The sequence below is a fragment of the Spermophilus citellus genome (assembly GCF_964194105.1).
Source record: "Spermophilus citellus genome assembly, chromosome: 19".
Classification (NCBI taxonomy): Eukaryota; Metazoa; Chordata; class Mammalia; order Rodentia; family Sciuridae; genus Spermophilus; species Spermophilus citellus.
Genome location: NC_138201.1, coordinates 10241570 through 10485362, shown reverse-complemented (window position 1 = coordinate 10485362; position 243793 = coordinate 10241570). Strand labels below are relative to the sequence as shown.

At 39.9% G+C, this 243793-nt stretch overlaps 3 protein-coding genes and 1 long non-coding RNA gene across 4 annotated transcripts; 2 read left to right on the top strand and 2 right to left on the bottom strand.

Moving 5' to 3' along the window:
• The first annotated feature begins 5183 nt into the window (after positions 1 to 5183).
• On the top strand, positions 5184 to 87576 carry SUMF1 (sulfatase modifying factor 1). The gene is made up of 9 exons (XM_081276063.1): positions 5184 to 5472; positions 15088 to 15261; positions 19024 to 19098; positions 36891 to 36973; positions 38536 to 38658; positions 39381 to 39495; positions 46471 to 46584; positions 76241 to 76300; positions 86478 to 87576. The coding sequence occupies exons 1-9, from the start codon at positions 5203 to 5205 to the stop codon at positions 86586 to 86588; spliced, it is 1125 nt and encodes a 374-aa protein (XP_081132189.1). The 5' UTR covers positions 5184 to 5202; the 3' UTR covers positions 86589 to 87576.
• A 677-nt stretch (positions 87577 to 88253) lies between these two features.
• LOC308638530 lies at positions 88254 to 94094 on the top strand. Its single transcript, XR_014019865.1, has 3 exons — positions 88254 to 89250; positions 91408 to 91512; positions 92874 to 94094. It is a non-coding gene; the product is annotated as an uncharacterized lncRNA (long non-coding RNA).
• Positions 94095 to 104213: 10119 nt separating this feature from the next.
• On the bottom strand, positions 104214 to 118804 carry LOC308638528 (histone-lysine N-methyltransferase SETMAR). Its single transcript, XM_081276064.1, has 2 exons — positions 118593 to 118804; positions 104214 to 109192 (listed from the first exon to the last, which is right to left on the bottom strand). Exons 1-2 carry the CDS (start codon positions 118707 to 118709, stop codon positions 108401 to 108403), a joined length of 909 nt encoding a protein of 302 aa, XP_081132190.1. The 5' UTR covers positions 118710 to 118804; the 3' UTR covers positions 104214 to 108400.
• A 47669-nt stretch (positions 118805 to 166473) lies between these two features.
• Positions 166474 to 167229, bottom strand: LOC308638613 (uncharacterized protein C12orf71 homolog; the record flags this gene model as incomplete). Its single annotated transcript, XM_081276233.1, has 1 exon — positions 166474 to 167229. The coding sequence occupies one exon, from the start codon at positions 167227 to 167229 to the stop codon at positions 166474 to 166476; it is 756 nt and encodes a 251-aa protein (XP_081132359.1).
• Between the last annotated feature and the right edge of the window lie 76564 nt (positions 167230 to 243793).

Sequence of the window (243793 nt, the reverse complement as noted above, 5' to 3'; positions counted from 1 at the left end):
TTTCAATATACCGATTTCATTTCCTTTGGATATATGGCCAGTAGAGGATTTGCTTGATCATTAATATTTATACTTTTAAGTTTTTTGAGGAACCTCCACACTGTTTTCCAAAATGGCCAAGCTATTATTACATTTCCACTAATAGTGTGTAAGAGTTCCTCTTTCTCCACAACAGCATTTATTGTTTCTTCTCTTTCTGATCATAGCCATTCTAACTGGGGGGAGGTGACATCTCATTGTGGGTTTGACTTGTGTTACCTTGATGATCAATGATTGAAAAGCAATTTCTACAAAAGGATACTTAATAGTGAGATGTTTTAGAAATTGGAGCAACTTGCTCAATCCCTTCTTTGGCTGATGAAGAATATAAAAACTGACTCTTTTTTTTTTAAAGGAAAATTCATTGCATGAAGTTCATTCTTTTTTTTTTTTTTTTACCATATGCCGTTTTTTTTTTTTTTTTTTTTTTTTAAGAGCGAGTGAAAGAGGAGAGAGAGAGAATTTTTAACATTTATTTTTTTTTTAAGTTCTCGGCAGACACAACATTCTTTTTTTTTTTTTTTAAGAGAGAGAGAGAGAGAGAGAATTTATTTATTTATTTTTTTAGTTTTCGGCGGACACAACATCTTTGTATGTGGTGCTGCGGATTGAACCCGGGCCGCACGCATGCCAGGCGAGCGCGCTACCACTTGAGCCACATCCCCAGCCTTCAAAGAAGTTCTATGATGGACAAAAAATGTTCTTCCTGGGGAACCCACAAAGTTCCATCTTTTTTTTTTTTTTTTTTTGAGAGAATTTATTTATTTTTTTAGTTCTCCGCGGACACAACATCTTTGTTGGTATGTGGTGCTGAGGATCGAACCCGGGGCCGCACTCATGCCAGGCAAGCGCGCTACCGCTTGAGCCACATCCCCAGCCCTACAAAGTTCCATCTTTGACAGTGATTCCTAAAAACAGCAAACGTTTTTGGAGATATGTTAAATGTCAGGCATCAGGCTAAGTCTTACATACTTGATCTCTTTTAAGCCTCATAAAACCTCTAAGAAGGAGGGTCTGTTTGTTTGTTTGCAGAGCTGGGGATTAAACCAGGATCCTGGGCTCTGATTGTGGCTCAGCAGTAAAGTGCTTGCCTAGCAAGTGTGAGGCACTGAGTTTGAACCTTAGCACCACATAAAAATAAAGAAATAAAATAAAGGTATTGTGTCCAACTTTCGATTAACAAAACAAAAACCAGAACCTCTGGCATGTGAAGGAAGAGCTCTACCATGGAGCTGCACTCTTAGCCCAAGAAGGAGGTACTATCATTCTTATGCACACATATTTCTAGTAAGTGGCCAGTGGTTGTGTGTGTGTGTGTGTGTGTGTGTGTGTGTGTTGAGGGTTGAGCCAAGGAGCACCTTACTGGTTTATCCCTGAGCTACATCCCTGGTCCTTTCTAATTTTTATTTTGATACAGGGTCTCCCGAAGTTGCTCAGGGCCTCACTAAATTGCTGAGGCTGGCCTGGAACTTGCCATCCTCCTGCCTCAGCCTCCTAAATGGCTGGAATTACAGATATGCAACACAGTACGCTGCCTAATTTTGCTTGGTTTTGCTGAGACATAACCTGTTAAAAATGAGATTACTTGGACACTGCTCATCCTTTACCTAATAGTAAAGTTACTTTATCTTCTATAATGGCTTACCTGAAGTAACGTGAGAGCCACTGCGCCAGCTAAGTGAGCAGCTTTAAACACAGTTCTATGCTAGTCTGCAACCCGTATCATTTTCTTAAGAATTTTCTTCCTCTTCGGAGAAAGATAATGATTTCTGTCATTTACTCATATATATACATTAATTCAAGAAATGTGCACCCTGAGGGCCTATCAGGGGGCCCGACCTTTGCCACGTTGTGCCTGAAAGGCGCGTGACTCACCTGAGGTGGAGATTCAAACAAGAGATTTATTGGGGGGGGGGGCTGCCTGAAGGGAAAGAAAAGGAGAGGCAGAGAGAGGTGAAGAGGAGGGCAGAGAGAAAGAGAAACAGCAGAGGAAGAGAGCACAGAGAAAGAGAGGAGAGAAAGGAGATGAAGAGGGCAGACAGCGTGGGCTTGTGAGCTTCCGCTTAAGAAGGCTTGCGTGAGCCACGTGGCGGGTGCTGATTGGCAGGGTGACGCTCTTCCGGTTGGCGCCTTTTGGAGAGGCATAAGGGATTCCGTGATGTTCTCGCGAGATGGAATATAGTCTTGCACCGAGTCTCCCACACACCCAACGTTGCCAATATATGGACGAACAAAATATCGGGGTCCTCACCTTTATGGAGCTTCTAGCTTATTGCTGTCACAGGACGACAACAAAGACCTTCAGGTCTCTGATGAGCAGTTGACCCAGCGTGTGCTGAGACTGACCATTTGAAAGAGATGAATAAAGATGACCTTTGACCTCTGTGGAATATAGATTGTGCACAGTAAATACGTAAAACTTTGGTTCAGACATGGAACTTGCAGCCTCATCAATGATGAAATGGGCAGAGTACAGCTCGCTCCTGTCAACTGGTTGCAATCGAATGAAAAAATGTGTAAAAGCTGTTGTAAAATAGCCCACAAGGAGGAAAGGACTTTTCTTTCTTTCTTTCTTTCTTTTTTTTTAAATTTTTTAGTTGTAGAAGGGCACAATACGTGTATTTTATTTATTTACTTTTATATGGTGCTGAGGTTTGAACCCAGTGCCTCACACATGCTAGGCAAGCACTCTACAACTGAGCCATAACCCCAGCCCAGGAAAGGACTTTTCTTAAAAAAAAAAAAAAAAAAAATCATGTTAAAGCCAAGAGAGAATAATAAAATAAACACCTGGATACTCATCAAGCGGCTACAACAGTCATCAACTGATGGCCAATTATACTTTTCCTTAGCTACTCATCTCATTGCCCATTTTGGGGGAGACAAATTCTCAATGACGTTATCTTTTGCTCCACATATATACCTCTAAGAAAGGGACTTTTTTTTCTTTCTTAAAAATGTACTTATTTATTTATTTTTATGTGGTGCTGAGAATCGAACCCAGGGTCTCACACATGTGAGGCATGTGCTTTAGCACTGAGCCATAACCCCAGCCCCCTCTTTTTTTTGCTGAGAAAGTAATTTTTAAGGAAACACAGTCACAAATACTATTGTTACTCCTAAAAACCTAAAACAAATTTTCAGTAATTATTTTTTTTTCAAATATCATAATTTGATTCAGTGATCACATTTTCATTCTTATAAGCTGAATATCATTTTTGAAATCCATTCAACAATCCAAAATTTAGGGCTAAGGATGTAACATGCTTGAGGCTCTTGCTTTGATCCTCAGCACTGCAGGAAAAAAAAAAATTCAAGATTGTGAAATTGGAAGATTTTTGAGTGTTAATGTTATGGTCAAAAAGTTTGGGAGTTTGGACCATTTTGGATTTTGCATTTTTAGATTAAAAATGTTTTACCTGTGAAGTCTATGCCAGAACTCCAAAACTGGAAAAAATCTGACATTTGAAATACTTTTAGTTCAACTAGGCGTGGTGGTGTAAACCTGTAATCCCAGTGGCTCAGGACGCTGAGACAGGAGGATCAGGGGTTCAAAGTCAGATTCAGCAATTTAGCGAGTTGCTAAGCAGCTCAGGGAGGCCATGTCTCTAAATAAAATACAAAATAGGGCTGGGGATGTGGATCAGTGATCAAGTGCCTCTGAGTTCAATCCCTGGTGCCAAAAACAAAAAAATGAAAAACAAAAACTTTTAGTTCCAAGCATTCCAGATAAGAATAGACAATATTTCTATTGATTCACCAGGTGGTACAGATACTGTTGGTGTGGGATTAAAACTTTGGGAGGTACGATTTGGCATGTCCTGCAGCCTGGATTTCTTTAACTCTATCCCTTATTCAAACTATCTCAAAAAACTTTATATCAGTAGGGCTGGGGTTTTAGCTCAGAGATAGAGCGCTTGTCTAGCATGTGTAAGGCACTAGTTTTGATTCTCAGAGCCACATATAAGTAAAATAACGATCCATAATTAAATAAAACAAAGGTCCATCAGCGACTAAAAATATATACAGATAAATAAATTTTATGTCTTCAGTTTGAATCTTTATTTAGATGTTGCATCTGGGCGCTGTTTTTGGTTTTGTCTGTTTTTTTGAAATAGGGTCTGGCTATATTGCCCAAGCTGGTCTCCAACTCCTGGGACTGAAGGGATCCTCCCACTTCAGCAGGCTAAGTAGCTGAGACATTGCCACCAGGGCAGGCGATTGCTAGGTCAATTTTAATCAGTAAATTCTCTTTTCATCTTTTAATTTTGCATTTTGTAGCTCTTAAAACTGAACAGTGCTTTTTAAAACTGATGTACATTAGAATCATCTGGAGATTTTGTTAAACCACCCATTACTATTACTGTTTCCAGAGATTCGGTCAAGACTACATTTCTTTGCTTATTTATTTATTTATTTACTTTTTTGGTGGGGGGTAAAAGAGATTGAACCCAGGGGCACTCAACCACTGAGCCACATCCCCAGCCCGCTTTTGTATTTCATTTAGAGACAGGGTCTCATTGAGTGGCTTAGTGCCTCGTTTTGCACTCGTGATCCTCCTGCCTCAGCCTCCTGAGCTGCTGGGATTACAGACCTGCGCCACTGCGCGAGGGAAAAGTACATTTCTAGGGCTGGGGTTGTGGCTCAGTGGTAGAGAGCTTGCGTGGCATATGTGAGGCACTGGGTTCCATTCTCAGCACTGCATATAAATAAATAAAATAAAGGTCCATTGAGAACTAAAAAATATTAAAAAAAAAAAGACAATATTGATTCACCAGGTGGTACAGATACTGTTGGGGTGGGATAAAACTTTGGGAGGTACCCTTTGGCACGTCCCGCAGCCTGGACTTCCCTAACTCTATCCCTTACTGTGGTATCTTTCAACATCTTTATTTCCTGTCAAGGGAAATTTATTGAATTCCATGAAGGAGAGGATAACAGTTTAAAACTCAGAGTTTGAAGTTAGATTCCCTAAGTTTAAATTTCGCTTTGACCCTTCGCTGCCATGTGACTTTGGGCAAAAAACCACTCCATGGCTCTGTGAAACCCATATCACAGGAGAAATGTGAGGATGAAAGGAGAAAATGTTGAGAAAGGAAGGGCTGTCCCTTTAACGAGAGCGTGGCCACGTGACCCACGGGGTCACATTGCTCGTGGAACAACATGGCTGCGCCCGCGCTAGGGCCGGCTGGTGAACGCCGCGCCGCGCCCGCTCGCGAGCTCTTGCTGCCGCTGCTTTTGCTGATGTGCGGGGCGGCGCTGGGCGAAGAGGCCGGGGCCGGTGCGGGCGCGGCGTCCCTCGCAGGCTCCTGCGGCTGCGGCACGCCTCAGCGACCCGGGGCCCCCGGCAGCTCCTCAGCCGCGCACCGGTACTCGCGGGAGGCGAACGCCCCGAGCGCGCTCCCAGGAGAGCGGCAGCTCGCTCCCGCCAAGGTGCGCCCTCAACTCCCCTCTGGCGGGTGGGGGGGGCTGCTGCGCTCTAGGACCCGGTCGCAATGGGCGCGGTCAGGGGAAGGTTACCGGAAGGCAAGTCGAGGCTAGAGCCACACCCGCGCCACGCACCTGCCGCTCCCATTCGACCGGGCGCTCCTCCTGCCCGCCCCTCGCGGGCGGGCTGCGTTCTGGGGCTCCGCGTGGTTGTGAGCCCTGGACTCAGTTCCCCGCCTTCCTCCCTCCCCCGTCCTGTGGTCCACCCGAGAACTTTAAGTCGGATAAGTTCGGGTTAAAATCCCCAATTCCTCTCTTACTAACTGTAGGGAAATTAGGATCAGCGTCTCCGACTTTGCACTGCACTGATTTGCAATCGCCTGCCTTGTATGGTGTGCTACCTGAGGACAAGGACTTGGACAGTTTATTCTGTCACGTTGAACACTAGGAAGGTCGCAGCCAACTGGTTGCTTTATTATTTCTTACTTAACTGTTATGTCTTGCACAGTGGCTGGTTGTGGAGGGGCTAGGATTTGTACAGAATAAACAGCAATAACAACTGGTGGTACTGATCCTACCTGCCAGGGACTTTGCATTCCGGTACATCTGTATACCTCGTGTACCCTATTCTTTTTTCCATCGCAATTTTCTTTCCTTTGGGATTTTTTTTTCTGGACAATATTCAGGACTTGGGTGAGAGGTAGCATCCACTGCTGGTTTACCTGACCTCCTCTGCTTCCCTCCCCTTCATTATTTCCATATTCTGTCCCAGTAGTATGTGTTTATTTTGACATAACAATTACTAAGAATATTTGTCTCTTCCCTCAACTAGACACTGAGGGTGGTGGAGTTAGGACAATGATTTAGTCCTTGAGGTATGGAGTATAGGAGGTTGACAACTGGGCTTCTCATTATTTCTGTACACTTTTTGGCCTTTAAAGTTTTTTTTTTTTTTTAAAGATAATGTGGGCAAGGGCCTCATTATTGGTGTTTACCTTTTATGGAGGTCCTGATTACTTTTTTTTTTTTAGTTGATATTGATCATACTTAATTTTAACCCCCTCTAAGTTACATGCTAACTGATAATCTCTTTCTAAGGAGAAAGCCTATTTATTAATCTATTTTGTAACTAACAGGACAGCTGTCTTATTTGCATATGCATATTGATCTTTTTCAAAAATTTGTCTTGAAACTGGTGGCCAGTGTTGAACATTTCTCATCTTTATATGCTCTGCCTTTCTGTGGGTTCCAGAATGGAATGTGAGTCACCATCATCTTTTGAATTAAATTTACAAGACACATATCTTTTGTCCTTATAGAGTGGTTCTGTGCCCTTACTGAATATTGCCTGGGTCATCTTTGACCAGTCTTGTATTCACTTTCTATAATATTTGGAGGCATTCCAAGCCGTTCATAAAATTAGTAGTTGATGAGAACACAGCTTACAAACTTTCAACCCAATCATTGATCCTAAAGTAACCTTGTTATCAAGGCCAATGTCTTCATGGGAGGTAGTTCTTCACCTATTTTCCTTGGTTTTAAATGTTGTAGTTTATATGCAAATGACTAGTTTAATTCTGGCAGCATTTGTTCTAAATTTTAGGAAGTATAATCTTTCAGGAGAGTCTAATGATCATAGTGGTAGTTCTTCTATTCCTCTTGGTTTTCTGTTTATTTGGTTTGGTTCAACCAATGTTTGTTTGATATATATATATATATATATATATATATATATATATATATATATATATAACCCTGTTGTGTGTGCTGGGCATACAGAACAGAAAGAGAACTGTTCTCCACTTTCATAGCATTTCCACTCTGGTAGGTTCTGTCTCTCATTCTTTCAGATACACAAACACATTTGCACATACACACACACACACAACTACACATAAGTATAATTTTGTGAATAGTAACAGTATAATTTTGTATATAATGATAGGCAGAGTAATGTACAGAGTACATAGAGAGGAAAAAAGGTTTCCTGCTTCTTGAATATGTCAAGAGGTGCCTTTTAAAAAGGTCATTTGAGCTAGGTCTTGGAGGAGATATTTTCAGGAGCTGAGGATTGAGGGTCAGATTGAAGGACATTCCAAGGAGAATAGCTTTGGCCCAAAGCACTGTGTAGGAAGCATTGTGTGTTCTGGGACATGTAAATGATTTAAGGTTTTCTGGGAGTGACATTTTTCACACTTTTTCTTTCTGGGTACCAGGAATTGAACTCAGGGGCACTGGGCCACGGAGCCCCATCCCAACCCTATTTTGTATTTTATTTAGAGACAGGATCTCACTGAACTGCTAGGCACCTTGCCATTGCCAAGGCTGGCTTTGAACTCGAAATCCTCCTGCCTCAATCTCCGAAGCCGCTGGGATTACACCTTTCTTAGATGCAATTCCTTTTTCTTTTCTCTCTCTTTTGCATTAAGACAATTTTTTTTTTAGTTGTAGATGAACACATACCTTTATTTTATTTCTTTGTTTTTATTTGGTGCTGAGGATTGAATACAGTGTCTCATGCATGCTAGGCGAGGGCTCTACCACTGAGTTACACTCCCAGCCCTCTCTTTTGCATTTTAATTGATTTAATGAGCACTTGGTAAAGTGGGGACACAAAGAAGCAAGTAATACTAGGCTTTCAAGAAATTTGCACTTTCACTGAAAAGTATGGTAGTAAGAATCTCCGGGAAACAACATGCATTATAAATTTGACTTAAATTCCCTCTGATTAAGAAATACAGTTCTTACTGAGAAAATTATCCTAACATTGTTTCATATCACTTATTCTTTTGTAACAAAGTGACAGGATGTTTTAGTCTCCATGGATCATTTAGAAGAGGAACTTATAAGGCATTTAGGGTCATGAGGTGCCGAAAGTGTGTATGGTGCTTCTGTGCATAAAGTCAGTTAATGGCTTGTCTGAGGATGTTTCTGATGGTGTGACACTGTCTTGGCATAAAAGCACAATTGATGGCCAATCTCTTCTGTGAAACCTTTCTTCCAAAAAGTAGGGTTTCTTTGCTCTGAATTTCCGTAGCATATTTTGTGGTGGTTGTTTTCTGATGACAACTTATCTATTTAGTTTATTGGCGGAGTTGTCTATCTCCGCCAATAAACTAAATAGATAAAATGAAGGCATTTTTAGACCCGTTGTAGTCTCTGCGTGTCCAAGGTACCTCACATATCTTAAGCATTCTGTAACAATTCCTCCAATGATCTGTTGCCTTTTATGTGGATACAATATTGATTGTATTGAAAAGATTGTATTGAAAGATTACCTGAGGAATAAAGGATATCAGATACTTTTGAAAGACACCTTTATAAAATATACTTTTGCTGTACTTATCTTCCCCAGAACCCTGTGAGACTTATCGAATCTCCCACTTTACAGATGAGGCAACTAAGGCTTCATCGGGATGGAAGAAACTTTGAATGTCATTCCATGTGTGATTAATGTCTGCGGAGGCAGGAGGGTGAGAGAATGGTAAAAATAAATAAGCTCTGTATGGGTGGATAAGGCTGCAGTTTGTAGACAGATCTGGAGAGCTTATTTCTTTTCTTTTTTTACCAGACTTTCTGCTTAGCCTTTAGCGTTTGATTTAAGTTTGAGGAGTGGAAAGAAGGAAAAGGATGCAGACCTACACAAAGCGAGTTAGCTATGATATTCTTTTTGTGTATAAGACAAAAATCTTATAGGAATGACTAAAAAAAATGATAATTAAAACTGGTGTAAGCCAGGTGTGGTGGCCCATGCCTGTAATGTCAGCCACTTGGGAGGCTAAGGTAGAAGGATCACAAGTTTGAGGCCAGCCTTAGCAACTTAGTGAGGCCCTAAGCAACTTACTGAGACCCTGTCTCAAAATGAAAAATAAAAAGGGCTGGGGATATGGCTAAGTGGTAAAGTGCCACTGGGTTTCATCCCCAATACCAAACCAAATTAGGCAACCAAACAAAAAATGAAAGCAAAAAGCCAAACTGATATAAGCAGATAAAAAAAAAAAATTGGTTGGACCTCTTATGGACTCTTCTTACGCTTGTGAAGTTCAAGAGTTTCTGTGGCCTCAGACGTAGTGAGATTTCAGGCATCAGGAACTTCTGCAAGTCTCTCTGTCTCTTGGGTCTTCTTTCTTTTGTATTATCTTTGCCTTCAGGTAATCTCTTTTCCTACTGATAAAGAATTCCTCTTTCCTGGTAGCTCCAGCAAACATTCTAAGGTGAACTTTCCCTGGGTCATGGGCTTATTCCTAGTTTCATCTGTGTGGTCAAAGAATGCCACAGGTCATGTGCAGTGGTACACGCCAGCAACTCAGGAGGCTGAGGCAGGAGGATTGTGAGTTTGAGGCCAGTCTGAGCACCTTAGTGAGACCCTAAGCAACTTAGTGAAACCCTGTCTCAAAATAAAAAATAAAAAGGAGTGGGGAACGTAACTCAGTGGTAAACTGACTAAAGTACTTCTGGGTTCAGTCTCCAGTACCCATCCCCCCAAAAAAATAAAAAGAAAAAAGAATGCTATGATTGGCCAGGCCTGAGTCACAGGAGGTAGAGTCGGGCCATCCAGTCCCACTTGGGCCACATGTACTTAGTTTAAAAGGTGATTTTGTTTTTTTCTCTCTGTCCTTTCTTGGTGGTGGTGATTTTGCAGCACTAGGGATTGAGCACAGGGTTGTCCTGTTGCTAATTTATATCCCCCGTCCCTTGATTTATATCCCCAACTCCCTTTTATCTTGAGGCAGGGTATCACTAAGTTGCCTAGGTTGGCCTTGAACTGAGATCCTCCCACCTCAGCCTCCTGAGTAGCTGGTATTAGAATCATGTGCCTGATAAAAAGTGGTTTTCAAAAAGGACTTTGGGTACTTTCACAAGAAGTAGAGGAACTGGCAAAAATAGTAGGGATGAGGGGCATAACTCAGTGATGAGGTCAGGTCATGGGCTCAATCCCTAGCACTGAAAAAAAAAATTATAAAGATAGATGCCCATTGCTCTTGGCCTGAGTGGGTGGCCCATTCACGGTGATAACGGAGTCACTCTTGACCTCAGGTAGGCTTCTGGCTTGAGTGGCAGTGGCAGATGCTGTGTGGTGGCTGAAGAGGTAACTCATCATTAGACTCAGGAGGAACGAATTCCTTGACCCTGGACTTTCCATAAAGACTCAGTTCAAAGGGCCTTTTTATTTGGATTGGGGTCCTGAAGAGTGAACCGCCTCTGCTACGGGTTTTACTAGAGGGACATTTTATATTGAAAGGACAGAAAACTTGACTTTATCGTATACGTTAGAAATTTCAGCAGTGCAGAACTATTTTGTGTATTGCCTCCGGAATGGAAACTTAGTCTGTTCAGTGCTGTGGCGGTTAATGAAAGAAGAAAAAGAAACTAGGCCAGTAGTCCACAGTGGAGGTGGTGATGGTATTAGCTTTGTTGGTATTCACCTTGAGGCAGAAGGGGATGAAAAAAATTAGGTAATTGTAAAAATCCATTAGGCACAACAGGCAGAGCTTCCTGTGGGCCTTGTCTGAGCCCAGGGGTGGACAAGTGTTCTCATTCCGGGCCCCACTTGCCTGCTCCTGGAAAGCGTGATTTTTTTTCTCTAAGTCCTTTATGGAACCTTTTATTAGATCCTCTTAATAATCCTTTTAAGAGTATTCTGGAAACTTTTGCCTCAAGTCTTTAGTTTTCCTCCTTCTTTGTAGAGCTGCTTAAAATTCTGACTTCTAAGGACTGCGGAATCTTGTGTCCCAGACACTTAGACAACAATGAGAGTAATGGGGCCGCCCAGTTCAGTCCCTGAGCTGAGGCTGTTACCCAGGTTTCACTGCGACACAGACATGTCACCCACCCATGTCTGGGACTGTGTTATAAATGAAATCGAATTTCTATAATTATAGTTATGAATAATTCAAATAATAAATCCTCATTATATTCATGATCTCACTCATTCAGTCAGTCAAGATTTTTTGCATGTCTACCAAGAACTGCACACCATGCTAGGTGCTGGGGAATATAGAAATGAGAATATTAACTTCCAGTTCCCAGTAAGCCTAGGATCTAGGGGGGATGAAAATGGCTAACTAAGATACCAAGAGAGAGAGAGAGAATTGTTAGGATAGATAGAGGCTTGGATCAGAGGAACCTAAATGAGACACCCATAACCCAGGCAGCCAGGGATGGGTAGGCAGGCAAGTCTTCCTGGGGGTAATCCTTGAACAATGACACCATCTACAGAGGCAGAGTGGTTCAAGAAGTGCAGCTGAAGTACAGAGTAGGAAAGGTGGAGAGAACTTAGACTCTGATGTTTAGATATTTTACCCTGAGAGGTCATGGGAATTCCTGAATAACTTAAGTAGGAAAATGATGCGATCAGGTTGACACTTATATTTCAAATAGATGGAACTTTTGTATGGTTTTGAAAAATTTTTTAAATATATGTGTGAATACTGAGAAATTTCCCCCTTATCTATTAACCTTCCCCTCCAACAACCACCCCATGCATTTCTTGTGTATTTTTTTCAGAGCTGTATTCTACAAATGGAAGCAAATACAAAAATATATGAGTCTTGTATTCTCTCTCAGCCTCTTTCCACAACCTCTTTTTATAAATGACAGCACTTCCTGTGTACGATTGTGCAATGTGCTTTGTTCACGTAGCTCTTTATCTTGGTCAGATCACTTCCTATCAGAATGTTAGATATTTTCCTTTTTTCTTCTTCTGTGGTGCTAGGGATTCAACCCAGGATTGCTCTACCACTGAGCCACATCCCCAGCCCTTTTCATTTTTTTTAAATTTTGAGATAGGGTCTCCCTAAGTTGCAGAGGCTGACCTCAAACTTGTAATCCACCTGCCTCAGCCTTCAAGTCCTTGGGATTACAAGTGTGCACCACTGTGGCTGGTTTTCTTCTTTCTTAAGTCTGCTTAATTTCCCATTTTCTGGTCCACAATTAATGAACATTTAGGTTGTGGAAAGAGGCTGAGAGAGAATATTCCAGCCTGTTTCTGTTATGGAGCTGTTATAAATTGTGCTGGACATAGAAGGCTTGAGTTTTGCAGAAAGCCCTGCAGGATTTTTTTTTTAATGATCTTTTTACCTTTATTTTATTTATTTATTTTTATGTGGTATTGAGGATCGAACCCAGTTCTTCACATCTGCTAGGCAGGTGCTCTACCACTGAGCCCCAACACCAGCCATCAATGGGAATTTGATACTTGCTGAATGAATGATTGAATGGAAGGTGGATGATTTAGAAGTAAGGAGGGATATGAACCTGCACAGTTACCTGGGAATAGAAAAGAGGGAGAGATGTGAGGGAGATATGTGTAGCAGCATCAGAAAGGCTGGGTGACATATATATGCTGGGATTAGGGAACAGAAGTAGCCAAGGATGATTTCTTGGAATAGTAAAACACATTGGGCAAACGCTATGTTTATTACTCACATAGATGAGAATAGTACCATTTTTATCAGGAAATGCATGCACAGAATTGTAGCAACCACCAGCAAAGAGAGTCAATTGGAATGGAAAGTAGAATCAAGATAATCATTCATTTCCTGATTTCTGTTTCTTCCAATCTTGTTTTTGTGATTCTTCCACTCCTATTGCTAAGCTGTATTCTTTCTTTTTATCTCAACTAATTATTTCTTTACTTCTTTGTTTTTTCCCCTTTGATTTGAAGTCCTGTTTGTAGAGACTGACAATTTCTAAGCTGCCAAGCAGTCTCTGAGGTGACTTGGACCCGTGATTTTAAAGTTAGACATTGCGTCCACAGAGTGCGCTTCTGACGGATGATATAGTTGAGAGTCAGCTTTTTATTGAGATATAATTGACCCATCATACAATTCACACTTAAACTGCACCAGTCACTGCTTTTTTAGTGTAGTCACACCATTATTACTATCTAATTCTAGAACATGTCATCACCCCTGAAAGAGACCCCATACTCATTAGCAATCATTTCCCATTCCTATCTCCCCCAGCCCCTGACTGTCACCAACTCCTTTCTGTTTGTGTTTTCATTCTGGATATTTCACATGAATCAGTTCACACAATATGTGACCTTTGAGAAATGGATTCTTGCATCTCGAGTCTCATTGTTGAGGTCCATCCATGTTGGAACATGAATCAGCACTTCATTCTTTTTATGACTGAGCATTATTTCCAATCAAGGTACACCACGTTTGCTATGTATGCATCAGAAGATGGATATTTGAGTTGTTCCCACTTTTGCCCATTATGAATAACACTACTGTGAATGCTTTTGTATGGACATAGTTTCATTTCTCTTGGATAAATATCTGGGGGTGGCAAGGGGGCGTCCTATTTTAACTCTTTGTTCATTTCTTGAGGACCTGCTGAGTTTTTTATGTATTGCCTTCACCATTTTACATTCTTTTTTTTGTAGGGGGTGGGTATCAGGGATTGAACCCAGGGGTACTTAACCACTGAATCACATCTGCAGCCCTTTCATATTTTATGTTGAGACAGGGTCTCACTAAGTTGCTTAGGGCCTTGCCAAGTTGCCAAGGCTAGCCTCAAACTTGAGATCCTCCTGCTTCAACCTCCAGAGCCTCTGGTATTACAGGCATGAACCACCATGCCCAGCTCCTGGACTTGCATTTTTTAACTGAAAACTTTCTGTACCATCCTCAGACCCTGTGCTCAGTGCTGGGAATACAGCTGAGAACTGGTGAACATAACAGTCCCAGTCTCTTCCCCCTGGGAGTTTAAGTTCATTTGTGAAGGTAGATAGGAAGAAAGTAATTGCAATTTGGTAAGGAATTATACGAAACATAGTAAGGAATTATTCAAAACATAAGCCCTTAGTAAACTTTTCAGATTTTTCTGTTTCAGTGATTTAAGCCCTTCCCATTATCTTTAATGGGGAAAATTCATGCAGAGATGCCTCTGAGTTCAGTCCCCGGTGCCCACCCCCCTACAAAAAACAGTCTTTGGCTAATCTGACTTCTTCATAAAAAGAGGAAATTAGGACACACAAAAGAGATACCAGTGATATGCCCACACAGAAAAAAGGCCATGTGAGCTCATGGTAAGAAGGTGGGCATCTAAAATCTCAGGAGAGAGGCCTTGGAAGAAACCAAACCTCTGACACTTTGATCTTGGACTTCTAGTCTCTAGAACCCTAAGAAATAAATTTCCATTGTTTAAACCAAAAAAGAAAAAAATTTATGCAGTGAGTATTTGGAGATATTATATATGGCATTTTTATGTTTGTTTTTAAAATTAATTTGAAAGAAATGAAAATGTCGAAGACAATATATACATGTATGTAATGAAAAAACATGGCAAGCTCTCCCAGCACCTGTGGCTCCCCATTAGACGATTTGGTTTCTATTAATCCTGTTTGCATCCTGTGCGCAAATTTAGGACACGTAGAATTTGGACTAAACAAATTACTTTCCTAAAGAATTTTCACCTTTTTTTTTTTTTTTTTTTTTTTTTTAGTTCATGGTTCACCTTCATTGGGGTGTGGAGTGATTTTGCTAATTTTATGGTGATTTCCTGGTGGGGGTTACTAAGCATATGTGCTTACTGTGGACTGAGAACTATACGCCCTGCCCAGGTACAGTTTGTCTGCGATGCATGACTTCTGTGTCTCCCTGTTCACTGCAGATGGTCCCCATCCCTGCTGGAGTGTTTACAATGGGCACAGATGATCCTCAGATAAAGCAGGACGGGGAAGCCCCTGCAAGGAGAGTCACTGTTGATGCCTTTTATATGGATGCCTATGAAGTCAGTAATGCCGAATTCGAAAAGTTTGTGAACTCCACTGGCTACTTGACAGAGGTAATGTGGTTGGGGACAAGAGGGGGAACTTAATTCTTTTCCATCGCTCTGAGAAATGCTTTAAATCACAGTGAACATAAGCCCTTTATTTATGTATTTCACTTAATTTCTCCAGAAACCCTGTGCAGTGGCTTTTTCTTCAGGTAGCAACTGGGGTTAGAAAAGTGATTTGCTCCAAGTTGTGGGGCTAGTTACTGATGGAACTGGGATTTCAACCTGCACAGTGGGACCCCAGAGCCTGTGTCCTTAACTATAAAGGTATGTTGTGTTAATGCTCAAGCATGCCAGAGATGGTGACTGTTCACTCAACTTTTTGAGATAACAGACGTCACATAAAGTAAGGCCACTCTTCCCTGTCAATAACGTGCAACTTGGATGTTCCAGAAGCATTACATGTTTTAGGAATGATAGATGCCGGAGTACAGGTTTTCATTTTTGTGGCTTTATTCCAGTGCCTCTACGGTTCACAGGATCCTCTGTGGCAGTTCCTGGCATTATCCCGTGGTCACTGAACCACCAAGCAGGGCTCTGGAACTGGATGTTTGCCCTAAATGAGAAGAGGAAGGGGAAGCTTTGGAGTTTATGAGCGTTTCTATGAGGCTCTGAAATAGACTTGTTTTCTAAAACGCATCCCATTTTCTCTTGCCAAAAACTTTCCCCTTGTCTTGAGTATGTGGAGTTCCTGTTTTCCTTTCTTTTTTTCCTTTTTTAAGCACCAGCTATCTTTTTTTTTAATTTAAAAGCATTAATTTGAGAGTGCATATGAAAAGCAAAATAATGTTCAGATAGGATTTTGCATTCTCACATTTCTTTGAAATTTCCCCAAATATACAAAGTGGTTGTAAATCTTTTTTATAATATTTGTCATAAGCAAACTTCCGTGTTCTTTTTGTTTGGAAAGAGTATTCCAAGGTCAAGTTGCCAGTACTCTGCTAAAGTTAGAAGATTTCGTGGGAAGAAGGCTTTCCTTAGACCAGGGTTCTCCATGAAGATTAGATAGAATAAGCAGAATTTAGGCATCCATGAGCACAGAGGAGGAAAATTTTCAGCTGGATATTTCTACCTGAAATTTAGCATGCCCTTCAATTATGACACAGACAACAAACCATGGTAAACTTATTACTGTGACTTTGTTACCAATAGAAGTCACAGATTTCATCAGGTACGGTGGCGCACACCTGTAATTCCAGTGGCTCAGGAGACTGAGGTAGGAGGATTGAGAGTTCAAAGCCAGCCTCAGCAACTTAGCCCTAAGCAACTCAGCAGCACCCTTTCTTTAAATAAAATATTTAAAAAGGCAGGGGATGTGGCTCAGTGGTTAAGTACCCTTGGGTTCAATCCCTGGTACAAAAAAAAGACAAAGAAATCACATATTTACTTTCTTATTGTTATTATTCCAGATATTTTGAAATACTGTTTGTATTCATTCCACTTTGAAATAAGATAATTATGAGAACTAGTATTAGATCTTACTTAATATGTTAATAAAACGCATACAGGTGGGACTCGGGTTGTGGCTCCTTGGTGGAGCACTTGCCTGGCAGGTGTGAGGCACTGGGTTTGATTCTCAGCACCACATAAAAATAAAAGAATAAAGTAAAGGCCCATCAACAACTAAAGAAAATATTTTTTTAAAAAAAAGCCTACAGGTGACTTTAACAGCCATTTGTTTTATTAATATTTGGATGTAACAATTGTTTTAATAGTCTTATTGATTTTATTTTATACATTTAAATGCTTCATTCTGAGAAGGAGGTTTCTAAGCTTCAGTATGTTGCCAGAGGGTGTAGGTCATGGGGACTCAGATACCCTACCTTGGACAAAATGCTTTATTTTTTCTTGCACTTTACAGATTCCTCCCCCTGCCCCCCCGCCCCAACTTTATTTTACATCCCACGCCCCTTGCCAGTCCTACTGGTCTTGTTTTTATTCTTTGAGAACCAGATCTTCTTTCCCATCCTGGGAGCTTGGTTCGTATTTTTCCTCTGCTTGGAATCCACAGCTGCTTTACTTATCCTCTTTTTATAAGTCTGTCTCCTTCTCCTTCTTTTTCTTTTTTAATTTTTTGGGAGTCAGGTTTTTGCTAAATTGCTGAGGCTGACCTTGAACTTGCGATCCTCCTGCTTCCGTCTCCCGAGTAGCTGGAATTGCAGATGTGTCCACTGTGCCTGGCTGCTGCTTGTTCTTATCATCTCAGCTTGATTGTCACTTTTTCAAGGAGACTACCTCTGTTTACTCTGTCAGAAGGAGGCTTTTGTTGGACTTTTTTTTTTTCATTTTTTACCTTACAAGGTGAAATGAAGTTATAGTCATTTTTTTCTTTCTTCATTGGGCATGATTTTTTTCTATATCGGCACACTTAAGCACAATGAAGACAGGGGTCATGCCTTTCTGATATTGACCTTGTGTCCCCTCATTTAGTTCCAAATCCAGCGCATAGTGGGTGTTGGGTAGATAGTGTTTGTGGAATAAATAAACGGCTTGGGTTCTTAGGCATGGTGATGTCACCAGCAAATACAGTAAGAACATCTGGGCTGAGGAAAGGATGATAAGCACCACCTGGAAGCGGAGCTTGAGGTGCCAGGGTAAGGCCTGAAGTGCAAGGATGCAGTGCTCAGTCAATGTCATCAGGTGAGGACAGCATGGGACCGGGGCAGAGCTCTGGAGTCATGGGAAGTTGCTGGCTGAATTAAAGTAACAACATGGGAAGCTTCCCAGCGGTTGACCAGTGTGTTTATCTGGAACCACTAGTGTCAGGACTACAGGTGTGACCTAGGCAGAGTTTTTGAGCCTTGCCACAGCCCCCAGAATCAGACTCCCCAGGGATGGGGAGCAGCAGCCTCTGGTTTTCACAGACCAGGGTATGCTCTAAAGTTCACAGAGCTGGAGGCTGCTGGCCTAGTGTGAGAAGTGCAGAAAGCAGGGACAGTGCTCTGAGAAGCCGCAGCATCTTAGGAACAGTACGAAGAGCCCATGTATTTCAGGGGATGAGGATGAATAGTCAGATATGTGGAGGAAAACTAGAGGAGGCGTAGAGTCACGGATGCCAGGGGACAAAGGACCCGGTTTTCAGAACCAGGTCTCACACAATGAAGAGAACCAGGTCTGTGAGGAATTGAGATGTTCATATTAAGTAGAACTATTAAAGTTCAGGTTTCCATCTAGTGCTTAAATTAACCACTTGATATTTATAAACACATTTAATACCTCAGTGGAGCCAGAATGTGTCAGAATATCAGCAGTGGCATTTAGTTATTTTTGCTGAATTCCAGGAGGAGGACAAAGGACAGGCTGGGTTACACAATCTCATATGTATAGATTTCTATTATTTCCCTGGGCTATTTGTAAACTTGGGTAAATGTGAACAGTTTGTTCTCAAAATCTAATCTCAGCACCCTATGCAGGGGTACATGCCTGTAATTCCAGAGACTGAGGAGGCTGAGGCAGGAGGATTGCAAGTTTGAGTCTAGCCTGGGTAACTTAGCGAGACCCTGTCTCAGAATTGGAAAAAGTGCTGGGGATATAGCTCAGTGGAAAAAGCACTCTTAACAACTAAATGAAAACAGGTTCAAAGAGCAACATTAACCTGTTTTAAGAGGGAGCCAGATGACTATAAGTCATTTCTGGGTCTTCTGGGAAGACGTAGGAAAAACTCAGGTTCATTGGGAGAAGAATCCCGTTAGCAGTGTGCAAAGAAGATGGCATGTGCACACCACATCACTGCAACCTTCTCTGGGTTTCTATTTCTTACCTTCCCTGTAGGCTGAGAAGTTTGGCGACTCCTTTGTCTTTGAAGGCATGTTGAGCGAGCAGGTGAAGACTGGCATCCAGCAGGCAGTAAGTAACCTTTGACAGGCTCTCCTACTGCTCATGGCTCCTTGGAAAAGGCCTGGGTGAGAAATCCAAACTCAAGGGCCCCCTTCCTCTCCCTCCTAACACCTGGCCATTCTGTGGCTACAGATTTGCCCAGAGAGCCAGGCCCACAGGTGGATGGTATCTGAGGAAGTGTCTGTTTGCCTTCTGTCCTGGGCGTCCCAGTTATGCTTTGTGTTCCTAAGTGCAGCTCCAAACACTGGTGGGTGTCCCTTATCGTAGGTGTGTGGACAATGGAGAGCTAACTGAATGTTCCATTTCCATGCTCTTGATATCATCAGGGGCCAGGTGGAGACGGAGCTTCTTGTTCTGACATTCATGAACTCACATGGTCAGAGCAGTTTCTGCGGAGGGCCCCTTTGCTGCGAATGTGCATAATGAAGGCTGGGGACTGGTCCTTAGAGGCAGGAGTGTACTGTGTCATAGGAGGACCCTTGGGATTTGAACTAGGTGTGTTTCTCTTAGACTGGAAATGGTACAGTGTGCTTCCATAATAATAGAAGTATTTCATACATTGGGTGGATGAGTGAATTCGCAGTACTATTTAAATAATTACCTCCTTGTTCTTTTGAATGTTGATCAAAATTAGAGAAGATTCAATTTTATGTTAGCTGTACTACTGCAGTGTATATATAGAGATTATGTATGTAATTATATTATAATTAATTTAGATTCCCATACCAGCCATTTCAGCAGGGTCGTGACGTTTATGCATTTGCTTGTGTACATATTTCACAAAAATTTAAGAACAAGGGAAGGTGTGAGGCCAGGCTGGAAAGTCACACAGCAAAGGGGGCAGAGAATGCAGAGGCAACAGGAGACAGAGGGGGAGGGGTTAATCTACTCAAGGGGGGCTGACTAAGATGCAGTTGTGTTGGGTATGATGGCATGGGCCTGTAATCCCAGCAGCTCCAGAGGCTGAGGCAGGAGTATCGCAAGTTTGAGGCCAGCCTCAGCAACTTAGGGAGGCCCTAAGCAACTTAGAGCCTGTCTCAGAATAAAAAGGAAACAAGACTGGGGATGTGCTCAGTGGTTAAGCACCCCTGGGTTCAATCCACAGTACCAAACAAACAAACAGATCTGAAGATGAATCTAGTTCCAACCTCCCTATAGTTTCCTTTGAATTATTGCCTGCATTTCATCTTTTTATTATTCTCAGTGCTGGGGATGGAGCCCAGCATCTTGTGCATGCTAGACAAGCGCTCTACCACTGAGCTCCACAGTCCCACTCCTGAACTTCATGTGTTGGTGGCATTATGTCCTCTCTGGAGAGCAGCACTACCCGAAAAATTGAGCTATTCTGGCTCATAATTTCTTTCTTTCTTTTTTTTTTTTTTTGAGCTAGTTTCATTTCAAACTAATGTAGTAAGACTTGATGTGGGAGGGGAATAAAGTAAAACAAGACAGTCTCAAACCATGTTTTAGTGAGTCAGGTCACTTTTTCTGTATTTGAGATAAGTGTTTGAAAAATGTGATTTGGCTCCATTTGAATTTCACATTTTCTTTGCTCTTTGCAAGTTTATCTTACAGGTCTGTTATGTAATCTGATCTCCCCATCTTTTTTTTTTTTTTTTTTTTTCCCAAGGGCTTGGTGGTCAATTCTGGCTGGTGTTGATGACCCAGCAGCTTGGGATATGGTGTCTTGTTTTAAGATACAGAGTTGGGGCGAGGGAGGGCATATGTGCTTATTTCTGTTCTTTGTGCGTTCAGATACAGGACATCTTGTCCCTGGAGAACCTACAAACACATTGGGCATGAAGGCAGAGGTGAATTATTGCTGGGCTCCAAAGGTGCCCTTGTAAGTGCATAGGGAAATGTGTGTACCTGTAACCAGGACGAGGACAAGTACCTCTTACTGGGTCTCAGTGTTGTCCCTTGCTTAAATGCTCATAATGGAAAAGCAAACCTTTTAAGCTTGTTTGGAGAAGGCTGAATGAATACAATCTGTGGGTGATAGAAGAGCTCAGGTTTGTTTTCTTCATCTCCTGAGGCCTGGCTTAGTTTGATGCATCAGATCTCTCCCCATCTCAGTAGTGGGGTTGAACCCAAGGGCTGTACCACTGAACTACACTCCAGCCCTTTTCTAAAATTTTGAGACAGAGTCTCCCTAAGTTTCTTAAGGTCTCATTAAGTTGCTGAGGCTGGCTTTGAACTTGTAGTTCTCCTGCCTCAGCCTCCCCAGTCGCTGGAATTGTAGGTATGCCGCATCATGCCTGGCACTAGATCTTTTTTAAATTCAGTGTTTCTAGAAGCATAGGACATGAAATGATTCATAAGATAAATTTAAGATGATATTAGGTGGTATATGGGAAAGCATAAAATCACCTTGAATTATATAATGAGCAGTATCTTCCCTTTTCAGATGTGTCTCAAGATTTGATTAAGTCATAGAGTCTCATTTGAATGCTGTCATGTCCTTAACATTTAAAAAAATTAAAAATATATATTTATTTAATTATTCTAATTAGGTATATATGACAGCAGAATGCATTCTGATTCATTGTCCACAATTGCAGCACAGCTTTTCATTTCTCTAGTTGTACAGGATGTAGCGTCACACCATATGTGCAGTCATGCATGCACCTAGGGTAATGATATGCATCTCATTCTGCCATCTTTCCTGCCTCCATACCCCCTCCCCTTTCCCACTCCCCTTTGCCCGATCACAGTTCCTCTATTCTTCCCCTGTCTCTGTCCCTGTTGTTATGGATCAGTGTCCACTTATGAGAGAACATTCAGTCTTTGGATTTTTGGGATTGGCTTACTTTGCTTAGCATGATATTCTCCAACTCCATCCATTTACCTGCAAATGTCATAATTTTATTCTCTTTTAATGCTGTATATATACTACAGTTTGTGTATATATACTACAGTTTCTTTATCCATTCATCAACTGAAGGGCATCTAGATTGGTTCCACAGTTCAGCTATTGTGAATTGAGCTGGTATGAACATTGATGTAGCTGTCTCACTATAATATGCTGATTTTAAGTCCTTTGAGTATAGATCCAGGAGTGGGATAGCTGGGTCCAATGGTGGTTCCATTCCAAGTTTTCTAAGGAATTTCCATACTGCATTCTAGATTGCTTACACTAATTTGGAGTCCCATCAGCAATGTATGAGTATGCCATTTCCCCCACATCCTCACCAACATTTATTGTTGTTTGTGTTCTTGATAACTGCCATTCTGACTGGTGTGAGATAAAATCTTAGAGTAGTTTTGATTTTCATTTCTCTAATTACTAGAGATGTTGTGTTGAGAGCCGGTCAGAATGACGCCTGGCATTTGTTGATTGATTGTATATCTTCTTCTGAGAAGTGTCTGTTCAGTTCCTTGGCCCATTTATTGATTGTTTTTTTTTTTTTTTTTTTTTTTATGGTAAGTTTTTTGAGTTCTTTATATATCCCGGAGATGAAAACAGGGCTTGGAATCTTTCTCAAGCTATAGTTGTAGCTAAAAATTAAATACTATTGCTTATTTTCATTATTTATGTTAAATGTTGCCTTGCATTTATGCAGGTTATGCTAGTGATACAATGCCCCCCCCCCACACACTTTTGAAGACCTTTTTATTGCAAAATAAAATACAAATGGAGAAAGGTGACATAACAGAGGGGTAGCTTTCTGAGTTATCCTAGGGCAGACCTGTCTGTGACCATCACACAGGTCAGGGATTAGAATTTGGCTGCCTAGTCCAGCAGCCCCTACTGTCCCTAAGGTAGCCCCTATCTTGCTTTTTAAAGCAGATGCACCCTTAAGTTTCTTTCTAATATTATCATCCAGGTTATGTCCCAAGTTTAACCTTACCCATTTTAAGGAAACCTGTGTCTTTTGAGACTCTTATAATCTGTAGGTTTCCTTTCCATTGCCCCATCCCCCTGTCTTCCCTCCTGGTTTATCCCTGGAAGAATACAGGACCTGCAGACTGGCCCACATCTGAATTTTGCTGATTGTGCTCTGAAAGCGCAGTTCAGCTCTTCTCTCTGTCATCGGTGACCTGCTAATTGTAACCACATCCTTAGGTCTGATCAGACCCATGTTCGCTCCATGGCAAGACATTAAAGTGGTGTCTTCCCCCGTAGGAGGCATCAGATACGTGTTCCTTGAGCTTCTCTTCATGCTAGCTCTTGTTAATGCCTGGTGGCTAACTCCAGGAATTTATTGGGGGTTGTAAGAGTGATTATCTAAATAGTTCTTTTTCATTTATTTATCTACTCTTTTCATTTATTAATGGGGATATTTTCATAAAGAGGTCAGTTCTCAGGCTGGGGCTGTACCTCACTGAGGCACTGGGTTCGATCCTTAGCACCACATAAAAATAAATATATAAAAAGATATTGTGTCCATTTACAACTAAAAATAATAATAATAATAAAAAAGAGGTAAGCTTGCTCCTCTTACTATTTTCTTAACCATTCATATGGGTCATAGAAGAAAAATAGGTAAATGAATCTTTACTAGCTTTTAAAATAATGAGTTGATTTCCCATTACTCTGTATAGGTGATGGGTTTTTTTTCTTTTTTTTTTTTTAAATTGAACTTTTCATTTTTCAGGTAATTATAGATGCACATGCAGTTGAAAAGAAATAATACAGGGAGATCCTGTATACCCCTTACTATGTTTTCTCTATTGTTCTCATAGTAAATAATCATACTATATTTTCACAACCAGAAAATTGGAAATTAGTCCAACCCACTTGTCTTCATCTGATTTCACCAGTTTTATATGTATTCATTCTCTGTGTGTATACAGTTCTGTGCAGTTTTATCATAAATGTAGATTTATGTACTTGGAACCAGATTTTTAAAATCATTCTTTATGAACTCAGAATTTAAACTCATGTTGTGGGTTTGATTCACTTGGAATCATGATCCCTTGATTTTTGAGCACTGGATGCCATTTCAAGTTCTTGGGAATCCTTTTTTTTTTCTCTCTCTCTTTTTTAACAGCTATACTGAGATATAATCTACATGCTGTGAAATATACCTTTTAAAGCAAACAGTTCCAGGGTTGTTTTACCATGTATGTATGGAGTTGTTTTGCCATGTATGTGCCATCGTCACAGAATGGAATAGCACACTTTTCTGACGTTCTGTTTTGGACAGCTGATTCTGAGTCCTTTTGAACTGACCCTAGGAACCCTTTGTAGCTTCTTTGCTTTTTCTAAGGCAGGATATATCACCCTCCCCTGCCTGGAATTGCCCATTACTCTAAGCAGACACTACTTTTTGTAGAGAATAGTGTTTCTAGAACGTTCTCCAGGTTCCAGGTGAACTTGCTGCTGTTAGGTTTGTGGTTGCTTCTAGATCTCCCAGTGGACAGAGCTAAGATACAGTGCCCTGTGAGTCCACATTGATACTTCAGGTTTTTAAACCTGTTCTGCATGACATCTTTTCCTCCTTTTTTTTTTTTTCCTTTTCTTTTCCTGACACCAGTAATCCTAATTCCCAAGGACATAGGGGATAGAATTAGAGTAGTCCATAATTACTCATTTGTTTTATCCCAGATTACATACATAACAGTCTCAAAATAACAACACCAATGCTATCATCACCAGTGTAATTACCAAGAACAGGTTTAAAAAAAACCCAGACTTTTATATATGCTTTTCCTGTTTCTCCCCAGTTTTAAAATAGTCGCACTAGTTCTGTATTATTGGAACATATGTCCATGCATAGAGTACTCTCTGCTTTTTAGCTCCTGTTGAAGCTTAGCTATACAAGGAACCACATGGTTGGTGCTTGTGACAGTGTGGCCCCAGTCATTTGACTTGACAAAGCTCTTCTCAACCAGGTTCTTCAGGGAGTGGCCAGGGGACATTTTTCTCCAGACTTTCACATGTTGGCGGTGCTTTGTTAGTATTCTTTATACTTCACAGTCACTTTTGTTGGACATGAAGTCTTTAGTTCACATGTTTTCCTTCAGCGTTTTACATACTTATTTTTCTTTTGGATTGAAGTGCTGATAATCTCATGTTCTTCATCTTCGGAGTTACTCATTACTTTTGCCTGAAAACCCAAGGATTTATTTTTCTTTATTATCTAGTATCTTGCTGTTGGTCCTTGTGGTTAGTGTTTTTCACTTACAGTTTGCTTTTTCTATGTGTAGTACTTTCACAATTTTTTAAACATCAAGAGAATTTTAAATAAATTACTATTTTCATGTCCTGTCTTCAGGAATCTGTAGGATTTTTTTTTTTTTTAGAATTTTTTTAGTTGTAGGTGGACACAATTCCTTTATTTTTATTTATTTGTTTTTACGTGATGCTGAGGATTGAAACCAGTGCCTCACCCTCACTAGGCAAGTGCTCTACCACTGAGTCCCAGCCCCAGCCCATGTAGGATTCTTTTTACCTGTTTTCAGTGTTCATTCTTTCTTTTAAACAATTTTTATCTTTTTCTTTAACATATTCTTCGTTTTTGTCTTTTGCCTCTTAAGCAATATTTCTGAAAAGACTTTTTGTTTTATTTTCATTTGTATTTTTTTTTTTATTTCCGTACCTCATCTGAGTTCACAGATTAGGATTTATTTTATTATTCACATATCATTTTCTTAATGCCATTCCCATCATTTTGAAACCGTGTGCTGGATTTTTTTTTTTTTTTTAATTTGAACACATCTTCTGCTCTGGTTTGGATATGGTTTGTCCCCAAAGTTTCATGTGCTAGGAACTTGGTCCCCAGAGTGGCACTATAGAGAGGTGGTAGACCTTTTGGCAGTAGATCCTAGCCAGCTCCCTTGTGCAGGCCTGAGATGCCAGCCTTAGCGACTAAATAGGGTCCTAAGCAATTTAGTGAGACCCTGTCTCAAAAATATAAAGGGCTGGGGATGTGGCTCAGTGGGTCAGCAGCCCTGGGTTCAATCCCTAGTATGAAAATAAATAAATAAATATAAAATTGATAAATAAAATAAGAGGTGGAGCCTATTGGGAGGTCATTAGGTCATTGCAGGTGCTGCCACTAGAAGGTTTGCTTCTGGTCTCACCAAGGTGAACTGTGAGGAAGGAGCAGGCCTCACCTCTGAACCCCCCTCTGGCTTCCCATCTTGCCACATAATTCCTTCCTCTTGAGTGTGCTCCCACCATGATCCCATCTGCCATGACATGGTGTATCCAAGGAGCCCTCCCCAGTGTCAGCAGATAGTGGTGCCAAGTTCTGGGGCCTCCGGCACCGTGAGGGGGTTCCTGGGGCAGGACTATTGAAGCGTGTTCACTCCTTCTTCCTGTGGGCTCCTCCTCACTTGTTATTGGTGGGCACAGTTCCTCTGGTTGTGCTGTTCTTCTCAAACTGTCCGGTGCTTTTCTGTGACACCTGTTGGCTGCTGGGGATTTTCCAAGCTTATTGCTCTGGGAAGATCTGAGTGAGGAAGAGATATTTGAAGGGACCCTTCAGGAGGAACTCATTTTGGAAACCACAGGGCAGAGCTTGCAGCAGAGGGCCTCTCGCGCCCATCAGTAACTCCCCCCTTCAGGTCTCAGCTGAGCCCGCCCTGGGCTGTCATTCAGAACACCCTCCTGACATCCACATTCCCCGGGTGTGTTCCTGTGGCTCCTCATGCCTTCCTTTCGTAGTGTTCATCCACTTAATTTGTGATGACACTTATTTGTGTAGAAATTTCTTGAATACTTTACCCTCTCTTAGATTCATTCTGTGAGGGTAGGTGGGAATTCACGTGTTGTATTCACCATTATGTCCTCAGCACAATAACTGTCTCTTAATAAGCACTTAATATGTATTTGTCAAGAAAAAAAATGAAAGCATACCATTGGGTATCATCTGCCAGGCATTTAGTTTTTGAAAGCCGCAGGACTCAGACCCGATGTGACCTGTGTCGGTTACACAGTCAGCTTTTCCTTGGCGAGAGACACTGGTCTGTCATCAGGGTTAAGGTGGGTTCACGGTAACTGAGTTCTGGGGGAGGCAGTCCAGGCCTGGCCGATTGGATGTGATAAGAAGGTAACACTGTCTCTTGTGCCTTTTTGAAGAGAGCATTTGTTCGCCTGACTGAGCAGTCAGTGTGGCATGAGCTCAGGAAGTGAACCATGATAAGGTTAGAGGAAGAGAGCCCCATACAAGAGGATAACAGACACAGCTTCTTTTTTTCCCCAACCCATTCCAAGGCACTTGATCACAATTAATTTATTTGAGACATGCTGAGCCCCAGAGGTTCAGATTAGAAAGGTATCCATAAATTTCTTTTCAAGTCATGGGCCTTTTGATGCTTAACTGGGATTAAGAAATAAAAACGGTGGGCTGGGGTTGTGTGCCTAGTGTGGTGAGGCACTGGGTTTGATCTTCAGCACCACATAAAAACAAATTAAATAAAAAATGAAAGCTTAAATTTTTAAAAGTTAAGGAAAAAAAAAAAAGAAAGAAAAATGGTGCTGATATCTCCTGGCCCCAAATGTTGGGGTTTGTACCATCCACCTCCCTAGTGAAACAGGTAGACTGTTGATCAGAAAGCCTGGCCAGCTTCAAGATCAACTTAAGAATAAATAAGTATTTAGAATGACTAGAACTTCCAAAATGACCCAGCAGAAAAGCCTTCCTCTTATAGGTGAGCTATGGCCCAGGAAGGGGAAATGGTTTTAGTCAGTTCAAGATCCATCGGAGGGGGCACCTGTTGCCTGCCACTCTTCCCACCACAGACTTCTGCTTCAACCCTTAAGCCAGGAGTTGATTCTCTCACTACAAAAGGATATTTCACTGAAAAGACTGTATTTAAAATTGGTGTGTATCCAGAGGAGGGCCACCCAAGATGAGGTGGGGCTTGGAGCCAGGTGGTGGGTTACAGAGGAGTCTGAATGTCATCTTAACATCAGTTAGAAGCCATTGGATCTAACTGACATTTTAGAGAGACTACTCTGGTTTTGTGTGGCTTTGTGATAGTCCAGGGGGAGAGGTGATGGTGCTGGGAGGCAGGGTGATTGGAGTAGAGATGATAAAAAGTGGTCTGATATTTGAAAATAACTTCTGAGAACCTAGAAAAGGAAAGAGATCTAAGGGCTTTTGGATTTTGGCTTGAGGAACTGGGGAGAGATGGGGATGCCCCTTAACTTTGAGATGGGAGAGCTGAGAGAAGGTTGAATGGGCTCCCAAACCTAAAGAAGATCTAAGAGGTGAATGAGTGTAGCTTATTCTACAGATGTTTGAAAGGCGAATGAAAGAGGAATTTGATTCATGCTATGTGGCCCCTGGAAACCTAATCAGGGCCAGCAAGTGGGAGGTCTCTGGGAGGGATATCAGTTTAGCTGTAAATCAGAACTCTGTTTCTTAGAAGGATCTGCATGTGATGGGCTGCCCATCAGAAAGTGATGTCTGACAGATTGTTCATACTGAGACTGCAGGGACCAACTGTTGGTTGAGTGACTGTAAAGGCTCGACTTGGGGTACTTTTGGGAGTGAAATGAAATGTTTTTAATTCTTCTTGGGTAACAGGTATAAATCTGAATTACCAGGTCACATAGGAACCAGTATCCATCCTACCTCATCCCTATTCTTCCCAGAAACATGGTAGAGAGGATGCCTTTGGGTGCTGGTTGAATCTAGTTGATCTCCCCACACCCTCCAGAGCTAAGGTTCTAAAGATCTTTGGTACATTTTACTTGACAAGAAAAATCAATGCCCACCTTTGCTGGATCATGTGTATAGTGGTGGATGGCCTCCCGTGTGGAAAGCCCTGCACGCACCCCCACCCGCCTCTACTTTCTCCACCTCCTCACCTACAATGGGAAGAATCCGTGGGATCGTCCCCTGACATTGATTGGGTGCCTTTCCTTGGACTCCCATGGCTCACTGAGCTCCTCTTGGCCTCACTTATCACAGACTTGCAATTATTTGCTTATTTGTCTGTCTCCATTCTAGATCATATACTGTATCCCCAGGGCTGAGCACAGAGTAACATCATGAATCCATACTATAGATGTCCAGTAATGTACCAACACCTGGCTCAGTCCTCACAGCAAGCCAATTAAGTAAGTTTTCTTGGAATACTGATGTTACCAATTGAGAAAACACAGGTTCTGAAACTTCTAAGTAAACTGCCAAGCCAACCTCACGTGGTTAATCCTGTAATAGGAGAGTCAGGATGGGGACCAGGAATGCTTCACCTCTCCACTCAAGTGCAAACCACATCCTGCATTTGACCAAGACTTAGCCCACACTACATTAGCATTTTAAAGACTCCCAGAAGCCTTGTAGTTAAAAATAGTTTAACTTTGATTAACCTAGGACCTTTCTACCCACTGTGACTACTTTCATGGTAAACCATTTCTCCCCACCAACATTTTTTTAAAAATTATTTTTATAGTTGTAGATGGACAACATACCTTTATTTTATTTGTTTATTTTTATGTGGTGCTGAGGATCAAAGCCAGTGCCTCACATGTGCAAGGCAAGTGCTCTACCACTGAGCTACAACCTCAGTCCCTGCATCTTTAAATTTAGCAGAAGGAAATGAAGATGTTTGAAGATGTTCACTGTCATGTTACTGATAAAGCAAAAAGGCAAAGACAAACTTGAATATAACTGAGTGGTTCAGTGTTTAGAGATTGGTAATCTGTGATAGATTGTCTTCAGAAATACTATGAAATCACTAAAAAATGATTGTTCTGAGTCCACTTAAAACCTAGACAAGTATTTAGTAAGACCAATGAAAATGATCCATATATAATTTGAGAAAACTATGTAAAACGCATATGCTTATTGGTGAAACTGGAAGATGAATATAAAAGTGAAATGTTATTTCTTATTGGTGAATTAGTAATTTTTAATGAACATTTAATATTGTCTGCTTTTGTTTTTCAATGTAAATTCTCACATCTGTTAAAAGGAAAAACTGTAATTACTTGTATAAATCTTCACCATTTACTAAAAGTAAAATAGCCAATTATAAAAATGTCTGCATGGTAAAAGTTCAGTAAAAGATATGTCAACTTGTAGAGAGACACATCACAAAATTATTAAGTAGCCTATATATGGAAATGTTTGTAATCATTATTTCTGGGTGGTGAGATTGGGGATGATGTCTAACAGAATTTTTTAGGCCATTTTAAGTATCTGAATTATTTTGAGTTAGCATATTTTTTACTTGGTTGTTTAAAATTTTTCCTTTTTAAATATTTTTTAAATATTATTTTTTTTAGTTATATATGAACATGACACCTTTATTTTATTCATTTATTTTTATGTGATGCTGAGGTTTGAACCCAGTGCCTCACATGTGTGAGGCAGGCACTCTGCCACTGAGCCACAACCCAGCCCTAGAAATGTTTTTCTGCATATAATTTTAATGACTGTGTTGGCCTATCTGAAAAAGCATGCATTTTTCTTTCCATAGAGTGTATCAAGTTGTCAAGGTACCCAATTTAAGATTTAATTTGAAATAAGCTGTCAGACTCAACTACCTATCTGTTTTGATGACGAATTCACTCTTTCCCTTTATTTAAGGCTCCTCTCCAACCTTCTGCATTGTATTGGGTGTTCACTGTTCCATTTGATTCTTTCAGTTGTTAGATTCCCCTCCAGTTTTATTTATACTTCATGAATTTGAATGGATCTGTAATTTCTCATTGTTCACTGGTGCCAGTTGAAAAATTCTCGCAGGCTGTTTTTATAGGGGTAACTGTCATGTTTATACTACATTTCAAGAAACGTCCATCTTTTTAATTTGCTTGTCTAAAAGCATTAAATTTTTAAGAGAGCAGTTGTAAAGTTGTGAACTTGACATCTTTACACTCGACGTTGCATAATTACACCACACTCTGTCTTTTTCCAGTGCCATTTTTATTCTGGGCTGTGTGTGTATAAGAAGCATAATTTATCACCTCTGGCAAGAATAAAGGCACCTTTGCTATCTTCCCCTTTCCTTTTCTTTAAGCTGTTACTACAGATCTGGGTATGTCTCTTGGGATAGGTGGGAAAGGATGTCTTTGCTCTCTCAAGTCCATGTCTCAAGGGGACATCAGTGCCCACGCAGATCCCATTTATACTGTAATTGGTCACTGGCTGGCTGGTACAGCTGTTTCAACTTAAAACCCAAGACAGTTGCTATGGAGATTTGACTAGAAATAGGTCATGTTAAAGTCCTTTTCCCCCTGGATATAAGGGAGTCTGTAACTCTGGAAGTTGTCTCAGTCGAGCAGAAAATGTGTAGGTGGACAATCACATCACACACACACACACACACACACACACACTTCTCTTTTTATGATGCGTTGGAGCATATATGTCAGTCTATTCATGTTGCTTCTGCTCTGTAAAGAACATACCTGGAGATTATTCCTGAAAAAGGAAAAGGAATGGAAAATGTCATTGTTTGCATGTAATCTTGATAAACTAGCTAATCTACAACTCAAAAGTTGTTCACAAGTTCCTAAATGTAGTAGAATAACATTCATTTTTTAAGACAGAACCAGATGTTCAAGAACAATTTTTTTTTTTTTTTTTTTTTTTTTTTTTAATGCTGAGTTAAGAAACAGTGACATTAGGAAAAGAAAGATGTCTGGTGTCATCAGATGGGAGTTGCATGAATTTGACCAGAAAATTCCTTGGCTCTTCCAGGGCCTGCTGGTAAGGATGAGGGAGGCCCTGCCTCTGTTCCCACCAGTCCTTCCGGTCAGATTCTGATTACTTGACTTCCTTTCTGCATGTGTCAGAGGGGGACTGGGACTCTGCATCTGACCGTTCCAGTGGTGACTTGTGGCCTGTCTCACAGTCGGTGAGGTGTGTTGTTTGGTGCCCATACTGGTGCCCAAGCATCACCGACACCCTCATTATGCATTTTATTTCAGGGAGTGGGGTCAGTTTCCCTGAACATGACTCTCACATCGTGGGTTCGGTGGAAGACACCACTCCATACTCTTCCCTAGAGTTCTTCAGCGTGTCCTTGACCACCTCCTCTTCTCTGGCACTTTTCTTAGCCTGTCAATATTCTGAAAGGGTGAAGTGGTGGGTGGGTGAGCCTCGCTGAAGAACTACTGGGGTAGGCTTTTGACTAGTTAGGATCTTGTTCATTGAAAGCTCCAAAAGAATGTCGCACCCTGTAGTAATGTAAACGAAAAATACCAATAATGACGCTGACACTGCTGCGATTCTTCCTCTTTACCTGCCCGAGTGCTTTACATAGGTTTCCTTATTTAGTCCTCACAGCGAGCCTAGGAAGTAGATGGTAGTATTTTTTACATCTGTTTCACAGATGAGTGAGCTGGGGCCTGGAGAGGGCAAAGAGCCAGAGGAGCCTGTGTCTTGTAAATGAACTACTGTGCTTAAACCCCAGGCAGCTGACTCTGGGTAAGATGCTTTGACCCTCTGTTACTATGAACTATATGTTAACACTTAAGAAGAGTAATCTCTTCCCCTGATTATTGGTCCAGCTGGTGATTTGCTCCTTTCAGGGAACATCTGGCAACAGTGGAGATATTTTTTTGTGTTCTGCAGTTTTGTGCTACAACTGGTATCTAGTGGGTGGAGGTCAGAGATGCTGCTGACCTTCCTAGAGTGCACAGGCACCCCTCTGCACCAAGGGAGTATGTGGCCTAAAATGTGTGCCATCATGGCCTGTAGCACTATGGATGCCTGTAACCCTAGTGAAGGTTGAAGCAGGGGTATCACAAGGTCAAGGTCAAGCAGGGTGATTCAGACAGGGGGCTACCCTGTCTCAAAATGAAATAAAAACGGGGCTGGGGATGTCGCTCAGTGGTGGAACACCACTGGGTTCAGTCCCCAGTACCAGAATAACAAACAAACAAAGTTGGTAAATGCCAAGGTTGAGAAAACCTTTTGGTGTTGCATGTTCATTCCTAAAAAGTATTCCTCTCCCAGTCCTTCACCCCTGCAAAATGCATGTATATTCTTCTAGAATCTTTTTCTTCTGGTCATGCCAGTATCATTTTATGTATGTATTTGTAGAAACAGAATCAGTGTGTATGGTACATGTCACCTTTAATACACAATATGTGTGTTCCCATGTCAGAGCATTCTTGGGTGACTAGCTGCGCAGTATGTTTGGTATGGATGAAAACCAGGGACAGTTGGGTTATTTTGTAATTTTTGTTTAGAACAGTGTCATATGCTATGCACATGTCTCTGCATACTTGCTTCAGATCTCAGTGTTTTGAACCAAAGAACTAGGTTTTGATACTTGGTCAGGCACAGTGGTGTCCTGGCTTCCCCATGCCCGAGCCAGGCTGTGCCCTGTTTCTCTGTGCACATCACTGAGATTGCCAAGGATCTCATGGCTCTATGACTGTGTGACTTGCAAGCTAACAGTCTGTTTCGGATAGGTTGCTAGAGTAATGTGATAAATTTCAGAAAAGAAATATTCTTTTTCTGCAATGGAAAGCAGACGTCTAGAATGAGAGAGAGGTGAGAGAGACCCACCGATTTGAATCTTGGACATGTTTTTGAAGGAAAAAGAGATGACTAGGTTCACACTTGTATTCCACTTTTTGCAATCACAGAATTAATTATTTTATGTAAAACAAATAATTGTAAAAATTGTGACTGTGCCAACTGTCCTGAGTGGTACTCTGAGGTTTTCTGGATTTTGAGGTCCCCTTCAGGGATTAGGCTCTGGGACTGGCATACGGTAGCACTCAATAAGTATTTGTAACCAGTTTGAATTAGGGGAAAAAGATAAGAATGGCCTGACTGGCCCCTGGAGCACATGCCCAGGCCTTCTTTTGGTAAGCCACCCAGGGAGCTCCCCTTTTAAAAAGGTCCTGAAACCCTGGGGGGGGGGTGCTTCTGCCTGATAGGCTTGTGTTTGTCTCTCCACAGTGTACAGAGCATGGAAAGGCACGCGCATGTTTATTAAAGGTCACAGACTCTTTGAAGAATATTCACAGAAGCAGCACAATTCAAAATAGCTCCAAACTGGAAATGCCCAAGTACCCATTAGTAGTAGGAAAGATAAACCATTGAGATTTTTTTTTTTCTCTTCTGTGTACTGGGGATTGAACCCAGATGGGTATTCTATCACTGCAACTATAATCTCAGCCCTTTTAAAAAAAACCTTTTTAGTTTAAGACAGGGTTTCACTAAGTTGCGAGGGCTGGCCTAGAACTTGCGATCCTCCTGCCTCAGCCTCTGGAGTAGCTCTGCTTACAGACTTGGGCCACCACACCCAACTGTGAGGTTTTTTTTTTTTTTTTTTTTTTTAATTGCTAAAGAGAAAATATTTCAAAACACAAAAGGGTCTCAGGAGAAAAGCTACCCCAAATTTAACAAAGGTTCACATGTTTCTGTATTTTGCCATTTTTATTTATGCTAGCCTTTTTTCTTTTTTAAACTTAAGAACTAGAACTTCCTGTGGGGTGCTTAGTGCTGGGGGTGGAGTTGGGTCGGGTGAGTGATCTGAAGGTCGCATTGAAACACAAGAGTGGAGTGACTGCGGCTCTCTGTGCACATCTTCCCTTGACATGTGGCAAACTGTCACTGGCACCTGAACATGGAGTGGTCCAGTCAAGGAGGATGTCTCAGATGAGTTTCTGCAGTGCTACAAATGAAACAGAAAGAAACTCTGCCTTTCTACCCTGTGCTCTCTGGGGTGAGACCCCGCGTGCAGAAGTGCTGTTTGAGGACATAATACCTTCTGTGTTGAAATGGACTTTGCCATCCCATTGTGATCGAGACCTTGCATGTCCTGAGCTCGTTGACGTTGTTAGGGATCAGACTGATGAGGATAGTGGGAACATGAGATGAAGAGAATAATTCTATAGAATGGGCCCGTGGGCTTTGTTTTCCAAGAAGCCATTTATCTGCAGCCCTGACTGGCCTAGGTGGACAAGCTATGTTACATTCCTCAGCAAGAGAAATGCAGGCCCAAGATAATGCTGATGGGAGGAACCCAGGAGACTCTTGTGACCAGATCCTGAAACTCTGGGACATAAGGATAGTTCCTCTTAACCATAAAATCTATAAGAATGTATAGTCAAGAATCCAATTAGAACTGGTCAGCATGCGCCAGGGTTACCTACAGTTGCCATGACAGTGGGGACTTGAGAGTCTGAAGTCACCCTGTTGTGTCAAGAGGTGGACCTGGGTGGAACTGTCTGGAAACTTCTCTGGGATCACCAATAAACCTGGTGTGCAGGAGAGATACATAGTACCTCTCTGAGAGAACCCACTCTCTCCCTTGAGAGTGTCCCCTTTCCCTTTTGCTTTCCCTCAATAAACTCATTCCTCTTACTCTGAGTGTCATGTCTAAATCTTTCTGACTTGGTCTCAAGAATCGGGGTTTGAAAGGGGTCTTCCTGTTGCCTCGGTTTCTTGGAAGATCCCAGCTCTGAGAAAGGATGAGTGAGAACGGAGTCTGGGGCTTCCAGTTACAGCTATTGCTGGTAGCCGGGACATAGCTCCCTGTCACTTCCACTCAGCCATGCTCAGCAGGATGCTGTGGATGGAGAGTACCATTGTCATGGAGATGACCTTGACCACTGGAGTTTATATTAGAAGACTCCTTTGCAAACTTCTGTTCTTCACTTACTGTCTTTTGAGCCTGTCCTTGTTACTGATTGTCATGGGGAAGATCATGTGAGAATGGTTCCCTTTACTGACTGCTCCTTGAGTCATTAGCCTAAGCTGCTAAGAGCTGAGGTCCTAAGCCCTTTGTGCTGTATTTCCTCTTTGCTAAAACTCAACATGTAGGTGCTGTTGCTGTCTCAAGCTTAAACATGTTGCCAAGGGTCACACTGTAAACTACAAAGCCAAGATTCAAATCTAGTTTTGATGGCTTCAAAGACTTGTTCTTCACCGCTCACTAACTGAGGACCCTTGCTGTTATTATTTTTGTTAAGAAGATGAACAGAACCTTAAAGATCCAAGTAACAGTTTACTGAGCCTTTCCAAGATCTGGCCTCCTCTGGTATTCTGAGGTAGGGGAAGCATTTCACAGATGGGGCTCTCAGGGGCTGGCTAGCTAAGTAGTGAATTTACCCCAGCTCACACAGCCCATGTGGGGCTAGAAATGGAACCAAGGTCTTTTAAAAACATACTCCATTTTCCCTCAGTGATTCAACTTGATTTCTGACCACCTTGGTTCACTTTTGGCCCCACACTTAATTGTAAGGTTAATTGTTTCCCCATGTTTTAAAAAGGAGAAGTACAGGCTGTCGTCCATTTGTCAGAGATCATAGAGGATTAGTCAGCAGTGCATTTTTTTTAAGAGAGAGAGAGAGAGAGAGAGAATTTTTTAATATTTATTTTTTAGTTTTTGGTGGACATAACATCTTTATTTTTATTTTCATGTGGTGCTGAGGATCGAACCCAGTGCCCCGCGCATGCCAGGCGAGCACGCTACTGCTTAAGCCACATCCCCAGCCCCATTAGTGCATCTTTTAAAAATTCTTAGAAGCTAGGCACTGTGGCGCACACCTATAATCCCAACAACTTGGGAGGCTGAGGCAGGAGAATCACAAGTTTGAGGATAGTCTCGAAATTTAGCAAGACCCTATCCCAAACAAACAAACAAACAAAAAAAGCTGGGCATGTAGCTCAGTGGTACAGTGCCCCTGGGTTCATGCCAGAGATATATATATATATAATCTTAGAGCCACGCATCATTTAAATACATACTTATTTCACCACTGTGACATTCTATAATATCAATTGATACTTTCATTGAAGACTTATTTGCAAACCAATCTTTTGATATTTTGGTAGAGGTATATGTTTGGTAACCCAGATGGGGCTTTGGTGCCAAGTGCAATGTTCGACCATCACAGTGGCTAACATCAGCCTCTTCTGGGTTGCTTCGAGGTTGCAGCCGCTCCCTGGTGGTTACCTGTTAAAGGCGCTAACTGGAGACACCCAGAGGGGCCCGACTCTACTGTTCTGCACAGGTGAGTCAGGTGAGGCCCAGGTGACACGCTTCGTTCCATAACAGATTCCTGTGCTCTTGAGAAAGAACCCAGTGGCCATCTTCAGCTATAAGATTATAGCAAGAGTGACACACCATCAGTGATTGGTAGGAAAATGAGATGACAGGAAATAATGTCTGTGAAGACCTAAACACTGTGGCCTCCCAGAAGGCTCTTAATAGATGGCCTATTTCCTTCCTCATTTGCCTGTCAAAGAGTATCTTCTTGCAGATTTCCCCCTTTGACAGGCCTGTTATAGATCTCATGTCATGTTTAATCTTTCCAGTCTGTCCATTTGTTCTGCCTCGTGAGTGCATCTTTATGAGGAAGGACTGACTGTCTCATGGATGGGCACTTGTGTCCTGCCAGGTGGCCCTTACACTCAAGGGCCCACACTCGGGATCCATGTGCTCTGTAGTCCCGGGCTGACATACTTTGGAGCTACCATCTGACTACAAAACCACAGAGCAGCAAGTCGGTCAGCAAGTCTCCAGGGTGGCAAGGAAGTAATTATCTCGAGCAAAAATAGAGTCGACTTGAAGCCCGGAGGTGGAGAGGGTTTGGGTTAGGATCTGTCCCTCCACAGCCCAAGCAGACTGCTCTCCTAACCTCATTTTTCAGGTGGCATTTTCAAGTCTCTATCTTCACAGCATTCCTGGTTGCTCTCCTGATTGCTGGAAGCTGGGAGGACATGAGTTCAGCTTTAGGGATAGGCCCCTCGACAAAAGTCAGAAATCTTTCAGGAGGGCCGGCCCCTGAGCTCCCTATTCATAACTTCTTTCCTGAGTTTATGGGGAGAGGAAAAAAGCAGGCAGAAGGGAGGCAGAAAAATCCGAAGAGGATTATTTTTTGCAGTGTTGGGGATCAAAGCCAGGGCCTCGTGCATACTAAGTACGTGCTCTACCGTGGCGCTGCCTCCCCATGGGATGTATTTTTAAATTCATGTAGTAAACTGAATGGCTGGCTGAGTCAGTCTTCTGAGAAAAGTGCATCTTTTATCAGTGCTGGGAATAGTATCTGGCACATAATAGCTACTCAGCAAACATTCGTTGAAAGAATACATGAAAGTCCTGGTGTAATTACTGTAGAAAACTCAAAGATGTATGTGGAAGGAACTCAGAATGTGTAGACCACTTAAAGACAAAATGAGCAGGGGATTCAATCCAAGATGCCTTCCCCTTCCCTCTATCCCTTGAGGAAAAGGGAGAACGAGTTGGGATCTGCTCCAGCCAGGCAAATGTGACGAGTCAGTCATTTGTGGAAACATAGAAAAGATGCAGAGTTTGAAGCTGGATGTCCTAGGTTGGGTTCTCTGGAAACTGAGGCTGAGATAGAGTTGATCTGTAGAATATCCATTGTGGATCCCCCTGTGGAGGGGACAGAAACTCTAATGCAGGCCCAATAAGTGCATGGAGCTCTGGGGTATGCATGGTCATGGTTTTCATCACGGGGTCACCAACCAAACCGAGGATGAGTAGACATGCCAGTTCCTGTTTCCTGTTCCGGTCGGAGCCTCTGTTCACTCTGCTTTCCCTCCTCCCCAGGCCAAATCATCCGGTGCTCCACGTCTCCTGGAATGACGCAGTGGCCTACTGCAGGTGGGCAGGGAAGCGGTTGCCCACGGAAGCTGAGTGGGAGTACAGCTGTCGAGGAGGGCTGCAGAATAGGTATTGACGGCCTCATGTTGCCCAAACCTTTTTTGTTTAACTCCATGGAACTTTCTTTGCTCAGAAAGTTGAACACAAGCAGCTCTTGTTCTTCCAGGGGTTTCCTCTTCCCTGTGAGGTTACTTAGGTGACACTGGTGAGCGACCCCCTGACCTTTTGCTGTCCCCAAAGCCAGGTTTTGGCCAACAGGGCTCCCTGCAGCCCTGAAGCAACTTCCAGCGGTTCACGTGCTGCTTGTTAGTCCCTGGAGCGGCTTGGCAGGCCGCCTCGCTGTTAGCATTTTCTTATTTTAGGCATCTTCTGAAGCGGTGGTATTTCTTCGCTTCTAGAGCTATGAGACAGAAAATTCATGTTTGGGTCACATCTTCTAGGAAAAGCTCCTTAAAATAGCCATGGCTTTATAAAAAAGTGTGGTGTGGCGCTGCCTGATCACGCTACCAAATAAGTCCAGGATGAGGCCTCCTTCCCCTGCTCTCCCAAGTCCTGCTGTTAGTGATGGGATTGGCCTCCAGCCTTCCGAGTGCTCAGGAAGGACTGAGGTTGTTGGTAACTTGACATGAGCTGTTACAAGGAAACTAGGAAAAACCGATTAAAAGCTCTTCTCTCTATATATGTATATTTTAAAAGCTCACTCAGAGCAAGAGTGTCGTTCCCTCGTCCCTTGACTTTAACCCAGAAGCCCGTTCCCTTTGGCAGGCTGATGCCCGTGTCTCTTCCAACAGACTTTTCCCCTGGGGCAACAAGCTGCAGCCGAGAGGCCAACATTATGCCAACATTTGGCAGGGCGAATTCCCAGTGACCAACACTGCCGAGGACGGCTTCCAAGGAACTGCACCCGTGAGTAGTGACTCTGTGAAGGAGGGTGGCCGCAGCTGCGTTCATCGCGGTCACAGGGACAACACTAGTATTTAATCTGATGTTCTCTCTCTCTCTCTCTCTCTCTCTCTCTCTCTCTCTCTCTTTTTTGTACTGGGGATTGAACCCAGGTGTGCTTTACCACTGAGCTACATCCTCAGACCTTTTAATTTAATTTTGAGACAGGGACTTGCTAAGTTGCTGAGTTTTCTTTTAGTTGCTGAGGCTGGGCTTGAACTTACAATCCTCCTGCCTCAGCCTCCCTAGTAGTGGGGACTATTGACGATTGGCCACCAATCGCCAATAGCCCCCAATTTTATAGTGTATTTTTTCCCCTGATCCCTTAATAAGGTAGACTTGTACAAATTTTAGAAAAAGAAGACCACCGTAAAGAGAAAGCTAAATTGATCTCGTATTGTGCCACCCAGAGAGAATCCTTGGTAGCATTTTACTGCTTTTCCTTTCTGTTCATTCTTGGCTAGTGGATGTTGAATGCTTTCAGTGTGCCAGGCATAGTGCTTAGCCATTTGCATGAATTGTCCCTTTTACTATTGATTCAATTCTGTAAGGTAGGTACTATTTTCCCCATTTTCCAGGTGAGCATTCTGAGGTACAGAGAGGTTAACTACTTGCCCAGGGTTACACTAGCAGGAAAGTGGCACAGCTGGGATTTGAACCAGGTCGGTTTGTTTTCAAAGCTCATGCTCTGAACTACCATATTGGCTGGCATACGTGTTTCTGGTGTATGTACATCATAGATTTTTTTTTTACATAGCGCATTTGGATCACACTGGACACAATATTTAAAATCCTGTTTTTACCTACTTAATATAGGGAACATTTTTTTCTTCCTTCCTTCCTTTTTTTTTTTTTTACATGAATAGTTGTCACCAATACATTTCTTTCAGTAGCTGGATAAACAGTCAAAGGAATAAACATTTATTTAGCTCTGATTGTTGCAGATTTAGGTTATTATTTTTTTTTGAGGGGGTAAAACATACAGTGAGTATCTCATACATAAATATGGAGCTGCATTGCTGTCTCTGATTTTTAAAAGACAGGTGCGTAGGGCTGGGGTGTGGCTCAGTAGCAGAGCGCTTGCCTAGCACGGCTGAGGTACTGGGTTCCATCCTCAGCACCACAAAGAAAACTAAATAAAGAAAACAAAGGTATTAAAAAAAAAAAAGACAGATGTCTAGCAGTGAAATTAAAGAGTCAAAGGTTAGAAAATGTTCTTTTTTTTTTCTTCCTTTTTCTAGTGCTGGGGATTGAATCCAGTGCTTTGTGCATGGCTAAGCGCGTGCTTGACCGAGCTACATCCCTAGCCCTACAAAACTTCCTTGGTTAAGACTTTGGAATATATGGCCCTGTGTTTTCCAGAAGGCCTGCAAGAGTTCCTATCTCCCTGCTCTTCTGCTGCATAATCATACACTAATGAAACCGTGTTAAAAAACTGTCTTAGTCCATTTGTGCTGCTATAACAAAACACCACTGGCAGGCCAATTTATAAACAGAAATGTATTTCTCCCAGTTCTGGCAGCTGGAAAGTCAAAGATCAAGGTACCAGCAGCCGTGGTGTTTGCTACATCCTCTAGAGGGGTTGACCGCTGTGCCCTCACCTGTCTGGGAGGCAGAAGGACAGGGGAGCACTTCCTTCAACCTAGAGCTGTTTTGTGAGGGTACTAATCCCATGCAGAATCACGCAGCATCCCTTAGTCACCCTCCCTGTAGAGACCACCCCTCTTAACACTGTTGCATTGGAGATTAAATTCCAGCATGAATTTTGAGGGGGACGCCATCACTCAGAGTAGAGCCAAAACATTTTCATTTTCTCTTAACACACTGAGGAAATCAATCTTCTGGGAAAATAGCCCTATATTAAATTTGTTGTTTAGAGAATCATTTTTTTTTCCAACAGTCTTTCAAACAATTATCATGTTTTGAAAGCATTTGTATTTTTGTTTGACACAAAAATAACGCTTCCCAAATCGATTTGTGTTTATTTGGTACATGATCAAAGGATTACAAAATTGCTGCTAAAAAATAAAATAAGTGAACGACTTAGTCATTTTTGGAAAAGATGAACGACTGAGAAGCTCGTGACCTACCAGAAATTGAAAATTAATGTGACCTGTCCTGATTTCAGCATTGTATTTTTTTTTTAAGATTTAAGAGCAGTAAGTTTATATACCTAACAGTACAGCTTCAAAATATCTAAAATAAAAGCTGATCAAAGTATAAAAATGGTTTATGATCCAGCTTACTTGGTTTAGAAGACATGACACGAACATATGCTTATTATAGTTGTACACTGGAAACACATGTGAAAACCAGCACCTTTTACACGTTCATTGAACAAACCTGAATGTGGGGGATACATGTGACCACACTTCACCCAGCAGACAGACAGCAGTAAGCACTGCAGAGGGTGTGGAGGAGCTGGATCTTCACAGGGGCTCGTGGGAATGTAAGAAACTGCAACCATTGTGGACCACAGTTTGGTGAATCTTCAGAAGGCTGAACATTAGAGTTACTTATCACTTCGTGATTCCACTCCTAGGTATGCGCCCTTTCACTTTTCAGAACCAGTGACATCCTCATCATTTAAGTGGCAGTTGAACTTGGGAGGCATACCTTTTACTCAAAGTACTCTTCTATTTCCCAGGACAATTCCCAGGACAATACAATATCCACCACATGTGAGCTGGGGAGGTCCACAGTGCTCCCAGCAGCTGGGCTGAGTGGGGAGAGGGGGAAACAGCTCGGGGCCCAAAGAGCCAGGCTGGAGGGGAGGCCACGGCACCCACCTCCTTGACGGCTTTGCCCCGATCCTCAGCATCGTAGTTTTCAGAGCAGGATAGAAATAAAAAAGAAATTGCATGAGAATAGCACTCAAGTGTATGCATGCATTTATGTGTGTGCATCAAATTCCATATGTGTGAGTTATGCATATGATTAATTAACACAAACCCATGGGAAATGCATGATTGCACAGGGGCAAAGACTAATCAAACCATGTGGTAGCCAGTTCCTCCCAAGTTTCCTTCAGGACAGCTGCTGCCCTCCCAGGACATAGTTTTATTCAGTGAAGACCATGCCTGGAGGTCTTCGGGAAGAGATGATCTCAGCCCTTTTCTCCACTTCAAATGGGAGAAGAGCCCAACTTGCTGCGTGGAGCACTGTGCTGAGGGTGCCTAGTGGGCCACCTTGGGGCAGCAGAAGTGGCGCTGCAGGGTGAACAGAGTTCCATTGGAGGTGCTGATGTGGGTGCTCGTCAGACCTCAGAACAGGGGATGGCTGTTACGGCCCCGCAGCAGTCCTCCGAGTTGGAATCTGCCAGGGAGTGTGTGACAACTCACCTGTACACACAGCAATCCCTGAAAATGGATGGCACTGCTGTGGATCCACGAGAGACTGTCAGGAGAAGGGCTTCAGCAGCCTGGGTCCACTCAAGGATGGCATGCTGTGACAAGGAAGGCCACTGCTGTAAACCTCGAAGCCAAGAGGGTGCTCCTGGGCGGGTGGTAGGTGCAGGTCTCAGTAGTCGATATGCACATGAGATATCTTTGAAGGTCAGAGTGTGGAAGCAGCCACGTGATCAGCAGTTGGGCAGGATTACGAGGCCCCCAGATGGGCCAGTCTCAGTTGAGAGGGTAATGGCCTCCATCCCTGCTCTCATTTGGATCGGTCTGTGATAACTGTTTCTGAAGGATGGGACAAATGATGGAAGTGCCTGTTTTAGCAGAAGGCCATGATACAGCTGTCTTGGGCCATCATGCACTTATATTGTACAGCACTTGCCACTACAGCAGCGCCTAGCTCTGTTTACCTGGCTGCCGAGGAAAATTGAGCTAGGTCCTCTCAAGTCAGTGCACTGTTGCAGAAAAACACGAAATTTGTGGCAAAATAAGGACATTCTTCTGATATTTAGAGCTGGAACATTGGATGGGGGGAGATCAGCACATCTTCCTACCTGAAGAAGTTGCCATGGAAGCTACTAAGACAAAGTTAGAACAGTTACCAGGAGCCTCGAAAGAACCAATTTTTTTATTTATTTATTTTTTATTTTTTCTTAGTTCTTGGCGGACACAACATCTTTGTTGGTATGTGGTGCTGAGGATCGAACCCGGGCCGCACGCATGCCAGGCGAGCACGCTACCGCTTGAGCCACATCCCCAGCCCGAAAGAACCAATTTTTGAGATGCAGGTGTGGTGGTCTATGCCTGTAATCCCACTGGCTCAGGAGGCTGAGGCAGGAGGATCACCAAATTGAAAGCCAGCCTCAGCAACTTAGTGAGACCCTAAGCAACTTAGGGAGACCCTGTCTCAAAATAAAAAATATAAAGAACTGGGGATGTGGCTCAGTGGTTGAGTGCCCTTGGGTTCCATCCCCAGTACCAAAAAAGAAAAAAAAAGGACCAATTGGAGAAACCAGACCTGAGGAGAAAGCAAGAAAGCCAGGGAGAGGTGACCCCCACCTATGTTTGGAGACTTATTGTGACCTCTGTCTTTCAATTGAGGCTTTTCTTGAGCTGCTCTGCTGCTATTCATGTGCTCTGGACAGTTGAGAGCACATATGTACTATCGTAAAGTGGCTTCCTCACTGGATAACTCATACATTTAATTATTTCATATCTGACTTGAAACCAAGGAAAATACTTGGACCACAGTGAGCCTAAAGAATTGAATGCAGGGGCTGAGGTTGTGGCTCAGTGGTAGAGCATTTGCCTACCATGTGTGAGGCATTGGGTTTGCTTCTCAGCACTGCATATAAATAAATAAAATAAAGGTCCATGAACAACTAAAAAAGTATATATATATATATATAAAAGAAAGAATTGAGTTTACATTTTGCTGGGTCACCCTCGTACCGTTGAGTTCTTTCTGGTTTTAATGGGTATCACTTTGTTCACCTGAAGGTTAGCTTGTCAGAAGCCCTTGTCTTGTATCTGTTTTCTTTTGAGGCTCCTGAGGGTAAGCTCTGGTTAATATGATTAATTTAACTTTGAGTAGTTGAAATTTTCACTTTTCTTAAAGAAATACATACAGTAATTTAGGGGCTGGTGACCTTCTGATTTTACCTCAGTTAAACATCAGATTACTTAAAGGGGGGAGAAAAACGCCCAGATTTTTTGGGTAGGTCCCATTATTTTTCCATTTATGGATCAGCAGCACCCAGAGAGGTTGAAGTACTTGCCTGATGTTAACTGGTAAGTTGGGACCTCAGCCTGGCTCTTGAGAGTGGCTCTGTCTGTTCTTTCTAGAAGCACCCCGGCCCCCCAATAACTCCTTCCTCCAGGATGTTTAATTTTAAAATTGTGCTTATTCTCCTGCTTCTCCCCTTCCCTTACTGAAGCACATGAATTTCTTCTTTCTGACCCTCTCCAGATTTTTTTAAAAAACAGCTCGTGTTGTGGCCTCTCCTCGTCTCAGACCTGTCCTCCAGTGTCTGCTGAGACACCTCCACCTCTGTGGGGGACAGTACCTGGGGCCAGAAATGTTTCCCTCTTGGAATTTCTGTGGCATTTTCTCTCCCTCTGTTACCCCGCTTGTCCCTTCTGCCTTTTAGAACTGGATTTTTAGTTTCCAGTATTTTCTTCTCTCCTCCCTCACTACGCTCTTGGGATCTTAGTCACACTGAACCTCTCCCTGCCTGTAGTTGCTGGGCTTGGAGTAACTGAATGAAGCAGTGCCTAAGTACTGCTGTTTCCAGAACGAATGGTGATTGTGGAGGCAGAGTGTCAACAGTGTTCGACTTTCCAACTCATCAGATGAGCTTCTTTTCAGAGTAGCTTCCTAACTTTGATTGAAATGCTCTGAATTGCCCAAGCAGCAGATGCTTCCATATTCATGTGTACATGTGAAACCATCTGAAGCCACATAGAAATGAATGTTATTTTATTCATTCTTTCAGTCCTACTTCGTTAGCATGGAAAAAGCACACATTTACCAAAAGATAAAAGGCTCCAAGGATAACCTGATTTTTTTTTTTCATTGAAAAAATGAAATTTTCCTTTCTGCTCACAATATCTTTTAAAATATTGGAGGGGAGGGAAGGAGAAGGTACTGGGTAATGAGATCTATCAAATTAAGTGCATACAAAAATATGGTATAATGAATCCTACTATTGCGTGTAATTATAATGCACCAATAAAAATTTTTAAAAAAGATTGGGAGAAATTTTAAGTTATGAAACTAGCGAATCTGTTCTGCATTTACTGTTGTTTAGTTAAAGATTTTTTTCTTGCCCTCCTGTTTTGGATGCTTTCAGGCTATGACTGTGACCATTTTATGCGTCACTGTCTGACCTGCCTTTCAAATGTGGTATAATTCCTACCTGAATATGTAATTTGCTTCAGACTTCCATATGCCAGAGACTGCAAACCCACTATTTCAGGTACACTCAATAAGGAGTTCACATTTTCCATAAAAACAAATCCTCTCAGTTTTTAATGGTCATGGCTCAGGCAGGTCGGAGGGGGCTGATGGAGAAGACAGAGTGGACCTGGGGTCGGTCAGTGCTGAAAGACACTGTGGCTGGGGAGCTGACCTCAGGGGACAAGACTCACAGTGAGTCCAGTGTGCTATTCCTCTTAATGATCTTGAAGGTCTCACTGTTATCTGTGAACACGTGTGTGCACAACACACACAAACACACACCATTGGAGATTTGACGTATGATCAGCTCTAGTCAGTCTATCAGAAATAATTGCACAGCCTTCCATGCTATTTAATGTAAACTCCTCTTAGATTCCTATAATCCCTTTGAGGACTCAAAGTAAAATAAAAAAAATGCCTTTTTCTTTGTTTTCATGTTGGTCAAATTGTATTTTGACTGTTGGGAATGAAAATTAGTATTTCTACTCTGAAATTATAGCTCTTAGCACATTTCTGCCCCAGAGAGGTTCTTTTGAACGAGGGCAGTGCTTTGACAGCATTTCCCTTCTCTGCTTTTAGGTGGACGCCTTTCCTCCCAATGGTTATGGCTTATACAACATAGTGGGGAACGCGTGGGAGTGGACTTCGGACTGGTGGACCGTCCACCACTCTGCTGAAGAAGTGCTCAACCCAGTGAGTATCTTCCGCTGAGCTCGTATCCTGGAAGGTAGCTCTGTCCTCTGGGCAGACGAGAGCAAGGATTTCTGTTCTCACGACATCAATCTTGAATTTCTCTAAAGGGACACTAAGCATACCTCGCTTGTAGTCTTCAAGTGTCATATAAATTGTCTGTGAGCATTTTTTTTCCCTTTTTGGTGTCAAGGATGAACCTAGGACCTCATGCGTGCTGGGCATATGTACCACTGAGCTACATCCCCAGCCCCTATGATCTTCAATTAGCTGCTGGATGGTAATGGTCATTAATATTTGAGAAATTATACTCAATCTCATAAATTTGATCAAAGAATGATATATAAATAACTGTGCAAAATTCATTAATGTTTTAGTATTAACTCCTAAGATCTGTTAGGTGGTATTTTTCTTGTAGCTACTTGGCTGAATTTTGATGGGTTCAAGTTTTTGATTCAGCAAATTATTTCGACAAAATGAGAATGTTGAGTAAATGTTGAGCCAGAAAGTTGGGTCCTTCAGTGATTATTTATTTCTTGAACCTCTTCATATATCAGACTTTGTATGACATTATTCACAAATTTGTCCCTTTTTTCTATTCTGGTGTGGGGATTGTTGAATGCAAGCTAGTATATTTCCCTACCTCTGAAACCACTCTCTCGTACAAGATACATAAAAATTAAAACGCTAAGTGGGCATATGTTTGGAAAGCTCTTCCTTTAAAAAGAACATCTTTGAATATTTTTTGTTGTGTGAACAGATTGGGGGAAAATTTTATGTAAAATTCCATATCTAGAAAACTAGGCATTCATAAATCAGCCCAAAGGACAACAGTAAGCTGTCCACGCTGAGAACTGGGTGTGCTTGGTGAATACTTTTGGACAAGCACAAAACACAACGATAAGGAAAATGAATTCTTCCAGCCTCTCCCCACTGGAGGGTCAAAAAGCTCAGCGTTATTGTCAGACTCTGTGACTCAGGTCATTTTTCAGAAAGTGCAGATAAGTTTCTGTTGGATATGCTTACTTTGTCCTCACAGGAAAAAAAAATGTGCATAATTTAGAGACACAGATCTACTTTTTTGGGTATGAAGGCAGCAACTGAGTTCTTCAGAAATTGTTGTTCTCCCTCCTTTTCTTTTACTTTCTTGGGGGACCTGTGGAAGTAGCACTGAAAGACAGCCTGTCTCTTCAAAATGAGAATAAGATTGCAAAATTCTCAGGGAGTTTGTGGATGCCATTCTCTACTGGCAAAATGTGACTTGGCATTTGCTATCAGAATCAGAAATAGGTTTTTTTCCCTCTCAGATAAAAAGCATCTGCATGTTTGGAAGGGTGCACAAGGCTTCAGAAATCCTGGCAAGTTGTGAATGTATCTATCTGACCATCTGGTGTTGAGCTGAGTGCTTATTAGCTTTCAGTCTTATAACTGCTGGGGCTTCTTCTAAGGATTTGCAGAAAAATTCAGATTTTTTTTTTTAATTTTTATTTTACCAGTCCCAGGCTGTGTCCTGGAAGTTGCCCTTGTTCTAATGAAATCGCTCATACTTTAGATTTGTGTTTGTCACAGTGGCCTTGATTTGACCGGGCAGCAGTTGTAAGGACTGAAGAAAACTCACTCCATCCTTTGGATCTTTACAGCTTTCCTTCATTTCCAGTGCACGAGCTGTCATCATCTTTCACCTGGCTTATTGTACCAGGTTTCCTGGCAGCTGGGCTTCCTACCCTCACTGTGTTTGCTGCCTTGCAACTAGAGTGATCTTCATGGAGCAAGTCAAATGCTATCACCTCCCTGTTTAAAATCATAAGGGGTTTCTTACTGTCTGCAGAAGGAAGATTTCTGAATATGACTTCTGAAGCCTAAAATAATCTGGCCCTTGCTCATCTCTCTTTAGCCACACCCTTTTCTTTTTTAAACATTTAATTATGAAATGTCACAAAAATCCAGAGGAGTACAGAAAATAGTATAATAGATACCTATGTACTTACTACTTAGATTGAAGATGTGTTAACAGTTTGCTATATTTACCTTGATTTTAACCAAAGAAAAGGAACAAAACTGTTCTTTTCAACATTTGGTGAACTTCCAGTTATCCGTTAGCTTGGAGTCCTGCTTCCCTGAATGCTGAAATGTAACATCAGACAAGTCCCTGAGGAAAGTGGAGAGTAGAAAGGAAGAAGCTTTATTTAAAGGGTAGTAGAACAGACTTCTCCCCAAAGGAAGAAGGGGACCCAAAAGGTGGAATCCCTGGGATGAGGAAGTCCCATCCCTTTATACATCTAAAGTTTCCTTTGTTCTTCTACATTCTTGCCCCTTATCTTGTTCATTTCCCTTCATCCTGTACAGGTGACTGGGAGATGCAGGTGGGGAAGGAAGAAGTGGTAAACAGGTGGGCTGAAGGGGTGGGGGGTGGGGTTGTGTGTGGGGGGGAGTGATCCCAGCAGGAAGCAGGGTGCAGGGTGAATTAATTAGCAGTTCCCTGTCTGCTCAGGGGTTGCTATATTAACAGTTCTTTGGGAAGGGCAGTATCCGCCAGGGGACATTCACATTTCAATCTCCCTTAGCAGAGTTTTGAACCTTTTGGACCTAAACCGGTTTGGTCTGTTTTTCTCAACTTGGGCCCATTCATCCATCTATGCTGACTACCTATTTTTTTTTTTTTTTTTTTTTTTTAAAGAGAGGGTGAGAGAGAGAGAGAGAGAGAATTTTTAATATTTATTTTTTAGTTCTCGGCGGACACAACATCTTTGTTGGTATGTGGTGCTGAGGATCGAACCCGGGCCGCTCGCATGCGAGGCGAGCACGCTACCACTTGAGCCACATCCCCAGCCCCATGACTACCTATTTTTAATTCTGGCTTCATTGGTATTGTCTTTTCAAAAACTTCATCTGTTGTGTTCAGGGTGTACTATTATTTCACTGTTTTTTTAGTTATCATTTTTTAAAAAAATATTTTTTGATTGTAGTTGGACACAATACCTTTATTTATTTAGTTTTATGTGGTGCTGAGGATCGATCCCAGGGTCTCCCACATGTTAGGCGAGCGCCCTATCACTTAGCCACAACCCCAGCCCCTTAGTTATCATTGTTTAATGTCTTCCTCTGATAAGGAATGTCAGTTGTTGTTTTTGGGTTTTGGTCACATCTTGTTTTCTCACATGTTTAGTTATTTTTGATTGAATACCAGACATTGTATGTAAAAAATTATTTGAGATCTAGATAGTTTGATCCTTCTCTAGAGCATGTTTACCTTTGCTTCTGAATACTTCTATTTCATCTTAGTTCAGTGCAGTCAGGAATTGAGATCTGAAGTTGAGCTTTAGTCCCTTGAGGACTGGTCTATTTTTAGTTCAGCCTGGGAAGAGTTTTCAAAGTGCCAGCCACTTTGTCTGGGGGGTTTTACCATGATTTCTCCTCCTTTCAGGCCTGAACTCCTTTTCCCCACCTTAGGCTGTGAGTCTATTGAAAGTCCTCTTTCATATCTACTGCTATTTGAATCAGTTGACCTCTAGGGAAAATAAGGTCACCTTTCAGGGTTTCCCTTCTCTCTGGGATTTGAACTCAAATTATTCTAGCTCTAGTAGTTCTTGTCTGGTCTGATTAATTCCTATTTTTCTTTTAGGTCTTAATTTATTTGCCTTTCTTCCCTAATGGCCGTGTATCTCTAGTGCTTAGCAAAGAACCTAGTTTGTAGTCATTGGCTCTTCAATATTCCAATTCCAGGTATGTAGAACTGGTGGGAGGGGGTGGGATCACTGTTCAGACTCCAGGCATTTCAAAAGCAAACGCTGGTTAGGAGCTTGCATTTTTAAGGAAAATTTTGACCCCAAATACACCTATGATTAGTAAGCATTTCAACCCAAGATCTGACCTCTTCAGGTGTCATATATTTATGTTAGCTCCAAGACTAAGTCCTGATGGCAAATAATTGTAAAGGTTTTTATAGAGCTTGGGAAAAGTCAGTTCCCAAAGGCTATTCAGGAAATACCTGTTTTCTTCTTCAGTGGCTTTCAGGGAGCAAAAGTTAATCATTAATTTTTATTTTATTGGGCAGTCGTTTATGGCAAAAGCAGTTTATGGAAGCAGCCTTGTGTGCTGTGTGTGTACACACAGTCCTGAGAGGATGAGGTATCTGACCATATGAAGTGAGGGTTGGTTTGGTGCTGGGTGTGTATATGTGTCCCTGTGGCTGTCCTTTTCTGGTGGTTTCAGAGTTCCCATGTTAAAATGGTATTGTGTCCTTCCACACAGGCGCTGTCCACAATGTGGCCATCACTGTGATATATTTTAACCCAATAATGTTTTATTTTATTTATTTTTTGGTACCAGGGATTGAACCCAGAGGCACTTTATTAAAAGAGTTGGGGTATGGCTTAGTAGTATTCTTTTTCTATTTTATTTAGAGACAGGGTCTCACCAAGTTGCTTGGGGTCTCACTAAGTTGCTGAGGCTGGCTTTGAACTGTGATCCTCCTGCCTCAGGCTCCTGAGTTGCTGGGATTTCAGGCATGCACCACCATGCCCTGCTAATGTTTTTTTGTTTTGTTTTGTTGGTAAATGTGGTCTGTATTTTTTTTTTCAGTTGCCTAAATGCAAAATCCATAAAATCCATAAAAAAATCTGTGACAGCACATAGTGCTTTCTAAAAAAAAAAGTAGACCTTATGTAACATCCTAGTTTCTCAACATCTGCCTCCTCGCCCTCAGTAGACAAGTTCCAGGCTGGTTTCTGAGGAAGACGGAGATATGATGGGACAGAGTAATCTAAAATATTTTTTCTTCCTCCTCTGAGAAAACACTGCTGCACTTAAGGGGCTTCTCTTCCCCTGCCACCCCTGCCCCCAGGGAAAGACTCCAGTCTTGGAATTAGTCAAAATATTAGGTTTTTTTTTTTAAATTTTTTTTGTTGTTGATGGACATTTATTTATTTATTTATATGTGGTGCTGAGAATCGAACCCAGTGCCTCACATGTGCTAGGCAAGCACTCTGCCACTGAGCTACAATCCCAGCCCCAAAATATTAGTTTTAAATAATAATAATATTTTAATAATAATGTTTAATAACTTTATAGTTGTTTCTAAACTTAAAATATTTCTTAAACTTATGTATGAATAGGGAATAATGATATCCCTCCCATGAAACTGTTGTGGAATTAAGTTTGTTAGTGTGTGGGAAAATACTTTCTATACTTTGAAGGCTCTGCTGTTGGTGTTTTCCTTGTTTTGTTTATGTTATGTTTTGGCTGTTTTATTGATATATTACATGCTTGTAGGGGAGATAATGAGGAATGTTGGCCCGTGGAAGCAAGGGAAAGAAAATTATAAATAATGATTTCTTTCTGTTTTTTTTTTTTTTTTTTTTACTGGGGATTGAACCCAGGGGCTTTACCACTGAGCCACATCCCCAGCACCCCCCCCCCCTTGTTTTTTTCTTTTCAGCCAGGGCCTCATTAAGTTGCTGAGGCTGGCCTTGAACTCTTGATCCTCCTTCCTCAGTCTCCCGAGCCACTGGGATTCTAGGCATGTGCCACCGTATCTGGCTCTGTAAGTGGTGATTTCTTGGTATTCCTCCAACCTGTGTCTTTTGTTGGCATATCAGTCATCCTAACATCGGAGTCCCGGGGAACAAAGTGTTCCAGAGTGTGTTCCTCCTCACCCCTGCAGCTTGCCACATGTTAGCTAGAGATCTGTTTTGTTTCTGTCAACAGAAATAATATGAATCTGTTACACAATGGATTTGGATTTGGTTGTACAGTAGATTATATTAATGCTGGACATTTTGGAAATGTGCACCTTTTCTCAGAGCTGTTTCCGTTTGGCGTAGAATTTATGAGAGAAGCTGTAAACCTACCTTCTGTGCCCTGGTGGTGTAGAGTTTGATCTTCACTTGTTTTGAAGTTCACCTATCCACTTGTGGCATGTTAAATGAACTTTGGGCATGTGCCAGTCCTCTGATTGAGATCCACATGTGGGCAGGTGCCAGACTTGTTAACCCTTCTTAGATACTTTTGCCGTCCCATGATTGGCCTCGGCTTGCGCGTGCATTCCTTTTTTGTGTCTCAAACCACCATGCTTGAATCTCTTCTCTTCCCTACATCCCTGCCTCTGGCCTCCCACCGATGCATGTCTCAGTGTGTAAGAAAACACTAAAGAGCTCTGCAGACTGTCTTCTAGTCCTCCTCTCCCTGTGGCACTAGATGGCCCTTGATAAGACAAAGCCTGGCACCAAAGGTAAAAGGTCAAAGTCACGCCATCCTCTGCCTTTGCTGGGATTGCCTTGCCCACCCACAGGCTCACCTGCTCAGCAAGCACCCTCCAGTGTCCAGTAGGTGCTGGGAAGGAGCCAATGAGGAGTCCTTATCTCCCCTGAGGCCTTCACTCACTGTTTTCAATGAGGACATTCCTGGGGCAGGCACAGTCAGTCAGATGAAGGAGTAGCCTCTTGTTCAAAATGCAAACCAGCTTGGAAATGTTAATGGCATTCACTTCATAAAATATTAATGTGGCTGCAAATTATACTTAAGAAGGGCTAAGGGGAGGGCTTAGTTGTGCCTCAGTGGTACAGCGCTTGCCTAGCAAGTGTGGGGCACTGGGTTCAATCCTTAGCACCACATAAAAATAAATAAATAAAATAAAGGCATTGTGTGCATCCACAACTAAAAAAAAGTATATATATAAAGTATTATTTTTTAATGTGGTGCTGGGGGTCAAACCCAGTCCTCATGCATGCTAGGCAAGCACTCTACCACTAAGCCACAACCCCAGCCCTAAAAAAAATATATATATATTGGGCTGGGGATGTGGCTCAAGCAGTAACCTGCTCACCTGGCATGCACAGGGTGCTGGGTTTGATCCTCAGCACCACATAAAAGTAAAATAAAGAGGGCTGGGGATGTGGCTCAAGCGGTAGCGTGCTCGCCTCGCATGCATGTGGCCCGGGTTCGATCCTCAGCACCACATACCAACAAAGATGTTGTGTCCGCCGAGAACTAAAAAATAAATATTAAAAATTCTCTCTCTCTCTCTCTCTCTCTCTCTCTCTCTCTCTCTCTCTCTCCTCTCTCACTCTCTCTTAAAAAATAAAATAAAATAAAATAAAGATGTTGTGTCCACTGAAAACTAAAAAATAAATATTAAAAATTTCTCTCTCTTTAAAAAAATATATTACACACACACACACACACACACACAGACATATATATTTAAGATTTTTTAAGAAGGGCTAAAGGGAAAGCAAGGGGATCAAAATGTCAGCCTCTTGGGACTGTGTTTCAGAAAATAACTTCATCTTTTTCTCCTTAGAGGAAGATGAAAATCTTCCAGAAGAAGTACTATGTTTCTCCTTTGCACTTTTTTCTTCATCTAGAAAAACAAAAACTAAAAGAAAAACCAAAAAACTATTGAGAAATAGAAATAACCATGAATGTAGATAGCTCAGATATTTACATCCTGTACACATATTTTCCAAATATATTTTTCTTACTTGCAAAAGGTGTTAATTCTTTCTAGTCTATTATAGAAATAGTCTTTGTTTCTACTTCACAATAAAATTGTCTTCAGAACCTCTGTGATAACTGTTGATTCTCCTTGAGCAAGGAGAACAGGACACCAAAGTGTACCCTGTCCTCTTTAGTTTGGGGGAGCAGGGGATACAGGAAACCCTTCTTTGATGTCCTGGGCAGCTGTGGTTCTGCAGCCTTTGGGTAAAACCTTCCCAGGGAGCAGGAACTTTCTGACACCTGGCAGGTTGCTGGGTGAGCAGATGTCTCACCTTTTGAAGGTGCCTGTGTGCAGCCAAGACAGTCCCCCTGGAGTATTGACTCACTGGTCCTCATCCTGCCCTAGGTGAGAAGGGGAACATATCTTCCCTCTGTCCTGAGCTCAGAAGTTCTCAGATGCCTGAATGCAATTGTAGCATTTATTTGTTCTCTTTCTAGATAACTCTCTTCATTTCTTCTGCTGCACCTGGGATGACTTACCATTCAGGGCAACATAGTTACAATCCTCTGAATATCATGAGTGAAAAATAAAGCCCCCCCCCTTTTGTAGTTCTGGATGGACAGGATGCCTTTATTTTATTTGTTTATTTTTATGTGGTGCTGAGGATCGAACCCAGTGCCTCACATGTGCACGCCAAGAGCTCTGCTGATGAGCTACAGCCCCATCCCTAAAGTCCCTTTCTATGAAAAGCACCCCAGATTACTTGGAACAAGAAGAGTTTCAGATTTGGGATGTTTTGGGATTGTGGAATATTGCACATACGTAATGCAGTATCCCACGAATGAAACCCAAGTTTGAACAAGAAATTCATTTGGTTCATATACACCTTAAACACATAGCCTTCAGGTAATTGTATATAACACTTTGAATAATACTGGGAGGAAATAAAGTTTGTGGACATTGAACTATCAGAGTTGGAGTATCATTTCAGTGCTCAAAATGTCACAGATTTTGGAGCATTTTGGATCTTCAGATTAGGGATGTTTGATTTATAGTAGCTTTACCTTCCAACTTGTTATAACTAACAGACTGGGCTGTTTTTAAGTCGCTGATAACACTGTGCATGGAACAGGGTTCAAGACAGAGCCTACTAGAGTCAGCCCACATTCCTGAGCACTTGGTGTGTGTTGGAGCTACACCTGCTTTGCGGGATATAGGCATGTATGACAGGTCCCACTGTTAAGAAGGTCCCTGGGCAAGAGATTGGATGCTGAGCACAAGGATCAAAAGGTCCATCAGGTTAAGATTTTCTGTGGGTAACACTGAGGCGGAGCCTTTGTGAAATATTTGTTCTCTGCAGTGGGACCTGAAGGCTTCTCAGCAAGGTCCCCTGAGACTACTGGCAGCAATCACCAGGTCACTTTGCTAGGTTAGGGGGCTCCAAAGATAAGAAAGACAATGCCTGACCTTTTGGTGACTTCAGGACAAGCAGTTCCTTCAGTGAGTGCCTTGCCTTCTGCATCCTGAATCATTGCGTGGCCCTTCCACCTTGAGCAGGTCCTCCTCCGTGCTCCGAGTGGCTGTACAAGAAGCCAGTGTGCTTTGTGGGTGCATGTTGTGTATATTGTGTGTGCTGAGTTGTTTCTTTCTGTCTTTCTGCAGTGTGTTCCCCACTCCTTGTGGGAACATGGAGCCGTTTATGGAATTTCTGTGGGCTAACCAACTAGGGGTGTTGCAGTGACTTGTGAATCGTCTTCCTTGCCTCAGTATGTGCAATAAAAGGCTTTTGGTTCTGTTTTTCACAGCGCATCACCCTCCTGGGAAGGGAGAGCCATATGCTCTGTGAATGAGGTGGCAGAAGGTCAGCATGATGGGTTGGGTTGTAACAGAATCGGTCAGTGACAAGAGCAGAGAGGTTGCTAATGTGGCTGCTTGTTGTCCTTGGTGAAGTTCCCCATGTTGCACTGAGGAATGGGACACTGGTTAAGTGACAAAGAAGAAGTCAGGAGCCTGTTTCCATCTGCCATGTAGCTGTAAAACGTCACGGGCTGCAGGGGAGTCCTCTCGCTCTCCTGGGGCTTCATGCTTCCTCGTGTGGGCTGTGCTGAGCCTGGGCAGGCCCTTCCAGGGTGCAGCTGCCCTTCCGGGGTGCAGCTGCCCTTCCAGGGTCTGTGGCTGCTTTGGAGAGTAGGCCGTCTGCGAGCATGCCAAGCCGAGGGTAATACGGTTTTAAAATGATTCACACCTCGGTCCACATCCTAGCTCTGCCACTGTTGGCATGGTGATCGGGACAGCATGATGAAGTCCTTTGGTTCTGTTTCCTCATCTATACAACAGGAGGAACAAGAAAATTCACCAACACTGCGTTGTTCTGAGAATTTAAAAAAGTGACTAATGCTCTTAGCATTATGCCTGCCATGTAGTAAGTGCTCAATAAACGAGAACTAATGGTTATTTCCAGCATCTGTCAGTTGGGACATTGCCTTTAAATTCTTCCCCTGTCAGCACCACCTCTTGTTGTTTAATAGACTGGATTATGTTGTCTTCCTTTCCTCTGTTTAACAGCATTTTTAAGTACTTATTCTGTGCTGGCGGCAGACACAGACATTCCCTGGCCCTTGCCCGCAGAGTTTGAATTTCAGAATTCCTAATTGCAGTTACCATTTGCATAGTAATAGGCAGTTTTGGTCCACTGATGCTCAGGAAGCTGGAACCAAAGTCCAGGTTTATGGCTTCTTTTCGAAGGTGGTTTAGTCCTTCGATGCACCTTTCTTTATGTGGAATGGACTGGGGGCAACAGGGCCAAGGGTTTGCAGAGCCTCTGTCTGTTGGCTCCCTTAGTTATGCCCACAGCTGATAATAAGTCAGGTGTGAACAGTTTTTCTGTGCTGAATTCTAGGTGGAGCCAGGCCTCCATTTTGAGTGGATTCTCTCTTTCTTTCTTCTAATTAGGTGTATATGACAGCAGGATGCATTTCTTCATTGTCCACAATCGCAGCACAACTTTTCATTTTTCTGGTCGTACAGGATGTAGCGTCCAGCCATATGTACACTCATGCATGGACCTAGGATAATTATGTCCATCTCATTCTACCATCTTTGGATTTTATTTATTTTTTTAATACACTAGAAACTGAAACCAGGGGCTCCTTGCCACTGAGCTATATCCCTAGAACTTTTTATTTTTAAAAATTTTAAGACAGGGTCTTACCAAGTTGCTGAGGGTCTTGGTGAATTCTTGAAGCTGGCCTCTAATTAGTGATCATCCTGTCTCAGCCTCCCAAGTCCCTGGGATTATAGTCTTGTACTGCCCGGCCTGGCTTTGCTTGAGGGTTTTTTTTTTTTTTTTTTTTTTTTTTTTATCTTCTTGTGTTGGTGTGCTTTGGGGAGGAACTGACAGCTTAACACTCATCTAGGGCCAGACCTCCTCTTCCAGTCTTAGCTTCCTGTCTTCCACCTCTGTGAGCTTCTTTCCCATGACTTCATATCTGGGACCTCCCTAGACTGATTGTGTTTGTTGACACTACAATTTATCCTTCATTATTCCTGCGGTATTTCTGCCCTGAATTTTTTTTCTTTGCATTTTCATATAAGTCTCTTTCATTACATTTGATGTTCAAGAGATTAACGTCCATCTGTATTGTGATCCACAGAATAATTCTTCTTCATGGTCCATATATGTGAATGATTTTCAGTTCTCCATAGTCGTGGACAATTTTCCCATGGTGCTCCTGAGCTAGAGATGGAATCATTACAAATGGATTGGGAAGGAGGAGAGTGGTCTCTTCCCACTTGAAGATGCTTCCTCAAGCCCTTCTCCATTCTAGCTTTGTAGATTATTAATGTAAAATAATGTAAACTGGATTAAATGAAGGGGCATGCCTAGGACTCTGCATCCTGGTGTAGTAGTTCAGACTGTTCCCCAGACTGCCTTGTGCCTTTGTGAGAAGTAAAGTCAAAGTGCATTTATGTAGTTTTTTTTCTCCTTCTACATTGTACAAAATGCTTTCCTGTGTACCTCTGTGCCCCCCCTCCCTTCATATACGCTCAAAATGTTCCTATATGTGAAAGAAGGCCCATGCTCTCACACTCATTCCTGATGTTAATTCAGGGAGGGGAAGGAGGTTTTCTTTTTCTTTTTTCTGGTTGGGAAGGGTACCGGGAATTGAACTCAGATGCACTCCACCGCTGAGCCCCATCCCCAGCTCTATTTTGCATTTTATTTAGATACAGGATCTCACTGAGTTGCTTAGTGCCTTGCTTTTGCTGAGGCTGGCTTTGAACTCATGATCCTCCTGCCTCAGCCTCCTGAGCTGCTGGGATTACAGGCGTGTGCCACTGCGGAGGTTTGACTTTGTTCCAGATTCTGAGCTTCCTTTACCATCAGGATTTAATCCCAGCTCTTATGATCCCCAAACCTGTCCATGTTTACTGGGCTCCAGATATTATTTCAAATACAAAATAGAAAGGGATGCTCCTTCCATGTACTAATATTTCACCATTAACCTTGTATGTTAGATCAGAGTTTCAAGAAATGTTATAAATACGAGAGATAATTTAAGAACCGTGGACTGCTCTGTCATGCTATGACTTCTTCCAAAACCAAGTGGGAGGCGGAGAATCACACCGACAGCTTTCAAGATCTTGAGATTCTAAGTCAGTTTCTTTTGTTTCTTACCTTCATCTCTTATTTCCATTAATTTGTTCTTAAAAAGTGCTGACTAGCCAAGTTGTTGTTTTTATATCTGGCATCTAGCTTATTAATGAATTGAAGAATAATGTAGTGTCATTTCCCATTCCTGTAGCTTACCTGTAGTGACTTCCCTGTATCTCAATGTGACTCATTTGTTCTTTCCCTAAGGCTCTGGAAATAAAACCAGAAGAGAAAAATAGAACAGTTAAATTATCTATTTTTTCTTAATCAGGTTATGCTGTGCTTTTTAAAAAATGTGGACTCATTTTTAATATAGTGACGTGCATATCCACATGTCATTCTTTGCATAAGTGAATGCGGCCAGGTTTTCATATCCTTGACTTCTTCATTCAAGGATTCTACCAAGTGCAGGTTGAAAATATTCAGGAAAAAAATTGTGCCTTTACTGAACATGTGTCGATTTCTTCCCCTGTCAATATTCCCTAAACAATATGACACCTATTTATGTGGTATTTACATTACATCATGTATTGTAAGTAATCCAGAGATCATTTAAAGTATAGGGGAGGATGTGCACAGGTTATGGGCAGACCCTTCACCATTTTATACAAGGGACTTGGGGGGCAGGAACCCAGCCCCTGGGGACTCTGAGGGATGACTCTACTTTTCTCTATTTAGCAAAAATTATCAGCAATGTGCTAAGTGTCGGATCTGTGTGCTGGGTTCAGGGAATCTACAGACATGATCCCTTTCCCTCATGGAGGTTGTAAATGATAAGGAAGCCAGCAAACACACCAAATCCATAGAAATGCAAGTGTATTTAATTTCATGCAAGGAGGAAACGTAGTAGGAATGTCGAGAGCTTGTAGTGTGGAAATGGACCCGTGTTTAAGTCCCAGCTGAGTCATCCATGAGCGCAATAAGCCAAGGCAGGTTTCTTAGAATCAGCTTGCTCATTTGTAAGAAAGGAAATGGTGGTCTCCCTTGGGGATTATCAAGAGCTTGCAATGTGATACTGCAAAGAAAATATTCAGCGGAGAAGCCAGTGTGTAGCAAGCTCTTGATAAATGCCAATTATGACTACTGTGTTTTAAATGTAAGGGAAATTTAAATGAAATAAGCTAGAAAGCTATGAAATTGTACCTTTCTCTGAATCTAATCCATGGAAGACATTTATTCTGGGCCTTGTTAGGGATGTAGAAAGAGAGATGCCATCTGGTAGCATGCAATTATAAATTACAACACTTCTTTCTGTGGACAGTCTCCACATTATACTCAGCACAGGAAGTAAACACTGCATGTAATCAAGTGCCAGAACATACAGAATTGAGCTTTAAACACTTATGCACTTTTGAAATGTCCAAGTCAAAGCATGGAAGTTGTCAAGTGGTTCTTTGAAAATAATGTTTAACTAAGAATATCATTTGATACAAGCTACTTGCTTTATTCTCTCCTAACTTGCTAATGAATTGTCCCTGAAAACAGAACACAGAAGACAGAGAGCCTAAGAGAATGTGATAAAGCCTTAGTGTATGTAACTGGTTATTTTTCTCACTTCAAGTGATGGTTAGAGCTATATTTGGCCTTCATAGGACTGAGCGGTTTCACAGTCAATCTGAGAAATAGAAGTGACTGAGTCTGGAGCAGATCTCTCAGCAAGTGTAATCTGGATGTTGGTGTCATGTTGATGGTTTGGTCCAAGTTGACCTAGAAGTTGTCTTTGTGTCAGATGATGCCACTGTACACTCCTGTTCAGGATGCAGCAGACTGAAGAGTCTAGAAGGAATCCCTCTGGGATTGGACAGACCGTAAATGTTCTTTTCTGTTGTACATGAGCATTGTAAACTTTCTGGGATTAAAGAACCACTTGCAGTAGTAGGAGACACATTTCATCCAGCTGCTCATAGATGATGATAAAGTTTCTTCTTGCAGGGTCCACGCATGACATTCTTTCCCTTAACAGTGGGTGTTCTGGGTTTAGGTAGACTGGTTTTCAGCACCTAGATGCTTCTTTTTCTTTTTTGTTCTAATCAGTTTTACATAACAGCCAAATGCTCTTGGATTCATTATACACAAATGGAGCACAATTTTTCACTTCTCTGGTTGGAAATGAAGTACAATCACACCATATGTGATCTAGATGCTTCTTATCCTTGCATTGAGAAACCACCATTGATTTTCCACCGTTGTACTAATGCAAGCCTCTTAAGCATACGTATCTGCCATTGCACAGGGGAGCACATGTCGCCATTTTCCTGGGGCCTTGTTCCACTTTGTCTTCTCTCCCTCCTGCCTGCCAGCTGGGGAGAATGGCCGGGAGAGCTGATGCCTTTGAACGAGGCATCTTATAGAAGGTGCAGTTGTTTATCTCACATCTCTGCAAAAATCTGAGGAAAGGCCCCCAGAGTATGTGAAACAGCTTGATTTGAAAAGGTGCCAAGATGCAAGGATCTAGGGATCCCAAAGATCCAGCTCTTGGCAAATGGCAGTGGAGGAAAGACTTCATGGGGTCTCTCGGGCAGCACTAGCCTTTGACAAAGGAGGAAACTCAGTGGAGTGGAAGGACCAAACTAGACACTGGTTCTCCCAGTACTTGTCCTGGGTGGCAGCACCCTGGTGATGCCTCTTGCCTGGGGTCTTCCTGTGGGGTCTCTAGGTTTTGTGGTCACTTTCTACTTGCAGTCTGCCTTAAGACTTTTTATTTTGTGCTTTTATAATGATGAATCATGGGGGCCTCTTAACATATTTTTCTTCTTTCTTCCCTTGTTTGCTGAATCTCTGCTTTCTGGCCAAGAGTCATTACATAGAAACTTAAGTGCATGCTGATGGTTTTAGTCAGTTTTCTCATTTCAAAAAACCTGACAAGAAGAGTTTTAAGAAGGAAATATTTATTTGGCCCTCATGGTTTCAGAGGTCTCAGTGCATAGACAGCTGGCTCCTTTCCTTGGTGCTCAAGTTGAGGCAGAGCATCATGGCAGAAGGATCAGTTATATGTGACAACAGAATGCTCTTGGATTCATTGTACACAAATGGAGCACAATGAGATGAGAGGGTGCTCTGCTCAAAAAGAACCAAATAAAAACCCCAAAGGCCCACCCCCAGTGACCCACGTCCTCCAGCCATGCCCTACCTGACTAGTTACCATCCAGTTAATAATTCCTATCAGTGGATTCACAGACTGATTAGGTTAAGGCTTTCATAACCCAATCCTCTTACCTCTAAACCCTTTGCATTGCCTCACTCATGAGCTTTTGGGGACACCTCATATCTAAATTATAACAGTGTCATCCACTGATTCAGCAAGTAGCTACACATCGCTAATCTCAAACACTGTTTAAAGTTCTAATGATAAAGCATGCTGTCAAGCTATCTGCCTTGTAGTAGAAGAAAGATAAATTTATTATTTTTCAGGAAGTGGTAAGAACTAGTATGTTTTGTTTGTTTGTTTCTTTTTCTTTTTTTTTTTTTTTGCATCAGGGATTGAACCCAGAGATTCGTAACCACTGAGCTATATCCCTAGCTCTTTTTTATATTTTATTTAGAGACAGGGTCTCATGAGTTGCCTAGGGCCTTGATAAGTTGCTGAGGCTGGCTTTGAACTTGAGATTCTCCTGCCTCAGCACCCTGAGCCGCTGGGATTACAGGCAAGCATCACCATGCTTAGCTATGTGTTTTGTTTTTTCTGATACCACTTCTGACACCAAATGTGTGGGTATTTCTCCAATAGGGAATGCATATTTTTTTCTTACACCTGTTCCCCAATTCTCCAGTGACACTGGGTGTCCTCACTGAGTGCAAATTTGGGAGTTCCCACAACCATAGAACTCAGAAAAGCACTTTGTTTGTGGTTACTGGCTTATTACAAAGGATACAACCCAGGTAGAACCAAATGGGAAGATGCGTCAGGCAAGGTAAGGGTGGCACAGGGCTTCCGTGCCCTCTCCAGGTGAAGCCCTGTCCCAGCACGTGCACATGTTCACCGCCTCAGGATCTTGCTCTTGTTAGAGGATTTATGGGAGCTCAACTGATTAGAAATCATAGGCCATGGGGGATTTAAACCCAGTGTCCAGTCGGGTGGGGCCAGAAGTGCCATCCCTCCAATCCTGGCCCTCCCTTTGTGGCACCCAGCTCTATCCTGACGCTTGCTGGGCCTCTCCTCTGTCCACTCTCCCCTCTTGCCCTGAGTCAGCTCATTAGCATACTGAAGAAAGGTGCTGTCCATTCTAGAGTTGCCAAGGGTTTCAGCAACTCTGTGCCAGGAACTGGGAAAAGACCAAATATTTATTTTTGGTTACACCACAACTGGGATTAAAGGGGAGAGAGATGTGGTACACACAGGAAGGAGGGATTAGGTGAGGTGTCATTTAACAGAGACCCTGGTGGAGTGGCAAATCAAGTCCTGTGTCATGTGAGGACAGATAGAACAGTAAGGGCAAAGCACAGTAGATGTCGCTTGTGTGGGGTATAATGTGAATGTGCACTACAACATTGCTTAAACTGCAAGTCTATTAGCAGTCTCCAAACACTTCCCACCCGAATTCTGGTTCATTGAAATTTTAGGGCAATTGTCATTTATTTTTTAAAGAAAGGAAAATGTCAACTCCTCTGTATTTATTACTTTATTATTCCTGTCCATGGAAGTGTTTGAAAACCATTCCAGTCAATGAAACTCGACCAAGCAGTTTTGTGAAGTGGAGCAGTGGCATCCATAGTGTGGGAGAAAAACCCAGGTGGCCTGAGTCAGTGAACCACCCATGATACGAGTGGTGTTGCCCTAAGTACGGATGTCCTAATGGTAGGTGTTGCTGCTTTTGGTGTGTATAACCCTGAGTGGAAGGAGCAGGAGAGCCTGAGAGTTGCTCACTGAGCCAGGGGCAATGTTGGCTCCATCCACAGGCTAATGAATAGAAACAAATGTGGAGGCTGGGATTATGGCTCAGTGGCATGCCAGGCACGTGTGAGGCACTGAGTTTGATCCTCAGCACCACATAAAAATAAATAAATAAAACAAAGGTATTGTGTATATCAGCAACTAAAAATATTTTAAAATACAAACAAATATGAACTCTTGACTCACATTTCCCTTGGATTTAAGCTGTTTTCTCGAAAGGGGTTCATAAATATAGAAATTTTCATGTACTACAATTTGAAACACTTGAGAGACTTACTTAAAAAGTATGGTACTCTATGAGGCAGCATAGAGTGCTGAAGGCACAGGGTGCACTTCACCGAGGGGTGAGTCTGACCTTGGAGCTGCAGCCTGGACCGGAGCTCTGCTCCTCCACCTACTAGCTGAGTGACCTTGGCAGGCTGTTCAGTTCCTCATTTGTAAAATGGGACAAAAGACTCAGTACCCAGACATTCATGGTTTCTGTCTGTGCCTGGCACGATTGTTGATAGCTTCCCTTTCACTCCTTGAAAGTATTTTTCTATCTGAGTAATAAATTACGTGATTTTACACAACTTATAGAAGTTGTGTCTAAGGTTGTTTTGCAGATTGAAAACAAGAAAAACAATACCCAGGTAGAACATGTGCTCAGTAAATATCAGCTTCTGTTATTTATGTAGGTGCCACTTATTCTACCATTAGAATTAGTATTTTAAGTACCAAGTTTTATGCATTACTCTGAAACTGGCAAGAATTGTTACCATAAACCTTGGACTATGAAAGGTATATACTTTCTTGGGAAATGAAGAGCCATCATGGTGTGGTGTTAGTTAGTTTTGAGAATTCTTTTCCTTTTAAACCTAGCATGGAGGAAATGACTGTTTTCATTCATTTCACTAACAGGGTCATTGCTGTGACAGTGCGTGCTAGTTTCACAGAGAAAATAGCGTGGGGGTTGTTAATTTGGTTTATGTGTTTAATGTGCGATTCTTTTGTCTGATCTCTGCTTTTCTATCTTTGACCTTTCTTTAGGCTTCACCTTCCTCTTTTTTCTCTTCATGCAATAACTGAAGCTAATTGCAGTTTCTTTTTTGTTGGTCCTTATCCTAGGGGATAAATAAAATTCCACATGATTGAAAAAGCTTTATTTGAACTAATGATTTTATCTGCCCACTCCTAAAATCCTTTGTCATGTTGACACTGGATATAAAAAAATGAAATTATTGGGATATTTTACTTTATTATTTCACATACTCACCTCCATTACAGGTGCTGCCAAGCCTAGAAGGCAGTTGGTCTGGTTAGGCACTATTATGGTTTGGATATGAGATGGCTCCCAGAAACTCATGTGTGAGACTATGCAAGAGTATTCAGAGGTGGGATGATTATATTTTGAGAGCTGTAACCTAATTGTTGGATTAATCCAGTTGAATTGAATAGATTTAATTAGATGGTAACTATATCTAGGTAGTGGCTGTCACTGGGAGCATGTCCTTTTGGGTTTATATTTTGCCCTTGGTGAGCAGAGCTCTCTGTTTGCTGGTGGTCCTGTTCTGAGCTGCTTTCCTCCACCATGCCCTTCCACCATGTTCTGTGTTATGTTGGGCCTAGTGCAATGGAGTTGGCCAACCACGGACTGAACCTCTGTGAACCCAAATAAACTTTTCCTATTCTAAGCTGTTCTTCTCAGGTCTTTTGGTCACAGTGATGAAAACCTGACTGGAATCGGCAAGGTGGGGTGGGTAAGTTTGAAGGTATGTGGTGTGATGGTCTTTGATTGATGGTTCTCTGTTACCAGCCGTGTGACCTGACACCCCAGTTATTTCATCTTGCCAAGCTTCAGTATTCCTCATCTCTAAAATAGGCATAATGATACTTCCTGTTTTCCATGGTTATTGTGAGAATCAGATGAGATGATGAGGGTTGGGATGCTTCCAGTAAATATCAGGTAGCATAATTAACAGAGTTGCCAGTCATTTTAAATTCTGGGATGCTTGAAACAAAGTATTTCTGAAAAGATGGTGGAGATAATTGAAAAGAGAATTCCTTTTCAAGGTAGGTGAGCCAAAGCTGTCTCTGTTGATACAAACACTGCTCCTGTTAGCCGGTTTCTGAGCTGCTTATTGTTGTAGTGCCTGGTAACTTAACAGCAATGCTGCTTCAGCGTGCATGGAATCTTTCAAATAGACAGCAAGATGACTTTTCTGTTACCCTAAACTTCAGGCTGCTGGAACCAGGCCTGTGGGAGCCCGTGTGATCTGCTGGCTTGAAGGCTTGCCTGGAAGCCAAGTGTGCCAGGGAGCCCCTCTTCAGCCAACCAGGGCAAGGGCAGCTTAACTCTCCAAGGATCACACCCACCTCTCAAGATTACAGAGTGGAGAATAAAATCTGTCCTTATGAACTCTGAAGTCTTTTGCACTTGAACTTCTAAGGAAGTCTTTGATTGCTAACATTTTGGAGCCCTGGAAAGCATAGTCTTTTCTTCTTTTCATTTATCCTGGTTCACAGTTTTGTATCCTTTAACTTAAAAAAATTGTTTTTTTTTACAGAAAATTCCAAACATGCAAAAGTAGAAAAAAATAGTATATTAAACCCCAATGTCCTCAATATTTAGTTTTAATAGTTATCAACTCATGACTAATTTTGTTTTATTTGTGTTTTCAATTTCCTTGTTCCTGGTAACTTTTTCTTCAGGATTATTTGAAACAAATCCTAGACTTATATTTTATTTAAAAATGTCATCTTCTTGGGGCTGGGGCTGGGGCTCAGCGGTAGAGCACTCGCCTAGCACGTGCAAGGCCCTGGGTTCGATCCTCAGCACCACATAAAAATAAATAAATAAATAAATAAATAAAAGGCATTGTGTCCAACTAAAAAATAAAAGAAAGTCATCTTCTTTATTTTCATTTTCAAACAGCTTTATATTTAAATACTTTAAAGTAACATATGCCCAATATGTTAACATAAGTATACACTGTCTTTATAATAGAAGTCATTAAAGAAATTTTTTAAGAACGAATTTTTTTTAATATTTATTTTTTTAGGTGTAGATGGACACAACACAATACCTTTATTTTTATGTGGTGCTGAGGATCGAAGCTGGCCCCGCCCGTGCTAGGCAAGCGCTCTACCACCCAGCCACAATCCCAGCCCCTAAAGAATTATTAATGCTGATAAGCTTTGATGGAGAGAGGGAAATACATCTATGAAATCACCATTTAGGACACTAAAAACGTTTTCTTGTGCCACTTTGTAATCCCTTGGTCTGCCCTTCTCTGCCTGCTATACCCATACAACTCCTGATCTGCTTTCTTTCTATCACTGTAGAGGTACCATTTTGGAAGCCTCAAGACCTGTTAGGAGGCTATTGTAGTTGGTCCAGATGAGAAATGCTGGTGATCTGGACCAGGCAGGTTACCATGGAGATGATGGACTATAATCCTTTAGAGATCTTCTTTGGAGGCAAAGCTCATCAGACCAGTCGGATGGTGGGATGAGGGTAAGGGGGGAATCTAAAATTACTTCCCAGGATTCAAACACTTATAAGGTAACAATAGGATTGCTGGATTTCCTCACAAATATTTTAAATAAAGGACAGCTGCCCTTGTCAAATTGAAAATAATGAGCTTTAGTTTTCCTCTCAGATGTTCATGGTATAATTTGAGCTGGGTGAGGGAAAAGAAAGTAGTGCAAAGGCAAATAACATCTTCAGAGTTTTAAAAGTGCCTGGAGGTTGAAGTTCACTCTGCTGTGTCTAATGGCCACAGGATATTTGTGTGCAGGTATAGAGGTGACTGCCTCTGTACCTTGCTAAGTACTTTCATTGTAATATAAAAGTCTGTCTTTATCCTATAAGTTATTAATATGCCATATATTTTATTAGAAACTTGGAGGCCATTTGGGAATTTGACCTTTATAAAACTAGGCCAAGTGGTCTCTGAGGGTTTAGAATTTGAAGAGTTAATTATATGCCACCAAGATTACTAAATTTATGGTTACCTTTGGGAAACCTGAGTTAGTTATTAACTAATAACTTGTAAAAGTATCATCAGTGTGACATTTATTCTTCATTATTTGCTATGTGCTTCCTGTATATTATTTAATCCACATATTAATACAGTAAGTAGGCTCAAATATTATCTTCATTTTACACAGGAGAAGCCTGGGAGATAGAGGGGTTCTAACTGGCCCACAATCTCATAGTCAGTATTAGAGTTAGGATTTGAACCCAGGCAGGTTGTCTGAAACTGGAGCCAATGCCCTCATAAAAGAGAACATTTGAGGCCAGGTGGGGATGGTAGACATCTTCAATCTCAGATACTCAGGAGGTTGGGGCAGGAGCATTGCATATTTGAGGTCAGCCTCAGAAACTTAGACCTTATCACAAAGTAAAAATTAAAGAGGGCTGGCTATGTAGCTCAGTAGTAGAGCATTTGCCTAGCATGCACAAGGCCCTAGGTTCAATCCCCAGATCCACTCTCTTTCACACAAAAGATAACATTTTAACATTTGGATGGATAATGCAAGATGAATTGGAGTTTAATGAACAAGTGCAGATGAGCATATTAGGCAGAAATAGTCAAGTATCACTGCAAGAACAGGAGAAATTTGTTGTCCCAGGGCTTGAAGATAAATGGTAGTGATGTAAGGTAGGAAGGATGTAGGGTTTGTAGACCATCTGTTTTGGCTAACCTGAGCAGATATTTCATCAATAAACGTTAAAAGGTCTTTTAACATTCTCTTGGAAACTTGAAAAATTTCAAGGTCCAAGTTTTATTTTATTGGATGCAGGGAATTTGCACTCTTTGCTTCCCAAAGGCGTTTTCTAATTTCTGTTACCTGGACCTTACCCCCCAGAAGTAAATCATTTGCTCCCACCTTTTCTATGAAGCTCTGATTCCCATTAGGGGTACAGGAAGGATCCAAATGGTTGTAAACTGCATCGTCTTTCCGAACCTGCCCACTGTCCACCAGTAGCTGACGGGCTATCAGCCAGCATCTGATGTTTCAAGAGGTGATGGGTATAAAGGGAAAGTCTGTGTGGTGGATGCTTCTTCCCGAGCTACCCTGATGCATGCCAGAGCATTTTGGATTTTATTCCACTGAATGTGTTCCTATTTTTTTTTTTTTTCATTAAAAAACAAATAAGTAGGGCTGGGGTTGTGGCTCAGTGGCAGAGAGCCCTTGCCTCGCACATGTAAGGCACTGGGTTCAATCCCCAGCACCACATAAAATGAATAAATAAAATAAAGGTATTGTATCCATCCATAACTTAAAAAAAATAACCCCCCAAATAATTCATGAATGCAAATTTTCAAAGGTACGAAATTCACACCGTCGCTGAACCTCTTCTTCTTTTTTTTTTTTTTTTCTCTTCAGGTAGCAGTAGTGAGAGTTCTTTAATGGCTGCATTTATAAGGAGAGTATGTGCTAATGTTAACATATTGTGCCTATGTTACCTTTTTGGCTTTTTGTTTTAAAAATACTAGAATATAACTGAAAATAGAATATGCCCATAAATCAGCTTAATGACTGTTCACTCTGCCAGCCATGATTCAGTCACATAGATGTGTGAAACGCAGAATCTGTTACAGAGTGGTCACCTTATGCAGTGACTCTAGTCTAGTGCAGGGACTTGAGGTCTGGGCAGAAAACAGTTGGAAAGAAAGGTGATGTCCAGTGGGGGAGCAGAGGTGAACTGAACTTTGTAAACATGCCCTCAAGTCCATCCAGGTGGATTGGAACCAAGGCTTTAGCCTTGATGATATGGGTTCATGTACACGAATCTACTGTTCTTTATCCCAGGGCTCAGACTACACCTGCCCCAGAGTCACAAAAGCCAAAGGAGGATCCAGAGCAGGGTAGCAGGAGCTGTAGGACAGCCTGGTGTCCGCACATCAGTCTCCTGAGCATGAAAACACCATGGCTGCTACTTCTCTTCTCTCACAGCTTTCCCAGTAAATGTTTCCTGTAGGTCACCCTCATCAGAAACAGAAACGAGAGAGAATTCGGGGACATGAGGTTCGTTCTAGCGAAGGTGATATATTGTAAAGCTGTCACATTAATAATTATCTACTTTAGTTTAATCTAACACCTTTGGGTTATTTTAAAACAAATCCCAAATGTCGTTTGAAATTTTTTCCTAAAAAAACTTCAGTATGCTTTTTAAAAAAGTAAACAATTCTTGTGGCATTCTCAAATCTCAAAAAAGTTTAACAGTAATTCTTTAATATTACCAAATTTCCTTAATATCTGATGAATTTTTTTCTGTAATCGGCATGTCGAAAATCAGGATTTTAACAATTTTCTTTTTTTTTTTAAAGAGAGAGTGAGAGACAGTGAGAGAGAGAGAGAATTTTAATATTTTTATTTTTTAGTATTCGGCGGACACAACATCTTTGTTTGTATGTGGTGCTGAGGATCGAACCGGGGCTGCACGCATGCCAGACGAGCGCGCTACCGCTTGAGCCACATCCCCAGCCCCAAGATTTCAACAATTTTCATACTTGTTGGGGGATCTGGATATTTTTGGTTGGGTCCTTATTTCAATAACTACAATATGAAGAGATCAAGTGATTCCTAAATCAGAAAACAAACATGGCACTGGAAATCTACCAAAGACAGAAAAAAATTGAGATGTGTTTATTCTTGAGAAAATTGTAGACCTTTGGGCAAGAATGGTTGGGAATACCTGACATTCTTACCTGGGACTAATCTCATATCCTCTGTCTGCAAAAATATATTGTAGCTTTGAGATGGTGGTAAAAATCATTCGCCTTACAGCCAAGGGTGGTAGTGTTGACTCCGGATAGAGAAAGTGGGCACTGAATATGTGTGGCTTTGTTAGCTAAAGTCATCAGCTTCACCTCAGAATACTTCCCGAAATCCTGCAGCATTACTAACCCAAGTTAGCAGTTCTGATGTGGAATGGGTGGAGGACCAGCCAGATGTTTAAAAGGGAGATCATGGACGTAAGAGACCTTAAAGGGATAAGCTTTGCTAGGCTCAGCCATCCATCTTCAGTCATTGCTAAGTGTAAGGTGGGGAAGACCCAGGAGAGCCAAGCAAGGTGAAGGTCTGGGGGATTTGATGATTCACACTTGGAATGCTATTCCTTATTAGCCTCATGGGCTCAAGGTGTTTTATCAGAACCTTTGCTTAAGTAATTGGCTGAACATTAAAGTATGCAACACAGGTACGACCTCAAGGGAGCCAGGTTAGAAAATAAAAAATTTGAGCGGAGCCATCAATGTTTGCAGATGATGATAAAACAGATTAAACGGTTAATATTCAGGTAAGTTATTAAAACCACATCCTTCAGAAAAATTCAGGGAAAAAAAACAGTCCAAAGTTGCTGTTATGTATTGATCTACACAAACACAACACACACACACACACACACACACACACACACACTGCATTTTATATGTAGGAACATCATAAATACCCACTTTTCAGCTAATATGTGATGAAATGCAGACTGTCACTTAAGTGTGACTTGTACTAAGGAAAAAGATTATTTAAATGGAAGCTGACTCTCAGTAGTCCCAGATGTTGGATCTAACAAAGACTTAAAAGCAGCTAACATAAGGCCAGTCTGAATCATGTGCTTGTAGTCCCAGTGACTTGGGAGTATAAGGCAGCAAGATTGCTTGAGCCCAGGAATTTGAGGCCATTCTGGGCAATATGACATACCTTATCTCCAAAAAAGAAAAACAAAGGGGGCTGGGGATGTGGCTCAAGCAGTAGCGCGCTCGCCTGGCATGCGTGTGGCCCAGGTTCGATCCTCAGCACCACATACAAACAAAGAGGTTGTGTCCGCCGAAAACTAAAAAAAATTAATATTAAAAATTCTCTCTCTCTCTTTAAAAAAAAAGAAAAAGAAAGCAACTAATATATTTAAAGAACTAAAGAAGAATATATCATTTGAAGAATTAGCACAAAATATATTGTGAGTCAACAAATAGGGAATTACAAACAGACAAATGGAAATTATTTTAAAAAAGAACCAAATGGAATTTCTAAAATTGGAAAGTGCACTAACTGATATGAAATATTCCATAGATGAACTTAGTAGCAGATTAGAAATGATAGAAGAATCAGTGAACCTGAAGGTAGATCAAGAGCAGTTATCCAAATCAAAGAGCAGAAAAAAAAAATACTGGAGAAAATCAGAATAGTCCTGTGCAATGGTATCACACATTCTAACATAATTTCAGTATGTTTCATGGGAGCCCAAGATGGTGAGGAGACAAAGGGATAAGAAGAATTTGAGGAAATATTCTGAAAATTTTCCAATCTCATTGATTTTTTTAAAATAGTTTTAAGAAGTTCAATGAACATAAGTGAGAATAAACAAACAGAGAAACTCAGCTAGACAAATCATAACCACACTGTTGGGAGATAGAGAAAATCTTGAATGCAATAAGAGAAAAATAATTATATAGAGAGCAATAATAAGGTGATTAATTACTATTTTTTATCAGAAATAATAGAGAACAGAAGTTAGTGGTGTGACAGAAGTTAGTGGTTAGTTTTTTCAGCCCTTTGATTAAAGGGCTGAAAAAAAACAAAACCAAAAACAAACCATCCATTAACTGTGTCATTTTACCAGTTACATCGTTGTATGATGGTGTGCATGCATGTGTGTCTGTATATTTCTCTCACATATGTTCACACATTCCTAGAGTAACTGTTAAAAATGCTATATATGGGCCGGGGCGGTAGCTTAGTGGTAGAGGGTTGCCTTGCATGCATGAGGCACTGGGTTCGATCCTCAGTAACAAATAAAAATAAACAAATAAAATAAAGGCCTGCTGTCCATCTACAACTACAAAAAAAAAAAAAAAAAAAAAAAAAGCTATACAAAGGGATGCACTAAAAGCCCTATAGTAAAAAAAAAAAATTGGAATTCTTGAACAAAATATTGTTTGAGGAAATCCAAAGGAAGGCAGGAGAAAGAATAGGTAACAGATGGGAAACAAAAAGTGAAATAAAATCACAAATGTAAGTCTCAACATCAAAATTATATTAAAAGTACATGGTCTAAATACATTAAAAGACAAGTCCAATAATAGACTATCTACAAAAAACTCACTTCATGTATAGTGATAGAAGCAAGTTGAAAATGGAATAAGATATTATGCAAACATTACTCATAGGAAAGCAGAAATGGCTATATTAATAGCATTTAAAGAAGACTTCAAAGGAAAGAAAATTACTAGTCAGGGAAGGACATTATCTAATGACAAAATGTTTATTCCACTAAGAGGACAGAGTAATATTATGGCCTAATGAATATACCTGAAATATGAGAAGCAAAGACAAATAGGAAAAGTTGAATAATCCACAAGAATAGTTGGAGACTTTAGTTCCCCTTTTATCAACAATTAATGGTACAATTAGAAAATTAGCAAGTATATAGAAGAATTCAACAATACTGTCAACCAACAGGATCTATTTATTTGACATTTCTGGAACAGTTTACCCTGCAATAGTAAAATACCGATTCTTTTTAAGTGCTCATGGGATGTGTACCAGGATAGACCATATCATATACCATAAAATGAACATCACTAAGAAAAGTTTTAAAAATGGAAATCACATAGGATGTGTTTTCTAACCACAGTAACATCCAACTAGAAATCAATAACAAATGTAATAGGAAACTCTCCCAACACATAGAAATAAGCAATGTACTTCTAATCCTTGGGTCATAAAGGAAGTTCAAGGCAAATCAAGCCATAGATTGAATGGAAGGAAAAGGGAAATACAACATGAGAATTTGCAGGACTTGATAAAAGCAGCACTAATCAGGAAATTTGTAGCAGTGCATGTATACATTACAAAAGAGGAAAGGTCACCAGGTGCTTAGCCTGGTTCAGTGCCCAGCACCAAAAGAGGAAAAAAAAAAAAAAAGAAAGGAAAAGAGAAAAAGCCTGCAAACTAAGCCCAAAGTAAGCAAAAAGAAGGAAATAATAAAAGAGCAGAAATCAATGAAATTGAAAACACAAGAATCAGGGGAGAATCAGTGACACAAAGAGCTGGTTCTTTGAAAAGATTAATGAAGATTAGAAAAATCTTCATTAGTAGAGTAGTAAAATAATTCACAACTTTTAAGGCTCTGAGTGACCCTGAATTTTTGGAACTCTGTTCAATCTAATCCATCCTCCTAGTAATTTTTCTGCCTTTTGGCAAAGTGGTAAGCATTTTCGACAGTTGTGGTTAATCTTGTGTCATGACGTTTTCCAGCTGAATAGTGTTAACTGCTGCTATCAAATCAACATGGGATGACTCTCAGTAGTGCTGTCACTGAGATGAGTGTTTCATTGATCGATTGCAGCCTTGGGTTATTGGAATAGGTTCTCACATCTTCCTGTTGGCAAATCATCTCCTTGTTCTTAGATGTATCTTGACGGAAGAATTTAATCTTGCATACTAGCAGATACGGTGAGGCTTCAATCAGAATTAATCTGTCATTCAGTACATGGTCACAGCATTTGGAGAACCAGCTGAAGAAGTGTAATTCAAAAATTTCCAATCAAGGGTTGGTGTTGTGGCTCAGTGGTAGAGCGCTCGCCTAGCATGTGCGAGGCACTGGGCGCAATCCTCTGCACCACATAAAAATAAATAAATAAAATAAAGATATTATGTTCAGACATTATGTTCATCTACAACTAAAAAAAAAAGAATTTGCAATCAAGTTTAATCCAAGAGAGTGTGATCGTTTTATGGGACAGATACACAGCTGTGAATACTTCCATTTATGCTCTGGTGAATGTCTTGCTTTTTTTTTTTTTAATTTTTTTTTTTTTAGTTCTCGGCGGACACAACATCTTTGTTGGTATGTGGTGCTGAGGATCGAACCCGGGCCGCACGCATGCCAGGCGAGCGTGCTACCGCTTGAGCCACATCCCCAGCCCAATGAATTGTCTTGCTTTTATATAGTAAACTCACCAGAGGATTCTGCTGCGATGTCTGTCAGGTTTGGGATATTCCTGGAAAGAAAGCTGTGATGCTAGTCCTTATTTTTGCATGTAGCTTTCTATATTTTTCCGCTTGCCTATTATAATCAATAAAGTTTGTTAATTTAACATTAAGCCCTTAATGCCTTGGAAATACCATGACCCGGTAGAGGAATAACAAAGAGCCAGTGACTTTGCCTGTGACGGTTTCTGAGTGTCTGGAAATACTTAGAAGAAAACATGCACTTCTGCCCACACGTTACATTCACAGGACAGCTACGTCAGCCATACTTGGAGAAAATGTGGTTCTTGTAACTTTTGCCACTTATGCAATGGCCCTTGACAATAGGTTGTTGACAAGAAATAGGGAGATCAAGACAGGAAGAGGGTTGTCCAGCTTCTCTTGTTTTCAATAAACAGAGCAGAAGGCTGTGCTATTGTCTTTTTGAAGATCAAACCAAAAGCATAGCTATCCTTACCCCAGCCTGCTCCCCTGAGGGGCTCCGACTCACAGGAGCTTGTTGGTACTTCTCAGATGCCCTTTGCATGGCTTTCCTGGTGCTGAGGCGTTTAATCTGGCAGTGGAAGCTGCCGGATCTTCATTTGCCTTGCCCTGTTATCTGATGCTCTTTCTAGAAGAAACAGTCATCTTTAGGCTGCTCAATCTGGATCCTAATTTAATGACAGTCACTTCTCCTTCTTGCCTCCTTTAGGCTGTCCCCAGTTTGCTTCAGTTTGGGTTGCTAACTGGGAGCAAGGCAGAGTGATTGGGAGCATGGACCCTGGAGTAGGGCTGTCTGGGTGTGAATCCCACTCTGCCACTTACCTAACCTAACTGCAGAGTGGTTGTGGCGCCACGTGAGTTAATATTTGCAAAGTGCTCAGAACTGTGCCTCGTTCAGAGTTGACACTCTACAAATCTATTTTTTAAAGGTTCTATATTCTTTATTTTTGATTATCTTATGTGGCTGTATATAGTTGTCAAAACTCATTGATATTGTGTTTTAAAAGGAGTGATTTTAACTGGGTGTGTTGGTGTATGCCTGTAATCCCAGTGATTCGGTATAGGCTGAGGCAGCAGATCAAGAGTAGCCTCAGCAATTTAGCAAGGCTATAAGCAACTTAGTGAGACCCTGAAAATAAAAATAAAAAGGCCTGGGGTTGTGGCTCAGTAGTTAAATGCCCCTGGGTTCAATCTCTGGTCTTAATAAAATAAAGTGTTTTTTACTCTTTATAAGTTAGGCCTCAATAATAAAAAATTTATTAAATTGGCAATGGGTTTATTGGGTATTGCAGAGTGGAATTATAACAACATATTATGCAAAAAATCTTGCCTTCTGGTTGAATAAACCAGTTATAATGCAGGATAAATTTGCATGTCAGTATTGAGAAGGCAAGAGATGTTTCCAAAGGGCTTTGTACCCAGGCATCTAGGCTAGAAATGGGATTAGAGAGGGGATTGCTCCCTATAGTCACAAAGACTTCATCAAAGAGTGGGAACTTGACATGCAATTTAGAAGTCAGTGGGAGGGCATTTGGGATTGTGAGCATTTGGGAAGGTGTGAGGATACAGGTGCAATGCCCAGGTAGAAATAAATGCATATGAAGAGTTGAAGTAAACTCAAGATGGCCAGATGAACCCAAATGGACTCTCCACTGTGTGAGGGGCACCCATGTTGTCTGGACTAACGGAGTTTTTTTCTCTTTATCCTTAGAAAGGCCCTCCTTCTGGGAAAGACCGAGTGAAGAAAGGTGGTTCCTACATGTGCCATAAGGTAAGTATGTTACTACGTTTTGTTTTGGCAGTTTATGGATCCATTATAGAAATAGCCCCAAACTCACTTCTGCTCATACATACCTATCCCCACTGAAACCAGAACACAAGTAGGAGAGTTGTGTCAAGTTTGGTCACAGGCGTGGGGAGAAGTGGCAGAAGCAGAGGTAGAGGTTTTTAATGCCTATTAACCAAATACTATAGGAGGCCTTTGATGTCCCACGTGTCAAGGTGGGCTTAGTACATTTTCTCGCCTGCAAGTTCTACAACTACATCCTTTATATTTGAGCCTTCTATAAATTTCTCTGATAAGATTTGGGTGAGAGTTTTAAGTGGGTGGTGTTCGAGGTATACCAGAATGGAGGCACCCCAGATGTAAAGATGTGCCTTGTGAGATAAGTGTCATTCTGTCATTTTGTTTGAGAACATGTCTGCTGGTTGGGCTTAATTTCATAGTCCAAGCTGACAGTTCTTGATTAGTCTGAGTGACTGTGTTTTCTTGGGTAAACTCGGTGGAGCATTTTGAAATCGATTCCTATCTCCTCCCTTTTTTCTTCTAGTCATAGAATTTTAGCTTCTATCTCTGTCCCTATAAGAAGATGGTTATTGCCAAGAAGCTTTGCACGGTATTTTACTCAGACAGGCTGTTAGAGACTTAAAACTATCTATAATGGCTCTAAATTAAGTTACTAATTTGATAATGGAAGCACTAGTGAACTTTGCCCTAAAGTCTTAGCGCTCAAACTTTATTTCACTTTGGAATCAGCTGAGATCTATTAAAAAGTGCTGATGCCTGCCCCCAACCCCACAGACCTCATCTAATTTGATTTTTCTGGGGTGTCACATGGATATCAGGATTTTTTTTAGGCATTGAAAATCTACAGCAAAGGTTGGGAACTGCTGTCCTAAAGAGAATCTCTCTAGATTATGTACAGGTGTGAGTTTGCAGTAAATGTGCCTTCTGCATTTTAACTTAGAATTTTTTTTAATATTTATTTTTTAGTTTTTTAGGTTGACACAATATCTTTATTTTATTTTTTATGTGGTGCTGAGAATCGAACCCAGTGCCTCACGCATGCTAGGCAAGCGCACTACCACTTGAGCCACATCCCCAGCCCCTAACTTAGAATTTTAATCCATTGATTCAAGTGGAAGTTCATAGAATTGACTTCAATATATTATTTACACCTACAATTATAACAAGAAGCAGACAATTTTAGCTTCATAAAAGCCTTTTTATTTTATTTGTTTATTTATTTTTGAGATGGGTGTTCCTCTATATAGCCCAGGCTGGCCTCAAATTTCTGGGCTCAAGTGATCCTCTTGCCTTAGCCTTCTGAATAGCTGGGACTATAGGTGTGTCCACCTTAAAATCCTGTTTTTAATTTAAAATTAAAAGCATCACCACATGTGTTCTAATATATTTATTTGTTCATATACATATCACAGTCTTTAGTTCCAGATTATTTATCTTATTAAAATTGTTACTACAAGTATATTTCAGTCTTCTTGCTGGGGAATCAGACTTTAATGGAAAACAGGTGAATGTCTCTTTGTAGTGTCTCAAAACCCGAAAATCACCAGTTATGTCTCTGATATCTGGCACTTTTCTTAATTGAGAGTCTATTTAATCTGAATAATTAGGAACCAGATTATTCTATCAAGAATCAGTAGGGAAGATTAAGATTATAAAACAAGCAAACATTTTAAATAAGTAAAGAACAGTAAAATATATCAGTTCCATGTTCTTCCACTGAATTACATCCCCAGCCCCCCAGTTGACTTTTTAAAATGTCTTTTAACTTAATATATACTTTTATAAAATGTACTTATGTGGTATAACTGTTTCTTGGTATTCATCTTGAGTTCTCCTCAACCTTGCTAAACTCTTCTATTAGTTCTAGTAGTGCTTTTATGGGTTTTATTAGTTTTTTTACAAAAGTGATCATATGAGTAGCGAATATAGACAGTTTTCATTTTTAATCTGGATGCCTATTATCATTTTTTCTTGTATATTACATCATCTAGAATTTCCAGGATAATATTGAATAGATATGGTAAAGCAGACATTTATACACATCTCATTCTTGATCTTGGGAAATAAATGTTCAGTTTTTTTTTAAATAAGGCATGGTATTAGCTCCAGTTTTTTCATGATGTTCTTTATTAGAGTGAGAATGCTTGTTTCTGTTCCTAGTTTATTTGTGTTGTTTTGTTTTTGTTTTAAGTTAGCAATAGATGTGAATTAGCAATGGATGCTTTTTCTGCATCTATTGAGGTAACTGGTCTTTTCATTATGTTAATATGATGACTTATACTAATTGATTTTTACTTATTAAACTCTACTTACATTCCTGGGATACATCCCACTTTGTCATGGTGTGTTATCCTTTTTACATAGTTTGGACTCAGTTTGCTAACATGTTGACCATTTTTGCATCTAGTTTGTGGTTTGTATAGGTCTATTGTTTTCTTCTGATATTCTTATCTGGTTTTAGTACAAGGAATTGCTGTGTTCATAGAGTGAATGAACTCTTTAATTTTCAGAAAGAGTTCATATAAAATAATATTTTTTCTTCTTGAAATGTTTGATGAAATTCCCCAGTGAAGATATTTGGGCCTGGAGTTGTGTATCAGTCTTTTTTTTTTTTTCATTATAATAATGAAATACCTGAGGCAGACTAACTTTTAAAGATGTTTATTTTGCCTTATGGTTCTGGAGGTCCAAGGTCAAGGGGCCATATCTGGTGAAGGCCTTCTTACTGGCCCAGTTCTGAGTGGTGTAGGGCATCCAAAGGCAAGATATGGGGGTCTATATGTGGGGCATATCTGTGTGTGTGCTGGTCTTTCTCCTCCTTCTTATAAAACCCCCAAGATTTAATCATGGGGTCTCTATCTAATGACATTATCTAATCCTAATCACTCTCAAAGGCCCCACCTTAAATACTAGTGGGGTTAAATTTCCATCTTCTTAATACCTTACAATGGGATTAAATTTCAACACATGAGGTCTTGAGGGACACTGAAACCACATTCAAACCACAACAAGTTGTTACTATAAATTTATTTAATAGATGGGTTATATAGGGTGTTTCTACTCAGTTAAGTTCTGATAAGTTGTAACTGTAAAGAAATTTGTCCATTTTATTCAAGTTATTGAATTAATTGGCACAATATGCCTTTTAATTGAGGTATTTAGGTCAGTTATATTTATTGTGATTATTGATATGGATGACTTAAATGTGCTTTCTTGATATTTGTTTTTCTCTTTGTCTCATCTGTTTTTTGTTACTTTTTTTATTCTTGTCTTTTTTGGGCTAATTAATTTTTATCACTCTCCTTTGATTTATTAGCTAGAAGTCTTTGTTTAAAATTAGTGGTAAGCCAGGTGTGATCTGTAATCCCAGTGGCTTGGGAGGTTGAGGCAGGAGGTGCACAAATTTAAAGCCAGCCTCAGCAACTTAGCAAGACCCTGAGCAACATAGCAAGACCCTGTCTCAAAATAAAATATAAAAAGGGCTGGGGATGTGGCTCAATGGTTAAGTGCCCCTAGGTTCAGTCCCAGTACCAAAAATAAATAAATTAAATAAAAATAGTGGTGGATTTAAAGTTTTTATTTATATAACTTAAACTTTTCTTAGTCCACCTGAAGGGTAAGTTTGAATTTAGTCAGGCTCAGAGCGATGGGACTATCCTCAGAAGAAAAGAATAGAGAATGACAAAACTTAGTGGAATTACAGCCTTTTCCAGAGAAAAATGGCAATGCCATGATCTTGGCCAGTAAATTGTACATACTATAGGTTTTTGTGGTTATTTCAATGAATTTAGGAAAAGAGCAGTGTTAGCCTTTCTACCAGATTAAGAGTGGCAGCTTTTACGAAATGATTAAGAAATGAATTATGGAATTAGATCTGGGATGGAGATCCACAATAGTTGCTTGCTAGGTATGTGACCTCGGGCAAATTCCAATCTTCAGTTTTCATATTTGGAAGAGGCACATCATAATCACAGTCACTCTGAGGTTTTATGAGGAATAAATGGGACAGCATATCTAAGTACTTGGTAAAAGTTTAGTAATATTTAGTGCCAGAGGAAACCAAACACATGCTGGGAAGTGGGTTGGCAGAGCTCCTTCTGCAGAAAGGTGCCCTCCCAAGGGGAAACCAGGGAGCAAGCCTGCCTGCGCGAGCAGTCCACCAGGGTTTACCCTAATGAGGTACTGCCCCTTGCTCCTGATAGGAAGAGTTTGGGGGTACAGTCTACACAATTAGCTAATTTTAAAATTGGGGTGGGCATGGACCAGGGCCCAGTTGTGATTAGGTACCTGTTAGAGAATTTTTTAAATGGCTCCATTCTGATCACATGATTTCTTAATTTAAGATGGCTCCATCTGACATTTCCCTAACTTAAGATTGCTCCACCCGGGAAACAGTAAATATGACTTTGTTGCATTGCAGGTTTAACTTTGATAAAAAAGAAAACATAAATCTTAACAGTCTTAGCTACTTGGGAGGCTGAAACAGGAGAATCTCAAGTTTAAGGCCAGCCTGGGCAATTTAGTGAGATCCTGTCTTGAATTAAAAAATAAAGAGGGTTGAGGATTCAGTTCAGTGGGAGAGTGGTTGCCTACCATGTTCAAGACCTTGGGTTCAGTCTCCAGTAAACACACACACACATGCACGCACACACACATTACTCCTCTCATCTTTATCCTGAATCATTATCTTTATTATAATTGTTTTACCCCTTCTGTTTTGAAGAAGGAACCAAAACCAAACTCCTAAATAGTTAGAATTCTAGAAATATTGTCATGTCATAGCTGACAAATCAATAAAAGAAAGGAATTCAATAAGAAGGAAGAAAAATATAATTTACTTTTTATTATTACCTTGCTTAGAGCCAGGCTCTGTGATGGGCTTCTAATCCCAGCTGCTTGACTGGGACTCAAGGCCAGCTTGGGCAACATAGTCTCAAAAAGCAAAGCAAAAGAGAGAGAGGAGAAAAATTACCTTTCACAGAAGATAGCTTACTTTTTGATCCTGGGCCACAGCTAGTTTGCCTGGGAAAGTGAACTCTGATGACCTCCATAAGTTTCTGAAAATCTGTCTAAAGTACAACTTTAGTGAGGAGATGAGGGCATAGAAGCCGTGATGCAGCAGAATGTAAGTTAGGAGCAGAGGTGGGGATGGGATTCAGCTGGCTAGAATCCTGGATCCATGCTTGTGAAGCAGTGTGACCGTAGGGGGACACTGTTAACATCTCAACCTCCATTTTTCCTCTTGTATATAATGCAGATACAAATAATTCCTTCCTCATAGGATCATTGAGAGGATTAATTGAGTGAATACGCATTTGATGTTATTAGAACAGTTCTCATAGTAGGTTTTTGAGAAATACTAGTTTTGTGGTTGTTGGTGGTGTTAGATTGAACCTCTGGGGTCTTGAGAGCAGTCCATGAGGAAATGCTTACCCACCCACCCACCAAGATGGTGAGCGAAGGAGCTGGTCTGGTGTCAGTCAGAAGAGCTGTAGGTGGGAAATCCAGAGACCTGGGTGGTGGGGCATGGTTCCCTAGAAGGTTTTATTCCAGACGTGCTGCAATTACCTTAAAAATAACCTTTCCCTCACAAGAGCAATATTAAGGTCCCACTTGACTGCAGAGCCCCAAGGCTGCTAAGTCATTATCTTAAAGGGATTGATTTTCTGAGTCCAGGGTCAAATTCTTAGCACAGATATGGAGACCAATTTCACAGAGTAATTAGCTATTTTGATGAAATGGGGCTGAAACAGGCCCTTCCTACTACTCCTGTTCTTAATTAATAGAATGACCCATTTTTCAGCCACTTTTAAAAGTGAAAGTGCTAAAAGTAGAGTTAGGATAAACAAGAAAGAGCAGTGAGGGCATTTATAAGCAGGCCATTTACTCTTCTAATTGTCTGCTCTATTAGTTGCTCGTTATTAACATTTAAAATGAACAGCTTATTAATAAATATTTGCAGAGTGAATGAGTGCATTTGAAATGGAATGATGGTGGGAATTGACTCTTCACAGGTAATGAACCTGGGTTCTCAAGGTTTATTGCAGTGAGACTTGTTTTAAGGATTAAGTTCTTCACTTTTCTTTTTTTAAGCTTCTCTTTGTATTAGCAAATTTTTTTTGCATAAAAATGGGAAAATGAATATAAAGATAAAAATGAAAATATCAAAAATCATCCATCTTCTTCCTAAAGAAATCTATTGATAGTTTTCTACTATTGATGGCATTCTTTTCTTTTTATTTTTGTAGTGGGAATTGAACCCAGGGGTGCCTAACCACTGAGCCATATCCCGAGCCATTTTTATTTTTCATTTTGAGATAGGGTCTTGCTAAGTTGCTTAGGGCTTTACTAAGTTGCTGAGGCTGGCTTCGAACTTTCGATCCTCCTGCCTCAGCCTTCAGAGCCCCTGGGATCACAGGTGTGTGCCACTGTGCCCTGCCATTTGATGGTTTTCTGTCAAACTTTTTATGTACTTTATTTTAAAAATGAAGGAATTATTTTTCCTTCAAATATGGCCATGGTAGAAGTTTTTTTTTTTTTTTTTTTAATCTATCACAGATTTCTTTTCTTCTACGGCATAGCTGGAAAATCTTTCTCAACACAGTGCTCTGGATGAGTACTAATAGTTCTTCAGAGTTCTTAAATCTTGGGTTTTGTAGTACATGGGCATAGACCCATTCAACAGAAATCAGAGTCTTACATCATAGCATTGGAGATACCACTCAGCTTTGCCATTGATGGAAAAATAAAACTTTCCTACGGTCAAACACAGCATCTCTAAGGGCTGACGAAGAAAAGCTGGCCAGTGCTTCCCTTGTCTTAGTGAGGAGGAGGTGACCCAAGAAGTCAGATAAGACAAGCAAAGTGAGTTTGTGTGATCAAGAGTGTTAGTAACAGTTATAAGGACTTCATTTGCCTAGTGCTTTACATGATTTTGTAAAGGTAAAGGTGAGGTGTGTTAACAGTTCTGGAAATAGCTCCATTTTATCAGGAGGGAACCGATCCGGAAAGGCTCTGCCTAAGGTTAAATATTAAGGAGCTTTGGATTTTGCCCTTGCTGATGAGTAAATCAGCAAAATATAAGTTCACCACAGTTTTCATTTCTACCAAGTCCAAACTCCTCTCTGTGCTGAGAGTAGTGTAAGGTGACTCTGTCCTTTTTATCCACCTGCATTTCCTGCCTCTTATCATTACCTATCTTTGTACCAGTCATGGCTATCCCCATTCTCCAAGCCTTTGGGCAACTCAGCTCACGTGCCACGGCCTCAGCACTCTTTCCAGAACACCAGGTCAAGCTGCCCCCGTCACTCTCAGTCCTCTCTCCCTGTTTCTCTTTCTTTCTTTTTAGTTCAAGATGGACACAATACCTTTATTTTATTTATTTATTTTTATGTGGTGCTGAGGATCAAACCTAATGCCTCACACGTGCGAGGCAAGTACTCTACCACTGAGCCAAACCCTAGCCTCTGCCTCACTTTCTTCAGAGATGACATCTGCCAGAAATAGTCTTGGGTTTATCAGTGTTTTATTGTCCAGCCACTCCCTGTGGAAGGTCCCTGATAACAGGTATCTTGTTTGTCTTACTCTGATTATATCCGTCATGCCTAAAATAGCATCCAGCATATTAGAAGCTGTCATATATTTAATGAATAAATAAAGCATGCTGTGACTTGGCCAGGTTATGGTCTTGCTGTCATCTTCTTAATTTGCCTGACATTTTTCGTTTTCATGCTTCTAACGTCATTGTTGATTCCACTTACTCTTTCTTCCTTCCTCCTTTCTAAATCCTATAAATCAGGGCCACTCACAGTGTGCCCCATGAGGAAGCTTGTTACAAATGCAGATTCTTGGGCCCCACACCAGACTTAGGAAATCAGAATCTCCTGGTGTGTGGCGTAGGAACCTCTATGTTAAACGAGTGCTCTGGGCTGTTCTTGTGTGTCCCAAAGTCAGAGAACTGTTGTTGCAATCATATATGTCCCACCTTGGTCAAGTATTGCCTTCCACAGATATTGTAGTATTGCCTCTCCTGACTTCTGCAAGGCCATTTCTTTCACCCCTGTGATGAGGTGGTGTAACCCGAGCATGTTTGGTAGCTGTTCGATGTGTGCTCTTTGTTTCCTAACCAGCCTGTGCTCTCTAGCAGACTGGACTGGGCCTTGGCTTGGATCTCATCTCTCGGTGCATACAGTAGGCGATCAGGAAATGCTGGATTGTTTCTCAACACATGTGACACAATCACGGCGAAGGAACGTCAGAGTTGTCTGCCTGCCTGTCTCCCCTGGAACTTGATCCTTGATGCACTGTGGCTGCTGGCACCCTGTGGGAGCTGCTGTGTCCCTGCAGCCCATGGGTAGAGCCCGTGTGGAGTGAGGTTTCTACTGTGTCCCCCCATATGGCCACCTCTCAACGTCTGAGAGCTTCCATGCTGCTGGGGTCAAACAGTGATAGATGCCTTTCATTTTCTATTATTTTAAGTACTTTTTAAAATTCATTGTCTCTTTGTCTACCTGAGGTAATATGTCATATTCGTCTCTGGCCACAAAGAACATGAGAAGATTAGTCACTATTGTTTTTCTGTCTCTAGAACAGAAAGCAAATGTCTTTCTTTTTATGGTGGAAGGGCTCTAAATAATTGCTCTGTCAACTTCAGAGATAATTTTTATGAAGATGAGAAGCCTTTGACTTTTGTGAGAGAAGAGAGAATAATAGAGATTTTTTTTTAACTATCCATGCCGACCTATTTTCCTTTCCACAAATTATCTCTTTTGCATGAGTTCCATGGTTCTTGTGCAGAGTCTTGACCCAGCTGGCAGGGACCCGAGATTGACCCCGTCAGCTCAGAATTTGTGCTCATGATGCGCAGGATGGCTAGTTTATTTTTATAGTTATGTTGGATCACAGAACAATCCCAGTTTTATGTCTAGTTATATTTGGAATCGGGGAGCTTTTGAAGTGTTTGTATCCAGTGATCTATCCTCATTCCCTGAATACCTACTGTGTGCTGTCCTGAATATGTTTTTTTTTTTTTTTTTTTTTTGTGTGTGTGTGTGTGTGTGTACATTGCAGGACCTGTGTGTTGTATGATGGGAAAAGAGGGTGGTACCCTTCCTTCCAGGGGTGCAGAATCTTGCTGGGGAGGCAAGCACGCCATACTTAGACCTGAGTTGGAATCTTACTTCCTTTGTCAACTCTGTCATCTTAAATAACTTGTTCAGTGTCTCCAGACTTTGTAATCAAATGAAATAACAGAGGAATACACCCAGCACCTTGCCTGGCATGTACTCGGTGCTCAGTGAGTTTGTGTGCCTTTATGTACTTGTACCTTGCTCTTCGCAATTTATACATAAACAAAACACACAACTGTATAGCTCCATGAGTTACTGTAATTTCAATTTCACAAGGATTTTTTTTAAAGCAGTGTTTCCCCACAGCCTTGCTTGTCTGTGGTATTCCTGCTAATTTTTGGCAGTCTGTTGGCTTGTAAGTGATGTTGTCATGTTGTTCTTAATGTTTTCTTGATTGCCATTTGTCTTTATTATTATAATGTCAAAACTAATATATGCATACTATATAGAAAATTTGAAACCCTATTGCTCAAAGGTAGTGACCTCATATATAGTAGTGTGTTCTAAGTCTTCCAGTTGCCTTCCACTTTGGCTTCTGTGTTTATACAGATGGGGGGTCAAACCATATATACCATTTAGTGTTCTTTTTCATTTAACACCACAGCATGAGAATTGCCCGTGTGATTAAATAATTGCATAAGAACACGATTTTCAGTGGCTGTTGACTCTCATATCAGTGTGCCATAAGTTACCAAGGGTGTATAGTTTTCTTTTTTGCTGTTATGAGTAATGATGACACCAGCTTCTTTGTTCCGTGTGTGTGTGTGTGTGTGTGTGTGTGTGTGTGTGTGTGAGTGAGAGAGATAAGGTCAATGACACTGGTGGGTGAGGTTAACCGGAGCAGGCTGCTTTTTGCAGAGCATGCCCGGTAAGCATCACAAGGGAGCTTTGTGGGGAAATCCAGTTGCGGGTGGCATTGCTTGTCCACAGCTGGTGCCTCTGTGCAGTTCAGAGCCCTGAGCCCTAAGTTGAGGGTTCCAGAAGCACTTACATCACCTCTTCTCTCTGCACAGACCTACTGCTATAGGTATCGCTGTGCCGCGCGGAGCCAGAACACACCCGACAGCTCTGCCTCCAATCTGGGATTCCGCTGTGCTGCCGACCACTTGCCTACCAGGGACTGACAGCCAAGAGGAGCCTTCCCAAATCCAGGAAGTTGGTTTCTCACCTGCACTCGGCTTCCCTCAGAACCTTGAACAGTCTTGTGCAAAGAATTCCCACCCCGAGATGGAGGTGGGTGACATATCTGCCCAGTGGCCAAAGGAACTGTCTTGCAAGACCAAATCGCTGGCTTGTGTCAGCACATGCGCTTTATGGTGTGGTGCATCTTGACAGATCATTGCTGTATGTTACTCTTGAGAACCTTTTAAATAAGAGGAAGGGGAGAGCAGGGGCCTTGCACTGAGCTTCCGGAGGTCTGTGTCCTACCCTGGCTCCATTACAGGATTAGATCCCGGGGCCAACAGTGCATGCCTGGGCCTGCGTTTCTTCACATATTGAAGGAGAGGATGGACAACATCATCTCTGAGGTTCTCAGATTCTGTGAATGGTATCAGATTCTACCATTACTGCATAGTGAAAATTTATGACAGATTATTTTTTAGCTATTTTTTTTCCTGTGTGTGAACCTGGGGTGATACTAATCATGTAAAGTGAGAGTTCTAAGTATTATTTTCAGAAGAGGGTGAGGGGGGTGAGTTGTTTATATTCACACTGCACTTTGTTTTTCCAAGGAAATCGGTGTCTTTTACATTGTTATGATGAATCCCACGTGGACCAGCGATGGTATGTTACTGTTCAGTACTCTGAACCAGGAATGTCTGTGGGTGACTCTACTGTGCTTTATCTTTTAATATTAAGTGCCTTTGGCTCAGAGGGGCAGTTAGAAGCCCTATTTACCCCTCTCCCCAAAGCCTCTGGTGAATGTGAAATATGTACTAAATGGGGAAACCTGTTTAACTCTGGGTATAGAAGAAGAAAGAGACCTTGGATTAACCATATCCAGGGCATGCTGTATTTTGTAACAGAGAACTGGGAAACCCTGGGGGTTATGGAATATCAGATGCTCGAATCATGTTCTGTGTCAAATAAACTGGTGTCCACCACGTCAGAGTTCACTCTCCTTGGTTCCTTTTCTCATTCTCTACTTTCTGTTTTTCTTTAAAGGAACAACTTTGTGATCTTTGTGTATTTTATTTGCTAGAAAACTTTCCCACATGCATATATTTCTGGCATCATTATATTTATAGTGAGGATATTTTGACTTTTTCTCTTATTAATAAATATATTTTGACTTCTTCTCTTGTCCATTAGCTAGTTGTTAACTTTGATATATGGGCAGTTGATGACAATTTTTATTCCAAAAAGCAAGGCTGTTCTGCCAGGAGCCATACTATGATCTTACTTCTTAATGCCACTGTAGATAGTGCAAATCCAAGGCCAATGCCTCAGTCGGTCGTCCTGTCAAACCCAGCAGCTGCTTCACTTCCAGGACAGCTCCTTGTCTTAGAGGGATGGCTTCCAACCTCAGGTCCCTGTTGTTAGAACCCATCCAAGTCCCTTAGTCCTAGGGATCCCCGAGAGCTCATCACTTGAAGGAAAAGCTTGTTTTTATGTCAGTTTTTCAAAAGTAACTCAAGTCACATTCCTAAGTGTTTACATGTGGTTGCTACCTTGTGCATAACCTTGTAAGGCATTGAAACTTTTGTCTTGAACAATCTTGAACAATGTCTGTTTAGCTACATTTGTTGGTCAGTTGTTTTGTGGATATAAAGTTTTCTCTGTGAACTTCCAGGAATCATGATTAATCCCAGGCAAAAGGAAGAAACAAAGAAACCTTGGTAAAAAGTAGCTAATGTAGGAGTGAAGGTATTTATTCTCAAAGTCACCACTATGATTGTACAGTTTCTGTTTTTACTTGTTACCTCCCACCTGCATTCATTTCTTACAGTATTATATTTATAGTGAGCATATTTTGACTTCTTGTCTTGTTAATTAATGTTGTGTAGCATAAATATTTTTGGGTGCTTTTGGGCACAGCCTTTTAGAATTGCATGTTTTAGCAGCAGCATAAAAATCAGAGCACATTTACATAAAATCCTAACAAGCCCTTTATTTCAGAACCACAAGTGTAGGTTACCAACTGAAGAGCACCCCGATGACAGCAGTAGTCACTACACTTTATGATACTGATATATGAGCAGACTGATGTTTTTGTCGGTATGATTATTTTGGTTTTAGTGCCATAGAAGTATTCCTGAAGAACCTCATCTCCTGTAAGATTGTGCACAAATAGCATAAGGAAAAAAGAGGGGCAAAGGCAGACCACTCAGAACTTAAGGAACTTCGTTCATTGTGCCAGAGCACTAGCAAAACAATTATCTGAATGAAACCAGCACTTTAATTAAATCTCCACTGGCATTTGCAGCCAGCGTTGTAGCTGGCCAGTCCTTTGCAGCACTACCCTCGAGCCTCCTTCCTCCGCCTCCAAGATATAAGCTCCTATAGGCATGTGCTCCTCAAGGAGGCTGCTTCCATCAAAAGGTAAAAAATCTGGGCTTGGGGATTTGGCTCAAGGGAGTATAGGCTCTTTTTTTTTTTTTTTTGTACCAGGGAATGTAATTAAGGGCAGTTAGCCTCTGAACCACATCCCCACCCCTTTTTATTTATTCTTTATTTTTGCTTAGGGCCTTGCTGAGTTGCTGAGACTGGCGTCTTACTTGCAATCCTCCTGCCTCAGCCTCCTGAGTTGCTGGGATTGCAGGTGGGCCTCACAACGCCTACCCAGTGAGTATAGATGTGGTTACATGATTTTTTTATTGGGTGGGGGGCAGTGTCTTAGCATCTTTATCTGCCTTTTCAGTCCTTCAGAAAGCTTAGCCTGGTGGAAAGTGTTGTAATTCTAGAATGCAGAAAGGTGCAGTGCTTCCAAAAAATTTTTATTTTTTTTTCTTAAGGTTTTATATATTGCTAAGATTTTCTCTTTTTTTTTTTTTGAGAGAGAATTTTTAATATTTATTTATTTATTTATTTTAGTTCTCGGCGGACACAACATCTTTGTTGGTATGTGGTGCTGAGGATCAAACCCGGGCCGCACGCATGCCAGGCGAGCGCCCTACCGCTTGAGCCACATCCCCAGCCCCAAGATTTTCTCTTAAATTACAAGGAAATTGCTCTTAAATTGTGCCTCTTTGTTCCAAAACATTTTTCGGATCATCTGTAATCCAGCATGACTTCCACATCCTACTATCCTCCATCTTCAGTTTTCTAGTCACTTAGAAGGGTATTTAAAATTTTTTTTTTCTAGTTGTTGATAGGCATTTATTTTATTTATTTATTTTTATGTGGTACTGAGGATCGAACCCAGTGCCTCACACATGGTAGGCAAGCGCTCTACCACTGAGTCACAACCCAAGCCCAGGAGGGTTTTTGTTGTTGTTGTTGTTTGGAAATTGAACCTAGGGGTGCTTTATTACTGAGCCATATCCTCAGCTCTTTATTTTTTGAGACAGTCTCACTGAGTTGGTTAGGGCCCCATCAGGTTTCCGAAACTGGCCTCAAACTTGCAGTCCTCCTGCCTCAGCCTTCCCCATAGCTGGAATTATAGGCGTGCGACTATGCCTGGTTTCTTACTTGCATTAAATAAACATATGTAAAATGGGTGTAGTGGCACATGCCCATAATCCCAGTGACTCCAGAGACTGAGGCAGGAGGATCCCAAGGCTAAGGCCAGTCTATGTAATTTAGCAAGAACTTGTCTCAAAATAAAATAAAAAGGATTGGGATTGGGGATATAGCTTAGTGAGCAAGCCCCTGGGTTCAATTCCTAGTACTGCAAAACCAAAACCAAAATAAAAAAAAAAAAAAAGTTATAGCAGAACAAATAATTTGTTTGATGGGTGAAATTCATTACTGAAAACTTTGGTAGCTCTCATATTAGGTTGGTTTCTAACTCTCATTTTTCACCCCCATGGAAGCATGGAAGGAATCTGAAGCTTGTTCTCCAGTCTGTTTTGGTCCGGAGTCCTGGACAATCTTTCCTTATTTTCAGGGTGTTAGTTGAGTGGGATGTAGGCGTATCTTCCTTCTTGTCTTGTAAACATGATTAGAAGGGTTGGAGGTGGCTGATGATGGTGGTGGTAATCAAGAGTGACATTTCCTTCTTGGAAAACATGAAATGGCATAGATGTCTCAAACTTCGCATGGTTCATTCCACAGCTTAGAATAGAATGTAGATCTACATCATTATAGACATTTCCCTCCTCCCTGTTCCCCACCCCTTTTGGACAAAGCAGTTCAATTGTCCATATGACCCCTCAGGAAAAATAGAAATGGAAAGGAACATTTATTTACGTAAGTGTTGATTGGTGCAAGGGTGTGGGAGAATAGTATGTTGCTCATTTCTATTTTCCAGGGACTATCTTTCTGATAATTCTGTTGCTAACATAATAAAGTAGGGGCCTTTCATCCATGAGAATTCCAGAATTAGTTCTTTTTAATCACCTTTTCAAAAGGGATCATGTTTTTATCATGAGTTGTCAAGTTGCAATTTAAAACTTTGTGTGTGTAGTAAATCTGTAGTTGATTTAGCAAAAGGAATATTTTGGGAGAAAAAAATACCTTGAACAGTTTATGGTGCTTTCTGTTCTGTAACCTCAGGAATTTTATACAAGGGACCAGTATGGGTTTTCTTTCTTTCTTTTTTTTTGTTTTTTGGTACTGGGGATTGAACCCAAGGGCACTTTAACACTAAGCTACATCCCCAGCCCTTTTTATTTTTTATTTTGAGACAGGATCTCGCTAAGTTGCTGAGGTTGGCCTTGAACTTGGAATCCATCTACCTTAGCCTCCCAAGCCACTGGGATCAGCCACCGTGTCTGGCATCATTTTAAATATTTAAGGGATATTGTGCTTGTGATTCTTTCTCTTTGCTTCCTTCAACAGATATTAACTTTGCCATGAGTGGTGTGTCTCGTGAGAGAATTGACGTGCAGGCTGGCTCTCAAGAGGCTGAAAGGAGGTGCACAGCCAGGCAAGGAACGTCACCAGGTGAAGCAGGCTTCGTGGAGTTAGTTGATGATGGGAACTCTTGGGAGGAGCAGGATATTAAAAATTCATCAAGTCTTAATGTTGGCAGCCAATTCAGATTTTAAAAACACTGTGAAAGCTTAATAAATTGATTCTGTAGCCAGATTCAGCCTGTGGGGTACCAGTTTACGACGTAGTTATAAAGAGATGATTCATTATGTGGAGCACAGAATCTCGTGTAATGTATAAGAAATAAACAAGAGTGAGGAAGAGGTGGTGGTTTTCCAGGGAGCTCATTTTACTAGAAATTTTACAAGACTCCGTTCCCCTGTCCCCGATGGGTGATCTCAACAGAGCCACTCATGACTCATTTTCATTAATGCCAGTGGTTATTACAAAGTTTGCAGATTAATATCAGAAAATAGAAGAAAGGCCAGTTTCTTGATGGTTTCATTTTACTTACGAAAACTTAATTCTCTGTAATACAAACTGCCCCCAAAGCAGGCCTCGTTTTTATGGGTTTGCCAGGATCGGTTGTGCTATTAGTGAAATCTGGCCTTTGTTGTTTTTCATGCTTAAAATGCCATGGAAATTATTAACTCCAGGAGCCTCAGCTGGAGCCTTGGCAGCTAGCCAGCACTCCTTCCTTCCTGTGACTCCTGTTTAGACCATTAGGGCAGGAGTTTAATTAATTTTTTGATTAAGCAAAATTGTTACAGATGATATTCAGGTAGGAGATGAAATGAGAAATGCTATTTTCTTAAACTTGTCCTCTTTAGGATTGGAAAGTTCAAGGGATTAGCACCGATGAAGGGTGGAATTTTTCAGCTTCAGATCAGATTCTAATCTGCCCCCAAATGGTAATTGACCCCAAAGTCATCATGGTGAGAAGGCCGGTAGGACCTTTGGAATTAGTCACAGTTGTCAGGCAACAAGGTGATTCCGTTTCAGAATAATTGAAGTTGGGATAGGATTGCTCTCCCTGCCCTGGATCTGGGCCATGTTTGACAAACCCCTTGTTTTCTTTGCTGAGGGAAATGGAAGACTGATCAGATGGACTCTCTCGCAACATGTCAGTTTGGCACCTCAGCAGGGTAACTTTAGACGCTCTGAATTAATGCTTAGGGGAAAAGTAAAACCAGCTAACAGGCCATCAGGGGAAAAGAGATAAGCCTTTCCTTGCCAGGTGGCACTGATAAAAAGTGCACCTACACTTCCTTTGTGCCTGTGGGGAAGGCCCCTTGTTGATTGCTTTTTCAAAGTCCACAATTTTTCTCTACTCCAAAACTTGCCAAGTATGATTTTACCTATTTAACTTTAGATGACATAGAAAGGATGCCTTTTAATTTCTTCAGTTGCTTTTTTTTTTTTTTTTTGAACAGGCAGTTGGGCATCTTGCAACAAGAGCATTGGTGTGAGGTTGCCTGGGATCGTATCTCGGATGGATTCCATACGTGACCACCTACTTACCTGGGCCACGTTTAGAGAGATAGTGTTCTCTAGAGTAAAATGTAATTAATTAATGTTTGCCTTAAATTGTTTTCCACAACACACTTGGGTAGGTGCAGGAGTTGACCAGATGAGTCTGGTCAGCTACAGAGATGCAGCTGTCAACAGACAACCAAATAGATTTAGAGCAAAGAAAAAAAAAAAAAAAAGACTACACTTGAACATGTGAATTTGACCCCCATTAAAAAAAAATAAAAATAAATGCTGGCATCCAGACCTCTGAGTTTGGAAATTCCCCTGTACTACACGGCCTATCCATCCCATAAAATTATCTTCCTAAGGGAAAGTTGGATCTGGTCATTAATATATCGTGAAATTCTGAGGCTTGTCCTCTCGAATCTACCTCATAACTGATGAAAATGCCATTTGTGGGCATAACAGTGTTTAAAAAGGAAGGAGAACAGAAAAGGAGGGCAGTGTGTTGGCCATGAGATGTTGATGAGCCTGTGAGATGTTTTCTGTGGTGTTTTCAGAGCTGATTTGCATTTTAGTTTTAGAGAGTACTTGTTCAGGTACTTCTGCCTTGTTTTTCAATTCTACATTCTCATTTTATTCTTCCCTGGATCCAGATTCTAACTTCATCAGTTACCTAATGTAAACATCAAGATGCTGTCTAAAGGACAACAGTTTAGGGTTTGGCATAGGAGACTGATGGGAATTGGTGTAGTGGGTTTTTTCTAACTTAGCAGTTCTTAAAGTATGGTTTAGGGACTCTGGCCTCCTTTCACATGGGTCTGTGCATCAGCATTATTTCTTTAGTAATATTTAGATGATGTTACTTACCCTTTTCACTCATATTATCTCATGAGTATACAGTGGAATTTTCCAGAGACTACATGGTGTATAGCCTGAGAGCTCCTGGAGTGGGTTTATAAGTTTTTATGTTTAAAAAATTCCCAGTCTTAATTGTTAATATGTTAGATGTCTCCAAATATAATCCACATTAAAAATGTTCTTCAGAGTACTATAAAGAAATCCTGAGACCCCCAAATTTGATAGCCGCCAATCTAGGGAAAAAAACAAGACTAGGTCTTTTCTGGGAGAAAGTGACCATCCCTTCTCCAGCTCTTCAGAGGATGGTGATGAAGAAGTGGGTTCCAGTGACTATAAGAGCAAGTTAAGAAGCTGACTTGGGCTGTCATATTTTTCACAGAGACTGTGACAATGGATCCAGTTTCTCCAAAAGAAAATTCTGAGCATGGCCTACCCTACCTAGTTCTGCAAATGCAATCACTTTGCTATAGGAATCCCAAAAAGTGCTTCACAAAGTATTAGGTACATGTCATGCAAGATTCTTGGAGTGGGGCTGGGGTTATGGGTCTGTGGTAGAGCGCTTGCCTAGCATATGTGAGGTACTGAGTTTGATTCCCAGCACCACATAAAAAAACTAAATATACAAAATAAAGGTAGTGTGTCCATCTGCATCTACAGATATTTAAAATGGGTGGGGTAGAATTGGTAGAATGCTTGCCTCAAATGTACTGGGTTTAATTCCCAGCCCCATCAAAAAAAAAAAAAATTCTTGGACTATTACAGCCTCCACCCAATGTTACATGGTGGGTTACATGGTGGTGGGACTCTGCATTTATGCCCTTCCAGTGGTGACTGTGTTATAAAGCCAAAAAAGGTCAAAGTGTTTCTTTCTGAAACAGTTTGCTTTTGCATGCTGGACCCTGTCTTCATTGTGCTGGAAATTGTTGTCTCTGACATCTTCTCTGGTTTACTTTCCAGCTAACAATTTGGGACATCTCTTAGGTGCCAGGCACTGTGCTGGATGCCTTAAGTCCATGATCTGACTTAATACAAAGCACAGTAATAGGGGGAAGTAGTTATTCTTGGTTTGAATTCCCAGTGTACATGTAGGAAAGAAAGTAGGACTCTAAGTGTTTGCAGGTGCCTGGGTGACAGGGCTGAATGAGGCAGAATCAGGACTCATGCCATTTTTGTAATTTCTGTCCTATTGTTTTACTGAATCTGCAGTTTTATTCTGCATGTGGGGTGGGAAAAGATGGGTCAACTAGAGAATTACTAGGGCAAGAGATAGCCTCAGGGAGAAAACAAGGGAAAGAGTGAGGAAGTGGAATGGATTAGTGGTTAAGAACATGGGCTCTGGAGCCGGAGTGTCTAGGTTTAAAGTTTTATCCTGCCACTTACAGATTTGTGACTTTGGTCACAAGTTGCTAAGCCTATTTGTTCTTCAGATTTTGAGAATTAAGTGCAAGTACTTCTAGGAAAGGTAGTTGAGGCAGGAGGGTTGGAATAGTTTAGAGTAATTTACATGAGAATCTCTGGCCTGCTTTAAATCCATAGCAAACTCTCAAGGTTGGTGCTTAGTCACACTGCAGCATCTCACTGTGGCCATGAAACATCCAAGTTAGGGCCCCACATTTTCAAAAGAAATGTTTTCATCACATCTTTTTTCCCCCTGAAAGTTTTTTTTTTTTTTTAACTAAAGGATTTGTTTTAGGGGTGGAGTGGGAGAAGGCTGAGTATATGGGACACATTCATTCCTGGAAGTAGTGACGATCAAATGGTCCATTATCAGCTTATTTGTGCAGGGCTCAAATCTGAGAGGAGTGCAGCTGATGAAGGGCTGAGATCAGGGAGTGGAGGATGGAATGGAAAGTGTGAGGCATCCTGCTCCATCGGAAAAAGTACATGGCAGGACATCCCCCGCAAGATTGAGTCCTTGGTCTTTGGGAAAAGATGCTGGAGTTTCTTAGTCGCTTCTCCTAACTCTACCAGTGGCTTCAACATCCGTCATTGTTTCTTAAGACAGTTTCAGGGCAGCTTCCAACTGCACATTTGCTTCTGTTCAGGAACATGTGTTGATTTTCAATTCAGCAGGGGGAGCTTTGCTAAGACGCAACCACATTCACAGTGGGAATTTGATATTTATTAATGAAACCTCTGCTTCAGGACATATTAGGCAAGCTACAGGCTGAATCATTGGTTATTGGCTTGTGGGCTTTCAGCCTTGAACAGTCTCTTTGGGAGCCCATTGTTGTGCTGCCATCTGTGGGAATGTTTCTGTGAAATGTCAGTTTAAAGATGTTTTATGTGTAATGTTCCCCCTCTAGTGGCAAGATTGTTTTCTTGATTGTATTTTTGTAGGTTTTGTTTTTTTAAATCAATGATCTCCAAAGTTGGGGAACCTTTTATTTAGGGGAGCTGTGGATTTGGGAGGGTTGGGAGGAGAAGGGAAGAGATACCTAGAATGAATTCTCATCTTTTCACTATTTTCTAAACTTCTTCTACTGCCTTTATTTATTTGGTACCAGTGATTGAACCCAAGGGCGCTTAACAACTGAGCCACATCCCCAGCCCTTTTTAAATATTTTATTTAGATACAGGGTCTTGTTGAGTTGTTTAGGGCCTTGCTAAGTAGCTGAGGCTGCTGTGAACACATGGTCCTCCTGTCTCCGCCTCTTGAGCCACTGAGATTACAGGCATGTGCTACTGCACCGGGTTCTACTATCTTTATTAGGAATTATTCCTAAACATCAAGTTTCTTTAGACAAAAGTTTGTAAAATTATTTTTAAATTATCAGAGCAATAAAATGCATAAGACCAGAAACTAAACAAAATTTTTTTTTTTAAAAGTAGTGTAGGAGTCATTTATCATTTGACTTCTGTTCTTCTCTCAACTCCATGCCAGTAGGTTACTACTATCAATAGTTAGTCCATCTTTCCAGACTTTTTTCTATGCATTTATAAATATATATAACACATATATTGATATATAGTGAATACTGATGATTTGTAAACATATACACATATAGTCACATAGAAATCATACATAAATGTGTATATAGTTTTTATAAAATAAAATTGAACCAGGTCAGGGATGTACTCAGTGGGAGGGTGCCTGCACAGTATGTGTGCTGTCCTGGGTTCAATTTCCAGCATCCTAAAAAAACAAGTCATATACTATGAATATTATTCACTCAATATTTTGTACACCTCATGAAAGTATTATATAGGTGCAGCACATTTTATTTACTTTAAATTTTTTCCACATTTTTATTTTTGCATTATAGTTGTATATAATGGTGGAATTTTTTGTTACATTTTCAGACATGCACACAATAAAACAACATAATTTGGCCAATATCACTTGCCAGCACTTCTCCCCCTCTCTTCCTGTCTCCTACCCTCTGGTCCCCTTCCTCTACTATCTCCCTTTGATTTTCATGTGGTCCCCCCTCCCAATGTTTCTTTTCCTGTTTCCTCTCTAGCTGGTTGTAGCTCTGGCTGAATTGGGGTTGAAGGGATAGCTCAGTGATTGATCCTGTGCCCATCTAGAACATATGAGGCACTAGCAAGAAAAAAAAAGAGTTAATTTATTTAAGCATTCCCCAATTGATGAATATTTGGCTTATATACAGTTTTCATTGTTAAAATATGTTCCAAGAAACCTCATGGTATCTGTTAGTTAGCCAATTTGTGCAAATATTGCTATGGTATGCAAACATATGGTTGTCGTTTTTATTATTATTTTATGGTGCTGGGGATCAAACTCATGGCCTCACATGTGCTACCAGTAGTGTACCACTGAGCTACACCCTCTGCCCCTGTGGGTATTTTAAATAGTGACTGATATTGACAGCCCTCTGAAAAGACAGTAGGAATTTACATTCCCAGCACAGGGAATCTGCAGCATTGCAATGGTTCTTTGTCTTAAAAGGAATCTGAGGACAGCTAAGGTAACTCAGCAAAGTGGGTATTCTTCTGTGGGGTTCAGAAACAGTTGTTGGGGGAATGAATGAAATCAAACAGGTCCTCATGTGGCCCAGTGCTGCAGCCTGCCTGCTTTCTGTGGCTGACATTCAACCCTAGGCATCAGAGCAGTTCAGTCTTGGTTGCAAATGACTCCAGTTGCAAAAGTGATTCAGGGTTAATGAAATCAGGCTTCAGGAGTAAAGTGCTTCAACTCTTTCTGCCTACAGTTTACAGTGGTCTTGTAACTAGCTGAGGTTACCCTTTTGCTTCTCTTCCTGATGGTTGGTGATCTGGAGCCCCTCACGGGGTTCATAATTCCAACCTTTCCTACATATAGCTTGGTTGGGCTCCTTCTGACCTCATATGCCCCAGAGAGGTTTTTTAAAATCTGGTTTGAAAATCTGGGACCTGATATACGTAGTCTCATCAGCTTCGTCCCCTAACTATCCCTCTTCCCACTCTATGTGATGGTTCTCAGAGCTGGTCCCTGGACCAGGCCTGGCTTGTTGTGTTAGAAGTAACTGGGGGAGGTAGGGGAGGACTGAGCATATAGCTCAATAGGTAGAGTGCTTGCCTCGTATGCAGAAAGCCCTGGGTTCCAGTAAAGTACATGCAGAAAGATGTACTTTCTTGAGCAAGGTTTCCCTCTTGAAAGCTAAGTATAGTGTATAAAAACGAGGCCTGGGATTATATAATTTCACATCCCCCTTCTCACTCCTAAGCTGTGGGGACTCTTGTTTCTTGGGAGCTTTAGTTGAATTATCTGTAAAATGAGGGCTGTGGAGCTCTCCTGTAGGGGAAGGAAAGGAGGGTTGTGAGATGAGACTTGCTCTTGGTGGGCACTACCGAGTCCATCTTGATGGCCCTGTTACTGGAAACTTCCTTATTTCTCTTCTGAATAATAGAAAACCAGTCAGGAGGAAAGCAAGGCTAGAGAAACCACCCGCCTTGGCATGGCCCTGTTGCAGAGCCTTTATTCACATTCTTTAAGGACCCCTCTACTCTCGAATTCTGTAAATAGGACCCAGGGCTGATGTAAAACCTGACGCCAGTCACATATGACTAAGGAGTGATTCTTACTTTATAGTACTTTTGAACAATGAGGACAGAAGGCTTCATCATAGGATTGAATGAAGGATCTTGACAATAGCTGGTATGTGGTGGGCACTTAATAAATGTGAGCTTATGACCTCAGCCTTTGGCATTTGTTGAATTGAGAACCTGAAGCCAGCCTGCTGGCAACTTCTTAATGCTATACGGCCTTTAGGATCTGCTTGACACATGCTTTCTTTTTTGGAACCTGTGGATTTTGCAATATGAACTTGGAGCTTTCTTGGTTAGAACCTGTGAATCTGCAATATGAACTTGGAGCTTTGGGTCTTTTACATCCCATAGTCTCTATGAGACTCTCATAATTAAGTTGGGTTTGTAAAAAGGAATAAATGATTTACTAACCTGTAATGTTCCCCAGAGTGGTGTTACTTATAAATGAACAAGGTGAGACTGGGATTGGAGTATTCCTAGTGATTTTTTTCTTAGTTTAAAAAAATAGTGCAAAGAGAATTTATTATATATTTTGTAGCAGTGTCCAGGAAAGAAGGCAAGATGTTTAACCAGTTACAGAAATATAAATATATTGGCAAAAAGAAATATTTAAATGAAAGTAAAAAAATAAAAAGTGTTTAAAATGGAAAATGAATCCATTTGATTTTTGGCCAGTAGGAGATGACTAATGAATACTTGTCATAACTTAACCCATTGCAAATGACAAGTGCCCAGGTCTCCCTTGCTTGTAGTCTTACAAGTCTTCCAAGATTCTGATATTTTTTAAAACCTATTTTTGTCTGATCTAACACTTTTTGTTCTGAAAACAAAACACTTTTTGTTCATTTGGTAGATTTTTTAAAAAAGTGTGTGTGTGTGTGTGTGTGTGTGTGTGTGTGTGTGTGTATCTACCTTTATTTATCTATAAATATATTGTTATGAGAACTAGATTTTTTTTAAAAGTATATATGTGTGTGTGTGTGTATCTACCTTTATCTATCTATAAATATATCGTTATGAGAACTAGAGAAATACTCCTAACTCTTAAATCTAAGTTTAAAGCCTGACATCCTGGCATTCCATATTCCTTTTATTTTTTAAATTTGTTTTTCCCATATTCCTTTTAAATCACTAAGATATTCTTCATCTCCCGGGGGCATCATTATTCTAAGCATCTCTGCTTCAGGTGGGAGACATGCTTGAACTGATCACTGTGTCTGCACTATTTGATCAGACTGTCCTTTGTGTCATCTCTTCTTTTCTCTTTCTTTAATGTTGCCATCACAGTGGCTAGAGCTGGGTCTGAGGTGAACAGATTTGGCGAGATTCTTGTGCACTTTCTGGCAATAGCGCCAGCCCCTGTGTTCTTTTTTCTTTTTGGTGCAGCCAGTTCAGAACGAGATGTTTCTTTCATGAACAATTAATTAAATCAGTTTTTGACAGTCAAATATTCAAAGAGGCATTCCCTGAAGACACACACGAGAGCACATACATCTCCTTATGCTAGGAATGTTGTGTGTGTGGGGAAAAGTCAATGTGTGTACAGAAAGAACAGAAATGAAGCAATTAAGGAGTTTTTTGTTTTTTTTTTTAACATTTGCAATTTGACTTTTAAGAAGAAAGAATCAAAGTTGTGAATGCTCTGTGTCTGAGGTTGTCATGTCCTACCAGAAGTTTCTCTTCTGTGTTTGGGAAATGCTCAGTTCATCCAGTTATATAAGTAGAATCTGTAGCGCCTTCTTCCCCTCAGTTATTTTCTTATCCTCCATGTGTAGTGCGTCTGTTGCCGCTTAAATAATTACTGTTTTTCTCCATCTTTAGTAGTTCAAGGTAATACCTGTCTTGGTCAGCTGTTTCACTGTTATGACCCAAAGACTTGACAGGAACAACATAGAGGAAGAAAAGTTCATCTGGGGCTCTTGGTTTCAGAGGTCTCAGTCCATACAGATGCTGGTTCCATAGCTCTGGTCCAGGGTGAGGCAAAACATCATGGCGGAAGGTCATGGCAACCAGAAGTAGAGCGCTTCACTCACTAAGGACAAAATATTTACCCCAAAGACACAACCCCGTACCCACCTCCTCCAGCTACATACACCCTACCTGCTTACAATTACTACCCAGTTAATCCTTATCGTGGATTAATCTCTCATGCTCAAGTCATTTCATCTCTGAAAGTTCTTGCATTGTTCTACACATGAGCTTTTGGGGACACTTCATACCCAAACCACAACACTATCAACTCTTACTGCCCTACTCTAAACAGCCTCCTAACTGCTCTACCTGAATCCTCTCTGGCCACTTCCCTCTACTCCCCGACTCGAGTCTTCTCCCCATTGTAGCCGTATTTTAAAATATGAATACGGTGATGTCCTCATTCTGCTCAGATTCTACAGTGGCTCTCCATGTACTCACTGAAGAACATGAACCATAACATGTGCTCCTGAAAGGATGCCCAGGGCAGCAAGCGGTGAGCTCCATGTGAAGGGGCAGAAATGAGTGGCTGAGCTTTCTGTGCTTCCAGCATGCAGAGCAGTCGAGCTCCAGGTGTGCTCCTCAGCCCAGCATCACCTGGACACTAGCTGGAAATGCACAGTCCCAGGCACCTGCCCATCTACAAAATCAAGGCCTGTATGAGTCTGGGCCAAGCAGGCTGTTTTATGTAGTAAGCCTCCTGGGAGACTTGGGTGGGGTGTTGTGTGCACTGCCAGATCCCCCTGAAAGATTTCTTCTTCTTTTTTTAATATTTATTTATTTTTTTTTTTAGTTTGTTTTCAGCAGACACAACATCTTTGTTTGTATGTGGTGCTGAGGATCGAACCCGGGCTGCACGCATGCCAGGCTAGCGCCCTACCACTTGAGCCACATCCCCAGCCCCAATAATTTCTTCTTGTAACTGCTGAGAATGCTTCAGCCCTCATAGACAGCCCTCTTTCCAGGGGCAGACTACAGCAGATGGCTGGTCGGTGCAGGAATGTGAAGGCCACACTCCAGGCTACAATATGGAGCAACCCTGAAGGGCCAGCCTCATTCAGAGCTCCTTGGGGGTTGCCTGAGGTCTTGGATGAGAGTCTACCTCACCCTTGTCCACTCTTCTTCCCTCCGTTCCATTCCACAGGTGTTAGTCCTAGCAGCACCCCCATGTTAATATCTTCTGTGCTCCAGTCTTAAGAGTCTGCTTCCCCTGCTGGCCTGTTTAGGAACAGGAGGGCCACCCACGTGGGCCAGGTTCTAAAGGAAGGAAGGAGAGACTGGGTAGTAGGAGAGATGGCTGGCTCTCTTGTTGTTTTAGCTGCCTCTTAGCCATGTAAACAAGCCTGGAGATGGAGCTTTGAGAAATTTCAGCAATGTCCAAAAAAAAAAAAAGACGTCAGAATGAGGAAAACATAGAGTATTCTGCAAAGAAGGCAAAGATAAGTGCAGCACTAAGTAAAGCTGCACACACATTGCAAGGCCTCTGAAGGCCAAGTTAAGCCACCTGCACCTTGAGGCTTCCTCCAGAAAGTATCGCTGTTGTCAAGGTTAAGGGCAAGGCTTGGGTGGAGGGCAGGGTGAAGGGCAAGGTGAGGGAAGGCTCTTTTTTTCCTCAGAGAAATGAAGGAAAAGAGGGAGAGGTGAGGTGCAGAGGTAGGCAGGGACCTTCTGGTCAGGTTTAGAAGTTCGGTTGTCATCCTGAGCGATGAGCAGTCATCAAAAGTTTGAGAGTCCAGAATGCACTGTGGGGAACGGACGGACAGGAGAATGTCAAAGCTGGAGGCTGAGCGGCTGTGGCAGGGAACAGTTGACAGGGGCTTGAAATATGATAATGGGGGTGTAAAGTAGCCTCTGTGTAATAATTGGACTCTGATAACAGGGAAGTGGATTCCTTCCCTCCTGCAGAGCATCAAGGCCAGGAGAGTCCGGGAGAAGCACATGCAGTATGTGGGAACATTTAAAAGTCACAAACAAGTTATTTTCCTCCTCAGTGAGAGTATCCTCATAACTACAAGGATGAAAACCACATAGAGAGCCTTGGTTTTATGTGACTTAAAGTTGGCAAAAGTGTGGAAAATGTCTAAATTTAATTATCTTTGCTCATGCCTGGGCACGCAGCTCACCCAATGGTGTTTGGATTGGCAATAAAATAATGACCTGATTCATAAGTCATTTTATATTTTCCCATAAAATTTGTTTTTCTGGCCTTTTAATGCAATTATAAATTGTATTGTTATAAATGAGATTTTCACATAACTATTCTGTTCATGATCACAAACAAGACCCATTTTTTTTGAAGCACTGTAGCTCTTTGATTTTTTTTTTAAGCGTCAATTTGAAAAAGCTTTACTCTACTGAGACAGAGTTGACAACTAACCATGAAAAAAACCTTTTTTTTTTTTTTTTTCTTGTACTGAGGCTTGAATCCAGGGGCACTTTACCACTGAGCTATGCCTTCAGTCCTTTTTATTTTGAAACAGGGTCTTGCTGAGTTGCTTGGGACCTTGCTAAGTTGTTGAGGCTGTCCTTGAACTTCCAAATCCTTTTGCCTCAGCGTCTGGAGTTCCTGTAATTACAGGTATGCACCACCATGCTAGGCTGAGTGCATGAATTTTATATATCATGCTCAAATCTTGTAACGGGGTCATATATGATAAATTATTATTCAGTAGGGTGTGGTAGTGCACGTCTGTAATTCTAGTGACTGAGGAGGCTGAGGCAGGAGGATTGCAAGTTCATGACCAGTCTCAGCAAGGCCTTAAGCAACTTAGCAAGCACTCTCTCAAAATAAAAAGGGCTGAGGATGTAGTTCAGTGGTAAAGCATTCCTGAGTTCAATCCCCAGTACCCATGATGCTGGAATGTGATGATCATTATCATCCAAAGTGCAGGTATGAAGACACGAATTGGTGTGAACACACTGTGTATATAACCAGAGATATGAAAAATTGTGCTCTGTGTGTGTAATAAGAATTGTAATGCATTCTGCTGTCATATATAAATTAAAAATAAATAAATAAAATGAAAAGAAAAAGATTTCAGAAAACAGAAACATCTTAATTTCATCATATAAACTACTACCACTTTATTGTAATTTTCTCCAGCTCTTAAACACATGTAATAATAAAAAGAGCCAGTATCAAACTTCTAAATTCATAAATATGTAAATATAAATGTAATATGAATTGTCAAAAATTACAAAATATTTCTCAGCCTCCTCATGCAACTATAATAAATACTTTGCTAGTTTGTGAAGACCTTTGAAATTACAAACTGGAAGAGGAAGCAAGAAAAATGATACCCTACCACAGCCCAGCCCCAGCCCCCTATAGCAGTATTCTTCTTTTTTTTTAGTCGAGCACTTGCCTTGCAGGTATGAGGCCCTGGGTTTGATCCTCAGCACCGCATAAAAATAAATAACTTGTGTTCATCCACAACTAAATATATATATATAAAAGTATTGTGTCCAACTACAAAAAAAAAAAAAAGAAAGAAAGAAAAATGATACCCTACACTATAAGAAAAACAGACACAATTATTCAAGGATCAAGTGTATTCCTGCTAAGAAAATGGATCTAAGTTAATGGACTTACTTCTTTTCTTATCAAACCAAGCACGTCTGTTCTTCCCATTCTGCCTGCACCCAAAACAGTGTCCAGCTCTGAAAGCAAATGGCCCAGTCCCCAAACATCACCCAGCATTAGGCACAGTTAGGTTTTATTTTGTGACAAGCAGGTGGAGAAGCATTTTCATGGGGCCTAAAGTGTGTTAATACTGAGACAAACATTCAGAGTTACAGACTACCAGTTTCCAAGTGAAAGGCATCCATGTGGGACATTATCCCCCTCCTTCTCCTACATACCCTCCTCTTCTTATAATAGCTTTAGAGATATAATTCACAGAACATAAAATCCACCCCTTTAAATTATCATAAGTTGTATAATTATGATCACTAAATTCTAAGTCCTTCAAAGATGCTAATGTACCTATTCACAATTAGCAGAGTCACTCCCTATATCCCCACCCCCATACCCTAGCAACCACTGGTCTCTTCTATCAATCAAATTGCCTATTCTGGGTATTTCATATGAACAGAATCATACTGTTTATGACATTTTGTGTCTGGAATCTTTCATTTAGAATAATGTTTTTTCAATTTATCCAAAATATTTCAATTTCATTAATGTCTCCAATTTATCCATCATGATCCATACCAGTATTTCATTCCTTTTTATGGTCACATAATATTCCCCCACATTTTGTTTATTCATTCATCAGTTACTGGCCATTTGGGTACTGTTCACTTCTTTGCTATCATGAATGATATTACTCTGAACATTCATGCACAAATTTTTTATGTTGTTGTTTTGTACTGGGGATTGAACTCAGGGGCGCTCAACCACTGAGCCACATCCCCAGCCCTTTTTTGTATTTTATTTAGAAACATAAAATGAGTTGCTTAGGACCTTGCTAAGTTGCTGAGGATGGCATTGAACTTGTGACCCTCCTGCCTCAGCCTCCTGAGCCACTGGATTTACAGGTGTGTATATCACACTTGGCCATGTAGAAGTTTGGTTTTTAATATATTTTTTAGTTGTCAATGGGTGTGTTATTTTATTTATTTACATGTGTTGCTGAGGATCCAACCCAGGGCCTCACACATGCCAGCCAGTGCTCTACCACTGAGCCACAACCCCAGCTCCATGCACAACTTTTTTTGTGGACATGTTTTCAGTTTTCTTGGCTGTAGATACTGCAGTAGTAACTATTTGTTTTGATAAAGGGTTGAACTGCTTTATAAAGTAGTTGTACCATTATGTGACCCCACCAGCAATATGTGAGGGTTCCAGTTTCCGCATTCTTGTCAACAATAGTCATTTTATTTTCAGTTAGCCTGGTGGGAGTGCAGTGTATCTGATAGTGGCTTTGATTTGTAAGATTCTTATCCCTAATAACTAATGTGCTTACTGGCTGTGTGTGCATTTCTTTGGAGACATAGTTATTCAACCTTGTACATTTCCTTTTATAACAGACTTTAAGGAACAGTTTCAGATTGACAGGAACACTGAGGGGATAGTTCAGAGCTCCCATATACCCAGACCCAGCTCACCCTATTATTAACATTAATTATGCACATTGACATTCCATTCCATCTTTGTGTGCTGCGTTTGCTATAATTATCCAGCCAATATTGATACATCATTATTTATTAAAGTCCATAGTTCATTCCTTAGTTTCACCTGCACCTGTACCAGCCCCAGCACCCCAGCCAGGGCAGCAAAGGACATTTTTGATGTCATGTCTCTTGGTTTATCTTGGATATGGCAGTTCTCAGACCTTCCTTGTTTTTGATAATGATAAATTTTGTTGGATGCCTATCTTAATTTATCAGTACTTTTCTTATGATTAGGTGGGGATAATAGGCTTTTGAGATTACGGGTTTATATATGTATGTATATATTTAGTTTAATTGGACACGATACCTTTATTTTTATGCATTGCTGAGGATTGAACCCAGTGCCTCACACGTGCAAGGCAAGTGCTCCATCACTGAGCTACAACCCCACCCCAGAAGTGAATTTTCTAATGTTTTCTCTCAAAAATGTTGACATTTTAAAGAATATGTCAATAATCCAAATGCAGTTAGCTTGCTGTTTAGAAAAGCCTTGGAGTAAAAGGTCTTTGAACTTAACCTTAGGAACTGGAATTCCAGGCCTAGGAATAAACTAGTGCAGGAGGACAAACAACAAACAAAATTCCTTTCTCTGGCTGAGGCATCAAGACGGCTGGTGGTGTTTGTGTCCAATTCTCTTCACTGGAAGATTGTCCTCTGTGAATATCCCTGGATCATAGATGGTGATATTCCCACCATATATGAGGGTGAGAGGAAGTAGATAACAGACAGACATTTTCCTTCTGACCATCTCCTTATTGTTTCTGAAGTACTCAGTCATGAGGAGAATTTCTGAGGAGAAAGGCCATTTTGGAGGAAAGGTTACGAGTTGACTTATAAAAAATTGGCCTGCTTCACAGAAATCAAAGGAAGCTTTGCAGGTTGGAAAGGAAGGCTCTTAGTTTGGAGGAAGACTTTGACATTGTACATTTGTAGTTGGGGGCATTTTATGGAGATTTGCTGTCTCATTCCACAGGGAATCACTCCTGATAACGCTATGAGAGCATGTTAACTACTGGAAAAAAACAGCTTTACTGAAATAGGATTCACATATCATTTCACTATAAGCTAAAGCACACAGCTAACATGATATTACACAGGAATAGGGTGTTCTACCTCAGATGGATATCTGTGATTTTCCTTTTAAATTAAAGTGCAGGGCCTCCTCCTGGCAAGAGGTAGGGTTGAAATGTTCCACGGAAAAAACCAAGTTATTTATTAAATAATACTGTAGGGCCTCAAATAATTGTCTTTCAAAATGTCTAACGTCCATAGTAATTTTTAAAAATATTTATTGTTTTAGTTGTACACAATACCTTTGTTTGTTTAATTTTTATGTGGTGCTGAGGATCAAACCCAGGGCCTCTCACCTGCTAGGCAAGCATTCTACCGCTGAGCCATATCTCCAGCCCCTCCATAGTAATTTTATTTTTGCAATATTCTTGTTGTAAGGAAGGCAAAGATCTTTGTTTCCTCAAAAGCTTACGAGAGATGAAATCTCCAAGCCTTTTGTGGTGGTGACAAAGTTATTTTTGTGTTATTGATACATGAAGAAGTGAGGCTGACAAGCTCTAGAGTACAGCCAACTGTAGAGTGAAAATTTTACAACGTTCTTCCTTTTCTGACTTTTAGGTATGACATGACGTCACCTTCATGGTTACTTTTTTTTTTTGTCACTGGTGATTATTATTAGGGTTTATACAGGTGATAATTAATAATGCCTTTTCCTTAATCCATGTTTAAAAAAAAATGAGATATAAGATGCAGGTGTCAGAAAAAAATTAGTTTTATTACTGATAAAATCTGTTGAAAAGGACCAACTTTAGATCCTAGGGCAAGGTGTGCACCCTGAATCATTATTAGGTTCTTGCGAGTGCAGAATAAGAGTAGCTTAAATAAGGGAGAGACTATTTCTCACCTACAAGTCTCCAAAGGGGTCTGATCGTAACCAGTGGCATTTTCTACATTACCAGATATCCATGCTCCTCTCTCGTGTTGATTTGCTATTTGTGACCCTTTCCTGGGGTCATTTTGGAGTTCAGGATGGCTGCCCTGGCTCCAGCCTTCATGTATACATTCCAGCTTACAGGATGAAAGAGGGGGAAGGACAAGATATCTCCACCTAAGGACACACCATTTTTGCTTCTATCCTGTAAGCTTTAACATAATCACCTAGCCACATCTAACTAGGAAGACAAGTACTCTGGTTAGTCATGTAACTAGGTAAAAATGAGGATTCTATTATAAAAGTAGGGTGGGGAGGCGGGAGGATATTGGTGGACAACTTGCAGTCTCTGCCACATTCCTGAATTTAACTTACTACAGCCAGGCAGACAACCGCTGCCCTCCTGGCAAGCTGCTGGGCACTGAGCAGACCTGCCTAGAGTGGAAGCTGCTTACGGAGGGGAAAGTAGGAGTGAGTTGAGCCCCATGTGCCCACTGCCCTTGGACTCCTGCCCCTGGAGGGAGGTATTGGGTGGCAACTGCCTTCCTAATTGCTGTCCAGCTTTTCCAAGGGACAGTACAGTGAACTGTCATAGGGCAGGAAGGCGAGGCATGACTTGGCGCCACAGTGACACGGTTTTCTCAGTTTCTCATCGTGTAGCCTTTCCTTGGCTTCCCTGTCCATCAGATTCAGAAATCTTCCCGAATAGTCATAGGAGAGTTCTTCTCCTGGCCAAATGTCTTTGGCTGCAAAAAGTGCCAACTTGGGTACCATGGAGTCGATTCGGACAGGAATCATCAACAGGTTGGGCTCACAAGAATGATTCAGGAACCTTCCTGCATTCCCCACATAGGTGGGGTCAACGAAGGTCTCCATCACCTGCCCGTCACAAACATGTTCCCTGACGGCTATGATGTAATTTGAGTCCTGTGCTGTCTGTAAGCGAACTCTCCTCTGTACTTCAGAGAATCCCAGAACCTCCCCCGCATATTCACAGACAAACCGTCCCTTTGGTATGAAATCCAGGGTGCGAAGTCCCCAGCCCTTCTTCTCCGTCTTGAACACCTGGAGGTGGAACTGCAGACCCCTCTGCACCACTCGGTTTCTGCAGTGCTCACCACACTGGCACAGGATGTTACATTCGAAGACAGGCCGGGCATACGTGGCTTCCGATGATCCCATGTCTCTAAGGCACTGACTGCCATCGTAGTTCTCTTCGTGGCGGAGACAGGAGCAAGTGCCAGGGACACAGGGAGTGGTGACACATGTGCACCCAGGAAAGGTTATTTCAGTGGGATCCATGTCTGCTCCAGGTCCGACGACATGATCAGGAGCATACTGCAAAAAAACACTGCAAGTCGATCTGGCAGGTCATGTGCACACCCACACATGTCACACCAGGTAGTGAAAAGCTACCTGACATGTCATATACCTATGACATCATATAGCTTTTGGCTTGGATACTTCCCATTTCTAGCCTACATAAAATTGAGGGCAGAACAAAACAAAGCTAACAAAACATAATACATCAAAATACTGCCCCAAAAGCTGTCTCTCCAATTTAAAAGATATCGAGTTTTAGATTTAAATGTGTGTGGTTTTATTTTAGGATTAAGGATAACAACAAGATAAATGTGCTTTCTCTGAATTTAATGTCTACATACATGCACTTCAGTGTTTTAGCTTAGATTTTGCTGTTACCGTTATTGGACAGTGCATGTACATATTTTTATTGTCATTTACTTCAGATCCTTTTCAGGGGGATAAATGAGAAGTCAATTGCAGACAAAATTTCAAAAAATAGTATTTTTCACATAAATAGTTAAATTCATTATAAATGGAATATATATGTAAATTCTGTTCTTATTGAGAAAGGGATAAAAGGATAATATGAAAATATTTAATACTTCTTGGTCTTTAAAAAGTACTTGTACTTTCAAAACATGTTTATAAAATGTTATGGAGAAATAAGAAAACCCTAAGGCTAGAATCTGTGTGAGTGCTGGTCTCTGGTTACTTCCTCACCGTCACCATGAAGCCTGTTTTCAAACCCTGAAGACTGGAGTACCCCTCAGGAGCCCAGCACATTTATTTACATGTAGAATAATTCTTTTTTTTTTTTTTTTTTAAAGAGAGAGTGAGAGAGGAGAGGGAGAGAGGGAGAGGAAGAGGGAGAGGGAGAGAGGGAGAGGGAGAGGGAGAGGGAGAGGGAGAGGGAGGGAGGGAGGGAGAGAGAGAGAGAGAGAGAGAGAGAGAATTTTTTTTTTAATATTTATTTTTTAGTTCTCGGCGGACACAACATCTTTGTTGGTATGTGGTGCTGAGGATCGAACCCGGGCCGCACGCATGCCAGGCGAGCACGCTACCGCTTGAGCCACATCCCCAGCCCAGAATAATTCTTATATAGAATTTAACTCATTTATTTACACCGCCTTCTTCCAAAAAGGACTTAATGAGATTTACAAAGAGGTAAGATAAATGAACAACAATTGAGAAGATGAGGTATGCTATGGGCTTGATAAATGTACTTCAGAGGCCCGTGTGTTCAATGCTTGGTCCCAGCCTGCTGTGCTATTGGGAGGTGGTGGGACCTCTAAGAGGTGGGACCTACTGGGAGGTCATGGGGGTATGTGTGGGAGTTATTGGGACTCCAGCCTCTTCTTGTCCCTCTTTAGTCACTGCCATGAGGTGAGTACCCTCCTCTATGATGTGCTCCCACCATGATGTTCTGCCTTGTTACAGGCCAAAAAGCAATGGAGCCACTGAGGCACACACCAAAACCTCCAAAACTGTGAGCCAAAATTAACCTTTCTTTTTAAAAAGTTTATTATCTCAGGTATTTTGTAACAGTAGCAGAAAGCTGACTAATACAAAGTGAGAGGGGAAATAAAACCAAGCCAATCCATCGATCTTAGACATAACAATGTGTGTAATAGAAGCAGGCTGTCAACTTCACCTGAGTGCAGCAATTTCCAAGATGGACATGTGATCAGATGTAAGACTTGTTCTCTGTGTAAGGAATAATCTCACTGCTCAGATACAGCACTGACCTCCCAGTATTGGCACCAGAGAAAACTTTCACCCATGTTCTTCCAAACCATTCTTTTCCAGGAAGTGGTTTCCAGGGATGATTTTTCTTCTGACCCTTAATAAAGTCCACTGGCATGCTGCCCCATGTAGCTGAGTAAGGGCAGTTCCGAAAGGCACCAGCAGCATGGCCTTTCCTTTGAGGACAGACTTTGGAGCTCCTAGAGGAATGTTCCTACTGCACATCCTTCATTTATGGAGCCAGCTCTCCATTGACACTGTCTCCCACCCAGGATTTTGAAAGGCACTGTAGCTACACCCTGTGGAGGCCTCAGCAGAGCTATGCAGTTAAGTGCAGAACCCTATGCTTAAGAAAAAATGCTGAGCTGGGGGTGGGGGAGGATTGACATCTCTGGTGAGAGATGAGGAGGTGATGTGTGGGAGAACCTGTGGGGGCAGGCCAACACTCTGCTTAAAAAGTGATTTGGGGGTGCAGAGTGAAAGACCTGTTGGTGTTTCTTACAGTTTTAGCTCAGCAGGGATGTTCTAAAGGGTGAACGAAGGCTTGGGAAAAGATGCCTCTATCAGTCAAATTCAATGAGTGCCTTCTCACGCAGAAGTTATCTCTGGCTTTTTTTTTTTTTTTTTAAATATTTATTTATTTATTAGTTATTGGCGGACACAACATCTTTGTTTGTATGTGTATGTGGTGCTGGAGGATCGAACCCGGGCCGCACGCATGCCAGGCGAGCGCGCTACCGCTTGAGCCACATCCCCAGCCCTATCTCTGGCTTTTTAAAGACTCAATGTTGAAATGTAAATGGTTACCCAGGCATCTCCCCGCCCCCCATCTTTGCATTACTAAGGATTAAACCTAGGGATCTTTGACACTGACCTACTTCCCTAGCCTTTTATTTAATTCATTTATTAATTTTGAGTCAAGGTCTTGCTAAGTTGCTGAGGCTGGCCTTGAACTTGGCAATCCTCCTGCCTCAGCTTCCTGAGTCACTGGGATTAGAGGTGTGCATCACATTTGACAAGAGGTACTTGTGAAATGAAGATTTTACCATCTCTTTGTAAAGTTTTCACAAGGAATTGTTCTTCAAAGTGTACACATTTTTAATGTACTGCATAAATCACTAAAATATTTTTGACACAGATAATGCCTTTTAAAATAAAGTTTGACTTACCGCAGTGCTCTAACTAGACCATATTATTTCTTGCTGAAAAAAATTAGTTTCATTTGCTTATTTTTACTTACAAATTAAAAAAAAATAAGAATCTAAAAAATTTTTGGAAATCTTAGATTAAAATCTTAATTTAAAAGACTCTAAAATGTGGTGGCTGAGGTTGTGGCTTAGTGGTAGAGTGCTTGCCTAGCACATGTGAGGTACTGGGTTAGATCCTCAGTACCATATAAAAATAAATAAAATAAAGGCACTGTGTCCATCTATAACTAAAATGTTATATTTTTAAGGGATGGGGATGTATAGCTCATTGGTAGAGTACCTGTAGCCTGTGAGGCCCTGTGTTCAAACCCCAGTATCTGAAGTGAGGGTGGGAGCAAAAATGTGATATAGTTTTAAAAGTTCTGCAGTTAAACTTGATGCACAATCTAACATGCTTTAGGGGCTTAGGTTACAAATGACAGTAAATGCCAAATGAGTTACTCATTCTTCAGGAGGATAAGACAGACTTCTGGGTAAATTTCCTGTTTAAAAAGAATATAGATTTTTTTTAACGGGTGTAGTCATTGATCCTGCTATCTGTGATCGTTGTAAATCATTTTATCTTTATTCGTCTCCATTTTCTCCTCCATCATGTGGGGAAAGCACAGCGTGGGCCTGGTAGCCATACAGACAGGTCCCCACCCACCAAGCTCCATTCTTTTGATAACACAGCCCCAACTCTTCCCAGCAGACCCCTCACTGCTCTGGCCTCCGTGGTTTGGATGAGGGTCCTTGTTGGACAGGGATCTAGACCTGGTTAAAGGGAACATCACTATTCTTTTTAACACTGCTTGGTTGTTGATGGACGCATGACCTAAGCTGGATCCATGCCGTGAAGCCCTGGGACTTGTTCCTGAACAGTAGAGGAGCGGCATTCTCTTTCCACTGGAGTTGCTAAACCGCAGAGTGTCTGCCTGGCATCCCCCAGTTTGCCACAGACAGACGTGTGAATGGACAGCCAGCTCCAGCAAGGGGAAGCAGGAGGAAGAGGGAATGTGGTGGAAGGACCATTTGATGGCACTGACTAGAGTCTTGGATCCAGGCATGCCTATCTACTTTTGGACTTTTCTGTTATGTGAGACAATTTGTTCCCTCTTTTGCTTGAGGCAGTTTGTGTTGTTTGTTTCTTGCAAACAAATGCATCCTGACTGATGCAGTAGGGGGAAAGCTGAGGATGGTCTAGGCAATGGCTGAAGTCAAAGATGGTGTCCAGATGGAGGGTGAGACTAGACCAGAGTGTGCAGGAGGCCACACAGAAAACTAGTGACTTCCAGTTGTGACAGCACATGCCTATAATCCCGGCAGCTCAGGAGGCTGAGGCAGGAGGATAGCAAATCCAAGACCAACCTCAGCAACTTAGTGAGGCCCTGTCTAAAAATAAAAAATAAAAGGGGCTGGGTGTGGGGAGCCACTCTGAATGATTCACGCCTTCCATCCTGGAGCAGAAAGGCTTTGACTGGTTGCTACATCTCATAGTGACCTGGATTTTGCCCCAGTCCAGGAAGTTTGAGGGTGTGACTTCAGATGTAGGCATGTCACCCATGGAGTTGAGCTACATTCACCTATTCCTTTGTAATACTACCCTTTGCCCTGGTGGGATAGAATGTTCCATGGAAACACCCTTTGTGTGTCTCCTTCTCTTGCTCTGCCTTTGGGTGTGGCCTTCATAGATGTCAGTCAACCTGCTGACAGCAGATATCATGAAGCTAGACTCAACCCCCTGAAACCTGACCCCCTGTCTCATTTGAATGGCTTCTCTTCAAAAAAAAAAAAAAAAAAAAAAAGGGTTCAGCACATGCTCTCTCTCTCTCTTTCTGCAGACCCTTCAGGTCAGAGGAGCCATCACAGGATCCCAAAGAAAAAGGTATCTCTCTCTTATAGGGATATTTCGTGCAGCCCAGTTCACCTGGAGTGACCCTGAGTGTGACAGCTGGAGATGCAGCTTGTGATAAAGCACCTTTAGGTTCAATCCCCAGTTCCAAAAGAAAAAAGAAATAAAAAGAAAACCCATGACTGTGGTTGGGAATACTGGTCAAGTGGTGGAAAGCTTCTAGTGCAGAACATGGCCTTTCCTGAAGGAGACATATACAAAACCAGGCTCATTAGCATGGTGACTGGGCAGATGACTTGCTAAGCTTTGGATGGATGAGCAATGATAAGATGGGATGATACTCATTCTTGGGGTGGTAAATTTTAGCTTCTCCTAATTATTCTTGATACTATATTTAGATATAATATTTATAACATTTCTGGCAAATTACTTAACCCCTCTAAACACTTTGATCCGTTTCATAGGTTGCTGTAAAGCAAAATAAAGTGAAAGATTCCATGTAAAAAGTTTACTCTAGTGGCTGTCACATCAGTGTTCAATAAAAACACACAGGCAGTTTAGTAGGATGGTAAAGGAGAAAGTTCTGGAGTTATACTTCCAGCTTCAGACATATTCAAGCCAAAACTGTGTCTGGGAATTAGTTTTCTATTGCTTATACATTAGGAGTGTTGAAAAGCCAAGAGCTGACGCAGCCCAGACTTCTTTCATTCATCAACAAATACTGCTTTAATACCTCTCATATACATGTGCTGGGATGTGGGACCACCCAGAAAAATATAAAGGAGAACATGAAGAATGGGAATTTTATCATTTTTGCATTGTCACAATTTTTTTTCTTTTTATGTATCAGAGTACTGAATTGCTCAGGAAAGAGTAGGGAACATGCAAAATGGTCAGTACAAAATGATAACCTAGAAACCAGATCCTTGAAACACTGGGTGGAGATTTCAAGTGTGTGTGTGTGGTATGTGTGTGTGTGTGTGTGTGTGTGTGTTTAAGAAAATTGAAGAGAATTGAAAAAATAAAACAATAATTACCCAAGAAGCCAAAATGGAAACAGGAAACAGCAAGTTGAAGAGCAAATATACTTTGGCTACTCTTGTCCACATAATTTCTTCCTTCTCTGAAGTAGATCAGCATTTATTAACAGCATGAACTTCAGGGTTTGAGTGTCACAGACTGTAGGGCCCTCTAGTTGTGCTTAGTGTGAAGGTCTTGTCTTTTAAACAAATAGGACAGGCATGGTCATCAGGTTTGGGATATGGCCTGGTGGGTACCTATGGAGTGGGTACCTATCCAGAGTCCTGGGCACAGAGCAGGAGCTGCAGAGATATTTCATGATTGTTTGATTGCAGCTCTTGATACAACCTTTAACTGGAAGTTTGGCTTTTTGAGTCACATTCTGTATCAAAGCCCTAGAAACTGAAATATGACACTGCATGATATCCTGGGCTTAAAACCTGTGCCTCCATTCTGAATCTCAAAAAGTGTTGTGCAAATCTTCTTTCCTTTTTTGGTTGTGTTGAAACCCCAGCTACAAGAATCTTTGTACTTGGCCTCTAGCCTCTAAGTTTGTTTTTGCTCCAAGCAGTTATTAGGAGACTGTGAGCCAGATAATTCTCATCAAGGTCCAGTTGAGATCTTAAAAATAATGTTTGAAGCCGGTTTCAGAGACCTAAAAAATGATTACATCTGACTCTTAGCTTAAGAAAATCAATTAATTTATTTTCTACTTGGCTTTCAACACCAATGACATTATGATGTGCTTGTTTCCAATGTGAATATTTGAATGTTCTTTTTGCCTTTTTGCACAATACCCCAAAGCAAACCAGACACAAAGTTATTTTTACCTTGCATTTTTCATGCCTTAATTCTTTTGTGTGCATACTTTTGTGAAGAAAGGGTTTGGCAAAAGCAAGCTGTTTTGACCTTTTATAAGACTGGTTTTTGTTCCCTGAATATATGGAAAAACATTTAGCTGAGGTGGGCTGGGCTGGAGTTCAGAGGTGGAGTACTTGCCTAGCATGTGCCAGGTCCTGGGTTCCATCCCTAAAATCACATGCAAAACCCTTAGTTGAACATACTGTAAGGCTTGCCTTTCAAATGTATCAAGCATGTTTTAGCTTCTTGGTAAGACTATATTCCTTGAGGAAAGTATCCTATCTTCTTGTAATACTCCCTGCCAAGAGTTGTGCACATATACAAGTAGCTACAATACTGCAGGAGTGTGTTTCATTCTCTTGATTTTCATTTTTGCTGTCAGCTGCAGGTCTGAGATCAATCATAAGGCTTCCCTTTGTCTCCTTCCTCCCCCATTTGACAACAGACAAGTATTTATTTTAATGTGCATTTTGAAAACTATAACTAGCATGTCAAACCCCATGATTTATGAACATTAATGATTATGAGGATTCTAAGAAGATACATGAATTAATTTATTCTTGTGTTAATTTCATCCTTAAGGTGAATTATTTTATTTTTTGAGATGAGGTCTTGCTATGTTGCCCAGGTTGAACTTGTCAATCTCTTGCCTCAGCCTCCTGAGCTGCTTGGGATTATAGAAACACCACCTCCACACTCAGTTTGAAGTTGCAGAACTACTAATAAAATAAAATACTAATAAACCTAATAAAAGATTACTCAGTTGTTAAATCTTTGAGGGCCAGAAATACATTTCTTTGCTCATTGTGTTCTCTGAGGTTCAACTTACCACCTTACATATATTTGGTTTTCAATAACTATTTGCTATAATAATTAATGGAATACAACTGCATTTATCATGTTAGAAGCTCTAAGTAAAATGCCAAAACCATAAAGGCACCCAAGCACTTTCTATAGCCCTAGGGTGGAAACTGATTCAGCATCTCAGCTTCTAGGCCTGGCCTAACAGAACATGGCATACTACAGGCACTCCCTTATTGTTGAATGAAAAAACACACATCAGTGTTCTGACCAGAACTGTATTCAGCAATGTTTGGTCTTCAATAATCTTTCAGGGATTAGTGTTTCATATGGCACCAGCCACTTGTATTATTAACCATAACCTGCCACTACAAATATTGACAGTTGTATTATTAGCCATAAACTATTGTTTGAGAGAATAATAACCATTTCTGACATTAATATCCTACGTGCTCTTTGAAAATTGCCATTGAATTTGTCATCTCATTTGAAATTCACAACGGCTCCAGGAAGAAGAAAAGGCACATAGGACTCAATGTTAATACTGGATGTGAAAGGGCTATAAATATTTAAATTATTGCAGATGAAGAAACTAAGGCTCTTAAATAACTAAGATGGCTAAGCTCTATCTGAATCTAGATCTCTCAATATCAATCTCTTGACTTTGACATACTTTGGTTTCTTTTTAAACTTTTTGTCATTCTGAATTCCTCAGGCAACTTTTATGCCAAGATCAGAGTGGTGTGAAAGTCAGACAGAGGTCTTCAGGATAGTAATAGTAATGAGCATTATTGAGTTCTAGCAGCAAACTAAGAATTTTAATGTTAATTCTCAAAGCCATTGGGAACAGAGGTGCTATTATTTAAACTGAACACTGGAGGGTTTTGAGGTTTCACAAAGGTAATTTGTATTTGCTCAAGACCTCACAGCATGAGGGATCCCTCAGCCAAGATTCTAGGGGCTGTTTTCAACTTCGGGCTGAGATCCTTTACTAGGCCTTAAGCCTTATCTTACACCTGAGACCAGAGAGGTAACTGATTTTATCTTCTCCGGATGTCTCACTGCATTCTGAGGACAGGCCTGAACAAAAAGCCAGACTGTAAGGGAGCTTTCGAAGGGATCTCAGGAAGCCTCTGGTATTTCACGGCAGGCAATTGCCAGTCTAGGGACAGAGGGACAGAAGAGGACAAAATCCTTCCTAAGGTCTTAACGACAGGTTTATAGAAAAAGACCCAAGCCTGTGCATTTCTGAACTTTTCCCAGGAGCCAATAACTGTGTGGCTAGGTAAGAAAAAAGGTCCACACTGCCGGCAGTTCCAGTAAGTTTGAGAAGTGCCACCAGGTGGAGGAGCTGCGCGACTACCTGTCGCAGACATCTAGCCCCGCCCCGAACTGGAAGGGCACCGGCCCCGCCCCTGGCGGCTGCCCTCAGCTCTCTGGGCCGCCTAGCCCCGCCCCTGCCCTCAGCTCTCTCAGCCTGCTAGCCCCGCCCCTTCACTCCATCAGCTCTCTAGCCCCGCCCCCGGGACTCCCCTCAGCTCTAGGCCGTTTAGCCCCGCCTCTCCTCCCCTCCACCAGCCATCTAGCCCCGCCCCTGCTCTCAGCGCTAGGCCGTTTAGCCCCGCCCCTCCTTCAAGCCATCAGTCGTCTAGCCCCGCCCCTGCCCTCAGCGCTAGGCTGTTTAGCGCCGCCCCTTCTCCCCTCAACCGTGTAGCCCCGCCTTTGTCAAGAGCTCTCTCGGTCGTCTAGCCCCGCCCCTGCCCTCAGCTCTCTCGGCTGCCTAGCCTCGCCCCTGCATTCCGCTCTCTTGGCCGTCTAGCTCCGCCCTTGTCATCAGCTTTCTCGGCCGCCTAGGTCCGCCCCTGCCCTCAGCTCTAGGCCGTCTATCCCCGCCCTTGCCTTCAGCACTAGGCCGTCTATCCCCGCCCCTGCCCTCAGCTCTCTCACGGCCGTCTAGCCCCGCTCCTACCTGGAAGGGCGCCGGCCTCGCCCCCGGGGGCCAGGCGCTCACTGGCAAGTTCTCCAGGCCGCGCGCCACATCCAGCAGTCCTGTCAGGGCCTCAGTCTCTTCCTCAGACGCTGCCATCCCGAAAGGCCGCTTCTTCGCCACAACTTCCGCGAACACTTAGCCTCCTCACGCGGCGCCACCGGCGGTGCGGGGCTGGAGCTCCGCGGAGGATGCCGGGAGCGGTGGTTCCCGCGCCCCCACTGCCTCATGGGAGTTGTGGTTTTCCCGCCTCTTCTCTCAGCTTTCCTCCAAGGCGTTGGTCTGGCTCCCCCTTGTTCTGAGCCCAAAGCCTAGCCGCTAATAACAAAACCGTGTGAGGTACGGGCAAAACTTGGGGAGCACGGAAGGACATGTTGAGTTTCTCCTGAGCGCGGGAGGGGCCTTGCCGGGGCGCGGGCGTGGACCAGGGCTGAGGAGACGGGGTGAGGCGGCAGACACGCGCCCGGGGTTTGAAGACCCGGGACTCGCTGGGCAGTGGGAAGACGGCAGCTAGTGTTAGCGCCCAGGGGTCGGAATAGACTTCTGGGGTCCCTTGAGGAATTTGTGAGGGTACCGCCCCCTCTCTGGTGGGGGTGTCCGCTCCCTGACCGGCGCAAGAAGGTAGCGAAGGACCCGGAGAGCCTCCAAATTTCTGCCTCCAGTGGACTATTTGAAGCCTTAGCTTATGTCTAATGATGTCTTGCTTCTCCTGGACACTTTTTTTTGGGGGGGGGGGTACCAGGGATTGAACCCAAGGCCTCTTAACGACTGAGCCACGTCCCCAGCCCTTTTTAATTTTTTTTAATTTCTATTTTGAGACAGGGTCTCACTAGGTTGCTTAGGACCTCGCTAAATTGCCGAGGCTGCCTTGGAACCTTCAATCCTCCTGCCTCAGCCTCCTGAGTCGCTGGGATGGCAGGTATGCGCCACCTCGCCCAGCTTCTCCTGGAAACCTTCCCTGGCCATTGCTGTAGGACCAGCGTCTTGAGTGCGACTGGGTCTTGCTGGCATTATTTATTTATTTATCTTTTTACTTGTATATGGACCCAGTGCCTTTATTTATTTTTAGGTGGGGCTGAGGATGGAACCCAGTGCCCCACTGGTAGTAGGCAAGCGCTGAACTGCTGAGCTACAACTCCAGTCCCTCTTGCTGGCTTTTTCATCTTAGTTTTGTCGAAAGACACAATTACAGCAGGTTGAAGATCTTTATGAGTTTTATTTATTTATTTTTTTGATCCCAGAATCGGGCAACACTTCATTCCATACAATAGAATAAACATAAGCATTCTGATAGGCTGAGCAGAAGAGATTGTTTTTACAGAGAAGGGCTGGGAAAAGGAAACAATGAGCAAAAACCAATGGTTATTCAAAGTTACTTTGGCTACTAGAACAATAGAAAAGTAACCAATTAGTTAAATAAGGTTACGTTGTGTGTGTTGTAAAGATTAAGGAAAAGGAAAGTCCTTATAGATATTTGGCTGTTCTCTCCCATCCTTGTTTTCTCCAGAAAAAGAGATAAGCAGCTTAGTTTCAGCTGAGTGACATGCACCTTTAGGATGACTGACTCCAGTTTATTTTTATCTTTTTACTGGAGATTGAACCTCAGACTCTGTACGTGCATCACACCACTGACCTACGTCCCCAGCCCTTGTTAGTTTATTCGGAGACAGAGTCTTGTTAAGTTGCCAGGTCTGGTCCTGAACTTGCCATCCTCCTGCTTCAGCCCCCAGGGTAGCTGGCATTACAGAGAGGAGCCACTGCCACTGGCTCCATTTTTATTTATAGTCTAGTCCCTTGTGGCCCAGTGCAGAAGCTTAGTCCTAAAATTTTTATCAACAGCATCCTTTTATCGTTTTCCCGCCCACCTCTCTAAAATGTGGCTGTCACTCAGATTTGGTCATTTTCTCACCGTCCTTGTAAAAACATCTATTCACATACCTTCAGATATAAAGGATTAAGAGGTCAGTCTTCAATCCCCATGTTTTTTTTTTTTTTTCCCAGTTACACATTTCCTCCTAATTAGTGGGCATTCCTACTTTCTCTCCTGTAGGCTCCTCAAGCTCAAAACTCCCTGAGTTCTTTCACTTTCTATACCATTTCTCATAGTCCCTGCAACTCCTTAATATACTCACAGGCAAAGCCCTCTTATTGAACGACAGAGTGGGTAGTGGAGAAAAAATCATTTTGTTTCACCGTAAGCAATTTCAGTACATATATTTGCTAGTCTTTTGATATTTGGTCATGAGTTTGTATGTGAGTATGTATATAGTTACTGATTAGAATTCAATGGTATGCTTATTCAGGGATCTGGTTTTGATCTTTAATGGGGAAAGAGCTGGGAGTAGCTCAATGGTGGAGCCTAAAGTATTCAAGGACCTAGATCTAATTCCTAGCACTGAAAAAAACAAACCCCCCCAAAACAGTAAAAAGTGAGGCAGGAAGTAAAAGGTAACGAAGCAATCTGAGGTCATGACCCTCACTGCATCTTTTGTGCTTTTCTCACCCACACTCACTTCAATAGCATAGCATTAGTGACTTGCTTTTTTCCTAAATCTTTTCAGAGTGTTCCAGTTTAGTTTTCTTAAAGAACAGAACTCTTTGCATTCATAATTCATTATTATTTCCTCAGGTAATTGTAATAATGGTTATACCTGGCATTAATAGGTTTGGGAGAATACATTAAGATCAGACTTATAAGCCAGATGTGGTGAGGCAGGAAGATCGAGAGTTCAAAGCCAATCTCAGCAACAGCAAGACACTAAGCAAGTCAGTAAGACCCTCTCTCTAAATTAAATTCAAAATAGGGCTGGGGATGTGGTTCATCCTGGGTACTAAAAAAGGTCAGACTTCTAGGGATGGGGTTGTAGCTCAGTGGTGGAGCACTCGCATAGCACATGTGAGGCACTGGATTTGATCCTTAGCACTATATTTAAAGAATAAATAAAATAAAGGTATTGTGTGCATCTACAACTAAAAAAATGATCAGACTTATAAAGGTGGTATCTATGGGCAGGTAATACAGTCACTTAATTTTGCACTGAAGATCACATCTGAATAAAAACTCCTTTTTTTGAGAGCAAATGTAGAGAGGAAGATGGGGAGTCGAATCTATAAGAAAAGAACCAGAGTGTAATGATGAGGATCACAGGATCTGGACATGCCTAACTTCATAGTCGACTATCTTGTCAGTTTCTGATCATGGATAACAGCTAAAATTTATTGAGTTATTATTATGTGCTAGAGACTGTTTAAGAATGTTATACATACTAACCCACCTAATTACTTAGTGTCCTTGAAACACCTACCATAGAGTCATTTTAATTCAACTAAATGTTCAGACTATCAGGACTATCATTGGCCATGCTTGGCATTAGGTTCACTCTAAGTTTATAAGGCAGGAGCCACAGCCTAGCAGCAGAAAGGCCTCAGATGTCCCTTTTCTGTGAGTATACTGCTTGAGCTATCCACACAGTAGATCACAGAACTAAGGAATGAAGAGAAAAGTGTGTATAGGAAAGAGGAACTTCTGATTGACTGAAGATACTGTTCATTTCATTTTTCAGGAATTATGAACCACAGAGAATGTTGCATATATTCAAAGATGATGCTGTTTCATTTTAGGAAAAGCTTCTGTACACTGATTATATACACAGTGCTGTTTACCAGTTTGGGGAATACACACATGAAAAAGACATAGGGAATTAGGAAAGTCTGCAATCTAACAAATAACTACATACATAAAGAAAGTATTAAGGACAGTAAGAACATTATAGAAAGAATTATAGGAAGAGTGAGGAGAACCTCACTCTGGTATTTGTAGTCCATTATGCTGCTTTTATTTATTTATTTATTTTGTCTCTTTTCTTGGTAATACTGTCTGCTGTTTGGAAAAATATTTAGAAGGATCCATTTTATTTTATTTTTTTATGAAGCTGTCAGTGATGGTGCTATCACAATAAGATATTCAGTTCATGTTGGTCCTTCAGTTTAATTTGTTTTCATCTTGCTGGCGAAGAATCCAAACGTATTTTATAGAGTGTGAGATTAAAATAATGAGAGGCTGTTTGCAGGCTGATATAACCAATCTTCAGAATGCCATGCAGAATGTCTTTCATCTTTTCTAGGTCTAAAAACCTATCTTGTTTTCTCTGGACACCTGCTCTTTACTGACCTGGAGCCTTGATCATCAGAATTTGTTCTGAAAACCATTAGAGTTGGATGGTGAAAAACCTGTATCCCTCTACATTAATCAGTTTTCCAAATTGATTGCTATAAATGGGCCTTGGACTTGAATATCACATCGGCTATCCAAATTGCTTTTCACTGGCAGAACAGAAACTAATCTGCTCAGTAATAGAGAAAAATAAATAAATAAAAAGAAAGCAATGCAATATAGTAAAACTAACCTCTTATAGGTCAAATTATCTTTGAGGAATTATCTAGATTATGGGATGTAACTGTCTGACCTGTTGTTATTTTTTTTTTCAACAAAAGTGGCCTTTGAGATGTTTTAGCCATTGCTTTTTAGAGGGCAGGGCAAGGGCTTTTATGAAGTTCTGCAGAACTATATTCAGAAGTCATAAGAACTATCTGAAGTTAATCTTCTGGGATATGCTGTATGGCTAGTAACAAAAGGACTAAAGTTAACAGAAGTTATATATCAGTGTCGATGACAGCAGGAGTAGTATAGTGTGGAATGTCAGCTTTCCAATAGGAACTAGCATAAGTACATATTAAGTGGGCATAGATAGGCACTGCATCCTTTTATCAAATAAAATTGTGTAAATGAAATCATTAGGAATAGAACAATGCAAAATAGTTGATACTTTGGGGAATTTCTCTCCAACTTTGTGCCTATTTCCCTATGAGAATGTGCAAGTCCCCTCCCAACCCATCTCACAGAGGTGTGTTACCTGGCAGTTATGTTTATATAATATGATTAACTCCTAACCCCTGGCCCATGAGTTTGGCCTCTAGGTGCACACGTGATTCTTTTTATGAGGTGAGACCAAATAAGAGCTAATACTGATTTGGTAGCTGAGAGGTAGCTTTATATGTATGGAGAAGTAGATGAAAGTCCTTTTTTCGAAAGGAAATTTTTTAGTCGTTGGCAGCTGTCTCAAATTCTAGTCCCTTTTTGATTCACATGGTATACTTGGATTCTTTTTTTGTGTGTGTGCCAGTTGAACTCAGGGACACTCAACCACTGCCACATCCCCAGCCCTATTTTGAATTTTGTCTAGAGACAGGGTCTCGCTGAGTTGCTTAGTGCCTCACTTTGTGCTGAAGTTAGCTTTGAACTTGTGATCCTCCTGTCTCAGCTTCCCAAGCTGCTGGGATTATAGGCATGCACCACTGTGCCTGGCTGTATTTGTTTTTTATTGGTTCTTTTTGTTATATGTGACATTAGAATCAATTTTGATATAATTATATAAGTGTGGAATATATCTTATTCTAGTTAGGACCCCATTCTGTGGATATACATGATGATGGGGTTCACTATGATGTTTTTATAAATGTACATAGGGAAATTATGTCAGATTAATTCAATGGTCTTTCCTTTTCCTATTCCCCCTCCCTTCCCTCCATTTCCCATTGTCTAATTTACTGAACTTCTTTTCTTCCCCTTATTTTGGGTTAGCTTCCATCAGAGAAAACATTCGACTTTGGCTTTTGGGGACTGGCTTATTTCACTTAGCACGATACTCTCCAGATTCATCCATTTTCTTACTGGTTATTGTCATAAAGTAATTCTTCTATGTGCCTGAGTAATATTCTCTTGGGTATATATAACACATTTTTCTGTATCCATTCATCTGTTGAAGGGCACCTAGGTTGGTTCCATGGCTTAGCTATTGTAAATTGAGCTGCTATAAACATTGATGTGGCTGTGTCACTGTAGCATGCTGATTTTAAGTCCTTTGGGTGCATACTAAGGAGTGGGATAATTGGGTCAAATGGTGGTTCAATTCCAAATTTTTTGAGGAATTTCCATACAGCTTTTCATAGTAGTTGCACCAATTTGCAGTACCACCAACAATATCTGAGAGTGCCTTTTCCCCACATTCTTGTCAACATTTATTGTTACTTGTATTCTTAATAATGGCCATTCTGACTGTGCAGTTTTAATTTGCATTTCTCTGATTGCTAGAGATGTTGAACTTTTTTTCACGTTTGTTGTCTATTTGTATTTCTTTTTCTTTGAAGTGTCTGTTTATCACCCTTGTATTCTTACAACAAAATTTTCCTTTAAGTTTAGGTGAAGTCAGTGATTATTCTTACTTTACTTAAAGAATTTTGACCAGTAAAGGTACTAGGTACACTTGTGATGACATTTTTACCATTATTATTATTGTTATTGAAGAGCAGGGTCTAGATAATTAGCTTTAAGCTCTTTAGAGAAGTTAGTTATGTCTGTGAATTTTTGTTCACTGTAAAGGTAAGCTATGTTTTTAAAAAAATCACTTTGCCTTTCTCATGTATTTTCATCAAAGAACCCCCCCCCCTCCAAAATAATATGGAAAGAAATTTACAACATCAAACAGTAGTAAAAACTATGACATTTCTATCTAGTAGAAAACATAATATAGTAATGACAGTTAATAGTTACATTGCACATAATTTGTGCCCAGTATTGTTGAAAAATAGCAAAAGTATAAAGTAAATTGTTCAGAAAATAATGTCTTTTTAGTAGCTGAAACTTTTTGTCAGAGTGTCGGGTATATGGATCATTTTACCATAAGAAAAAAATATGGCATCTTATTAAAATAACTTGAGAATTGTGTCTTCCAAAATTATGATCCTATGTAATTTATGCTTTCCAAAATGTAGTACTTTATGTTTAGGCTGCTAGTAAATATGCTTTTAGCAGAATAAAAAACTATTGCATCGTCCTGTGTTTTTATCTTGCATTATGGTTTTATGAAATCCATAATTCCCCATGACAATATGAAAGCAAAAAACATAAAGATAAAATCATGGTCAGAATATTGTTAGTGTGAGTACATTAGCTGTCATATCCAGGGTTGATGATTATAGAATATTCCGTAATGGTGTGCTGTCAAGTGGAGATTGTTTGATAATTGGTGAAGGGGTGAAAGAAGGGAATTATGTATTTATTTAACCTCAAATGGCATCAGCAAGGAATTAATTTCACTCATGAGAAACCTATGAACAAATTTATATTCAGACTCTGCCAAGGCTATGAGAGAATGGAGTTGCCCTGTTTGCAACTTGACCTTGAAAAGCACAGCTTGGAGTTATTTTCACTTTCATTTTATATTCTAGATAGTAAGCTTTTCATAATACCTGAACATTTTCACCTATAAAGAGAACTTTTGAATTTTTAAAATTGGATCTTCCAACTTATAATTGACTCTTCCTTCTCATCTACAATAAGATACCCAGACAGCCTCCTCTACATATGGTCATGTAGGTTTTTTGTTGTTGTTGTTGTTTTGGTGGGGGGCAGTACCAGGGATTGAACTCAAGGGCACTTGGCCACTGAACCACATCCCCAGCCCTATTTTGTATTTTATTTAGAGACAGGATCTCACTGAGTTGCTTAGTGCCTCAGTGTTGTTGAGGCTGGCTTTGAACTCGTGATTCTCCTGCCTCAGTCTCCTGAGCTGCTGGAATTATAGGTGTGTGCCACCCAGCCTACATGTAGTTTTTTTGTTGTGGTTGTTGTTTATTTGTTTTTTGGTACCAGGGATTGAATCCAGGGATGCTTAACCACTGAGCCACAACCCCAGCTCTTTTTATATTTTATTTAGAGACGGGGTCTTGCTGAGTTTTTTAGGGCCTTGCTGAGTTGCTGAGGCTAGCTTTGAACTTGCAATCCACTTGCTTCAGCCTCTGGAGTCACTGGGATTACAGGTGTGCACCATCGCACCTGGCTTACATGTAATTTTGAAAGCAAAGATAATGTGTATCTTTTGAAGTTTGGAGTGTGTGTGTGTGTGTGTGTGTGTATTTTTAAATTTTATTTTTTAGTCATGTTACAAAGAAATTCACCCAAACATCTAACCTACATCTATAAGTGCCTATACAATTATTTCAGAAGATATCTCCAAGTGTCACCTAAGAATATATTCCTTCTTATAATCAAAGAGTCTCTTAACTTATAGATTCATAGCCTCCTTTGCATTCTGGTAGCTTCCCAGCTACAGTTTTGGCATTTGGAACTGTAAAGAAACACACACACAGTATATTCGCCCCTTGTTGAGCATAGAGGCAATAAGCACAACGAGGAGATAAAAAGTGAAGGAAGGTTTGTTACTTTGCAGCCAGATAGCTCCCACAGTAGCCGTCTCCCTCAACACAGGTGGCAAGGGGATTTTATTAGGGAAATGTATGCATATTCATTTTGGAGAGACTCCCATCACACATAGGGGTGGGCACATTTCTGAGTATGCTCTGTTGGAGATTGTACTACTGTATGCATCCCATGTTCAAAAATGGCAGACAGAATGCCTCCTGGATGGAGAATTCAGCATTATGAGATTATAATGAGCAGAAATTACTCTAGGCCACCTAGAAGAATGCCTTGGAGTGCCTCCAGGATTTGGCTGGTTCCTTGTGGTTAAGTCTGGAAGGCTTTATCTGAAACAAACAAAACAGCTTGAAGGGATATTAAAAGTCATCGAAAGGGGCAGCCGCCAACCACCAAGCATAGGCATTTGCTTCTAAAAGTTCCTGCCTAGCAGCTGACACTAAGTAAAAGGGAATGAAACCAACCAACCAAGTGAACAAACAAATAAGAAACAAATGCAAAGCATTTTGCTCAACTTTCCAAGACTAACTTGGTGAAAATATCTCTGGAAAAGAGATTTATTTTTTTAGATATTTCAAGCAGGAAAAAGTATGGTGTATAGCAAACCAGGAAAAAAATTGGTATGAAAATAATTGTACAGTGGAAAGGCCCTTTTCTTTTTTTGCTATCTTAGTAAGTGTTAATGTGTTGAAGTCAACATCCCTGCTGTAAGTAGGTGGATCTTTACATATGAAGACTTTTTTTTTTCTAAAATTTTTTTTTATATTTATTTTTTAGTTATTGGCAGACACAACATCTTTGTATGTGGTGCTGAGAATCGAACCCGGGCTGCACGCATGCCAGGCGAGCATGCTACCGCTTGAGCCACATCCCCAGCCCCTGAAGACTTTTTTTTCCTATCCCTAGACTCACAGTCCAATAAATATATAGACAGTTCCATGAATTAGGCAGGAAGTCTTATTACCTCATTGCACAAGATCTTTAGTGTCTGACTACAAGGTCTAAAATCCCCACCAAATGGGGAAAGTTCTATTTGATAGATTTTGAGGTACGTACTGCTTTCTCCATCCCATGTTCTTTTAGAACTCCAGTATTCTTGGGAGTGAAAAAATAACAATAAATACACTTCTATTTTATCATTGGTTTCCTTTTGACAAAATAACACCTGGGGCAAGCATGAGAACATAGAGAAATCGATTAGGAGGAAAAAACATGATCATCATATCAAATTTATTGAGTACTTGCCCCATTTTTTTAGTTTTATCCAAAAGATTTCTCAGAGGATAAAATTGTTTTGTATCCATGTTGTTCAACGCAATAGCCACCATCCACACTGACTATTGGATACGTAAAATGTGGCTAGTATAACAGAGAAATCAATTTTAATTAATTTAAATAGCTACATATAGCTAGTAGCTTCTGTATAAGACAACACACTTCTAGATACCGTACAAAGCATTACATATATTTTAAATTTAATCCTCACCACAGTTCCATCAAGTAGGCAGTATTATCACCTTATTGCACAATATCTGGGAACTGAAACTCAGATAAATTTAAGTAATTTTTTTTAAGTATCCCATGTACATGAGTGGTAGAGTGGGGTTTGGGCCCAGATCTGAAACTCTGGCTTTCTAAAGATAAAGTTGCTCTCTGTTTGTATTGCTAAGCCTCAGCCATTTTCAGAGGCTGCCTTCTGGTTGCTGTGGAGGAAGTAAGGGATTAGAAATCATAAAATTAAAAAAAACATGAGATTTTTTTTCCATCTTATTTGAATGTACAGTAATTTTATGTAGTGAAAGGCATTATGTAACTTGAGAGATGCTTTTCTTAAGGGCTTGCCCTTGGGCTTTGAAAATTACAATCAGGTTCATTGCCTCAAAGGCAACATTGATCTCACTACTTAATATTCTAGTTTTAGAGCCTGACTGCTGAGAACAGTCCATTAACCGCCTGAGGTTTCTGCCTTGTGACATTCGACTGTTATTAACTATGATTTAACTAATTGAGAGCCAAGGGGGCTGAATGGTGTAAATCTACTGAATGTATGATTATGTCTCTCTTGGCAGTAGTAAAAATGCTGAGAAAATCATCAATTTATGAATGGCCATGGAAATGATTTCTAATTCTATTCTCTTTATGGTTTTGTCCTTTTAAAATAAGTAGATGGAGGTAATACTGCTCTGTGACTATGTCACTCAGCTAACATAGGTGGCTCTTCGAACTCCAGAACCTTTCAGCTTTAGTGTGGAAGGCCAGGAGGTTATTTTTATGGGAAAGTGAACTTCAGGACGGATTTTTTAAAAACTCTTCCAGTTTCTATTATATATTATAGCTATATTATGTGGCTAATCAATGATTGATCATATCATTCAGCACTGAATTCTCTCTTCTAATTCTGATTCTGGTTTTAATCCCTTGTTGGAAACTCTCACTTTTCATTTAGCTCTAAATTTTAACTTGCAGTGATTTGTTTTAAAAAAACCAAATATTTTCAAATATATTTGCTGTAGTGAAGTTTCAGCTCTGGAGGATTAAATTTCATGTTCTGGAATCCATCCATGTGCTCAGCTTTGGAGAATGTTGAATATAATGTGTTTTTTACAAAGCCTGGAAATTACAGGGTTGATGACACAGGAAACCAGTTATCACCGTAAACTAAATATATGAGTTTTTCTTTATCTCTTTGTCATTTAGAGAAAATTTTCCCCCAAAGAAGGTTTTTGTTTCTAGTTGGTGAATTAAAAGAAGTTCAGATAGTGCTTGCTAAACCCTTGATTTTTATAGGTATTTGTTGCTGGGACTTTCGCCTTAATCAAATCTGGCAGCACCTGTTCAGGTGAGACAGCCAATTTTACCTTTTCTCTGGCACTGAGTCCAGCCATCTGCTGTAGGTTTGGCTTTCAGACACAAAAGAGAAAGTACAGAGTATAGCCAACTTGGTGATGACAGTTGGTGGGGAACAGAATCATTGTTTGACAGGGTCCTTGGGGACAGAACAAGAGATGAATCAAATACTATGTTATCTAATCTTCTAGATGCCTGTGTATTAGTTGGAATTTTAATATCTGACTCACCTATCTTATTTCTGCTTCTTGGGTGAAGCCTCTTCCTTTGATGCACTGCATCGTCTACATATTCTGGGGTCAGGCACTCTGTAAATCAGCACTGAAGTAGATATTCCACCAAACAAAATGCCTAATATTTGCCCAATGCCTTGATGACATGTTTTTTGTTTCAGCCTGTCTGTAATTTTTAAAGGAGAAGTAACTGGACAGCATTTGTATATTCTAGGGCAAGTAATCATCTTAGAGAAAAATCTATACTTGATTTTTCCCCCTGAATTAAAAACATCTCTGTACCAATTCATAATAATTAAGAAATTTTATTTTAGATGAATACATTTACATTTGAACAATTGTAATTTTATTCTAAGCCATCTGGAGTAAATCATATTCTAGGCCTGTTTTTGCAACTAATGAGTTGTTTCAATTTTCAGTTTTGTTTTAAGCAAATGAAGCTACTGGAAGGTTCTTAAACATAGTTAGCTATTGGAAGCCATCTGGTAGCTAAAGAAATACCATGTTAGGAGTGGGGTGAGGTAGGTGAAGAGAGGTGAGAGGGAGCAGGGGAGAGAAGTCCCAGAGGAGGGCGGGCAAGAGACCTTTGGTAGAAATGGAACATACAAACCATTTTAATCCAGATCAGAGGAGCAGGGAGACAGCATGCACTTGGGAATGAGGCTTATACAACCTTAAAAGACAAGGGTATTTCTTTTTTTCTTTTTTAAAAAAAGTATCTAGAATTCAGGCAATTCAGTTTTCAACTTTGCACTTGGAAACTTAATTTTGCCTGTCCCCAAAGGTCAATACAAAATTTTCTGCCAAGGACCAAGAAGGAGCATGGAATCAATGCAAAAGTGGTAAAAAACTACTTTATTTTCTTTCCTTGGAGAAATATAAAATGCTTACTCACTAAACATAAAACCAAGTTATCTATTATTCACTGAAAACCTTTTATGGAGCAAAATGAGGTATAAATTATTTATTTTGCATTATGAACAACAGTGGTAAAAATAAGGAAAGAGGAAGGCACTTGGGAGTGAATCAGAATGGGAGAGAAATGCAGAAGGTTATCTGGAGCTAGTTAGAGCTAAAAGGGGGTGAGGAAGAAGTGGGGGAGAGCCTAAGAGCAGGGATAGGATGAGAGGATGGGGAAGAGCAAAATGTCCGAATGATTTCTAAGTAAACAGCTTATATCCTTGTAATGATATAGCCTGTTGTTAATCTGAAACTACCATCAGTGTTAACATATCTTAAAATTCCCCCGTGAAATTCCTGATTTTATCTATACTTAATAATTAAGCATTTGAGATGCACTACTTGCAAAGCACTAAGCTAGGGTTATGGGGATTGTTTTATTATACTTACTGGGCACAAGCTATATGCTAGTCACTAGACAAAGCCTTTTATGTGGACTATTAAAAAAAATCTTCACAACAATCCTGTGAGGTATACAATATCACCTCCTCTCCCCCACTGCATGTTACATGTAGAAAAAGTAAGTTTGTGGGGAAGTTAAAGTTGGTAAACAAATTTTTAGTGTTCTCATTGGCAATGTTTTCTGATTTACACTGTGTAAATCCACGTGGTTTATTTTAAGCCTACAACGGTTTAACAACAGACTTGCAAAAGTTTCCAAATATTAAACCTTAGCATTAATCTTAGCATCAGTATATATGACTGGAGTGCCTTCTGCACACTTCTGAAGGTGGTTGTCCACATGCCTTCAAAATACTTGGAATCTAGTAGAGGAGCTACTAGATTCATATTATAATATGAAGAAAATAAGAGGAACCAGATAAAGTGGCATGGATGTTTTGAACACAGTTTCTTTTAGTTATTTCTTGGCCATTTTTATTTGCTGTTAGAGAAAGTTCTGTGATGGGGCTATTTAAGTATGTTTTGAGGAATGGGTGAGATTTGGAGATGTAGAAATGGGGGCAGACATACTGGAAGGTGTGGGGAAAACATGAACAACCAACCTTCAGTGTTCATCTTATTCTTAAAATATGCCTTGGCTCTGTACGGGAATACCCTACTGAACCACAAGGTGGTGCAATAATCCCGCTTTTTTCTCCTTTTAGCTGCAAATGATAAAATACCCATTTTATGTGAAACAGACAGGACTTTTTCCTTATTGGAAATGAGGAAAGAGTTAAAAAAATGATTATAGGAATTGTGATGAGAAATTTCAGGGAAATTAATTCTTTTGCTGTGGTATAGAATTTACACATTTACACAATCTAAGAGAAATATGTGATAGCTTGATAATGTATGAAATTCTAAGATGACCGAGTGAATGAGTTTGACAAAGATATAAGATGCTGTACAGAGATATGAAACTAGGGAACAGGTTTTATTTGAGAATAAATAAGAATCAGGAATGTCGTTAAGTTTCCCTGTGATTTAAAAACTCAAACCAGCATAATTTAAATTCGTTCACTAGATTTGAATGGCCACAGTGTGCCTGTCACTATACCACATGTGATTTGCTCATCATGACTTATATCTGGATTTCCTTATGTTTACATCTTCCACTAGTTGCAAAAATACAACTTAAACAGTTGTGATACAAGTTAAGTCTTTTTATCTGTCACACATTTAATTTGATGCTAGAGTCATTTACAATAAGAAAGTTTTCCTTTATCAATTGTTCATTTGGTTATTCAACACATGTTTATTAAACATCTGCTGTGTGTTGGCCGTTGTCCTCAATGATATTTTGAGTGGTCATTTAACTCTCAGAGTGCTCTAGTTAGAACTTTACAATCACACATTTTACCCCATGGAGATAATAGTAACAAAGAAAATGGGTTTGAATTAAGACAGATGGTAGATCAGAGGAAGGACTGGAATAGGAGGTGGAAGGGGTGATTTCCCAGCACAACTTCAAGAACAGAAGTGATAGAATTGAGACACATTTGCTTGAGGATAAGAGCGAAAGCCCCGACTCTTAGGTTCCTTTCCTTTCTTCAAGTTTCTAAATGTTGGTGCGGTTATGTCAGAACAGCCCTCAAGGTATCCTGAGTTTCCAGTTTGCATCACTGGGGCCCAGTGTAGTCCTTGCTGTCATAGAGCCTGCTTCCTCACCCGTAAAATGGGATTGATAAATAATGCCGGTCTCCTACAATAGACCTGAACACTTAATTAGGCAGGCAATGCAGGACATGCTCTGGGAATGGTAAACAACTTTTTAAGTGCCAAGACAGAGGGGAGATCTGTGGATTCCTGCCCAACCCCAAGGGAGAGTGTTCTGCCTCCAGCTGCTCTTTCACCTCCTGTTTCTTTCTCAGGCTTCCTCTCTGTCACTGTCCATCTCTCCATCTCCTCCTCCATCCCCCACTTGTTTTTAAAGTATTTCAGTTTTGGTTTGGATTCGTTGAGCCTGGGATAAAGTTTAAAATAGCCCTCACTCCGAATGCAGTGACATTATATCCCACCAGGAGCAAATTATGCTATGGACTAGAGTGGAAAAAGCTGCAAGATAATGAATGATGAGGTGCAGTTGGTAGAAAGAACAGTGACACCCTTATGGCCCGAGGTCCTTCTTGATTCTCATAGAAAAACAGTAAATAAGGAGGGAATCAATAAAGGGAACTTTGCAAAGTCCCCAAACCATCTTCCTTGGAGGGTGGAAATTAGATTTCATTTAGAAATACAGTGCTCCACAGCCGCTGTGTTGCGATACTGACCTAGGTCAGAGGGACTAATTAGATGTTAACCTTAGGGAAACAGCTGGTTGGGGGATGGAGGCCAATCACAGTAATTCTTTCAGAATGCTTCTATATCCACTCGAAAGCTTTAACGTATTTATTTTTTTAAGTGAAAAAGCACACAAAAATAAAAATTTCCGGTTCTTAATTCTTTGCCTAAAGCTGAAGTTATTTTTATACTCTGCCAAGAGGAATATTCAGTCCATGCATAATTCTCCCCCTTTTCAGGACTGTTTGCTTACTGCTTAGATATATGCACTGAAATTAGGAAACTGGTATTTATGTATCAGTGATGAAGCAATCAGGAACTTGGTTAATATTATGAATATTCCTCACCTTTCCTAGGTGTTTTCTTGTGACATGGTGCTAAATAGTCATAGATGTGAACTGAAGATAACAGGTGCCTGAGCTCTCAGGAGTCGTGATTTTACTTTTACTTGGAATCACTATAAAATTTTTCATGCCCCTGTAGAGTTAGAAGAGGGAGCTCAAAGACAAGGGCGGGGGGAGGAATTGTGGGTGCCAGAAGAGCATCATGAATTATCCAAATCTGTTAATTATCAGAGAGGCTTAAAAAGCATCCCATTTCCCCCTACTTCAAGGTTTGCTAATTTATTTTACTCTTTGATGTGGTAGAATTTTCTTTTTCTTTTTTTGGCACCAGGAATTGGACATAGGGACACTTAACTACTGAGTCATCCCCAACATTTTTTGTTTTGATATAGGGTCTTCCTAAGTTGCCCAGGGACTCGCTAAGTTTCTGAGACAGGCTTTGAATTTATGATCCTCCTTCCTCAGCCTCCAGAGTTACTAGAATTATAGGTGTACACCACCACACTTGTCATATAGTTGAATTTTCTTTTCTTTCTTTCTTTCTTTCTTTCTTTTTTTTTTTTTTTTTTACTTTTCGTACCAGGGATTGAACTCAGGGGTGCTGTACCACTGAGCCCTTTTTTGTATTTTATTTAGAGACAGGGTCTCACTGAGTTGCTAAGTACCTTCATAAATTTCTGAGGCTGGCTTTGAACTCGAGATCCTCCTGCCTTAGCTTCCCCAGCCGCTGGGATTACAGGTGTGCACCACTATGCCTAGCTCATATAGTAGAATTTTCTAAGCATAAATAAGTGGCTAATGTAGAACCAACAAGGTGACAGGGAAGACCATTCTATGCTCTAAGAATCCATTGTTCCCAAATTGCACTTAGGTCTCTTGGGCCTCAGAAGGGGACTTACAGGTATTATGTAGGATATTTTAAATATTCAAGGGAAACATAATAGTACTCAATATCTGTGTAAATTGCTAGCTGTAGGTAGTTCACAGTTTCAACACTGATCTTACTATAGTCCTTTCAGTGAGGTCATATCTTTGGGTGGCTGAGTTTTTAGTGATTGTTATGATACAAAGCTAGTACCACTAAAAATCAATGTGGCACAGGAAATGAGTGACAGCATCCAACCTGATTCCAAGGTTAGAGAAGTTGTCAGTTGACCAATAAACCACACATCCCATTAGTAAGTAAATGTGGTTAAGAATAATTTTTGTACTTTATGCAAATTATCCTTCCAAATGGGTATTCTTGCTTAGGACATAGATGGTTATTAAGTTGCTTGGGACTAATAACACTCAGGTATTTCTTTGGGCCTCTGGACATCATGACATCGGTGGTTAAAAGTCATCATGAACAAAAAAATTTCTCATCCTATAATTTAAATCAATTTTAAATGCAGTTTTGGTGGCATTTTTCCTTCTTAAAAGCTTTTTTTATTTTTCTTCATTATTTTATCTAATAAATAGATATTTTACACATGTGACCACAAACCTGTTTTAAAAAGTATTTTTTCCATTTCCTCAAGCCCTGTAACTTCTCTTCTCCCTCCCCTTCCAGGGGAGGCAGTGGCAACCTAACATGTCTCTTTGCGTTTTTTTCAAGGACATGTAGCATGATGATTTATTAATATACAAGGCTGGGGGTAGACCCTGCTTTAGGAAAATGAGGTCTTATTATTGTAATGCACCTTGACTTTTCAGTTAGCTTATCTGGGAGACCTCTAATTTTTTCACTGAAATTTTTATTTAGTAATTTTAATGCTTTCTGATTTTATAGATATGCCATGTGTGTTGTGGAAAGAAGGGTTAACAGAGAGGAAAAGTTTAAATCATTCATAATTCTATCCCCTTTCCCCAAGTTAATTTTATCACTAATATTTGAACTTCTTATGAGTAGTATACAAAAATCTCTTAGTGGCTTATACACATGTATATATGCTTTATGAATGAAAGATTAGTAGATAGTTATAAAAATTTGATTAATGCTCCAGGCATGGTGGTACACACCTGTAATTCCAGTGGCTGGAGAGGCTGGGGCAGGAGGATGGCAAGTTTGAAGCCAGCCTTAGCAACTTATCAAGGCCCTAAGCAACTTAGTGAGACTCTGTCTCAAAATAAAAAAATTTAAAAAGGACTAGGATGTGGTTCAGTCGTTAAATGCCCCTAGGTTTAATCCTTGGTACCAGAAAAAAACAAAAACCAAACCCAAAACAAAACAAAACCCCACAATTCTATTAATGCAAAAATACCTAAAGTCCTCTTATGTTCATCCCATGTCTCCAAGTTAATGTCTAGAACTTTGTTTTTGGTACTGGGGATTGAACTCAGAGACACTCGACCACTGAGCCACACCCTCAGCCCTATTTTGTATTTTATTTAGAGAAAGGTTCTCACTGAGTTGATGAGGCTGGCTCTGAACTTGCGATCCTCCTGTCTTCCGAACCTCTGGGATTACAGGTGTGTGCCACAGCGCCTAGCTAAGAACTTTATAATTTTATGTATAAATATAAGTAAATACTTTTTCCTTCCCCAAATGGAATCACTTCATGTCAATACAACCTTTAAACTATCTCATTCTTTTTAATGGTTGCACAGAATTCCATTAGACATTTCTATTGTGATTTATTTGAACTTATTTTCCTTTAGGTAGATTTTAGGATGTTTGTGGCTTTTCATAGTCCAAATAAGGTCTTAATGAATATTCTTATATTTGTATCTTATATGTAAATAAGAGGATTTGGTTGGTCGGAATCCTAGAAATAGAATCGTCAGACCAAAAGATATTGTACATTTTATATATTTGGTGATTATAACTGGTTATTTTCTAAAAAGGTGAATTGATTTATAGTTTAAATAAGTAGGAGATTTTATTTATGTCAGTGGTCTTGTTCATTTTTCTAAATCTTTTCCTGGCTTCTGTTAAACTAACAGAATTTACATTAATTTTTTTTCTGGCCCTTATAAATACCATTTGAAATTCCTCTCTATATAATTGGGCCACAGTTTTTGAAGTTGAAATTCTAATACTGTGAAAGTCATAGACGTTCAGTAGAAACTGCACTTTAAATTCTGAATTTTGAACTTTTCTGGGGCCAGCAATATGTAGTACAGTCCTCTCTCAGGACGCTGGGTGGTAGCCAAGTACAGTTTCATGTCAGTCCAGGGATCACAGGGCACACAATTGCTAGTCTGCGGTGCACTGTCTTCAGCTGTGATGTTCAGGAAGTCAGATGTCAAATGTATTTTCAACTCTTGGGGTGTTTCCAACTTTCAAAGGGTTTGTTTGTGTATAACAACATCATAAATTGAGGAGCATCTATATTCCATGTCTAGGGTTCAAGTAAATTGTGAAAATCACTTATTTGGAATATTATATTTAAAAGTTTAGTTTTGACCATTTTTTTTAGACCATTGAGCTTAGCAAATATCATTTGACCAAGTTTTAGGGTTTGGTACATTGAAAGAACTGAAAAAATATATATATTATCACCAGGTATGATGTTATATACCTATAATACCAGCTGCTTGGGAGCAAGGTAGGAGGATTTCAAGTTCAAAGCCAATCTCAAGCAACTTAGTGAGACTCTGTCTTTAAATAAAATACAAAAAAGAGACGGGGATGTGGCTTAGTGGTTGAGCGCCCCTGGGTTCAATCCCTGGTACCAAAATAAATAAACATAGTTTTTCATTATAACCTTTACTTTTATTGTCAAAAAGTGCTTGATGACTCTTATTTGCAGTCCACAGTGTTATAAATGAACAGTAAGTATTATGTTAATGATAGGTATGATGGATCTTAAGGAGTCTTACAAAGAAGGTACAATATATTCTTGCTGTATACTATATTGTGGATCAGAGAGGTAGATATTTTTGCAGTTATTTCTCATTTTTCACTAGTATAGGTGGACAATTTTAGATTTATTTTCATGATATGCTCTGATAATCAATTTGAATGTTTTTGCATCTTGGAAATGTCATGTATTTCTCAAATAACTACTGACCACTTACCAAATATGAGGTACTATAAGGTACTGTGGGAGGGTATGAATATGAATAAGGGCCAGCATGTATCCTTAGAGAGCTTATAATTATGACATATCTACACAAGCATGTAGGATATGTGAAAGAAAGTACTGAATACTAGAAAAGAAGTATTAATAACATACAATTCACACTCATGTAAAGATACTAATTTTGCTTGGGAAATTTCATTGTCAGGATTAAAAATAGCCATATGTATTTTTTTCTTATTATAATCATGTATCCTCATTGTGGAAAATTCATAAATTCTAGAGAGTCACAAAGAAGAAAAATCAGGGGGCTGGGGATGTGGCTGAAGTGGTGGTGTGCTCGCCTAGCATGCATGAGGCACTAGGTTCGATTCTCAGCACCACATACAAATAAAATAAAGATATTGTGTCCACCTTAATAAAAAAGAAGAAGAAAAATAAGTTGTAATTTCACATAACAAATTACCCCTATTAGTATTTTGATGTTTGGTCTTAGCCACTTCATTATTTTAAGTAGCTCTATTTGAAACGTCGTATGTAGAGGTACTCATTCTGGGCACAATTCTAGGAATAATGTAAAGATGTTTTGTGCAGCCCTTGCTAGTGATTTTGGGGAAGGAAATACTATTAGGTTACTGTAAGCACAAGTTATTTTATGAATAATAATGGTTCAGCTATGCTTATGGGGGTAACTTTACAGTTGTGCCCCAAATATGATACATCATCATTTGGTCGCTAAGGAACAGGAAACCTCATCCACATAGAGTTCTACAAATGTGATAAATTCAGCTCAGAAATAGAAGTTAACCTCATTTTACTTGAGAGGACTATCAGGTGCTTCTTAGAGTATTTTACACAGGATTGCAAGTTTAGCAAATCCATCATGTTCATATAAAAGTCATGTAAATCTTTATATTTTTAAGAAATTACATTTACAGTCAAAGCAATATATTTCTTTCCCTTATCTTTTCTCATTTAAAGGTGCACATAACCCCAAATAGCAAATGCTTCTTCACATATTTTTGTTGGAATCTGTGGTACCTCTTTTCCCCCTAGAAGATTTATCTGCACCCCATCTTCCTCCAATTTGAAGTAATTACTGATACTAGTACAAATTCCTTGGAGAACATACTTTAAGATATTTTTGGTGGCAAGAAAATCTCACAGGAGTGAACGATATGTAAAGGATCCTATGTAACTTGGATCATTGACATGCAGGTAACGGGAAGTGGACCGCAGGGCAGGGCTGGCTATGTGTCAAACAGAAAAGCAGAGCAATCCTTCTCCCATTCTTAGCTTCCTCTGGTATTTTTCCTAGAGTTCCTGCTATGATTGGAATGTTTGTGTCTTCCCCTTCCCCAACTGACATGTAGAAATTGTAATTCCCAAAGTGATGGTATAGGGGAGATGGTTGAAAAGAGATTAGGTCAGGAGGGCAGAGGGCTCCTGAATGGGGGGATTAATGCACCTATGATAAAGGCCCAAGAGAGATGCCTTATCCTTCCTCCATGTGAGGACACAGCAAGAAGCCACTGCCTCTGAACTAGCAAGTGGCCCTCGCCCAATATCATGTCTACTAACATCTTGATCTTGTCTTCCTGGCTTCTAGAACTATGAGCAATAATTTCTTGTTATTTATAAGCCATCAGTTTATGACATTCTGTATGGCATCTTGAATAGACCAAGCCGGTTCCTTTCTGGTAGTAACACTTACCCCTGCCTTCTCTAGATGGTATTGAATATTTGTACTTTTTCCCTTAATCAAAATTTACCCACACTGTTGGCTACTTTATTTCTTTCCTTTTAAAAGTATTTGTTTTAGTTGTAGTTGGGCACAATAACCTTTATTTTATTTTATTTTATGTGGTGCCAAGGATCAAACCCAATGCCTCACGTGTGCTAGGCGAGCGCTCTACCACTGAGCCCCAGCCCCAGCCCTTGTTGGCTATTTTTTTTATTGCTATGTTGTCAAATAAACCAATGATCCCTCTAAAGACATTAGTTACTTAGAATATTTTAACTTGTTAACATTTCACTTTTATTTGAAATTTAACGGACAATTTCTATAGATGCAGAGCTCTATCCAAGAAAACACAAGTACATGAGGTTGAAATTTCTGGCGATTTGGAGACAGGGCCAACATTTAAGGCCTTTCAGTTTGTCCTATCAACAGCCAGTCAGAAAACAAACCAACAAACCCAGCCAGATGGTTCTAGTTGAACATATACTTCTGTTTTGACAGTAATAGAAGAGGGAATGCCGTTGGTGTCTTTGAACACACATAGGCACTTGGAACCTTTCATGAGATTTTGTGTACTCTATAGATGCCTTCAGAAGTTGAACATGGGGGCAGTTTTCTTAAGAGATTTACACTAAGAGGAACAAACTGGGTCCAAATGTTTACAGACTTCTTCTCCTATCACTAATAGTCTAAAGATGCTCAGGGGAAAGGCACCCAATTCAGAGTATCCATACCTTTTGGGCCCACAGTCTGAGCTCTCAAAATGACAAAATATGTAATCTGAACAAAAGAGGCAGTTATCTAATTCATTTTGTTTTCGGAGTAGAGAAGTGTAGTATATGATCACAGATTGAGTCTTTAGGAGAGCAATAAAAATAGCTTGACAGCCATTTCCAATAAGAAAATAATTTTCATTGAATAGAGCATCCAATCATTGAAGACATTTTTGGATTTCTTATTGGGCAGGGTGTTTGGAGATATTAAGTCTTGAAAGGCAGTCATGGGGAAAGGAATATATGATTGATCGATGCAGGACAAAAATCAGACATCTTATTTTAAGAGAAGAGTTTTATGACCATAGTTTCAAAATAAGATTTTCTTTCAGAATCTTCTTCTAGATACAAATTGGCTGAGAGACGTTTCTCCCACCTCCCACTCTGTGAGGGTATCATTATTTTCACTGAAAAGTGCCATTTAGTATGAAAGGGTTGAAATTTAGTGAAAAGGGTCTAAGAGATATTCATGTTGCCATAAGGATTTTTTTTTTTTTTTGCTACTCTCAGTTCCATTTTTTTCTTTGCTCTGATAAGGCAGGAATTGGGGAGTAGAGAAATTGTGGAAAGTTTAGGTGAATCGATTTTTATTCTAATTAATGACTGTAGAAATTAAATAGGAATAGCCATGCATTAACTCCACATTCATTCCCCCTGTACATTTCTTTGCCTTAAAAAATAACATTTTAAAGTCTTAGTATTATATCTCATTGTAGCCAGGCATTCTTTCTGGTAAAACTGCAATAAAGCCTTTTTTCTTCCTCCTATTCATTTGAATGTGATTTTTTTCTGGGGCTGGATAAGTACATTGATTTTATGTTTCATTGAGATTAGTGGTTTAACAAAATGATAATAGGGATTACTGATTCTAATTTTTCTACATTGTTATTGGATTTAGCTGTCTTTTTTTTTAACCCATGTTAAGTCTTTAAAGATGTTTTCTCTAAACTACGTTAAATAAAACGTGTAATGATAATGACAAATCAGTCATGTTAAGAAAACAGAATTAAGGTTGTAGATTTTTGCCAAAAGATTAAAGCCCGTTTCTAAGTACCTGTATAATCTTCTGTATTCTTGCTTGTCTGTGCTGTTCTACTGAATTGCTCTTCCTTTACAAAATGTTTTATATTGTTGTTTGAAAGGGAAGAATGTTCAAATGGATAAAAACTTAAAAGAATATAGAAAGTATGTGTTAAGGAGTCTCATCCAACCCTCTTCCACTGGCCCAGTTTCTGCTTCTCTTCCTTCCCTATTCTCAACACTTTATCCTCTAGGCAGTAACTTTTAATAGTTTCTTGTAAATCCTTCGAATTTTTCTTTATATAAATACATGTATTTATTCTCCTTTCCACCCTCACTTTTAATACACCGAGTTCACTTAACATACAGATTTCTCTGAACAGTTCTAGTTGTTATTTCTTCCAATTATTTCTCTCACCCTTGACTTGTAACTATTGTCCCGATATTTATTTTGACTCTTTTGGAGAAGCCTTTTTTTTTTTTGTTTTCATTGCTGGCCCTGCTACCTACTAAGTATGTGAGTAAGTAAACATCTTGTTCTTCTGGCTTTTTCTCTCTCCCACAGTGAAATCAACACCTTCTGTCATCCTTTCTCTGAATCAAAAGTGCAGTATCCTCACAGAGAGTGTCCTTATTTATAATAGAGCTCCTGTATGTCTGTCTGTCTGTCCCTCATACTGCAGGTCTAAGTCTTTCTGTGTCTTGCATCTCCCACATGAAGGACAGGCTTCATGGGCGGGTGAGGTTCTCAATGATGGAGGCTCTTCCTACCTGTGCAGCCTCATTCTTGCCTGCTCCACCACACATGCTTTTCTGCCTGCCCAGAGTTCTCCTTCTCTGCTCATCTACTTGTCAAGTTGTTAGGGGTTGAATTATGTCCCCTACCCTCCACCACCAACGTTCCTGTCCTAACCCTCAATACCTGTGAGTGGGAGCTTTTTTGGAAATAGGGTCTTTGCAGATGATTGAGTTAAAATGAGATCATTGGGGTGGGCCTTAATCCAACATGACTGAGTCTTTATAAAAGGGGACATTTGGACACACACATACACACACAAGCCCACACCCAAGGAAAATTCTACTTGAAGATTGCAGTTATCCTGCCGGAAGCCGAACAACTACCAAAAGCTAGGTAGAAGAAGCCTGGGATAGATCCTTCCTTTGCTGACTTCAGAGAGAGAGAGAGAGAGAGAATGGCTTTGCACACACTTGATCATAGCCTTCCGCTCTCCAGAACTGTTTTTAAGTTACTCAGTTTGTGGTGTGTTGATAGGGCAGCCCAGGAAACCAATATACAAAGCTTTTACACTTTTATCTCAAGTACCTACCTTCTTTATCAAGTCTTCCCACATAAGAGATTCCTGCCTATCTTTTTTGTTATTTTCTCTATTAGATTATCTTGTTTTATTAAAAAATTTAAATTAAGGCATGTTAAGTTGAATACCTCTACTATGAGATACTCAAGGGGAAGCATTCTGTCTTTTCATCTTTAAAATCCCAGTGGTCCATAATACATAGTATGGACCAAACAAACCCAACAAACCCAAGTTCAATGAATGGAGTAGTCTAAAGTTGTTTTTTTTTTTTTTAAGCCCCAGGTGTTTTTGATTAGATTGTAGATTCCATAAGCAGTGCTTTTATAAAATGATTCTTGACATTGTTCTTTTTTAAAGATTAAATTAACAAACTTTAATTGATAAATTTATAAATATTTATAACATGGTACTTTGAAATACATATACATTGAGAAATGGCTTAATAGAGCTAATTAACATTTCATCACCAGCTCATGTAATTAGCATTTTTTGATGGTGAGAACACTGAGAATTATTCTCAATAATTTTCAAAATTGGAATTGCTTTTTTTTTTAAATAGATGACTAGTGTCCTCTCTTATGTGTATGTTTTTACTACAGTTGGGTCACACTTTTTAAAGAATACAGCTTTGGGGATTCTTTAAAGTCAGCTCTATAATATAGTTAAAATTACCTTTAAAAATCCTTTTAAATATCTCATAAAATATAGTACATGCAGTTTTTTGGTGTGCATACCATCTGGTACACTAATTTTTATGCATTCTGAAGTTGAGAATCTTAGGAAATTGGCTCCCTAAATAAAGCCAGGAGCTGGGAGAAAGTGGTCCCATTTCAAAAATTATCTTCCAGCTTGCAGAGGTGGCATATGTAGCTTGGATCATATTATGAGTCCCCTCTCAGAGTATAAACACAAAATGGTTTTCTTTTTTTTTTCTTTTTTGCATTTATAGCCTCCAGCTCTGCTGTGATGAACCTCTACCTCCCACAGAGAATGCAGCCATAGCTCAATTGCATAACTTTTCAGGCACTCTGATTAGAACAGCCTCATTCCATTTCTTGAAAGCTCAGTCCTTTTCATTTAAAATCCTCAATCTCATCTCTGATTTACAGGTTTTTGGCCTTAACCACTCTGGTTACTGAGCTCCATAGAAAGTATAGTCACTTCCACAGTCTCTGCTGACAAGTGTCCCAGTCTTTGATATGTTCAACTCTAATGTCCTCTGGACAATGAAGGTCCTTTCAGGGCTTGGCTACATTCTCTGGCTGATTCCACTCAGCAGCACCATGTCACATTCTTTTTGCCCTGGGCTGTAGTGATCCTCAACAAGAATGTAACCCCCAGTTCTATCTACTTTCTCTCGCAGGCATGAATGGGATCCATTTTTTATACTGTTTATTAGGAACTGGTTACTTGGTAGAGGGAGCAGAGTTAGCCCTTTTCCAATATGGTAGTCATACCATATCTATCTAATGCTCTTTTTCCCCTAAATTGATAACATTAAGTCAGCAAATGCATTGTCTAGTCTGATGTCTGCCTATGGTAAAAAAGTAGTCAGCCCCTATTTTTTCATTCATTCATTCATTTATTCATTCTCTCTCTCTAGTAATAGCTGATGGTCTATTGTATTTGCCTGCTTGTCTGCCTGCCTACCTCCTTTTAAGGGTACAATTCAGTGGGATTCCTTGTTTGTTTGTTCTGAGACATGGTCTCACTGTGTTGCCCCGCAGCTCTCCAACAGGTGATCCTCCCACCTCAGCCTCCAGTGCTTTTTAGTTTATTTGCCAGGTTGTCCAACCACCACCGCTGTCTCATTTTCATCACCCTGAAAAAAGAAACCCCCTAATATTGGTAGTCATTCGCCTTTCCTTCTTCTCCCTGTCCCTGGCAACCACTCATCTACTGTCTTTATAGCTGCATATTTCTTATAAATGACATCATATAGCATCTAACCCTTTGTGGTCTGATTTCTTTCACTTGGTGTTAACATTTTCAGGGTTTACCCATATTGTAGCATGCACCCGTGCTTCATTTTAATGGAAAGCAGAATCATAGTCCATTGTATGGACACAACCTTTTGTCTATCTGTTCATCCACTGACGAATCGGGCTTGCTTCTACTTTTTGACTCATAAATAATGCTGCTGTGGACATTCATGTTCAAGTCGTTGTGTAATCATGTGTTTCCAGTTCTCTCTGGGCTCATGCCTACTAGAGGAATTGCTGGGTCATATGGAAACTCTGTTTAACTTTTTGAGGAACTGCCAAGCTGTTTCACAAAGCGATGGCACTATTTTACATTCCCGCTAGCAATATAGGAGTGTTCTATTTTTTTTTCCACATCTTTGTTAACACTTGCTATTTTCTGTCTTTTTAATATAGCCATCCTAGTGAGTGTGAAGTGCTTATCTCATTGCAGCTTTAATTTGCATTTCCCTGATGACTAATGATGCTGAGCCTCTCTATGTACTTCTTTGAAAGGATACCTATTCCAATCCTTCGTCTGTTTTTTAAATTGGGGTTTTTTTTTATTGTTGAGTTGTAGGAGTGTCTCATTCTTTTTTTTTTAATTGAGACATAATAGTTGTATATTTTTCTTGGGTACATTTTGGTAATTCAATGTATGTATACAGTATCTAACAATCAAATCAGTATAATAAGCATTCCCATTTCTTCAAACATTAATCATTTTTATGTGTTGGGATTTTATACTCTTCTTTTCTAGTCATTTTGAAATACATCATAGGTGGCCTTAACCCTACTGTGTTCAAGAAGAGACAGGTGTAATTCCTCCACTGTTTTGCTGTAAATTGTTGAACTAGGTTTCCCCCAACCCCAATCCTTCCTGGGTTCTGGTGACCTCTCTTCCATTCCCTTCTGTATTTGTACTTTATGCTGATCCTTCTTGGTTGTATGGTTGCAAATATTTTCTCTTATTCTATGGGTTATCTTTTCACTTTCTTCATAGTGTCTTCTGTTGCACTCAGTGTTAAATTTTCATGATGTACAGCTTACCTAGTTTTTGTAGTGTTTTTGTGCTTTAGGTTCCCCAATTTTTTAAACCCAGGATCTTATCAAGGGTAATTTATCACCTTCAGTTGTCTTAAGACTTTGTGAAGTATAGCTCTCCAGCCTGGAGACATAGACTGTCCTGAGTGGGTGCTGTCTTCTCCTTTAAGGATGCTTTAGCAGCAGTAGTTTCTCTAGATTTCTAATTTGGCCTCTCTTTCTCTCCCTTTTAGTTAAGGAATTTATAAAGTTAATTATCTTTTTTGTTATAATCATATGCATATATTAAATATATATGGCACATGAGAATATGATAACATCTTTTCCCATTTAAAAGCCCAAGCCCCCATCCATTTAGAAGGCAACCACTATTGCCTGGTTGTTCTGAATTCTTGAAGAAAAATTTCTGCAGCTATTAGCATAGAGACATGTATATATCCCTCAGGATAAATAGAATTACAGCATATATTCTCTGTGACTTGCTTCTGTACCTTCTAATATCTTAGCAATAATTGTGCATCAGCACCCATGAAACTAATTCTTCATCATGACTTTATAGTATTCTGTTATATGGACATCTAATTGTGATGGACAGGTAGGCTGTTTCCATTCAATTAAAAATACACATTTGACCTCTTGAAAGGCCTTGACCTTTTATTTTTACATTCTGAAATTCTGAATTGACAGAATAAAAAGGTTAAGAGCATTTGGATAATTTTATTCACATACCTGGCTTTTAATGAGCTATTTTAGATTGTCATGACTTTCATGTAGTACTTCAATGTAATGCTAATCAACTTAATCTGTCAACTGAATGGCTGATGACTCATTCAGTGTTGAAATAAGAATGTCTTAGTTGTGCAGGTCGAATTAGAGCAATTTTTCTCACGCTCTCTGTGGTAAGAGAGGTTTTGTTTGCTTTTTTTTTTTTTAAGTTCAGTTCTTTGCAGACCAGTACTTTTCTAAAATGTAGAAAAGCAAATTACTGGAAATGAATTTTAAAGAATACCTATAAAATACAAAGCCCATATGATTTAGTATAGAGCAATTGTTCTTAAATTGTGGTTGGCATCCACAATCATTTTCTCCTTCCTTCCTTCCTTCCTTCCTTCCTTCCTTCCTTCCTTCCTTCCTTCCTTCCTTCCTTCCTTCCTTCCTTCCTTCCTTCCTTCCTTCCCTCCGTTTGTACTAGGGATTGAACTCAGGGGTACTCAACTACTGAGCCACATCCCCAGCCCTATTTTGTATTTTATTTAGAGACAGGGTCTCACTGAGTTGCTTCTTCGAACTCACGCTCCTCCTGCCTCAGCCACCCGAGCTGCTGGGATTACAGGCATGTGCCACCGCTCCCAGCCTTTTTTCTGTTCTTTTTCTCCTCCTTTCCTTTTTTCTCCTTCCTTCCTTCTTTCCACTTGAAGTCCAGGTCTCATGCCTGCTAAGCATGTGCTCTACTACTGAGTTGTACTCCCAGCCCCTCAATCATTTTTCAGATGTGAAATGGACTAAAAACTTTGAGAACAACTCATATGGAGGATTTCATATGAATGGTTTGCTGTTTCATCATCATAGTTATACAAAATGTTATAAGTGGAAAGTGTTTCCAAGTGCCAGATGCCTATAATACCCACTTTGAAGTAATACCATATACATCATCAAGATACAACATTTTCAATGTGACAAATAAATTTGCTTTTTGCTTGTTAATTTATTTAATCTTAGTTGGATTGATGATAGTTCTACTTGTAAGAAATAATGAGGATATACACTATTTCTATGGTCTGTTTTGTAGACACTACAATTAGAGAAACCAGACTCTCAAAAGTATTTGATGACTGTTCAAGAAATTTCAAAACAAGTTTAGCAAGTTCAAGATATTCCCTTTAAATTTCTGCTTAAAAATAAGCTGGTGATCCTGTATTATCAAAATTCATCTTCAATTTTCATGTCTAGTTAATTCTAACAATTTATCCTTTAAAATTACAGCTAAATTTATATGACCATTCAATGAAAATATTATATCTGAGGTGTATGAATTTCTTAGGGATGGATCCCCTTTGAATGGAAAAAATAATATTTTAAAAGTTTTATCAGATGAATACAGTGTTTGGTACAACATCATGGTCATCACCTAGCTCAGTGGTAGAGTAATTGCCCAGCATGTATAGGGCCATGGGTTCAGTTTCCAGTGCTTTTAAAAGCCGTCACCTCTTTCACTGATAATTATTGGTAAATTATAGAACATGTCATAATGTTCTTCCAAGCTTTTCAAGTTTTCTATTGTCCTTTGATCTTATCTGCCATCAAAAAGACATTGAAGTTTTTTCTATGAAAATATTAAAATTTAAAATGCAAAAGATGTCAGACAAATAAGCAGGTCTGGGTATGCAATTAACATCTTTAAATACTTGGGACCAAACTGCTTTCTTATATCTCAGCTAAATAAGAACTTCCTTTATAGTGCAAATTTCCTTTACAGAATTTTTCCTTTTGATAACCAGTATATTTTAACATGCATGAATTGATGATGATAATGATGATGGTGATCTGATTAAACCATCACTTTTAATACCTTTGAACTTTGGGTGGGCTTTTCTTCCTTTTATTTCTCTTTTTTTTTTCTTTTCTTTTTGGTACCAGGGATTGGATCCAGGAGTGCTTAATCACTGAGCCCCATCCCCAGCCCAGTTTTGTACTCTATTTAGAGATAGAGTCTCATGATCCTCCTGCCTCAGCCAGTTGTTTAGGATCTAAACAACTAGCTAAGTTTGCTGGGGCTGCCTTTGAACTTGTGATCCTCCTGTTTCAACCTCCCAAGCCTCTAGGATTTCAGGTATGCTCTACCATGCCTAGCTGGATGGGTTTTTCTTAAAGGAAGTTGCCCAGAAATGCTAAACCCTCAGAGGAAGCGCTTCCTGCAGCACCAGTGACCTGGTTATGGCCTACGTTTGTTAGTGGAGGTCTTGTACTACTGTTTCTAGCTCTTGTTGCAACCTGACTCTTTCCACAGATTAGTAATCTTGAGTAATCTTTTCCCTTGGATCCAAAAATGATATCTGGTTCTCATTTAATATTAAGCACAATACGATTATGATGTATATAGATTAGGTAATGGAAAGAAGTCTTTTGGCATAGGAAACTTGGGCACTTCCATTTTGCTCTTGTTCTTTATTCAAATTTTATTTTTCTCACTTTATATAATGTCAGTGGACTATACCAGTGATTCCTAAACCCACCTGTGTTTCTGAAGAACCTGAGGAACTTGATAAAATTACTGGTGGCCAGTTTCACCATACATCAAAACTCCTGAGTTTCTTTAGGGAGAAAGGAGAATGGGAATGAGGAGGATAATTCATTTTAAATAAATTTCAGATGTATTAGAATATAAACCAAGGTTTTAGAATTACTGAATTAGTTTATCTCTGAAGTGTTTTTCATTTCTGGAATTATGTGTCTGATTCTTAATCTCCTCTATCTCTACTTTTCCCCTTTCCCACCTTCCATCAGGAAGTCCTGGAGGCTGAAAGTGTGGATTATATAAAGCAGTGGGGATTGTCATTGTGCTCTGATTTATATAATTATTTTGTTATAGCTCCTGAACATTCCGATGCTTTACAAAACAACTCAGTTTAACTCAGTGACTAAAAATAAAATGCACGATTTTGTAATTAGCCTAGAAAATACAATGCTATGAAAGAAAGATATACTTTACAGACCTAGTTCTTATGGAACCGTCTTTGGGAAAAATAAGAAGACAAAAAGAAATAGCTTGTTGCTTCCAAGAACCATACAGAATTTATGACATCGCCTAATATGAGTGATTCCTGGAATCATTTCTATCTTGCAATCGTAGGTTGTGAGATTTAGAAGAAACCTAAGAATCATCTACATTTTATAAATGAAGAAAGGAGGACATCCCAAGAACATAAGACTCCCATTCAATGAGTGTCGAGCTGGAGTTAACAATTTTCATAAGAATAGAATTACTTTTTTTTAGATAGTAATATACTATTTATTATGACAAAGGAATTATATATATTGTTCAGAGATTCATGAAATCAACCAAAAGTATAAAGATGTTCATAGAAACAATAACTACCCAAATCAGGAGAGTGGTTACTTATGGAGAAAAAAACCAGGAAATTTCCTAATTACATTTATTTGTTTATTCATTTTCTTTCTTTCCTTCTAGATATACATGATAGTAGAGTGTATTTTGATATATTATACATGGAATTAGTATAATTGTTCCAATTAGGATCCCATTCTTGTGGTTGTACATGATGTGGATTTACACTGGTTGTGTATTCATATATGTTTGATTCATTCTGCTATCTTTCCTATTCCTGTCTCCCCTCCCTTCCCTTCATTCCCCTTTGTTTAATCCGATGGACTTCTGTTCTTCCCCTCCCTTGTTGTGTGTTAGCACCCACATGTCAGAGAGAACATTGGGCCTTTGGTTTTTGGGGGTTGGCTTATTTCACTTAGCATATATAGTCTTCAGTTCCATCCATTTACCAGCAAATGCCATTTTTTATTTTTGTGTGTGTGGTTGAGTAATATTCCATTGTGTATATACACTACATTTTCTTTATCCATTCATCTGTGGAAGGGCACCTAGGTTGGTTCCATAGCTTGGCTATTGTGAATTCAGCTGCTATAAACATTGAAGTGGCTGCTTCTCTGCAGTATGCTAATTTTAAGTCCTTTGGGTATATACTGAAGAATGGGATAACTCTGTCAGATGGTGATCATAAGAACAGAATTTCTTCTGTTTTCTTCTTACAATGGAAACAAAACTACAGCTACAACAAAGTATTGAAGTAGTCTGCTGATTTTGATTTTGCTCAGTGCTACTCTTTTGTCATAGTGAAAGGCGGTGACTTTTTTTTCATCCAATAATAGTGTTTAGAGACATCTGTTAAATGTTTATTGTTTGGGTGAGTCACATAAAGTCTTTTCAGGCTATTTAAGTCAACTGGCAGATTCATAATGTATTGTCACATAGTCTCCGTTTTAGGAAGTACAGTGAGTAATATTTTCTTCCCATTCTCATAGTAGTTAGGCATCTCTCTTCTCTCCTGTATAATAAGATCCCTTCAAATCTCTTGTTAGAGAATTTATGGGGCCATGAGGGTGGATTCATGGCCAGCAAATTCCCCAAATGTTATTATTTGAGATCTGAGAAAAATTAGTGTATCATGCTTGAACCAATGAACTTGGGAGTCAGATAGATCAGATATTTTGTCATGTGTTATGCTATAGATCTGGAATATCCACCCCCCCAAAAAAAAAATCCACTGGGGCTTGGTCCCCAATGTAGCCATGTCCATTGGATTGTGAGGACTATCACCTTATCAGTAGATTAATCCATTTAGTGCATTGATTAAATGGATTACTGGGAAGAGGTGGAAGATAGGCGGGGCATGGTTGGAGGAACAGGCTACTGAGGGGTGTGCCCTTGGGGACTCCATTGTGTCCTTGGCCCTTTCTCTGTTCTTTCTTCTCCAGCTGTCATGAGTTAAGCATCTCTCCTCCATTGCATTTTTCAGCCTTAATGTTCTGCCTCGCTTCAGGTTCAGAGGCATAGAGGCAGCCAGCCGTGTCCTGGAACCTCTGAAACCATGATCCAAAATAAACTTTTCCTCTTTTAAGTTACTCTTGTCAGTTACTTTGGTTACAGTGATTAAAAAGTTGACTAATCCATCTTGTATAGGGTAACCAGAACACCAGTGAAATCGGTTTGGGAAATTGCTTTTCTAGGGGGCTTGTTTGGTTTTATTTAAAAGACAGATTTCTTAGGACCTTAGGATATGGGTAGAAACATATTAATGTGATTTTCTCTGTTCCAATTCCTAGCTGGTGCTTCTGCTATTCTTGACACTGGCCCCATAATTTTATTTAATTAATTAATTAATTAATTAATTAATTAATTTTTTTAATATCTTCATTTTATTTTTTTTATGTGGTATTTATTTTTTTGATCTAGGTGACATTTGCTGATATTAGCAATAAAGCTCATATGTAGGGAATAATGGTGGTTTCATGCCCAACCAACCTTTTGCCCTTCTCTTCTTCCTGAAAGGATTCTGATTTTGTACAAATATCCACCCTTCAAATCCTTTAAAGTCTTTAGGGAAAGAAAGTTAGCTTGTGCCTAGTTATATCAGATATGTCCTGGTTAGACTAAGACAGTCATGATTATTCTGGTGGTTGGTTTACTGGTGCATACGACTCATTTTGGCCAGTAAGGTGGGAGGTCATGTCTGTGGGGGTGGAGTTGGGGGTCCCAGGAAAGGTTTTCTTGTTCTCATGAAGGACACAGCAGAAGCCATCCTCTTCTGCCTCTTGACATTGTCCTGTTGGAATGTTACATCTGGAACCATCTTCTACTTTTCTGCCAGCACAAGGAGGAAGACGAGAGGTCATTACAGGGAGAGGAAGCCTTGACCACTCAAAACTCTGGAATTGTTCTGCCTTTGCATGTCCTTGTGTGTGAGACAATGCACATGATTTCAACAAATTGAAACAGTCTGTTCTTGCAGCCGAAGTCATTCTGACCACTATCTCTCTTCTACCTATTATTCTAGCAGGGCCATAGACTCTTTTTCTAATTTCTCTCATCACCACTGAGGCCAGACTATAATAAAAAGGGTTGTACGATGAGAAGAATAATTGCTTATAAACCTGAGCCAACCCTAGGGTCTCTTCCTCGGTTTATTTAACACAGAGATGGGACACAGGAAACTCTAATGCGTATTTCTTCTTCTTCTTCCTCTTCCTCTCCTCCTCCTTCTTCTTCTTCTCTTTCTCCTTCCTTTCTTCTTCTTCCTCTTCCTCTCCTCCTTTTTCTTCCTCTTTTTTTTGGTCAGTCATGGCTTCAGTACATTTTATTGAGTACTAACTATGTGCTTCACATCCACTATTCCTTTTTTATTTTAGTTCCTTACATTATTTTTTGGTGTCAGGGATTGAACCCAGGAATGCTTAACTACTGAGTCAAATCCCCAGCCTATTTCATTTTTTTGATTTTGAGACAGGGTCTCGCTAAGTTGCTTGAGGCCTGCTAAGTAGCTGAGGCTGGCTTTGAACTTGTGATCTCGCTGCCTCAGCCTTCCAGGTGCCTGGGATCATAGGTATGAGCCACTACATGCAGCCCCTAATTGGTACATTATAGTTGTGCATAATGGTGGGATTTGTGGTTATGCATTAGTACATGCACACAATATAACAAGCTAATTTGGCTAGTATCGGTCCCCAGTGCTTCCCCCCTTCTTCCTCTTCTCTTTCCCTCTGGTCCCTTTCCTCTCTTTTACTGATCTCCCTTTCTTTTCATATAATCACTCCCCATCTTTCTTCTTCTTTTCCCTCTGTAGCTTCTACATATGAGAGAAAACATATGACACTTGACCTTCTGAGTTTGGCTTATTTTGTTTAACACAGTGATCTCAAGTTCCATCCATTTTCCTGCAAATGACATAATTTATTTTTCTTTATGGATGAATAAAACTCCACTGTGTGTATATACCACATTTTCTTTTTCCATTCATCTGTTGATGGACACCTAGGTTGGTTCCATAGTTTGGCTTTTGGGAGTTGTGCTACTATCAAAATGGCTGTACACATGTCATTGTAGGGTGATGACTTTCATTCTCTAGGATAAATACAGAAGAGTGGTACAGCTGGCAATGGGTGTTTCCTGCTCTGGAAATTTCCAGCGGGTGGGTCAGGGCTTTGTTAGGCCTGAATCACATTTGAACTTCTTCCTCCTTCCAGTCCTGACTCCTATCCTTTCTTTCACTGATATTGTTTCCTAGTAAATATCTTGCATCCTAAACACCATCTCAGCAGCTGCTTCTGTGACTGCAGACATCACCTTCCCATTCTCTTCTGTCCTGCATTTCTGTAGCCTGAAGCAGCTCATCTCCCTAGGCTATTCCCGACCTCCTTGAAAAAAGTGACCACTGAGAAGGGCTTAATTTGCAGAAATATATTTTTGGTTAGGAAAAACTTCTCAGAGTGTTTTACAGTGAGGTATTCAGGTGTTTTTAAAATATTTTTTTTTTTAGTTGTAGATGGACATAATATCTTTATTTATTTATTTCTTTATTTATTTTCATGTGATGCTGAGGATTGAACCCAGTGCCTCACCCATGAGAGGAAAGCATTCTGCCATTGAGCCCTAGCCCCAGCCTGGGGTATTCGTTTTTTTGTTTTGTTTTGTTTTGTTTTTTATTGGTTGCTCAAAACATTACAATTATCTTGACATATCATATTTCATATATTTGGTTCAAGTGGGTTATGAATTCTTATTTTTACCATGTGTACAGATTGCAGGATCACATTGGTTATACATCTACGTTTATACATACTTCCATACTAGTGTCTGTTGTATTCTGCTGCCTTTCTTATCCCCTTCCTCTCCCCTCCTCCCCTCCCCTCCCATTATCTCTCTCTACTCCATCTACTGTAATTCATTTCTCTCTGTTTTTTTTCCCTTTCCCCTCACATCCTCTTATATGGAAAACCTCATCCATATCCATAGCGGCAGAGTCTGGCTACACAACTCTAAAAAGATAATCATGAGGGGCTGGGGTTGTGGCTCAGCTTTAGAGCATTTGCCTAGCACGTGTGAGGCCCTGGGTTTGATCCTCAGCACCACATAAAAATAAATAAATAAAATAAATGTATTGTGTCTAACTACAACTAAAAAATAAATATTAAAAAAAGACAACCATGAAGTAGCCTGGTCTTTGTGATTCACCTGGTTTAGACAGCCTTATCTGTGCCCATTTTCCCCATTTCTTTTTCATTATTAGGGATTGAACCCAGGGGTACTCTACCACTGAAGCACATTCCCAGCTCATTTTTTAAAAAAATTCTGAGATAGGGTCTTGCCAAGTGGGCTAGACTGACCTCAAAGTTGTGACCCTCCTGCCTCAACAATTCTGAGTCATTGGGATTACAGGCGTGTGCCATCATGGTGACCCTCCTTGGTCATCTGATTACCATGATGACTTCCTATGAATGATAACATCCCCTTCACAGAACCCTCATAGATTAAGTGGCCTCATGTCACCAGGATGGTTCTGAGCTGAGTATGTCTGAACAGGGCTGGGACTTTCTTTTCCCTTCCCGTCCCCACTTCTCCCTTTACCTCCTGTGAGTTTTATGTCTTGGTGAAATCAGGTTAGAATGGATATCAAGAGGGATCCTGAAGAATAGGTCAAACAGGATTACTGAGCCCGCGGAGCATATGTGGAAATGAGGAGAACAGTTCTATTTGTCAGACTGGGTGGAGACGGAGATTTTATAGGTATATCAGCTGCATGTGTCTCAGAGTGGTCTGCCTGTTAGTTTTTGTTTGTAATATACTGAAACTATACCAACCCAGCTGCCGTAGGGAGGTGTCTGTCTTCCTTATGAGATTATGATTATGAGCACTGTCTGTGCTGAGCTTTCTCCAAAGTGAATTTAGTTACTAATGTTGAGGTTCAGGGGCCAGAGATGATCAGACATATTCTGACAGATGCAGACCAGTCCGCTATTTTAACTCCGTGTCCCATTTTCTAAGAAATCCCACCCCTTGGTTTATGCTACCAAGGAGCATGATTCTCCCTCCCTCCACCATTCCCCTCCCTCCCTTCCTCCTTTGTTCTCCTTCCTTCCATATTTGCCTATTAGAAATGATGCTGTTATGATCTTTCCTTTCTAAGTCTTTGTGTGGACATGTTTTTATTTGCTTCCACCTAGGAGTGGAATTATTGGATTATAAGGTGTATTTAATTTTTAAAGAATCAGCTACATGGCTTTCCAGGTGGCCACGTCATTTCCTGTATTTATTACCTTTGATTTTTGTAATTATTTAAGTATAGTTATGTGGTGTTTGCTATGGTATTTATTAAGAAACAGAGTCACTAAGAATGGTGGAGAGTAATTATGCAGCAGACATTGGGATGCCACACCTGAGTTCTCCCTCAGGTCTGTCTCTCCACCTCTGAGTGTTCAAGGCCACTGTAGGAAGAGTCATGTGCTCAGGGTCATGACCCCTTCCCAAGGGCAGCCCTATCCAGTGTCTGGTTGAAACCTGTCAAAGCCCAGGCTTCTTACCAAACTCAGGACAACTCTGAAGGACCAGCCAGCTTCAGACCTCTCTGAGGGATCAGTGAAGGCCTTTGTTGGAACCACATCACAGCCCCAGCCCCTGCTGGGCTCATGGGGGGGGCCCTCCCCCGCCCCCCCCCCAAGGTTTGAGCCCTGATGCACTTCCCAATAAGCTTTCTGCAAGTTACTGTTCATCTCTGAGGAAACCAACCTTTAGAGAAACATATTGCTATCTTTTAAATATTACAGATTGCATTTACTCCAGCCTTTTTAAGTAGAATCAGTATTATATTCAAGCCCAAAGCCACATTTTAATCCTTGCCAAAGGAATCAGCTTCTTGATAGTTATCCCAGTTTCTACCAAGAGAGGGCAGTGAAATGCTAGTTAAAATTGCAGCCACGAGGAGAGAATAAAGAATTATCACAGAAATTCCCAACACTTTGTTCTTAAAAACAAAATATTTTTTGTTGGTTCATCCTGTATCAACCAAAGGTCAGTAGGAGATACATATATATATACACACATACATACTTCATTCTACTCTGAGGCAGAATTTTGGGAAATCCTTTTTAGGGACATTTGAGTTAGTTGGTTTTAATTTTTAATTAATTAATGTTTAAATTGATGGTATGGAAGCATTTGAATAAAATGAATTTGATTTTAATTTATATCGTGGTACTGGGGCTTAACCCAAGGCCTTACTCATGTTAAGTATTCTGCCAGTAAACTATACTACCAGTCTTTAAAGTAGATTTTTAAAAATTCAGAGAAGGGTTGACTTTATAAAATCAAAGAATGTTAGACTCCAGAGTTTGTCTTGATTAACACTCATCTTTTTTTTTTTTTTTTTTTTTTTTTTTTTTTGGTACCAGGAATTGAACTCAAAGGTGCTCAACCACTGAGACACATCCTGAGCCCTATTTTATATTTTATTTAGAGACAGGGTCTCGCAGAGTTGCTTAGCACCTTGCTAAATTGCTGAGGCTGGCTTTGAACTCACAATTCTCCTGCCTATGCCTCCCAAGCTGCTGGGATTACAGGCATGGGCCATCGCACGGGGCCAACCCCTTATTTTGTGGGTAGGAATACATGGTGTCTGAGACTTGAAGTGGTCGATCTAGCAGTGCTAAGGAAAATCTTGACTAAAATTTATCTAATTTTTTCCCCTATTATGCTTTGCTCCTTTTCTTCTGTTTTAGGAATTTAGTTATTTCTAGTTTTTCAGGGAGCTAAAAAATTTTATTCAGAGAGAAAAACACTGTAAGATCCTCATGGAGGGTGACTGGCGACAGATATGAGCATGGTCAACCAGTCATCAGAAACTCTGAATCTGGCATATTCCAGGACTGTTGTTTTTCCCTCTGTATCTCCAGTCATTTCTAATGCTGCTGTGTTTCTGATATGTGTAACTATTCAGATTTAAAGGTATTTCCTCTTTGTGACCTTGACAACTTGCATGGGACAGTCGGAGCTGGTGGACCAGTTTCCATTTTGCATGATTCAGTTTAACTCTGTGATCTCCAAAACTCTTCTCCTGGGTGAAATTCTGTTGCTTAAGAATATCAAACCCTCCAGGGAAGTTCTTAGCAAAGTGACAACCAACTAACTTCTCTCTTCATCTTTGTTAATATCGGTACTAAATTATTAATATTTTTGCCTGGCAAAACCAGTAAATATCTTGGTTCCAGGCCTGATTAGTATTTAATAAAGGATACATTTAGGGAGCCTCTCACATTCTAGTATTCTTTGTGGAAATCTAAGGCAAAGTTCAGTGCCATTTATCTTTTGACTGCCTCTTCTCCATAAATTAATATTCCCTTTACACTCCATTCCCTTCGTCTCTGTAAATATGGACCCTGGTTGTGGCCAAAGCTTACAAAATTAGAAGGTTTAATTATAAATGCCTTCTTTATTTGTTGAAGTTTCTCTATCAATGTGCTTCGAAAGAAGTGTGTGTTTGTACGTGTGCATGGACACCTGTGTAAGAGTTGTGGAGGGAGAGAGGGAGAGGGAGAGGGAGAGGGAGGGAAAGAGAAAGAGAAAGAGAAAGGAAGGAAGGAAAGGGAAGGGAGAGACTTTTTTCCCCCTCTTGGTTTTCCTTCCTTTTTGCTTCCTAATTCCTACCTGGGCCCACTTTATCCCCAGTCACCTGTCATGTGTCAGCAATTAATTCTTTCAGCACTGAGGCTCCTTAAGGACTGCAAGGCCTTTGACTCTGCACGATTGCAGAATCCGTCTAGCTTCCCTGATGGTTCTGCTCTGACTCTGGGTTATTCATCTATTGCCCCTGAACCATGGGTAAATGATCTAACTTTTCTGGGTCTTGGCTTTCTTCTACATAAAATGTGGTTAAGAATACTCACAGCACTGAACTGCGTGAGGTGGTAGCTATAAAATGCTTAGCACTTTAACAGACACTTATTATCAGCTTTTTACCTTCAAATTTTTCCTTTTTTTTTTTTTTCAGATTGTCAGTTACACAGAGTATAAGTAACTAGAAGTAGCTTGTATTGTGTGCCCTATATTTCCTGGAGCATCCCCCAAAGGATGAGAATTTAATAGGGCCAAATCCTCAAACAGAAGGGATGCATTTCCAATGCAGTTTCAGGCATTAAAATAGTCAAATGGAAGTGCTGTTGTTAGCTACTTCCTAAGATGCTCCACATAAGGAATTTGCTTGTTTTGCCTTTGGGCATGACTGATGGATTTAAGGAAATGTGAATTTTTGATTGTCAGTGTAATGCTTTACCCATTCATTCTTTCTTTCTCCTACTTCTGGCCATTATCAACTCTTCCCTCCCTTGTTAGTACTGCCCTATTTTCTGTGCATACCAAGTAATTTGAAATACGGCACTTTTGTTAATATTGCTTATTTGCATGTGTCTACTGTACACCCTTTAATTATGATGCATGACTAAACCTAGATTAAAATTTTATTTTTGCACTTAGGACTTGAAAATTCAGAATGCTATGGTTCCAGTACATTTTAGGCCTTTGATAAGTACATATTGCTAGTAATGGATTAATCAAGCACTCAGTTTTCTAAATTATGATCCAATAATTCCCTCATTATTTAAAAGAGAAGTATTTCATTTTGCTACTTAAAAATAAATTGGGAGTATTTAAAATATTGTTGGGAAATACTATGATTTAGGGAGTAGTTAGGTAAGCTGGGAGCATGTAGCAGAAAGAGTGTGGAATTTTAAATAATATGTGTGAAAAAGTGTTTCATAAACTATTAAGTGCTATTTGTATATACTTGAAATTGCCAATGTAAATCACTATGGGAATTTTAAAGGAAGAAAAATGCGGCCTACAAATTTATGATCCTTGAGCAAAAAGGTTTGGCTGTGTTATCTTTAAGAAAAATCAACACTGTATTTTTACAACCACGACTTTCCCTGCTCCTTCTAGATATATAGGACACATTTGTGTCCTATGTATGAATTGATGAGAGTTGGGGTCAGACTTGTTGGAAATGACCGCTGTAATGATGTGTGATATTAGGTAGTGAAACATCACTTTTATAGTCTGAGAGAGGCGGGGCTCTCCCTCTTTGACATATCTCACCACTTACAATGAGCCTGCTTTCTCCTGGTGTACTTTGTAGAAGTATCCATTTTATCACCTAATTAATCAAACTTGATGGAAAGCCTAAATGGGAATGTTCTCTCAGGAAAAAAAAAAACAACACTTTACGAGTAGTCAAAGGGCAGCTGAGTTGGATGTTTACAAGTCATATCTGTGGAAAAATAAAATGTGAGCCTTTCCTTGCTGTGCTTCCTTTAATAAAAAGTGCTCTAGTTGCTGATAATGAAAGGAAGATCCCAGAGCTCCTGAGATCTGCTTCCCCCTACACCTGCCCTTCCCATGCTAATTGGTATGGTGATACCCCATGGTGAGGAAGGAACTCGGGCATTTTGGAGAGGCATCATGTCAATGCTATGACTTGGGATAGCGCTTCTTTTAAAAGTCTCATTGTCCCTTCCAGACGGCCTAATTAGCTGCAGGCTCAGGCCCAGAGGACAGGCATGGCTATCTTTACCCGCCTGGGGAGTGTCTCTGGAAAGATGCTGTATCAGCCTAACTGGGTTGTATCCTGGTGGCCTTTTAGGTGAGAGTTTATTTTTAAATTTAGTCCATTTTACATGATTGCTGAAGTCAGATTATAGTGGGTAGAGCTCAGCCTCATTCTTAGACCTTTTTTCCTACTCGGTATAGGGGTCATAACCATTTCCCTCTTCTCTTTGCCACTAGGAGAAGGACATAAAATGATAGACTTCCCTGGAAAATGTTGTGTGCATAATACTAAAGATTATTTTCTTGTCTATAGTTTTTGGAGGAACACCTTTGTCTTCTTTTCTGTGGGCCTTCTTTCACTTAGTGATGTACTAAATAAAAGGAGACAAAGTAAGATTAACAATTCAATTTTGATCTTCAGACAGAGGAAAAGGTAATAAATATGTAGAAAATGACACAGCCTTGTTCAAGGAGACCCTGTAAGTAACTAGAACATAAGGCGGAATGAAATAAGGGCCAGAGAGGAATATTCATAATATGCTTTGAGAGCTCAGGGATCTCAGTAAGTGAATCAGAGAATGCTTCCTAGACAACGTGGTGTTGGGCTGGGGTTGGGGCTTAGTGGTAGAGAGCTTGCCTAGCATGTGTGAGGCACTGGGTTTGATTCTTAGCACCACATATATATATGCTTTTTTGTTGTTGATATACCTTTATATATATGAAAATGTGGTGTTGTTGGGCCTTTAAAGTTGAGGAGAGTTTTTAAGGCAAAAATTAGACTGAAGGCCTTTCCAGCCAGTGAAATGGCTGGAAGATGACAGTAGTCATGAGAAAGGTTGGTTGGTGCTGGAAAAGAAATGGACCAGTGTTCATGTGGAGGGACATGTGGTTAGATTTACTAGGAGGTGGAGCTCAAGAGCCAGATTGGGGCTGCATCAGGGAGGGTCTTGATCCGCTAGGCTAAGACGCTTTACTAGATCTCTTATCATAGAATTTAGAACCAGTTGAAATAGTTTTTCCTTTGCTTTTTAAAAAGCATCACACACCTTTGCCTTGAATTGTTTTGGAGTTATGCGTTTGGTTTCAGAGTAATCCATTTTAGTGGAGCAGAAATCATTTGGAAAGGCAGTTCATGATGTCATTTGTCTTATTTAGTCATCTTTGGAAGGAGTGACTTTTAAAACTGATCAAATGAGATTATACACATGGAGAGGCATTAAAAAGGATAACATCTATTACAACTGGGAGATCCTCATATTCCGAAGGAAACCCTTGACCTTTACATTATCATATCTACGTTTATTTAACACTTAGCTTTGCTTTGCCTTTCCTTTACTCCACTCCTATTTAAAAAATAAAGGCAAGATAATAACATTGCAGAAATTTGTAAACAGAAGGGGAAACACTCTCCTCCTGTCACAGAGCTACTACCATCATTGTGGTCCTGGGTTAGGGCCCAGCTGGACTTTGGTTGTTTTTGCTGGGCTGTCATTCATTCCTTTCCCCCTTATTAGCACTTTGATCTTCCTTGGAGAAACAAAGTCCTCTCAGGCTATGTGGGGAAATTGACCCAAGAGCCAGAGAAACATAGCTTTCTGATGGCCTTGCTTGAGCACCAGCTGTACCTGAAGTTAGTCTTATGGTCTTGGATGTTTTAGTTTTGTCGGCCAATAATTATCTTCCTTGCTTTAGCTATTTTGGATTGTGTTTCTGTCACTGACAGATGCATATAGAGAAATGCTTGCAGATGTTAGGGCTTAAACTCAGAGGAAGGAGGCAGTCCCTGAGCTGACCTGGTCTGGGAAGTCATGCTGCTGGAGATGGAATTTCTGAAGAGCTTTGCAGGATGGCTTGGTTGTTTTGTTATATTAGGCGCATCTCTCCCTATCACACCCTGGAGGTTGTGCTGAGCACAGCGTGCTTCTCCCTCCTTGGCCAAAGGAATGGGCAGTTCCAGGTATCCTCCAGGTCCTCCATTTATAAATGGAGGGTGGGGGGAGCTGCCCTACCTTTCAGCTGTTTTCCTTGGATGAGGCATGACTGCAGATACACTTTTGATTATAGACATTGCATGTGCACAGATCAGATTGAAGCTGTGGTCCATTTTGGCTATTTTTGAGAAGAGCGCAGATCATGTTATATGCTTGTGCTTTATTGTCATCCCAGTTTATTTTTCCCTGATGAAACCCAGCTAACGTGAGCAACAAGGACATCCCGAAAGGTCAGGCTGTGGGCTGTTTATAGAAGTGGAATGGGATTCTTGTGGACTTTTAGGACAAAAAGGCAGAGGCATCTCCTCTTCCTACCAGTTGTCTTTTTTGCCCATCGGACAGACCCTCGTTGTGAGACCTGTGGGAGAAGTCTCTTTGTGGCGTTGATGCTGGTTTTCTATTACACACCAGAAAGGGAAGCCGGAGTGAACGTGGAGAGATTTTTGAAGCAAGCTTGAGCTCTGATGTCCTTCACGCTGCTGACTCTGGCATTGCTGTTGCCGTGGAGCTGTGATTGTAATCATGATCTCGGCAGGCATATCACAGCTCGAGTTATACTGCAGATGGTTGACACCTAAGCCAACAGAAAATGTGCATAATCCCTGGGATAACAGATCCTTACAAATCCTCCAGAGACAGCAGGACATGCAACCCATACCCAAGCTGTTTTAATTTCTGCAAATTCCAAACTAGTTAGACAGTAAAGGATCAAAGACAGGCATTTAAATAACAATAAAAAGGTAGGCTGATTTTACATAGGAGAGCAGCTTTTTGTTTTTCATCTGAATACATATCTCCTTTCTTTTCCTTACTCGTCCTCTTATCTAGCTCTGAATCTCTATCCAAACATTATGACTCAAGTTAAGTCCTAGTTAAACAGAATCCCTCTTTTTCTGAATGCTATTCATTCCACCCGTATGAGAAAATTACATGAAGACAAACACAAAAGCAATCAAGGCAGACTGGCACAGTGGGACAATCACTGGACTGGAATCTTGAGAAGTACTCTCTTTGTAGCTTTATCTTCATACTCTGTGGACCTGAGTTTCCCATATGTAAAATGTCAGACTAGGGTCTGTGTGTTAGTTTGTTATTGTTTCCAGTAACAAATTATAACAAATTTGTGACTCGGTGTACATTTTTTTCCCCCTGAAAGTTCTGTAGACCAGAAGTCCAGCATGATCTTGGTCCACTGGGCTAAAATCAGGGTGTTGTCGGTGAGACCATGTTCCTTCTGGGAAGCTCTAGAAGAGTTCATTACCTGGCTTTTCCAGTTTCTAGAGATCACTGTCCCTTGGCTTGTCTACCCCTTCTTCCATCTTCAAAGCCAGTAATGGAGGGAGGGAAAAGTTCTTCTTATGTCTCAACTTTCTGATCTACTATTCTGCCTTCCTCTTCTGATTTTAAGGACTCACGTGATTAGATTGAGATCATCAGGTTGATCCAGGATGATCTTCCCATCTTGAAGTTTTTAATGATATCTGTTAAGTCCCTTTTGCATTTTCCCATCTTGAAGTTTTTAATGATATCTGTTAAGTCCCTTTTGCCATGTAAGTTAACATATTCATAGGTACTGATGATGAGGCCATGTTCATCTTTGTGTGTGTGTGTGTGTGTGTGTGTGTGTGTGTGTGTGTGTGTGGTGAAGGGGGGGCAGGGGTAGCATTACTCTGCCTACCATATAGTGAATCCTAAGCCTCTATCATTATTAGATTCTGTTTGTGGAAGCTTAGTATCTGTCTAGCATCATTTTACAAATTAAGAACGTGGTCTAGGTGCAACCCAGATGCATCTCAATCTGCAATAATCAGGGCTTCAAAATTAAAAATAGTGACATTAAAACATACATTTACTCCAGTTTTTAGGTAGTGAATTTAGGGTTGTTTTAATGTCTTCCTTTTGGAAATGATTCTTCCAGTTATCCTTAGTCTAAATGACACTTCTACAATCTGAAAAAAAATGTAATAGAAATTATTTATTTTGAAAACATCTTTTTTTTTTTTTTCTGTAGGCTCTGTGCTACTATTACTGAAAAGAGAGTTGAATGGAGAATTATTCCTTGCTTGGTATTTTGAGACATGCAATTCCCTTCTTAGATTGTTCAGACCTGCTTATAAACCAGAAGGCAAGCTGCTGGGATTTGATAGAAAAAAAAGGAAAAGAAAAAATCAAACTACAATCTAGAAAAGTTAGATAGCCTATATCAATTCAAATATTACTTCATTGCAAAGTCTGAAAATCATATAAAAAAGTCACATTTGAATTTTTCGTAATGTGTTGAACGATCACATGATCTTACACAATTGCAGATTCCCTGGAAATTGTTTTTACCTTATATAATATATAGGTTAAATAGGATGACATTAATTTAAATTAAAATTGCAGTAGCCATGAAAGTTTAGGAATATTGGGGAGAAGCATTGTTAGAGATAAGAAAGGTTCGTCTTCAAATTAAGATACTTTTTGAAGCAAACCAAGTGTTACTTATGCAATAGAACTCATGTCTTTTTTTTTTTATATTACATTCCAACATGTTGAACAAATTCTACCTCTTTTTAAAAAATATCTTTATTTATCTGTTCCCATGTGCTGCCGAGGATCAAACCCGGTGCCTCACCACTACAACCCCAGTTTTTTAGCTCATTTTTTAAAAATCTAGAAACCTTTGTGGAGAAGCACATCATAAAGTCTAATTGGTGATAAACTGCAATCAAAGTTACAGGATCTGAGTCAAATGTTCTCCATAGCTGGTTTCAGAAGAGCAATGGATTAGTGTCATTTTAGTTAAGAATACACACTATGAACATGTTTGTTTGAGGTACATTTTTGTGCTTAAAAATAAAAAAAGAGGTACCATTTCAGCTTATCTACTGATTGCTTTAACTTTCACCAAGTCAGGCAGTTTGCAGTATTTATTCTTGGAGGGAGAGTTTTTTGCTTTGCCACTATTTCCCTGTATCTGGCAAAAGAATGGATTTTCCCCTTCATTGAAGGGTTGGGTGGGTGCACGTAGCAAATTGGTAAGAAAGTAGTTTGACAGAAACTGCTTGAGGTTGTAACTTTCAATTTTCCTAGTTTTTGTTCTCTCCCTGAGACCTTTAAGTTTCATTGTACCTGTAAAAAAGGCAAAAGGAAGGCTGGTAATGAGCTTGGCTGCCTTCATTCCCCACTCCTGCCACTCAGGGTTTTATTTTTCAATATTCAAAAGTTCAGAAGTTTCAAAGGGTGAATCTATTTAGGAATTACTTTATTTTTTTATTTTGGGATGATAGGCAATTTGGGCAGGTTGTGCAAATGTTTTTAAACAGCCTGTGGGATGTGTGTGTGTGTGTGTGTGTGTACGTGCGCACACACATGCACACATTTCAAGAGGAATCCAAAACCTCCTGCAAAACTATTATTTACTACTTTCTTATTGACTTTTCAGGGACTTGGGGTATCGTTGAAGCAACACTTATGTGGCCCAAAGGGAAGAAAGGGACATAGTTCACACACTTTATCTGTGTCCATTTTCTAGATTCTACATATTTTGTAGGAGATTAAGATAATTCTCAGAAACTGGTGATAATTTTTTCAGTATTACACATTTCTTTTTTTAGGGGGGGGATTGAACCCAGGGTCTTGTGCATGCAAGACAAGCACTCTACCAACTGAGCTATATCCCCAGCCCAATCTACAGTCCTCATTGTCACTAATTTTTATATATATATATATATATATATATATATATATATATATATATATATATATATTATATATATATGTGTGTGTGTGTGTGTGTGTGTGTGTGATTGTATATGCATACATATATAATTAATTTAAATTAAATTTAAATTTAAAAACATATACATACATAATATATATTTGCTTATTGAGAAAACATAAAACCATGGTGACTGTACAATAGGGGTTATCAAAACGATTAAAATTCTGGGTATATAGGGTTTTCTAACTAGGGGGATTCTTGAGGTAGGATTCTGTTGCCTCCCCCAAAATGTCTTCTCTTTAGTGCCAGCAGAATGAGCCCCTTGTTGGCCCTCTCAGGGTGCTTCCTCCCTGGCAGGGAGGAGCCCAGTTGCTTTCTGAACCACTGGAAGGTGAACCGGAAATTCCGCCAGAACGTGGTTTCCTTATCTGAGGGCACGTCCCCCTTGTTCCCTTCCTTTGACTGCTCAGACTGTAGTGCCAGTCTCCTGGCTTTGCATATGTCAAGGTGAAGAGGATGAGTTAGAGACATACGGTGTCAGCAGCAATGGAGTCGATACTTAGTCATTCGTGGATATCTAATTTAATTTTTTACCCAAACTAGCCAACTGTAAATGCAAAGTTTCATTACTCATTAATCATTAAACACACACATGTTTGTATAATCATTACTCCTTCTCTGCTCCTCCCCTCTCTTGCCTCTCTCACTGCTCCTTGGCATTTTCCCCACACCTCGTCCCCGGCTCGGCTCCTTTCTTTACTGTCATCCTTCTCCTATTGCAAATCTGTGCAGACACTGGGGTCTACCTCTGCTTCACAGCAGGTGCGGGGACTCCATGCTGTCCAACCTGGCACCCCCCACTGGGCCCATGCCTTGCTCTGCAGTGAGGCAGCTCTGTGCTCACCTCAACAATTTCATCATCCTCAAGCCCAGGAGGCATTTCTAGGAACTGGTCGATGTCTCTCTCTTCTGGTGGGCAACACGGGGGCAAGTCCTGACAAGCTTCATGTTCTTGATGACTGACCTGATCCATATGGGGAGAGATCCTGTTGGACAGCTGGAGATCCTCCTCCTGAGAATCAGAGACCACAGTGTCATCGTCCTTGTCATCTTTCTCATTGTCTAGAAAGGCCTGAAGATTTTTCATTAGATCATCCAGGTCCCAAAGGGTCTGGTTGGTCCTCCTCTGTGGGCACTGGTCCATCCTCTGGTTGTCTTCACTCAGAGCATTAGCTACTGAGTCTTCATGGTGGCAGCCCAGATAGGCATCCAAGACCTCAATGATGGCTTCTTCGCCAAGTTCCTCTGGGTTGTGCTGAATTTGATTTCGCCTCCCCATGGGTCTCTTTACACTTTTGGTTCCCCATCCCTCTTGGACAGGAGGGAGGAAGTGGCAGGAAAAACTCTCAGAAGTCAACTCTTTACAGGGTATGATATCCTCACACTCAATGCTGTCCTCATGGGGGAAATAGCTCACTGAGACACTCTGGTTGGATTTGGATTTCGAAATGCTGTGCTCCATGTCAGGGCAGTTGCTTCTGGAAGATGAGTCTTCCATGGAGTTCAAGGGCTCAAATGCCCAGTGTCCTTCAACACTGGAAACTTCAAAAGAAAAACATTAATAGCTGATATTGGGAAGAGAGTCATGTACTTCAGCAAATAATACCCATTTTTTTCCATTCACAACTATCTCACTGAGGCAGAGATGCATCCTGTATTTGTACTCCCTAGGCAAGGACACAAGAGGCCGTTCTTTCTCTTTAAAAACTTTTTCTATTGTGTAATAACCCTCTGCACTGAGCATCTCCAAGGGGAATGATAACCACCAGCAAAAGAGTTTGATAAATTTCTTTATAATCTTCTGTCTTTAAATCTTCTATCTATCCATCCATCTATCCATCTATCAATCTATGGATTGTACATGTATGTACACATCCTTAAAAATGTAGGTGTCACATCAAAGAAAGTGACATTATTAAATTTTATGGCACAGCTTACAGGAAACATGTATATGGCTACTCTCTAACTCTTTTTTGGGGGGAGGGGCGTACCAGGGATTGAACTCAGAGGCTCTTGACCACTGAGCCACATCCCCAGCCCTACTTTGTATTTTATTTAGAGACAGGGTCTCACTGAGTTTCTTGGTAGTGCCATGCCATTGCTGAGGATAGCTTTGAACTTGTGATCCTCCTGCCTTAGCTGTTGGGATTACAGGCATGTGCCACCATGCCTGGCTCCTTTTGTATTTTTGTATTTTATTTAGAGACAGGGTCTCACTGAGTTGCTTAGGGCCTCGCTAAGTTGCTGAAGCTGACTTTGAACTCCTGATCTTCCTGCCTCAGCCTCCCAAGCCACTGGAATTACAGATGTGTGTCACCGCACCCCGCTTCTCTAATTCTTAACCACTTTTTCATTAACTCTTTTTGGTGATCACCTATTAATGACCATTAAATTAGGTGACCAATGACCCTTAGATAATTAAGACCACTAATAATCGTCTTATTAATGTTAGTAAACCCCCTTATCTGAAAATTTCTGCCTGTCTTTACATAGTCTTATAGGTTGGATTATTGGATTAAAGACTACAAATACATTAAAGTTATGATACCTGATACTTAATTACTTTCTAGAATGAATACAGATATTTAAATACCCATCCCCCCATCATCTGATGGTATCCTTAGTCCAGCATTTCACATGATGCTCCAGCAGTCAATAGGGAAGAAAATACACAATCGCTTTCTCTTTCTCTCAATCTTTCTCTCTCTCTCTCATTCATACACACACACACACACACACACACACACACACACACACACTCACGTTGCAGGCTTTGTTACACCTGGCCCTTGTGAAAGAGATGCTGCCAACTCCTGAGGTATAAACAGGATGACTGAAGTCCTTTGGATCCCAAATCCAGTACCTAAGAAGGGCCAACTGTCAGAAGTCTGTGTTCTGTGACTGTTGGCTACTGTGGCAATAGAGGAACAAATTAGAACTCCAAGTGTGGAGGGAAAAAAAGGGGATAGAAAACCAAAGGACCCCTCCCCTTTTTAGTTGTTTTTTGTGTCACTGTGACCAGAGTATACGTCAAGAACACTTTAGAGAAGGAAAAGTTTATTTGGGGCTGACGCCTTCAGAGGTCATAGATAACTGGCTCCCCTGCTCCGGGTCCACCATGCAGCAGCACATCACGGGGGAAGGGCCTAGAGGGGGAAAGGGATCAACAGGTGGGGAGTCAGGAAGGAGCCACAGAAAGATATATTTATGTATTATATTGAGCTCCAAACCCAAATATAATGTATGTACATATGTTATATAGATAAAAAATATGTATAATGTATGTATGTATGCTATATGTACTTGTATGCGAATATACATGTACATATATGTGTATATATACATGTACATATATTATATTTGGGTTTGGAGCTTGGTACAATGCCTAGAATTCCTTTGATATTGGGTTTGCTAAATGTCAAAGGCAAATGGCACTGAGTCTGCTAGAGAACACAGCCTATTTTCCTTATTGGTTTTTGTCTGCCAGTCCATTAGGAAGACATCTCCTGAGGCAGAGGCGGGAGACCTCCTTTCCCACCTGCACGGGTGGTTCCAGGCACACCAGCAGCTGCCACTCAGTGAGAAGAGGAGAAGGGATGAAGGCCCAGGCTCATGATCTGCCATGGCCACTGGTGGTCTGTCTTTCTCCTTGATCCCACGTTGGGTTTCTCTGGGTCCACTGACCCGCTCAGTGAGTCTCCAGGCTCCAGCGGGGCAGTTGGGAATGGCTGCTTTCCCTGCACACTCCACGTTGCTCTCGGGGACCCTTTCTCTGCCTGTACCTTCTTGCTTCTTCCTTGCTGCAGCTACCCCGTGGTGGTGGGGTCTACTCTAAAATATTGCATCCTCCTGGGATTCCAGGTAGAAGCAGGAAAAATGTCCCTCCCGCTCCTGGGGCCTCAAAGCACAGGGGAGGGGAAGAGGCATTTCTAGTTCCCTTTCTCCTATTCCAGGAGTGAAACCTCAGGTGTGTGGGGATGTGGAGGAAGTGGCAGAAGCCCTGGCACATCTAATTCTTGCAGCTCTTTAATCCAGCCTAGGAGTAGTTCTGAGGATCTTTCCTTTTGTGTCCTCTATCTTTTCTCTTATACTTCTGATAGGAAACAAATAAACAAACAAAGCTCTATGTCTTGAATTAGGCTCTGGTTTTTAATATAAATGGAAGCTTCTGGAATTCAGAAAACTCCCCCCTCCCTCTTGAATTCAGGATTTTTTTGTAAGGAGGAAAATTTTATTTGAGGGCTCACAGTTTCAGAGGTCTTAGTCCATAGAAGGCTGGCTCCATTTCTCAGGGCTGGAGACTGAACATTATGGTGGAAGAGTGTGGCAGAGGGAAGCAGCTCACATTATGATGATCAAGAAGCAGAGACTCATGATTCTTATAGTTAAAACATTTACTGTCCTGTGTGCTATGCCTTTTATTATTTAAAATCGTCTGTTTTGAAAGTCAGGGCTGAGCAATGACTTTTTGTTTTCAAGTTGGTTTTGCCATCCAGCAGTAGATGCTTCAGCCTCATTGGCGAGGGATCATGGGGCAACAAACTGACCCGGATGAAAGTTTGTCAGTCCTTATTCAAGTGTTTTTTCACTCAGTTAACACTAGAAATATCAAAAGCCATGATCATAACACCGCCACAACTTAATAACATTTGTGTGTCAATTTGCTTTTCACAAACCATTTTCTGATGAAATAATTCTGTTCATAACTTTATAAGGTAGTTTTTAAAAATTCCTACTTTGTATGAAGGGTTAGGACTCAGATCAAGGAGATATCCCTAGGAAACATATCTTGAGTTTTCGATTCCAGACGAGAACTGAGTGATCCCAAGCACTCTTGGCACTTAATTGGAGTCTTGGTTTCTGGATCAATAGGTCTTACATAGACTTGTCTGGGTCTTGCATTTTTCTGCTTGATGTTCTTGTATGGCTAGCGGACTGCTCTTCTTCCTTTGGTGTTTGGCCAAGTCCCCCTGTCTGTAATGAAGCTTGCTCCTCTAATTTTAGTCTGGATGTCAGCTGCTTGCTCCGACTCATTTCTTACTCAGTCTCCAATAAATCTATGCCAGTCTCCTGCCTGTCCCCCCACCCCCAGTATTCCAGCTCTCCAGCTGGGCTTCTCACTCCCTCTGCTCCTCCTTCATATAGTACTAATGTACTCTGGTAGATTATAATCAGATTTCCTGAATGATTAATGTAGTGAATAGTGAACACTGCCACTTTGCAAAATCTTGAATTCTAATTTCAGAACCTAATTTAATAGCTTTACATGGAAATCTTTATTGGTATTTTGGGGCCTGTTGATTTCAGTTTAGCATATAGTTGAAGATTTGAATTAATGGTTTTTGCTGTTCTTGGAAATATCAAGGATGTATTAGCTCTGAGTAGATAGGGACACAAGTGAAAATTGTAGAACACATGCTCCTAAATTCTACCACCTTTATGCACTGGAAATTGCACAGTGGATTATTTGGTTGGCTTTGACCCTAATCCCACTTTCTGCTACTGATTCACTGTTTGACCATCTAAGCAATGGGGCAGTGCAAAATATATATACTTATTGTGCCATGTGATGTCCTGTAGTTTTATCTTTGCACAGAATTTATTTAAATAGAAGGGTAGAAATTAATACTTAAAACATGAAGTCACATCATGGATATACTTTGAAACCAATTGCACATGATATATGCTTAGAAGTACATAATTGTTAGGGACTCATAATCCCTGAAAAAAATTGACTGAACTTAACAAAAAGAGTTTATGTGTTATGTACACCTATAATCCCAGTGACTTGGGAGGCTGAGGCAGGAGGATCCCAAGTTCAAAGCCAGCCTCAGCAAAAGTGAGGCACTAAGCAACTCAGTGAGACCCTGCCTCTAAATAAAATACAAAATAGGGCTGGAGATGTGGCTCAGTGGTCAAGTGCCCCTGAATTCAATCCCTGGTACTTTCTCCCTGGAAAAAAATTATGTGTTAAAAATATGTAATTAAAAGAAATGGATGCATGACCTACAGAATTAGAGAGAGCTCTACTATTTCAGGTTACTGTTATTTATTTTCTTATTCTTGTATCATGGGAACATGGAAATGTCAGATTTGGGGATAAGTATTTAAAGTTGGTATCTCAACCACTTTTCTTGGCATTTTGTGAAATATCTTCAAATAATAGATATCAGGAAACACAGAAAAGCAAAACACTTATGTGACAATGGCATTTAAAAAGAGAGTTGAATGAGTCCAGGAGTTTCTAATGAATCCCTACATCACGAGATCACATACCAAGGCCAGGACTCATATAGTTGTAGCCAAAGATAGGAAAATCTCATAATATAAGTGGACAAAATTTTTGTTTTAAAAAATTGTGGGGTAGGGCTGGGGATGTAGCTCAAGTGGTAGCGCACTCGCCTGGCATGCGCCGGGTGCTGGGTTCGATCTTCAGCACCACATAAAAATAAAATAAAGATGTTGTGTCCACCGAAAACTAAAAAATAAATATTAAAAAATTGTGGGGTATAGAAGAAGTATTTTAACTTAATTTAATAATACTTTAATTATTGTCTGTTTTTGCAAATAGAAAGAAAGTCAGATGTCTTCAACAGAAATAATATAAATCAAGAGTTTGTTCCCAGTATATGCCAGAACAGAGAAGGTTCTGATAATTACCAAAAATGTGAAGAGACCCTAGAAAGAGATAAAACTTTGCTAAGAGAATGGGATCAGGATTTCAGTAAATTGGTTTTCAGAATTATTTAAGTCTTATAAGAGTTAGCGATTTGAAATACAGTATGTATGAGAGAGAGAGAGAGAGAGAGACACTGTCACTTAAGATAAAGTAATTTAAAATAATTTGATTCCTTGGGATACTGTGTTTCCCATTTTCTCCCTTTAGACTCTCAATGTCTTTGCTTTTATGTTTCATCTTTTAATTTGAAGGACAAAATTTACTATCTGTTATGTACCATAAGATTTTATATGTGGCAGGCACTCAATAACTGTTTGTTAAATTGAATGACTGACTGAATCAGTCAATAATTACAATGGAAATATAGGGATTTGTTATTGTAATACCTTGTAGTTTTTACATTTGCTTTGATCGCTTGTTGGCTGGCTCGGTTCAGAGCACAAATTGATGGAGGTGACAGAACTTTTGGAACTGATTTTTAGGGTTTGATATTTTAAAGTGATAGTTGTGGAAAAAGGGATATATTTACTTCTAAAATATATAGATTATAGTCACCTAAACACTATTACAATTAACCTTTTTAAATTTAATCTCCCATTTTTTTTTCTGGGTACAGTGGAGCATCCCTGTAATCCCGCAATTTGGGAGGCTAAGGCAGTTGGGTCACAAGTTTGAGGACAATCCTGGCAACTTCAGTGAGACTCCATATCAAAATAAAAAATAAAAGGGGCTGGGGATGTAGCTCAATGGCAGAGCATCTGTGTGTTCAATCCTTAGTATCAGAAAAAAAAATCCCTCATTTTCTAAATGCATTCCGGAAATCTGCTGTTCCCAAGTGGATCACTTTAGACAATGCCAGTATTCACTTGACATTATCAGTGAGCTTTGCTTATTTGCATTTGATGCCATTTATACAAAAATTAGCAGAGTTTTTTTTTTTTTGTTTGTTTTTTTAAGAAACGACAGGGTTTGGGGTTGGTATGATCTAGTTGCTTCTTTTGCCTCTCATTTGAAACAAGGCCGCCGGAGCAAATTAACTGCTCCAGCACTGAGGTCAGCTTGGCCAAAAGGAGTTGTGGACCAGGGAGCATTTTCAGTTATTCCCCCCCACACACATCCCCATAACCACACTGTTCTCATAGTGAAGAGATTATTTAAAGCAATAAGCCCTCATTCCTAAGACGAAGAATATTGTTCAATGGTCACACATAGAAAGGAAAGGAGCATTGCATAAAATAAGGGAAGGATTAACAAAGTCATGTAGAAAAGGCCACCCTGTGCACATGGAACAGAAAGCAGCAGAATCACCCTGTTGGAGAAAGGTAAGAAAGAGGTGCTGGCAGATATGAGGGAGAAGATCCAGAAGTGGACATTTATTTTGCCAGGGTCCATGGTTCTTTCACGTAGAATCTTCTATTTAATCTTCTTAACAGCTTTGAGAAATGAGATTTAGTAGGCCTATCTATCTTGTATAGAGAAGGAAACCAAAGTGCACGGAGATTAAATAACTGTCCTAAATGCAAACTGTTGCTATAGAGCCAGAATTTGTACCCAGGGGTGATTCTCATTCCCCATCCAGCCTCACACAATGGAAATTTTCTAGTTAGGGCTCTGTTCTTTGTAGAGTTCTCTTGATTTTTCTGGGCTCTAGGTTAGATTTTCTTAGGAGGTTAAGTTCTCTGGTTATAAGAAGCACATGTCCCTCCGAGGCTACCAGCACACAGCTTTGTCCTCAGGCATTGAGCTAGGAGCCCACAATCAAGGCTGAAGTCAGATTCCTCACCACTCCGTTCCTCTGCTCAGCTTCTCAGAATTTGGTCTCTGGCTCCAGTTTACTTCATTGAGCCTCCCATTTCATTTTGTCGCTCTGGCTGCCTGGATCACTACTTCTGTGTTCTCTGTTTTCTAACTGACATCCTTGCTCCTGGCTGACATCTCTGGTCTCTCCCTATGTGTTCATTGTGCTAAAAGCCAGAACTCTGTGACCCTTGGATGCCTACTTATTCCTTCTTAATGTGTGCTGATCTTCTGTATCTCTAACCTGGACTGCCTTCTTCACTCTGCCTTGTCAAGGCTCCTGGATGTCATACTTTATTGTGACAGGATGCATAAGACAGATGTTGCTGCCATGCATCTCACCCTTCTAGAAGTGCATTCAGACTTAAATGAAATCCAAAGCAAGCATATAGTGCCACTAATTTATATCCATTTGGCATGGCATTCATTGCCCTAAGTTGCTGGCATGTCAACAATACATTTGCCAAATTTATAATGTCAAATTATAATTTATATAGGAAAATCAATTCACATGAATAATCTCATTTTCATCTTTACTTTAGGAGTTATGCTTTACTAGGTGATGAAATAAGCCAGTATATCCCATCAAAAAATAAGCAGAAAATACCTTGTTATGATTATGAAACTTACAGTTTTAAGTTTTAAAGTATATTATTTGCATGACTAGCATCACTACAAAGCTCACTTGTACTGTCATGCAGTTTTTGACCTAGAAATTTTGTTATGTTGTTAGTCGCAGAAATGCCCTTAGTATCATTATTGTTCATCACTGGATAAACATGTGTATTATTATTATTCACATGTTCTTAATTTGTGCTAACTTTATTACTAAATATGTATGCTTGTGTAAGAAAAAAGTGAAAAAATAAACCTATGGGTTACATAGTTAAAATAGTTTTAACAACCAATGATATATTAGTCCTAAGTCAGTGAAATTTCTAGCACAAATGAGAGAGTCTGTGAACTGTGCAAGCTTAATGTCACAGTGCCTTTCTCTTTCAGTCAAGAAAACCTTTCAGAATGATTTTGAGAGACAGTCAAGTGATTGCAGGGATATCTACAAAGAAATCAATCATCCACTAACTTCAGTACTTGGGTAATTTTGATATTATTAGAATCTGGATACTTTGGATATCTTGCTGTTGATATGCATGTTAGCATATCTTAATAATGTGGGTAAGATTTATTCTAGATGTTGTGGCTTAACTTCATAATGCTTGTCAGATTTTCCAGTTTTTCTAGACTTGGCTTTTGCCTGTTTTAATCTATTTTATCTTTTTAATTAACCAAAACATGTTGATATGCCATGTTGGAAAAGAATGAGGTAAATGAGGCTGAAACTCATTACCTTTTATTATTTCCTTCCAGGCAGTATTGCTTAAGGTAGGATTTGTCGATAATGTTGTTTTGGTCATCAATATTGTCTTATAGAAATAGGGTTAAGAAAATAGTGTGGTCTTTTTTGCAAGGAGGGGACTATTGGGGATTGAACCCAGAGGCATTTTTACAACTGAGACACATCCCCAGCCTTTTAAATTTTTATTTTAAGATAGGGTCTCACTAAGTTGCTTAGGGCCTTGCTAAGTTGCTGAGGCTGGTCTTGAACTTTTGATCCTCCTATCTAAACCTCCTGAGCTGCTGGGATTACAGGTGTTCCCCACTACATTTGGCATCATGTGTTCTTTTACAGTTAGAACTTTAATAGAAACTTTTCATCTGTAGGACCCTATATATAACTGTGTATGTGGGAAAAAATTGTATGTAAATCTCATATGGAGTGACCTGGCATCCTGATACACTATGGTCAGAATTATCTTTCAAAATACATATTGAATTTGGTCACTTCTCTGATAAGAATCTTTCAATGGCTGCCATTACTCTCAAATTGAAGATAGCAAACCTTAGTGTAGTCTACCTTCCTCTGTCATCTTGTATCCTATTCCTTTTCCTGATCTCTGTTCTAGAGATACTGTCTTATTTTCATTTTCTTGAATGTATTTTATGCCACAGGACCTTTTATCATGCTGATCCTTCTACATGGACCATTTAGTCTTATCTCCTCACTTATTCATCTCTTCCATCACCACTCAGGAAAGACTTCTCCATACCCATTGGTCCAGATCATCCCTTCTAACTAAATATTCTTACAAGCTCTGAATATCTCCTTTGTTTATCATCACAACTTTCATTTCATATTTATGTACATATTCTGTGATTAATATTTGCTTTTCCCCTTGGTGTGGGTTCCATGTGGGCAGGGTTTTGTCTGACTTCTGTTCTTTTTTTTTTTTTTTTGCCAAAGCTTGGCACATAATCTTTTCTCAATGGATAGATGAATGAACAGACATAGCAATGCAACATAGAAGTGGTGGCTGGTGGTACATTCGAGAGGTAGGTCTAGTTTGGAAGCATAGCCACATGTTAACTGCAGCTGAAGAATGACCCTTGACTACCTGAATGCAGAAGGTCATCTGCCAATGTGGACCCTGGACCCAGATTCAAGAGTACAGCACACGCAGTAGCCAGGGGTGAGAGGTTGCTTCACTAAGCAGCCACATTAGTCTGTCAGTTGCCCTTTCAACGATGGGTTCAATTTTTGATCTTCTTGAATTGCTACTAGAGGCCAAACAATGAATTGTTGATAGGATGAGAATTATCTTACTATAAAAGGCATCCTGTTTGTTTAGCACTTCTTTACTGTCATGTACCTGATCTCTCTTGATCTTCATGATGACTCTGTGATAGAGACAGAGCTGGTATCATAACAAATAAGACAACTGTCTCATATTGGCTCTGTGACTTATCCACATCAGGCCCTAAATGAGCAATTGAGTTGTGACTTAAACTTTGACCTTCAGTCCAGGACCTACACCACAAATAACAAGCTGCTTCTTCTGAAAGTAGACATATTATTTGGGAAAAAATGATCTGCAAAATTTCATGTGTTAGCTCCCTGCCCCACGATGAAGAGAAAGACAGACATCAGGATGGGCTAGAATCTTAACAGTTGTTAAGATTCCTTGCTGTCTGCTGAGAGATTATCTTTCACAGAAATATTTGAAGAGTTTTTTCTGGTTCCTGCCTATAATTCTATCATGTATCCTTCCCTTGTAATTCTTATATCCCCAGATCTCCCTTCTAATTATCTAAATTCTCTTTCTAGTAAACCAACCTTTACTAATTATGTCTCACTATCCCCCCTCCCCTCCCCTCAAATAGGATAGACAGCAGAATACATCAGACACTAGAATGGCAATATGTAAATCAATGGAAGTGTAACTGATGTGATACAGCAATCTGTATACGGGGTAAAAATGGGAGTTCATAACCCACTTGAATCAAACTGTGAAATATGATATATTAAGAACTATGTAATGTTTTGAACGACCAACAATAAAAAAAAGAATAAATAAATTTAAAAAAAACTCCAAAAAAAATTATGTCTCACTGATTTCTGCTGGAAAGTTTTATGTGTGCTTTTCAGCGCTTAAACCTATTTTGTGGTAGTGGGGGGACTGGGCATCATATCTTTGTTTTGGTCCAGTGTCTGGAAAATTGTCGTTAGTTATTTTGTGGACCCTTTTAAAGGGTTGCTTGATACTTCGAGTCCCTAAGGAAAAAAACTTAATTATTTTCTAATTGTAAAACTAATATACATCATATGAAAAGGTATGAGGAATAAAGTATAAATATCCTACTGATAATATTTGGTGTAATTCTTTCCAGGAAAATAAAAGTTATTTTAAGGCATTATTTTAAATAGGTTCATAACATTCTATCATATGGATATAATATATTTGAACTATTCATGTACTTTTCCCACTATCATAAATGGTGTTGGATGAACAGCTTATCCAAATAAGCTTATCCAAATTTTCTTAGGGTAAATTCTTAGAAGTTAAAATGCTAGGTTTATCCACTCTAAGAGGGTCACAGCCTCCTCTCTTGGAGGTGGTCCATGCAGCTCCTAGGCTGTCAGTCAAAAGTCAAAAGGTGGACTTGTGTATGACTCTAGAAACTTTCTAGAAGAATCTGGGACCTACGCCCCCAAATAAAACTAGAGGGCAAGAGGAGCACACCATCCCTCTCCTCTCTTAGAAGACTACAATACATTCATTCAATGGAATATTATTCAGCCATATAAATAAATGAGCTACCGAGCCATGAGAGTGTCCCCCCATCGCCTCTTTCCCATCCTTCTAATAAATTCATGCCTGCTACTCTGGCTGACATGTCTGAAATTTTTCTGACTTGATTGCATGAATTGGGGCTTGTAGGGAGCCCTTGTACTGCCTCAGTTTCCTGGAAGACCCCAACCTGTAACAGTAGGACGGTCAATACAACAGCTATCTGAAAAGAAGCAAAGGACATCGTGGTGCTCTCTGGTCCTGGTCCTGGTCCTGTGGCCTGTTGAGCACCATCCGTGTGGTGCACTGACTTCTTCTGACTTCATTTGTCTGAAATTACTCATGAAGAATCAGTTTCCCATTTTCTCAACATTTTGCCTCTGGATGAATGACTGACTCATGAAGTTGTCAGCCCACATCTGACATTACATTGGCTCGGGTTATTTGTGGTGTAGGTCCTGGAGGTTTGCTCTCCTGACACCTTGATTGGGGTCCTTGTAGAGCACATTTCTGTAACCCAGTGTCAACCCCAGAGCAGAACCTGAATAAATTTCTTCAGAATTTCAGAGGTAATAGACTCAAACTTCTTCTCAACAATTTTGTACTCCTTTTCTCGGCTCCTGGTCAAATAAGTCAATGAAAATAAACTTATTTACTTAAAAATTATCAGGTTCTTGGGTATTGATTTTTGAAAATTATCTAAAAATAAAATAAGCAGTTGGAAACAGAAATGTACCAAAGCATTCAAAATAAACATTCAAAACTTTTTTTTTTTTATTGTCACAAAACTAACTGAAAAATGGGTCATGGCTCTACATGTAAAATGCACAATTGTAAAACCTCTAGAAGATAACAGAAGAAAATCTAGATAACCTTGGATTTGGTGAACACTTTTTATATTCAACACCAAAGGCATAGTCTATGAAAGAAATAATTGATAAGTTACACTACATTAAAATTAAATCATCTACTCTGCCAAAGACGCTGTCAGAATGACAATAAAAGTCACAGTATTTGCAAGTTGCAGAATTTCTGGTAAAGGAATGTTATCCAGATGTATTAGGGACTCAAACTGCGACAATAAGAAAAGGAACAATCCAAATAAAAACAAGCAAAAGGTCTGAAGATAAAAGACCCAAGAAAATATAGAGAAGATAGCAATCAAAAATTAATTGTCATATGTCACTAGGAAATTACACATTAAAACAATGTGATATCAATACGCATCTACTGGGGTGGTAAAATTTAGAGCATAGACAGTATAAAATGCTGGTAAGGATGTGGAGCAACAGAAACTTTCCACTTCTTTTTTTTTTTTTTTTTAAAGAGAGAGAGAGAGAGAGAGAGAATTTTTTTAATATTTATTTTTTAGTTTTCGGTGGACACAACATCTTTGTATGTGGTGCTGAGGATCAAACCCGGGCCGCTCAAGTGCCAGGCGAGCGCGCTACCGCTTGAGCCACATCCCCAGCCCAACTTTCCACTTCTTATTGGTAGAAATGCAAAATGCTATAGTCACTTTGAAGACAATTTGGCAGTTGCTTACAAAACTTTTACCATACCATTCAACAACCTCACTCCTTAGTATTTACCTAATTGAGTTGAAAACTATGTTCACCCAAACTGGCCCACAGATGTTTCTAGTAAAACCTGGCTAAACACAGATAAATTTTTAGAGTAGCAAAGACTATTCTGTATTGTGTCATAATTTAAAAACTTGGAAGCAACCAAGATGTTCTTTAGTTGGTGGATGGATCAATGAACTATAATACACTCATGTAATGGAATATTATTCAGCCATATAAATAAATGAGCTACCAAGCCATGCATGAAAAGACATGGATAGACTTTAAGGGTATGTTATGATGTGAAAGAGGTCAATCTGAAACAGCTACATGCTGTGTAATTCTAATTGTATGTCATTCTGGCAAAACAAAAACTATGGAGATGGATGGTATAAAGATCAGTGATCTCTAGGGTTTAGTGGGGAAGGAGGGTTCAGTAGAATCCAGAGAAAGTTTTATTATTATTATCATTACTTATTGTGTTACTGGGTTTTGGACCCAGGGGTATGTAGCTGCCACTCAGCTACATCCCTAGCCATTTTTATTTTTTTATTTTGAGACTAAAAATTGCTGAGGTTGACCTTGAAGTTGACAGCCTCCTGCCTTAGCCTCTCAAGTCAATAGGATTACAGGCATGTGCCACTGTACCTGGCTAAACACAGAGAAATTTTGAGAGTAGCAAAAACCTTTCTGTATTATGCCATAATGGTGGATGTATGTCATTATACATTTGTCAAAATCCATGAGATGCACAACACCAATAGTGAACTCTTATGTAAACTATGGGCTAGGTTTTAAGGGAGTGTCTGTGTGGGCTCAACTATAGTTAGTCTGGTACAGGATGTTGCAGTGCTGGAGGCATCATATGTGGGGGACATGGGATGTATGAGAACTCCGCTTTCTACACTGTTTTGCAGTGAATCTAAAACTCCTCTAGAAAATAAAGTATATTTTTAAAAAAATGCTCTTTTTTCCTGTTTTTAAAGGCCCACTCTTTAGAAAATAATCAATCTTTGCCATTCCTCATTTCTCTTTTTAGTTTTGGTAGTTGGTAAGATATTTTTATCTCTAGTCCTTGATTTCTCAGCTTTGGTAAGTTTTACTGAAACCTTTTAAAAGAAAAAAAAAGGATGAGGAATTTAGCTCACATTTATTATCCCCTTTCAATTTCTGTTGGATATATGGGTTTTCTACTAAGTTTTCTTTGTAGCTTTCAAACTATATTTTTTATATCTTCATTTTAATGTGTTGTATGCCTTGGGATAGTGGTGTGTTTGTTTTTCCTCCTCAGTTCTTCGTCATTGCCATGGAAACCAGCTCAGAGATGAGGAGGCAGGGAGGTACATTCCAATTCAGGGCAACCCGAGTAAGGCAACCAGACAACGGGAGGAGGTGGTACTCGTACTCTAGCAATGTCAGTTCAGAAGGATCTGAGCTGCTCACAAATAAAAAACAGTAAGCAGCTAGCACTTGTTGCTACCTGCTCCAGCCTTGCACTGTCAGAATAAACACGAGGGCATAAGGTTCCTAACGATGCTCAGAGAAGGGTCCAGGGTGCCCCATAAAAACATAATACTAATAGGTTTTGGATTTATGGTTGACCTCTTAAACGCAACACAATATAATAAAGTTTTTTTCCTAATTACCATTTTTACTACTCATAATTTCTGTAAAGTTGTATAACAGTTAATTTGGTTATTTACCAATAGCTTATTCTTTGGGGTCTTCTTCCCATATAGGCCCTCCTTTCCTGGCACATTCTCCTGAGGTGATCTCACTTTCAATATGTGGGTGATCCCTAAATCTGTACTTCCAATCTAGCCTTGTAAGTACTCTCCTGAGCAGGTGCCTCAAAGTTATGAAATTCAGGTTCCTTCCAGAACTTGTTAATCTTTAAAATTACAATGAACAAGACCACCACCAAGCAATGGGTCAGGCAAGAAAATGGGGCATCAACCTTGACACCTCCTTTCACTCATTCCCCCATGTCCAATCAATCGTCAAATTCTACTGAAGCTCTCTGCTACATTTTTTATAGTTCCATTCACTTTTCTCTGTCTCTGCTGATCTGTTGTCCTTATGGGACACCATGTTTTCTTCTTTTTTTTAGGGTTACATAATTTTCTTTTTAAAATTTATATATGACAGCAGAATGCATTACAATTCTTATTACACATATAGAGCACAATTTTTCATATCTCTGGTTGTATATAAAGTATATTCATGCCATGTTTTCTTAGCTGGATTACTGCAACTGCTTTCTATCAGGTTTCTATGTCTCCTTTGATCCTCTCTTCAAATTCACTCAGTGAGCTGAGGCCAGAGTGATCTTTTGAAAATACATATCTGATTAATGTTACTCTTAAATCTTTTATACATGCACATACATTATGTGTGTTTGGATATATGGACACACATATGTGCATACATGTATGTAAATATATCCATACAAATGCCTTTTTACGATGTACCTACTGACCTAATTAACCTCGTCTTCTGCTAGAATTTCTTTTCCCTGACTATGCCATGCTCTCATTTGCTTCTGGAATGTCATAGAAGTTATTTGTTTGGCCTGAACTATTCCCTCTACCCCTCTTCAACTGGTAACTCATTCTTGTTTTCTGCAACTCTATTTGACTTGAATATTTCTTTCTCCCTGTCTTTCTTTGATCACTAAAGTTTGGGATAGGTACCACTCACAGGTCAATTTTTACTTCTTCTATCACGGCATATATCAGACTGTAGTAGACCTTCTTTGCACAAATGACTCTACTAAACTGAGTTTTATGTATGTGATATGTATGTATATATATGTATGTGTGTATGTGTGTGTGTATGTACACATATGCATTGAAACACATGCACATACACACCAGCATTTCTGAATGAATACATAAGTGAGCATGAGAAATGGAAAGACTCCATTCAGCTACATAGGGATCATTTGCAGGAAAAAACAAATAACAGCAGCTGCATGAAAGAAAACATTTAATACCTGAAGGTGAAGTTCCCTGGAAGTAAGGAAGACAGGTAATAATTCATGTCTCCTTTGACTTTTGATAATTCGGTTCCCTTTTTCCAGTGCTAATTTACTTCTATAAAATAGAAATATTTTATGATAAAATTCATCCCTGTATTCAATTCTTAACTTTGAAACTGAGGAACGGTGGGTCAGAAAGTTTACGTGACTTGTTCTAGAAACAGTCAGGACCAGATCCTGGCCTGTTGACTCTGGGTTGCTGTGTATGAACTAAACACCATGGAACAGTTAGCATTGGGCATCCTGTGCAAGATGACCCAAGTTCCCAATTTGCGTACCTTTAGAAAAATGATCAGTTTCTTCAGGACAGGAGGTAGTACAGTACATATGGTCTACCAATGAGCTGCAAAGAGTTCATTACTAATTAGGCAGGAGTGACCCAGTTCCTGGGGGAACCTAGCAAATGTTGGGGCACCTCTGGCCACAACTGAGCATTTACTTAGTACATCAGTGGACATAAAATGGGCGCTTTTATTTTGGGGAAGAGTAGTGCCCTGCTTTTGACCACTTAACTTTCTTTTGTGAGCATATTTAGCATTGACTTTATTTTATAACTCACATCCTCACCTAACTTCGCAGGTTCAGGCATTCTGTTGAGAAATGTCTATAGCAGCATTTCATGTCTGCTCATCCATGTCCAAAGTCTCTCATGGCTCAAATATTTTGAAATGGTAGTGTGGTATTTCAAGGCTTTGCTGAATTGAAAGCTTACTTTAAAGAATTCAAATTCATTGTGTGTTTTCTTAGTAGAACAGGGTAGCCTTTAGTGGCTGTTTTAAAAAATGTACATATAGGGCTGGGAATGTGGTTCAAGTGGTAGTGCGCTCGCCTGGCATGCGTGTGGCCCGGGTTCGATCCTTAGCACCACATACAAATAAAGATGTTGTGTCCGCTGAAAACTAAAAAATAAATATACATATATATAAAGGATTCTTTAAAAAAAAGTACATATACCAAATGAGCTTGGTGCTTATCATAATTATTATTTAATAATTTAGTAGTTACTCGGTGAAAACACCCAGATCAACTCTTTCCTCATGGAATAGGAAGAAGAGCTTGTGAGAATTTTATGTTAAAAAAATGAAAACAGCTTATAAAAAAATAAGGCAATTGCCCTCTACAGGTCAAAACTCCCTAAAAGAAGTTTTTTCCTCTGAACACCTACCTCATCATTCAGCAGAGTAGGGAGATTCAAAGTAGGTGGTTTTCAAAACACATCAAGTCACATTGATGTGATAAGCCATGGTGACATTTCTCATGATGCCACCTGCAGATCTCAGAATGATCGCTGGCCACACTTCCACAGAAGGTGTAGCATTTGCCTCCTAATCTACAAAGAGTGTGCTGCTGCTAAACCCCGCTTTGTGCCTGGGATCTAAGGATGAGACTTCTAAGTCGGGACCATTTGTTTTGGACTCACTGTTGAAAACCTGGCTTAGGAGAGGGTTCAGATATTTGCCTTCCTTAAAACCACAGGCTTTTGTTATCTGCAGCTGCACCTATGAGGTATCTGAATTAGAAAATCAGGGACTTCTGCTGAAACCTGAGGTTTTTTTTTTCAAATCCCTCTTTATAAGAGGGAGGAATCCCAGTGACTCAGGAGGCTGAGGCAGGAGGATCACAAGTTCAAAGCCAGCCTCAGCAACTCAGTGAGACCCTATTTCTAAATAAAATACAAAATAGGGATGGGGATGTGGCCCAGTGGTTGAGTGCCACTGAGTTCAATTCCCAGTAGCAAAAAAAAAAAAAAAAAAAAAAAAATAAGAGGGAAGAAAAGGAGAAAAAGAACCCAGTGACTTTGTGGGAAATTGTTCAGCCACCACGTGCTTGGGCATTATATTTTGAGTTATAGGCCTATCAATCTTATTGGATTTTGGAATCTCTTTCTTTCTTAATGTACAATAGCTCAGGATATCCAAGGCGCTGAGAGTGTGTTAGATATCACACTTTTTGGCTGATGCGATCTTCTATGCCCTGCGATTTCCTTCACGATAGTATCATATGATGTGCTTATTAAATGATAAATAAACACATGCATAGCTCTGTTGTTTTCAACTTTCTTTTTCTTTTGGTTGCAAGCAAGCATGAATTCTTCCTTCATAGTACACGGATTTCCCCTGAGAGACTGACCTTCACGATTTTGTGTGGCATTTCTGGCGGGGTCAATGTTCAGTGGCTGTCTCCCTCCATGGAATTGGAAGAAAACAGAGCCTTTTTACTCTCTGTTCTCAGGAGACTGGCATGTGACCAACTCTAGCAATCAGATTCTCTTTCTTGGGACTTTGAATCTTGAGCAAGTGATTTAAGGACATAACGATACCTGGATATCACTCATCATGGGGAGCAGCTGCAGTTGCCTCTTGGTCGCCAATGTGCTCGTCGGACTTGCCACTTCTGCATCCCTGGAGTTCCCAGGGTTGATTCATGGTATTCAGCCTGCTCCTCCAGGCTACCATCGGCTCTGTGATATTCTCTCTCCCCAAAATGTTTGCTTCTGATGAAGTGACCAGTGCTGTTGCTTATAACTAAGAGCTTTGACGTCTCACTCTAGCAGCCTAAAATGGACTCCATTTACATGGACCAGTGAAGCTCCAGGAGGAATGTAACTGAGACGCCCTCTAGTTTTAGTCACTTGTACTAATTACTAAGCCAGTTCTAATGTCCTGTACCCTTTGCTACTTGTCAGATTAAGAAATGCCTATCTTTGCTAGACTCAATAAAACATGCAATGAATTCCTCTGTAATAAGGTCACCCTGAGAGGTGATAAATTCCTTATGACTGTGACATAAATGTAGAATTATTTTTATATCCTATATTCCCGTATAGCTTACTTATTTACCTTCCTTTGCCGGGATTCTCCCTTGTTTGGAGAATAGCATGCTGCTATTGACATACTCCTTGGATAAATGTAATGATTTTTTCCAACATGAAGGGCTATATGTTATGAAGGTATGGTGATTTCTTAGGAGAAGGCTGTTATCCCTGACACCGGCTGCTCAAGAGGATGTCCCTTTCTTTGCCAGTATGAGCAGGAAAGGGCATATCACTGGGATGTCCAGTCAGGGTGGCAAACACCTGTAACCTACTCCTCAGTATCATCTTCCAAGTTTTGTTTTTGACAGATTAAATCATTACCCGGTTTGGGTACCACCAGGGGTCAAGGTTAGATGTTAAAATATAACAGCATGTTTTCGATTTGAAGAATGGTGTTATTTGAAAAAAGTTCCCTGTGTCATCTTACACAGGCAATGGTAGTCTTTCTCGGGTCATGGCATTTGAAAGCAAAAAAGGGCCTGAAAAATCACCGGTGTGTACTTACTTATCTCATTTCATCAACAAGAAAACTGAAGTCTATAAAGATTATGTGAGCTGGCTGAGGTTGCATCGTTGGTTACATCACACTCCTCTTCCTTAACTTAAGAAACTTATTCCACCTCTCAGAATCACGTGGTGCCTAGCTGTGAACAGGTCAGATCTCTAGGAAGGATTTGCTTCTGTTATTCTTCTGCCTGGTGAATTGTTTGGGGATTACTTTTTGCTGGCTTGCTTTCTCTAGAAATGGGCAGGTTTCTTTTTTAATGATTTTATTTTTCTGTCTAGAATTTTTTTTTAAATGGATACGGGGGTTATTAAGCCCTATAATTCAAATGCAAGCCTGCATTGCATCATATACATTTTTCTAAGTTGTAGTTATTTAACTTTTAGGTATAATACAAGATGTGTATTCAATTTTTGTCCCTTGTTTCTGGTATATAGCTCCTAAAGCCCTTGGAAACTCCAAGTGATGAGAGTGTCTTTTGTGTACTAATGAGACATCTGGTGGCTGGCAACCCCTAGAGAGCTTCAGCATCAGAGATAGTCACCAGAAAGACTGAGGCATGATGATTAGAGGGTTGCAACTCTCAGCCTCACAACTCCAACCTCTGTGGAGGGCAGAGTGGCTGGAGATTGACATAATCACTGGTGACCAAGATAACTTAATCAATAATACCTAGGAGTAAAACCTCTATAAAAACCCCTAACTGATGGTGTTCAGAGAGCTTCTAGGTTGGGGCACTCATTGAGGTGCTGAGAGGCTAGAGCGATTGGAGAGGGCCTGGGAAACTCTATGCACCTTACCTCTTCCTTTCTTATCCATTGCATCTCTTTCCTCTGTTCCTGAGTTGTATCCTTTATTAAAAAAAAAAAAAACGGTAAATATAAGTAAAATATTTTTCTGGGCTCCTTGAGCCAGAGAAACCTAGGTCCTGAGGAACCTTCCCATCTGTAGTTGCTATAGTTTAGATCTGGAATGTCCTCCCCGGGCCCACGTGTTGAAGGGGGAGTTTCTAGGTGGTACTGTTGGGAGGTGATGTAAGCTTTAAGAGGTGGGGCCAAGTGGAAGCTCTTTCAGTCCTTAGGGCCATGCCCTTGGAGGGGACTGTGGGACTCTGGTCATTTCCCCTCTCTGTGGTACCTAGCCATGAGACACATGCGCTTTCTCCCCCATGTGATGCCTCCGTGATGTGCCACCACAGGCCTCAAGCAATGGACGCAGTTGGACATGGACTGAAACCTCCAAAACTGTGAGCCCAAACGAACCTTTATTCTTTGTAAAGGATGATCTGAGGTATTTTGTTTCAGTAATGGAAAGCTAACCAATACAGTTGCCAAGTCAAGTAGTTGGGATTGGAATCTGAAGTGAGTGCAGCACTACGGGACTGAACCCTTAGGCCTGTGGAGTCTGACACTAACTCTGGTTAGTTGGTGTCAGAATTGGATTAAATTGTAGGACGTTCAGTCCTGGAGAGGGGGAGAATTGGTTGGTGTGAAGAAAAACCCAACAAATTTGGTGTCGGAGTGTTATAAATAGAAATAAGAGGAAAACAAATAAAAAATTAATTAAAAATAAAATAAAAACAAAAACAACAACAACAACAAAAGAAATAAGAGGAAAGTAAGGAAGGAAGGAAGGAAAGAAGAAAGGAAGGATCCTATGATAAATTCTTGTAAAATGGTTTCTTTTAATATAATTAATGATCTTTATCTATTTGAAAATTTTGAATTTTTAGACATCACATTATACATAATAATCTCCATATCAGATTATACATACTAATATGGCCCAAATAGTTGAAATTTATTAAGTGTTTATTACATGTCAGGCACTATGCCCTATGCCAAATGCTATGTATGAATTATGTCTCATATTCCTTGCAGCAGCCCCAGAAGGAAGGTAATTTCATAGATGAGAGAACTAAGGCTCAGAAAGGTTAAATACTTTGCCTTAAATTACCCAGTTAGTATGGAGTGGAACCAAACTCTAAGGAGAAACAACACGATTAAGATAAGTTGCAGTGATTTCTCTTCTTGATTTTTGGGCGCTGTGGATATTTATGAAAAAGGTGGATTGTCAAAGGATTTCAGAGAAATGAAATTTATGCAGCCAGATGCTAGCACATTATGGAGGATGATTGGCCAGGTGGGCAGTAGATCCATGTGACAACCAGGGGAGAGTGCAGGAAGAACTATGGCTTCTCTTGGGCTCTAGGTTTGAACCAGCCAGTGAGAAACTGGCAGCACAGTTGTGTTTGTTGGCTTGGCATTTTGCCTATATCTTTGTGTGACCTTGTTTTATTTCACTGGGAGTTTACATTACTGGAGGACAGCGGTAATCTTGATCTAATAGCTCTGCAGACCAGTCCGCACGGTTTCCTGATGATGAAGGTCACATAGCACAGTGGTTATGGGCACATGCTTTGGCACTCAGTTTCCATTCTCATTTACTACCTTTAACTGTTGGCCATCTTTAGTCACCACTCACCTTTCTGAGCCTCAGTCCTAGGTAATTTGGAAAAACAGAGTAACTTCTCACACAGGGGTACTTCTCGATGTTTGACATCTAGTGATGGGTGCCCAAGACGTCTGCTGCTGCTGCTGCTGCCCCTGAGATGTCCATTAGTAACTAAAGTAATCCATTTAAAAGAACTCATATGTCAGGGTTCTAAGAATTTACAGTGTCATTTTAGGATTTGGGACCTTGGAATGCTGGAGGAAGGAAGAGTGAATGTCCTTCCTCAGAGGGAACAGGTGTTTGAACTCCTCAGTAAGGACACTTTCCACCTCCCCAAGTGCCCTTCTATCTGAGGTTGTGAAGTGGTAAGCAAAGCTATATAAAGGGAAGAGCAAATCTGAGAACAGGGCCTCTGCTGGTAGTTAGAGTTGGTGCTAATTGGCCCCATGGGGTCTACTTTCCATGACTTAGTTATCGAAATGGCAGTGTTACCCAGAGTATTCTGTTCCCTGCCATCTGCTATCAGAGGATGTCTGCTTTTCTTTTTCTAGTCTAGGAGAGGAGGATTTGGGCCCAGAGTCAATTGAATGCAGTAAGAAATACTTAATACTTAATAAAAAAAAGAGGTGAAGGAGATGTCATAGGGTAGTAGGGTGTGTGCATAGCTCTATTTCGAGTTGGAGTAGGGGAAACTTTGGTTAAAGGAAAGTTATTTTAGTTTTAAGTTGGAAGATTAGCTGTAGATTGATTGCTATGGTCCATTTATTTAAAATGAGTTACAAAGGCTTTTACACAGCCTGCATGATCTGACTACTTCTTGCACTTCCTCTCCCAGCACGCTGGTCCCCCCAGACCGCCTCTGCTTCCAATTCCTACAGGAAGTGTTTTTCCCACTCCGGGTCCTTTGTATCTCTTGCTTTCTTTGTTGGAACTGTAAATCCAACTCGCCTCTTGGCTACTCCTACTCAGTCTTTAGGCCTCCATCTAACCATTACTTTTCCCCCAAAGTATCCCTCTCAATAAGTTAGATTCCTGTGCTTATCATTGTTATCTTCAATAAAATAATGAAAATTTGGCAGAATAAGGAATCAGTTGGTCTTTGAGTTGGCCAGGGAAGCAGCTGACCTTAGGTGTGACTGGATCCAGGAATTCCCAACAATGCCACCTGCATTCTAGCTCTGCTTTTTCCCTCCTACCTCTTACCTCTGTCACTCATTGTGCCCATTTTTTTTTCAACCCGGGAACTTATTTCCATCATGAGGCTGGGCAAAAGGGAGGCCTGGTTGGAGACCATCTCATGTCTTTCTTTGCTGTCTTGGCTCAACCTGGGTGAGGGGAGGGCATGGAGCCCTACATTTGAGATCATGCTTCGAAAGCAATGTGGAGAACAGGAGGTGGGAGGTTGTGGTGGGGAGGAATGGAGGAATGCATACTGAATAGACAAAAGCCAAGAGCCTCCACTGTAGCCTCCCCTGTGGTTTTCTCTTAAAGAACCCAGCTCCTCATCTGTGTAGCACTTGTCCAAGTTGAAATTTAGTATATTTTGTGTCTTTATTTGGTACATATCTGCTGTGTGCTCCTCCAGGTTGAAAATCAATTCTGCATCATTCATGGCTCTATTCCCAGTGTCTGTAGGTGGAGCATAGTAGGAGTTTGGTAATTATGTGTACAATGAATGAGTGAATTAGGCAACAAAATGAAAATGTGGGAGAAGACTGTTTTGTGAACAGATCCTCATATAGAAAGAAACTTTAGAGTGCTTCTTGGGGAAGTTGACCATTTCAATGATCCATAGACCCATGAACTGAAAGCAAGAACTTGGCAGTGTTTATTAACGTATGGTGCCTATACTAGCAGCATTAGCATCACCAAGGAACTTGCTAGAACTGCAAGTTCTCAGCTCCAACCCTACATCTCCTGCCTCAGAAACTCTGGGGATAGGACTCATAAATCTGTATTTCAATAAGCCTGCAAGGTGATTTTGATGCATGATAACGCTTGAGAACCACTGGAGTACCAGATAGGAAGGAGTGAGAAGGTCAAGCTTACACATTTGTAGCATATGAAAATTACTGGCAGAAAACTGTTCCCTATCTCTTCTGAGACTCCTTTTTTTTAAAAAAAATTGAGTTTATTATTATTTTTTAAGTACATGACAATAGTTGAATGCATTACAATTCTTATTACACATATAGAGCACAGTTTTTCATATCTCTGTATATAAAGTATGTTCACGTCAATTTATGCCATTATACATGTACTTATTTGCATTACAATTCTTAATACACATATATACCACAATTTTTCATATCTCTGTATATGAGGTATGTTGACACCCAATTCAAGTCTTCATACATGTACTTCGTGCTAGAGCTTAATGATTAAGAGTTTTTGTTTCCTCCAGGAGCCGGGGATCAAACCTTGTGCATGCCAGGCTAATATTGTATTACCAAGCTACATCCCTAGCCATTTAAAAATTGTATTTTAACATGAGGTCTCTCTAGGTTGCTCAGGCTGGCCTTGAACTTGTGATCCTCTTTCCTTAGCCTCAGGAGTAACTAGCATTAAAGGTGTGCCACCTTGCTTTGTGGTTAAGAGCTCTTGAACTAGGTTGTCTGGTTTATAATCCTGACCTCTCTGCTTATTGAGTAACTTCATACTACTCACTCAGTCTCTCTTAAGTCTCTGTATTAGTTCAGCTTTTGTTCACTGTGACAAAATATCTGAGATAATCGACTTATAAGGAGGAAAGGTTTATTGTGGCTCACAGTTTTGGAGGTTTTAGTTCATGGTTGATTGGCCTCCTTGCTTCTGAGGCTGTGATGGGTGTACATCATAATGGGACTGTGTGACTTACCTCATGTAGGCTGGGAAGTAAGAGAGACAGGAAGGGGCTGGGGTCCTGACATCCCCTTCCAGGGAACATTTCCCAATGATTTAGTTTCCTTCCATTAGACTCCCTAAAAGTTCCACCACCTCTTAGTAGCACCACAGGCTGAGAACCAAGCCTTCAAGACATAGGTCTTTGGGGGACATTCAAGTTCCAAACTATAGCAACTTCTGATTTATGATCTATAAAATAACTACTAACAGATAGTACCTAGCTCATGGAAATACTGCGAAGATTAAAAATGGTGATAATGATACTTAACATCTAGGAAGCCCTTACTAGGTTTCTAAACACTTGTGTCAGATTTTTTTAAAAAAATTATTTATTTGTTCTAATTTGTTCTACATGACAGCAGAATGCATTACAGTTCATAGTACACAAGTGGAGCACAATTTTTCATTTCTCTGATTGTACACAAAGTAGAGCCACACCATTCCTGTCTTCATACATGTACTTAGGATAATGATGTCCATCTCATTTCACCTTCTTTTCTACCCTCTGCCCCTTCCCTTCTCCTCCCTCCTCTTTGCCCCATCCAAAGTTCCTCCATTCCTCCCATACTCCCCCCACCCCACCCCTTATGGATCAGCAACCACATATCAGAGAAAACATTCAGCCTTTGTTTGTTTTTGGGATTGGCTTACTTTGCTTAGCATGATATTCTCCAACTCCATCCATTCACCTGCAAATGTCGTGATTTTATTCTCTTTTAATGCTGAGTAATATTCCATTGTGTATATGTACCACAGTTTCTTTATCCTTTCATCTATTGAAGGACATCTAGGTTGCTTCCACAGTCTAGCTTTTTTCCCAAGTGTTAACTTGTCTAATGCATACAAAGTGTCTAGCATGGTGCCTGTTACCCAGCTAGCAGTTATTGAATGTCTATTATTGCTTACAACAGAGAGTGAATAGATCCTGATTTTGGAGTGGGCTAAAAGCTTCCCTAGGGGAGGGGACTGTGAGGCTGAGCAGACATGTGTATGACCTGGAAGAAGGTTTATGTGTCCTGCCTGCTACTCTGTGCCTGCTCCCACCTTCCTGTCCTCTGATGAGCTGTCTGTCCTGCATGTTCCTATCTTCCTGGCTTCCCATCACGCATAGCTGGATAGAAAGCCCCAAGCATTGTAAGCCTCATGATGTCTGGCAAGGGCTTTCTGACCATTTTGATTAACTTTTTTTAAGGTAAGATTAGTTATAGGTGTTCTCTATTTAGTCTTTTACTGAGTTCTGCATTTTTGAGTATTTGCACTTCAGGGATTTTTCTTAAATGCAAAGAGCCTACTGAAATTTTTATAACCTCAGGAGTCCTTCTCCATTCACTGTTCATGTTCAAGGTCACTCATATGTGGATCTGACAAAACCCACAAGCTTCGGTCACTTGTGCTCTGGTCACAAAGGAATTAGAAGAGTAGCTAGTGCTATTTTTCCTGTATGTTTATTCTGCTGGGCTCAAACACTGCATGAAGAGACAGCTGTTCCTGCCTGGTTGGGTGGGAGACTAGGAACTTGATGTCATTGTACATTGCCACTCTCTTTCATGGTGTGAGCACTTACTGGGTGTTAACTGTATGCAAGCCCAGAGACTGTATTCCTGGGGAATGTTCAGAGAATAATAGATGGCCACAGTGGAATTTGAAACAACCTGGGGCCAGGGATATCCCAGCACAGGAGAAAGTGCATTAACTTGAAGCAGACTGAACACCTGAGGCTGAGGAGTTAGCCTGTGACAAGCAGGGTTCCCTGGGGCCTCCAGCTCAGTTTTCAGCAGATGCTTGTCTGAAGTTAGCCATCACCAGACATCAGAGGAGCTGAGCGAGGGTAGAGATTTCTTCATCCAGGGGTGAGTCCCCTGGGGCCTTTCCTTCCTTTCTCCTAATGATCTCTTATCTCTCTATTACGATGAATTTGGCACATGGCTCCTTCTTGTACACAGCTAAGGTTTGCAACTGTGAACAAAGGAGTTTTTGTCACGACCCTTGATTGTACATGACAAAGCCAATCTGAACAAGCTGAAGAAAATAATAGAGTTGATTGGATCAGGTAACTGGGATAGATGGTGGTGTAGACCATGGAATTCAAGAAAGAACTGCAGGACCAGGGATACCATTTACCACCATCTTCTTTCCCATTTCTGTTACTCTGGTTTCATCTTCCTCTCTCTTTTTTATTTTCTTTAAAGAGAGAGAGAGAGAGAGAGAGAGAGAGAGAGAGAGAGAGGGAGAATTTTTCAATATTTATTTATTTATTTATTTTAGTTTTCGTCGGACACAACATCTTTGTTTGTATGTGGTGCTGAGGATCAAACCTGGGCCGCATGCATGCCAGGCGAGCGCGCTACCGCTTGAGCCACATCCCCAGCCCTCATCTTGCTCTCTTGACTCAGGTTTCATATCCTGGCTCTCCAAATGTAAAGAACCTTCCTTTTGGGCTGGGGTTGTGACTCAGTGGTGGAGGGCTTGCCCTGTGTGCGTGAGGCACTGGGTTTAATCTTCAGCTTCACATAAAAATAAATAAATAAAATAAAGGTATTGTGTCTATCTACAACTAAAACAATATATATATATTTTTTTTTAAAGAGAACCTTCCTTCTTTTTCTTAAGGTGCGTTTTTCATTTCTAGAGGAGGATCTGATTGACCTTACTTGGTCTTGGGTCCACCGCCAGCCTCATCCTAAGGCCATAGGAGTGGGCAGACCGGCATCTAGCATGGCTGTACTAGTTATCTGTGGCAGGAGCCCATCCTGACAAGTGGCTTTCTTGTTGTTCTGGTTGTGAAATATTTTGAGTAGCAGCCCTGAAAAATGTGCTGTTCTGATGGACCATATCTGGGTCATCTGTCTTTTCTGTGAGCCCGGAGCGCGGGTGGTAGGACACATGGCATTGCTGTGGAGATGGGGGGAAATGTGCTCGTGATCCCAACATTATCACCACTGAAATAGGCCTTGAACATTCTGTGGTTGAATTTAATATACAACAGTCCCTGGCTACACAGTTGGCAACTAAGCATCCCAGATAGGCTGCCTGTTGCCACTCGTAAGGATGAGTGGTTGCCTTTCCCTCCCATGTCCTAACTAATGCCAAACCTACTGCTTTGTTCTAGGATAGAGTATTGTCTTCACCAATCTGGTGGCACGAGGCCCCTCTGACTCTACTCACAGGCATCACAACCAATCTTGCTCTTGATGTGGACATGGGGTCTCTGCATTCTTCCTCTCCACTAATATCTTCCATCTTCATCTGCCCAAAGTCCCCCATGTCCTTTTTATCATGGTCCCCTTTTCTACCTTGATTCTTCCTTCCCCCCTCCTCCTTATCCTTATTGCTAACTTATTGGACTCTTCTTGGCAGAATAAATGGCTAAGAGAAATTATGATGCTTATTTAACAGATGAAGAGATGGGAGCTCAGGGTTCAAGGTGATTTGTTCTGGGTCACACAGCTGGTCATTGACAGATGACCAGCTTCTAGTCAGAGCCTCTTGACCCTGAAGCTCAGATTCCTTCCTCTTGCCTGTTTTCTCTCCCTGTATGTCCTCTTACATTTAAATATCATCGCCACTCTCCCAACACACTGTCACAACTTGGAGAGAGGAGTATTTGTGTGATGGTGCTTTGAGAATAAATTTAGAGAGGTGAACCTTGAGTTGATTCTGGAAGAAAATTCAGGCCTTTAATGGAGCGAAAAAAGAGAGGAGGCCCTTCCAAGGGATCAGGAGCCACCTGAGTAAAGTGGCTGAATGACAAGTGGCTTATCTTCTGTCCTGCATCACAAAATAAGCCTAGACAAGTGGTAGCAGAAACCAGCCTCAACCAGAGAGATGATGCAAAAAAATGAGTCAGAAAAGTGAGCAGCTGCTATGCTCCAAGGCTAGGTTCCCAGGACTGTCATGGTATCTCAATTCTTATGGTGACCCTGTGAGCTCCATTCTCCACTGCCTTGGAAACAGGACACAGGGGGTTAATTGATTTTCCAACATCACACAATAAGATTTCTTCCTCTTCCTCCTCCTCCTTCTCCTCCTCCTCCTCCTCCTCCTCCTCCTCCTCCTCCTCCTCTTCTTCTTCTTCTTCTTCTTCTTCTTCTTCTTCTTCTTCTTCTTATTCTCTTTTTTTTTGGTAAGAAATAAAGTTTACATTGAAACTTGAACCTGTCTGGACCTCAAAATCTATTCTCTGTCTTAACTACATGCTTCTATGCTGGAGGGTATGACATGAATGTGATAAGGCCATATTACAGGCGGTCCCAGAAATCTGCCCATGAAGCCAAGCTCTTAGTAAAAGTCATTCTGTTTGACAGATATATATATATATATATATATATATATATATATATATATATATATATATATATTTAATTTTAAAAAGGTATGTCTTTGTTAGGTTCGGACATTAGTCATCTGTTCATAAACATTGTTCAGTTTCCCTTTAAACATGCAAGCGGTACAGACTCAGAGCCAAATGTGGAACTTTCTCCCTCCCATCCTTGTCCCATCATTCTGTGCAGATGATTTTGTATTTCATTTATCTCTTGGGCTGTGGCAGTGGGAGAAATGAGTCTGTCACCAACTTCTTGTGGGGGTGTCGCTTATTATCTCTGCACCCAGTGTCTGCAGGGGTAAGCTTGAGCTTCTGCGGCCTCCCCTCCAGGCTCAACAGTCTCCGAATCTCTACTTCCGTGCCCTGTGGCAGTGACTCAGGGATCCTGTGGGTAATAAATTATGTTCTGTAATAATGAGCTCCCTCCTTCTGTTCCATCTGGTGGGTCTACTTTTCACAGCAAACCTTGATGGGCCGAGGATGAAAAAGTGTTTAGAAATGAGCTTGGATCTCTCCAAGGTGCACTCTGTGTGGGAAGAGGAAGCGACATTCACTCATTGGCTCTGGGAGAGAGTGTAAGGGCTGCTGGGGGCAGTTCTGCTGCCTGCATACCTTACAGCCCAACCCGAAACCTGGGCAGCAGAAAGCCATTGTAGCTTTTGAGAGTAATCAATGAAGCTACCTGTGTTTGCTGAACATGATCAAATGTTGGCGTGGGTGAAAGAAATCAAACACTTAAGGCCTTCCTCTCAGAGCTCATGAGAGAAATAATGATGAGCAGCATCTCCTGCTTGGTGTTAAGGAGGCAAAAAAATTCAAGTTTTCTGGGAGTTTCAGTAGATGGTGGTGATCAGAGAAGGCTTCTCAGAAGTGGTGCGGTTTCAAGAAGTAAAAATGTACATGCTCGATGCAGAAATCTTGAGTAATTAAAAAAAGCATGAAATTAAAAATTGTCTCTCACTCTATCAGAGATAATTGCTCTTAGTATTTTGGTATATGCTCTTTCAGTTTCTTATTTGCATCATGTACTCAAAATGAAATCATATTATACATGCTGTTTTGCAATCTTAGATTTTTTTTTAGCAATAAATGACATTTTTCCTGTGTCAATAAATCTTCAAAAGCATACAGTCTTTATGATGAAAATTGCTTTTTTCCTCATTATGAAATTGTAAAGCTTGCAAAAAATATCAGAGGATATACAAAACATTAGAGAGAAGAAAATAAATCCATAATTCTATCCCTCAGCAGTTCTTACTATTTTCATTTGAGTGTGTATATCTCTGACTTTTCCCCAAGTGTATGTGTGTAAAACATATATATGTAACATATTACATGTTATACTCATAGACATCTGATTACTATCTCACACCCAGCTGGGGGTGCAGCTCAGTGGTGGAGTGGGTGCTCAGCACCAAAGTGAAAGGCCCTGAGTTCAGTGACCAGCACCAAAGGAAAACACAGTCTCAACCACCCTCCCCTCACAGATGTTTAAGCATCATGAGGAGAGAGACTGTGTCCTAGTGTCCAGGACAGCATATAGTAAGCATTCACTTAGTAAGTGTTTATAGAATGAGTGAATGGCAGGTCAAATCTGTGATGGATCTTGATCAGGAGACAGTAGGATGTAATTGCTGGGAGCTGAGACAGGACACTGAGACCTGTGGACACAGGTGAGAGATCTTTGCTTATGTATGTTTCATGTCAATGTATTAAAAACAAAACATGCAAAGCAAGCAAGCAAAACAAAGCCCCCTAAACTGTTTGCTTCTTTTTTAACTTTGTGAAAAGTTGCATTTTGGGCCCCATTTTGTCTGTTAGGATTTATGGCAACTTATACCACCTTCTTCTATCACTGTCCCCATGTCTCTAGCTGGCTGTGGGAAGGCAAGGAGCCTGTCTTATTCCTCTGAGTAGTGCCAGATGGGTCTTTGGCACCAACGCATGTTTCTTGGTGAGTGTGATGACAAGAGGAGGAAGGTGATGGGAAATTACCTACAGAGAGGCCCTGGGTGAACAGAAGGCACGTGACACTTCTCTGACGTCACCAGATGCCAAAATGATGGCTTATTTCATTAACGTTTCCCTCCATTATTGAGTTTCCCTAGACCTCATTAAAGAATTTGTAGTGAAAAATGCATAGAGGCAGGCAGTGGTAACTTCGTCACAGCCCCACCGGGTAGCGCAAGACTCCAGCGCAAACTCTTCCAGACATTTTAAGTGCTCTGGATGCAGATGAACCGGGGTCATTTGGATCTGGAGGTTTTAAACTTTCATGTTGCTGTGGGGGATCTGGAGAAGTCAGGCTGGAAATGTAGGCTGTTTGGATTGGAGTGACCTTGGATACCAGCTGCTCCAGCCTTCTCAATTTTACAGACAACTAAACTGAGCTCCGACAGGGAGGGTGGCTACTCCCGGTCCTATAGCAAGTTAGTGGTAAAACTGGAACCAGACACTGGATAGGATTGCTGAGCATCTGCTGTGAGAGAGATAAAAATTTAAAGCACCCCAATACAACATGCGAACATCATTTCAATGTGAGATCTATGAGGGAGAGAAGGAGGAGGAGGAGGAAGGGCAGAAGGAGGAGAGGAGAGAGGAGTGAGATCAAGAAAGCAAATGAAAATGAAGCCTTCCTAGGTTCTTGTTCTGTGGTTTCAGCTTCTAGGGAAGAAAATGAGAGTCCCACAATGATTTAGAAAGGGAAGCTCCCTCGAACTTCTTCAGCACACATGAAAAACCTGGAAGGTTGCAGTTTTGGAACTGAACTTGAAATGCTTTGGACATTAGCGTTGGCAGCTTACCGCCTTTTCTTCTAATCTAAATGAATTGAGCAAAGGAACTTGGTCTGAGTCACAGGAGACTAATTAAGCAGTCTAGTTTGAACCGTAGCTAAATCCCCTTGTATGAAGCTTAGCACACACAGGAGCTAAGCTGTGGCCCCGGTGAAATATGCTTGCAGAATTAACTCGGCTTCTGCATAATGGCTAGATGAAATGAAAGAAAAAAAAACATACATGAAGTATAGATATTTTCTAGAAACAAAGACATAATAGTGACTTATCCTAAGCCCCTTTACAGGTTTCTTTTTTATTCCTATATTTATCTTTCCTTCCCAACCCACCTCTCCCGTCCTGCCTCTCAAGCTGGGCTACCGTAGTGATCTCAGACAGTTCTCGACTTCATCTCTTTCCATTCGGGCCTATACTAAATATGGCTTCCATGTTATCTTCTTAAAATATCCCTTTGATAATTCTTGTCTCTGGCTCAAAACACCTCAGGCTTTTTGTTGCTGAAAGCAGTGGTTCTCAACTTTAAAGCTGGTAGCATTGTGAGGGAGCTTGTGAAAAATGCAAATTCCCAAACACACTCCCCAGAGAGAGACTCTGATTCCATGGTTCTGGGGTGATGCCCGGGAATTTATATTTTTACCATGTTCCCAGTGTATTTCTGATGTAGGCCCCCCTGGGAACAGCACTGAGAAAAACTGGACTGCAGGGCGAAGACCAGCTCTTTAAGCAGAGGAATGACCACAAATGAAGAAAATTCAGATCCATGGCAGGCCAGAGGGCAGGGAGAGAGATTTTGGGAAAGATTGATCTCCAGAACTATAGGAATTGAATACATTAGACAGCCATGATGCTCAGAGAATTTTCGATTTATGGATAGATGGAAAGGAATTTTCAGTTAAATCAATAATTTAGCTGGCGCCTGTGGCATAGTGCTATAGGTTCAGAAGATGGGAATGTGGGTTCTACCCACTTAGGAGCTGTGTAACCTTTTGGTTAGCCACTAAACTTTCCAGAACCTAAGCTTTCCTCCTCTGTAAAATGGGCATAATGATACCTGCCCTATGTCTTCATTGATTTGTGAGGATTAAACAGATGCTTTGGAATTTGGAAGGTATTGAAGCATATAAGATGCTTTGTGTTTGTTTATATTAATAGACTGTTTCATCATGACTTTCACCTTTGACAAGCGGCATAAAAGAATCTTTCCAAGGAGAGTAATTGCAGTCAAACAGGCTAAACCTTGGGGGAGAGTGTGTGTTGACATTAATCTTGCTACTGCTTTTTTTGCAGAAGAGAAAAAAAAAAGACACATAACAGCCGACAGAATGTTTTGGATTACCCCGGGGGATTTGGGTAGCTTGAAGATCTGCTGTAGAGCTGCATACTGGAATCTGACTTTCTCTCCGAGTCTGAATTTGGCTGAGTTTAACAGTGAGAAAGCTTAAGAAAACCTACACATGCTGAAAACTCAAAAGGCTAATGAGAATAAACAGCTGATGTAATTAGTCCTTGTGCATTTCCTTAAAAAGAAATCAGGAAACGTATACAAAACCTTGTCTTTCAAGGTGCCATAGTTACTTGGTCTAGTGTTCAATTTGGAAGCTATGCTCATTGCCTACAGAGTCAAGAACAATAGCCTTCTGGGGTGTTTAGGAACTGTTACCCTCATGTGAAGTCTGACATTTCACGCTCTGGCCTGACCCCCATTCACAGGAGCAGGCACTTAAGCAGGCCAGGATTTGTTTTGTTTTGAACACCCTCAGCTTAGTAAGACCTTAGCTGGCTTTATTGTGACTTCTTGATGAGCCAGAGGCTTCTAAATGTACTGTGTTTTTGGCTCTAGACATGTTTTTTTTTTTTTTCCCCCTGTTTTTCTTGTTCACAGAAAACCATAAAATTCTTTGTCTGAAAAAAAAAATCTATTGTTCTCAGAGGACTATGGAATTTCAGTAAAAAGGACACTCCAAACTCTTTTTTTCTTCCACCACTCAGATTTAATAAATCTTTGCATTTTGCCATTATGAAATATGTTTATTTAAAGTCTCTCTTTTTTTAAACTTTCTATTCTTTTCACCTTTGCTCCAAATAATCTTGCTCAGGAGGATAATTGCAATGAGAAACTAATCCTGTAGGGGAAGGTGTGTGTTCATATTTATCCTTCCTTTTGCTTATATTTTATTATAATTTTGTGGGAGGTTTAAACAGCAGACATTTATTTTATCACAGTTCAGGAGGCTAGAAGTTCAGGGTCAAGATATCAGTCAGACAGGGCTGGTTTCTTTTAAGATTTAACTCAGTCTTGCCAATGGCTGTCTTTTTCTTGTGTCTTTGTATGGTCATCTCTTCATGTGTATTTTGTTAAAGAAATTAATCATAAATGCAGTTCAAACTCCTATGAAATTCTTTCCTCTCCATCTGTGCGTCTTTCCCTGTCTTCACACACATGACCACTTAGGCAAATAACATGGTGGTAGATGGAATACTTTGACCAAAGGATTTCAAAGTGAGGTTCTTACCCAGGTGTGGAAAAGTGACATTAAGTATCCAAAAATCAGACATTACCTATCTTGCAAAAAACACATGAAATTCTGTTTTTTCTTCTAAATTGTTTCTCAGCTGCTACAAACCTTTATTTATTTCCCAGATGAACTTCAGTAGCAGTAGTCATGGATACATCTTATCTTTTTAAAATTTATTATTTAATCCCTATTTTTTAATGTGGTCTTATTTTTTTTAATAAGTAAGATGTTTACATCATCCAAAGGTCAAAATGATTCCATATAGTACATGTTGAGAAATTTCTTGGATCCTGGGATCATCTACCATGTTCTTCTATCCCCTCATCTTTTGGGGCTAATTAATAATTTTCATTAATTTCTTTGTTGTACATTTCTTTTATGTACATAGAAGAAAATGAGAATATATGTTCTTATTTTCTGCTTTATTAAAACTCAAAATGTTGTATTCTATATTCAGTGTTCTATACTATTTTTTTTCTGCTTGATAATATATCCTAGAGATCTCTCCATACCAGTACAGTGGTTCCTATCAGTATGTGGACATCTCCCACTTCTTTTTTTTTTCAAATTCATGATTTTATGATTGTATACTATTTCATACAACACATATCAATATGTAAGAAGACTTTTTATCTTTCACTCTCTCTTTACAGTTACATAGTATTCCATTGTACAGGTCTGAGATATATATTTTTTTTTTCAGCCAGATGGTTGGTGTTTTCTGTGTCTTATTTAAGAAATGTTTGCTTATTCCAGGATCACAAAGATGTTTGTTCTCTTCTGAAGTTTTTGTGATTTGTTTCACATTTAAGTCTATGATCCCTTTAAAATTAATTTTTGTGCAGGGTAGAAATCCGGGGTCAAGGTTCATCCTTCCCAGTATAGATATCTAATGATTCAACACCATTTACAAAGGAGAAAGAGAATAATTGTATTTGCTTGCCTAGGTCTTTTGCATATTTGTGTATATTTCACAGTGTGTGTAGAAAATCCCTGCTGAATCCATTCATGTTCAAAACACTAGAAAAGTTAGGGATAGAGGAACATACCTCAACATGTAAAAGCTATATAAAAACCCAAGGCTGGGACTGGGGTTGAGACTTAGTGGTAGAGCGCTTGCCTAGCATGTGGGAGGCACTGGGTTTGATTCTCAGCACCACATACAAATAAATAAAATAAAGGTCCATTGACAACTGAAAAAATATTTCAAAAACAAACCAACCCAAGGCCAACATCACTCTTAATGGAAAAATTGAAAGCATTCCATCTAAAAACTGAAACAAGACAGGGATGCCCTATTTTACCACTTCTATTCAACACAGTCCTTGAAACCCTAGCTCAAGCAATTAAACAAAAGAAAGAAATTAAAGGGATACAAATAGGAAAGGAAGAGCTCAAACTATTCCTATTTGCCTACAGCATGATTCTATATTTAAAAGACCCAAACAGAAGACTTCTAGAACTCATCAATGAATTAAGCAAAGTAGCAGGATATAAAATTAACACCCATAGGTCAGTTGTGTTTCTATACACCAATGATGAATCAGCTGAAAGAGAAATTAGGAAAACTATCCCATTCACAATAGCCTCAAAATCAATCTAACTAAAGAGGTGAAAGACCTCTACAATGAAAACTACAGAACACTAAAGAAAGAATTAAAGATATCTTTAGAAGATGGAAAGATCTTCCATGTTTTTGGATAGATAGAATTAATATTGTCCAAATGGTCATCCTACCAAAAGTGCTATACAGATTTAATGCAATTCATTTTTAAATACCAATGATGTTCTTCATGGAAATAGAAAAGGCAGTCATGAAATTCATTTGGAAAAATAAGAGGTTCAAAATAGCCAAAGCAATCCTTATCAAGAAAAGTGAAACAGGAGCTATCACAATACCAGAACTTAAATTATACTATGGAGCTATAGTAACAAAATGACATGGTATTGGCCCCAAAACAGACATGAAGACAAATGGAGCAGAATAGAAAACACAAAGACAAACCCATATAGAGTTATCTTGCATTAGACAAAGGAGCCATAAACATACACTGAAGAAAAGATAGCCTCTTCAACAAATGGTACTGGGAAAGCTGGAAATCCAAATGGAGTCGAATGAAATTGAACCCCTATCCCTCACACTACACAAAACTCAAAGTGAATCAAGGACCTAGGCATTAGACCAGAGACCCTGCACCTTGTAGAAAAAAAAGTAGGCTCAAATCTTCATCAGGTAGGCTTAGGAACTGAATTCTGCCGCAGTCTGGCTGGGCACAAAATCACAAGCCACTCAAGCAGGAACAAACTTTATTTTTGAAACTGTACGCTCCTGGGAAAAATTCACCTTTCAACCAAAAATGCCATGCATCATATTACTTGGCTGTGGCTCTTAGCAGAATTCTTCAACAAGACTCTTAAAGCACAAGAAGTAAAATCAATAATAAATAAATGAAATAGCATCAAATGAAAAAGCTTTTTCACAGCAAAGGAAATAATCAAGAATGTGAAGACAGCACCTATAGAATGGTAGAAAATCTTTGCCACCTGCAACTCAGAGCATTAATCTCCAGATATACAAAGAAGTCAAAAAACTTAATATCAAAAAAACAAATAACCTAATCAATAAATGGGTAAAGGAACTGAACAGGCACTTCACAGAAGAAGAAATATGAATGGTCAACAAATATATGAAAAAAATGTTCAATATTCCTAGCAATTAGAGAAATGCAAATTAAAACTACACTGAGATTTCATCTCATTCCAGTCAGAAAGGCAATTATCAAGTATACAAGTAACAAAAAAATGCTGGTGAGGATGTGGGGAAAAGGATACACTCATACATTAGTAGTAGAACTGCAAATTGGTGCAACCACTCTAGAAAGCAGTGTGGAGATTCCTCAGTTATCCTACTCCTTGATATATATCCAAAGGACGTAAAGTCAGCATACTACAGTGATACAGCCACATCAACCAGCAGTTCAGGTCACTGTAGCAAAGCTATGGAACCAACCTACGTGCCCTTCAATAGATGAACAGATAAAGAAAATATGATACACACACACACACACACACACACACACACCAGAATATTATTCAGCCCAAAAGAAAAATGAAATCGTGTCATTTTCTGGCAAATGGATGGAGCTGGAGATTATCATGCTAAGTGAAATAAGTGAATCCCAAAAACAAAGTCTGAATTTTGTCTCTGATATGCAGATGCTATCACACAATAAAGGATAGAGGAAAGAATAGAAGTTTATTAAATTAGACAGAAGGGAATGAAGGGAAGGATGGGGGGATGGGAATAGGAAAGACAGTAGAATGAATTGTACATGTTTCCTCTGTTTATATATGAATATATTACCAGTGAAACTCCACATCATGTACAATGACAAGAATGGGATCCTAATTCAAATAAGTTATATTTTACATATGTATACAAAATACACTCTTATCTAAAAAATAAGTAAATAAAAAAAAAGAAAATCCCTGCTGGAATTTTGATTTGGATTATATTGAATTTATAGGTCTGTTTAAGGAAAATTGACAGCTTTAGAATTTCTCAGTTTTTCAATCCATAAATATTTATTTAGGCTTTCTTTAATTTCTCTCAGCAATGTTTTGTAGTTTTCAGTATTTGACATCTTTTACTGCTATTTAATTTTTTTTCTTTTTAAAGTTATATATATTTCAGATGCTTGTTGTTAATGTACAGTTGGTTGTTGAACAACTTTTCATGTGTTTTAGGGCTATGTGGTGTTTCTTTTCTGTGGCACTTGGCTTTTAATTTTCTATGGCATTCTGGGTTTTTCTTTCTGAACCTTTAAGACCTCCACATACATTTGGAATAATTTTGTCTGTAGTATGAGTTAGAAGAAGTTTCCTTAGATTGTCATTTTCAGTCTAAGAGAGACCAACAAATTTAAATACTGGAAGGATCTTAGATGTTAGCCTAATCCTCTCATTTTGCAGTGAAGAAACTGACTTAGGATGTTTAATTGATAAAGGTCAAACTACCAGATAATGATAGAAGCTGAATATGAATAAAATTTTAGTTTAATACTTTGTCCATCATGATTTTTATGCATAACCACATAGTACCTTGTGATAGGGCATGATTGATTGGTGTTTGTGGGACGTTTTTATTTATATTAGAGTGTAAATGTCATAAAAACAGGAGGTTATATATCCCCAAAGACAAATACAAGGCTACATAGAAGACAAGTGCTCAATAAAAATTTATTAAATTGAGTCATCAAAAGAATAATATTCCACAAAGCAGTATTCATAACCAGATGGTTTAATTGGAGAACTCTATGAAATATTGAAGAGCAAATGATATCACTATATACAAATTCAGAAAATAGATCTGAGATGCCAGGTGAGACAGCACATGCCCATAATCCAGCTACTTGGGAGGCTATTGCCAATCCCTTAAGCTCAGTGATTCTTTCTTCAGTTCTGCCCAATTTACTAATGAGCCCATCAAAGATATTCTTCATTTCCATTACAGTGCTTTGGTCTTTCTTTAAAAAATTTTTTTAGTGGGCTGGGGATGTGGCTCAAGCGGTGGCGCGCTGGCCTGGCATGCGTGCGGTCCGGGTTCAATCCTCAGCACCGAATACAAACAAAGATGTTGTACTCGCCGATAACTAAACAATAAATGTTAAAATTCTCTCTCTCTCTCTACCTCTCTCTACCTCTCTCTCTCTTTAAAAAAATTTTTTTTTAGTTATATATAGACACAATACCTTTATTTATTTATTTATTTATTTATTTTTATATGGTGCTGAGGATTTAACCCAGTGCCTCACACATGCAAGGCAAACACTCCACCACTGACTGAGTCATAACCCCAGCCCCTCTATAGCATTTCTTTTTATTTTTTCTTAGATTTTCCATTTCTTTGCTTATATGATTCATCTGTTCATTCATGATGATTAATTTTTTCATTAAATATTCTAGCATATTGACAATAGTTTCAAGAGGATTTCTGGTCTGATACATTTCAATACTTTTGCTATCTCTATCTCTAGTTCTGATGCTTATTCTACTTGTTCAAAATTTTTTTTAAATTTTTTTGCCTTACAGTATGCTTTGAAATTTTTTATTAAAAGCTAGATGGACATGATGTATTGAGTAAAAGGAACTGCTTTAAATAGGCATTTGGAAATGTAGTGGTAGGATGTAGGGGGCTGGGAAACAATCTTTAGTCCTACAAGTAGTCCTCAGCCTTCTTGTGAGGCTGTGTCTCTGAACTTGGACCTTTAAATGCTTCTCAGTCCTCCCCCACCCTTTAGGTGGGATAGGATGGCTAGAGGGGTTGGAGTTAGGTATCTCTCTTTCTCCATGTGGAAAGGTAGGCCTTGGCTGGAATTGGGTATCTTTATTTTTTCCTCAGATAGTTTGGCTCTAGTAAAATCTCAGCTGGTTGGCTCTGATAGAATAGTTTTTCTTGAGGGCAGGTTTTATTAAGAACAAAATGCTTTGCACATTTTCAAAATGATTACGTTTCCCTTCCTCTGTTGGAAGCATGAGGGAATTTTTCTTCGGTCTTCACTGTGAGAACTTGGTAGAGCTTCTGTAGATAAAATTTAGAAAAGCATGGCGCCCCCCTAGAGTGGTTTTTTTTTTTTTTTTTGATACCAGGAATTGAACCCAGAGGTGCTTAACCACTGAGTCACATCCCCAGCCCTTTTGATTTTGACACAGGGTCTCACTAAGTTGCTTAGGGCTTTGTTAAGTTTCTGAGGCTGACTTTGAACTTGTGAGCCTCCTGCTTCAGCCTCCCAAGCTGCTGGGCTGATGGGCATGTGCCACTGGATTTGGCCCTCTGGAGATTTGAAGTGTTAGACTTGGGCACACTGAGCCTCCAACAATTTTCAATTATGCTTCAGGTTTTCCTGTCTGGATATTGGTTCCTGCAGAGGTTTCTGCTCTAGTAAATTGTGCTTCTCTGTATCTCCTTTTGTGTCCTCTGGTTTGGAAGGCATCGGTTTGCCTTGTGACCTCACTTCTCTAATGGATCTAAGAAGAGTTGTTGATTTTTCAGTTTGTCCAGCCTTTTACTTGTTGTTAGGATTGAGTGGTGACTTCTCATCTCTTTACATGGCAAGTTTAACTTATTATCCAAAAATCAAATGGTATAATGATCATGTTGATAGAACAAAGGACAAAATCCATATAATAATCTCAACAGAAACAATAGAACATTTGAAATTCATGATATATTTCTTTTTTGACAAATGAGGAACACAGTAATTCCCCTATTCATTGGGATTATGTTCTAAGACCTCCATGCATGCCTGAAACTACGGATAGTACTGGACCCTTATACAGGGTCCATATATGTATATGTATTCGTATATGTATATGTACATACATATACGAATGTATATACACATATGTATGTACATATATATATATATAACTGTAGATGACAGTTTCCTCAATCTGGTAAAGAGCCACAAGATAACATCATGCTTAATATTAATAGCCGAAATGTTTTCTCTCCTTTGAAAGGATACAAGGATGCCTCTCTTGCCCCTTTTATTCACTTTTGCACTGGAGACTCTGGTTGGTGTGATAAGACAAGAATAAGAAGTTAAAGACATCTGGATTAGAAGGTAAGAAGGAATACTCTCATCATTCACATATAATATGATTTGTATGTAGGAAATCTTAAGGAATCCTCCAAAAAAACTACCAGGATTAATAAGCAAGTTTAGCAGAGTCACAAGGTACAAGGTAAATATGGAAAAAATCAACTGTATTTCTATATTCTAGGAATTAAAAATCCAAAACTAAAATTAAGAAAATAACATCAATTACTATGAAACAAAAAAAGAATAGAATATTTAGGCAAAAATCTAACAAAATTACAAGAACTATACACTGAAAACTATAAAACACTGCTACGAGAAATTAATGAAGACCTAAATAAGTGGAGAGATACACTGTGTTTATGGACTGTAGATTCATTTTAGTTAAAGTTCTCCTCAGATTGAGCTATAGATTCAAGGTAATTTTTATCAAAATCCCAACAGGCTTTTAATAAAAACTGACAAATCCTAACATTTGAATGAAAATGCCAAGTACCCTAGAATAAGCAACAAAAAATTTAAAACAGAAGAACAATGTTGGAGGATTTAGGCTCCTTGGTGTTCAAAGTTTACTATAAAAGCTATGATGATCAAGACAGTTTGGTATTAGCATCATAAACTATAGATCAATGGAACAGAATAGAGCCCAAAAACAAACCTATGCATATATAATCACTTTTTTGACATAATTACAAGGGGAAATCAGTGGAAAAATAGTCTTCAATAAATGATGCTGGAATAATTGAGTGCTTGTATTGTCAGGGTTCTTCAGAGAGACAGAACCAATATGAAATATGTATATGTCCCATTGGTTTTCTCTATCTTCTGCTTATCTATCTATGTATCCATCCATCCATCTATCTATAGCTGAATAATATGGCATTATGAAAAAGGAATATTATATGTATATGTATAGATATATATGTTTTACATTTGCATTTTGCATTTGTGTGTGTGTGTATATATATATACACACACATATATATATCTCCAAATATATAGATTTATTGGGAGCATTGACTTCCATGATTATAGAGGCTGAGAAGTCCCACAATAGGCTGTCTAAAAGCTAGAGAATCTGAGAAGCTGGTAGCATGGCTTAGTCCACACCTGAAGACTTCAGACTCAGAGAAATGAATGGTTTAGCTTAGACTGAGGCTAAAATCTATAGAACCTGGATGCCACTAGTGTTAAGTCTCAGAGTCCAAAGGCTGGAGAAGCTGGAATTCTGTTGTCTATGGGCAAAAGAAAAAAGGGTGTGCTAATTCTAGAAAAGAAAAAGTGAATTCATTTTTTTTCTTTTGCTCCTTTGTTCTGTCTATACCACAAGCAATTTGAATGGTTTTCAAAATTTACTATAAAGGTTTTTTGAGGGCAGATCGTCCCCCCTCAGTCCACCTAGTCATAGACTGATTTCCTTTGGGAGTACCCCAACAATCACTCCTGGAAATAATGCTTTACCAGCCATTTAGATTCCCCTTAATTCGGTCAAGTTGACACCTGAGATTAATCATTACAATAGCTATATCCAAAAAACAAAATAAAATAAAATAAACCTTGACACTTATTTCAAAAAATTCTATTCAAATTGGATCCAAGATCTACATGTAGGAGTTAGAAGGATAGTTACCTCTAGAATAAAAGAAGGGAGAAAAAAATGTGTGACCTTGGATTAGGCAAATATTTCTTAGGACTCACATTCAAAGAAACATGAACAATAATAGATAAATTCAGACTTCTGCTCTACAAAAGATGTCATTAGGAAAATGGGGGGAAAGCAAAAAGAATGGGAGAAAATATTTGAAAATTATATATCAGTTAAAGGACTCTTGTCTAGAATATGAAAAGAACGCAGAATTAAATACTTGAAAGATATGTCATCCAATTATAAAAAGGCCAATAATTTGACTAGAAACTTTACCAGAAAAGATCTGTGAGTAATAAAAGATGTTCAACATCATAGTATTAGGGAAACACAAATTGAGACCCCCAGTGAATTATCACTATACAGTCACCAAAATATATGTAATAGGAAAGAGACACAATATGTCAAATGTTATTAAGATTATAAAGAAAATGAGATAATGAAGAAGAAACCTCACACATTGCTGATGGAAATGGAAAATGTGAAATACTTTGAAAAATTACCTGGAAGTTTCCTAGAGAGTTGAGTAAATAATTACAATATAAGCCAGGAATTTCTTTTCTATACACCTGCCTAAGAGAAATGAAATCAGCTGTTCACACAGACCCTTGTATTTGAATGTTTTTTTTAAACAGAGAGAGAAAGAGAGAGAGAGAATTTTTTAGTATTTATTTTTTAGTTTTCGGCGGACACAACATCTTTGTATGTGGTGCTGAGGATCAAACCCGGGCCACACGCATGCCAGGTGAGCGCGCTACCGTTTGAGCCACATCCCCAGCCCTGAATGTTTCTGTTATTCATCAAATCTCCAAATCAGAAATAGTCCAAGTGTTCACCAAGTGGCAAATAGATCAACAAAATGTGGCTTTTTTGTACCGTGGAATATCCTTTAGCCATAAAAAGGAACAGACTACTTGTAAATGTAATGGTGTGGATAAAGTTCAAAAACAGGCTAAGTAGGAGCAACTAGACACACACGGAAGAGTACATTACTGCATCATTCCATGTATATGAAATTTATACAACAGGCCAAATTATGGAGAGAGATCATTGGCAGAGACAGAAAGATCGTTGGTTGCCTGGAGCTGGGAACAGGAACAGGGATTGATGGCAGATGGACGCTAGGGGATTTCTTGAGTGACAGAAATGTTCTAAAGCTTGATTGTGGTGATGGTTGCACAACTGTGTACATTTATCAGAACTCATTTTACTTGTAGACTTCAAGTGGGTGAATTTTATAGTAGTATATATTACATAGGCAACGTTTTTAAATAAGGATAAATCTCAGAAGAGGGAGTTGAATCACAAGTGAGACTAACTTGAATTTCTTTATAGATGATTGCTTCTTTTTGTTCCCTTTAAGATGAGTAGAATTTGCTATTAAAAAAAAAACCAAAAAAAAAAAAAAAATCCCAAACCAGTGTAGTTCCTGGTGGTGGTTGGAGGGATGATTCCCCCAGAGCAGATGGACATTAGTACTCATGCTGATTCTCTTCCTGGGTGAAGACCATTGCTAGTGAAGAGTGAGGCCCGGGGAGGCTTCTGGGGGAGGCGTCCCTCAGGTTTTCCTCTAATTACTCCAGCTGAGCACACAAGAAGAAAGACAAAGCCACAGGGAGGCATATTAATTAAAATGTCTTCTTTTTGTTGAGCCAATGTCAGACTCTTCATTTTTCAGAGGTGACGGTTGTAGGCTTATGCTTTATTTCTGTCCACCTCCAGCATGGTTGCGTAATGAGCCCATCCCACATTTTAATTTTTTTCGGGAACAGTCACTTTGCCAATTGGGGTTAGAAAAGCCTCTTCTTTAAAATGAGACTGTTGGGAACCGTCCTGAAGGCAAGCTCTTGTAAATCAGTAGAGGATTTGCTTCAGGAGTGATCTCTGCCCAGTTTCCACTCCCTTCTGGGGTAGAGCTCACTTAGATGTGGCAGAAAAGATGTTGGCCGTTGAGTTTTTTGGTGTTGAGTTACTCCATAGGCGGTGTAACAAGAGTCATGAAAGAACCCCATTCCCTGGTTTTATTACCACTGTTTGTTTCTACCTTCACTGCCAATTAATAAGGAACGGGAGAAACACACTCTTAGGGGAATACATCGCCTTGATCTTATCTGCTCTAATGATTGAATACACTTTTTCATTTGGCCAATGCCCCCATTTCTCTTTACACACACACACACACACACACACACGCCTGAAACACAACTCAAACACATAGTTATTCAGGGGCATTTTTGATTTGATATTTTAATTTAAAGAGTCCTCTGTTGATTCTGAGATCAGAGGCTTGCATTTCCAAGGCCATATGTTGCTTTGGTTCTGTGAGTAGATACCCTGTGGATCACAGTGGGAGGCAAAGCCCAGAAGGTGGCAGAATGATGCTCTCTTCATTGGATCCCACTGCTGTGTTTTACTTGTTTGTTTTTTTTTTCCCCCTGAAAAGTGTAATCTGCACGTATTAAGGCCACTTCCTGTGCATAAATGTTTACTGACGTGTGTGGAGAGACAATAGCAGCTCTTTCACAGGCATTTCTTAGTTTATTTTTCCAGTGTAAGACTTGCTAAAGATTCTCCGATGAGTGGCATGCTCTGCCATCCCCTGGAGGGCAACTGTATTTGACTTCCCAAATCAAACATTTCTGCCAGGAGTGGTGGTGGCACATGCCTGTGATCCCAGAGAATCAGGAGACAGAGGCGGGAGGATCGCAAGTTCTAGGACAGCCTGGGCAACTTAGTCACAAAACCAAAAGTTCTGGGAGTGTAGCTCAGATGTAGAATGTCCCTGAGCTCCGTCCCCAGAGCCACAACAACAAAACCCCCCAAACTTTCTTGGACTTGTTCTTTTCCAGAGAAGCAGAGTGGTTTCTTCTGTCCCAAGAGCGCAATCCTTCCTCAGAACCTTTCCCTAGTCTGTCCATTTCATCTGTCATGCCCTCTCATCTCTAAACCTTATTTATCTTTTGGAGCACAGTTTAAAGTTTAACCTTTTCTGTGAAACCATCTCCTTGCAGCTCAGCCTAAATGTCTTTCTTTTCTGAACTCCTAATTCCATATTTCCAAATTCTGGCAGACACTGATGTTTGATCAGGGTTTTCTCACACAGACACGATTCGTCTAAGGGCAGCTATGTGTGTCTCAGTTCAGGCCAGTAAGGCTGGAGTAGAAGTTGGCTGTGGGGGGTCTCTGAGAAGGTTTGTTGTCCCATCCAGCTGCCATATTTTAAGTGGCCAATTAGGGCAACGAGGCCAGCTGAGAGTAACAATTAAGTCTTTGTTGTGATGGCAAGCAAGAAGCAAAAAGTGGAGCTGGCTCCCTTATACTGCTCCCCCGTCCTTTGGCACAGCATAGAGCAAGGATGCATGCATTTGGGAGAATTCTTTTGTTGCTGAAGAGGCCTAAACAGAAGAATCCTGCTGTTTTATGGACATAGGGGTCCAGGGAAAGGGAAAGGGGTGAGGGTTAGGAGTAGAAAAGTACTAAGTCAAAGTGGAGAAAAGTGCCAAGGCCCCTCCTAAGGACATTTTGATGGAGGTGCCTGGGAAGTCTCAGCCACAGCCTCTGGGAAAGAGGCCTCTGAATTGGGGGTGCCTGGGCTAGGAATGCAGATATGTCTATAGGTATGGCTGGCTGGGATGGGAGTGGGAGGGCACATCTTAGCCCTGTACTGCAACATCCTCCTTGATTGCAACTCCTTCCAGAAAACTGGAATGCACTGGCTGTGTTTCACGTCTGGTATGCGAAGGGAAGCTCCCCCACCCCCCATGAAGCCTGCCCAGGCAGAGCCTTGCAATTGCCTATGGTTAGACCTCAATGACCATGCATAGAGTTTTGGTTCAGGGCTGGACTGTTCAATAGGCGCCACCTTTTCTCCTTCTTTCTCCATTAGGCTGGAATGTGACCTTGTGGTTGGAGTTGTAGCAGCCAACCTGGGGCCATGAGGGAAATAACAGGGCAATTCAGAGGCTCTGGAGCGAATTAAACCTGAACCCATAATTGCATGCCTCTGAACTTCCCTTTATGTGAGAAAAAAATAAGTTCTTAATATTTGTGAAATAAAAATTGTGAGAGGCCATGGATTTGGACTAGGCATCTGTATTGGGTACAACAGACTAAACCAACAGAGTTTAATGACAGTAATTGAGCTTTGGCTGGTTGCAGAAGGCCCTATAGCTACCTGCCTGATTAGCTTGCAAACAAGTAACTAGTTAAGCTGTAACCAAATGACTGGTCGACTCGGCTATCACCAGTTAAGTTGATTTCTGTGCCTTGCTATCTGATCCTATGGTTGGTTGAGGTTCTGCAAACCTTTTGCTGGGTCTGCAAATTGTTTTTGTTTTCATTGGCTCAAATAAACTCTAAATTTACTTGGCCTAAGAAATTTTCCTTTTAATATATGTAAACATTCCATTGGCGTGTTTCCCTTGTATTTTATATTTCTGATTGATGCATCATTTAATTATGTGGTGGTTTTTAATTGTTCTATAACTGACATGCCCTAAATTATTCTATGTGGTTTTTGGTACCTCAAAGCACCAATCTCTTCATTCTTCTTTACCACACTGCTGCCCTGTTGATCTTGGTGTGCTACAGAGTAGATAAGCAAGGCAGAGGAAATGAATACCGTAGGATTCTTTGTTCATTTCTTAGTGTTCAAGAAGAGTGATGTTGAAGAACACTCCCAACTTGAAAAACCTTCACCAATTGCCTTGAAATTAGACCTTCATCTGGGTCCTAGTAATAGTCTCTGATTACATAGAGCATGGGCAGAAGGCATTTGCCTTTGGAATATTTGGCACAGCTTTCTGTGATGTGCTCACATCCTGGTCTATATTCCTCTTGTTACCTAGGAGTAAATACCTGCCTAGAACCATACTTAGTGATTCTACTAAAAATGCTTTCTGTTCCCTCCAAATTATTCCATTTAAATGTAGGCCAGTTCCTTTTTTGGTAAACAGCAGGTCTGGGTGTCTCAGGACAATATTTTGTAGGAAAAACATCTGGGCGTTAGGCAGAATTCTTGCCTCATTGACTAGTATTATATAAGCTTCATCAGTTTGTGCTTCATTTTTTTGAGAACCTTGAAAATGTTGATTTTATTGACCTTCTCTTGGCTTATGCACAGGAATTAGTTATGCCCTAGATATACACCCCTGGCTACTTATGGTGGAAGTTGTACCTTGCCTCCTAATACCACTTCCAGAATCCAGGTCATTAGAGACAGTTTCTCGACAGATTAGCTATCTCTAAAGGGAAACAACACAATATATTTCAGACTCCTTTTTTAAATGTGTATCTTAATGACTCTATATTACTCCTGGATGAGCCAAATCATGCTACTCTGCAGTAGAAAAAAGACAGATAAGCATTTGCTCAAATGCTGATGATATAGTTCTATTTTCTCAAATTTACAGTAGCCTCCACAGACAGTGGCCCTGTGATATAATTACCTTACTTTAAATAAGTTGCTTCTATGGCTAAATCATCAGTTTTGGGAAAGGTTCACTAGCACTTAATTGGCCAAGATCTAAAAATCCTATGCAAAAATGTTAACTCACTTACTTCCTACAGGTTACATTTTACCACTAGCGCATCTTGAAAAGTTCATTAGTAATAACATTACTTGAGATTCTGTATTATTATTATTATTAACAGGAGTGCTAGGAATCAAACTCTGGGCCCCACTTATGCTAGGCAAGTTCTCTACCAACTGAGCTACACCCCAGCCTGAGATTGTGGGCAACGTTTTGAGCTTTTAAATATCTGCTTCCATGATATTTTTTTTAGGTTGTAATTATTGCAGACATATTTTATATCATAGAATAATTCTGACCATAATGATAATAAGAGCTAAAAATCTATTTGCTATGCAAGGCAATGGGCCAAGCTATTATATGCATTTTCTCTTTTAATTTGTAACACGATATGATAAGAATATATAAAACTTTGGGGCCTCTTATTATTATAAATTATGGTAAACTGTGGATTCTTTCCTTGTATTGGTGATTATATTGGGCACATTGCACATGCTGAGCAAGTGCTTTACCACTAAGCTATATCACCAGGCCCCAGACTATTTTCTGAGGGAAAAACTTACACTTATCCACATCTGCAAATATTACCTTGGCCCACCTACATGTACTGGATGGTGGCCTCTTCTCTGAGCTTATGCCTGATGGATAAACTTACTCAGTTATAATACTCATAGGTGTTCAGTTTCTATGCATGACTCGGGGCTCTCAGAGTGGAAATCACAGATATAGAACATTATACTGCAGAAAGTTCTATTTGAGAATGTTACAGTAGACAGAGTGTTTCATATCTGGAGCACATTTAAAGAATACTTTGACTAAATTGTGTTTTAATGTGTTGATCCTGACCTATGTTATGGTTTTTCCTAATAATGATAGCTAATATGTATTGCATGTTCTTATGTTACAGACACTATTCTAAATACTTTTTATGAATTGATTAATTTTAAAAATAATTCCACAAAATAGGTATTATTATCATTTCCATGTTGTAGATAATGGTAAGAAATCTCTGAGAGGTGAAGTTACTAACCTGTGGTTATCCGGGAGACAGCATTTGAGTCCTATAAGTTTGGCTGAAATCTGTGTTCATAACCATCATATCATGCTATTTCTAAAATCACTATGAAGTTGCTTTCAAATTTATTTTGGAATATAAGTAGTAACTGCATTACTTTTATCACTTTATTTCTGTGTCCTTCTTTCTCTGGGCTGTAGCTGTTAATTTCATGTATGTTTTTACAATGCTGTGATAAAATTCTGATGCTAACTGAAGTTAGTCCAGGCTCCACAAGTTAAGGGCACTGTCCGCCTAAAAGATGGTCATCACTTCACATGCTTGCAACTTCTTCAAGCATTCCTATGACCCCCCCCCCAGGTCTGATAATTTTCTAGAATGATTCGAAAGTTTAGAAAAATGCTGTACTTAAAATTACAATAGTTTTACTATAAAGGCTGTCCTACCAGCTAATGAAAGAGACAAAGGGTATGGTCTGGGAGGGTCCTTGATGCAGAGTTTCCATATCTGTCCCCTTGGAAACAGGACCCATCAGCTTCCTGATACATTGATATTTTCAACAACCAAGAAGCTTACATAAGCTTTGATTTCCAAAGTTTTAATTGGGATTTTATTTCTGTATTAGCTTTGCATTACTGTAACAAAAAAAAAATCTGAGATAACTTAAAAAGAGGAAAGATTTATTTTGAACCTCACTTTTGGAGGTTTCAGTCCATGGACATCATGGGAATGTATGGCCGAAGAAGATGCTTACCTCACGGAGGCTAGGAAGTGAAGAAAGAGGAAGAGAGTGGAGTTCCAATATCCTCTTGATGGCAGGCCCCCAGTGACCTAAGACCTCCCATTAGGCCCCATCTCTCAAAGTACCAGGCTGTGAACCAAGCCTGGGTGGGGGAACATTACAGATCCAAACTGTGGCCATTGCATTGATTAACTGAAAATTTGGCTCTGTGACTGAACTTAATCTTTAGTTCTCCTCCCCTCCTTAGAGGTTGGACTGACTCCAATCTCTAACCCTCTAATCCCGTAGCTGGCCTTTCCAGGGACCTATGCCTTAGAGTCATCTCATTAGCATATATGAGGTCTGATGCAAGGAGTCATTTCTATCTCAGGAAATTCCAAGGATTTAGAAGTGATTCCCCAGGAGCCAGCAAAAGCTAGACAAAGTCTTTATTACACAACAGTAAGCATTTCTTTAGGTTGCCTCAAATCTTTTTTTGAAATGAGATGGAGGATTAATATATTTGTGTTTGTGTATATATATATATATATATATATATATATATATATATATATAGTATTTATGTGTATATGTACACACACACACACACACACAAAGACAGATAGAGAGAGTTAGGGAGAGTATCTGTGTGTGAGAGACACTAGATGACTACTAACCATTGTTATATGGATTTTTCTACCTCATGGTTGTCTTACAAACAACTGGGCCTTATCATTTATTTTGTTTATAAATAAACAAAATTTTTTTAGATGTTGATGGACCTTTATTTTATTAATTTATTTATATGCAGTGCTGAGAATCGAACTCAGTGCCTCACACATGCTAAGCAAGTGCTCTACCATTAAGCCATAACCCCAGCCCTCTTTACAACCTATTTTACAATTGCAAAAATAAACCCAGACAAAGGACGTCCCTTGCCCAGCTGGTTTGTGGTAGTGTTGGAACTGGAACCCAGGGCTTTTCACTTCACATTTAATACTCTTGCCAGCTCCTCCTGGAGCACTCACTGGTGGTGAACTTCCTTTGCATTCTTTTCTCGCTGACTTCCTGGGCCTAGAAGCCCCAGGCTGCTTTCAGGAGACAGATGTGGGACATGGGCAAAGCGCCGTCTGAACCGTGTTTGTGTACCTCCTGCCTTTGAGCATATGTTGTTCCCTCTGCCTCAAATTTCAGTTCTCACCCCCTGGCCCTTTCTTAAAGTGTTTTCAAATGTACAAGCATCAACTCTGTGAAACCTTCCGTGACCTCCCTTCTCCAAGTTTACCTCTCTTCCCTCTGAGTTTCACATTATTCCGAATATGCCTCCATCTCAGTAGCAGTTCTCAATCTGTACTCTAATTCCTTTACACACATCAAATAGACATCTCCAGTCTTAACAGATTTCTTGATCCACTCTTGCTAAAAAACAATCCTATTCTTTCTTCTCTGTCTTCTCAGTCCTGATAGACCATCACCACTGACCAATATGTTCCACTCAGAAATCTAGAAATCACCTGGTTTCCTCTTCTCTTCATCTTGCACACACCTAACTTATAGTAGTAAGTCCTTTGTTCTATAGCTGAAAGATGTTGCCACACCTTCATCTTTCACCTCCTAACTGCCTGCCTGCTGCAAGCCTTGCTTCTTTTCAATCCATTCTCATGCAGTAGTTTGCGTTCTCTTTTTAAAAGGTGAAGCAGATTGGACCATTCCTACCTCAAAATCCTCTGCTGGTTTCTTTTCTCAATGGGACAAAGGGCAGATATCATATCATGGCTGGCAAGCACCTGTGCCAGCAGCCTGTTTCTCCTTCATTTTGTACACGGCTTCCTTGCTCGCTAGGCTTTGCCTCTTGAGTTTTGTTTCTCAAACACTCCAGGTTGGTTTCTTTGTGTGACCACACCAGGGTGAGCTTTGTGGTGTGAATGTGCTGGGAGGGAGGAACTTTTGGCCTCTCTCCTGTTCCCATGTTCCTCATTAGCTTCCCCCAAACCCATTCCCAATGGAGGCAAAATCAAGGCAAGACAGCTTGCTTTCTATACAAATGCAGCCTCCAGCCAAGTTTTCTGGTGTTTTCCTTCCAACAAGATTGATACAGGATCTTCAGGCTCCATGCCTGTCAAACCTGGGTAAACTGTCATCTCCTCAGAAGGGCCTTTCTTGATCTATAGTAGCACCTTCCCAGCTCCATGGTGCCACCTTGTTTTATTTGAGTTGGTATCACTCAACCCTTTGGTTTATTTGTTGGCCTTTTGCTGACCTCTCTAGAGTGCATGCTCCAGGGTAGCAGGAACTGGGTGTGCTTTGGACATTGCTTATTTCCCAGCAACCCAGTCACCCAGGGAATATAGTAGACCCTCAGTGTACAGTGGTTGCATGAATGCGTATGCATTGTTTTCAGTAGGCAGCAAACTCTCTGAAGGCAGGCAACTGTGACTTATGTTGTTGTTTTTTTATATCTGTGCTATAAGTTTCTAGCACAGAGTAGGAAGTCAATAGAAGTTCATTTAGTTTTATTGAATTAAATTTGGCTTCTGTCATTTGTTACCTATTCAACCTTGGAACAAGTCCCTTAATATCCTTGAACCTCTTTGTTCTTGACAAGATAAAAGGAGGGCGGTGGGTACAGTACTCTATGAATGTTGAGAACTGTTACTTTTATCCTTGGTCACTTTTCTGCTGAACATGCCTATGGAGCTTCTATTAGTGGTGTATTCCTCAGAATTGTCAAAGCTCCTCCTTACCAGACTTCAAGGGGTGAGATACCTCAAATGGTAAACTCTCAAGAGGTTAGAAGGATGCTGTAACAACTCCTTTGCTCCTGACTGCTTTTAGTAATGAAAGCCTACTTGGTAACTTGGAGCCACCTACAGACATGTTGCTGTTGCCAACACATAGTTCTTATTTCCCCCGTGCTTCCCTGGTGTTTCTATTAGCCATGTAATATACTTTTTGCCAGCTAAATGATTAGCATCCAACTGTTTCTGTGTTAATGCTTGCATTCAGTTCATTTAAAAAAAATACTCCCAATAAGGATTCTGAAGTTCATTTAAAAACTGTTTAAAGCTCAGAGAAGACTTGTTTCTTATTTTTTAAAAATTGTTAATCATTCAGCAGAGGAACTTTTTTCTAGGGTAGGTCTGAGAATCTTTACAATTATCCATGGTTATTTGGAAAAGTTAGACTTGAGTGCAGTTCCCTGGTGTTATGCACAAGAGCTACTGCAGCTAGATTTAACAATGTGTTCCAAAGTGAAGGGTGAAGAAAATTGATTTTGCAGATACTCAGATGAAAGCAACCACTTTATATTAGTCAGAAGAAGGCAGTTGGAGTAATCTCAGTTTAGGCAAAGTGTGATTTTAGATCAGCCGAAGAATAGGCAAATAGTGGGAGGGCTGGAAAGGTGTTCTCACTGATCTAAAGGGTAGATCAGCAAGGACGGTGGAATGTGATGGACATCATTATCCTAAGTACATGTATGAAGACTCGAATTGGGTGTCAACATACTTTATATACAAACAGAGATATGAAAAATAATTGTGGTATGTATGTATAATAAGAATTGTAGTGCAAAAAAACCCAAGTATATGTATAAAGACATGAATTGGTGTGAACATACTTTATATACAAAGATATGAAAAAATGTGCTCTATATGTATAATAAGAATTGTAATGCATTCTGCTGTGGTGTATTTAAAAAACAAAATCAATAAAAAAAGGGTAGACAGGATCAGAGTGAGCACAAGGAGATAGTGTCCACCCAGGTAAGGTGGGGTCATTTAATTTTATTTTTCTCCCCTTTCTCCCACTTTCAGTCTTTAGTCCAGAATCTCCTGTTATCTCACCCTAGTTTGTGTATTTTAACTTTTGTCATTAAGTTTTTCATCACAAGGTATGCATCTCCTTCACAGATCCCATCAGCAGTCTCTTAGCTAAGCTGAGACTCTGTGTAGTGGTCACTGAATGGATAAAGTATGATCTTGCTGAGGTAGTTGTATATTTATCCAGAATCCTCTGGGAATATTATTCCTGACCCCCATTGGATGATGATTTCAAGTTTCAGTTTTAGAGATTTTAAGATACCTACCTTTTCAAAATTTCCCTGGGATCACTCCCCATGGGCATTCACCAACTGTCCAGATGGACAAAGTGAACTTGTGAATGGGCAATGATATGTGGATAGTCAGAGAAATGTAGGCAGGTGCTGCAAAGGGAATATTTCTTCCTCTTCCAATTTTGTATCCTCCCAACCTGGCTTTACTATTGCTGTCCTGGATTGGGAGATACAAATACAATGTGACCCCCAGGATATTTCAAGTGTGCTATCTCTTATCTGAAATGCTTAGGTGCAGAGTTGTTTCCTATTTCAGATTTTTACAGAATATTTTTATATACACAATGAGAAAATCTTGGGGATAGAACTCAAGCCTAAAAATGAAATTCATTCATGTTTCACAAATAATTTTTAATGTAATCTAAAGGTGATTTTATACAATATTTTATGTAATTTTGGACATGAAACAAAGTGTCACCGGTATAGAATTTTCCACTTGTGGTATCACGTGAATGCTCAAAAAGTTTTATTTTTGTGTGTTGTTGGATTAGGAATGCTTAGCCTATGTACTCAGAGACGGTTACAAATGGATTAATATTTTGGACTTGATATATTTATCTTATTCCTCTATTTTCTGTTTTACCAGAATTGTTTTAAACAAATTACTTATATATCTTCAACTCATAAAACATCAGATCAAACTCATAAAAATTATTATTTTTATGGGTTAAATGGTGAAGGATTGATAATTCATGTAGTTAAACTTTAATAATAATAGCTAACATTTATTCCATGTAGCATTTATTAGTTGTGTTTATTCAAATTCGTAAAAGCAAAGCATCTAAGACAGCCTGTGGTACAATAAGAATGTACCGTGTTCCACTATTCAAAATGCTTCACATGAGTGAGCTCACTTAATCCTCAAAACACTTTGAGGTCATTGTTCTTATTATCTTCATTTTATGGATGAGGAAATGAGGCTCACAGAGGTTAAGCAAATTACTCATGGCGAAGCGGTGTTAAGAGATGAGCCAGGATATGACCCTGAACAGTTTTTCCTCCAGCCTGTGATCTTTATTTTTATTTTTATGTTGAACTTTTTATTGATGCTTTGTAATTAACACAATAGTGGGATTTGTTGTTAAATATTAATATATGTACAAAACATAGTTTGGCCAATTTTATTGCTCTTTATCTTCTCTCCTCCCTTCCCCCAACTCCCATCCTCTACTAGTTCCCCATTTATTTTTATAAAACCTGTTTCCACCCATTTTTCTCTCTAGCTTCCACATATAAGAGAAATCATACAACCTTTGACTTTCGAGTCTGATTTATTTCATTAACATGATGTTCTCTAGACCATCCATTTACCTGAAAATGACATAATTTTGTTCTTCTTTTTGCCAGTCTGTGCTCTTAAATGCTACACTACACTGCCTTGTATAGTCTCAGACTATGGCCTTTGTAACCTCATTAAATGAATGTTTTGTTGGAAACCTGCTGCCAAGAATTTTGTCCTGAATGAGTTGTTTTTAATTTTTTAATAGTACCAGGAATTGAACCCAGAGGGGTTTCACCACTGAGCTACATCCCCAGCCCGTTTTATGTTTTATTTTAAGATAGGGTCTCACTAAATTGCAGAGGGCCTCTCTACGTTGCTGAGGCTGGCTTTGAACTTGTGATCTTCTGCCTCCGCCTCCGAAGTTGCTGGGATTATAGGCATGCACCATCAGGCCCAGCCTGAATGAGATTTTCTGGAGAAATGAAAACATGTACAAAAAAGAAGTTTTATCATAGGTTAGGGTGGAGAATGGTTGAATAGGTAAAGCACAGAGGATTATTAGGGCAGTGAAACTACTCTATCTGATACTAAAATAGTAGATACGTGCCATTATACATTTGTTCAGACCTATAGAATGCATAACTCTAGGAATGAACCCTAATGTAAACTCTGGTGCTTATAACGTGTCAATTCATCTGTTGCAACAGATAGAGCACTCTGGTGGGGAGATGTCGATGGGTAATGGGCTAAGCATGTTGGAGGGAGACCAGGGTTACTTGGGAAATCTTGGTGTGTTCCTCTCAGCTTCACTGTGAACCTAAAACTTCTCTTAAAAAATAGTTATGTTTATTTTAAAAGTTTTATCATGAGGGATCAGCATCAACCTCACTCAAAAGATACCAACATTATGCTATCACAGTGAAATGCATATTTAGGTCTGAGTGTATGGTCAGAAAATACTGTTCAATTAAAAAATTATTTTGGTGCTGTGAGGTTCAAAAGAAGTTTAAGGCAAATTATCATTGGACACCATATTTAAAATTAGAAGAAATTTATGAGTCTGTAAATTTATGAGTCCACAGGTACTCAATCAAATAGTTAGATATGCTATATTTCGTATTACCAGTGGTTGGTGTGCATAGCTACAGGGTTTTCTGCACTTGCACACTGAAGGCAACTTTGATTTTCATTTATCAGGACCCCCCCAACCCAACCAAATTCTATCATCTTCAGTTTTAACTGCACCATTCTGTTCACTGGTTCACTGAACACTAACTGAGTATCTATGATTGCCAAGCACTTGGAATTATGTCAGTGAACAAAACTTACTCCCTGGCCTTAAGAAACTCATAGTATTATGAATAATCATGTTTGACCAAGAATTCAAATGTCTGAATAAGAAAATCTATGTTTCAGTACAGTGCAAGCCTTAGAATAAAGGAAGGAAGGTTAACCTGGGTGCTTCCTGATGTGAAGGTGTATGTCTGTGTTACATTACAACTTAATTCTTTGGGCAGATCAATGATCCACCATCTTATCATATAGTCCCAACAGATCAGCTGCTGAAAGGTGCTATTAACATATTGGTATTACCTGCAGGGTGATTTTTAGTTGGTATCTAATTTCGGAGTAGATCTAAATTTTTACTAGAAATATGTAAAATTACATCAGTAAAAAAAAGCAGAGTGTGGATGGGTACATCTCTAGCAGTTCTCCTCAGATTATGAATATATGGCGTTCTGTGAATGGACTATTTACTTTTTCACCTTTTTGATCAATGTTGTGGTTTAGATGTGAGGTATCCTCCAAAAGCTCATGTGTGAGACAATGTAGGAAGGTTTAGAGGTGAAATGATTGGGTTATGAGAGCCTTAATCCAACCAGTGAATCAATCTCCTGATAGGGATTAACTGAGTGGTAACTGAAGGCAGAGAGGGTGTGGCTGGATGAGGTGGGTCATTGGGTGCATGACTTAGGGTTTTATATTTTGTCCCTGGAGAGTGGAGCTCACTCAACTTGCTGATTGGTATGTCCTACCTCCTTTCCTCCTCCACATCCTTTTACCATGATGTTCTGCTCCATCCCAGGCCTCAAGAAATGGAGCTGGCTGTTGTGGACTGAGACCTCTGAAACTGTGAGAATTAAAACAAGCTTTTCCTCCTCTAATTGTTCTTGTCAGGTCTTTTGATCATAGTGAAAAAACTGACAAAAACAGAGTTTGAATAGTGAGCTTGCATCTCACATAAGTGATCTTCTGTGGTCAGCATGTAAGGCAGAATTTTGGGTGTTATCTCTGAACACCCAATATAATTGTTCTTAATAATTTTTTTTCAGTATGAAGGAAATGAGAACAATCAGTCCATGCATTTCACCTCCTACTCACTCTTGGCCACATACTTGCTCAGTAAAACTGTAGGCTGAATTGCCTACATCACTTAAATTATTATTATTACTGTTATTTTTTTTAGTGAGTAAGATATATTTGAATTTGTGTAGACTTAAAGAGCAAATAATAATAAACCACTGTATTTATTATGTCTCTGCTCCTCATTTTATATTTCTCTTCCAGTTCAACTCTTCCTATTAATTGTAATAGCCACATGACTAGAATCATATTGAAAAAAAATGGTAGAATTGAACCTGTCAACAAATTTGATCCCCAATTTCATGATGTTGATATTCAGGTTCTGATTATGTTCTTGAGGGATCTTGGTATTTTGTGTCATACTGCATTGCCCATTAGCATAAGCCTTTAGCTCAATCAGACCATCATAATGTCTTGGTGCCAACATTATAAACATACTATATTTATTAAATATGAAATTTGCAATGTCTTCAATGCATTCCTTTTTGTTTTTTTGTACCGGAAACTGGAACTATGGGCATTTAACCACTGAGCCACATCTTCAGCCTTTTTTTTTTTTAAAAAAAACTTTAGAGACAGGATCTTGCTGAGTAGATGAGTTGCTTAGGGCCTGGCTAAGTTGTTGAGGCTGCCTTTGAATTTGTCATCTTCCTGTCTCAGCCTCCAGAGCCGCTAGAATTGAATACATTCAATTCTGCATGGTCAGTCATCTGTGAGAAAGAGATAATCTGTGAGAAAATGAAAGGAAAGGAAAAATGAACCCTGGTCAAGGTGGTTTGAGAGAGCCAGTGAAAGACTGGATGCCTGTGATGCATCTAGGGCTCCATCCAGTTGAGTTTGAGAATGCTCCATTTTTGTCCCACCTACCACAGCTTTTTCCATGGAGGAGCATTCCTGGCTACACAAGAACCAGAAGATTGGGGCTGGGGTTGTGGCTTAGTGGTAGAGCGCTTTCCTAGCACGTGTGAGGCAGTGGGTTCAATACTCAGCACCACATAAAAATAAGTAAATAAAATAAAGGTATTGTGTTCATCTACAGTTAAAAATATTTTTTGAAGAAAGCACAAGAAGATCCATGTTTAAGCCAGCATAATTTATAACCCCAGTAATTCACACATACCTGCAATTATGAAATATGTATAAAACCTTTTTCTTCTTTTTGATCAGAAAGTTATATTCTCACTATTTCAGCATTTATTACAATTGAACTATTTATAATCATCGTAAACTTTATTGCAGTTAATTGTGACATCTCTCATTACTTTTATTGTTTCTCTTCTAAATATTAACGTTCACCATTGATATTAATTTTGGAGTGGCCTCCAAAATGTGTACTATCCAAATTGGAAGAAGGGAGGTTTTTCTGTTTGCTAGAACCAAAGCTGAGAACACTGTAGACTCTCAGTCGATATCTGTTGAAAACAGAAAGCATGAAAGCATTCTTTATAGTTATTGGACTGAAGTAGGATGATGCATCGCATATCAAGTAATTCACCAGCATCTTTGGTTGTCATTAGATTCAAAGAAACAATGCAAAAATGAAACAAGTCCATCACCATTTCCTATAGCTGAAAGATCATTATTTGCCCATTATTGGTTATTTTGAGTTTTTATGCCAACATTTTGAACATGTAAAAATCTTTCTCTATAGTAAGGTGAGATTATATATGATGTTCAGATAATCTCTCTAAAAAATTTCAGCTGTGGATTGTTTAGTCACCAGGCACCATGCCTTTGAAATCTGTGTATGTGATTTCTCTGGGAAAATTCACTGACATAAAAGGAGCATAACATGTAAAAGTCCTAACTCTTCACTGTAAAAACCATATGAGTGCATCATGGGTCTAAACCACCTCATGACAAAATTTTACCAACAAAGTCTCCTTGTATGACATAGGATGACCACATCTTATTTTATTTTAATTTTGGAATTGCTAGGGATCATACCACTAATCTCATACATGCTAGGTAAACACTCTATCACTCTATTCCCAATCCCATATAATATTTTTTTAAAATCAGAAAGCAGTTTGCAGAGCATTTTGGATTTGATTTTAAAAGCATATAGGGAAATATCTAGCATATTTTTAAAGCCAGATAAAATTGCTTTTCATAAATACATAGAAGTGAAATTGAAGTTAATTAATTATGATTGAATATGAGATCGATTGTAGAATATTAAAGCCATCTTCAGGACCATCTTGAAACTATGCCTCTCACCCAGTGTGAGAATCTACTCTCTCATCCTTTTTTTCTTTAATGAGTCTTTTTCTGGGGTATCACTACTGATAAATTAGTCCATTAACTTATGGACCAACACCCATTTTTTAAAATGAGGATTTGATTTGCATTTAACCTCCTCTCTTTGGTCTTAGATATGGTGAATCATATAGGTAGGTTTACAGAGAATAGAGAAATAATACTGGTATTGATTTTCAATTTTTTTCCCCAGTGTTTTCATGGATATTTTTGCCTTTAACACCATGAGATTTTAGGTACGAATCTTGTTGAAGACATGAGCTTGTAGCACTTTTCTAATTAGTTAACTCTCAAACTAAATTAGGTCTGAATCAGCAATCTGCAATAAATACATTAAGATTATTATCTAGTGGGTGCTATCAATTTTACTTCTGTTTCTGAATTATTAGTCTCCTATTTGTTTACATAACAAATTCAGTAGGAGTAATTATGTACTAAGAAAATGACTCTGTCACTTTAAATAAACTGCTCAGCAGCTAAAACATCAGGACTATAATTAAAGGCATCACTCACAGCTTCCAATTTTAATACATAAAGGAGAAGGACATGATTAGATTTTAATGAACTTGCTTTTGTTTTTACTATATTATATTTTTATTTTAATCTGGCTGCGATGATTTCAAAGCCCCATACAATGTTATTTACTAATTATATTTAACTCCATACAATGGGACTGTAGTACATTTAACTGTCCTTGCCTCTGACATCAAGCTTGCAGTTTCTAATCTGCTCCTTCAACATAAGCACAATTCCTTCTGGTACCTGGAATGGAATACTTCTTTGGGTGATTGAGGCAAATTCCCAAACCAATAAATTCCCTCATTCCAGTTTACTGGTGGCAGGAAGTAAGCATTCACAGTCTAACTTCTCAAGCGAATTATGCACCAGAGCTCTTAGTCCAAGATAAACCCTGGGATGACTCTGTCTTAGAAATGACAGAAGGAGCACTTGGAAACTCATGACCTGGGCCACCTGAGTTGCTGAGCTACCTGTATGGTGCCTCAGTCTCCTCATATGAAAAATGGTGATAAGTGGTCATTGTGATAAGTGTTCTCCATTAAGGATGTGAGCCTTTTTTGTTAAACCATGGTACTAACACTGACCAACAGAAACCATCTTAATAAGTGACTAATACACTTTTGAAGGAGGAATGTGTTATTGAAGAAATCAGGAGAAATTTAAAAAATTCTCAGAAACAAATGAGGACTGAGATATAGCATCTCAAAATCTCTGGGACTGTATAAAGGCAGGTCTAATAGGAAAGTGTAAAGAATTGAATACTTGCATTCAAGTATTCCAAAACCAGAAAGATCCCCAATGAATAGTCTAATAATCTGGGGTCTCAAAGGCCTAGAAAAGCAAGAGCAAACTCATTACAAAACCAATAGAAGACAAGAAATAGTTAAGATCAGAGCCAAAATTAATAAAATTGAGAATTAAAAAAAAATACAAAGGATCAGTGCAACAGAGTTGTTTCTTTGAAAGGATACACAAGGTTAATGTGTTAATGGGTTAGTTTGGTTAGCCAAACTAACCAAAAGAAAGATCCAAATCAACAACACTACAGATAAAAAAGGAGATAGCACCACAGGTATTGTAGGAATCAAGAGAATCATTAGGAACTCTTTTGAAAATTTATACTCCAATACACTTGAAAGTCTAGAAGATATTGACAAATTTCTAATAGGACCTGCCCAAAGTGAGCCAAGAGGGTACAGAAAACCTAAACAGAACAATACCCAGAAATGAAATTGAAGTGCAATTAAAAGCCTTCCAACAAAGAAAAACCCAGAACCAGATGGGTTCTCAGCTGAATTCTACCAGAACTTTTAAAAAAAGTTAATGTCAATTTTTCTCAAATTATTCCATGAAATAGAAAGGTAGGGAACACTCTCAAACTCATTCAGTGAAGCCAGTATCATCCTGATAGCCAAACCAGATAAACATGCATCAAGGAAAGAAAACTACAGACCAGTAACCCTGATGAACATAGGTGTAAAAATCCTTAATAAGATATTAGCAAGCCACTTTAAAAAATACAATAAGAAGATAGTATACCATGATCAAGTGGGTTTCATCCCAGGGGTGGAAGGTTGGTTTGATACCTGCAAATCTATAAATGTAAATAGAATTAAGGACAAGAATCCTACGATGATCTCAATAAATGCAGGAAAAGCCTTCAATAGCATCCAGGATCCTTTCATGTTAAAAATTCGGAAGAAACTAGGGAGAGAAGAAATTTTTACCTCAACGTAATCACTATATATGACAAACCCAAAGCCAACATCACACTGAATGAAGAAAAGCTGAAAGAATTTTCTCAAAAGTCAGGAACAAGATAAGGATGTTCACTCTCACCACTCCTACTCAATAAATTGGTCTCAAAACTCTCCGGGACAATCAGGCAAGGGAAAGAAATTAAAGGGATAAATGGGAAAAGAAGTCATCAACTTATCTCTGTTTGCTGATGACATGATTCTATATCTAGAAGACCCCCAAAAAACCTTCACCAGAAGACTTCTAGAAATGATAAATTCAGCAAAATAGCAGGATATAAGATTAACCCATACATAAATCAATAGGTTCACTATACTCGAATGATGATCTCGCTGAGAAAGAACTCAGGAAAACTATCTGTTCACCATAACATTAAAAAAAATAGTTGGAAATAAATAAAGCTAACTAAGGAGGTGAAAGATCTCTACAGTGAAATATTGAAGAAAGATATTGATGAAGACCTTAGAAGACAAAGAGACCTCTCACATTCTTGGATAGACACCTCTAAAAATGGACATATTACTGAAAATGATACACACATTCAATGTATACCCCATCAAGATACCAATGAAATTTTTCACAGAACTAGAAAAGTCCTAAATTTCATATGAAAGAAAAAAAATAAATAAAGCTAATGCAATCCTGAGTAAGAAGAACCATGCAGGAGGCATCCCCAAAACATATATGAAGATCAATGTAATAGAATAGAACACACAGTGACCAACCCACATAGTAATCTCAACAAAGGAACTAAGATCATACACTGGAGAAAAGATAGCTCTGACCTATTGGCACAGCCACTGATTTCCTCAATAAGATTCCTAAAGTTCAAGAAATAAGCCAAGAATCAATAAGCGGGATAATATCAAATTTAAAAGCTTATTCACAGCAAAGGAAACAAGAACGTAAAGAGAGATCCTACAGAATGGGAGAAGATCTATGTCAGGTGCTTCTCCAACAGGGGATTAAATCCAGAATTTATAAAAAGGCAATGTTGAGCTGACGTGGATCCGGGGCGAACAGTCTGGGCTTCTCAGAACACACCGAGCCCAGATCAGCTGCACTCAAGCTCCGATTCGCCTGCTTCTCGTGACTCAGCACTAACAATCCCGCTGAAATAACTAGTCGGCCCACCTGAACTTACAGAAGTAAAAGCCAACCTAGCACAATAGCCAGACCGAGGGAATCAGGAGTGACGCGGGACTAGCGGTGAAGAACTCCCAGCTACCGCTCCCACCTGTGCTGATAACTGAGGTCCCTTGCACCAGCTACCAGGGGAGTTGCTACCAGAGGGCAAACAAATTCGCTGGGGGTTCTCAGCTCCAAGCTCTACAAACTTAGGGTCTGAGGGAGGCAAACAGGGAGGGTGTGCCCAGGCTTTCATGAAAACAGGGCTCCCAGGAGCAGCAGACCTGGCGTGTAGCCAGTATTGTGGTCAGTGTCACAGGTGAGCAGGGCCTGGCTTGAGGAAACACAAGAGAAGGCCCTAGGCACTCAGGATTGGAGACCCACACAGTCTGGGAGGAAGAGCTCCTGCGCAGTGATTGGATCCCACCTATCGAGAAGAGAAGCTTGGCCCAGTGGGCACAGCTCCACCTACTGGAAGAGAAGTTAATCGAGCTCTATGACTGCATTTATTATTATTATTTTTTTTCTTTCATTTTATTTTCATTTTTTTTGTTGTTGTTCTTTAACTTTTTTATTAATGTTTTCAATTTTTTTAATTCTTTTTATTTTATTATTATTACTATTATTTTTTAAACTTTAATTTCCATTTTTTATTATCATTATATTTTTTTTTAATTTTTGTTTTTTCTTTTTTTCTTTCTTTCTTTACTTTCAATTTTTTCTTTTGTCTTTTCATTTCTTTTCAATTTTCTTATTCCCCCTTCCTTGAATTATACGTGCCTACACTCATTCTCTTTAGTGACTTCTTCCCTTCCCTTCTAATATCTTTCCTCCCAAGCATCAAATAAATTTATAGGAGTAAACAGTAACTCAGCCGTCAAACAGAACAAGAAGTAATATGAGCAGCATAAAAAAGCAAGGAAGAAAAGAAGTACAAACAATGAAGGACAGCCTAAATATTCAGGAGGACCTAGAGTCATCAGAAAAATGGCCATATAAAGAACTCAAGGAATTCCTTAGACAGATGGAAAGGAACCTTAAAGAGGATATGAGACAGCAAATCCAAACAGCAAAAGATCACATTGAAAATGAATTACATAAACAGATAAAAGAAGAAGTTAAGCATCTTTATCAGGAGATAGAGATTATAAAAAATCAAACAATAATTCTAGAAATGAAGGAAACGATAAACCAAATTAAAAACTCAATCGAGAGTATCACTAACAGAGTGGAGCAAGTAGAAGCCAGAACGTCAGATAATGAAGACAAAATATATCATTTGAAAAGAGTCTAGCCAACTCAGATAGGCTGGTAAAAAATCACGAGAAAAACATCCAAGAGATTTGGGATAACATAAAAAAACCAAACTTACGAGTCATCGGGATAGAGGAAGGTACAGAGATTCAAACCAAGGGAATGAGTAACCTGCTGAATGAAATAATTACATAAAACTTTCCAGAAATAAAAAAGGAAACAGATATACAAATTGTAGATGCATACAGGACACCGAGCACACAAAATCACAGTAGACCAACGCCAAGACACATTGTTATGAAGATATCCAATATACAGAACAAAGAGAAAATATTAAAAGCTACAAGAGAAAGGAGGCAGATTACATTTAGGGGTAAACCAATAAGGTTAACAACGGATTTTTCATCACAGACGCTGAAAGCGAGAAGATCCTGGAACAACGTGTTTCAAACACTGAAAGACAATGGATGCCAACCAAGAATTCTGTATCCAGCAAAATTAAGCTTCAGGTATGACAACAAAATAAAAATCTTTCATGATAAACAAAAGTTAAAAGAATTTGCAGCCAGAAAACCAGCATTGCAAAGCATCTTGAGCAAAACACTACACGAGGAAGAAATGAAAAAAAATAACCAAAACCATCAGTGGGAAGTGCCTCGGTAAAGACAGAGGGCAGGGGGAAAGATAATCATGGAGAAACAAACTAAATTTAAAAATAAAAGAAAGGATAAATAATCAAACATGGCTGGAAGTACAAACCATACATCAATAGTAACTCTAAATGTTAATGGCTTAAACTCTCCAATAAAGCGACATAGGCTGGTATCATGGATTAAAAAAACAAATCCAACAATATGCTGCCTCCAGGAGACACATCTGATTGGAAAAGACATACACAGGCTGAAGGTGAAAGGATGGGAAAAAATATACCACGCACACGGTCCTCATAAGCAAGCAGGGGTGGACATCCTCATATCGAATAAAATCGACTTCAAGACTAAGTTAATCAAAAGGGATACTGAAGGACATTATATACTGTTAAAAGGAACCATTTACCAACAAGACATAACAATTATCAATATTTATGCACCAAAAAATGGTGCTGCGACATTCATAAAACAAATTCTCCTCAAGTTCAAGAATCAATAGACCACAACACAATAATTATGGGTGACTTCAACACACCTCTCTCACCATTGGACAGATCCTCCAAACAAAAGTTGAATAAAGAAACTATAGAACTCAATACCACAATCAATAACCTAGACTTAACTGACATATATAGAATATATCAACCATCATCAAATGGATATACTTTTTTCTCAGCAGCACATGGATCCTTCTCAAAAATAGAACATATATTATGACATAGGGCAACCCTCAGTAAATATAAAGGGGTGGAGATAATACCATGCATTTTATCTGATCATAATGGAATGAAACTGGAAATCAATGATAAAGGAAGGAAGGAAAAATCCTACATCACATGGAAAATGAACAATATGTTACTGAATGATCAATGGGTTACAGAAGACATAAAGGAGGAAATCAAAAAATTCTTAGAGATAAATGAAAATACAGACACAACATATCGGAATCTATGGGACACAATGAAAGCAGTTTTAAGAGGGAAATTCATCGCCTGGAGGTCATTCCTCAAAAAAAGGAAAAACCAACAAATAAATGAGCTCACACTTCATCTCAAAGCCCTAGAAAAGGAAGAGCAAAACAACAGCAAATGTAGCAGAAGGCAAGAAATAATTAAAATCAGAGCGGAAATTAATGAAATTGAAACAAAAGAAACTATTGAAAAAATTAACAAAACTAAAAGTTGGTTCTTCGAAAAAATAAATAAGATCGACAGACCTTTAGCCATGCTAATGAAGAGAAGAAGAGAGAGAACTCAAATTACTAACATACGGGATGAAAAAGGCAATATCACAACAGACGCTACAGAAATACAGAAGACAATTAGAAATTATTATGAAAACCTATATTCCAATAAAATAGAAGACAGTGAAGACATCGATAAATTTCTTAAGTCATATGATTTGCCCAGACTGAGTCAGGAGGATACACACAATTTGAACAGACCAATATCAATGGATGAAATTGAAGAAGCCATCAAAAGACTACCAACCAAGAAAAGCCCAGGACCGGATGGGTATACAGCGGAGTTTTACAAAACCTTTAAAGAAGAATTAATACCAATACTTTTCAAGTTATTTCAGGAAATAGAAAAAGAGGGAGCTCTTCCAAATTCATTCTATGAGGCCAACATCACCCTGATTCCGAAACCAGACAAAGACACCTCAAAGAAAGAAAACTACAGACCAATATCTCTAATGAACCTAGATGCAAAAATCCTCAATAAAATTCTGGCGAATCGAATACAAAAACACATCAAAAAAATTGTGCACCATGATCAAGTAGGATTCATCCCTGGGATGCAAGGATGGTTCAATATATGGAAATCAATAAATGTTATTCACCACATCAATAGACTTAAAGATAAGAACCATATGATCATCTCGATAGACGCAGAGAAAGCATTCGACAAAGTACAGCATCCCTTTATGTCCAAAACATTAGAAAAAGTAGGGATAACAGGAACTTACCTTGACATTGTAAAAGCTATCTATGCTAAGCCTCAGGCTAGCATCATTCTGAATGGAGAAAAGTTGAAGGCATTCCCTCTAAAATCTGGAACAAGACAGGGATGCCCTCTATCACCACTTCTATTCAATATAGTTCTCGAAACACTGGCCAGAGCAATTAGACAGACGAAAGAAATTAAAGGTATAAAAATAGGAAAGAAGAACTTAAATTATCACTATTTGCGGACAACATGATTCTATACCTAGAAGACCCAAAAGGGTCTACAAAGAAACTACTAGAACTAATAAATGAATTCAGCAAAGTGGCAGGATATAAAATCAACACGCATAAATCAAAGGCATTTCTGTATATCAGCGACAAAACTTCTGAAACGGAAATGAGGAAAAACACTCCATTCACAATATCCTCAAAAAAAATAAAATACTTGGGAATCAACCTAACAAAAGAGGTGAAAGATTTATACAATGAAAACTACAGAACCCTAAAGAGAGAAGTAGAAGAAGATCTTAGAAGATGGAAAAATATACCCTGTTCATGGATAGGCAGAACTAACATTATCAAAATGGCGATATTACCAAAAGTTCTCTATAGGTTTAATGGAATGCCAATCAAAATCCCAACAGCATTTCTTGTAGAAATAGATAAATCAATCATGAAATTCATATTGAAAAGTAAAAGACCCAGAATAGCAAAAACAATTCTAAGCAGGAAGTGTGAATCAGGCGGTATAGCAATACCAGACTTCAAACTATATTACAGAGCAATAGTAACAAAAACAGCATGGTACTGATACCAAAACAGGCGGGTGGACCAATGGTACAGAATAGAGGACACAGAGACTAATCCACAAAGCTACAACTATCTTATATTTGATAAATGAGCTAAAAGCATGCAATGGAGGAAGGATAGCATCTTCAACAAATGGTGTTGGGAAAACTGGAAATCCATATGCAACAAAATGAAACTGAATCCCTTTCTCTCGCCATGCACAAAAGTTAACTCAAAATGGATCAAGGAGCTTGATATCAAATCAGAGACTCTGCATCTGATAGAAGAAAAAGTTGGCTCAGATCTACATATTGTGGGGTCGGGCTCCAAATTCCTTAATAGGACACCCATAGCACAAGAGTTAATAACAAGAATCAACAAATGGGACTTTCTTAAACTGAAAAGTTTTTTCTCAGGAAGAGAAACAATAAGAAAGGTAAATAGGGAGCCTACATCCTGGGAACAAATTTTTACTCCTCACACTTCAGATAGAGCCCTAATATCCAGAGTATACAAAGAACTCAAAAAATTAGACAATAAGGAAACAAATAACCCAATCAACAAATGGGCCAAGGACCTAAACAGACACTTCTCAGAGGAGGACATACAATCAATCAACAAGTACATGAAAAAATGCTCACCATCTCTAGCAGTCAGGGAAATGCAAATCAAAACCACCCTAAGATACCATCTCACCCCAGTAAGATTGGCAGCCATTATGAAGTCAAACAACAACGAGTGCTGGTGAGGATGTGGGGAAAAGGGTACTCTTGTACATTGCTGGTGGGACTGCAAACGGGTGCGGCCAATTTGGAAAGCAGTATGGAGATTCCTGGGAAAGCTGGGAATGGAACCACCATTTGACCCTGCTATTGCTCTTCTCGGAGTATTCCCTGAAGACCTTAAAAGAGCACACTACAGGGATACTGCCACATCGATGTTCATAGCAGCACAATTTACAATTGCTAGACTGTGGAACCAACCCAGATGCCCTTCAATAGATGAATGGATTAAAAAATGTGGCATTTATACACCATTGAGTATTACGCAGCACTAAAAATGACAAAATCATGGAATTTGCAGGGAAATGGATGGCACTAGAGCAGATTATGCTTAGTGAAGCTAGCCAATCCCTAAAAAACAAATACCAAATGTCTTCTTTGATATAATGAGAGCAACTAAGAACAGAGCAGGGAGGAAGAGCAGGAAGAAAAGATTAACATTAAACAGAGACATGAGGTGGGAGGGAAAGGGAGAAAAAAGGGAAATTGCATGGAAATGAAGGGAGACCCTCATTGTCATACAAAATTACATATAAGAGGTTGTGAGGGGAATGGGATAATAAACAGGGAGGGAAATGAATTACAGTAGATGGGGTAGAGAGAGAAGATGGGAGGGGAGGGGAGGGGGGATAGTAGAGGATAGGAAAGGTAGCAGAATACAATAGTCACTAACTAATATGGCAGTATGTAAAAATGTGGATGTGTAACCGATGTGATTCTGCAATCTGTATTTGGGGTAAAAATGGGAGTTCATAACCCACTTGATTCTAATGTATGAAATATGATATGTCAAGAGCTTTGTAATGTTGTGAACAACCAATAAAAAAACTCAAAATACTTAATACACACGTGCACGCGCACGCGCACACACACGAACAAACAACCCAATTTAAAACAAGCGGGGGGGGGGTGGGTAATAGCTAAACAGACATTGCTCAAAAGAAGAAATGGCCAAAAATATTTAAAAAAATGTTAAACATACTTAGCAATTACGAAATTTTTATATCAAAACTACATTGAGATTTTATTTCACTCCAGTTGGAATAGCAATCATTAAGAATACAGATGATAATAAGTGTTGTAGAGGATCTGGGGAATAGTACAACCACTTTGGAAAGCAGTATGGAAATTCCTCAAAAGACAAGGAATGGAACTACCATATGACCCAGCTATTTCACCCCTTGATGTTTACCTAAATGAACGAAAATCAGTACGCTATAGTGATATAGGCAATTTTATAGCAGCCCAATTCACACAGCCAAGTTATAAATCGTCCCATATGCCCATCAACAGAAAAATGGGTAAAGAAAAGAGGATTTTATTCAGTCATGAAAAGAATGAAATTATGTCATTTGCCAGTAAGTGGATGGAACTGGAGAACATCATGCTAAGTGACATAAGACTCAGAAAGTCCAAAGTGGAATGTTTTCTCTCATATGCAGAAAATATGAGATCAATAGGGGAAAAAAGGAGTGGAGGATCCCATGAAAATAGAAGGGAGATCAGTGGCATGGAGGAAGGGGATGAGGGATATGAAAACTGTGGAGTGAAACTGACCAAATCATGCTATGTACACATGTGAACAGAACATAGTGAATCCCACCTTTATGCATATCTAATAATAAATAAATAAGAGAAAGACCACTAGAGTAGAGGAAGGGGAACAAGGGAGGGAAAGTGGAAATACTGGGGATTGAAGTGGGGCAAATGATATTTGACGCATGTATTATTATGTCAAAATTAACTCCACTTTGGGGGCTGGAGATGTGGCTCAAGTGGTGGCGCGCTTGCCTGGCATGTGTGGGGCGCTGGGTTCGATCCTCAGCACCACAAAAAATAAAATGAAGATGTTGTGTCCACCGAAAACTAGAGAATAAATATTAAAAAAAATGAACTCCACTTTTATGTGTCACTATAATGCACTAATAAAAACACTGAAAATCTTCCCATTGTCTTGCCATTTGCCATCATGTTGAAATTTGCACTATAAAAACCATTTCTTTAAGTTATTATTTCTCATTGAGCCCTCTCAGATACTTTATAGAACATACAGACCCCTAGATCTTTCCCCTGGCCTTCAATAATAGAACCTTTATACTGGGACTGAGGAAATCTGAATTTTTTAAAAAAAATTTTTAAATTCTAATTTGTTATATGACAGCAGAATGCATTACAATTCTTATTACTCATACAGAGCACAATTTTTTTCACATTTCTGCTTGTATACAAAGTAAATTCACACCATTCCTGTCTTCATACCTGTACTTTGGATAATGATGTGCATCTCATTCCACCATCATTTCTAACCCCATGCTCCCCACTTCCCCTCCCACCCCTCTGCCCTATCTAGAGTTCATCTATTCCTCCCATGCTCCCTCTCCCTATCCCACTATGAATCAGCCTCCTTATATCAGTGAAAACATTTGGCATTTGGTTTTTTGGGACTGGCTAACTTCACTTAGCATTATCTTCTCCAGCTCCATCCATTTACCTGCAAATGCCATGATTTTATTCTCTTTTATTGCTGAGTAATGTTCCATTGTGTATATATGCCACATTTTTTATCCATATATTTTTTTATCCATTCATCTACTGAAGGGCATTTAGGTTGGTTCCACCATTTAGCTATTGTGAATTGTGCTGCTACACAATCAGTATGCTGATTTTAAGTCCTTTGGGTATAGTCCGAGGAAAGGGGGTCAAATGGTGGTTCCATTCCCAGTTAGGAAATCTGAATTTTAACAAGCTCTCTTGGCAACTTTTCAGCACACTAATGTTGAGAACACCCAAATGAGGTATTGGAACTTCTGTTGAAAAAAATCAGTGGTATGAGAGCATTACTGTTGGCCCTTAACATTTTAATATCAGTGAATATAATGACATACTTAAGATTACAGGGAGCAGGGAGTAGGCCAGGAAGAAAATAAAGTAAAAAATGGGGGTAGAAGGATGGGCAGAAAGGTGTACAGAATAAGACTGAGAGCTATGGACATAATCCAACATAGTCCATTGATATCTGTGGTGGCTTGGTTCCAGGGCCCCCTTTGTACCAAACTATGTGTAAGCTCAAATCCCTCATATAAAATGGGTATTTGCATGTAATCTATGCACATTCTCCTGTATACTAAAATCTGTGGATTACTTACAATGCCTAATACAAAGTAAATACTATATAAATAGTTGTTATTAGTGAAATAATAACAAGAACAAAATATGTCCATGTTTGGTACAGATGCAGTTATTTCTTCGCCTATTTTTGAACCAAGGTTGATTGAATACACATTTATTGTACCAGAGGATATGGAGGACTGACTGTAGCTGGAGTGATTTGAGAGCCAGGATAAGATGTTGGGACCAGGTAGCATTAAGGAGTTTTTCAGGCGAATCTTCTCTGCTTAGAGGCTGATGTCTAAGGTATGAAAAGAATGTAAAAGTCAGAATGAGAGCAAGAGTGAGGAGAATATGAAGATGGGCATTTGGGGAGTTGGAGGAGAGTATATTACAAAACAAAGCCTATTGAATTTATTCTTGTTCCTTGGGATCCTTAGGATTTCCTTATCATTTAGTGGAAGTGCATGTCTGAAGCCCCAGATTTTACCCACTGAACTCAATTTTCTGTTTGCCTTTTGACAAAGGGAGTGGGAAAGAGAATAATTGTATAAACAGCTTTCAACACCTCATTAATGATTCTACTCTGAACTTAGATTTACAATGCACAGATTAGTGATTTACAGTGAGTTCCGTGTAAAGGCCATAAAATAACCTAGGAACTCTGGAAAGCCAGTCTCTTTATTTTATTTTATTTAGAGATAGGGTCTCATTATGTTACACAGGCTGGCTTTGCACTCCTGGGCTCAAGTGATCCTCCTACTTCAGCCTCCCAAGTAGCTGGGGATATAGGGGTGTACCATGGTGCCAAGTTTAGGAGGAAGACAGTTGAATATAGATTTCTGGGACAATCTTTAACATTTTCAGAGCCCTAGGTAAAAATGCAAATGGAAGCCCACTCACTGTATTCCTAAATATTTCAAAGTTGAAAATTGGGCTATTAAATACATTCTATTCTCTTCTATTAATAAATGTTGTAATGACCTGGAAAGTTGAGTTCTGGGCTCCTCAGGGTACCATTCAGTAGCAGAGTCAGTGGTCTGTGCTTCCCAATCCCAGTCTACCTGGTCCTCTGAGGGCCTCATATACATGCATGTGGATACTTGAGCCTACACCACCAGAGACTTCTGGAGTCCTAGCTGTTTGGAGCAGGTCCAAGTGTAGGCTCATTCAGTTAGTACCAGGGCCATTTAAATATGGGACCCAGGATAGGTGACCCTCTTGCATAGAAATAAAGAGAGGTACTGGGAATCTCATGAATCATAGAATTAAAAACTGGAAGGAAATTTGGACATCATTTGGTCCAGACCTTCATTTTACAATCAAAGCAATTGAGATGCAGAGAATTTATGTGCTTATCCCCCGAAAATTTATTTCTTTAGTGTTTTGTAGTTTTCACTGAAGAAAACTACAGTTTCACTGCCAATGGCAGAGCTAAGACTGGGGTTCAGATCTTCCTTTCCTTTCTGTCCAGCTGCTTTAGATATAGTGAAATCCCCAAACATGAAGATTATTTTGTATTGCTTCTTAGATTTCAGAGTGTTGTTCAGGCAGTCTTTTCAATCACTGGTTAGTGGTTTTTAGCTGGGAGCCCTGGTGGCAATGGTTTTATCCTGGCATGGTGCTAACCAGGAATGAGTAAGGGAGTGGAGGTGGGGAGGAGGGGGCTCCCTGCAACAAATGCTCTAATTGACAATATAAAATGAAGAAAAGCATGAATTAAAGGGTTTTATTTACTGTAATGATTCGAATTGTCATCTTGATTGGATTAAGAGATGTCGATGATTAAGAGGCTTATGTCAATGAGGGTGTATCCAGGAATGATTGGCATGTAGAATAGCCAACTGAAATGGAGACCTTCCCGAAGCATGGGCAGCACTGTCTGGTAGGATGATGGCTTGGAAAGTTGGAAAAACAAGGAAGCAGCCCCAGATGCAAGCTCGATTCTTCTTGAAGGGGTTCTTGATTGCTGCTGGAAGAATTATATCCTCTGAGGATATAAGACTCTGGCTTCTTCACTCCTGTAAAGTGGACTCTGCCAGTGATCCTCCAGAAGCCTTTGGTCTCAGACTGGAGTAACACCACTGACCCCTCTAGTTCTGGGGCTTCAGCCTGTTGGACTGCACAGCTGCTGGTTCCTCCAGCTCTGCAGCCTGCACACGGCCACTGTGGACTCTCCAGCTTCTGGTTGCATAAGCCAACCTAATAAAACTCCCTTTTCGTGATTACACTTCCTGTTGATTCTGTTCCTCTAGAGAACCCTGGCTAATACATTTACCAAGCACAAGTCAGAGGACCACCCTCAACTGGGAGCACTAAAGGAAGACACCCCTGGCAGCACCCTAGTTTTTTCTTCCAGTATTCTCTGTGAAGAAAGAACTCCCTGTGTCATCTTGTGATGTGGGTAGCAGTGACATAAAATACATGTTTACTCTTATACTTGATTCTCTAACCTCCGGAACTCACTAAATGCATTAATACATTAAATGTATTATTATTTTTTGAGAACTACAAGCTTCTTTTTCCCTGTATACTTGAAGAGAACTCTATTTTAGTGGAATTTTTACCATCCACATGGGGAAGCTGAGTTTAATTTCTAGACTATGTAACCATAATCTAATCCTGCCTAATACTAACTGCATACACAATTTCACATGGGTCACAATTTCTTATTAGTAAAGTAAGGAATTTAGGCTAAATATCATTATGAAGACTGTGGGTTATAAAACTCACTCTTATTTGTGTGACTTAGGCAAGTCACTTAACCTGGTTGAATCTCATTTCATGATCATGTGTATCTCAGAGTTGTTATGTTGCTCATGTGAGCTGCATGGTCTTGGTACTGATGCCACTATTCAATTTCCCCAAGCCAGAAATCTGAGAATCGTCTTTAACAACTCCCCTTTCCTCTTGTTCCTTAAGTCTAAGCAATTACTAAATATTACTGATTGAATTTTCCAAATATTTCAAATTACATCAACATTCAATTTAAGTACCCTCCAACCTTACGTTGCCACTGTCCTCTTTGAAGTCTTATATCCTTCAGAAAACTTCTAACTGGCCTCCCAGCCTCCGTCCTTGCCACATTCAACCCATGATATTGCTTTCACTGTGATCTTTCTAAAATACGTGCTTGATAACATCACTCTTTTAAAATGACTTCAAGGTACTTTTAAAGGGCAGAGTGTGCTGTCTTCATCCTGGCCTGGAAGGATATCATAGTCTGACCCCAATCTCGTTTCTGATCGCCCCCCTGTCTCCATGTCCTCTCCACCCCACAAGTCCATCTACCTGAAACACCAGTCCCTCTTCAAGACCTAGTTCAGTGGGAAGCCTTCCTGGGCACAAGCAGAGCTGTGTTCCACTTCCTGTTGCTACCATGTCATAGGATGATATATTCTCCCCATGTTCATTTGGGTTCTCTTCAGAGCGAGAGATCACTTCTCGAATTGCATCGTTCAGGAAAGTAAATAGTAAAATCGTTTTTGTTATTTTCAACTCAATTCTTTGTCTTGCCTTATTTAGATGAAATCATTCAGCCTGAATCGTTCTGATGATGCCTATAATTTGTTTGGTCCATCTAGACACATCTATGAAACTCAAGTCTAACCTATCAACTAACCAACACCTCAAAGATGATTTACCCTTTAATTTTTGCTTTATCTCCTGTTCTGGGGACCTACTTCTTACAGACTCCTGGGTGCTGACCAACATTTTGTCAAATGCATGATGAGAGGACTTCCCTGTGAGATAGAGAATCCCAGAATAGATCGCAAAGCATCTGCAAATACTCCTTGTTGCTGACTGTGGCAAAATCTTTAGTAGTTGGCAAAAATTGTGCATGGTGATGGGGGAAGTGGATCACATGGATCAAGGTGTTCATTCAGCAATATGTGAATACAGGATAGCCTCTCTCCTCCAGGATATCTGAGTACGGGTTGAGTATCCCTAACTGAAAATCAGAAATTGGAAACGCTCCAAAATCCAAATCTTTATAGGCACTAACAGGCTGCCACAAGGGGTACATTTCACTCCTTACCTTATGAGACAGGTCGCAGTCAAAATGCAGCCGCACTAAAAATACTGTATAAAATTACCTTTAGACTATAAGTATGAGGTGCACATGAACATCAGTGGTTTTTGTGTTTACACTTGGAGCTTGAGTTAGTAAGCTTTTTGTTGCTGTGACCAGAATGCTTACTACAAACCACTGAGAGGAGGAAAAGTTTAATTTGGTTCCCAGTTTCAGAGGTCTCAGTCCATAGTCAGCTGAGTCCATTGCTCTAGGCCCAAGATGAGGCAGAACATCATGGCAGAAGGAAACTACTTAGCTCATGGCTTTCCAGAAGCAGAGAAAGAGAGGGAGGAACACGGGGCACAATATTACCCTCAAGGACACAGCCCCACCAACCTACTGCCTCTGGCCACATCCTACCTGCCTACAGGGACCATTCCATTTAAATTATTACTCCATCAAATGGATTTATCTCTTATTTTTACAAATGAATCTCATGACTGCCTTTCCTATTTCTATGAAGAACTTCATTGGAATTTTAATAGGAATTGTATTAAATCTGTATAGATTTTTGGTAGTATGGCCATTTTGACAATACAAGATTGGGAGATTTTTCCATCTTCTTCAACTTATTTCTTTAGTGTTTTGTAGTTTTCACTGAAGAAATCTTTCACCTCTTTTGTAGATTGATTCCCAAATATTTTATTTTTAAAGGCTATTGTGAATGGGATAGTTTTCCTAATTTCTCTTTCAGCTGGTTCATCACTGATGTATAGGATCACAATTCATTTATGGGTGCTAATTTTATATCCTGCTACTTTGCTGAATTCATTGATGAGTTCTAGAAGTTTTTGAATGGAGATTTTGGGTCTTCTAAATATAGAATCATGTCATCAGCAAATAGGGATAGTTTGAGCTCTTTCTTTCCTATTTGTATTCCTTTAAATTCTTTCTTTAGCCTAATTGGCTAGATTTTCCAGGAGTATGTTGAAAAGAAGTGGTAAAAGAGGGCATCTCTGTCTTGTTCCAGTTTTTAGAGGGACTGCTTTCTTTTTTTTCTCCATTTAGAATTATGTTGGCCTTAGGTTTGGCATATATCAGTTTTACAATATTGAGGTATGTCCCTACTATCCCTAGA

Coding starts and splice junctions, on each gene's coding strand:
- SUMF1 (XM_081276063.1), top strand. CDS start 5,203: ATGGCTGCGCCCGCGCTAGGGCCGGCTGGTGAACGCCGCGCCGCGCCC. Junction 39,496..46,470: donor GCTTCCAAGGAACTGCACCC/GTGAGTAGTGAC, acceptor CTCTGCTTTTAG/GTGGACGCCTTTCCTCCCAA. Junction 46,585..76,240: donor CTGAAGAAGTGCTCAACCCA/GTGAGTATCTTC, acceptor CTTTATCCTTAG/AAAGGCCCTCCTTCTGGGAA.
- LOC308638528 (XM_081276064.1), bottom strand. CDS start 118,709: ATGGCAGCGTCTGAGGAAGAGACTGAGGCCCTGACAGGACTGCTGGAT. Junction 109,193..118,592: donor CGAGGCCGGCGCCCTTCCAG/GTAGGAGCGGGG, acceptor GTTTTTTTGCAG/TATGCTCCTGATCATGTCGT.